At 44.1% G+C, this 275,924-nt stretch overlaps 1 protein-coding gene across 2 annotated transcripts; it reads left to right on the plus strand.

The window, feature by feature from the left end:
* Positions 1–3,120: 3,120 nt before the first annotated feature.
* SAMD4A (sterile alpha motif domain containing 4A) lies at positions 3,121–230,367 on the plus strand. 2 transcript variants are annotated; one of them, XM_052647150.1, is made up of 13 exons: positions 3,121–3,245; positions 4,515–5,147; positions 140,955–141,473; positions 174,673–174,936; positions 186,453–186,562; positions 188,750–188,836; positions 197,914–198,247; positions 200,515–200,600; positions 206,069–206,187; positions 210,744–210,945; positions 212,090–212,216; positions 220,669–220,752; positions 225,981–230,367. In XM_052647150.1, exons 2-13 carry the CDS (start codon positions 4,952–4,954, stop codon positions 226,007–226,009), a joined length of 2,157 nt encoding a protein of 718 aa, XP_052503110.1. In that variant the 5' UTR covers positions 3,121–3,245; positions 4,515–4,951; the 3' UTR covers positions 226,010–230,367. The 2 variants fall into 2 exon arrangements, with proteins under 2 accessions (XP_052503110.1, XP_052503111.1); XM_052647151.1 differs by lacking the exon at positions 174,673–174,936.
* The last annotated feature ends 45,557 nt before the right edge of the window (positions 230,368–275,924 follow it).

Here is a 275,924-nt window from a genome sequence, read left to right on the forward strand (position 1 = left end):
AACTGTGGCTGTGCTTACTCTTCAGGAAGCACACAAGATCCTAGTGGCAAATAATACAGAGATAGAGTTCTATCTGAGGAGATGCCAGCTTGGCTCACTTTCAATCAGTCTTCAGATTTCCTCACTCCTGGGTACTTCTGTTCAGTCCCCCAAGTCTAATATTTTCATAGTCAAATCCTTCTCTACATCTTGGCCAGCATAGCTTATTCTTGCCTCCATGCTCATCAGTTCCGCACCTTTCTGAGTACAGTGTACAGAGAAGGATCTGGGCTTGTCTCCTGGGCTTCCGTCCCTGCCAGCCATGTTTCTAGCCCACCTATTAATAAAATCCCACTCCTCCCATGTTACTGCCTAATCATCTACTCTCTGGAAGTTAGAATTTGCACTAAAACTCCTTTTCCAAGTCATGTGGGTATTTAGTAACTGTTAGCCACTTCTTAATCTTCCCAGGTGGTGCTAGTGGTAAAGAATCTGCCTACCAATGCAGGGAATGTAACAGACACGGGTTTGATCCCTGGGTCAGGAACATGCCCTGAAGGAGGAAACGACAACCCACTCTATTATTCTCACTTGGAAAATCCCATGGACAGAGGAGCCTGGAGGGCTATAGTCTATGAGGTCGGACTGAGTGTCTGATTCAACGACTGTCTGAGCACAGCCACTTCTTAATTATCCATAAAAACTGGGTAGAGGTTCAAATAGGAAAAATCCGTATTTAAGACAAAAATAAATATTTAACTGAGAGTATTGGTTTCCTTCCTTCAGGGTGACTTCACTCTGTGAGGAAGTGAAGCAGCCTCACTGGGTTTCATCTCCACTCTGGGTTTCATCTCCACTACTAGGGGAAAGGCCCAGAGGCAAGGGAAGTCACAAGTATTGTGAACCCACAAAAACAAGGCAGGTTGGCAACTCATTGACGCTCCTTTTTGTATTTTTCAAAAAATAGCCCCCAAATTAGCTAAATCTTTCCTTAGGTCAAAGGCTGCTGTAAGCAGTACGCTTTTCCAGTAGGTGGCAGTATTTTCTTTCTTCAGTTTAAATAGAATTCAATTCGCTTCAAGGTTTGTTGGTTTTGTTTTTTAGTTTTACTACTGAGTTAGTAAACTGCAGGTGACAATAATTAATGGAAGTGACTTCTCCCACTTTCTTTAAAAAAAAAAAAAAAACACTCTCGGAGGCTTCCGGAAGCCCCAGGTGGGCAATTTCTGTTTTGGTTGCAGTTGATAGCAAGGTGTATACTGAGATAGCCTGTGCTGGAAACCTTTTCCCCATTTTCTGATAGCGATTATTACTAAGTACTAGCTTAGTAATAATAATAACTAGCTTAGTAATGATAATAACATTTTGGAGAAAATGAAGTCAAGATTTCCTGCCTCTGTAATAATAAGACAAAACAAAATTAAACCATTGACTCTAGAATTCTTGTTTTGGGGGTAAAATATTCATTAAATTATGCAGATACCTTTACTGGCTGGCTAATAATGAGCTTAAGAAAATTATTCACATACCCTATTTTAATGGTAACACCTAAATTTCTGCAGCTCCACAGACCTTTCAATACCCCAGCAGATGGTTAGGTCCTGTCACGTGTCTCACAGGAACTAAATGGTGCAGAAACTAGGTTTGAGGGAGGAAGGAAGAAATGATTGAAAATCCAGGGACATATGCTGGAGTTAAAGAAGGAAGTGTTAAATCCGTGGATAATATCTCAGACACTTTATCTTCAAAAATACTGTATTAGCGAGAGTAAAGAGGCTGGATTTGAAGCATGCGTTTCACAAATGTCTCAGAAGTACTCATACAGAAAGCCACAGGTTGCTGGAGAAATGTTCGAGGGCTCTGTGTTTTCACTTAAAACATGGGGAATAGTCTGGATCTGGTCACCAAGTCCTCTTGTGCATATTCAAATAATATCAGAAGGCATCGAGATTTTTAGGTTTTAGGGTATTTTTAACCAGTTCTCTACTTTGGAGACCAGCCGAGGCCACTTTCCCAGACCTCCCTGTGCTGCCTGGCCTCAGCGCCGCACCCCCCACCCCCCAATTCCACCGCACCCCCTGGCGCGCGCGGCGAGGACCTCTGAAGCCTCGGCCCAGGCCTCGCGCACTCTGCAGGGCCAGGTGAAGGCTGCCCAGCCCTGCGACGACGCAGACGCGCTGACAGGTGGCCTCGCCCGCCTCCTTGCCCCCCGCGGCGGAGCTCCTCTCCGCTCCAGGCCCGCAGCCGGAGCCGCAGCCGCAGCCAGCGCGCCAGGCATAGTTTCCCAGCGGGCCCCCAAAGTCGGGCGGCTTCCCCAGGGGAGAGCGAGGCCCCAAAGGGGCCGGGGCCGCCCACAAGAGCAAAGGACATCTGAGGTCCGACCCGGGCGAGGGGTGAGCAGCCCGGGAACTTCTCGCGCTCATAGAGGACATGGGCAGCACGGAGCCTGGTGCCCAGGCACTTCCAGCCCTGCATACGACCCCTCGGCCTCCTCTGCCTTTTGCTTCTGCGACCCCCGGAACCTGTCCACACCCGCAGCGTCCTTGACCCTAAGTCTCTGCCACCCTCGGGCCCCAGTAGGGCCGAGGGGTCACGGGAGTCCGCGCGCCACATTCCCAAGGACGAGCAGCCGGTGGCAGCACCGCCCCCGCTCAAGCACCCTCCGGGTCCCCTCCCGTCCGCAGTCCGGCTGCTTAAGCGCCCTGGCCCCTCCAGAACAGGCAGGCAGCAGAGGGCAGGAATTCACTTGGACCCCTCCCCTTCCCCAAACTTCTTCCCTCTCCGCCCCGCGGTTCCTCCAACCCGACCCCTCCGCGCCATCTGGCTCCTCCCTCTCCGCTCCGCTCCCCTTTTCTGGCCCGCACTTAGGAATCCACCTCCCCCCACCCCCGCCGCCGGCCGGGTCCGGGGATCCTCCCCCGGCCCCCCCCCCCCCCCCCCCCGCGTGCCGCCGCCGCCGCCGCCCGGGTTCCTCTCCCCCCGCTCGGGCGCTCCCTGCCAAGCCCATGATGTAATGGTGCATGTTAATCAGTAGCATGTGGGGAGCTCCGGCTCGGGCGGCTCAGTCCTCCGCGAGCCTACACGGGCGGCAGCAGGAGCGGCGGCGGCGGCGGCCCGGCCCCGCAGCGCCGCACTCCCTCGGCGCCGCCCGCCCCGACGGCATGGCCCGCAGCCCGCCCTCCGCGCGCCCCCAGCCTCGCTGAGAGCCACAGCCGCCCCGGACCCGCGCGTGGGGCCCCCGAGCCGCCGGGATGAGCCGCTCCGAGGTGAGCGCACTCTGTCCTACGCCCCAGGCCGAGGCGCCCGCGGTCTCCGGGTCCCCTTCCCGGGGGCCTCCCCCCGCCTCCGCTCGAGAAGTCCTGGGAACCGGGAAACGGGGGTGCTGAGAGCCAGCCGCCCTCGAGGGCTGGCCGAGTCGCCGGGCTCTCTCTTCTTCGCCGCTGGCGGCCACCCGGACAGGGTTGGGACTGGGGGAGCCCTCGAAGCCGAACTTTTCTTCTTCGCGGTCGTTCGGGGGCGTGTGCCGGCGGCACGGAGCCGCAGTCCCCACGGAACCGCCCTGCCCGCCGCGGGGGGCAGTGCTGCGGGCACCGACCGTCTCCGCGCTCGGCGTGCGCCAGTGGCCGTGCCGACTTCGGCCGGGCACGCGCGGGCCAGGCGCTGGGCCGGCCGGGCCCGCCCGTAGGCGGCGGGAGCTGGGGCAGGATGCCTACAGCACACACACGAGTACACGCGCACGCACACACACGCGCACATCTGAACGCGGAGGGCGACGCGGACCCTCAGAGACCTCCCGGGGGGGGGCTGGAGCCGAGCGGCGCGCGGGAGCCGAGGCTCCGGCTGCGCCTCTGCCCGCTGGGCGCTGAGCTCTGGGTGGGGAGAGTTTATTTTTGTCTCGAGCTGCTGCCGCGGCTGCTCACGGCCTAAATCCAGAGGGGCGCCTGGCGGTGGAGATGCTGGCTGTTGCTGTAGATGGAGCTGCAGCCGTTCGGCTGCTTCTCCGAGAGGAGGAGGAGGAAGAGGTGGCGGAGGAGGAGGAGGGAGAGGAGGAGGAGGAAGAGGTGGCGGAGGAGGAGGAGGGAGAGGAGGAGGAGGAGGGAGAGGAGGAGGAGGAGGAAGGAACTCGGGCTGCCGCGCCTCCGCCTCTGCTTTGCATTAGCCCCCACCCCCACCCCCGCGCCCCTTCGCAGCCGCAGTGCAAGTTTTCTGCGCGACGAAGATCTGTTGCTGGTGCGGGCGTTTGCAGGCACAGCCCCCGAGGCCACCCCGCGCGGGGTGTGTGGGGGGCATTAGCCGTTCGCAGCAGCAGCAACAGGAAGCCGTGCGGTCTTCCTCACGCACCTGGGAAGGCGGCTTCTTGCCTTTCCCAGAACGGGAATAGCTCCTCTCCAGCATCCGGGTGCGGAGGGGGCGGCCGGAATTTGGGAGACGAAGACCCCGCGGCGCGCCCCCCTCCGCTCCCTCGGATGCACTAGCTTCGCCGGCGCACTCCCTCGCTGGCCGAGGTCTCACTGCAGCCTTTTCTCTCCTTCCAGTGGTGATCGCCACTCGGGAATGCGGGTGTGAAGGGTCCGAGCTGCTGCCCAGCGGGGAAGAGACCCCGGGACGCCGGAAATCACCATCCCGGAGCTGCGAGAAGAGGGGAGGGGGAAAGAGAGCCTTCTTCATTCAGTTTCCGTGCCTTGGGGGGAAATTTTTTTTTAATCGTTATTTTTTTTAAAAAAGAAATATTTCCGTGCTACTGTCCGTCATCGTCTCTGGGGAAATCAGCCAGAACCACCAGAACGTAACTGAAACCAGACGAGAGAGGCAGGAGCCCAGGCTGTACCTGCAGCGTCCGGGCACCAGAGCCGCCTTGGAACGGGAACGCGTCTCCGGCGGCCGCGGGGCTGCGGCTCCGCCGAACTTTGGGGCGGGCGGGGCGGGCTGGGGCGCCCCGGGGGCTTTGTAGGCTGAGGGCCGCCCCCTAACCATGATGTTTCGCGACCAGGTCGGGGTGCTGGCGGGCTGGTTTAAGGGCTGGAACGAGTGCGAGCAGACCGTTGCGCTGCTGTCGCTGCTCAAGCGCGTGAGCCAGACCCAGGCCCGCTTCCTCCAGCTTTGCCTGGAGCACTCGCTGGCCGACTGCGCCGAGCTGCACGTCCTCGAAGGCGAGGCCAACAGTCCGGGTAAGTGCGCGGCCGCCGCCGCCGTCCCGCGGTCCCGGTTCCCCTCGCCACCCCCAACCGCCGCTGCCCAGCCTCGGGCCTGGCCCCGCCCCGGATCGCCGGTCCTTGGGGACCGAACCCCCGCGGCCCCAGGGTCCTTGGCGTCTCTCCCCCGAGGCCGTGCCGCCCACTTACCTCCGCTGGCAGCTTCGGGTTCTTTTTGCTCACTGTCAACTCCTTCAGTTCATTCCGTGTGGTAGCTACGGTAGCATGAATGATTGCTTTTTCTCTCATGCAGTTTCCTGGGAAATAATTAAGTCAGGTCACGTAGAGTCTGGATTTTCTGGGCTTTTTTTCTTTCCTCCTTTTGGGCAACGTGGCTCTCTGGATTTCAGCAACACATGAAGAAGCCTGAGACTGCCCTTCAGAAGCTGAGATTTGACTAGGCTACATGAGGAATATATGAAACCCAATTTTACGTTCTTTTTTTTCTCCACCGATATTCCAATTTTAGAGCTCTGTTTTCAGAATAATTTGTAGGTGACGCTACAGACTGTTAAAATGATATTTGCATTTCGTATACTACGTGCTTACACTTAACTATCACGACTTTATTTATATTGATACGCATCTTATAGAAAGGGTCCCATAGGGAGCAGGCATGAATCAGTGTCTTTAATGCTTTTGTCAGGAAACTTTACTGAACATAAGAGAATTGTTTCCTATTACCCTGCTAGTGTATTTACAGACACCTCAACTAGTATAGAAAGTGAATACACTGAGATATATTCAGCAGTTTGCTATTTGCTAGCATGGGTGGTGACAGACTGGAATTATATCCGGGGCTGGGGGTAAGGGGTGAAGGTGGGGGTTGGGGAAAGGTCTGTTGGTTGTAATTTGGGATGGGGAAATTCTTTAGTTCATGCTGCAGCAGGAGGGTGAACAGAGCCCCCAGTGTTTATGCAGAGAAAAGAATGCAGGGTCCTCTTCCAGCTGTTCCATGTTAGAGCCGCCAGCCTGCAAGACTCAGCAGAGGTCCAGGCTGCCATTTGATGACAAGGTCCAGTTCAGGGCAGCAGGGCCTGGGAGACACCAAAGTGAGTGTGCTGGCGGGGCCGCAAGAGGGAGGCTGGTCTGCTGCTCACTGCTCCTCCCTGGTGTGGTGCTCACAGTGCTGGACACACTAGGATGGGATGTTTCCATATATAGAATCATAGGCTGGCAGTGACCACTGGAAATCTTCACAGGCCTTTTCCTGACCAGACAGGACTGCACCCAAAGGATCCAGGGCTGCCTAGTATGGTGGGCCATTCTGAGGGAAAGCCCACAAGGCCCCAGGGGATTCAGCCTGAACCTAACAGCCCACCCTGGGTGTTACTCGCAAGGGTGGCCATGGCAGGGCCCCCTTCCCCTTCTGTTCTGTCTTTATAAATAGCTGGAGGACCAGCCTCCTTCATAAGGGTGTGGAAACATAACTGGGATAACTGGTGACCTACTCTCTTTACTCCCATTCTCAATGTGACAGGGTAGCCTGGATCACCTGCTTGGTTTTGCTTTCTCAGGTTTGATGAACAAGGTTATATAAACTTTAAGTACAATTTAAGTACATTAATTTATGTTGAATGCTTGACCTCAGTGCTTGTAGGGATTGTTTAAAACGATATTGACCTTTAGGTTACTCACAGGTTAGAGCAACCATTTTTCCCTTTGAGTAAAAGAGAAGACTTTTCCTAGTATAGCAGCCATCAGTTTAGTAAGTGAAAAATTAAATGTGTAAATAAAAATTACACATCAGTTTAGATGTGTAAAATTAAAAAGAAATTTCTTAGCCTAAGTATCTAATAATTTAATAAACTGAGGAAAAATTGAACTTCTGTGAGTTTAAAAAATCATTTGGTAATTTTTCCCCTACATTGTTTTTTTAACCATATTTACTTGTGTAAGCTACCTACCTGTTCATGATGCTAAATGCTGTAAATATATGAAACCGTAACTATTATGTAAGATAGGGACCATTTTCCAGCTTCTGGATTTATCTTTCAACCTGAATATTTTGCTTCCTTGGAAACTTTGCATTTGTTTTGTTGTTTGGCAAGTACAGAAATTCATTAGTGAGGTCACTGTGATAGTTTGGTTTACATCTGCATTAGGAGGGGGATCATAAAGAGCAATGAGATTTGTCACAGAATGCTTGAGTGTGGAGCACAGCTCTCGTAAGTATCTGGAACCTAGCCAAGAACCAGGAAAGGGGCAGATGTGCCTACTCAGTAACCGAACTAGATGGCATAAAGTCTGGGAGAATACTTCAGACCCTCTTTCGGAACTTACTCTTATTTTAAATAACAGTCCTAACTTTTTAATTCTTATTTGACACATGATCCATAGCAAATACACGGTAGCACAATTTAGAATGGGGTGAGGAGTTGCTGTAACCAACAGTGAAAACTGACCCCTGACAGTTTGACAACTAGGAAATAGAAAAATTATAACTTTAAATATAAGAATTGGGAGCAAAAGCCCTGAAGTTTGGGAATATTAGAGTAGGGATTCTCAACTGGCCTTTCAGACATTACTTTGTAATTAGCTAAGTCCATAATTGCTATTTACCATTAATGAGAGTGAAGGACCAAAAAAATGACCAAAAAAGATACATTTTTAGATACATTCTTTGGGAAGGAAGGGAAATCTGCCATAAACACTGGAAATATTAACATTCAAGGTAATTAACCTCCAAAGCTCTTTTGGTATGTAAAGCTATTACCCATTCAGAAAACTAGGCTGTTAGAATGACTCATTCATTGGCTGGCTGATTTTTCCTGTACCAAAATCCTCATATATCACTTACCTTATTTTGTAATTATGAGTTAAACAAACACACATATTTCTTCTGGTGCTGAGAGATTTTAAAACTTGGTAAATGAGAATGAAATTCATATCTGGGGTGTGATCTCAGTACAGCAAAATTAGTGTACACTTGGCTTTGTTTTCTCCAGGACTAACTTTAAATAGGGAGATAATCCTTCACGTTAAATATGATTTATTTGAAATCTGTGGAATGTACTTTGATACTAGCTTTCTGTTCTTTTGAATTTAGTGTTTATTGAGATTCTGGAGGTTCACTGGTCATCCTTTGCCTTGGGTTCATAGTCATCAGAGATCCAAAGACATCCTTTAGTTAGTCCTTATGGATATGTGTTTAACTCTGGATTTAGTCAGTGGTTGCTGGTTATGATCAGTTCTCTGAGATAGAAGGTTGTTTCTAGAACCCTCATAACCTCACATACGCGTCCTTTAGCCACCAGCCTAGGTTACAGGTTAGCATTGTGAGTTCTGAACGGTCTCAGTATGTAGATGACTGTTTCTGATGTTAAAATGTCATTTGATACCTAAAAATGGAACCTGTTGACTTTACTTGCAGTTCTTCAAAGAAAAATAGATTCTGTGGCACTGGTGTATGACTTTTGTCCTTTGAACTTGAAATATATTTTCCAGTGGAAATAGTGTAATAAATGGAGATTCACAAGTGAATCTACAGACTTACTAACTAACCAAGCAGTTCATATTTTGTGGAGAAATTGCATGTTTATAATAAATAAATGGCAAAAGGATTGTAACTGTATTTATAAATAAATACAAGAGAAAAGACTACCTGAAATGGTAATGTTGGAGATAAAGCTAATGGTGGAGAATGAAAAGGACTTATGGGTGTATTTATTCTCTTTAGAGGATAAAGATGTTAATTCTATGATTTTTTGATGATTTTTGGTTTCTATAGTAGAGGTATGCTGCATCTGAGTTGATTTTTTTAAGTCAAAATTGAGTAAAAGGAAAGCAAAAGAGTATGGGCTTTCCTGGTGATATTTCCTGGATAAGATCTTGTTTGTCATTCTTTTGCTTTTTCATTCAACAAACATTTACTGACTGCCTACTACTCTCCTGGCCTTGTGTCGTGCAGTGGGAATGCAAAGGTAGCTTGCTATATTCCAATGCCTGGTCCATGGATACCCAGTGTTGAGTAAATGACTAATACCGTATCACAGGTGCAGAGGTATAGCAATAAAAAGGGTGGTGGGGGGGGGGATTCTGGAAACATTATGAACATACAGGTAATTGCCCGAGGCAATCAGGGAAAACCCCACTGCAGAGGATATAGCTTGAGCTGAATTTTGAAGGGTGAATAGGAGTTGGTTTAATATATAAAGAGAATTGTACAGAGCAGGCATGAAGCTGTTTTCCAAGCAGAAGAGATACCATTCATAGAAATGTTGTCTTATGAAAGGGCCTGGTTGTGTGCAAGAAATAATGAGTTCTTAGTGGTTGGAAGGCTGTAGAATGCTGGGCTGTAAGAGACAGAAGTTAAAACAGAAGTGATGTTTGTGTAGGACTTTGCAAACTAAGGAATTTGACTTAATCCTACGGAGATGATAGAGAACCCAAGAAGACTTTTAGGCAGAGGTGTCCTGAGAATGAGGAAAGAGGAAGAGAGTTAAAAGATGAAAGAGGTTGTGTGTGTGTGTGTGTGTGTGTGTACACTTTTGGGAAAGCTTTCTAATGTATGCATGATTTTCTGAAAGGCGAACATGGGAGAAGTGAGGCAGATTTCCATTCTGGCTACATGGTGGCGTCATAAGCCCAAGGCAGCTTTGTTGCCCTCAGCATTGCTGTACTGGGGAGAAGAAAGGGTTGAGATAGTGAGGAAAAGAAAGTATTATCAGGTGGCCATTTATTTATATCCATAGGAGGGAATATGTCTGGAGGATTCCTAGAGTATGAATGTTGAAATCAATCAGACTAGGCTGGCCAATTAATTTCTGAGTCTTTGTTGTAGTTCAGTCACTAAGTCATATCTGACTCTGTGACCCCAGGGACTGCAGCATGCCAGACTTTCTTGTCCTTCACTGTCTCCTGGAGTTTGCTCAAATTCATGTCTGTTGAGTTGGTGACGTCAACTGTCTCATCCTCTGCCACCTACTTCTCTTTTTGCCTTCAGTCTTTCCCAGCATCAGGGTCTTTTCCAGTGAGTCAGTCAGGTGGCCAAAGTAGTAGAGCTTCAGTTTCAGCATCAGTCCTTCCAGTGAATTTCAGGGTTGGTTTCCTTTAGGATTGATTGGTTTGATCTCCTTGCTGTCCAAGGGACTCTCAAGAGTCTATTCCAGCACCACAGTTCGAAAGCATCAATTCTTCATTGCTCAGCCTTCTTATGGTTTGACTCTTACATCCATACATGACTACTGGAAAAACCATAGCTTGCCTGTAGAAGGGAGCTAACAAAACTTTGTTATTGTCTGGAAGCTACTTGTTAACAATTCAGTGAGGAGCTATTCTATCCCCCAGGTTTAAATTTTCCTGTATTAATATGGAATTTATATAAATAATGTTTTCCTAATAAGACGTCTTTTATTTAAAGGAATATCTGGATGATGTCAAAGATGAGTTGGAACCCTGAAAAGATACATCTACTTTGTTCCACTTCCTATATTTTAGATGGCTCTAGTGGTAAAGAACCTTCCTGCCAGTGTAGGAGATGCGAGAGACGCGGGTTCAATCTCTGGGTCGGGAAGACCCCTTGGAGAAGGGAATGGCTACCCACTCCAGTATTCCTGCCTGGAGAATCCCGCCCCTGGCAGGCTACAGTCCATGGGGTCTCAAAGAGTTGAACACGATTGAAGTGACTTAACACACAGCACTTTGTTCCACCTGCTATATTTTAGCTGTATCGTTCTATTCTATATCATTATTGTTGTTCAGTCACTAAGTTGTGTCTGACTGTTTGGAACCCTATGGACTGCAGCAGCATGCCAGGCTTCCCTGTCCTTCACTCTCTTCCACAGTTGTGCTCAAACTCATGCCCATTGATTCACTGATGCCATCCAACCAGCTCATTCTTTGTTGCTCACTTCTCCTCTGGCCCTCAGTCTTTGCCAGCGTCAGGTTGGGTCCTAAAAACACAGCACTGAAATCAATTTTCCCAGATAACTTGTCAACACTTTTCCCCTTTAGTTGGTGAACATGAAAATGAGAAATCATTTTGTGGAATGAAATGTATAGGGACTTTATATCTGAAATACGTTTTACTTTGAGTGTTGTAATTTTTATTTGGTTGGTCTGGGATGACAGGGAGCAGGTCACACACATTTGTGATCTTGTGAGTAAGTTGGATTTGGTTGTTTAGCTTGGATGCTGAAAGGCTTCAGCAGATGAGCATGTGTTATAAACAGGTCCCATCAAAGCAACTAGAAGGCAGACAAACTTAACAGCAGTCAAATTGGTTTGTTTATGTTTAAATAAACAAATGAGAGTGAAATGAGTATCAGAAGCACTGAGAAGTAACTGAAAACTCCCCAGTATATCTTGCAGAAGCTTAATTCTAATATGAATTGACAACACTAGAGAGGAAAAAATACCTCTCTTCCTTGACCTGAGGAGAAATTTGGAGGTTTTCATCCATGAGGGAAGTGCCTTATGTAGTTCATTTGCTAGGAAAGCTGTGGTGCTCATAAAAATCCTTTTTTTCTTTTAAACATATAATTACTTTGAGGTTTTAGCCTGTTCCTTCCTTTCCATCTTTTCTAATCATTCCTTCCAAGTCTGAGTTCATCCAAGTCACATAGATTAAGATGCAGAATCAGACGTCTCTTCTGAGCTATTTTTTGCTTCTGTGGAAGCTGCCTGAGGCAGGAATCTCCTAAGGAAAGCAGAACTTTCAGAAGAGAAGCCAGGCTTTCTCTTGAGGTTAACCAGTCAGGGTGTGGGCCTTGTCCTGCAGCCTGCACCCCAGGAGCCAGCTCGGAGCACAGAGGAACCTGCTGCTGTTATGTAGGCGCATTTCACTCCGCAGGCTTCCCTGGAGGCTCAGACGGTAAAGAATCTGCCTGCAATGCAGGAGACCTGAGTTCGATCCCAGGGTCGCAAAGATCCCCTGGAGAAGGGAATGGTAACCCATTCCAATAGTCTTGCCTGGAGAATTCCACAGACAGAGGAGCTGGGCAGGCTACAGTCCATGGGGTCATAAAGAGTCCGACTCGACTGAGCAACTAACACTTCACTTTCATTTCACTCCTTAGGACTCCTAAGCTAGTTCTAGGATTTTGTTCTCACCAAGGTACCATCATTTTAATACAGTTTTCCTTGCCTTGGTTTACCAGGGGGATAAAGGCAATCAAATGATTCAGTGGTTTCTTTTATACTATAGATTAAACTGTTAAATGGTACCCAGAGAAGAGTATCTGGTAAGAAACTGTGGGACCAAGTTCCTCAGTACACATAATTGACCAAGTCTTGCAGCCAAGTGCTGGGAGCTGTGTCCAGAGGTGAAATACGTGTGATGGTCCCCCTCAGGGATCTTACACTCGAGTTGTGGAGGTAAAACAATGTGTAATATATACAGATGATCCCTGACTTACGGTGGTTTGAATTAGACAGTTTTTTAGACTTTATGACTCAAAAAGCGATGTGCATTCTATAGAACTCATTCTTGGAATTTCGAATTTTGATTTTCTCCCAGGCTAGTGATCTTTCTATGTTCCTCTCTGGTGATGCCAGGCGGTGGCAGCCCCCAGTCAGCCACACGATCACCAGAGAAAACAACCAGTAGTCTTACAACCATTCTGGACCCATTCTGGTTTTCACTTTCAGTACAGTATTCAAGAAATTAGATGAGATATTTTCAACATGTTATTGTAAAATAGGGTTTGTGTTGGATGATTTTGCCTAATTGTAGGCTAATGTAAGTGTTTGAGCACATTCAAGTGGGCAAAGCTAAGCTAGGTGGGTTAAGTGTAATGAATGCCTTTTTAGCTCCTGATGGGTGTATCAGGAGGTAGTCCCATTATAAGCTGAGAAAGATCTGTATTTATAATGACTAGACCATAAAGAGTTGCTAAATTCTGTGTTTCCAATGAGAGAACAAAACTGGACTCTAGTGAAGGGGAGGGAACGGGATGGGTTGGGTCATCCAAGAAGTAACGGATAAAAGATGTAAACTTGAATCAGTTATTTGGAACAAGTAGCTTTGGAGCTTATGAGATTCTTGCCTTTTTAGTGCTTTTAACGAGTGTTTCATTAAGAAAACCACACATATAGGAGGTGTCTGCTGGGCCATGTAAGGGGCAGGCTTCCTGGGCCTTTGAAGGATGAGTTGGAGTTCATTAGAAAGAGGGGAGCCTAGTGCATATTGTCCGTCAGGAATATCTTCTTTAATAGAAGAAGGAGTAATCCAAACACTGCTCAGATTTCTAACATGTTTAAAGGAAGAAAATAATACATCAGCTCACCCCAAATTTTTATCCCCAAAATTGCCTGTAAAATTATGAGACTTAGTTTTCTTGGCTTCTTTCAGTGGAATACTTTAATATGTTACTTTGATCAGAACTAGCATTAAGAAGAAGCATCTTAAACACTTACAGGAAAAGATTAAAAGTGTCTTAAGCCAGTTTTCAAAATGTAATGTGCATACAGATTGCCTGGAGATCTTGTTAAACTGAAAATTCTTATTGAGGAGGTCTGTAAGGGGCCCTGAGCACCTGCATTTCTAGTAAACTCGCAGGTGATACTGCTGCCACAGGTCTGTGGACCACACTTTGAGTAGAAGGATCATTGTCTATTAGAGGTGAAAGGTAATTTAGAGGTAATTGGTACATTGGGTTTCAAGTTTTATGGATGAGTATCACGGATTTTTGTTTGCAAATGAAATTTATGTGAAACCTTATGGGAAGTCAATGGTTTCTGCCTCCCAAACCCCATCTCCACCCCCAACACTAACTTTCCAAGGAGCAGTTTGAAATCTCTTATTTCCCCAAGCTCAGAGACAGTCAACCTGAATTGAGTCTGAGATTGAGGAAGGCAGAGCTAGGCTCTGTTGTAGCATTTCCCAAGCTTTTTGGCCATAACCCTGCTGGAATTTCCAGGCATTCTAATGGTCAGTGTCTCATGGAAAATGAGGCATCAGGAAAGATTCATTTTTTGCTGATGCTATGGACTCTAAAGTTGAGCTGGAAAGAGCAGGAGTGTTAATCCCAGAGACCGGATGGGAGAGATCTCTTCCTACTTCCCCAGCATACTCCTGTGAAGTGCAATCATTGGAATTTCTAAAGCAGCTTATCCTGATCTGTCAGAATTCAAGTGTTTGTGTGTGCCGCATAAATACATATAGAATATGGACTTTCATTGTGTACATTTCTATCTGAGTTAGTATGTGCACCAAATATGTGATTTAAATACATGCCTAGAATGGCAATGTAAAAACCACTTTTGGATTTCTAGAGTTGTAAAGGAATAAGAGGGGAATCATCAGAAGCCTCCATAAATAATGATGTCTCTGCAAAGGAGAAATGGAGGAAAAAAGCAAATTCTGTACCTTGTAAGGATACGTGAGGTCAGCAGTGATTTTGTGGGAGATACCAGAAGAATATCTGGAACTTAATGTATGAACATTTAGATGAGGAAATAGGAGGCAGCCTGGTTTTCCTAAGAATAGGAAGACTGGGTCATGGAGAATTCATGTCATTTCCCTTTTGATGGGGGATAGGAAAGGAAGAGAGATAACATTTTTATTTACGGAGAGACTTCTGTATTCTGAGCAGATTACAGGAATTCTGGTAGGTATCCCGTATCTAAGTATCAGCCTTTGACAAAACCCCTAACTTCTTGATGAGTGAAATAGAGACCTGGGTGCTAGATGAGAGGCTTATTGTGTGCCCTTAGAGTGACCTCTGATGTTGGCCGTATGGGAGGTCTTTGGTGCTGTGCCTTGGGGCTCACTTGTCCTATCAGTATTCCTGTTGAGTGTGACAGCCTGGAGTCCCCAAGAAAGCAGAGTCCAAGACAGTGGCTGGCATGCAGGTAGTTTATTTTGGGCAGTGATCCTGGGGAACAGGGGTGGGGCTGGGGAGGAGAGAAACAAGGAAGGAGAGGAAGCTGGCACAAGCCTGTGTGATCAAGCCAGTCACTGTCGTGAGCTCTGGGGACCTTCTGAGGAGCCAGGCAGTCTGTGCCTCAGAAGGCACAGACACAGTGGGTATTTTATCAATGGGCTCCCCTCTCCTTGGTCAAGAGCTGCCCCAGGGCACTAAGTCCTTGCACTTCCAGGTTTGTACACATGCAAGTGCTGGCCTTTTCCACAGTGTCCCAGCTGTGGTGTCGGAGGACCCCCAAGGTGGAGAGCTGGAGAGAAGTGGTTTGCCGGAGGTGGGGTGCTGTGAGGTTACAGCTGCTGGAAGCTGGTGGCTGCAGCAAGGACGGGGGTAAAAACTGAGCTGAGAAGGTGTAGTTATTAAATATATGGGTGGACCCAGAGGGGTGGCTCAGGCCTTGATGACAGAATCATGATCCAAAACATTACGATATAACACGATGGCTGTAACACTTCTAAGTAAGATGGGCTCCTATTTCTTGAGCACCTGCTCTGTGCCAGGTGAATTCTTGTTGAATTCTTTGCATACATTATCACATTTATTCATCCCAGCAACCCTTTGAGATGAGGTGGAAACTGTCATTTTTATGTTCATCAGGGGAGAAACCAACCATTCGGCTTCAGAACTCCTCCCTGGGCTGCTTCTCTGCAGGGACGCAGTATGTGTTTCTTAAGAAAGAACGCCTGGCCTCTTAGTGACCTCCAGAGTCGCTTCTGACCTTAAGATTCTATGATTTCTGTGAGTCAGGAATAAAGATACGCAAACTTATCCAAAACTATCTAGAGCTGAGGAGAAACAGAGAGAGAGAGAATATGAGTAAATGAAGTAGCGAATGAGCGAGGGTGGTCTTAAAAGTCGTCTTCAAGTGATTTCCAGTGTATTCCTCCTGGGCTACAGATTTGTGGTGCTTTGTTTAGAAAATACAAAGTAGAAGGATTTTCTGTTCTTTTTTAAAGTAGGCATTGAGGTGAGGCTAAGTCACTATGAAGACTAAGGTCACCATAATTAAAAAGAGATGTAATGAACCCAATTCAGTCTCGTTTCTTTTGGGTCACACAATAACGGTGATAAGTTCTGAGTGTGTCCGTCCTTTATTAGCAAAGTAAATCGTAAATACAGCCTATGTCTCCAAATCTGTTTTGTTCTCTTCTCTCTGTGTAGTTCTAAAAGTGACTAGAGAGGAGTTTCCTGGTGGCCTAGTGGTTAGGATTCTAGGCTTTCCGTGCTTTGGCCCCGATTCAATCTGTGGTCAGGGAACTGGGATCCTGCAAGCCATGTGACACTGTCTAAATAAATAAATAAAAAGTGACAATAGGATATTCTTTGTATGGAAATGGAGACCTTTTATTTTTCCCCCCGTTTTTTTGAATCTGTCAGGCACTGTGCAGATAGCTACGTACACACACAAATGATTGAATAGATGAATGATATAAAGATGCAGAACTAATGGTTGTGAAAATTAAATGCAATCTATTGTAATAATGAGGTAATGTGCTTATTATTACTGAGAGTCCAGCACATAGTAAGTGCTTAATAACTGGTTTCTTTTCTGTTTTTTTTTATTGGAGTATAATTGTTTACAATGTTGTATTAGTTTCTGCTGTACAGCAAAGTGACCCAGCTATGTGTGTACACCCCCCATTCCACCCCTCTAGATCATCACAAAGCACCAGCTGAGCTCTGGGTTAATAACTGGTTTCTGAATTATTATTATTTTGTGTATATATATGTATATAAAGCAAGGTAGCATAATACTTTGTAGATAATACAAAGTACCATAATACTATGTATATAATATAAAGTAATATAATACTGTGTATCTAATAAAAAGTAGATTTTGTCTCCATTTTACTGGTGAGGAAACTTAAAATGTGCTGAGATCACCACGGTGTTTGTGATCTAAAAGCCCGTGTTTAATGCTTGCTACTGTATGAACGCTGCGGATCTTTTCCAGTTCTTGGATAAATAAAATGTTGGTGTTTAAAAGAAAAGTACTTTAGGATATTTAATGGTAGTTCTAGTAACATTTTATAAATTCAGTCTTGGAAGAATTCTTTTCCACTTGTCCGTTTTAATGTTCCTCTTATTTATCACATTTTAATCCTATGTAGCTTGATATGGCTCAGCTTCTTTTTTCCTCTGGCATTAAAAAAAATTAAGTAAAAGGCATTGATTCAAACATTTCCCTTCCTATTAGGAAGATTCATGGGACGGGAGGCTTTTACTGCCTCTGTCTGAACAGGCAGGACTGGGGGAAGGAAACAGGCTCGGTAAGCTGCAGAGAGGAAAGGATGAGGAATGTGTTATCTAATAGCTCGTGACATCCTTGACTTTGACAAACTAGCAATTGATGAGCTGGGTCAGGATCTCCTTAGGATTTGGAATTGGGCAAAGCACCAACTTGAGGGCTGTAAATTGAAACAAGCTCTCCCGTTGTTTGTAAATGGTAGACATTTTCTGAAGATTAGTTTAGGAAAACATATGTTATAGTTGGTCTAAGAGTGAGTTCTACTTATTTCATTTTCTAGCAGCATAAAATTAAGGAGATGGAAGAGACCTTATCTACTCCAGCCCCTCTGTTGAAGATTTGATAAGACTGAAGTCAGCTAAGGATACCTGCTTATAGGGAAGGGCTGTTGCTCCACCCAGTTGCTTCCTGACCATCTATGACCTAGACCTTGGTCTCCTGCAACTTTCCCACGACTGAGTCGGCCACCATGGACACCACTATGAATGACTGTGCTGGGCACGGGAGATGTTCTATTACATTGGTCTCCTAAGGGATGGTCTCTTTCCTCAAAGATTTTTCCAGACTCCGTTCTTTTTTGTTTCTTTACTCACCATAAAGCACAGATTTGTTTTCATTGGAGAATGATTAGCATTCATATTTTGAAATGGCAGAGAATTATAGTGTAGGAAGGTTTGGCTTTATTTTGGCATGTTTTTATCACAGTTCTGGTAATGTCCTCTTGGTTTATGCAGGATCTGACTCAGCCACTGGCGTTACCCTAAATCCCAGCAGAGAACTGGGTGCCATTTCATGACTGCCCCACTACTTGTAGGAGGGATTTCATTCACTGGTTGTTGGAGCAGTTCCTTTGCACGAAGGTGTGGTGGAGCAGCCGAGACTTGTCCTGAGAATGTCTCCTGACCCCTCAGGGCTCACTGGCACCCTGCAGACACCTCCTTTACAGCACTTGTCACAAGTCTTTGTCATTGTTCACCCTCCAGACTAGTCTGTGTCTTAGTAACTTTAATCCTCCAGCACCAAATATTGGCTTCCCGGTGGCTCAGATGGTAAAGAATCTGCCTGCAATGTGGGAGACCCAGGTTTGATTGCTGGGTCAGGAAGATCCCGTGAAGAAGGAAATGGCAACCCACTCCAGTATTCTGGCCTGGAGAATCCCATGGACAGAGAAGCCTGGCGAACTACAGTCCATAGGGTCACAAAGAGTTGGACACGACTGAGCAACTTCACTTCACCGAATATTGTGCCTGGACTTAAGTGATTTTGGTACATTTTTGTTGAAAAAAATGGATAAGTAAATACAAAGAAATTTAACTCATAGCCCTTGTCCATATGGGGCTTACATCTTGGATGTGAGAAAGATCTAATTGCGTAAAAGTTGAATAGTAAAACAGAGCAAGGTGATAATCCTATTGCTGTTACCAAGAGATACAGCATAAAGGCCAGATAAGAGAAATAGATGCAGTTACTTTTCAGTCCCTTAACAGAAGACATAGGGTCGTATCTTGGTATCATCACTTAGAAATATATCACTATGTAAAAATGGTTTAAACTCTCTGAGCCTCAGTTTCCTCATCTGTGAAATGGAGTTACCTCTACAAGAGTCACAGGGCTATTACCAGAGTGAAGTGGGATCATGTATGTGTAAAGTACTTTGTAAGCTGCATCCTGTTATAGAAATGCCAGGTGAAATGGCATTCTGAAATGACCAATTGAAACAATAGGACAAAAAATTCAGAGTGTATAATACAGGGAGCTCAACCTGGGGCTCTGTGACAACTTAGAGGGTTGGAATGGGGTGGGGTTGGAAGGGAGGTTCAAGAGGAAGGGGCCATATGTATACTTAATGGCTGATTCACATTGTTGTATGGCAGAAACCAACACCACACTGAAAGCAATTATCCTCCAATTAAAAATAAATTTAAAAATACTATATGTAAAAAAAATTCAGAAAGGTGGGAGTTTAAAAGATCCAGGAAAACATAACGTTGGGTTCTTTTTCAGAATTTTTGCTTGTTAGCAAGAGCTGAAATAATGACATGGTTCTCTTAATGAATACCAGACACCTCTGGGCCTGGACCAAGGCCTGGATCTGATGGTTCAATTGGGACTTGTAGCTGATGGCCCAGAGTCCCCACAGGTTAGCCTGGCTGTAGCTTGTCAAAGTTCAATTTGTGTCCACTTTCATCCTTTTAATTGATTAGATCATTGAGTGCATTCTCTTCTAGTATGAAGGACTTCAGATGTCAGTGTTGAAGAATTTCATTTGGAGGAACTTATACAAAATGCCGTGTGGTGACCGCTGTATTCCTGCTTGCAGATATTCTGGTGTGAGTGTTCATGGAGCCACTGAAACATGCCACAGGGGTTCTGTACATTAATTGGCAGGTCTGAATTCTTTAAAAATGTGTGACAATTAAGTTTTTGTTTAGGTTTTATTATTAAAGAGATAATTTTTTTGGAAAAGTTATTATCCAGCTTCAAACTATGCAGGAGGAAACCTTTGAGTATTTTTGCATATCTCAGCTAAACAAGCAAATAATTATGCTCTGCTTTTTATTCTTTAATGTTATCTTCACGTTTACCTTTCATTGAACAAGTGTTAGTTGGAAACGAACAGTCTTTTACCATTGTCCTTGTTTGTTGGTTTTTTTTTTAAACAAAACTTCCCTATTCTCACATTTTTCTTTCACTGGCAGAATGAGCTGTGTTAGCAAATTTTCCAGATTTTTGTGGTATTTGCAGAGTACAGTTAAAATATTGAAATTGTGAGCTGTGAAATCAAAGTTGGACCTTTTGTGTGATTCTGATATCAAGGTGCTGATACATTACACAGAAGTCACCATGGTGCAGTAGTTTTGGTAGGAATAATCTGGACAAGAATTGCTGCTGGTACTGGTTTTCTTTAAAATACTCCGGCATTTTCATTGAGAGAGAAAGGTTCCTTGAGTTAAAATAGGAAATGCTGGAGTGTTTTGTTCAACTCCACAGGAGGTGAAATGGCTAGTGGTGTTCAGGAGCTGCTCAGTTCTTGGACAGAGTAGATTGTGTGTGTGTGTGTAGACAAATCAGGAGGTGCCTTCCTGTCTCTGGTGCTCCCATACCCTCTCTGCACATGACCAGCTCGGCACTTAGCACACTGGCTTGCAATTACTATATTAGCTGAGGAATGGTTCCAGAATAGGGGAAGCTACAGAGATGACAACGAAATGCACATGGAGTTTTGGATTGGATCCTGGATTGGGAAAAAATATTGCCATAAGGGATAGTATTGGGACAATTGATGAAATTTAAATATGGGCTCTAGTTAACTGTGAATGAGTTGAGTGAGTGAAAAATTGCTCAGTCGTGTCCGATTCTTTGAGACCTCATGGACTGTAACCTGCCAGGCTCTTCTGTCCATGGAATTCTCCAGGCAAGAATATTGAAGTGGTGGGTAGCTATTCCCCTCTCCAGGGGTTCTTCCTGACCCAGAGATTAAACCTGGGTCTTCCGCATTGCAGGCAAAATTCTTTACTGTCTGAGCCACCTGGGAAGCCCCTGTTTACTATAGGGGATAATATTATATTACTTTTAAATCTTCTTAATATTATCCTTGTGCTTTGATCACATCAGAAAATATCCTTATTATTAAGAGATGCATACTGATGTCTTCAGGGGGGAAGGGACATGATGTCTGGAACTTATTCTCAAGTGGTTGTCATCATAAGGTGACATAGATTAAGAATTGGTGTATCGGTGAAATGCACCTTCCCTAGTGGCTCAGGTGGTATAGAATCTGCCTGTAATGTGGGAGACCTGGGTTCGATCCCTGGGTCGGGAAGATCCCCTGGAGAAGGGAATGACAACCCACTCCAGTATTCTTTTCTGGAAAATTCCATGGATGGAGGAGCCTGGTGAGCGTACAGTCCATGGAGCCGCAAAGAGTCAGACACAACTGAGCGACTTCACTTTCTGGTGAAATGTATGCAAGAATGCCTTTCTTAAAAAGTTCAACATGTTCACCTTTTTAGTTCTTGATATCCTGCAGCCCTGAAACACTGGCTCCAAGAAGGCAGGGCCTTTTTTTTTTTTATCACCCTTGTGTAGGTTGCCAGATAAAATACAGGATGCCCAGGTAATTTTGAATTGCAGATGCACTGTGAATAATGGGATGTACTTATATCACTTATACAAAAACAAACCTGTTTTGATATATCTGCAATTCAGAGTTAAGTGGAGTACCTGTATTTTTATTTGCTGATGTTGGCAACCCTGTCCCAGGAGCAGCAGGGTAGGTGCATCCAGGTGACGACCTACTCTTACCGGGAATGAATCCTGATCTGAAGTCTCCTATTAGATAAAACCCATCATGTCTGAGCACAGAACCGGGACTTTCCTGGTTCTTGGACTTGATCTCCTCCTCGTCCTACTCCTTTGATGGGTGTTTTCTCTTTGAGCTGATGCACAGTTTTCTCCATTTCTCTGTACCTGGTGGAGTCAGCTGGGTTACATTTTAAAAGTTACCTACATGACACTCCTGACAGCTTTAAGATCTTCTTCTAACATATTTGAGTAGAATGGATACTGGAATCTGTTTTGACAATTGTTGAAAACGTAGGCAGTTGCTATAGCACACTGGTATTACTCAGTGAACCTTTTAAAAAGATGTGCACCCTGTTCAGGCAAATAGCATTTTATAGAATTTAAATGCTATTGATGTTCACAGTCAAATTTTTAAATATAATGCTCCTAGGGATTATACATGTAGTGATATTTTCCATTAGTTTTCCTCACCAATGCAGTGATAGTACATACAGTGATCTCTATTACCAGTGCCTTTTAAATGCAGGTGTAGAGTCTTTAAAATACTGTGAGTCTATTGCCAGCTGTCCCATTGATAACCTTCCCTTGAAAAGTGACCTTTGAGCAATTTCATAAAGAATGAATATTTATAGTATTTTCTTGCTGAGCTGCTAAAAGAGGGGTCTATGCAAGTAACAGGTGGCTTCAGTTGGCCTGCATTCACTGAAATGTGATTCAGATAAAGCATTGCATTATTTTACCCCTGGAATTGTGATTATGTGCTAGAATGACTTCATTTTTGGCAGATTTCGTGTGAGTGTTGAGGTTTGGGTTTAGGGTGGGGTGTCTTGCATGTTCAGGAACAGGAGAGCTTTATAGATGAGACAAAGCAGCTAAGCGATGACATCCAGGATCTTCTTTACGCAGCAGAGGAATTTTTACCAGTGTAGCTGTTGTTCTTCTGGGCTTTAGTTTTAAGGGCAACTGTTCAGATGAACATTTTAGACCTAAGTGTTCTTTCCTCTTCGGAGAGGGTTCTATCAAATAATTATCAGTGAAGTGCTTAGCACATAGTAGGCACTCACAGTAAAATTTGTTCAATTGAATGAATTAGATAATTTTGTTTGGGATATTATTTTACTTTTAATATGATGTAATTACTTGAAATAGAAGATCTTTCTGTTACTGCTCTTTACCCAATTGCTTGGCAACACAATTGTTAACATGTTTTCTAATTAAAATAAATGTTCCCATCTAAGTTTATACTAGATAAGATTTTAATATAAAGAATTAGAGGCATTAAATGGATGAAATGGAATTTGTCACAAAAGCTATTTCTGAGAAGTCTGTTTTATTAAGCATACTTACTTCTGTGTCTGAGAAGATTTATCATATTGTGCAAATCGGGTCCTAGCAAACTGAGTAGAAGAGTTTTTTAAAAAGCCAACGTTTTTTTATAAGAAGAATTAAATTTCTATGGGAGAAAAATTGAAAAAGAGAGATCACATAATAACCCCTGTAATCTTATTTCTCATTTTACTGAATATATTTAAGAGTCTTCTTACATACCATTAATACACAAGTACATTTTTTTACACACATACACAAAATTAAAACTATATGAACATATTGTAGTGGTAGATATGTGTTTATATACTGTTCTGTTTAAACTGTCTTTTAAAACTTAGTACATCATTCATATTTTAATGCATCACCATTTATTATTTTTCTTACAAAAGTATTTTTAATGATTATGTTGCCTTCCATGGTATGGCTGTGCCATGATTTCCATGATTTATTAAATCAAAGCCTTACACTTGGTCATTTAGGTTATTTCCAGTTTTTTTACAATGTTGTGATAAATAAGCTTTAAAGCATGGTTGTTACTTTGGGATCCATGCCCAGAAGTGCAAGTTCTGGGTTACACATCCTTACATTTTCATTTGTAGTATATTAATAGTCATATTGTCCTTCTCACAGTTGGGGCAAATGACTGTTTCTGTGAACATTTAAGTATTTAGCTCATCTACATTCTTTCCTTGCTGGGAGAAATATCAGTAACCTCAGATATGCAGATGACACCACCCTTATGGCAGAAAGTGAAGAGGAACTAAAAAGCCTCTTGATGAAAGTGAAAGAGGAGGGTGAAAAAGTTGGCTTAAAGCTCAACAGTCAGAAAACGAAGATCATGGCATCTGGTCCCATCACTTCATGGGAAATAGATGGGGAAACAGTGTCAGACTTTACTTTTCTAGGCTCCAAAATCACTACAGATGGTGATTGCAGCCATGAAATTAAAAGACGCCTACTCCTTGGAAGGAAAGTTATGACCAACCTAGATAGCATATTCAAAAGCAGAGACATTCCTTTGCCAACAAATGTCCATCTAGTCAAGGCTATGGTTTTTCCAGTGGTCATGTATGGATGTAAGAGTTGGACTGTGAAGAAGGCTGAGCGCCGAAGAATTGATGCTTTTGAACTGTGGTGTTGGAGAAGACTCTTGAGAGTCCCTTGGACTGCAAGGAGATCCAACCAGTCCATCCTAAAGGAGATCAGTCCTGGGTGTTCATTGGAAGGACTGATGCTAAAGCTGAAACTCTAATACTTTGGCCACCTTATGTGAAGAGTTGAGTCATTGGAAAAGACTTTGATGCTGGGAGGGATTGGGGGCAGGAAAAGAAGGGGACGACAGAGGATGAGATGGTTGGATGGCATCACCGACTCAATGGACATGAGTTTGAGTGAACTCCAGGAGTTGGTGATGGACAGGGAGGCCTGACATGCTGCAATTCATGGGGTCACAGAGTCAGACACGACTGAGCCACTGAACTGAAATGAACTGAACATTCTTTCCTACAATGGTTATTATTAAAAACAAGGAAAAGAAACCTTTGGTAGGTTCTTACTTTCCAATACATTTCTTCGATGATATTTTCTGTCTATATTTATGATCCAGCTGTAGTTTTTATTCTTTTTTTTCTGTCTTTCCATCGGGATATTTGTTTTTGCTTACTAATTTATGATCCCTCTTTTTCACATATTTTTTCCTTCCCATTTGTGTATAATGTGATTTGATGTTCAGAAGTTTTAGATTTGATGCAGTCAGTCTGTTGGTAGGAAAAGGACTTTTGAGAGCAAGTGATATTTCTGTCAAAAGTATATTTTCTCCCCTGTATGGTATCATTTAGTTTTTCAAAAAGAAGGAAGAGGTAACCACCTAGTCTTAGTTTAATCTCTTCAGAAACGTTTTAAGTTATTAAAACATATAAAAGTTATGCTATTCTAAGAATCAAGACATGTCTGCATTTGCATTGTTTGAATAGTATACCCAAAACTCAAATTAGTGCTTTCATCCTAGAAAGTTCTCATTTTGGAGTTTGGTCCATTTTCTATCAAGACACATTGGAGGTGGGACAAGAGTTAAAGTGGATAAGTGATTCATTGTGTGTGAAATTTTCTAAAGACGGAGTAATTTACGTACTCATCCAGCAGGAATGCCCAGACACGGGGATGGAAACAATGACTGCGATAGGCCTGTCACAGCTGATGATTTTCTGATTCATAGACACCTACTGGGTCAAAAAGCCTCATGCTTTTCACTCCAGGGATGGAATTCTGTAACCATATGTGGTATGAATACTTTGTTTCGATTTTTTCCTGTTGATATTTTTCTGGTCCATTCTGCATCAGACTTCGGTGACCAGTGTAAGTAGCGAGACTCAACTGTATGTGAAATTATTTCAGAAGCCAAGCAGTATTTTTTTTTCTTTTCTTATAAATTTATTATTTCCCCAGCTTTATTGAAATAGACTTGACATATAACATTGTGTAAATTTAAGGTGTGCAACATAATTATTTGATATATGTATGTGTTGCAAAATGCTTACCGCAGTAAGGTTAGTTATATACATCACTTCACATAGCCAAACGATCATAACATCACAGTCAGTGATGCTCAATGTGGGGAGTATGCATGTCCTTCCAGAAGGTGATAAGGTGACTTGTGTCATTCATTCCTTCACTAATTTTATTTTGTGCCTATTCAAAACTACATCTGGTATGAAGCCATACCTGTGGTGTTGGAAATTGATATTCCGCAGTATACGTGGCATTTTGTGTGTGTGTGTGTGTGTGTGTGTGTGTGTGTTAGTCACTCAGTTGCGTCCAACTCTTTGCAACACCATGGACTGTAGCTCACCAGGCTCCTCTCTCCATCCAATTACCTAGGCAAGAATACTGGAGTGGGTTGCCACTCCCTTTTCCAGGGGATCTTCCCAACCTAGGGATCAAACCCAGGTCTCCCGCATTGGGGGCAAATTCTTTACCATCTGAGCCACCAGGGAAGCCTACATGGCATAGCCTTTTCCTTAATTTGAAAGCAAAGTCCATTGCTTTAATTTGTTTTAATCATGATAACTTAACTTTAATTTTCAAATAAGTAGAAATTCCCTCTTTGCCTCAATGTCTGTGTAGCTCATTGCTTCATGTCCTTCAGGTCTCTGCTCATATGTCTCCTTCTCAGAGAAATTTTCCTAACCACCTTCTCTTTAAGCCCCTTACCGTGGTTTCTTTTATTCACCATGTTCATTGCTATATGGCATATTACATTATGTATCTGTTTATCATCCAAACACCCCAGTAGAATGTAAAGTCCATGAAAGAAGGATGTTGTCAGTTTTGTTGACTGCTTGTCCCCCACTGTATCAGAAACGGAACATGGAATATAGCAGGCACACAATAAATATTTTGATAAATAATTTGAATGAATTAATTCACTGATTATTCGCATGCCTGTGATGTGCTAGACTCTAAGTGGTGATAAGTGCTATGAAGAGAAATAAAGCAGAATAAAGAGACAGAGAGATCCTAAAAATGTCTATCTTAAAAGGGTCTCGGTTACAAAAGGTAGGAAGATGCTGATTAGACAGCCTTATCTTCGCTTTTCTTTCTCCCAAATGTCTTTAAGTCGCCCCTCCCAACTGTGTCGTGGCCCCTCTGGCAGTTGTGCTGAGCCTTTCTAAGGCGTGACTTTACATTCTTTTCATACCTCACTTCAAGTTGACCTTCCCACTTGAATGAAAATCCAAATGTGGTCAACTCTTGAGTTTGTATTTCCCAGACCCCCAGGTAACAGGCTTCCCAGCAGCTTGCTCCTTTCAGAAGTAGCCACAGGCTGCCTTAGGGTTTGAGATAAAGTCAAATGTTAATAAGTGTTCAAGGGTTCTTTTACTTAATTTTCATTTTTTTTTTGTTCTAATAATCATGTGATTCTGAACTTGTTATTTGAGAGATGTATCATAGAAAGACTTGCAAGTGTTAAAAATGAGAGTTCCTTACCTCAGGGCTGTCCTTTTCCCAGTTGCTTCTGTTGCTTGTTATTCAGACCTCCCAAAATCTCGGCTAGTATCTCTCAAAGGCAAACTGGTATGGCCCAGAGAGGATGTATGAAGGCTGTTCTTTGGTTATCGCCCGCCATGAGTGGATTTTAGCACCCATGATAGGGGTACCCAGCATCCTACAAGACATGAGACAGGAGACAGTTGTGCCCATGGGAAAAATGTCCTGTCCAGCTGCCCCCAGCATAAACGCTCATTCTTTTCCAGTCCTTTTCAGCAAGAGTAGTTGTGGCCTCTGTGGGGGTTTAGAACCCTGTGAAACATTATTGTTTTTCAGAGTTAATGGGTGATTTGCAACTGACATTTTTCTTTAATGCCTGTTTTTATTCATTTATTTATTTGGCTGCAGGACATTTAGTTGTGGCATGTGGGATCTACTGACTAGGGAGTGAACCTGGGCCCCCCTGCATTGGGAGGACAGAGTCTTAGCCACTGAACTACCGGGGAAGTCCCTTGCTACTGACACTTAATGGGCATGGCCAAGGAGGCTAGAAATCCTGCAACGCATGGGGCAAATGACCACCTTGGAGAATTTCCCTGCTTCCTGCTTGACTTTCCAGTGTCCACCAGGTAACAGGGAAGTGAAAACCCTATTGATAATGATCCGAGTCTATGACCAACTTTATAAGCAAAAAGTACTCTTTGCACAGCTTGGCTGGAGGTGTGTATTTTGTTTTCTTCTGGACTTTACCAAGAGTCACCTTCGCATTGGCACCATTACTTGTGGTTTGTAACTGGCTATCAGTTGATGTGCATAGCTATTGTATTCATAGAGATAGAGGCGAGGATCTGACTGCTTCATTTTGTCTTCTGGTGTCTGAAAATGTACCTATTGCGATGTATATTATACCATTATAAATTATTTTCCTTTCATTTCTCCTTTATATTGCAGCTAGGTCATAATGTTGATTTATTTGAATTGCCTGTGGATTAGGTTATATTACCTGTGATTTTCATTACAAGATTGTAAAGGGGGCATGGAGCCTGATGAGGTTGAAAACCTTCCCTTAAACCTGACAGCAGTTATATTTCTTACTACTCTTCTTCATGAACACCGTTTCAGGCAAATTCGTTTGCTCTGCATCCCGCATTTTCTTTCCCTTCGCATGTGCCTCCAACTATGCCTTCTCCTCCAGATTCCTTCCATCATCCCCTCTATAAACCCCACTCACCCATCAGACCACAGTTCCCTAGGCGGCCTCCTGGAGTCATCATTCCTCAACTACCAGAGCTGGATGACTCGGTTTTTTTAAACTACTGTAGAACTTGTAAGAACTCCTCACTCCACACTTGTCTGCAGCCTGGTGACATTAGGTGTCTTTTTATGTTTTACGTTATCTCCTCGACTAGCTTGCAAGCTTCAGACAGTCCACTTGACTTCGTCTTTTTGTCTCATGCAGTGTCTAGGAATGCTTACTGCTTCGCCAGCTCTTGATCTCGGGTTGGACTTTCTTGTCATCTTTCCCTTCCCAAATATGAATTCTTTCCTATCTGTCATTTTGCTAACGACAAAAGTGAAGCATGTTCATTGTTAAGACATTTACGGAAAAGTAGAAGAAGATAACCATCATTACGGATCTCCCACCCAGAACCACTCGCTACCCATCATTTTAGAACATTTCCTTTCAAGCTGTCTTCTCTGTGTATATCCGTGTTCCTAACAAAATTAGAATCTCGTACTTTGTGTGGTTTGTATTGGATCCCCCTGCTTATTTCACTTCGTGTTATGTATCACGAGCATTTTCCTTTGTCACTCGTCTTAGAAAACATATAAAATAGGTTTTACGGAAAATTTCAGACATACAAAAAATAGAACAGTATAATAAATTTTAGATACCCAACATTCAGCTTCAATCATGATCAACATTCTGCCATTCTGAATATGTGGTTTTAAATGGATGCATACCATTTCATTGTTTGGATGATGCATAATTTATTCAACCATTTCTCTGTTATTGTAAATTTAGATGATTTCTGGTTTTCTATAATTACAGATGCTTATGTTTTTGTTCTTCTTGTCATAATTATTATGCTTGCTTCCTGCTTAATCTAATTAATTTTTCATGATTAAGTAACTCTAATTATTATTAGTTTTGTATTCTGGGATTTTTATTGTATTTCATGTCTGTGTCTGGTTTCACTGTCATTTTTCTTTTTTCCATCCATCAAGTATTTCTTGTTCTAGCCAAAATGAGTCTCAAGTGAGTTACAGTAACAAGTTATGTTTCTCTATTCACTTTTTTAGAGAAAAAAACTCCTGAAAACTGGCAATGTTAAAGAATGGTATTTACTTTCTAGATAACTTAAGAGGCAGTCGTAAGAAGGAAGGAGAAAATGGTTTCAGAAGAAACAATAGCTAGAAATTATATTGCTTAATGGAAATTTATTTTACAAATACTTAATTTTGCTTAATTTTGACTGGAAAATGGCCCCCCTCTTATAGGATGAAATAGTGACCATCTGTCTAAACTAAAGGGCACTTGAATCAGTATGTACAAGTGTTTTTATCCAGCTGATTTAAATTTGTATTTTAACAAGTATATTTGGTATTAATGAAACCCAGCATCTTAATCTTTTTATTAAACCTTTTATTTTGTATTGGAGTATAACCAATTAACAATGTTGTGATAGTTTAGGTTGACAGCAGAGGGACTCAGGCATACACATGCATGTATCCATTCTCACCCAGCATCTTGAAATTGATAGGACGCACATGCAGCTTCTCTTTAAAAAGATACTTTCTTAGGCAGTGGAGAGAGATGGTTTTCTTAACTCTGGCCCATTGCGAGCTGTGGGAGAATAAGTGGGAGAGCGCTGGATGGGTGGTAGGATTACTAGTTCCCTGTGGAAATGATGGCAGGATTACCGTTGCCCTTTCTGATGGAATTTCTTCTGCAATATCTGCTGAAATTTCTAGACCAGATCATATTCAAGAAGATGATTCATGTGCCCCCTACTCTAAAAAATGTCTGTTTCTTTCATTACAAAGTAAAATATGGTTGCTATAAAACAAAAAAGTAGATTTTCAGATTTTTATAATAGATACGTATAACATAGCAAGCAAAAGTCTCCCATAACCCATGCCCTTTGCCCCTGGATGGCCCTCGTCAGCAGCTCCGTGTACGCTTGTCTGATCTCCCCAAGCCCATATTAGCACATAGTATCTGCATAATGCAGGGCTTCCCTGGCGGCTCAGTGGTAGAGAATCCACCTGCCAATGCAGGAGACACGGGTTTGATCCTTGGGTTGGGAAGATCCCCTGGAGAAGGAAATGGCAACCCACTCCAGTATTCTTGCCTGGAAAATCCCATGGAGCCTTGAGGGCTACAATCCTTGGGGGTCACAAAGAGTCGGACCCAACTTAGTGACTAAACAGCATCAACAACACCTGCATAATGTACAGAACAAAAATGCTACCTTTTAAAATGCTTGTGCTAATTAGATAACCAGCAACTGTCCAGACCCTGGAAATATAGAGACTGCATATTGTTTTTCCTGGTGAGAGGTAAGATACTAAGTACAAGTAACAGGACAGAACTTGTTAGGTGTGGAAAACTATAGCAGACGGGAAAGCCTAAGAAAAGAAAGGAGTTATGAGCCCAATATTATTATTCAGAGGTTAGATTTTTATCACTGAATCAGATTTAATTGGTGGTTGTACTTTTTCCCTTGGGAACACGTTAAAACAGTCACTGTGACAAGATGACTAAATCATGAATGAATTTAAAATATTAAACTAGTCTCAGTCATACTAACATATCAGCAACTTGTTGGAATTTAATTTTTGCATTGCAGTTTAAATGATAGAAATGAACGTTGCCAACATTAGGACTTTCAGTTTTGAGAACAATGCAAATAATGCATTTCACAAGGTCTGTTTCCAGTTGGGCCAACCATGAATGATTATATCGTTACTCTAACAGGTTCTTAAATAATGAAGACAGTAGAATTCTTTGTGTGTAAAGTCCTACTTTGTTCATTGTTTTAAAAAAAGAAAAAAGCCTGTCCTGTGCTATGAGCTATACTCAGTAGTAGAAACATGTAGGACTTGCCCCTCTTGAACTCTGTGGTGTCTTGTATATGTGTTCCTATCCATCTGGAATGCCTTCCTCCCTTCCATCTGTGAGCATCTCCCTCATCCTTCATGTGCCAACACAAAGGTCACCTCTGATGTCCAGCCTTTCCAGCTCTGCTGACTAACTTCACAGATCCCTCAGTGATGTTCTCACGTTTGGACATGTCTCTACTAAAGCATTATCTCATGTCTTTGTAAACACACAATAACATAGCTATTGAGTTCTTCGAGGTCGGGTACCTCATATCTCACAGCCTCAGTGGAATGGGTACATAGTTGATACTAAATGTATTAAACTACATAGATATCATCTTCTTTGCCCCTGTGGAGCATATATGACTTCCAAACTTTTAGTGGGAGGATATCGTTTTTTGCCTTTCATGTTACCTGTGGCAGAGTGGGACTGCTCATCTAAGGATTTTAGTAATTCAGAACTATGATTTAGAAATTAGACTTTGTGTACGGTTCGAGAAGTACTATCTTTTCAGACTAGCAACAAATGGAGTCACAGCAGCTTCACCTCTTTTCTCTACAGAACTAGACTTAAGGTCTGGAAGGGAGGAATGTTGGTCTGTCGGTTTAATATCCTAAGTACATCATGGTATGTGATATGGGAAGATGTGCCAGTCAGGTCCTGGCAGGAAAGAGATTGGTTCCTTCCAAAGGAGTAACGTAGAAAATAAAGGGATTCCTAACGAAATCTAGGCAGGGATCAGGGAAGTCAACAAAGCATCCTAGAGTTAAACACAGAGAGCCATTACCACTGGTTAGTCCTAAGAAGACAAGTAAAGGGAGAATCTCCTGTAACCCTATAAGAGATTTAGTCGCAGGAAAAGGCTGCCTAACAGGAGCTGTGGCCTTTCGGGGGAGATTGCACTCACTGTCAGTGCAGCCCAGTGGAGCAGGATCTGGGGGAATAAACACCCCAACCTTTCTCTCTTGCCTCCCTTTGGTTTCTTGCTGGCCATTCTACTGGATGACCCAAGTGAACCCCAGAGATCAGGGAGCCAAGGGATGCAGTGTGAGGAGCGTAGCCTCCTGGAGGCACAGAGGTTAAGAAGAAAGGTAAGAAGCAAAGGTAAGAAGAAGGGAGATGGATCTGGAGGGGCAAATGAAGAGTATCCAGACCTTAAAGAGAAGGGAGGTCTCTTAAGTTATGAAAAGTAGCCTTTCCTGTTCATAGCATGCTTGTGTTCATTTGAAGGGTTAACTGGTGTGCCTTATTTCTTAGGATTTTATTGCTTGCAGACTAACCTCTAAATCAGCTGTTGTGAAAGGGAGCCCCACACAGAAGTGGTTCATTTGGGTCACAGTATTAAAAAATGTTTATTGTCTTTCGGGGAGATTCACATCAAAATCTGAGCTTCGAACTTTTGGCAAGTGGACTATTTGGGCACACTGAAGATGCATTCCTTCATGGAACCCATCTGCTAAGCGTAGTAACAGCTGCCCTTTTAGACAGGGAGGAACTCTTTACTTTGCCTTAATCCCCACCACTCCCTATTGTGGTCTTAAACCCACATTGCTTCTGCCTGGTCCCTGTAGGGGAGTTCATGACCCTGGTTTCCACAAAGCAGTGTAGAGGAGGAAGGACAGATGAGTCACTCTTAATCTGCAAAGAGAATGAACTCTGTCTTGGAAGACACATTTCTGTACCAAGGAAATAAAGAAATAGGGAGACTAATCTTGTCCCTAGGGACACAGTTTGAGTGTTTGTTGGACTAACTGGGAGAAAGTTTTGCAAAGATGAGTCCAATTTTATCCTTTTAGGTCAGTCTGTAAGTTTACTTTTAAACTTTTAGTTCTTTCCCTGAGAACAATGGTTGTTGGAGGGCATGTGTTCCCAGCTCATCCCTTGTTGCAGGGCAAGGGCATGCTAGGGAAAGAGGAAGGCTGAGGGAAACCCAAGAGACTCTGGAAATGGAGAGAGGAGCCGTTTTGCCCTTTTGGTCCATTCTTTTCTCCAAATTGCTGCTTTGTCCTTTTGTACCTCCTGGGGCCCAAATGAATGGACTCAAGATTTCCCCTCTCCTTAAGCCTAAAGTTTGTCTAAGTTATTGTTTTAAATTGTACTAAAATATAGGTAACCTGGTGGCTCAGATGGTAAAGAAGCTGTCTGCAGTGCAGGAGACGGGTTCAATCCCTGGGTCAGGAAGATCCCCTGGAGAAAGGAACGGCTACCCACTCCAGTATTCTTGCCTGGAGAATTGCATGAACAGAGGAGCCTGGCAGGTTATACTCCATGGAGTTGCAAAGAGTTGGACATGACTGAGCAACTAACACTTTACTTATACATAACATAAAATTTGCCAGTTTAACCCTTTCGAAGTGTATAGTTCTGTAGAATTAAGTACATTCACATTGTTGTACAACCATCACCACCAGCCCTCTTCAGAATTCTTCATCTTTCCCAGAGGGAAACTGTACATTAGACACTAACTCCCTATTCCCTCTTTCCCCAGTCAACCAGCCTCCTAATTTCTGTCTCTATAAATGTGACTACTCTAGGTGCCTTGTGTAAGTGGAATTACAGTATTTGTTCTTTTGTGTCTGGCTTATTTAGCACAATATTTTCAAGATATATGCATGTATGGGAATTCCCTTCTTTTTAAAGGCTGAACACATTCCATGTGTGTGCATGCCGCAGTTGATTTATCCACCCATCTGCTGATGGGCATTTATGTTGTCTCTACCGTTTGGCTATTATGAATAATGCTGCTATGAACATAGATGTACAAATATCTGTTCAAATCCGTGCTATTGGTCATTTTTAAACATTACATAAGTAATCCGTGTAAAACCCACACAAACTGTAGAAAGCTTGGAAGATACAGTAAAATATAAAAGCAGGAGGGACCCTAGCATCAAGGACGATGATGTTGATGTTGGCATGTGTGTGACCCTCACTGTGGGCAAGGCACACCGCTAACTAAGTGCCTTACCTGTTTCTTCCTCATAATAGGCCTCTGAGACAGTCGTGATTGCTCTTCTCATTACAAATGAGAAAAGTGAAGAACAAGGAAGATTAAAATGCTTAAGATTGTAACAGAAAATGGCACAGCCAGGATTCAGACTCAGGCAGTTTGGTTCTGGAGTCCTTACCTAATATAACTATTATGTTATCCTGTCCACCAAGGCTAATCCCAGTATAGACACAGACTTCAAAAGTTTTCCTCTGCAAATGTATACATATATGCCTGGAAAATCCCATGGGCAGAGGAGCCTGGCGGGCTATAGTCCATGGTGTTGCAAAAAAAACTGGACATGATTTAGCAACTAAACAACAGTGTGTATATACACAATGAGGTAATACTGTATACATCCTATTTTATAATTAGCTTTCTGTATTTGGTAATAAAAGCAAAGATCAACATCTTTAATAGCTTTGTAAAGGCCAACTTATGAAGATATCATGATAAATATTGTTATGATTGAAAAAAAATCTTGTTTTTTCCCAGTTTTTCACTATTAAAAAATACTGTGCTGTATGTTTTTTACACACATATTTTCAAACACTGATCCTAGTCTTTTCATTTTTTTCCTCATCTTTTTCTTAGGAAAAATAGGCTTGCTGTGTCAAAAGTTATTTTTTGTCTCACTCTCTTTGTAAAAGTTGCCTTATTTTTCTGATTTTAAAAGGAATGCAAGCTCATGGCAAAAACTAAGTAAGTCAAGACAAAGAAGAAAATAAACTACCTGTAGTTTAGTAATATAAACAACACTGTCAGGAATATATTGTTACACTTTTATGCACTTACCCTGATTTTTTTAGCATAAATTCCTAGGAAAGTGCTGAAGTAATGCACATTTACGTTTTTGATAGACATTCCCAAATAGTACACTTATTAAGACCTTTAATTTCTTTTGTCACCTTGACCTGTATAACTGCAGTGATAGCCACTATTCAAAGAAGTGAAGACTCTGATGTGGACGTACATAATCCAACATAAAGTCAGCCTGTTACATGTTTATGACAAGAACACACTACATTTTTGTTTTGTTGTTGAGGATTTTAAGTCAAAATTTATATTTAGAAACAAATATTCATAGTAACAAATTTTTAAATAAAATTATCACCTGGGAATACACCTTAAGATCCCATTGCATACTTCATTTATTAGCACCACCATTAATCTCAGCACCATAAATTATCTTTTGTAAACTATAGGTAGGATAACTGGAGCCCATACTTTTTAAAATGTTTAACCTTTACTTTTTACAGATTCTTAGAAGTAAAATTTATGTGCAATAAAATTCACCCATTTTTAAGTGTACGATTCAATGATTTTTAGCAGATTTACAGAGTTTTGCAAACATCACCACTTTTAGAAGATTTAGAAGATTTTCCAGTTTTAGAAGATTTTCATCACCCTGTGGAAGATTCTCTGTGCTCATCCTTAAATCCAGGCAACTACTGATCTACTTTCTCTATTGTCCTATTTTTAATATAAATGGAATCCTACAATATGTGGTCTTCGCTTGTTTCACGTAGCATGTTTTCAGGGTTCATCCATGTTGTAGCAAGTATCCATTTTTTTAAATGGCTGAATAATATCTCGTTGTATGGAAATGTCACCTCTTATTTATCCATTAATTAATTGATGTGGAGCCCACAGATTTTGCATAAAAATGTTTTCTTTGCTTTTTATGAGAAGATTAAAAAAAAAAACTGTAGTGCTTGAGTTGTATCAAGAGAAATGGGTTCCAATTTCTAGGATGAAAGATTTAGCATTAGAGGAACTGAGTTCTAATTCTGGACCAGGTATTTTTCTGTCTATATGATCTTCGACAGGTTACTTGGCTTGTCTTAACCTTCTCATCTATTCAGTGGGAAAATGGCATAATGATTGTGATAATGACTCACAGTATTATTGTAAGAATTAAATAAGATCATACCTAGGTGAAAATATACTTTGTAAACTACAGAACAGTGGACAAATATACTGATAGCATCAGAGGCAACAGTGTTACTATCCCTAAACTTTCCAGCTTGAGTTACTTCTGAGTGTGTATGCACTCAGTTGCCCAGTTGCGTCTGACTCTGTGATCCCACAGAATGTAGCCTGCCAGGCTCCTCTGTCCCTGGAATTTCCCAGGCAAGAATACTGGAGTGGGTTGCCACTTCCTTCTTCAGGAGACCTTCCCTACCCAGGGATCTAACCCACCTTTCTTGGGTCTCCTGCACTGGCAGGTGGATTCTTTACCAATGTGCCATCTGGGAAGCCCAGAGTTACTCCTGATTATTCCTTATATTACAGATTAATTAGCTGGGTGGATATCCCTTCAAAACTCTCTGCCTCTTTTCTTCTTAAAATACTGGGATTTCTCCAGAATACAAACTTCGGGAGAATTTATGGACTTGTAGTCTTGGATCTCAGAGAGAAGAGACATGTACTCCCGCATACTCCCAGATCATTAATCCTACTTTTAATTCTGCTCCAAACCTTGTACCACACCATTTCCTAATGCCAGACTGGAGTGAGTAATAACAACCTTTTGGCAGATCAGATTTCAGTTTTAAAATCCAGGAAGCAAGCCATGTCCTGGCCTTTCTTCTTTTTAAATTATAGCTAAATGGCCCTTTTCTGTTTTTTAGGCAAGTGATGCCTGGTTTCTGCTAGACCAAAGGGAAGCCAGACCCCTCCTCTGTACATGTCACTGTCATAAACCCAGGCAGTCTGGCTAGGCAGCTGAATCCTTATGAAATAATATTCTAGCATTAAATGCCCACACCTAAAATCAGGATCTTTGGAAGACATTTTCCAGGATGTTGTTGTTTTTATGGGTTTTGTTTTTCTGTTTGTTCCTAAAAAATATCTTTATTAAGCTCATCCAGTACTTCCTTTGACCCAGCCACATGGAATCTGGTGACCTCTCAATAGGATGTAATTTCTCTCAGAATTTGTTGTTCTGCTGCTGCTGTCTGTTGCCTGGAACTTTGTACTGGTATCTCTCATGTAACTGGTTTAGCATGTGAAACTTATTAAAAGCATGCTACTGACAAATAATATGGGTCTTGCCTGTAAGAGTTATTGTAGAGTCCCTTCCCTGGCAAGATTTCAAGACAGGGTCCTTCATCTTTCTAACAGAACATCAGCCATCAGTACCCACACACTGTACTTGAAATGTTCATCAGCAACCTTAACCAGAGACATTGCTTTGCCGACAAAGGTCCATATAGTCCAAACTATGGTTTTTCAGTAGACATGTACGGATGTGAGAGTTGGATCATAAAGAAAGCTGAACACCAAAGAACTGATGCTTTGGAATTCTGGTTCTGGAGAAGACTCTTGAGAGTCCTTTGGACAGCAAGGCAATCAAACCAATCAATCCTAAAGGAAATCAACCCTGAATATTCATTGGAAGGACTGATGTGGAAGTTGAATCTCCAATACTTTGGCCACCTGATGCAAAGATCCAACTCATTGGAAAAGACCCTGATGCTGGGAAAGATTGAGGGCCAGAGGAGAAGGGGTTGACAGAGGAGGAGATGGTTGGATGGCATCAGCAATTCAATGGACATGAGTTTGAGCAAACTCTGGGAGATAGTGAAGGACAGGCGAGCCTGGTGTGCTGCAGTCCATGGAGTTGCAAAGAGTCAGACACAACTTAGCAACTGAACAACAACAGCAATAAACCTTAACCCTTCCTTGAGGAAGACAGTCTGTAAGGCAGGCTGGTCATCAGTTACTCCGATCCAGGAGCTACCATTTTACCATATTAGCACCAGAGTCCAGCTTGCCTAGAGTACACTAGCTGTGCACAGATCTGGGTTTCAGCATCTGGATGTTGGCTTCTACCAACAGTTCAAGGAGGAAATGGCCACCTGGCTTCAGCTGCAGCCACCCTTCCTTATTTCTTAGCTCATTTTATGAAGGGACTACACCATAAATTCTTCTTTGAGATCAGCAGTAGAAAATGGACCGTCTCTCCTAACAAATCCTTCTGCTTCCCCATTTACGAAATTGAGAATTCCTAACCTATCATGTTTCCTCATTAGCAGCAGTTTCCTAAGCTGAGAGCCAAAATTAGTGCTTCATTACAATAACTCTCATCTCTATTTCCTGGTAGTTATCTCCCCTTTCTTCCATGTGGATTAGCTCTCCTTTTCTTTACCTCAGTTATCCTGTCCCTGTGTTTCTTTTAAGCCATCTAAAATCCTTTATGGAAGCAGGTAGATTTCAGATTATAAATAAAGTGGCATCCTTGTGTCATTGTCATGGCCACAGTATTGATTTGTCCGTGGTGTTAGTCTCCATTAGTCTCCTGCTTCCCTCTGAGCTTTTTTATCTCTTTCTGTTCATTCACGTTTGGATGGCGATGAAACACAGGCATGGGGCCAAAAAGGAATACAATCCTCAACTGGAGCTGGGTGACATTTTGATAGTCTAAAGTATAAGATTATAAAGACTACTGCGCAAATATTTTTATTTTCATATAAGTCAAACAGCCATCACTTGTCTTAGGTACTGTATAAGGGTTAGAATAATTGACTAGTGGACTTTGTTGAGGTTAACTGGTGGATGTCATGGCCCAGGGCTCCCTTAGAGCCTTCAGTGTTAAGATCTATAAAGCATTTTTTTTTTAAAGTTGAATCTCATGTCTGGGTATAGAGTTGCTGTTTTTTGTTTTTGTTTTTTAAATTAATTTATTTATTTTAATTAGGGGCTAATTACTTTACAATATTGTAGTGGGTTTTGCCATACATTGAATCAGCCATGGGTGTACATGTGTCCCCCATCCTGAACCCCCCTCCCACCTCGATCCCTATCCTATCCCTCAGGGTCATCCCAGTACACCAGCCCCGAGCGCCCTATCTCACGCATCAAAGCTGGACTGGCGATCTATTTCACTCATGGTAATATATGTGTTTCAATGCTATTCTCTCAAATCATCCCACCCTCGCCTTCTCCCACAGAATCCAAAAGTCTGTTCTTTATCTCTGTGTCTCTTGCTATTAGAATTGCTGTTTTAAGCAGAAACCAAGGCCAATGACTTGGAGAAAAAACTCAGACATTCTTACCTCACTTTCCATAAGACCTAATATGGGTGCTGGGGTTATAAGGCTACAGTCTGCCTCGAGTGACTTAAAGACTTTAGAGTACGATGATGGCTGTAGGTCATTGGAACAAGGAGAGAACTCCAAAGGCATCTGGCAATAATAGTGGAGAGAGTATCAAGGAAAACGATAGAGAAACAAATTGGAAAGCAAAACAGATAGCAGGGTCCTAGGATCCAGGTAGTACCAGAAACTTCTCTGTCAGTCTTGGCTGGACCCAGGGAGGCATGTGGTTCAGAAGGGGGATATGATCATAGCTTAGCTAAGCATGGAATCAGCAACCCCTTTACTTGGAACATCTTTCCAGGTCTGATCCATTCCCTTAGAATTAAGTCAAAAATTGCTGTTCAATGGGGAAGCACATCCCTCAGCTGCTGCTGTTGCTAAGTCGCTTCAGTTGTGTCCGACTCTGTGCTACCCCAGAGACGGCAGCCCACCAGGCTCCCCTGTCCCTGGGATTCTCCAGGCAAGAACACTGGAGTGGGTTGCCATTTCCTTCTCCAATGCATGAAAGTGAAAAGTGAAAGTGAAGTCGCTCAGTTGTGTCCGACTCTTAGTGACCCCATGGACTGTAGCCTACCAGGCTCCTCCATCCATGGGATTTTCCAGGCAAGAGTACTGGAGTGGGGTGCCATTGCCCTCTACCGCTGTATTATTTTAAACCTAGAATAATGTATTTGCCTATTGCTAGAAGATGCGCCCCCCCCCCCCCCCCCACCCTGCCACCGTCCCTTTTAAACTAGAATGGCACCAACAGTGGCTTCAGGGATCAAGAAACTTACCTTTGAGTCTATTCTAGTAAAGTCTCGTCTGGTTATATGAAACAGAAACCAGCGTGAGCTGGCTGGAAGAAATGGGGCTTTATTGCAAGCATCCAAACAGATTCTCTTTAATACTTCAGTGCTCTAATACTTCAATAACTTGGCCCCCTGATGCAAAGAGCCAACTCACTGGAAAAGACCTTGATGCTGGGAAAGATTGAAGGCAAAAGGAGAAGGGGGTGACAGAGGATGAGATGATTAGATAGCATCACCAACTCAATGGACATGAATTTGAGCAAACCCCAGCAGATAGCGAAGGACAGGGAAGCCTGGTGTGCTACAGTCCATGGGGTTGCAGAGTGTCAGACACAACTGAGCGACTAAACAAATAGGTTCTCTTGGGAATGGCATGAGACTCCCATGAACGGGAACATTTCCAGCCTCAGAGGAGCTAGAAATGAGATGGTTTGGGCTCTCAAGACAGCTACTTCTGGATTTCTCACTCAGTTCATCCTGTCAGTCCAAACGCCTAGGTCCTTGTTACTTCAAGTACAGACTGGGGACCAGCAGTATGGACATTACCTGTGATCTTGACAGAAATGCACCTCTCTCCATATGACCATGCATTTTAACAAGACCCCCAGGTGATTCTTTTGCCCATTAGAGTTTGAGGAACACTTCAGGAGGTCCCTGGCTACTCACAGAGTAGTTTGCTTCCACTGAATGCTCACACTGATGTCGTCATCCCGGATGAGGGGGTGGGCAGGGCCAGGTGGCAGGTATGAACACCACTGGGGCTGCGGGAGAGAGAGGCCAGGCCAGGAGCATCGTATCCAGTGCCCAAGACTCAGGCTTTCCTTTATCTTGTATCATCTCTGTCAGAGCCATGGTGGTTCCCAATTGCTAAAACAAACTTGATAGAGAAATCCAGTGATTTATCTAAAGAGAAATAAAACTGGTTGTAGTGCCATTACTACTTTAAAATGTTATTGTTTTATTTATCTTACTTTCATTAGCCCAAAGATAATTAAACCTGAGAACACTATGGAACTAGTTGTATGAATGTGAGTTTTGAATTCTGACATAAATGAGCTCTCTGGTAATTTCATAATAGCTACCTTTTGCTTTGAGTTAGTGGAAACCAGTCAGTACTGGTGTTTACAAAGCTCATGGTGCCCAGCTCTCTGGAGTTCAGGGTCCATAGCTTGGCTCCCATCATAACCATTAGCCTGTTAAATTGATTTTTTTTAATGATTGTATGGACATTTGCCCTGTGGCCAACCGTATGCTTGAGCGCTTGAGTCCTGTTTGAGTATGACTCTATGATAAGGAGTTAGACCATTCAGTGACTGCTGTATGTGGGTCTGTCATTCCCAGGGACACTTAGGATTCTTTTACAATTTGCTACATAGAAGGCATCTTTTAAAAATGGAGATCTTTTCTACTTCCATTATTTTATTTTAAAGGATTATTTTGTTTTACATCTTAAAATTTTATTTTAATTTTTTTAATGCAAACTTTAAGAGCCTTTTAAGATTTGCAGGAAAATCGAGGGGATGGTACGAAGATTTCTGTAGGCCCCCCTGCCCACGTATACTATTATTATTATTATTGGCCATGCCATGCAGCATGTGAGATCTTAGTTCCCTGGCCAGGGATCGAATCCACACTCCTTGTATTGGAGGCATGGAGTCTTCACCACTGGGTCATCAGGGAAGTCTCCACTGCTGTTATTTTTTGAGTGCATTATTCCCTCAGCTAACCCTTGCTGACCACAGTTGTTTAAGATATGGTGAGCAGTTTGCTCCTTGCTTGGCTGTTCCAATTTTTGGTATTTCAAGTTGCTAAGTTACCCCTCTTTTAGTAACTGTTCCAGTAAGAATGCTGGATTTCCACAATGCCTTTTAAATGGAATATGTCTTTTTAAGGCCCATTGTACATTTCTTTCTGAACTTCTTGAAGACACATAAATCTGTATCTTCACTGAGACAATTCAGCTGATGGGAAAGAGTCAAGAAGGAAAGGAAGAACCAGGGATAACACATTTAGGTCACTCTTCTGATTACAAAGTAAGCTTCTAGTGCTAAGAAAACTCCCAGTTCTCTGAAAATATACTAAACTCTTAATAAGAGTCATTTTTTCTTAAAAAAAGAACCTCCCAGTTCTGAGTATGGAGTTGACAGTGTGTCTGCACAAGGTGGAATTTTATTTTGGGAATGTTGTTGAAAACCCATTAAATTAGGTGGTCTTCAGGCTCTTGTAGTCTGAAATTTTATGAACTCTCACATTCATAAACATTGTTTATCCGTCTGAAATGAAGAGGGAAAGGGCTCCCTGCCTTAAATTTGTATTCTAATGTATACTTTTAAAAGTTTCAGTTTCTGTTGCACTTCCAATCTTTTTTGAAATCATGAAAATCTATCACTCAGACAAAAGAGTATATCATATTTATGTACCATTAAAGATTCAGTTCAGTTCAGTTCAGTCACTCAGTCGTGTCCGACTCTTTGCGACCCCATGAATTGCAGCACGCCAGGCCTCCCTGTCCATCACCAACTCCCGGAGCTCACTCAGACTCACATCCATCGAGTCAGTGATGCCATCCAGCCATCTCATCCTCTGTCGTCCCCTTCTCCTCCTGCCCCCAATCCCTCCCAGCATCAGAGTCTTTTCCACTGAGTCAACTCTTCTCATAAGGTGGCCAAAGTACTGGAGTTTCAGCTTTAGCATCATTCCTTCCAAAGAAATCCCAGGGCTGATCTTCAGAATGGGCTGGTTGGATCTCCTTGCAGTCCAAGGGACTCTCAAGAGTCTTCTCCAACATGAAAATCTCACTCAGACAAAAGAGTATATCATATTTATGTACCATTAAAGATTAATAGCCCCCCAAATGATTAATAACCACCCCTACTCCTCAACTGAGAAACAGACCATCACCAGCTTCTTTGAAGCTGTCTCTGCTACTTTGTGTTTCTAGGCCGCTTTACTGTGTCAGACCTGTGCACTGCAGTGTCTCATTTGTGAGCAGTAACATCTTTTGGTACCAGGTGACAGGGTTCAGCCATTTTTACCTCATGCCCAGACTTTTCAGGTTTGCAGTCTGTCTGATTCTGGACTTAAGAACAGTTCAATTTTACCACTTAGAAACTGATCTTTAACAAGCTAAGTATCCTGCTGAAAAATAATAGCATTGTTGTGATCTTCATTTTCCTGCTCACGTGAGCATTACAGCAGCAGGGGCTTCCCTGAGCACAGGATGTGTCTTTCAGCTTGAGATTCTGCTGCAAAGAAAGCGAGGAGCTGGGGTGCTGAAAACGCACCCAGGCTTTGGAAGAAGTGGAAGACCGGGAGAGGATATCTAATGGGCACTCTCTTTAGTCATCAACATTAAATCCAGGTGAGGAGCGTTGTTTCATAGATGCGTGCTAGGGGCATTGAAATCCACACTTTTATTTGTGACGTGGATTTTCTGTTGCCATCTGTAATTCCAAGGAGGCGCGATTGGATGCATGCATTTAAAAAATATGTGCTTTGGTGAAAAGCAGAGTTTTGAAAAAAGGAGAGTGAAGGACACTGTATAGCCATTACATCGCATCACTTAAAATAAGAAGGGAAATTATTAGTGATGCAAATGCCTCATAGCACAATTCTCAGGAGGCCCCGCGGAGTGCCCAACCTGCTGCAGGTTTGGGCCCCTGGCCAAAGGCACTGGTTCTTTTTTAGAAATGGCCAGAGCTGACACTGAGAGCTTGCTATGTGACAGGCGGCGTGTTCAGCATCGTGTTTACATGTATCATTTCACAACAACTCTGTTGAGTAGGTGCCATTATAAATGAGGAAACTGAGGACCAGGGAGGCGGTGGCCCCAGCCAGGGCTGCATTACTTTAAGCCGTGTCTGCTGGAGTCTTGAAGAGAGAGTGTTGCACGGAGATTCCAAGGATCAGTTCTGGGCAGACATTCAATGCCATTCAGTCACTTACTATGAATAGCTCTGTGACCTTGGGCAAGTCCACTTAACTGCTGCGTGCCTCAGTTTCCTCAACTGTAAATCAAGGCTGATAGCCTTTCCTTCCTCCTAGGGTGGTGCTTAGGTTTAAGAAATAAAGACGGCAGAGCACTTGGTCCAGTGTCTGGCATAAAGTTCATGCTTAGGAAAGAAGAGCTAATTTGCAGAATGTAGAGAGTTCGTGCTGAGCATTTCTGGATGCCTGAGATTACTCAGATATTTTAATATTTTAGAAAATTATTCACTTTTTATTATAAGTAATAATGTTTATAATAGAGCAGTTAGAAACTATGTAGAAATAAAATGGGGAAAAAACCTTATACCACTATCCAAACAAAATTTCGGTTAATATTATGCTCTGTTTTCTTCTGTGCTATTTTTAATATCATTGCAATCATAATCATATTCTATAAAAAGTTTTTTATCCTTTTATGCTTATGATAGCATAATGCTGATATGACTATTATCACTGTAATATCTTTAAAAATACAATTTTAACAGCTATATAATTTCTATACTGCTCCATTGCTTGGTATATGACTACTATAATTAATTTTTTCATAAAAATCTTTGTGAATAAGGTGTATTTTCCTAAAATAACTATACGTGAATAAAAATGGTTAAAAATAGATTGGGTCATTAAGCACACACACACATATATATATAACTTTAAAAATCTATTTTTCACAATAATCACTTTCCACTATGACTGACTCTACATGTAGACTTTTTAAGAAATTCATGTCTTTAAAACATCCTTATTAAATAGTTAAAAAGAGGTTATCCTCATTCTTCTGACTCTCTGGTAGAGAAAGACTAGAGCTTAACTAAGAATAAAACAATAATGAACTCATTTTGGTATTCATTAGGTGCCCATTTTTACACTAGGTCTGTTCTGAGTGCGAGGAGGGGGAGGAAATGGTAAACCTAAGTTCTGGTGTGTGGTGTTTGTGTGTTCACACATGCTTTTGCAACACTGCTTCCATGCCTCGGGCAGGCTCACATGTAGTTTCCAATAGTGAGAGCTCAAGATCAGAGAGCACCTTGCAACCCTGGTTGCCCGTCACCGATTCGTATGACATTTCTGTTTACAAGCTGTTTGCAGAATGTTGCTTGGTGCTGCTTAATCTGTGGCCTGTGCCCGCTTTTGACATGTCCCTTTGTGGGAGGCAGAGCTGAACCCTGGCAGGGAGCATGTGGCCTGCACCGGCATGAGGCTGCTTCTCTGAGGCAGAACAGTAACCTTGGGAAGATGAAGGGCATGGGCCCTGTTTGGTCTCCGTGTTCTAGAAATCACCACCAGACCATCAGCATTCATTCAGTGCATTTCTTGTGGGTCTTCTGTGAAACGCCTTTTCATAATGTCTGTTATGAAGGCTTAGTTTTCTAAGTCCGCAGAGATCAGCGACTCAGAAAGTTCTTAATTCAGCAAGCTGCATGGTACCAGGAACCATGTTTTTGATTTCCTCCCCTCTCCCCTGCCCCAACCTTGTAGTCCTTTAGTTTGGTGCCTGAAGAGAATCTATGATTGGGTTCCTTCTTCACTGTGGAAACCCTGCAGAAATAAGGGTGGTCAGCACATCTTCACATATTTGCCAACGCTGTCTTTGGTGCTACCCAAGGAGCGAGAGCACCCGAGTCTACTTTAGGGGGAAGTTCCTCCCTGGGCTGTATATTTCTTCTTTCCTAGTGGGTTGTGGGGGTCAGAGGGTAGCCTGGCCATTGGAGATGCCACAGGATCTGAGGGAGTGACTCTTACCAAGCTGAGTAACCACTGGAGTCGCGAGAACAAATGGCTTTGACAGAACAAGATGTAAAGGAGAGGCAGGACGTTATTGATATCTTGGTTCTTTACCGTGCTCAGTCATGTCCGACTCTGCAACCCCATGGGCTGTAACCCACCAGAGGACTGTCCGTGGAATTTTCCAGGCAAGAATACTGGAGTGTGTTGCCATTTCCTTCTCCAGGGGATCTTCACAACTCAGGGATCAAACCTGTGTCTTTTGGAGCTCCTACATTGGCAGGCAGCTTCTTTACCACTGTGCCACCTGGGAAACCCACGGGATCAAGGTTATCAGGTTGGAAACTGGTATCAGTGATGCAAATAGGGAACCAACTTAAGATCAAGGAATGGAGCAGAGCCTGGGTTATGTCATCTCGGTGGATAATTCTGATGGGCAGGCGGAGAGAGCTGGGGCTGGAGCTCAGAGAGCTCCGTGTCAGAGGGAAGCTCCTCATGGGGATGTGCATTCGTGGGAGGTAAAAATTATTTCCATTTAGGAAGAAGGCTGGTTCAGTCTTTGAGAAGAGAGTAGAGTACTGAGCAATGTCTATAGCAGGAGGTGGCAAGAAGTGTATAGGAAGAAAGAGGGGTCACAAAGTTGGGAGAAGTGGCATGGCATCCTGCAAGCCAGGCAAGGAGAAGGACTCTCTATTCATAAGAAGCGAAGAGCAAACAATTTGATGAAGACCTGAATCTGAGTCCTTGACTTTGCCATTTACTGTGTGGCCTTAGTCAAGTTACTAAAGCTTTCTGGACTTGAATTTCTCACCAGCTAATTGGGGATGACTCTCTATACCTGACCAAGTCGTAGCATGGATCAGGAGACATAATGTATCGGAAAGGACTTAGTTTACTGAAGTATCACATATGGAACTTAGAAAATCTGCAGTGAGTCTCACTGTTTGAATCCAGATTCTTGTCTGATATGATAGCTATTAATTTTTGTTTGTTGTTGCTGTTGAGTTGCTCAGTTATGTACAACTCTTTGAAACCCCATGGGCTGCAGCACACCGGGCTTCCCTGTTCTTCACCATTTCCTAGAGTTTGCTCAGACTAATGTCCATTGAGTTGGTGATGCCATCCAACCATCTCATCCTGTCGTCCCCTTCTCCTCTTGCCTTCAGTCTTATCCAGCATCAGGGTCTTTTCCAGTGAGTCGGCTCTTCGCATCAGATGGCCAAAGTATTGGAGCTTCAGCTTCAGTGTCAGTCTTTCCAGTGAATATTCAGGACTGATTTCCTTTCGGATTGACTGGTTTGATTTCCTTTCAGTCCAAGGGAGTCTCAAGAGTCTTCTCCAACACCACAGCTTGAAAGCATCAATTCTTCGGCACTCAGCCTTTTTTATTGTCCAGCTCTCACATCCATACATGGCAACTGGGAAACGCATAGCTTTGACTATACAGACCTCTATATGCAAAGTAATGTCTCTGCTTTATAATACACTGTCTAGGTTTGTCATTGCTTTTCTTCCAAGGAGCAAACGTCTTTTAATTTTATGGCTTCAGTCACCATCCACAGTGATTTTGGAGCCCAAGAAAATTAAGTCTCACTCTTTCCATTGTTTTCCCATCTATTTGCCATGAAGTGTTGGGACCAGATGCCATGATCTTTGTTTTTTGAATGTTCAGTTTTAAGTCAGGTTATTCACTTTCCTCTTTCAGCTTCATCAAGAGGCTCTTTAATTCCTCTTTGCTTTCTGCCATAAGGGTGGTGTCATCTGCATATCTGAGGTTATTGATAATGATTTTTGTTACACCCTTCCTAATTTTAAAGATTTGCATTGCACATGTCTTTATCATATGTTATGTGTTCTCAGATGTGTATTGAAAAGAACTAGGACATAAGTAGTGGAAAATAGCTTTCTTCTGTATCCCTCTAGCAAATATTGGAAAATGCTAAACTAAGCCCAGTTAGGGCAGAGAGTATATCTCTTTTGCTCAGCACTGGACTTGCTATGCCTGATATATCAGGGGTGTCGAGTGAATACTTGTTGAATGAAAGAACAAATGAATGTCTTGCCAAATTCTCTGAGCTGAATTTTGCTAGCTGGAGGAAGGGTGACCCAACTTTGTCTTTTTAGTGGGAGATGAAGGCTGTGATTTTATTAGGTTAAAACATGCAAAGAATTGCTAGTCACAGAGTCATTGATTTAAAGGTAGAAAAGACAGCAGGAGAAGCAAGGTCTATTATTACTACTTTTTTAAAGGTGAGGTGCCTGTACCCAAGGATATGGCTGGATAGTCAGGAACAGAAGAGAGGCTGATGAAGGTAAAATTTTCATTTTATTCTTGGTACCTGTGGGGAGCAAAATAATGGCCTCCCAAAGATGTCTACAACCTAATCCCAGGAACTTGTGAAAGTGTTATATTATATGGCAAACACGCAGATTGATTTGAGGTTCTCAATTTACCCTAAAATTATTTTGGATTATCCAAATGGGCTTCCTGTAATCACAAGGGCCCTTTAATGAAAGTGAGAGGCAGAAAAAGAGTTAAGGCCAGAGAAATGTGAGGGGAGAAAGACTTGCTCAGCCACTGGTGATTTTGAGGATGGAAGGGGCCATGAATCAAGGAGTGTGGGCAGCCTCTGGAAGTTGGAAAATGCAAGGACACAGATTCTCCTCCAGAGCCTCCACAAGGAACACGGCCTTGTTGATGTCTTGATTTTAGCCCAGTGAGACCTGTTTTGGACTTCTGACCTCCAGGACTATAAGATAGTAAATATATGGTTTTCTTAAGCCACTGGGTTCATGGTGATTTGTTAAGGCAGCTGACAGGAAACTAACACAGTTCCAATATGGTCACCAAAGGCAGGCTCTGTCTCCTTTTGTTGGTTCGCCTCTAGAGAATAATTTACTTTTTGGCATCCAGAAGGTTTTATGAAAGGCTAATTTATGCATCTGGAGAGGAAGGTGCATTTAATAGGATACAGGTTTGAAAGAAATAGCTATTAATTGACTAGAGTTAATTACCACGGGTTCCTCTTGGCCACATCGGCACTTCTTTTTTCTGCCACATAATTATTCTGAGTGGACCTTTCTTGCTATCAAAGAAAGTGAAGTTTTGTCAACTCCTTCCTGAGTTAGACTGACAGCAAAAGTTAGACTCATTCAGAATATCTTGGATTGTTTAAATTTGCTTGTGGGATCCTGCATTGTTTAGTCTTTGAAATAAAAGTAAAATCACCATCTCTATGTGATTTTTTTTTTTTTTTCTCCCTCGGTAAGGAATTTGTTTACTTTCTGAAAAAGGGAGCCTATTATGGCCTCTGAAAACTTCTCTTGCTGGCACTGCTGATTTTAAGTTGCAGTATCTCAGGTGATCCAACTATGGATGCTGTATTTCTGACTCTCAGCTAGTTAGTGAATTCCTGTTGTTTTTCCATCCTTCCACAACCTGATTTTTATTTTCACTGTAAATATGAAACATCCCTTTCTAGGTCTAGAATACTTTCATTCATGTCTGAATATTTCATAAAAGTTTCAAAAGGAAGCAAGAGTTTTTGGAGCATTTTCGCTTCCAAACAAGCTCGGGCTGATTTCTTCAAATGAGAATGAAACTGAAATGTGGCCGAATCAGCATCTTCATTTGAAATGATGAGAATGTATTTCTACAAAAATATAAACTGAACTTTACAATGTAAAGAAGGAACAAAGTCATCTATAGAAAAGCAAGTCCAGGCCCCAGAGCTCACAGAGTACCCATTATAATCATCCCAGAAAAGCGTTTTCTTTACCAGAGGACTTACCGGCTAGCTCAGCCTGGCACTGCCACAGGCTGACACTGGGTGTCTGAAACGTATTTATTTATATTTTTAGCACATTTTTCTGACCTTTGGTTCTCTGCCTCTACAGCTGGATATTGCTTACAGCTAAATATTTTCTGTGATAAAGTTAATTTCTGAAGTTTTCAAATATTTTTTTTGAGCCAAGTTGCATGTAATACTCAGTGTCTGCTGCCAAAGTCTTACGACTATAAAAGTCCATTCTGATTTTTTTTTGTCAGACAGTTCAATTCTCCTGTGAAATAGCTGATAATCAATGATATAATTGTTTGACTCTGACACAATCTCCTGAAAGCTTAGCTCTAGAGCATTTTTTAGGGATGAGTGTGGAAAAAATAAACTATGAAAAGCCCTTGTAGCCAGATGGAAAAAGAGGAAGCTTTGATTCTCTCTTTCTCTCTCTGAACACAGATATGCCCAAATCTTTAGAAATAAATGAAGAAGCTGATACAGCCCATGATAGGCTAAAATTTTTTCTTAGGTTTCACCTAATAATAATGATTAAAAACCAGCATGATGATAACTAAAATTTATAGCACATTTAATTTGTATATAATATCATATTAATTGTGATTACTCAAGGCTCTATGTAGTAATGGCATGGAAATATAGTAACATTTTAGGCAAAATGGAGCCTTTACCTTTTGGCTGGAGATATGGATCTTAAAGAAAAATAATCTAAAGAATTCAAAGAAGTCATGAGGAAAAATTAATAATGTCACTTCCTCTTTTATTCATAAAGCCTCATTTATTAATAGCAATAGCATCAACAATAATGGGCATATTCCTTCTCTGCCCTACAAGTGGGCCTTCCTGGTTTTCACAGAGCCCTCCATCATGCTCAGTGAGTGTGCAATGCTCAAAACACTGGTCGCTATCCAGGATAGGCAGAAATTCCCTGGGTAGCCCCAGGTCCCACTTGATCAACCTTCATGTAGAGATCAGCATCCAGAAGGCATTGGAACAAACTCTTCCTTATGTTAGGCTTTTCCTCTCTGGTTTTGGCCCCTGGCTTCCTATCAGGTATCCTATCCTATCAAGAGAACCTGACATACTAGATTCCAGCAACATACCCAGTTTGATGGGAAATAAACCAGCGAAAGCTGTTGTTACTGCTAATAATTATAGTGTCAACAGATCTCCTCAGTTTGGCCGGAAACCCCTAGATGGGCTTTCCGTTGATCAACCCCAGATGTGCAGACCCCTTGCTGAGGTCAGCTGGGTTGGTTGTTGTGGTTCCTTGCACCACTGGAACGGGGTTTCTGTTGGTTTCCAAATTGCACCGCTGCATAGCACAGAATTTGAATTATTACTTAAAAAGTTGGTTACTTATGTTTGGAAAATAACAACTGTAAGTTTACATGAAAAAAAAATTATATTCAAAGAAAAGCCTTTCTACTAGGTTGCATATAGCTGGCCAGTTTCTTCTAATTTTCCATTTCTTTTAGCTTGTTGCTTACTGTCCATATTTTCATGATAGGCTAGCATCATTTTTGTATTTACTTGCATGTGACAGACTAATCTGCATGTATCCCAGTCTTCTTTGAGTCATTAGAAGCTCTTTCCTGCTCCATGGAATTTGGGCTATTAATTTTACCTCTTATTTAAAAATCTTATCTTTCTTTGAATGTAAATGTCTTCATTTCCCCTAAAGTCTATTCAGGCAGCTCTAATTGCTATTTCTTCAGTCTAGGGTCATCTTCATTAGAGTAATTACTGTGGAAGCTTGTTTCATAAATGTGCTAATAGCATGAAAATGACTTATTTTCATGTACTGTGTCACACTGTGGTAAGATACAGACAAAATGAAAAATTTGTAGAAGAAGATTGAAAAATATCCGTTTTCTTGAATGGCCCATTTGAGGAAGCTGCACCCACTCAGCTACCTGGTATCAGGACTTCAATGTGAGGGGCTAAAACCAGTGTGGAGGTTGGAGTGGGCACTGCCTGAGGCTGTCGGCAGTGGAAAGAGCCACAGTCCTCCTAAAGAGGAAAAGCCAAGAAAAGCAAATATACTCACCCCCTGTTGTTGTGGTTATAACAACAAAAACAGGATTCACAGAGGGGCAGGAGACTGGACTTCGGTGGAGATTGGAGAGAGGCGGGAGCAGGTTGGAGTGAAATGGAGCAGGTAGCAGACATAGCTATGACCAGAATCAAAACTAGGCTTCCCAGTTTGCCTCTGCTGGTTGTAGGTTGTGGTATGTGCCTACTTGGCTGGTTTAATGTCTGTGGCTGGTTCCGAACAGTCATGATGCAATAAAGAAGTCTTTACAATGTGCCCGAGTGTTCTCGCATATTGTTGAGAATGTCACCCTGTCTGAGGCGTGTGGGCCGTTATAGTGCAGTGACTGTTGCTGGGTTCTAGCTGGGGCTCTAGCCTTCCAGCATCTACTTTCCAGTTTCCACGTCCACATGATGGTGGACCAGGGGGCGACTGATTTGTTTGCACTTGATCTTTCTTCCGCACCTTGTTCCTTAAGTTTCACATATTATATCCCTCACTTTACCAGTTGTACACCAGAAAAGACGATTTGTATCTTTAAAGCAGAGGTTTTCAAAGTGTGGTCTAGGGAACCCCAACATGCCTAAAACATTTTCAGAGAATCTGAAAAGTCAGGCACATTTTCACAATAATACTATGACATTATTTTCCTTATTTGCTCCTCTTATCTCATGAGTATTTAGAGCACAAGTTCATCAACAGAGATTCAGATTCCATGTTGCAAGTAACCCTTCAAGACATGACCAGCTGTTAACGTTTTAGTGTTTGTCAAAGAAGAGTATCACAGTTATCCGAAAAGGCGACTAGAATACTCCTTCTTTTTCCAACTGTATTTCTGTGAAGCTAAATATTCTTCATATACTTTAACTGAAAGAACACATCCCAGCAGAACGAATGCCGAAGGAGATATGAAAATCTAGCTGACTTCAGTTAAGACAGACATCAAAGAGATTTGCAAAAATGTAAAGACGGTGGCTTTTCTCACTGAAGTTTTTTCTGGAAATCAGTCCTTTTTCATTAAAACATGTTATTTATTTTAATGTGTAATGGGCTTACTTGTTTTAAAATAAATTAATGAATAAATGTTTTAAAAGTTTATTCATTTAAATTTGCAATATAGTTAAACTGGATAAATATAATCTACATAAACACAAGTTCTGTGTGATTTTCTATAATTTTTAAGATCCTAAAATTGATCCTAAGGCTAAGAACTTTGAGAACCGCAGCTTTAAAGTGTGCATTTTAAGGATAATGCAAAAATTTTGTTGTTAAATGACATAAATAAATGTATACAATCGTATCAGATACTGATAACAGAAGTGACTTTTAAAAAGCCCTTGGTCTGGGCCTCTCTTGTCCTCTGTACCAGTGATTAGCATTTTTCCCTCTTCATTCTTCTACTTAGATACCAATTGAATCCCCTTAGCTGTAAAATGTGATGTAAACCTTGTATAAATACATGGGAAACATTTAGTTACTATTTATTCTCTTTTCATAAAATGTTTCTAGTTGCCAGCAATACTTTAATAAAAGCAAACAGTTTCTGCCCTTTTTGCCTGAGGGAGGTAGAGCTTTGCAACAAAATTTCATTGATTTTCAGTTATTTACTCATTACAATAAAAGCCAGAGAACAGCCTCCTAAGAGGAAGACTGGAGAAGCCACTTTATTTCTCTCAAATTAAAGAGAGAGAGAGCTTGTGAAATGGGAAGTGGCTGTGTGATTGTCTCATTAAGTCCTGGAGTCAGAGGTGAGACCAGGGTTGGGACCTGGTTCTCCTGAGTTCAGCTCAGACATGTCAGAATGTGCCATTATTACTGTCATCTATCTTTGGTTTTCTGCCCAGTGTGTGTTCAATAAATTAACTACCAATAGAGTAAGTTAGATGCCACCTCTAGTGCAGAAGGAGATGGACCAGAAGTCAACAGCCCTGACTGTTTCTCTTGGCTTCTCAGGAGCTCACCTTATAAGCTCGAACAAGTCAACCCAACCTCCCTTGTGCTCTGGGTCATCTGTCCAACGAGGATTTAACTGCCTGGAGAGGGTGGAAGTGGCTTTACAATGTAATTTTCTGGTACTCTGTCTATTCAGTGCTCACAGCAAACCTCTTAAGTAACCTGGGCAGGTATCAATACTTTTCACTTTGCAGTTGAAAAACCTGAGCTTATGTGACTGGTAAGTGATGACACTTAATTCTGTTCTTTTTCCTAGCGATACAAAAACATGAACCAGTCTCGTGGCCCTTGAGAAATACCTGTTCAGAGCACGAGAGGTGTATTTGACTTCTCAAGTTGGAACTCTGAATTATTTCCTATAGAAATATTATTACCTGTGGTTCTTCAGAATTTCAGAAGCATCCTGGAGTGTGTAGATTTATAAGTTGACTGAGGACCCTAATCACCTCGTTGTTTCTTGAAAAAGGTGCTCCAGGTTCTAAACAACCTGCATATAAATGAGCTTTTAGAATATAAAGCATTCTGTAGCTAGGTACTATCTGTTCTCTATTTTAATATTTATCATTGTTATTTTGTGACTTATTTGAAATCACAATATGGTATTACTAATCAGAATATTTTATATGAAAGTGATAATTTTTAAAGTATACTATTTTAAAAAGCTTTATTATATTATTATAGTACATTATTATATAATATATAAAACATAATAATTACAGGAGCCTCTCCTATCTCCATAGAAGGCAGCTTTAATTATATAATAGAAGTAAGTGGGGAAAAAATTCTCATCAGAAATTTCCTGTGTAAAAATAAAATTTCATTGTACCCCATCCTCTTTCAAATAAAATTTACTTATATTTATAGATGGCTATGGGCTTCCCAGGTGACTCAGTGGTAAAAATTCCACCTGCCCATGCAGGAGACACAGGAGATGCAGGTTCGATCTCTGGGCAGGCAAGATCCTCTGGAGGAAGAAATGGCAACCTCTAGTATTCTTGCCTGGATAATCCCTTGGACAGAGGAGCCTGGCGGGGCTGCAGTCCACAGGGTCACAAAGAGTCAGACATGTCTGAGCCACTGAGCATGCACACACACCATAGGTGACTATACAATTTATGGTATATCTCATGAGATTCTGTATAAACCACACATTATTTCTAGAGAAGATAAGTGCCATTAAATAGCTGCCTCTTTTTAAATGTATCCAGCATAAAGAATGAGAATATAAACCTTCCCTTTTAGGGAAAGATTATAAATTGCCTTGCTCCCTCCACTCATGTACATTTTATATCTATCTTTATTGTTCTCTTTAGAACTACTCAGAGTTGTGCCACACTTTTTTATAGTCTGGGGAAATAATTTTTTCATAACTCTATTGAATTATGTGGCAAGGTCTAGTTTTTGTTTTTGAGTCTTAGAACTTAAGTCTCTCATGAAGAGGTACATCTCCTAGAAAGATAGCGTGCTAATATATTGCTCTTCTTGTCCCATTAGAAGATTGTCCAGCCAGTTAGAGCTTTGTGTCATTGTGTGAAGCTGCATATGTCTTGGTGACTATGTCAATATTCTTTAAAGTGTAAGATCTGCATGTGGGAATGTTCTGGCTGAGGTCTCAAGACTTGTTGGTTGAGGCAAGATGGTATCTCAAGTCATCCAAAACAAATTGCTCCGTCTTAGATAACCAGATATAGTCAGCATAATTTCTCTCATTGGCTTATTCCAGAATTAAGTAATAGGAAAATTCGACTATTATGAATTCCTTTGGTTCAACTAAAGTTTTACAGAATTAAACTTACTATTGTTAATTTATTATTGCTAAATTGGTATAATTATTTTGTTTGACAGATTCAAAACCTTTTAATGCCTGTCTTGTCATGATCCTTGTTTATTTTTCCGGAAGTAGCAATGCATACTTCAAGAATTCTGAGTTTTCAAAAAAATATGAAATTTTATTTTATAAGGTGGCAATAAAGAAATAATGCTCTTTAACTGACAAAGGAGAATTTTAAATGTGAACCAGTGAAAGCTGAAGCCAAAACTGGAATTTGTTTCCAGTCAATTTACCCTTAAGTAAAATTTGTCTTTGATTTACTTATGCGTCAAACAAATTATTCAAAACCCTGGTAACAAAATATATGTTTACAAACCAAAGGATTTTTAAAGGTACTGAAATTATATAGTTAATAAAGTGGAAGAGTGTAAATATGGTACAATTCTTTGCAATTTTCTGAGGATAAAGGAGGGAAGATGAAAAGGTCATTCATTTCCTTAAGATAATATATTCCATTGGCTATTTCTTTCCGTGGGTATTTCTTTCTTAATTGTACATGAAAAGATTGTGGTTCCCCAAACACAATCAGCTCTTTCAACCAAAGAGAAATACACCACATTAAAATACATAAATAATCATTAAGTTATAAGAACATGCAAGTAGGAATTACTATATCAGTAATTTTATTGAAAGCAATAAACCATCTCTTCAAAGACATGAGTTCAGGCTTGATTTGTTAAAATTGTTTGAAGAAGAACCTCACAATTCAGAGACAAGTGATGGAGGAAGATGGTTTAGGTGTAGCCCATCCCCTGGTGGCTTCACACTTTGTGCTTTTTTGAAGTTGAGAAAATGAGCAAAACGTCTGGTATCCCATACTGCACGTCATCATCCTGATGAGCCATTAGATTTCCCGACTAGTTTTAAGAAGTCTTCCTACTTCTTTTCCCTTCTGAGCTGTAGAATTAACGTTGTTGTTAAATATTGAGTCTCTAAGTCGTGTCTGACTCTGTGACCCCATGGACTGTAGCCCACTAGACTCCTCTGTCCATGGGATTCCCAGGCAAGAATCCTGGAGTGGGTTGCCATTTTCTTCTCCAATAGAGTTAACAGTCAGGCACTAATAATGATAGTAACTTTAAACTGGACCTGGATCACCATTCAATAAGTGTACCCCAAATGATTCTTTTCTCTGTAACTCATAACTATGCTTCACTTAGAAATTTCTTGGAAGTTGGGTTCCTGATTTTAAGCTCTATGTAAACTATGTTTTCACAAGTTTATTGATGACTACATTGTGTGGGAAAGACTCCAAGCCTTCCTGACATCAAGATAGATGACACCTTTTAGGCCTGGCCCTGAGTTACTAAAGGAGATTGGTATACAAGGATTTGTTCTTTAAGGAGTCATTCCATTCATTATCCTGCTTTTTTTCAAGAGTTTGCAATCAATTGTGCTCCCAAAATATTAGTCTTTCATTGATAAACCTCAGAAGAATAAACAATTTGATGCTTTCAATTTGGATGAAGTGGATTTTGGTGCAACTCAGAATAAACTTGGCCCAAAGCTGTAGAATATCGGTGATGTACTTTATTTCCAACGATGTCCTAGAGCCAGCTCACATCAGCTTCCATGAGATGGCTGAGAACATCTCTTCCCAACTGGGTGACATCACCTAGGGAGTCTGAAATCAACCATGTTGGTAGTCTTTGTACCAAGGAAATTACTACATGCTCTATATTTTCCCTTTCCTTCCACAGAGAATCAGTTGTTAAAACGTCTGCTAACATAATACTGCTTCAAGAGATAGTAAAATATTTACCAAGAGTCAGTCACAATGGAAATATCAAATAAGGCCTTTGACATTGAGAAATCATAGAGTTAGCCAAACCATCTCCACCTAAGCATTTATCAAATTTATCTCCCTTTAAACTTGAAAATGATCAAGAGACTTTAAGTCTATGTTAGGATAGATAAACATGTCTTGAAATATATTTTTAAGTGTTAAATTGATTTAATAGATTCTTCTGGGGGCAGGTCTTTGTCCAGTTTGGAGAGACCAGGTAGTTACTAAGGTATATTTTCTCAGGGCTGCTAATCTTGCCTGGTACTCACAGAAGCTGGCCAGTTACTAAGATGCCTTCATTTCCTTTTTACCCCTTTTGTTTGTTTTATTTTTAACCTAACACTTTCCTTTGGAAAATTACTTACAGGTGTCTTGGGCAGAAAAGAAAAATGTTTTATTTCACTATTTATTGGATCTCTATAAAGCAGTGTACTTTTTCCTGAGGCTAACTATATAATAGGGTTAGCATTCTAGTAAAAAAGTCATGTCTTTTTTAAATGCTGAAAAAATATAGTTTTCATATAGAAAGATAATATATTTTGAGAATAGGTTTGTAGAATCGTTTCCAATGTGAGTGAATATAACTGCCTTCAAATCTGTTAACCGTGATTTTAAAATATCATGAATTATAAATGGAAAAATTGCTAAGAATGATAATTCACTTATTGATATAATTAACGGGTAATTGTTTCAAGTCGAAATATTAATTAGCCAAGATCAGTTTCTGGTATTCAGATATAGTTGTTATCAAGATGTTGAAAATGATAACAGCTTTCTTCCCATTGTATTCTACTTTATATTTAAAATTCTTTAATTACGTGAAGGCAGGAGGGATAATCTTGAGCTCCTGCCTTTGCATTTACATTTTTCTTTTCTGGCTATGTCTGTAAGACGCATCCTAGCACTTACTGCATTTGACATAACAGGTGTTCTTTCCCTACGTAAAATACACTTGGAGAAATGATGTGAACAAATTTAATATAGGACTTGTTAGGATATTGGGAAGGAGATCATAGTTGTGGCTATGTGCTCAGTCGCTCAGTCGTGTCTGACTCTTTGTGACCCATGGACTGTAGCCCTCCAGGCTCTTCTGTCCATGAGATTTCCCTGGCAAGAATACTGGAGTGGGTTGCCATTTCCTACTCCAGGGAATCTTTTAGACCCGTGGATCTAACCTGCATCTCTCGCATCTCCTGAATTGGCCGACAGATTCTTTACCACTAGCGCCACTTGGACCCTTTTTGTTTTAGCGAGAAGACAAAACAAAGGTAGGCAAGTTAATTACTTTTGAAAAAATCCTGTTCTCCTTTGGACTTCAGAGATATTTGTCTTTTTTCATTGATCTCAGAAGAACTATCATCTGGATGACCTTAAACTTAGCCATGCTAACCTTCAACAACGTCTCCTTTTTTCAGCCTCAGCCGTGATATGAGGTGATGCATACCAGGAGACTGTGGTGAGCACCTCTTGCTCCAGGCATCCAACTAATACAGATGACTTGGGTGGGTACCATATATACTCCAGGCCAGTGTGGAGAGCCTCATCTCATGAGGTTGGCATTATTATAATCCTCACTTTTCAGATGTTGAAATGAAGGGTTTGGGAGTTTAACTCATCCTGGGAGTCATAGTTAGCAGCTATAAAACCCAAACTCATGTGCAAAGAGATCTCATATCAGTGCCCATCCCAAAGGGTTGTTCTGAGGATTAGAATAATTAGCAAATGAAAACTGCTGAAAACAGTGCCTGAAACAAGAATAGGCACTGGTTAAATCTTAGCTGCCATCAGCCTTCATCATCATCATTATCATCATCAAAACTAGGTCAGCCTGATCCCCGAACTGGAGCTAACAGTCCTGCCTAATGTGTCAGGCAAATAGAATAGTAGTGGCATTCTCTCCACTACGGTGGCTGTGGTCTACCCAGAGGATCCCCAGATGAGTCAGCGGATGATGTGGTACAGGTTTATATCTGTTAGCCCTCCCTTCCCAGTTTAGGAACAGCTTCTCTCCCTATAAGGTGGAGTGATTTTGACTGTTTTTATATCTGAGCCCTTTCATTTAAAAAAAAAAACTGGAATTAAACCAGATAGGAAAGAAGTCTTAAGGAATATAAGCTAAAGCTTTGGAGGTTTTAGGAGCAACTTAGCACTTCCCTGGTGGCTCAGTGGTAAAGAATCCACCTGCAATGCAAGAGACCCAGGTTCGATTCCTGGGTCGGAAAGATTCCCCTGGAGTAGGAAATGGCAACCCACTCCAGTATTCTTGCCTGGAGAATCTCATGGACAGAGGAGACTGGTGGGCTACAGTCCATGGGGTTGCAAAGAGTTGGACACGACTGAGCAAATGTGTGTGCACACACACACACAGACATAATTTAAAAATTGATCCTGGAGGGTGGAATCATTGTTCCATCTCTTTTTCCTTATGTGCGACTGAAGTTTCATATCAGATTAAGTGACAGAAGGAGAAAGGAAGAGCTGAATCTGAGAGCTATTTTGATGGCGTGACCTCTAGGGGAAGGTTTGGTGCGTTTCAACTCCAAGATTTCCTGTTTGAATTTTTTAAATAGCAACTCTGGAACCCAGATGGCACAACCACGGAATAGCTTCCCCCTGCTAACACGCACCAACACGGAGAGTCCAAGAAGGGCAAGCAAGACCTTCAGGGTTAAAAGTGCTTGAAGACGGTTCAGTTGTGTTTATTTTCAGATCTCCTATTTGAGGGACAAAAACATCTCTAGATTCTGAATCAGATCCTTTCTCTCTAGTTTCGTCTACCCCAAAAAACCCCAAAACAAAAAACCAATCTATTCCATAAAATGTGCAGAGCATCGATGCTTTCAAATACATTGTTTAAGAGAAAAAAGGGGAAGTCTTGTGATTTTGAAAGTGTCCAAGTACAATCAGACTCATTTTTTTTATGCCAGTGAAGCAGAGAACAGTTTTTTGGAGGGAATTCTGCAGCAATTAATATGTTAAGAATTATTTTGTTCATTCATTTAGTTCTTCTGTGTTACTCATAATATATGAAATTTAGGAATAGAATAATGAGTATTTTCTTTATACCGGTTTTCCTCTGGAGGAAGGGAAGTATTTCATCGATTTTTCTTGTATAAACATGTGCGATCTGTGTACAGCCTTTGTGATTTTTTACTTAGAAAACTGATATTCCTTAATGGGAATAGTTTTATGATAGAGACACTAGGCTACAGCTTGTTAATAGGGGAAAATCCCCTTTTTCCATTAATATTCTGTTGTTTTTATTTAAATTAGAAATGAATCATTTAGGGTTTGTTACATCAATTCTGATGTTTTACTGAGAAGGCAATTGTTATAATGTCTCTCTTCCATTTTGCATTCTCATTATCTAGCCCTCAGAGAAAATTTTTCTCAAATAACCAGGCAACTGGTGGAGGCACTATTCAGGGCCTATCAAGGGAGGCGGGATGTAGGATTATAATGGGGCTCTGATGTACACTTGTGATGTTATCCTCAAATGAGCTTATACATACAGTTGTACTTTGTGCAAAGGCTTTGGCTTGATAAATGTGAATACTTAACAATGTGCCACAATTTGAGTGATTCTGCCTTGGCAAAAAGGAACCTCAAAAAGTGGAAGCTGCTCAGGCCTCTGCAGACAGGGCTTTGTGGATTTGCTCCTGAGTATCAGGAGCTGAGATTCAGTCTGTGGGAAGGCTCCTGACCTCAGACCTGCTTCTAGGCCAGTGGGTCTCAGCCTTGGCTGCCCACAGGATCGTTCTAGAGCTTTTGGGATTACCAATTCCTGGTCTCAGTCCCCGAGACTCCAATTCCATTGGTCTGTGAAGCAGCCTGGGTACTGAGATTTTTTGCTCCTCAAAGTGGGCTTCATAGATAAGCAGTACCTGCATCACCCAGGAGCTTGTTACAAATCAGAATCTCCAGCCCCACCCCAGCACTACTGACTCAGAGCCCACTTTCCAGGTGTGGACCACCAAGTCTAAGAAGCGTGTTTTACCACCTCCCACCCCAGGCTGATGGGTCTGAATGTCACCTGAAAATGAAAGCGATTTAATTCAGTAGCTGAATCATGAATTGATCCAGAAACTGTTAGAACCTGTTGGAACAGTGTCTAGATTTTAGTTTTGAAAACAGAAATATCGCTGCTGTTGGTCATCACCATAAAGGCAGCATTTGTTGAGTACAGTTAGAATCATGGGAGTGACGTGGCTCTACTGAGCCTGAGGACTCTGCCCAGTTAAGTGAAGATATGCCAAGATGTTGCCCTGGGTGAACCACAGTCCTAGGTCTGGTCCTTGGTCTGATTTGTCAACATACCTGGAGGAGATCCATCTCTAGGGACAGCAGACTCAAATCTCCAAACTCATGAGAATAAAGAGTGAAAACCAGCCATAGAGAATTTACAGTAACAAATATGGCTGCCACAGGGCAGTATTTTCCTCCTTGCAAGCACATAAAAAGGCAGGTGACACCAGACAGTGGCTTGTGAACAGGGGATTGGGTGGAGGATTATGTTCCAAGTTTGGTTGTTTCCTGTCTCCTCCACTAGACTGACAGCCATGTAAGGACAGACTTGTCCCTTCCCCTGCCCTCCCTCAGCTCCCAGGAGAGCCCCAGCCTTGTATGGTTTCTGCCAGTGCCTCCCCAGTGACTTTCCCTGTGCTCCGACCCCATGGCTGGCCAGCTTCTTTTCTTTTGAGGTCTTGATGGCCTGGTTGCTCTTTAGTCCCACTAGGTGTCTTTGCTGGCCTGTACACCTGTCCCAAATATCACGTCTATGTTTTGTCTCTCAGAAGCTATCTTACTTCTGTTTCTAGCTTCTCGGCAGGACCTTGAAGTAGTCCTTTTATACTTTACAAATTGTTTTCAATATCATAAAGCCCACTTCCATTTTTAAAGCTCCTGAGCAGGTAGGAGAGTTTTCCATTCACAGCTAAGTCCGTATCAGTGAATTTTCAAGCATAGGCAGGGAACCCAAATCTGTGGATGTAACTGATAACTGTGGTGACAATTCTGTTAAGAGATAGCTTGATCATTTGTGAAAAGGGAGGAAATGTGTAAAAGATGATTCCAAATTATTAATCATTCATTGGACACTGGGGAAATGATGCCTGATTTCATGGGTGGAAATAGAGAAATCAAGATAGGGTCTATTTTGGTGGGGGAGAAGGATGAGCTTGTTTCGGACTTGCTGAATTTGAGTTAAGGGAGGGTATCAATGTAGACATGCCATCACAGTTGGAGATGACATATGGGAGGTACCCGTTATTACTGCCTTGCCTCCTTTAAATCTCTTGGCCTGGAATATTCTCATTCTTTCCACTCTTCCTGAAATGCTGGAAGGAAATGGACTATGGTTATCCAGGGTCCTTCTCCTGTAAGTTTACAACCAGGAAAAATAGGAGGATATTTTTGTTTTCACAAGAATCTAGCTTGAAGAGACAAGTCTAATGGACCCGGTTTGATTTCATCCAGTCCTGTTTCATTTCTGTCATGTTTTCCCCAGTCACAGGATAACTTACAGATCATTGTGCAATGTGAGAAGGTCCCAAGCATTACTGAGCTAAGGCCTTTGGGAGACCACGTGCTTGGACATCTATCTCCATGCTAGCAGGAAGTTTCAGGAACAACTAGTTGAACTGAGTGCAAATGGTGTGCTCACTGAGATTTGGTAAAAAGCCTACAGTTGAGACCTAGAAAGTAAATGCTATTTTCCTTCTGAGTCACTTGTGACTTTTAATAGACTGAGAACTGACAGAACTGCCAAGAAAGCAAATAGTTTTATTTGTATGACTGTACAATTATCCTCAATTACTAAGTTCAGTTGATGAGCATCACGATTACTTCATAATATCCAGGACAACCAGGGAAAAGAGATTTTGTTTGTGGAGGAAAGTGACCAAAAATGACTAAAACTTGAAGGATACAGAAAGATATGCAGGCATTTTTTTCTTTCAAAGCATCAGAAAAAGAATTACAACTTTTCAGAGTGCATTCCAAATGTAAGGATTTTGTTGACTAACAGAAGTCTTTGGAACACGTATCTAAAGTTGACAGCAATCATCAGTCAGTTTGTTCTCTAGGATGAATAATGAGATGGGTTTGGGTCCCCATCCTTTGAACACTACAGTACTGCCACAAAAAGCCCAATCATTTCTTTTTTAACACTTTGCATTTTTCAATGGGTAGATTCTCTTGTTCCTCCTTCCCCAGCCATCCATCCCTCGAGGGGGAGGGGGGAAGCTTTAGACAACCCGAAGAAACTGCCAATGATAGTGTTTTGCTAATCCTATAAATATTTCTGTAAACTCGACTCCAGTGAGACATAATTTCGGCAATTGGAGTAATGGGCTTTCCTGCTGTTGCAGCCATCCAGAGTGCAAGCGCTCTGACTTGCTGAACAATTACTCCCACGTTCTGCCTCCCGACACTATCATTAGTCTTCCCTACTCTAGGTGTGAGGTTGTACGGAAAGTAACGTAAACACTGCCATTCTGTAATTAGCTGCCCCAGAGTTCAGCAGTGAAAATAGCAAGAACACGTTTCTTTCCAGCACCTGGAAGAGCCGATGTGATTTGTTTGTGAACCCAGGTGGAGCTTGTTTATTGACAAACTGTTACTCTACTGATCACCAGGTGATGTTTACACAATGAGATGGTAAATCCCTTCACACCTCTTTAAAAAAAATTCGTTCCCATGTTTGCATGTGTTCTTACAAAAAGGACCCCATAGTTCAGTGGTTGCCAGTTTGAAATGTAAAGAACTCAAGAAGCACTTAAGAAATAGAGCTTTATAGTAAAATAATTAAAAACATAAATTCTCTGATTTCCCCTGTGCAGCTTTGTTTATTGGGCCAGTTTAGTTCATGACTAATAGTCTCCTTGGCCTTCCTTTCCCTATTTTCTTTCCTGATTCATCTCTCTATATTGTTCTTTTAAATGATCCCACTCCAATTTGATATCTCCTTGACTTCTGCTTAAAAACTTCTAGTTGCTTCTGAAGCATGCTAAGCAAAGTCTGTTTCAAACAATACCAAGGTTTGGTATTGTCACACTGGATAGCAGCTCTACTGATAGTTGTGTGTATACGTGTGTGTGTGTGTGTGTGTGTGTGTGTGTGTGTGTGAGTGAGTTGCTTTGTCCTTTTAGATGGAAGTTCCAGAAGTCAGGACAGTAGTAGCTCTGCTTTAATTAACCTCCTCTTTTAGCACCTGATGCAGGGTCATTAACACATTAAATGTTAAGAGTTTATCTCCTTTCTATCAGAATTTCAGTTTCCACAGGATACTATATTTCTTTCATGCTAATCTATATTTTAATGGCCTCTAAATTGTCAATTGAGAGGATAATTAGTTCTAATTTAGCATTAATGCCATGAACATGGAGTAAGAAGCTAATTGACATGGCAGGCTACCAACTAGAATTTTATGAACTAAAACTTTTAATCTCTTGCACAACAGTGAGTGAACTCATTATGCAAGTGCCTTTCAGGAAGAAAAACTACTTTGCCTGCGGGTGTTCTGTACCTTGTGGATGAATCACTGATGGCTTGGCGAGGGCTTTGATGGTCTAAGTAGAACAGTTTACCTTTAAACCAACTTTGCAGAAGTTGGTCTAAAAACTTATAGGCATATTTGATTGGCACATTTTTGCTTTCAATTGCATTTTTGTACCTACTAGATATAAGGATTTCCTATGGAAGCTGAAGTTTGTACCAAGCAGGAGGACATCCAGTAAATCTAGACTCTGGATTCTAGTAGAATTAACAACACATTCACTGAGCAGTGATGATTTTGTAAAATGATTTCATGTATGTGACATCATTTGATCTTCAATCTGAATTATTGAGGTCAAGGCAGATATTTTTATACCCATTTTATAGTTAAAACAACCAAGGTTCAGGCAGTTGAAATAACTTGTCTGTAATTATGTGGCTGGTTAAGTGATAGAACCAAGCCAAGGACTTGAATCTGTGACTTCTGTTCCAGAGTTTTTTATTCCTGATCACATCCTACTTTTCTCATCAGTTTAACCATACGATCTTCTTGTGTAATTTTAAGCAGCTGCCATTTCCTTAAAAATACAGAAAAATTACATAATCACAACACAGCAAACTCTTCAACTTTTTACCTTCTCACTCCCAGACCCCTGAGTTACCAGTACTGACTCCGTCCTCACTCAAGCTCAAAGAAACCAAAAGCTGTCTTAGCAAAGGAGGTAAAAATGATAGAAAGTAAAGAAAATCATGTTGAGGGGTGCTTCTGGCTTTTTTTTTTTTTTTTTCATTTAAAGAAAAATTTAACTGCTGCCCAAGATGTCAGTTCTCAGTTTAACCCAGAGTAGTTTTTCAAAGATGAAGCCTTTTAGTTACATTTGCTGCCCTCTGACTGGTCTTAGCCTGCGCTAGTCTACCAGAATTTTCTTTGGTCGAGTTTAGATTATTTGGCGCTTGCCTACCTGGTACACAGTCCCTGATTTGTGTACCCAGAAACACCTGAACACAAACCAGGGATTGTGTACCAGGTAGGCAAGCGCCAAATAATCTAAACTCGACCAAAGAAAATTCTGGTAGACTAGCGCAGGCTAAGACCAGCCAGAGGGCAGCAAATGTAACTAAAAGGCATGGAATGAGGTTCGTGACATTGTACAGGAGACAGGGATCAAGACCATCCCCATGGAAAAGAAATGCAAAAAAGCAAAATGGCTGTCTGGGGAGGCCTTACTAATAGCTGTGAAAAGAAGAGGAGCGAAAAGCCAAGGAGAAAAAGAAAGATATAAGCATCTGAATGCAGAGTTCCAAAGAATAGCAAGAAGACATAAGAAAGCCTTCCTCAGTGATCAATACAAAGAAATAGAGGCAAACAACAGAATGGGAAAGACTAGAGATCTCTTCAAGAATATTAGAGATACCAAGGGAACATTTCGTGCAAAGATGGGCTTGATAAAGGACAGAAATCGTATGGACCTAACAGAAGCTGAAGATATTAAGAAGAGGTGACAAGAAACTGTACAAAAAAGATCTTCACGACCAAGATAATCACGATGGTGTGATCACTCACCTAGAGCCAGACATCCTGGAATGTGAAGTCAAGTGGGCCTTAGAAAGCATCACTACGAACAAAGCTAGTGGAGGTGATGGAATTCCATAGAGCTATTTCAAATCCTGAAAGATGATGCTGTGAAAGTGCTGCACTCAATATGCCAGCAAATTTGGAAAACTCAGCAGTGGCCACAGGACTGGAAAAGGTCAATTTTCATTCCAATCGCAAAGAAAGGCAATGCCAAAGAATGCTCAAACTGCCGCACAATGGCACTCATCTCACAGGCTAGTAAAGTAACGCTCAAAATTCTCCAAGCCAGGCTTCAGCAATACGTGAACCGTGAACTCCCTGATGTTCAAGCTGGTTTTAGAAAAGGCAGAGGAACCAGAGATCAAATTGCCAACATCCGCTGGATCATGGAAAAAGCAAGAAAGTTCCAGAAAAACATCTATTTCTGCTTTATTGACTATGCCAAAGCCTTGGACTGTGTGGATCACAATAAACTGTGGAAAATTCTGAGAGAGATGGGAATTTCAGACCACCTGACCTGCCTCTTGAGAAATCTGTATGCAGGTCAGGAAGCAGCAGTTAGAACTGGACATGGAACAACAGACTGGTTCCAAATAGGAAAAGGAGTATGTCAAGGCTGTATATTGTCACCCTGCTTATTTAACTTCTATGCAGAGTACACCATGAGAAACGCTGGACTGGAAGAAACACCAGCTGGGATCAAGATTGCCAGGAGAAATATCAATCACCTCAGATATGCAGATGACACCACCCTTATGGCAGAAAGTGAAGAGGAACTAAAAAGCCTCTTGATGAAAGTGAAAGAGGAGAGTGAAAAAGTTGGCTTCAAGCTCAGCATTCAGAAAACGAAGATCATGGCATCTGGTCCCATCACTTCATGGGAAATAGATGGGGAAACAGTGGAAACAGTGTCAGACGTTATTTTTCTGGGCTCCAAAACCACTGCAGATGGTGACTGCAGCGATGAAATTAAAAGATGCTTACTCCTTGGAAGAAAAGTTATGACCAACCTAGATAGCATATTCAAAAGCAGAGACATTACTTTGCCGACTAAGGTCCATCTAGTCAAGGCTATGGTTTTTCCTGTGGTCATGTATGGATGTGAGAGTTGGACTGTGAAGAAAGAATTGATGCTTTTGAACTGTGGTGTTGGAGAAGACTCTTGAGAGTCCCTTGGACTGCAAGGAGATCCAACCAGTCCATTCTGAAGATCAGCCCTGGGATTTCTTTGGAAGGAATGATGCTAAAGCTGAAACTCCAGTACTTTGGCCACCTCATGCGAAGAGTTGACTCATTGGAAAAGACTTTGATGCTGGGAGGGATTGGGGGCAGGAAGAGAAGGGGACGACAGAGGATGAGATGGCTGGATGGCATCACTGACTCGATGGACATGAATCTGAGTGAACTCCGGGAGTTGGTGATGGACAGGGAGGCCTGGCGTGCTGCAATTCATGGGGTCGCAAAGAGCCGGACACGACTGAGCGACTGAACTGAACTGAACTGAACTGAATGCTTTACTATTGCTTAGAAGCTCCACCAGAATGTAGCCAGGAAAACAAAGACAGGAAAATCTAGCAAGTCAGCTCTGCTGTGTGTGAGAGGCTCTGTTATGCTGTGGGCAGCGCAGAAGTCACAGGAGATGAAGTCTCAGGGTTCCAAGTCTGTTCTGTCATCTTTCTCTGCCCTCCTCCAGTTGCTCTTAGCTGCTGGGAGATGAGTTCTATTTGTGTCTTTCTGTTAGTTTATTTGTAAACTTCAGGTCAAAAAGTAATATTATATATAAAATCCAGACTGGACAATTAGTTGTTTCATGCAGAAAGAGAGCTTTAAAGGAAATCAGCTGACTTCCTGACTTGCTGAATGAAGTGTCAGTTTTAGTTTCTATCCTGTTAGGAAATGACATGTGAAGAGAATACTTGTATGAGCAGGCTTTTATTTTTGTCAATGACTGGAAACTTGTAAAATTAACAAAGAAAAGAAAAGTCTGTTTATTTTAGCATATCAAGATTTGTTTCTGGGAAACAAAGGCAGAGATGGCAGTTTCAGAATCCTTTGGTGGTCTCCTTCCTGAAATTCCGATTCTTCTCTCCTTCTGCCCAGAGTTGTTGGGTTGCCATAGCAACATGACTCCTCCCCCACAACCTGTAAGATTAACTGGATACAAATTTAGCAGCCAAGTGAAGCCAAGATCAAAATCCAAATTTAGGGCACTGATCACAGAAAGTGGGAAGTCTGAGGCCAAGGACCACTCTGCGTCCCTCCATGAGCGGCACATGGCATGATGGGCTTTGCGTCCTGATGGCATCCGTGGCACTGGTCGGAGACTCTGATGGCCATGGTGTGCTCATCTGCTACACTGCAGATGGGATCACACCCAAGGTGAGAGTTGGATAAGTGTGTGGAGCAGGAGTATTTAGTGCAGTGGTGTAACCCTATCTCAAACACTAGAACTGTGAAAGTCACGCGTGAGATTCTTGGGCAAGGAATGATGGAGAAAGGCAGTGAGTAGGTGCTGCAAAAATAAAGGCACTCTATGCCCAGAAATGCTTTCTAAGGGATTCTTCAGTGGTGATAGCCGTAATAACAATTGCTCACACTGATGGAGCACTTGGGCTGCGCTTAGTTGCTCAGTCATGTCCGACTTGTTGTAACCCCATGAACTGCAGCCCGCCAGGCCCCTTTGCCCATGGGGATTCTCCAGGCAAGAATACTGGAGTGGGTTGCCATTTCCTTCTCCAGGGGCTCTTCCTGACATAGGAATGGAACTGGGGTCTTCTGCGTTGCAGGTGACTCTTTACCAGTTGAGCTACCAGGGAAGCCCATATTGAAATGATATCATACGGTATTTGTCTGGCTTACTTCACTTACTATGATAATCACTGTGTCCATCCATGTTGCCGCAAATGGCATTATTTCACTTTTTTTTTTATGGCTGAGTAGTGTTACATTGTGTGTGTGTGTGTGTATCTCAGTAAGTGTGTGTACACTTATATACACACACACCACATCTTCTTTATCCATTCATCTGTCGATGAACATTTAGGTTGTTTCCATGTCTTGTTAAAAAATGGGCAGAAGATCTAAACAGACATTTCTCTAAAGAAAACATACAGATGGCAGTTGCATGATGCTCCACATCATTATAATGATTATCAGAGAAATGCAAATCAAAACTACAATGAGATACTACCTCACACTAGTCAGAATAACCATCATCAAAAAGTCCGCAAACAATAAATGCTAGAGAGGGTGTGGAGAAAAGGGAATCCTCCTGCCGTGTTGGTGGGAATGTGAATTGATGCAGGCACCATGGAAAACAGTATGGAGGTTCCTTAAAAAAATAAAACTAGAGTTGCTGTATGACCTAGCAATCCCACTCCTGGGCATATATCTGGAGAAAACTCTAATTAGAAAAGATGCATGCACCTCAATGTTCACAACAGCACTATTTACAATAGTCAAGAAAGACATGGAAACAACTAAATGTCCATTGACAGATAAATGGATAAAGATGTGATGTGTGGGTGTGTATATGTATATATATATATACACATACTGGGAGTTGAAGTCCTAACTCCCAGTGGCTATGAATGTGACCTTATTTGGAAATGAGGTCTTTGCAAATGTAATCAAGTTAAGGTGAAGTCATTAAGGTGGGCTCTATTCCAATATGACTGGTGTCCTTATCAGGAGGGAAAATGCCAAGTGAAGAGAGACACACAGGGTGAACGCCATGTGACGACAGAGGTGGAGATTGAAGTGATTGCGGCTGCAAGCCAGGGAACACCAAGGAAGGATTGACTGCTACCATCAGAAACTGGGAAGAAACAAGGAGGCCTCTACCCAGAGTCTCAGAGGGAGTGTGGCCCTGCTGACACACTGATTTCCAAACTTCTAGCCTCTAGAACTGGAAAAGAGTAAATTTCTATAATTTAAGCCACCCAGTTCGTTACTGCCACTTCGGGAAGCTAATACAAATATGTTCTTACTGTACCAGGCTCAGTCGATACAGAGGCACACAGTGATGCAGCAATATTCCCATTGTGCTTCATCTCCCCGTTCCCATCTTCTGGACAACTAGTAACGACAGTTTGGTGGCTCAGATGGTAAAGAATCTGCCTGCCATGCAGGAGAGCCGGGTTTGATCCCTGGGTCAGGAAAATCCCCTGGAGAAGGGAATGGCAACCCACTCCAATATTCTTGCCTGGAGAATTCCATGGACAGAGGAGCCTGGCAAGCTGCAGTCCATGGGGTCACAAAGAGTTGGACACGACTTAGTGACTGAACATGCACACACACAATGACAATTTGTCTCCTTTCTATGTGTGGATGTGTACATTCATTTTATGTAATGGGGCTGTATTATGTGCATTTTACTGAAACTTTTTAAAGCTTACATGTGTATCTTAGAGATCTCTAAGTCTTTAGCTTTTTTAAAAATTGTAAAATACATATAGCATAAAATTAACCATTTTTAAGTGTGCAGTTCACCGGTATTAAGTACATTCACATTGTTGTGTAACCATCATCACCAGCCCCCTGCAGTGTTCGTTTCACTGTAAAGCTGAAACTCTGTCTCTGTTAAACAAAAATTCCCCATTTCTCCCCAGTCTCTAGCCCTGGGTAACTACTGCTCTACTTTCTGACCTTCTGAATTTGACTACTCTAGGTACCTCAAATAAGTGGAATGATACAGTATTTGTCTTTTTTGTGTCTGGCTTATTTCACTTATATCCTCAGGTTTCATCCATGTGTAGCATGCATCAGAATTTCCTTCCTTTTAAGACTGATTACTATTCCATTTATATGTTTACGTTTCGTTTATCCATTCATCTGTCGGTAGACTTTTGGGTTGCTTCTGCCCTTTGGCTATTGTGAATAACGCTGCAGTGGACATGGGGGTGCAAATATCTGAGATCCTGCCTTCAGTTCTTTTGGGTATATACCCAGAAGTGGAATTGCTAGATCATATGGTAATTCTATTTTTAATTTTTTGAAGACTTGCCATACTGTTTTCCATAGCAGCTGCATCATTTTACATCCCCACCAGCAGTCTACAAGGATTCCAATATCTTCACATCCTTGCCAACACTTGGGTTTTTTTTTTTTTTTTAATAGTAGCTGTCTTAATGGATATGAGATGATACCTCATTGTAGTTTTGATTTGCATTTTCCTAATGATTAGTGATATTGGGCTTATTTTCATGTGCTTATTAGTCATTTGCATATCTTTGGAGAAAAGTCTATTCAAGTCTTTGCTCATTTTTTTTGGTAATTGGGTGGTTTATTTAAGGAGCTCCTGTGGATGGACATTAAGGTTGTTACCAGTGTTTTTTTTTTTTTTTTAATTAGAAGCAGCACAGAAATACATAATCCTGCAATATCTATCACTTCACATGTGTACAAGTTTATATTTAGAATGAATTCTTAGAAGTAGAATTGCTAGGTCAAATAGCTATGTATATGCCTTGAGGTATTGATTGATTTAGCCAGCTGGCTGGCTGAAGAGGTTTACCACAATTCCATAGTCCTAGCTAGAGTATATAAGGGAAAGTCTGTGGGAGAGAGGGACGGATTACTTCAGACTGAGGGATCAAGGAAGGTCATTCCATGGTTGTGACATTGAGATTAAGTCCTAGATGCTAAGACAGGGCCAGCCCTGTAAGATCTAGGGTCACAAGAGCTGAGGTTAAGCTACAGTGTGTTCAAAGGCATGAAAGCAGACCACTGTGGCTGAAGGCTGCTGAGTGAGAAAGAGGGCGCTGGGCTGTGAGTTGGCCTGGAAGGCAGGGTTCATACAGGCCCTACTCAGGAGCATGCTCCAGATGAATGGAAGCCAGAAGAAGGAATAACTTTTGATTTTATGAGATCGCTCTGGGCGTGAGATTGAAAATAGACAGTTGAGGGCAGATGGAGGGATGCAGGGAGTTTAATTAGGAGCTACTGCAGTGACCCACGGAGAAGGCAATGGCACCCCACTCCAGTACTCTTGCCTGGAAAATCCCATGGACGAAGGAGCCTGGTAGGCTGCAGTCCATGGGGTCGCTGAGAGTTGGACACAACTCAGTGACTTCACTTTCACTTTTCACTTTCATGCATTGGAGAAGGAAATGGCAACCCACTCCAGTGTTCTTGCCTGGAGAATCCCAGGGATGGGGGAGCCTGCTGGGCTGCCGTCTATGGGGTCGCACAGAGTTGGACACGACTGAAGTGACTTAGCAGCAGCAGCAGCAGCAGTGACCCATGTGAGAAAGAGCATGGTGCCTGCATGCCTGGGGTGGTGGTAGGGATGGGAGCAGTGGAGCCTGCAAGATTTGTTAATGGATTGGACACAAAGAACTAAGGAGCTGGGTTGTGGGCAGAGGAGAGAAAGACAGAGAGAGAAGCCTCAGGATGATGGTGGCTTCTTGGTTCTGTTACTCACTAGAGGCATGACCTGGGGCAATAATTTCACTTCTCTATGCTTCACTGTTCTTTATAAAATAAGAGTAATTTCAGCATTCTCACATGGTGGTTCTGAATAAATGACTTAATATGTGTAAAATGCTTTCAGTTTGGGACATGTTGAATTTGAGACATTTATTATATCTCCAAGTCCAGTGTTGAATAAGCAGTTGAATGTACGAGACTAGAATTCAAGAGAGTGATTAATGGTGAAAGTTTAAGTCTGATTAAATTTGGAAGTTGCTTGCCTTAAGTATCATCTATGGGGCATGAGATTGTATGAGATTACCGAGGGAGAGGGAGAAGATAGGGGAGAGACAGGGACTAAGAACTGAGTCATTTCAGTATCAGGAGTCGAAGAGTAGTGTAGGAACTAGCCAGGGAGGATGAACTGGAGCCAAAAGTGAGGTTGGCTGAAAGCTAGAAGAGAATGGAGCCCTGGAAGTCGAATGAAGAAGGATCATTAAGCAGGAGAGAATGTCCAAAGCTTCTCATGAAGCTTCCACTAAGCTCTTATCCACTAAGCTTCTCAAGTGAGTGTCTTACCTCCTCCCACACGGAGAAGAGATCTGACCATCGGTCCTGTGTGTCCGCACAGGGGAGAGTGGAAGGAGGCTTAGTGGATGCAGAGCTGTCAGTGGCATCCTTGGAAGAGAAGGGAAGCCTCTTCCTCCAGCAGTCCTGGCCCCTCAAGAAGCAGAGAAATGAGCAGGGGTGGAAGGTAGCCTTGTTAAGGACATAAGATGACTTCTTGACCCTTTTTATGACACTGGTTGTCTGAAGTAGGTTCTAAATGGCCTCTAAGGATTTCCAGCAGATGAAATTTCTTTTCCTTTTGTTTCATGTGCCACTGAGGATCTCTTGAATTGTTGAAATTTTTATTAAGAACTCCTCATATACCAGTAAACAATGCCCAGACTCAATAGCCTCTGCTGACACATTGTGATTATGTTTAAGGAAGGTCTTGGGCAGCAAAACAGCTCAGTTATTGCAGAGTCCCAGTGTTGGTCACTTTTTGCCAAATGGTCACCATTCATACATCCTTCCTTCCTGGAAAGGATATAAATCTCCAAGCTATTTTTGCTCCAAGGAGATTATGGCACAACATATGGAGTCTTCACTCTCCAGGAGCAGAAGCAGAGTCTTGTCTTTGCTTGAGCAGGCCACTTGGTGAATGCCACAGGGTTAGGGCAACTGTCATCCTCGTGATTCATGGGAACTGTATCAGGGAGCCGCAGCACGGAGCAGCTGGTCTGAGGAGCATTCTAACCTGATGTTTCCCACAGTGTTGTTCGTGGCGTTTGCCCCATTTGTCTTGCTAAGATGGCTGTATTAATCCTACCCAAATTTCTGTGTACATTAATATTTTACCTCGAACCTACACATAGCATTCTAGAATATTGACATTCTGAAGGTGACTATTTGAGGATGGGTATTATAAACTTTTGGGGCTTCCCAGGTGGTTCAGTGGCAAAGAATCTGCCTGACAATGCAGGAGATACAGGAGACATGGGTTCAGTCCCTGGTTTGGAAAGATTCCCCTGGAGTAGGAAATGGCAACCCATTCTAGTATTCTTGCCTGGGAAATCCCATGGACAGAAGTGGGCTACAGTCCGTAGGATTGCAAAGAGTTGGACATAACTGAGCATGCTTGCACATTCAGTTATAAGCTTTTACGGATAGTCCCTCTTAACATACATGTGAATAAATGTGAAAGAAAAAGAAGTTATAGTAAATTATCAAAAAGACTGTTAAATTTCCTGATTTAAAAGCAAATTCGTCTGTAAGTAAAAAATTTTTACCAACAAGGACTTACTGTATAGCACAGGGAACTATCCTCAATATTTTGTAATCAACATATAAGGGAAAAGCATCTGAAAAAGAATATATATGTGTGTGTGTGTGTGTATATATATATATATATATATATCAGTTCAGGTCAGTTCAGTCGCTCAGTCGTGTCCGACTCTCTGCGACCCCATGAATCACAGCACGCCAGGCCTCCCTGTCCATCACCAACTCCTGGAGTTCACTCAGACTCATATCCTTCGAGTCAGTGATGCCATCCAGCCTCATCCTCTGTCGCCCCTTCTCCTCCTGCCCCCAATCCCTCCCAGCATCAGAGTCTTTTCCAATGAGTCAACTCTTCGCATGAGGTGCCCAAAGTACTGGAGTTTCAGCTTTAGCATCATTCCTTCCAAAGAAATCCCAGGGTTGAATCTCCTTCAGAATGGACTGGTTGGATCTCCTTGCAGTCCAAGGGACTCTCAAGAGTCTTCTCCAACACCACAGTTCAAAAACATCAATTCTTCGGTACTCAGCTTTCTTCACAGTCCAACTCTCACATCCATACATGACCACAGGAAAAACCATAGCCTTGACTAGACAGACCTTTGTTGGCACAGTAATGTCTCTGCTTTTCAACATGCTATCTAGGTTGGTCATAACTTTTCTTCCAAGGAGTAAGCGTCTTTTAATTTCATGGCTGCAGTCACCATCTGCAGTGATTTTGGAGCCCAGAAAAATAAAGTCTGACACTGTTTCCACTGTTTCCCCATCTATTTCCCATGAAGTGATGGGACCAGATGCCATGATCTTCGTTTTCTGAATGTTGAGCTTGAAGCCAACTTTTTCACTCTCCTCTTTCACTTTCATCAAGAGGCTTTTGAGTTCCTCTTCACTTTCTGCCATAAGGGTGGTATCATCTGCGTATAGTGTGTATATAAATATATATATATATATATAAGCACACACACACTTTGTGCTGTGCTGTACACCTGAAACTAACACAACATTGTCAGTCAACTATACTTCAATAAAAATAATCAACAACAGAAAAGCTCAATTTTCCTTACTATTCTTTGAGCAGTCAGAAAGGTTTCTCTAGGAGATTAAGCTGAACAATTGACGCTTTTGAACTGTGGTGTTGGAGAAAACTCTTGAGACTCACTTGGACCACAAGGAGATCAAACCAGTCAATCCTAAAGGAAATCAACCCTGAATATCCATTGGAGGGACTGATGCTGAAGCTGAATCTCCGATACTTTGGCCACGTGATGTGAAGAGCCGACTCCTTGGAAAAGACCCAGATGCTGGGAAAAATTGAGGGTAAGAGGAGAAGGGGACAACAGAGGATGAGATGGTTGGATGACATCATTGACTCAATGGACGTGAGTTTGAGCAAACTCTGGGAGACAGTGATGGATGAAGAAGCCTGGCATGCTGCAGTCCATGGGGTCGCAAAGAGTTGAACACAACTTAGCAACTGAACAGCAACAAAGAGGTTAAGCTAGTCACTTATTGTTTCAGGGTAGAGGATACTTTGAGGACACGACTGAGTGACTTTACTTACTTACTTGAGTTATAATAGAACCCTGAAATTAATTTCTATTACCATGAAAACCATTTATAATAATTCCTAGCCAAGCTAGAAATTGAAGAGTTCGTTTTATTTTCTGGATCCAGTGTCTACTGATATTATGGCGGATAGACATGTAGCCAATTCTATTACAAATGCTATTGTTGAAAAAATGTTCCTCTCTATATTAGAAGGGTTGCTTTTACCTTTTGGCATTTACTATTTGTTAAAAATCTGACCAAGTTGAGGTTTATTAACCTTAGGGCACAGAATCCCATTTCTCTCTAAACGGTTGAGCGAGGCTCGCACACTAGAGGAAGGGGCATGGCTTGGCAGCTCTGTGGACTGTGCCAGTTGGTACTTATTGACCCCAGCAATGACTTCAATCTGTCTAAGCCTCTGTTTCTTCATCTCTGTTACGGGGGAAATAACCTGCATCACAGAGGTATTGTGAGAATTGGATTAAACATTTCACGAGCAGCTCTTAGCACATTGCCTGGTGTGTGGGGGCGTGGAATCCATGGCAGCTATTATTACTGTTGTCGCAGTGATCCCCTCTACCCTGCAGTCTTGAAGCTGCAAGACAAGAAACACTGTGGCTGAGCCTTGGTGAGATATCTCAGCATCTTTGTTTCTTACGTGCATCACGGGCTTGTCTAAAGCATTTTGCCCTCCTCTCGCTCTATCTTCTCTTCCAGTGGAGGCATCAGGGTCGGGAGTGAGGGGACAGAGGGGGGAACCAGCCTTGCACGTGCGAGCCAGTCATCACGGCCACTGCACTCTGGGTCGCGTGAAGCAGCAGCTGCCAAGGTGCCTTGTTGGGGGAGGAGGGCATCAGTGGTTCCCTCCTTCGCCCTCAGATAGCTCCTCTCCCTCTCAGACTCTGTCCGCACTTCTCTGCAGAGCCTGCTTCCCCACGTTCAATCCTGCGGTTTTTAGGTTGTTTCTCCTTTGCTTTGGGATTGCCAAGAGGCCAGCTTATATCATAGTACATCCATTTCCTCAGGATGCCAGTCGTGCCTGCTACTTGCCTGTGTTGATTAGATGTTTTGAATGTCAAGTCGGCGTTGATTAGAACACACACACAGAGACATGCTTACATGCTACCAGTTTCCTAGTTCTAAAACATCTGACTCCTTGATGAGGATCTAACATGAAGAGATCTAACATGCTGCTATTGACAAACTTCCCCTTTAAAAGTGCCAAATCTGTGCGATTGTGTTTATTTTCATAGGATCTGTTTGGCCAAAAAGTCTGCATGAATTATCTAATTAGAGCAAAGTACTTGTGTTTGATTTAAAAAAATAATCATAAACTTTGCATTTTGTTTTCCGTGTGCCTTCAGGTCACCACGTGCAAACCTGTTACCCCAAGCAAGTCAAGGCAGAGGATGGCTTCTGTTTCCTTCCCCCAACTAAGCAAGACCACATACCCTTTCCTTAGACACATTTTCTCTTCCCTATTCTTCTTTTCTTCCTTCTTCTCCATCTCTGTCTGCCTCTCTGTCTCCTTCTGTCTCTCTTTCTCATAACAGTATATGGCAGTTTTTGTGCCATGGATTTCTACCTTTTACTCTGGTTTGTAAATTTCATGACCATAAAGATCTGGAGCTAATCCCTGAAATCTCTTATCTCTGTTTTGGATGTAAGAGATCCCAACTGACACAGAATCAATTATTTATTGATTTAGAAGGAGAAAAAAAAATAGAAAACAGCAAAGACATTGTCAGGATTTATAGATCTCATTTTGGTTGATGGGCTCTAAGACAAGTCTGTTTGGGGACTTACCACGAGGGAAACTGTTCCCAGCAGAAGGGGCTCCTTTTCTGAATTTAGACTCTTCCGGGGGGTCGTTTGATTGTGAAGAAGCTGGTGGTTTTGTCTGCAGACTTTTTGGTTTCATTAGCAGTCTGGTGGTGACAGCTAGCTCTAGCTGTTTCCTCTTGTCGTTGCTCACAGGAATGGTGCTGAATACTCAGAGGTGGCACAAGGCTTTGGGATGGCAGCAGCTTCATCAGGGTGCCCTCAATTGTCATAGTGGCAGGTCGTGCCTCCTAGAATAACACTGCTGATTAGTGTGCCTGGTGCACTGGGCAGGCTGTGGGGGAAATGCCACGGTCTAATCTCTGTTGATTTCCCAACAATTACATTCTCTTTGCTTCCTGCTGGCCTTCGCCTTCCAGGCAGAAGGCGTTTTGTCTTCCACTATAAAGAATTTCATTTTGGTCTTTCCCACTAGGGTTCTCCCAGGTTGTTTTCAGTGTCCGTAACTTCATTCCACCTCTGCTCTTGAACTTCACCACTCTGTGTTTCAACCTTTCAGTCCTGATGAATAAAAGTCTGCTTTTACTTCCCGATGCCTTTCTCCTTTCATTCAGCAGTCTATTGAAAAGAAACGTACATGCTCAGAGGGAATTGCACTGTATGATGAATTAAAATAGGGATAGCAGTTACTTCTTGGGGCTTCCCAAGTGGCACAGTGATAAAGAATCCGCCTGCCAATCCTGGAGATGCAGAAGACATGGGTTTGTTTGATCCCTGGGTAGCGAGGATCCCTTGGAGTAGGAAATGGCAACCCACTCCAGTATTCTTGCCTGGAAAATTTATGGATCGAGGAACTTGGCAGACTATATAGTGCATGGGGTTGCAAAGACTTGAACATGTTGAGCATGTACATGTGTGCACGCACATACATACACACACACACACACACACACACACACACAGAGTTACTTCCTAGGGTTATTGTTAGATTGAACAAGGTAAAACATAGCAAGTGCTCAGAATAGTTTTGGATACCTGGCCTTCACTCAGTAAGGGCATCATCATTGTCACCTCTTTCTTCATCACCAGCATCACCAATAATTCTGGGTCTATACGCAGAGACCACTTGTAATTTTGATATTATGATTATGTTGTGGCCCTGCATATCACAGCAGGTCTCCTCTAAAACTCATTTCATGTGATACCAGTTTTCCTGTCTTTTATTTTGGATTTTCAAGGACTAGTTGTCTTCTTCTTTCTTTTCTGTACTGTTTTACCTCGCTTGTTTACATACTACATCAGATTTGACAAACCATATTATAAATTAAACTGCAGTTAATCCATAGAACAACATGGTGTGATGGCGCATTCCCCTCTCCATTTTGCATGTGATAACATTTCGGATCAGAGAGAGTACATGTGTTGCTTACCATAACTAGCTAATAAAAGGCATCTCCAAGATGCAAACCCAATTCTTCTGACTCCAAGTCCAGTGTAGTTTCCATGAGGAGCCCTTTGTGTGTGTGTGTGTGGAGGAGCAATAACATTTAATTTTCTAACCTAGGCTTTAACTAAGACATCAATAAATTTTGAGTTCTTGGAAGGTAGATATTAGTTCTAAATGCATATTAATTTCTAAAATAAGATATTAATTTCTAAAATGCATAAATCTAGTCTTTTCCCAGCACTATGGCTTGAGTTACCAGGTTTCTTTTCTGATATCTCACAGCAGGTAGAAGACTAAATGAGGCTTTGTCTAGGCTGTAAGAGTAGTCTTCAGTTCAGTTGCTCAGTCGTGTCGGACTCTTTGCGATCCCATGGACTGCAGCATGACAGGCTTCCCTGTCCATCACCAACTCCCAGAGATTGCTCAAACTCATGTCTATCGAGTCGGTGATGCCATCCAAGCATCTCATCCTCTGTTGTCCCCTTCTCCTCCCGCCTTCAATCTTTCCTAGCATCAGGGTCTTTTCCAGTGAGTCAGTTCTTCGCATCAGGTGGCCAAAGTATTGAAGTTTCAGCTTCAGTCCTCCCAATGAATATTCAGAACTGATTTCCTTTAGGATGGACTGATTGGATCTCCTTGCAGTCCAAGGGACTCTCAAGAGTCTTCTCCAACACCACAGTTCAGAAGCATCTATTTAGGGGAATATGATACATGGGGACACTGTGAGAAGTACTAGGTATTATCTGAGAACTAGTGGTGGGTAGAGCTGACACAGAAACAAGAGCTGGTTCTGCAAACTAGATATAACTGCTGCCCTCAAATTGGTCTAGCTTTGGCTGTAGAAGAATCCTTTTGAATTCATCTGGTGATGACCTGGCCCCAAATCCAGGAATGTCTTTGCCCTGCTACCTAGATAGCAATGGAAACCAGGTTCATTCATTCATTTACTCATTCATTGGCAGACTTTCATCCAATATCAGCTGTGTGTCTGGTGCTTTGTTAGTCACGAAATAACAGGGATGACAGATCCTATCAAGTGGATGATCCAGCTTCCTGGTGCCTGGGTAGGGAGAGGAAGGAGGGAGGGGAGGAGAAAGGGCAGAAATTCAGATGAAGAGAAAAGCATTCCGGATCAAGGAGGAGGCAAGTCTGCTTTAATCACACCTGCAACTCTTGCTTTTCTGAGCATGGTGTCATAAGCTGGTGAGCACTAATAAATACTAGGAAATGTATCACACAGTGTCACTGGCCTGCCAGAAACTCTGAGTGATGGAGAGCCCAGCAGTGAATCCAGCAAGCAGTTGGAAAGCCCTGGACTGTGAAGGAAAACAACTCCCTTTCCTCAAAATCTCAAGGCAATGTACTGATTCAACTATATCTTTAGTTCCTCTAATATCTGAATAGGAAAGCATATGTTCAGGAAGAATAAAGCATTGAGTCAGCAGCAACTGAGTAAAAATCACATAAAAAACAGGCAAGAGCAGGGGTGTCAGAACCTTGATCCAAGAACTCTATTCCTTATAGAAGATACATAAATACATACATATATATATATATATATATATATATATATATATATATAAATGAAGTGTTATTCAGCCATAAAAAATGAAATCTTGCCATTTTTGACAACATGGATGGATTTAAGGGCGTTATGCTGTGAGATAAATGAGAGAGAGACAAGTATCATCTCACTTATGATTTCACTTATATGTGGAATCTGAAAACAAACAAAACAAACTCAGAAAACAAGATCCGATTTGTGGTTACCAGAGATAGGGTGAAGTGGGAGGAGTGGGTGAAATGGGTGAAGGCAGTCAAGAGTTACAAACTTCCAGTTACCAGATAAGTAAGTCTCTCCTGTGGAGAATGGGGCAGTAGTGTTCAGCATGATTACTGCAGTTAATGTTGTTTACTCACAAAGTCATGTCCAACTCTTTTGCAACTCCATGGACTGTAGGCTGCCAGACTCCTCTGTCCATGGAATTTTCTAGACAGGAATATTGGAGTGGGTTGCCATTTCATTCTCCAGGGGTTCTTCCCAACCCAGGGATCAAACCCAGGTCTCCTGCATTGCAGCAGATTCTTTACCGCTAAGCCCAGGGAAGCTGTAGTTAAACACACTAAGAGAGTGGATTTAAAAGTTCTCAGAACAAGAAAAAGTTTGTAACTACGTGTGATAATGAATGTTAACTAAACTTCTTGTTGTGTTCACTTCCCTGAGTGTGTGTGTGTGTGTGTGTATCATATCATTATGTAGTATAACTGAAATGAATAAAATGTTATATGCCCATTATATCTTAAAAAATTTTTTTTGATGTGAACCATTTTTAAAGTCCTTTTATTAAATTTGTTACAATACTGCTTCTGTTGTTTATGTTCGATCTTTGGCTGTGAGTCACGTGGAATCTTAGCTCCCTGACCAGGGACTGAACCTGCACCTCCTGCATTGGAAGGCAAAGTTTTAACCACCGGACTACCAGGGAGGTCCCTCCGTTATATCTTAATTTTAAAGAACTCTGTTCCCTGCTCTGTTGACTTTACTTCTGCTCTTCAAGAAATCTAATTTTGAAAAAGAAGAACTATAGGAAAGGGGAAAAAAGAAATATACTCTTCAAAATTGTTTGCCGTAATTGTGAAACTCACTGAGTAAGCTCATTATTGGTCTAACTCCATGCAAACGGATCGACTATGACCCTTCTCTATCTAGTAGTTAGTCACAGCCAGTGCATGCCTCACACCCATGACTGTTTGGCTTCAAAATCCAAAGCTGCTCTTTTGGCTTTGTTCCTAAACCAGACTTCTGCAAAAGTCTGCTCTTTGATGGAAGTACCAGCCTGGAGCTAGGAGGTCTCCTAGGCCCAAAGATCTACAGCCTGAGCTTTCAATAGCTTGTTGTTATCATATCCAGAAAGCATTGTAAAACACCGTCGAAATGCCTTGACAATGGGCTTAGATAGTTTAATTTCCATTTAAGCTGGTAGGCAGGGGTTGGTATGCTGTTTGAAGTTTCGTGGTGTTATAAGACACTCAGAGAAGTATGCATGGCAAAGTATTCCAGGTATGTTTAAATTGTCAGTTACTGCTTATTCTGTTGTGCCTTCAAAGGGTGTTTGTATTACAGAGGTCACAGGGATTTTACACCTTTTTTCTTTACTGAAGAGAATAGTGGAAAATACCTTCTCTAGAACTGAAAAGAAATTAGTTACAGGTTTGTTTTTCTTTTTCACTTTTGGCTTAGAGAAGAGAGGCCTCTCCACTAGGGGGAAGGAGAAGAAAGGGTCTCTAATGGAGGTGGGGGCCCAGGGAAGGGGTTTCACACATGCTGGGAAGGCAGGCAGGCCCACCAGGGACCCATTAGGACAAGCTCTCATTTTGGCAGTGAGCTGGTGACACAGTCAGAGGTCACTTGGGTGATCTGGAGATTTGAGAGCAAACCATGATGACCAGCCATGATGCAGAGGAGGATAAAAACGGAGTCTATTTTCTGTTTAGGAAACTTTGCCATTCCATGGGGTTTTCACAGATATTTCCTAAATTCAAGCTTCTTTGTCCTACTGCTGGGAGAATGAGATGGAGAGGTGTGCCTTTTCTAAGGTTACTGCTGCTGCTGCTGCTGCTGCTAAGTCGCTTCAGTCGTGTCCGACTCTGTGCGATCCCATTGATGGCAGCCCACCAGGCTCCCCCGTCCCTGGGATTCTCCAGGCAAGAACACTGAAGTGGGTTGCCATTTCCTTCTCCAATGCGTGAAAGTGAAAAGTGAAAGTGAAGTCGCTCAGTCGTGTCTGAGTCTTAGCGACCCCATGGACCACAGCCCACCAGGCTCCTCCATCCATGGGATTTTCCAGGCAAGAGTACCGGAGTGGGGTGCCATCGCCTTCTCCGTCTAAGGTTACTAACTTGTGGTAAATACAGATTTTCCCAAAGGTGAGCCCTTGTTATCAAATTTCCGGGAGGATGATATGGTTGTAATAGATTGAAAATAGCCAGGAAATAGCCAGGAATTAGTGTGGAAGGTTCTAAATTATACTGAGTTTATGAATTTAAATTTGACTTGATGATAGCTAACTTTTATTGAGTGCCTATTATGTGCCAGGCATTTGGCTAGATACTTGACATAAATGATTTCATTTAATCCTTACAATTCCATTGAGTAGGTAGATATTGTTTTTAATTACAATATTACAGGAGAGAAAAAGAAAGCATAAGAGACTATATGCAGGGACTTCCTTGGGGGTCCAGTGGTTAAGACACTGTGCTTCCTCTGCAGGAGGCACAGGTTTGATTGCCGTTCTGAACACTAAGATCCTACATGATCCATGGCACAGCTAATAAATAAATAGATGAACAATAGAACCGTTCATTTTAAAAAAAGAGGTTACATGTAGTTACTGACATAGTTAGGAAGTGGAGGAGTCAAATTTAGGCAGAAAACTGCTGAATCCCTGATTTAAGCCCTCTCATTGCTGCCTCCGTACAGGTGCTCTGGACAGACCATCATTTAAAATCAGGGTTTAATTACAGTGTTCACCTTTAGTTATAAAGGAGTTACGTTTTTGTAACACTGTAGTAACTTCGTGATTATGATTCACACCTTAGATTAACTCATGAGTGGTGTTGTAGAATCTATGATGGACAACACGATTTCATTTTTTTTAAAAAAGGAGCATAAATCAAGACACCCAAGAAATGAGGATGAGCCTGGTTTCCAATATCAGGAAGTCTGATGCAACAGGCAAATCCTTTAACCTCTCAGAGTCTCAGCTTCTTCATTTACAGGTTGACTCAGCTGTACCAGTTGAGAACCTTGGTTTTCTGGTGGTCACATGCTCAAATGGTAGGGAAAGTTAGCTGAAAATGGTACCTAGAGTTATTAAGTAACATTCAATGAAAGGATATGAAAGGTTAGTGTCCAATAACATGAATTATTTTTAAGTTAACCTATTTGATTTCTGTCTGTACAGTTAAAAGAGAGTCATACAAAATATCTACAGTAATAAATTTGAATAGACCTCAGGGATTCAAAGGGAAAAAGTAATAGTCTTATTTCTCTGCTCCCACCCCCAAGTCCCACTACCCAGATGTAACTAGTGTTGGAAATTAGCTCTGAATATACAGCTATGCAACACATCTTTTGTGTGAATTTATAAAAGATTCTGCTAGTTTCTTTAAATTATCTTAATTACAAAAACAGTATGTGACTATATACACTTGGTAAAAAAAAAAGAGCCTTTGAACAAAACCTGTTTGTAAAAAAAAAGCACAAGACTTTATGCATACTGAATTTTATTTTCTTCCACTCAAAACTGGATCAGGTGCTCTGCTGGAGAATATATTTGAATTGTGAAAATATAACTGTCAACATTATGGAGGCATCAAAGTATTAAAGTAAGCTTTCCTTTTGTTTTAGATCTTTTTAAAAAATGACAACAAAAGTCATTTAAGGCTTTCTTGCTTAAAAAAACTTTCACATGATGACTCAAGTTTTGAGAATCCAGAATACTTCTCCATTTCCCTCTAAATGAGTTTTGACTGTTAAGAGGTATTGTGTTTTGAAAAGCCTCTGGAGAGGACTTCCTGTATCTTTCTTTTTTGTTTTTCATATAGCTGGTGGGATTTTGTTATATAATTCTGTGCTTCTTTTGTTTTCCACAGCAATCAAAAGTAAAGATGTATTGGGGGCTTTCCTAAATTAGCTGCAATATGCTATCCTTTGTATTGTAACTCTGTGTCTCATCATAAATCAGTAACTCTGCCTGTAAAGTCCAAGTAAATTGAACCATGTGATTTGGGGCTGTATGATATTGACTCTGTTCTATATGTAGATAGAATGCGTGGTTCCAGGGTTAGCTCCTCTAAATGGCCCTCGGTGCCGTAGAGCCACAGAGGGGCCCCCTTCGTGGGTTCTGCTTACATCATTAACAGCTCCACTAATTTTCACATCAGAGAGTCAAGTCTTAGTGAGGGAGGCTGAATCCATATCATGCAATTATACAGGTGAGAGCCAGTTGAAGATACTATTAATACTCCCTGTCCAAAAGGAGGCCGAATGAATGGCTTTTCTGCTTGAGCTACCCCAGATTCAGGGCCCACCTCTGAATTCCAGCTCCTGAGGATAAAAGGACACAGATCTTAGTGATCCAAAAGTGTGGAATGTGTGTACCCACTTTATTTGTTCACTGGGATGATGAACCTTTAAGCACTCAATGTAAAATAATACCCACATGTGCTTTCCATTATAAGTCTTTCTTCTCTCTCTATTATTGTTTTGTTTTTCAGATTTTTGAAAAGACTAGTATGATTAGTTATATCCTGCCCATTTAACCACTTTCCACATTTCACTTTTAAAATGAAATCATCTTTCTTGCATTTAACTAATGGAAAGTTATTCAACTTGCCAAGCAAGGTTCCACTGTCCCTGAAATAAATTTTCCAAAGAACTGGAAACTCTATGCAGCTTTTATACAAGAAGCAGAATGGAAATGTTCAAATTTATGTTACACTGATACATATTTTCCACAGTTTGATATTTAAGTAATATCCATCACATTGTATCTGAAGATACTCATTTGACTCTGTAAGAAGAGCAGTTGCATTCAGAATTTCTCTTTCATCTCACTTCCAACTTCCTCAAGGATTGAAATTTATTCTGTTTACAACTATTTAAAATAACTGATATCAGCAGCAGGAGCAGCAACTGACATTAGTGAGTGATGGTCATGTATCAACCATTGCTAAGGGATGTACAGGTCTGTTCTCATTTGATTATCACAACAGCCCTACAAGGAAGACAGTCATTATTTTCTCTGTTTTACAGATGCTTAAACTGAGAATGGTGAGGGATTAAATAACTTGCCCAAGGTCCTTGGCAAGTAAGTGGCAGAACCAGAACTCAGATACAGGGTAATTCCAAAGCCTACGTGGTTTCCCACTATACTACTACCCTTATTAAAACATACTCTTTAAAGAGTTCTTTATGCTTGGCATCATGAAGTATTGACCCCACTCCCAAAAGCTTTCGATCTAAAATACTAAACCTTATTGAGCAGATAGTAAGGATGTAACAGCTGAGCAAGCACTGAAAGAGATATGAACTGAATTAGTATTCAATTCATGGAGTAGCTCTGCTGTTCGACAGAGTGCCCACCAGTCACATGTGGCCACTGAGCCCTTGAAATGTGACTACTGCAGCTGAGGAACTGTATTTTTAGTTTTATTAAATTTTGATTAATTGAAATGTAAAGAGCCACATGTGGCTAGTGGCTGTCATACTGGACAGCATAGGGACAGAAGAAGGCAGTGGAAGGATTAAGTAATAGGAGGAATGGAGCTGACATGCATGGACCCAAACTTGAGTGTAGAAAGAAGCCCTTCTCAGCCCTCTGGAAGGACACTCGTTACAGCAATATGAGGAAGCTAAGGGGCAACTGGAGGAGGGATTTCATACATGAGATGAGTGGGGCAGACAGACACAAGGCTGAATAGAGGGAATGAGAGGGAAGGGCAAACCGGGACTTCTGCGGTGGGGAACGTGGCAGGATTTGGCAGCTGACTGACTGTGGGTTGAAGTACAGTGGAGGTTGGCAGCTACTTCAAGGCTTCCAGCCTAGTGATGGAAAAACAGCTCCTTTCTGCAGTGTCTAATTTATGTTGGCAGAGGGACATCTAGCTTGGGATGCCTTATAGACAGAGTGTGTATCCTAAGGCTGTATCTGAGAAGCAGGTTGGTAGATAGATGAATAGATTTAATGTTTACATAGAGATAATTTTTAATCCATGTACACAGAAAACATTCAGAGTTATTTAAAAAATAGTAGGATTTTTAAATAGTAGGATTTAAACAGCATTTAAAAAATAGTAGGAAAGTCAGTGACTGGAGTGGGGTGAATAAGGCAAAGGGTGGAAGGAAATGTAGTTAGAGTGGTAGTTTTTACAAGCTATGGGGCTATCAGGAGCTGCCCGGTCCATGTAAAACTTTGGACTATATTCTAAGTGTGATGGGAAGCCTTTGGAAAGTTTGAGAAGGAGAATAGGTTTCATTTTACTTTGTGAATGACCACTCTGAATATAAGAACAGACTTAAGTGAAAGTATAAGGGTGGAACTAGGGAGCTTAGGTAGGTTACTCTAGTATTCTAGGTGAGGGATGCTGATAACTTGGACCAGCAATAACAATGGTGGACGTGGAGACAAGTGGGTGGGTTCTGGAGATATATTTTCAAGGCAGAATGATTCTGTTGATTGTCGGAGGAAATATGTTGTGTGAGTGATAGAAAGGAGTTGGGAGTGATTCTAAGCTTTTGCCATGAGTTTTACCGTTTATTGAGTTGGGGACCATGGAAGGAATACTGGGGGGTTTACAACCAAAATCAAGAATTCAGTTTTGGACTTACTAAGCTAGAAATGACCATGAGACATCTTAGTGGGACTGTCTGTCAAGTGGGCAGTCGAACATGTGATCCTGGAGTTGTCCCATGACTTGACAAGTTGTGGTTTATTAGGTTTTTAGGGGAAAGGAGGAGCTAGAAGAGGAAGAGAAGATGGACAAAAGTATTCACGAGTGGGACAGAGTTTTCAGGAACTGGGAAGTGTCAGGATCCTGTTTTGGGATGGACCCAGGAGAGGAATATGCCATTCCGGTTGTGATGTTGTTGAAGCAGAGAAGGTGTTTTTGAAGACAGGCGTAGTGTGGTGGTGATCATTGGGAGAGCCCACCCTGGGAAGCTTTGGTGTGGTTCTCAAAGGATGGAGAGGGGAGGGGGAGAGAGCAGGCAGGCAGAACTCAAGATTAGCTCTGTGCCAGCTCCACAACGGGGTAGAAGTCGGCCTGTCACTTGACTTTGTCACAGTGCAAGGCAGTTTTTGCCTGTTCCTTGTACATGAGAGCATTTTTAGGCTATTTAATCAAATTTTTATGCCTCAGGGCGGAATAACAGAGTGGGAAGTGTTGATTTAAATTGTTTTTTCAAGCAAGCATAAATGTCAGAATTTAGGAGAATTGTATGCTGGAAAAAGATTAGTTTATTTTAGAAGGGGGAACTTTTTTCCTACTTTTTCTCATTTGCCTGAAGTATTTGTCACACATAATCATCTTGCCTGCTTTTATAATGTAGGATTTCCACTTACATGAAAATATATATTTCATATTTTTCCCATTAAAATGGCCAGTGTTGATATATTTGGTACTCATTCCTAGTCTGTTCAGACTTTTAGCCATTGGAAAGAACAGCTATTAAAAGGAACAAGGTTTTGTGTTATGATCACTGACTTCTAATGTACAAATAGGGTATTGGAGGGGTCATGGAGAACTCTAAGGAGATGATTGTTACAGAGAGAGCTTTCTTGCCTTCCCACTTACCTCCTGTCTAGTAGTTCACTGACAGGTCAACAGAAGAGAAGTGAAGGAAAGTGAGTTAAACCGGTCAGACTCACGACTTTTATCATATGAAACAGGGATCCCCAACCTTCTTGGCACCAGGGACCAGTTTTGCGGAAGATAGTTTTTTCATGGACTGGGGTCGGGTATGGGAGTGAGATGGTTTGGGGATGATTCAAGCACATTACATTTATTGTGCACTTTATTTCTATGATGATTACATTGTGATATATAATGAAATAATTATACAACTCACCCTACTGTAGAACCAGTAGGGCACCGCTGATCTGACAGGGGGCGGAGCTCAGGCAGTAATGTGAGCGGTGAGGAGTTGTAAACAGAGAGGCAAACACAGATGAAGCTTCTCTAGCTTGCCCACCATTCACTTCCTGTTGTGTGGCCCAGTTCCTAAAAGGCCATAGACCAGTACCAATCTGTGGTCTGGGAGTTAGGGACCCCTGAGAGAAACGACTTGGAATAGAGGGTTTACATCTTGTTTATAGAGAAACCCTGACATCACTTATCGACTCGCCAGTCCATCCCGTCCCTGAACCTGTGTTAGTAATTAACAGTTGCCTAAATGGATAAAATTAGAATTCCTTCCCCAAGTCCTGTTTATAGGCAAGGATCCCTCTGTTATTGGCCAGTGTTTTCCCTTCTTGCACTTGTTGGAATGGTCCCATTGTCAAAGCTCTTGGGACACTGATCGGCAGGGACTCAGTCTTGTCCCCCTTTGTCTCATTGTAGTAGCTCCTGTGACTGGGCTACAGTTCTGTCTTGTGGGTTGGCAGTAGGGAAGAGGACTTCCTTCCGATGTTCATGCTCAAGCAGCTGTTTCTCCCTAAACACCAGTTTCCCCATCCCCCAGCTGGTCCCTCCCTGCTGAGAAGCCAAAATACACCCAAGTCACTGTCAGACTAAGTTCACCCCATGAAAGTGCAAATGACGGTGGTGCCTTTCCCCAGCATCAGCTTTTATCCTCCTTATCAAGGGCTTATTTTGTCGACCTCCTTCCCTTCCCCTATAAATAATCCATTTCCCCCCATCAGACTTGCAGAACAGAGGCATGCCCATGTCATAGGCTTGCACTGAGTGTTCTTTCAGTGGTTTTTGACTCGCTTGGCCTTTTAGTTCTTTTTCTTTTTTTTTTTTTTTTACATCCCTACCAGAATCTCCAGACTGAGGTCATGGAAGGTCAGAGTTAAAACTGATATTGCCTGAGTGCTTTTCATCTGAAAACGGATCTCTGTGCTTTCTGGAGATTGCAGTTTTCCCCGGTCTGCGGTGACCCTTGGCACACTTTTGCTTCACTATTTCCATTTCAAGATTTAGAGGCTCTGGTGATAGGGAGGAACTATAAATAAGAACAATCCCGAGAGTGATAGGAGGGGCTCAGATGGTCCTTAACTTTCTGGCCTTTCTCTCGGTTTAGAATTCCTCAAGACCTATTATAGTGACTTATTTCATTTGACTCAGAATACCAGGCGTTTAGAGCTTATGTCACTTACAGAAAGGACTCATGGCTGTGGTATCTGTCAACTCACTGCTTATTGAAATGTCTTTTATTATAAAGTAAAGAGGGGGTGAAGTGGATACTAACTTAATGATATTTTACACACACACTTAATTGCCCTGAGGGAGTTCAGTTACATGAATCGTAACATAAAATGCTTGAGTTCTCTGCTCTTTTTTTTTTTTTTTGACAAGTTCAGTTGTCATTTAATAGATTTTCCTCACGGGAGGTAAGCTTGTGCTTTCTAAGGATGAATGAATGCCTTGCGACTAAACTGGTAGGTTGGAATTTAAATGTATTAAAAGAGTTAATTCTTTTTAAAAACTTACTAGTAGATATGCACTACCCACAAAGAGATTTTGAAAATAATCTACTCTGGATGATTAATATGTATATGTAGTCATGCTGATAGCTTAGTTGAGATATCTGTGATGTAAATATTGATGCAATCTCCTTAAATAAGGAATACTATACATATGTGTGTATACATATATATTCTAAAGTAGAAATATATTCATCTTAACCTTTCTTTGATCTCTGAGGGCATCCAAATTTGGAAGGGCCTTTGATATTCAAATAGAATCCTAGGCCTGGGCTTCTATATAGACATCTGAGGCAATGCCCAAGTACTTTTGTGTGCCAGCTTTAGTAATTGTCTTCACTGTCCAGAACTTTATTGCTTCCCGCTAATTCATCTTGCTGCTCTTTGCTTCCTTCTTCCTTGTGAGGGTTTAAAAGATCCATTATACTTAGGAGTGAAAGTCTCCACAAGTTCACACCGCTGATTGTAGAAAGAAAACCACAAGTTTGCACTTCTACCCTTTCTCTTCATTCCTAGCCTGTGCTAAACCTCTGAGGATCTATAACCACCCCCTAGGATGGTCTGGAATTCTTCTGGTTTCAGTGGGCCAGAGAGAACTGTGGCAGTCAGACCCCCACGGCCTATTTCCTGGCCATACAGTCAAAATGGTAAAAGAATGAAACGGTCAGATCCCTAACCTTTCCCTGTCTTTGCTTTATATGAATCACAGTGATCTTTGAGTGAAAGAATGTAGCTCACCAGTGTCATTTGGGATCTTCTAAAGAAGTAGGAAACTCTGCATTCTTCACACCAACTTGTGGCATACCAGCACATTCCTCTGCGATGAGGTGGAGAGTGCTGGTGGCTGGCCTGGGATTTGTAGGGCTGGGGCGGGGAGCTGCTGTTTAAAAATACATTTAATTATATTCCTTCTCTGCAGTAATATTGATACCATTTTTAGCCCATTACAAATACTGTGATTTTCATTTAAATCATGTCCATTATCTTATTGACCTAGTTTTTATTTTGTAATCAAAATGTTCTATTTCTGGATCGCTTAGCCCAGAATTTTTTTTTTTTTTTTTAAGGCTATGGACCCTTCCTGGAGTTTTTTCTTCCATATCTGTCTATAGATGGGCTGTCTCTGCGTTCACTGAATTAGAGAAAATGATACTCTCTTATTCTCTTTCAGGGTGCAGCTTTTCTCTATTTAATTTGGCAGGATACCACAGGACCTCACATCTGGTGACTTTTTTTTTTTGGTGGGAGAGTTGAGAAATTTTACTCGTGTTCAAAATGAGAGGCAGAGGTCTCGATGATCTTTTTCCTTCTCTCCTTGCTCTCTGCTCTTCGTTGCCCTCTCTCTCTCCAGCTTTCTCTTCTTCCTCTTCACTCCTCCCCGTATGCTGTCTTACAAAGTTGACCTCACTTCGGCTCTCCCTTCACATGCGTTTAATACTCATAGGGTCCTACTTCTTTGAGGTCTTAGCCTTCACTATGTTTCTTCCCCTCCTATTTTCTTCCTGGTCTCCTCCTAACCTTCCCTCTCTTGCTGTCAGCAGTACAAGCCCCCCTTCTTCACTTCTCTTCTCTGACTGGAAGCTCATTCTGGGCAGAACCCCTCTGGAGGTGTTCTGGCGGCTCTGTTCCTGGGGCTCATCTTCCATCAGTGTCTACTAGGGACTTGAGACCCCTGAAGAACTCTCCACTTGACCCTCAAAGTTTTCTTCCAGCATGATTTCTCACAGTCCTTGACACAGGAAAGTAGTTTGTTCTTTTCTCCAGACAGTGAACAGAATCATGGAATCTGGGGATTCAGAGTGGCCAGCGGTCTCATTTTGCCAGTCAGGAAGGAGACCTGAGAATGGTTTCTACCAAGATTCTAAGGCGCTCTAGTGGCAGAACCATGGCGACTATGCCGTTTCCTGACTCCTTTTTGGTGGTGGTGGAGGGTGGGGGGAGTCTCACCTTATCACCCTCTTCCTTAGCCAGGAAGTCATGAAGATATTTCATCTGGTTCCTGTTAGCACTCATTTCTCTCAGTCATCGTTAACCTTCTCAAATATTGTTCATTTGAATGACATTTTAGAGTAACTGAGTCTTAAATGTGTCACTTTCTTGTCAAAAGCATACACAAAAGAAGAAGTGCAGTGACAAGAGTCTCTCACTGAGTTGCTGGGGATTTTCTCAGGAATGCTTTTTTGCTCCAGGTCACTCCTGTTGACGTATTCATTCCTAAGAACTGGTAGATGACTATGACATACAATATTCAAGCTTGAACTCCTTCCTGCCTAACTGGAGTCTCTCTGCTAATCAGGAAACCACATTTAAAGCTGTGTCCTGAACTCTGCCCAAAACGTCAGCTTGGCCAGGAAGGACAGGGAATTCCTACTGGTAGTAGCCACTGGGGACCAAAGGGGTAACTGGAGGTCAGAAGGAGCTTAGCAGGGAAGACATCAGCACAGGGGACATTCCACCAACCACTGGTCTCTTTTCTAAATTTTCTCTGTGGTTGAGGTCAGGCAAAACCCAGGACGTCAGCCCCCAGGCTAGTGACCCTATAATATGTGTCGTATTTTATGATCTAACAACAATATATATATATATTTTTTAATTCAGGAGGCTCAACATAGGGTTGTTAGCTTTTGTCTTGGGAAGGGAGGATATTAAAAACAGCAATAGTAGAATTGTCATATAATATTATAATCTTTTCATAAAAGAAAAGATATTTCAATACTAGAAATAGAAAGAATATAATCTTACAATAAAGGGGAGTCCTGTATACTACACACATAGAGCTTCCAGAAAAACTCATATTGTGTTGTCCAGGTTTTTCTCATTAAACCACATGCATGTGTGCGTAGTCGCTCAAATCAGGTCCAACTCTTTGTGACCCCATGGACTGTAGCCCGCTGGGCTCTTCTGTCCATGGGATTCTCCAGGCAGGAATACTGGAGTGGGTAGCCATTCCCTTCTCCAGGGGGTCTTCCCAACCCAGGGGTCAAACCCAGGTCTCCTGCATCGCAGGCGGTTTCTTTACTGGCTGAGCCACCAGAGAAGCCCAGGCTAATATGAATTTTGTCCTAGAAGCGCTAAGCTGTGATATTTGGGATCCGCCAGCATTCATTCCATGGCTAGTAAACTCCTGTCCCCAGGGAGACCCCAGAAGAATGCACAAGGAAGATGGCCTGTCAAATAGCTCCTCAGTAATAGGAAGTATTCAGTGAATGGTGTTTATTTTTATTCTCTCTTAGAAGTGAGGTGATTCATTAGAATTGGGCTGTTCATTAGAATGACTATTTTGGGTTGGGCTTCAAGGGACAGTGCTTCTGTTTGGCTTCTTGTCTTTGTAGACTGGGGTCTGCCCTACAACTTTGCAGAACTGAAGGTTGATTTGATTAGTTACCTCGTGGATGGTCTGGGAGGACTCACACTTCCAAGTTGGAAGCTAATGGAGGCTAATCCATGAGTAAAAATGCCAGCTCGTTACTTTACATGGAGAAGATATACTTTTTCAGAGACAGTATCAGTGGGTCAGTCTGCCCAAGTTCCATGCCCTCTCCGCTGTGGAGGGGACGGGATGGATGCTGGTGGAGGCAGGGCAATCCTAGTGTCCACTTTCCTTGGGGAAGACAGACTCACAGTAATAGGAACTGGTGCCTGAATTCATTCCAGCAAGCTGTAGATAGAGCCTGTTTTAAGAAAATGGCCACCCACTCCAGTATTCCATGGACAGAGGAGCCTGGCAGGCTAAAGTCCATGGGGTCGCAAAGAGTCAGGCATGACTGGGTGACTAACATTATATTGTTTTCTTTATCTCACTTGGACATTCCTCCTCATTGAGAGGCACTGGAAGCAGAGTGGTTAAAGGCAGAAGCTCTGGAGCCAAAATGTCTGGGTGCAAATCCAGGCTTTACCTCTTCCGAGGTGTGTGACATTGGGTAAGTTACTTGACCTCTCTGTGCTTTCATATTATCATCTGTAAAATGCAGATGTTAATAGAATTTGCTTCGTAGGTTTGCCTTGGAGAGGAAAGAAATTGATACATGTAAAATGTCTAAAAGTGTTTGACATATAATGTGATCAATACCTATTTATTATTATAATGAATACTATTGAGAGTGCTAGTTTTGTGGTGGACATTGGAGAAGTGAATGCCAATCATATGGGCAGAACTGGTTAGATTCTTACACTATAAATGTCTTTATTGTAGAATTCAGCCCTCCCATGACCTTGGGTTTTGGTTTTTACCCTTCACCCCTTCGGCAGATTTTGATGTCGTATCACTCTAAGCTGTTTCTCACTGGTTACATGATGGTGTACTGGTCCCTGCTGATGTGGAGAGACACTTTGATTTGAAGCTGTCAAATCTTCTCTCCCCAACGTGTGCCTGTGAAGAGGCTTCTGTTCTTGGTGTGGTGGACTCCTGTCTGGGTCCCTTCCATAGGTCACTGTTACCTGGACTCTCCCCCTAGAGTGTGACCCTGACTTATCTGGTGTTGGTAGCTCTTGATATATGAGACAGACCTGTCTGCTAAAATAGTAAGAGGTACTGAGATACTGGTAAAGATGTGCTTTAAAATAAGTAGCAAAAATAGTAGTAAAGCTGATTCCATGACTAGCTTTTTATGTGCTTTCTTGTATTTTGCCAAGCCCACAGGGCAAGGTGACAAATAACCTGATTATTTTCCATTTCTCTGTCCCCTGGAGAAGCTTAACAACTATTTTCCAGGGGGAGCCAGTGCCAAATTGCCTGGTATTCAGGATGCCTTTTATAGGAATGCATGCATTCAATCTAATCTATAGATGTGTCTAACACCTGTGTCATTTTTCAATTTCCTCACTAAACTTAAAGTGATAAATTACAGTTAATATTAGCCATTAAAATATTTTGCTATAAAATATTCCAGGTACACTGGCCACTGAAGTAAATTAATCTTCCAACCACGTATCTGTGATATTATGAGAAACTAAAACTAATAATCAGCTCATCCTTCTCTCTTTCTTTTGAAATATAGTTGATTTACAATATTGTGTTAATTTCAGGTGTACAGCACAGTGATTCAATTATATATATTCTTTTTCAAATTATTTTCCCTTATGTATGTGTGTGCACGTGTGCTCAGTCGTGTCCAACTCTTTGCAATCCCGTGGACTCACCAGGCTCCTCTGTCCATGGAGTTTTCCAAGGAAGAATACTGGAGTGGGTTGCCATTTCCTACTCCAGGGGATCTTCCCAACCCAGGGATTGAACCTGCATCTCCTGCATTGGCAGGCAGATATTTTACCACTGAGCTACCTGGGAAGCCCTTCTTTCATAGGTTATTATAAAATATTGAATATAGTTCCCTGTGCTATCCAGTTGGTCCTTGATGGTTATCTTTATTTATTTATTCATCTTGGTTGTGCCGGTCTTAATTGCAGCATGCTGGCTTTTAGTTGTGACAGGTGGGATCTGGTTCCTTGACCCAGGGATCAAACCCAGGACCCCTCCATTGGGAGTGTGGAATCTTAACCACTGGACCAACTGGGAGGTATCAGTTCACAGAGATATTTTTCCTCACTGCCCTATTGTGTTCCCATCCCTGTAAGCACAGATTTCCTCCCTGACTGCTTTTTTGTTTTCCAAGGTGGCTAGAATTAGCAATGTGATTGGGCTGTCGGTCTTGCTTGTTCATTACCAGTAGAGAAGTCAGATGCTGGATTTTCAGAGGGGAAGAGTTGAGATCAGCTGAGTACTATTTCTAGTTTTGTGGTCAAGCTTTTTTTCAGAGAGTGTTGCAATCTTGCTGTCAAAGTTGTGCTGGTTTCTCTACTAAGGCATGGGCACCAGTCTGTCCTCTGTAGTGGTACAGTGTTATGAAATGACCGCCAGCTCCTTCCCAGGGAGCAGCTGCACCTGTAGGCCAGGCCAACCATGTGCAGTAAGTGACAGTGTCAAGAAATTTCATATGAGGATTGTTGAAATCAGTCAATGAAGAGCCAGCCTTTTTGCCACCTATCCTTTGGGGGTGAGAATGTCCTCTTCAGGTTTTATTTTGCAGTTGAGCCAGCCTTTTTGCCACCTATCCTTTGGGGGTGAGAATGTCCTCTTCGGGTTCTATTTTGCAGTTCTGTAGATGTGGATAGTCTGAAGATTGTTCTATTCAGCCCAAAACCCAAGGCTCTGTAGGGTGAAGATATCATTAACATACCAGCTCAGCTTTACATTCTAGTATCTTGAGGTCAAGAATATTCTTAAATTGAATCCCAAGACGTAGACGTGAAAGGACCTTAAAGGGAAGATGTAACTATCAAGCTTTCCAATTCATTAGAAATTTTAGCCTGGAGCTGCTGAGCTCCCAGACCTCTCACAGAGGCTCAGAGAACCTCCCTCATGGTCCAGATCTTGTCTGTATTTTCCTGCCAGACTTCAACCAGCCCCAAAGTTTCAGCCTTCTTTCCCGAGCAAATGACGGCCAAGTCCCATCACTAAGCTAAGCTAAGCTAAGTCACTTCAGTCGCGTCCGACTCTGTGCGACCCCATAGACAGCAGCCCACCAGGCTCCCCCGTCCCTGGGATTCTCCAGGCAAGAACACTGGAGTGGGTTGCCATTTCCTTCTCCAAGTCCCATCACTAGATAGCGCCTATCGCGAGCCTCAGACTCACGTATCCAGAAGCTTGTTTGACATCCTGCTCAAGTAGCCATGACTCTCTCACAATCAGCCTGCCCAACAAGAAAAGTCTCTTCCTCATACAGCCATGTCTGCCCTCTCCACCATTCATGATGCTCCAAACGAGGGTTATTCCATCTTCATAGAGCTTCTCCAAGGAACTCTTTTCCCAGAATAATGTCCTTACTTTTTACTTTTGAGTCCCACTCACACATTTTTAAGATGATTTGTTAGAAGTCAGATGGGAATTGGACACACCTGTACACTGTGCAGGAGGTAGAGGACGAGCAGAATTGGGGACAGTCTGGTGCTTTGAAAAAGATAGCTCTGAGTAAGTTGCTTAGCTTTTGGGAGGCTCAGTTTGTGTGCCTGTAAATTGGGGATGCCTCACTCCCAGGGTTCTTGTGAGGGCCTGATATCGTAAGTGAGGAATCAGGCAAGGAAGTAAGAATGGGAACCTAGCTGCCATCTTATCTCCAGCTCTTGTACTGTAGACAGGAAATGTTTAGGATTGCAGTTCCGTGTGGCTCTGACTGGTTCTCAATCCTTTATGTGCCTGGGCACATGAGAAAGTGCTAGTATTTATTCAGCACACTCAGGTTACTCAGCTACCCTGGGCCATCCCTGACCGCTCAAAGGCTGAGGGGATCAGGATCTCCATAGCCTGTGATGCGTTTGAGATACATCATAGTTGAGGACTGTCTCATGGGTCCTGGAGACCTGCCACTTTCTCTGGTGGTATCCATTTTTATCAGGGCTATTTTAAACGTTTTCTCTGGGGGTTTGCTCCATTTAGTCAGACGTGACGGAGTGGAGGATCCCTAGGAGCCTAGGTCAAGGCTTTACCCATTCTCTTGCTTCACATGAAAGGGTGTGTGATCATTGAACATATTGGTAGAGACCTCTCCTGGTTGGGGTGCTTACTGATGCCCGACATCCTCACCAGGCAGGGTCCTGAGACCACTCTTCTGCTCGCTTGGCACAGGATGTGGAGCTGCCTGTGGGTCTCCACACTCCGTGCATCCCCCAGAGAGGTTGGGCCACCAAAGGGGATGCCCTGGGAAGTTCGGCCAGGATTTCCTGTGCTGTGGGGTGGCTCCCTGCGCTGGGCAGCAAACCAAAGGTCACAGACTGCAAATGCACCGCCGCCTTGGTTGCTCAGTGGAAGGCCCAGACCACAGGGGTCCGAGTTAATTGATTACACTGGGAAAACGACTCACTGAAGTTGGACATAGCAGCATGATGGAGAAGTGACTGAGCTGATTTAGAATGGGCTTAATTGAAGAGCCACGCTGCTGCAAATCCTTTGTGGAAGTAGGCAGGATGTAAATAATAAATCATAAATAAATAAAACTCAAGAGCTAAATAAAGCCCCTTTAAATATACCACCCCTCACAGCTGCATGTATTGCAAAGTGGAACTAGACAGGATGGACCATTAGGGGCTTTTACTCCCTGACACTGAGACTGGATTCAGCCTCAGATACATTTCGTCCAAAATACTTTTTTCCAAGCTCTGTATAGTAGCAATGATGAGTAAAATGATGGACTGAGGTCTGAAGTACTGAACCAAGGCAATTAACCCAATCAATCCAGCTGGAATTTTAGGGACTAAAGTTTTTTATCAGAGGATCTTAAAATACAATGTGAAGTTCCATACCTTGTAACATACCATCAGATAAGTATATGCACTCATATGTTTGAGCAAACTCTGGGAGATAATGAAGGACAGAGGAGCCTGGCCTGCTGTATGTAGTTCATGGGGTCGCAAAGAGTTGGACATGACTTAGCAACTGAACAACAGACATCTGTATATACACATATGTTTATAGTGTAACACATCTGTAACTAAAAGGCAGTATATTATTCATAATGTATATAGAATACATATACTTTATACAGCATATATACTTTTATATATAATTAATATACTAGATATTTTTAAGTGTATATATATATATATATATCTTTTGTTTTTGTTTTTGGCTGTACCACTTGGCTTGTGGCGCTTCCCAGGTGGCACTAGTGGTAAAGAACTCACCTGCATTGCAGGAGACATAGTGATACATGGGTTCAATCCCTGAATTAGGAAGATCCCCTGGAGGAGGGCCTGGCAAGCCACTCTGAGTGTTCTTGCCTGGAGAATCCCACGGACAGAGGAGTTTGGCAGGCTACAGTTCATTGGGTCACAAAGAGTGGGATACAAGTGAAGTGATTTAGCATCCATGCACATGGCTTGTGGGATCTTAGTTTAGTGAAAGCACCGAGTGTTAACCACTGGACCACCAGGGAATTCCCAAAGTATATGTATTTTTATATAATATATACTTCATATTTAACATGGTGGCTCAGAGGTTAAAGCGTCTGCCTCCAATGTGGGAGACCAAGGTTCGATCCCTGGGTCGGGAAGATCCCCTGGGGAAGGAAATGGCAATCCACTCCAGTATTCTTGCCTGGAGAATCCCATGGATGGAGAAGCCTAGTAGGTTACAGTCCACGGAGTCACAAAGAGTCGGACACAACTGAGCGACTTCACCTCACCTCACAGCACATATACTTTTATATATAATATGCTAGTTTTTTCAGTGTATATTAAAATATATATATATACTTTAAAATATTTATATAGTTTATGTTGTTGTTGTTCAGTCACTAAGTCATGTCCGACTCTTTGTGACCTCATGGACTGTAGCCCTCCAGGTTCCTCTGTCTATGGGATTTCCCAGGTAAGAATATTGAACCAGATTGCCATTTCCTTCTCCAGCGGATCTTCCCTACCCAGGGGTTGAACCCGTGTCTCTGCATTGGCAGGTAAATTCTTTACCACTGAGCTACCAGGGAAGTCCGTACAGTGTATACTTTTATATATTATATACTATCTATTTAAAAGTATCCACGTATCTGTATAATGCAAACATATATACTTATATAGTTACATAATATACATTGTCTTTTCATTTTTCTCTCTATCTAGCCAAAAGCACAGTTACTTTTTCTTTTTATCCTGTTTACAGCAGTGTTACTTACTGTATCTTATGAGAAGTTACATCCAATAGTCTAAAAGGTAAAAATTAAGCAGACAGAGTTACCCTTCAAAGACTTAGAAAAGCATCAGGTTAGAGGCCAACCTACAGTTCCTCTATAGGTCCAGCCTGGTCATTTTCCCCCTCCATTATGGGAGTAAATCATTAGCTGCTTCTTTGGTTGAGCCTCAGATTAGGTACAGAGACGCTCGTTGCATGCTCTCAGCCATCAGGCTGCACTGTCTTCCTCTGGCAAGTGCCAGATGTCTGTGGCATACTGGAGTCCTCAGCTGCTCTCTTGTGGCCCTCCTCCTTCTTCAGTCAGTTCAGTTGGAAGTCGGTTGAGAGTTGTTTGTGGCCAAACCTGTTTATGCCAGTTATACTTTTTCTATTGAGGACATGTAGCTAAATATTATGTAAACAGATGATATATGAGTGTGAAGAGGAAAAGTGTTTTTATGAAAACTATACTGTTGTCTTGGAAAGACTTGTCAGTGATGAATTTGCTGAAAAAAAATGTGGCCAAATTAAGTATAAACAAGATAATTTTATAAGATTAGGGGGAAATTCATAGAAATCTAGGCAGCTTCCCCAGTCAGATTGCTTTTCAGCTGTTTGGAGTTTTTTTCCTTCTTTAAAGACATTAAATTTGAAAATCATAGCAGATTTCTGGTTTATCCGGAAAAGACAATTGGGAATTCCAGACAGTTGGACCCGACATCAAATACAAGGCATTGCTCCTGTACCAAATTTGTAAATGAGTGTATGCTCATGTATTTAAATATGTATGAATAAATGTCAATTTATATATATATATATAATGAGAGTATCATTTTTATAATTCCATGCTTTAACCAGTTTTTTTTTTTAGATTGTCAACCCAATCCAAGCTACTATATGTCAACCCAATCCAAGCTACTATACTACACATGTCAGTCCAAGCTACTATATGTGCTGGATTAGAGAACATTTTTTTATCTACTGCATGTTGTGTAAAATATACATGCTTACTGAGCATGTCAAGATGCTTATACTATGTGATTTACAAGACAGCTGAGCCAGGATAAGGAGAGAGCAGACACACATCTCCTTTAGTGTTCTCATCCAAGGACACGTGCTAATTGAGGAAAATTGTGGGCTGAACCCTTTGCGCCTGCTCTGAAACACATTCGCTTTCTCTCTCCCCCACCCCTTCCCCTCTTTCTCTCTCTTGTCTCCCACCTTCTCTTCTTCTCTCTACCTCTTTCTCCTCTCTCCCTTCGCAAATGTAGTTTTGGTCAAAGAACTCCAAAAGAAGGAAGGGAGAAAACATTTGGAGTTGAACAACAACATATTTCAAGCCACTTGTTCCAAGAAAAATAAACTCTTTGACTTAAAAAAGTTTGAATATATGTTTATTTATGTGAACCGAACAGAAAGAGAGAAGAAGGAGAATTCCTTTAAATAAAGAACTTTAATAAGTGCGGCTTGCATGAGATGGTTTAGGAATACACCTGTTTCTCAGGAAGTGAGAGCAGGATATAGCAAAACTTACTTGAATCTCCTAAAATTCAGTGTTTCAAGTCATATTCTACTCTCTTTGGTCTCAAAACAGTGTGGAAAGACCTCCATTTCTATGCTGTGTCTAGACTCTGTATCAGAGCACAAACAACTGCAGGAAAAACGTGAGGATGCCTGTGGATTTGGACATGTTAACAGAAGGATTGGAGGACCTCAGGAAGAATAATATTTTACAGTGAGATGGTTGTCGTCTTGAACAGTAAAAGCCATATGAGTGTGCTCTAGTTTATGCTGGCGTAGAAGGCTTAAAATCATAAGGCAGGTGTGACGATTGGGTTCCTGTTCACCCAGAGAATGCGGCTGGCAAAGATAAGCACACCAGAACATGAACTTCATGGGAAAGCATGAATCCATCCACCTTCAACGAATAAGAGGCTGTCTTTCCTTTCAGTACTCACTTTTAGGGGTTTGATGTTGATAGATTTTGAAGTATCTTATTCTAGAGCATAAACCAGATGCTCTCAAGGTAATGAGGAACAACTGATAGCTGCCAGGTTAACTAGAAAAGAAATGTTTCTCTCTGCGGTTCTGGACAATAATGCAATTTCATGGCATTTCACCTGGGTGGACTTTTAAGATGGATGGATTTGTCTTTTGCAGCTCAGGGCCTAGGTCCAAATTTGGAGCAGATGGCAGAAAAGATGGATGGCCCCAGAGATTTCCAGGTGAAATTGGTTAGATTTCCTCAATACTCATTAATTCCTGCTTGATGATCATCCATCTCCATCTCTCCAACCCTGCATAATGGGCCCTGGTTTCTGAGGATTTTCTGAGTCTAGAATAGCCAAAATGTGCTGACTAAACTCTGAACAGATTGAGAGAACTCCTCACTGATGTTTCAGGCTTTTGGGAAAAAAGGACTGTCTCTACCTGAAATCTTGTTTTCCTTCTTTGAGTCAGAGTAGATTTTCTTTCCTTCTAATAAGAAGGCAAAACTGAGCAGGATGTGAACGCTAAAGCTCAGGGAGTCAATTTAACAGGCAAGTTGCTTCCATTGTTGTTCAGGTAAACCCTAGCAAAAGAGAGACTTTGGGATTCTTAAATTAAGTCTGGTGAGAGACTCGAAGCCATCCATGACTAAGCAAGATGGACAGTTAAAGGATGCCCCAGGGATCAGATAAGGCTTAAGAAGCAGTGGATGATTGTGAAAAACCCCAGAAATGTTCTTGGCCACTGAGGTCAAGAGGAGACCCTCAAGATCCATGGAAGGAGGGACTCAGGGGAGGTACTAGGGGCAGCCATGCTTTGTGGGTTTAATTTAAAAACATCTGTGTGAGGTCCTTGATCAATGGCCTGATATTCTCATTCATTTCCATGTTAAGGTAGTCTTATTGACATAATTGTTTTTGTTCATACTGGAAACTCTCCTGCTGACCAATTTATATTACTATTATTTTTATTATGGGTTGTATTTAGCCCCCATTCAGAGCTAGATGCTTTTGATTTACAAATGGCTTATATTGTCAGAGACTGCTAACTAAGCAGACAAAAGATTCCACTTGAGAATTTCTGTGTGACTGACAGAGTGAGCATTAGCCCTTTGGTTGCACGTGCATAGGTACCCCCCCCCCCCCCCCCCCCACACACACACATGTTGGAGGACTAGAATATACCAGCAAACTAAAAACTAGCAAATCGCAGGTGCTTAAGACCCTGGGAGAAAGTGCCTGGGAGGTGCACACTTAGTTTTAAGAAAAGCTAAACAAGTATGGCATTTTCAGTAGGCCTTTCCTTCACCTGAGCAAAATGACAATATTTTACTAGTCAACCAAGAGATAAATCAAGATTTAAACTAACATCTCACCTTTCACGCAAAGCCTAACCTCAGTAGTTATTAAAAATAAATGGGACTTAAACAGATGTATTTTATTTCCAATTTCACAGTCTTGTATTTTACACTGTGGTTTTAGATCTGTTTGTGAAGACTGATTGGGGTAAAAACAGCCTGAGAGACAGCTGGGAGAGGAACAGGCTTTCAAGTCCAAGACAAAGGCCAGGCTCTGGGTTCAGCTGTTACCAGCTTACCAAGTGATCTCAGCCCAATTTTTTCACCTTCAACCAGTCCATTCTGAAGGAGATCAACCCTGAGATTTCTTTGGAAGGAATGATGCTAAAGCTGAAGCTCCAGTACTTTGGCCACCTCATGGGAAGAGTTGACTCATTGGAAAAGACTCTGATGCTGGGAGGGATTGGGGGCAGGAGGAGAAGGGGACGACCGAGGATGAGATGGCTGGATGGCATCACGGACTCGATGGACGTGAGTCTGAGTGAACTCCGGGAGATGGTGATGGACAGGGAGGCCTGGCGTGCTGTGATTCATGGGGTCACAGACTCGGACACGACTGAGCGACTGAACTGAACTGAACTGAACTGTCTTTTTATGGGATGCAGTGATATCTGTGATTGGCCCTGTTGATGACTTTGGACTGAGACTTAAGAGTAGAACCCCCATGTCTTCCTCAGGGACCATATATGGAGGGTAGGGTTCCAGGGCCAGGAAGGCCATTGGCTTTAATCTCTCCCTAGTCTCCACGGCAACTGTAGTGTCGCTGCCTGGGGGCATTCTGATTGAAGAGTCAAGGAGAGGTGCCCGCCATGTCTCCACGTCTCCTGGGTGACCCCCTTTCTTCATCATCTTCTCCCAGAGCACTGTGCTGACAACTTGGAGGGAGTCTCCATGGCCACCCTCTTTCTTGCTGCTGTTTATTTTTACCAATAATTGAGACTTACAAGTGAGTCGCAGCTTCCATGGTAGCTCAGACAGTAAAGAATCTGCCTGAAATGCAGGAGACCCAGGTTCAATCCCTGGGTCAGGAAAATCCTCTGGAGTAAGAAATGGCAACCCACTCCAGTGTTCTTGCCTGGAGAATCCCATGGACAGAGGAGTCTGGCAGGCTACAGTCCATGGGGTCGCAAAGAGCAACTAACACTTTTCCTTTCTAGGTGAATGGTAATTCTCCACTGACAATTTTTCTCACATCCATCACTTTATTTTCTAGGTAACGTTTACTAAGTTCTTACAGGTGCAGGCACTGTGCTGACACTTCACCGTGTTATCATTTTGTTAACAGGAGAGAGCTGTGGATAAGAAAGGCTAAGAGAGCACCCCGACAGCTGCTCCGTGGGCTCCACCTCCCACCCGGGGGGTGCAGACCCCGCCTCCCCATGCCTTCTCCTGCCTCCCTTCCCGGTGCAGTTGGCCTCCAACTGTTCTCTCTCCACCCGCCTCCCTCCTTCGGCCATCACCAGATGTACCTCCCCATACTTCAGACAGTATTTCCTCCTCAAAAACTACCACTTGTCTTCTCATGCAGCAGCCCTCCCAAAGCTGACCTCGTATGTCGTCTCTCCTGCTCTTCCCAAACCTGTTCTCAGCTGCAGCTGATAAGTCCCGTTTCCTAGTTCCCAAAGACTCTTGTGCTCTGCACAGGATCCTTCCTCCACAGGAAGCAGCCTCCCCACATCTCTGTCTCCCACCCTCCACCCCATCCTTCAGGGCCGAGCACACATTGGCAGCCTCTGCTGCCTTCTGAGACTGACCCGAAGCACCATTTATCAGCCAGAGTGTTGGCCAGGCTGCTGATCTGTAGCTATGACCTGGATCAGTGTTGTAAGTTAATTACTGTGAAACTCTCCAAACACAGCTCCATACCTTCCTCCTTATAGTCTATTAATTATAGGAGACTTAGTCCAGGGACTGTTAAGGAGTACGGCAAAGTGAAAAAGTGAAAGTGTTAGTTGCTGAGTCATGTCTGACTCATGACCCCATGGACTGCAGCCCACCAGGCTCCTCTGTCCATGGGATTTCCCAGGCAAGAATACTGGAGTGGGTAGCCATTTCCTTCTCTAGGGGATTTTCCTGACCCAGGGATCAAACCCAGGTCTCCTGCATTGCAGGCGGATTCTTCACCGTCTGAGCCACGAGGGAAGCCCATTAAGGAGTATACTTTCCCCCAACGTGGAGTTGGTTAGAGAGGGGAAGGTTACCACTTTCTCCCCGAGGCTCCCTCCCAACAAGTGCTTTCCATGGGTTGCTCCCTTAAAGGAAAAAGTCATAGACTCGAAATCACAACTGCAAATGAGTAGTTTATCTGCCAAGTTTGGCTGAAACCAGCTGATGAAGATTATTTAATGGAGGCTTTTATCCTGAGAAGCAACTCTTTCATTTAGTCCACTGTTAATGTGGTTGGTTTTTTAACTTGACCCTCAGTGGCTGTTAGTTTTTCTGCTTGTGACAGCACCACTTTTCTCTTATACACAGAAAAGTCTAACTGAAACGTGCTGTGAGCTTTAGAGCACTTTAGAGGACGTGGCCTATCATTTACGGCCATGGAAGCATGAGTGTGTAAGCATTTATAGAACACTTTGCACCAGGAATCCTGAGGTGAACAGAATATTGTTGCAGATTTGAGGAATCAGAGTAGAATCATGTTTAAGTGTCTGCTGCATTTTGAAGAATTCCCTCCTGACCCCGCCCCTGCAGGGTGAAAAGCCTTGCTCTTCCTATACGAAGAAAAATAGTTGTTTACACCCCAGACCACTAACATGCTTTTGTGGTGATGTTCTGAACGCATTGAGTGTTTGTTGTGGCCCAACTAAGACAACTTTATAGTTTAATGAAAAGTGATTTATTCCTTCTTCTAAACAAAACATTTAGTTCTCTCTCTGACTCTTTGACTCCAAACAAGTCTGCCTGGCCCCATCCCTTGCCCCCTACTCCCATGGACACTCCCTCCCTCTTGTAGATGTCATAGACATTTCTGTGACCATGATCCTGTCTGTCCCTAGTAATTAAGGGCTCTCTGAGCAATGTGAAAGTAGGTTACTGTTCATCTGGTTTCTTGCAAGAACTGTGCATGTGTGAGGGTAGCTTTTCACCTAGAAGGCTAAACCACAGAGAGAGTCCAGGAAGTAAGGAAGGAATGGGCCAGGTGACTTGCTTTTCTTTGCTTCTACAGGACTCCATAGAGCCCAGATTGACCCTCAGGGAAGCAGAACTGGGTTTACAACTCTGTGCTGTATGTTTCAACAGCTCATGACCTTGGCAGAAAGAGTTAGCTTTTCTGAATCTCAGTTCCCATTTATGAAATAAGGATGATAAGGCCTGGATGCAAGGTTAATGAAAGGATTGCAGATACTGGATAGAAAGTGCCTAGCACAGGCATGTGATAATTGATAGTAGTTTTTGATGTTGTTCTGCTGGTCTTGTCATCATTATCATTACCACTGCTTCTATAAGTAGCTGGGTGTATGGGAAGAACAAAGGGGAGTTTGACGGCTGATGCCACCCACACATATAGCACACAGATTTAATCTTCAAAACTACCTGCCTTCCCTACCACAGCAGCTAAGATTGCTTCCAAAAACAATCAAGGTAAACATAAAAATCCCAGCCACATAGGGATGAAAACAAAGAACGAGGTGTTTCCTCACTCTAGCAGGGGACCCTTAGCTGAGTGGACTCCTTCTTCCTTCCTTGTCTGCTTTCTTCTACCTATGCACAAATATTGGCTGACACCCGCAGAGCCCATGCCTGGCTCAGGGCTGAGCTCTGGGGCCAGCGTTGAATCAGATGTGGATTCAGTCCGCAAGGATCCTACCTGCTACCAGGAAAGGGGAAATGCCCATAAACATCTTGAAAGTTAGGAAGAAAATGGTAGGATCGTAAGAGAGGTACCACTAACGCATGCTAAGTCACTTCAGAGCCCAACTCCTTGCAGCCCACCAAGCTCCTCTGTCCATGGGATTTTCCAGGCAGGAATACTAGAGTGGATTGCCATGCCCTCCTCCAGGGGAATTTCCTGACACAGGGATCAAACCCACATCTTCTATGTCTCCCGCGTTGGCAGGTGGGTTCTTCACCACAAACACCACCTGGGAAGCCCACTAAAGGGCTATGGAATTTAGGAGGGGAGCAGTTTTGGCTGGAGTTGGGACATGCAGGTTTTATGAAAGAGGCGGCCTAGCATAGTCATTAAGAGTATAGATTCTGTAGTTGGACCACCAAGTTTGAACTTTGGCCTTTTGCTGCTTGGTTGTAGCTCCTTGGGCCAGGAGCTAGGTCATGTCTCTGTGCCTCTATTTCCTCATCTTTAAAATGGGGATAATGATAGTACCTACCTCTCGGAGGTGTTGTAAGGATGAAGTGAGACATGAAATGCTTAGCACTGTGCCTGGCACACAGTGAATGCTCTGTCAGTGTTTGTTAAATAAATTTGCTGGAGGAAAGATATACATTTACCCTTCAAGTGAAGGTGGGTGATGTTTTTCCACACATGGAGAATTGCATGAGCCAGTGCGGAGTCCACACTGAGACAGAGGGTCAGGGAAGATGGGGGAGGCGGGGAAGGCAGTTTGGGAAGTGACTTGGGCCAGGCAGGGAGTCTTGATTGTCAGGCCAGGAACCTTGGACTTTACGAAAATGTGAAATGTACTCAATCTTCTAGAATTGCATGTGTGTAAAGTTAGAATCTGAACCTGTCTGAGGGAAGGTCTCCACATCTCAGTTCCAATGAACGTGGCAATGAACCTGATGCCGGCAGGCATGAAATCGAAGCCTGGATTATCAGGGCTCAACACGTAGGCTTGAACTGACACCTCAGCTAAGATGCACAGTGGAGCCCCAGCAGGAAGCTAAGCTTGGGGACAAAGAGATAGGAGGTGCAGAGGCATGGATGGGGCGACAGGACATGTCACACATTGCCCCCCTCTCCTGCTTCCTTTTCAGGTTACAGATTTTTTTTTCTTTAGGGTTTAGCCAGCTGTTTTGTTTTGTCTTCATTTGTTCTTTTATTTCTTTTAAGCCTCAGGATGTATGCAGTCATCTTTGCTCTCTGTGCTAGGGTGGCGGGGAGGTGGAGATGATCAAAACCGATCACAGGGGACTTTGTTTTCAGTCATCTGTGGGTGTTACACTTTGTGTGGGCGTGAAACTGTCGCAGTCTGCCCGCTCCTCTCCACACTCATAGCTGCATCAGTAGGACTTCAGAAAGGGCTGTGGAAAGTCGTAGGGCCCCCGAGAGGACGCCTGTCATCTTGGGATTTGTTTTTAAGTGAAAAATTGGAGGGTTGAAATGCCTTAGGTTTGATTTGCTTTCAACTTCAGCTGTGTAAAGGCTACATTCAATTTTTAAGAAATCAGCCAAGTCACCAAGTCCTCATGTCCTCGGGTTCCCCAACCGCTGATTCCAATCTGAGGATGCAGAACCATGGATAGGAGGACCGATTTATTAAATATTACAGGGATGTGCAAGCAGTTCCTAAGACTGCATGCAACTCATTTAAAATTATTTTTGGAACAGAGTAGCACACAATACATCTCTATACGTACCAAATCAAGATCAATTACCGTAAAGTCTGTCTGTAACATGGGAACAATCAAACGATGGAGTGCAACTATAAAGTCATGTGTGGCTCTGAAACCCGCTATGCATCTTCCCACAGTGACTGAGAGTGGAATAGCACCTATTTAACAGTTGGAAGAGAGATCTGCTGGCTCAGGCTGCATTCTGTGTGTGGCCCAGGGCCACCTGAGGAGATTGAGAGTGATCTCGAGGGGGCTGCCGGGGCCCTGGCTCAAAGGTTCCCTTGCAAGCTAGGAAGGTAGACTCACAGGGCACATTCTAGAATGACTGGGAGTGTTTGTTGATGTGTACTTTAAAGGCAATTTTCCCACCCTCTATCAATGGCTCTTTATCAGACCATTGTATCCTGGTCTTAGAAACCACTACTTACCCGTCACATCCTCGCCCGAGAGTGACATCTGCCCCTAGCTGTCTGACAGCCAAGTCACATCAACTCCAGTGGGAGCAATGCATGTCCAGAAGCAGAATTTGAGTCTAAAACTTAGGCCTAAATGGTCAGACTAATATGTTATGTCAGAAACAGTGAGTTCCTATAAACATTCAGGCTCCTACCTTGAACCCAAGGTCATCCTTATGTGGTGCTTCAGTTAGAAAACAATACAGGCGAGAGAGGCTCCCTCAGGATCCATGAAGAGACCATGGCTGGCTTGTTCTTGGCCGGGTGTTTTGTACCGGTGTCAGCAGAGCAGGCTGCCTGTTGCTCTTGGCACTTGAAAGGCTGGCTGTTACTTTCAGCACTTGAAATTTGGGCTGGTTTCATTTACCCTCTCAGCCCACTTAGAAGGAACGTTCTGAAAGTCTTCTGAGTCCCCACCTGCTGTCAGGGTGCCAAGGCATCCCTGGGGGAAGCTCTACGGTGGGGACCGGGGCCCCCGGGTGAGGGTGGGTGGCTCTGTGGCCCTTGGGGGGAAGCAGTGGCCCCCACACCCAGCAGCCCTACTGCTCTGCTCGGCAGGGCCCTTTGGCAGCTGAGTCTAAGAAGAAATAGTATATAACACTTCTCTCCGATCATCATTTTGGCTGAGCTGAAGGTGGATCAGATTTCACCCTTAAATAACTGTCTTCTGTCTGTGTAAACAGTCCCAGCCATTACTCTTCACATTCAAACCTCAGCTCATGGACCTGGATTGGTTCTTCTTCAGACCTTAACTCTGGGGGCCACTCTTCTCTACCTACTGAAGCCTCCATTGCCTCTATCTGAGCGTGAAGCCCAATCTCCAAGTCTTAAAAAACCATGCTTGGAGCACATGCAGTCAAGTGGGGGAGGTGTGTGAGAAATCCATTTACTTCTCCGCACTGTGACCTCAATCCATTTTAACATCCCACTTGCATCCAAAAAGAAATACCGAAATATTAAAGCATGACGTTTGCGTTCTTTTCAAGGGGAAGGAGAGGTTATGCAGAGGCAGCCTGTGTCGCTGCAGAATATGGGTGAGAACCTGGCAAGGGGTTTGTCTTGTTTAAGAAGCTAATATATTCAGTGGCAGCCAAGTTGCTGCCGAGTCAATCCATTCCACTTTGACGGAGAGAAGGGCAGGAGTTTTGCTGCTCTTCCAGGTTACTTTTTGGATATAAATTTTCTAAGAAAGTAAGAATGCAACAGCAGCTTGCTTAAAACTTGACCTCTTCAGCTTGCCCAAGAATTTAGAGAAACAAAAGAGAAGGCAGTGGGTAATTGATTCTCTTCTCCGAAGGCCCATTCTGATACTGAGCAGATCCTGGCTTGGTTTCTACCGTACAGGTGTTTAGTCTCTACCAGCAGGAGGGCACAGATGGAGTCTCCCTTTCTGCAGCAATCTTTAAATGTCAAAACCATGAGAAGGAAACCCACTGACACATTGTGACTGTGCAGTGTATCCCTAAGAGTCCATGTAGCCATGCCCCAACCAAATGACACCCAAATCAATGGGATGGGGAGAGATTTTTCACAGAAGGCCCAGAACCCCCTTACCATGGAGAGCAGCTTATACACAGGAAGCCACGAGATCTTCCTGAAATGTTTACTTGAGGCCTAACCTTTAAAGATATTCCTTAGCCATACATTAGGTCTGATTAAGCAATAGGGTAAGAACATGAGAATTCATGTTTCAGCGGTGGAGAGCTTTGGAATCTTGAGTTTGTTACCAAATATAAAATTTAGGAACTCAGTGATTTGCTTGCTTCTGGTAGCAAATCAATCAAGCCATCATATCCAATTAAGTTTGATCAAGTTTTATCTGGCAGGGATATTTACCAGACACAATTCCCCCAACATGGTATATGCTCACTGAATTTATAAAGTGAGGCTTGAGTCACCCTGTGATATGAACGAGGTCATCTTAATTAGCCTGTTTTAAGACTGTGGCTACGGGGCCATCAGAGCCCAGGAAACAAGCGAGTAGCCTGTTAGGAAGATCTCATAAGAGAGATTCCTCCCTTGCATGGTTTAGAAAATTCAGTCCTTCAGTGAGTGTCTTGCTCAGGCACAAACCTTAACCTAAATATAGAGGGCTAAAAAAGAATCCTTCCATGGTAGGGCTCCCTTAAATTAGCTCAGCTAATCTATTCATCTGTGTGTACTGACTCGTGCCTCAGCATTGGAGGCCAAATCCAAAAAAAGAAAAAGCAAGCCTGTGGCTCAATCCTAGGAAAGATGCAGAGCAATTGAGTCTAATCCTGGACAAAGGAGCCCCTGAATACCACAGCAGGTCCTTGTTAGAAAAGAGATCCACTGACTCCTCATCATCACCCTTGTTCATTAACTGCACATTTTGGCTTTTCAAGTGCTTTTGGCGTAGTCACAGTTCTCTGTTTCTCGTGATTCTTCTCAGTTTCCAAACCATCTTACGGTCCAGGTTCAAAACTTAAGATCAGAAGTTCTGGAAAGATGTTAGTCATGGATGCTTTTTGTACTTTCAATATTTCTGCTTTGCTGGGCTTCCCAAAGTATAGTCAAAGAAAAGTTTTATTAATAGATAGCCAGGATAACAATGTTCTGGGTCTTTATCTCTTATACCTAGGAAGCTATTTTCAAGAAAGAAGATGGCTAAAGAGATCTGAACTCCCGTTTCCTTACCTAGAATGGCAAGAGGGAGCATGCCAGGATGCCAAAGAGGTCCCCGTGGTCTAGAGCCTTGCATTATGCATTTTGCTTCCCACTGAGCCAGAGGTCTGAGTGTACCTGCTGAAAGACTTTACATGTCCTGCTGGAATTCTGGCCATTTTGTTACCTGACTTGTTCCATTTCTGTGTGAAAGTCAGCTAGTGGAAGACACTTGAAGAAGAAATTCAGGACAAGAGATGTTTGGAAGAGGTCAAAAGGTGTGTGTGAAAGGGGCCGTGGAATTGTTCCTGAGAAGCTCTCGCTGGTCATAGTGGTTTTTACCACACTGTAGTGTTTGGGAACCATTGGGGTCGTGGTGTTAGAATTTTGATAATTAGACGGATCTATGCTTTCAGCAGTGTTAGGAGAAATACATTTTATGCATGTTTCTATTTAAAGAGAACAAACCAATAACCAAAAAAATGCCATTCCTGTTACCCTCCCTCCTCCACGCACATAGTATTCTGATGTGGTTTATTCCTGAACCTGACTCATTCAGCTCTTCTCCTGGAAGTTGTCAGTATGTATGCCTGGTTAATGGAGAAAATCAGTGCAATGCCCAGGCACCACGCCATGACTCATTTCTGGCATTTCAGGAGCTTTGTGATGGAAATCATTGTTCCAAGCTACAGTTCTTACCAAGTGGATGTGTGAGTATTAATGGAACAAAGCAAGGTCTCTGCTACTCCTGCGTTACTCTCTTGCCACAGATTCAGTGTCTGCTTATGAAGTGGAGGTTCCTCTTCGTAACCCACGCATGGTTGAATACCACAATATTGTTTTAATTAGTCTTTTAAAGCACAGTCAAATATTTGGCTTTGGTGAAAGGAGGAAATTCTCTCATATGTTGGAACTGTTTGGTTGAAAGGACATTTTTGTCTCCTGAATTCATCTCCTGGGGTTTACACTAGTTTCTGAATTCTTTTTGTAATGACTTGCAGCCAAATCTCATTCATTCATTCTCTCTATCCCTTTGACTCTGTTTACCTATCTATCTGTAATAGGTGTGTGTGTATGCAGCACATATGTGTGTATATATATATATACATATATTTATACATATTTATTTACATATATATATATATAGCTTACAGTCTACTGGGAGAGCATGTATAATTGAAATCCTGGATAATCCCAATCTTTTATTTTACGTTCTGCTTGACCCAGACTTTTCGCTCAGATTCTTCAAGTGTCATTCCCCTTTTTTTGTACCATGTAACATGTAGAAGTAGTTAAAAGTACAGGAGAGAGGCAGCAGAAAGAAGTGGGGGAAACAAGGAAGACAGATATTCAAACGCTTATTTTTTACTGACTCGGGTTTGAATTTTGTGTCTGATAGCTGGTAGGACATTGTGGAAACTCACAGATAAGCCAGTTTCCCATCATTCTGGGAGACAGGGACTGAAGGTCAATATCTAAAGGTGGCATTTGGTGATTCTTATATGTCTATAGTCCACTGGACCAGGAATCTTTGGGAGCTGCCAGTTGGAAAGTAGATATTTAGAAGATATTTTCAGCCACAGAAGAGAATGAGCAATATACCTTATAACTCAGCCATTTTATTCTAATCTTGTCTTCTCTAACAATAATAATTCCCGACTACATGCTCTTAAAACACAAGTGCTAATATTATGAGAAATGAATTACATGAGAAACAGTTTCATCTTTTCTAGGAGTGCTAAAAATAAAAATGTGCAACCAAGAACATTTCAACTTTCTTCCCTTTCCAGACAATGCAGGGTCCTAGGCAAAGACTGGATTGCAGAGGATGCCTTGAAGGTCTGAGTATGAGTTAAGCATGTAGGCGTGAAGAACTTTAGACAAGGCTGTTCAAAGTGAATGCCTTGTCATTACACTTTGTGCTGAGTCTATAGATGCACAAATATGTTTGCCATGTCATTCTTTTTTTTTCTGTCTTAAAATTTTTTTTTTTATTTATTTGGGTGCACTGGGTCTTAGTTGCAGCATGTGGGATCTTCTGTCTTTCTTGTGGTACTCAAGACGTTGAGTTGTGGCAGGATTTCTAGTTGTGGCCTGTGGGATCTAGTTCTCCCTGACCAGGGGTCAAATTTTGAAAAGTGGCTGATAATGGAAGAGTATTGATGTTATGAAGAAACTGAGGCACAAGAGATTACATTCCTGGACTTAGAACCTAGGACTGTGTCCCTGAGGTCCTGTCTGCAGTTGTGAACAACTCTGAACTAAACCGTTCTGTGTCACGATTTCCTCACGGTTACACTTCCATCTGCTTCCCCTTCCCAGATCCACCCATCTCTCGGAAGGTGCAAAGGGAAATAAGTCTTTCTATTTGACAACCTTTAGGATCTGATGAGAGGATCTTGTCTGGGACCTGAGGTAGAGGAGACAGGATGTGACCTGGAAGGTATGGAGGCAGAGGTGATGGGACCGGTGTGTGTGTCCAGAGAAGTTGCAGTGTGTGTGTTCAGAGTCTCGCTGGCGCCACGTTCCCTTGTGTGTGTATTGTTCCACGGCCCTTCACCATGATTCATTCCCGTGCTGTTTGGTGGGAAATCTCACCAGCATGTCTGACATCATTGTGTATTTCTTTATACAGAAATCTTTCCTTAGGCTTCATGGAGCTATAGAATAAGAACTATGCAAGTGAAAAAGTAACATGTCTTAAAACAACTGCCAGATTTTCTGTCTGAAAAAAAGTTACTTCTCAGAAAATAAAACTTAATAAGACAATGCAAGGCAAACGGGGCCTGAATAACTACCACTGTCTTTTAAATGCATCTGCCGTGGATGCATCTTGGCAAGGCAGTACAATTTTCATCTCTGTGACTGAGAGACTTGGATTGTATTTGTTTTTGGACTGTGAGCAGAGGTGAGGTTTAGGGTTGTAATGCGAGTATGGAGGCCTTTTTAGTGTATGGTTACTTTTTGATAGGGTTATTTCAAGGGCTCAGACAGCTAAGAATCTGCCTGCAATGCAGGAGGCCTGGGTTCGATCCCTGGATTGGAAAGATCCCTTGGAGAAGGGCATGGAAACCCACTCTAATATTCTTGCTAGGAGAATTACATGGACGGAGGAGCCTGGTGAGCTATATAGTCCATGGGGTCACAAAGAGTCAGACATAACTGAGTGACTAACACACTGACTAAATTAAGTTACTTAAATTTAGCCACATTTACTAAATATCCTTTTCTGCAAAATTGAAAAGTGACTTAGTTGAAACAAGGTCCAGAAATTTCTGTTCCAATACATTTTTCAGTTCATCATGTTGAAGTTTTAAGAAAATTCAAAGTACCCAGCATTGTGTGTGTGTGCGAAGTCATTTCAGTCGTGTCTGATTCTTTGTGACCCCATGGACTGTAGCCCACTGGGCTTCTCTGTCTATAGCATTCTCCAAGCAAGAATATTGGAGTGGGTTGCCATGCCATCCTCCAGAGGATCTTTCCGACCCAGAGATTGAACCTGCAGCTCCTATCGCTTCTGCAGTGGCAGGAGGGTTCGTTACCACTAGCAACACCTGGGAAGCTCACCCAGCATCCCTGAAACCTAATATAGCACTTTATATTTTTTACTTCTTTTTTTTCTTACTTCAAAAACTTGTTGCCATGTAGAGTAAAAGAAATCTCATGCTCTTAGTGGCTAAGTAATATTCCATCGTATGTATGTACCACATCTTCTTTCTACATTCCTCCATGGATATCTAGGGTGCTTCCTTATCTTGGCTATTGTAAATAGTGCTGCAATGAACATCGGGGTGTGTGTATCCTTTCAGACCATGTTTTTCTCAGGAGGCTGCAGGATCATATGGTAGCTCTATTTTTAGTTTTTTTTAGGGATCTTCTATACTGTTCTCCAAAGTAGCTGTACCAATTTACATTCCCACTAACTGTGTAGGAGAGTACCCTTCTCTCCACACCCTCTTCTTTACAAAACAGACGTACAGACTGAGAGAATGAACTTATGGTTACCTAGGGGGAAGGATGGAGGAGAGGTGTATAGTTAGGGAATTTGAGATTGACTTGTACATGGTGCTATATTTAAAATAGATAACCAACAAGAATCTACTGTAAAGCACAGGAAACTGTGTTCAATATTATGTAACAACCTAAATGGGATAGTGAAGTGAAGTGAAGTGAAGTGAAGTCGCTCAGTCATGTCTGACTCTTTGCGACCCCATGGACTGTAGCCTACCAGGCTCCTCCATCCCTGGGATTCTCCAGGCAGGAATACTAGAGTGGGTTCCCATTTTCTTCTCCAGGAGATCTTCCCAACTCAGGGATCGAACCAGGGTCTCCCGTATTGCAGGCAGACGCTTTACCATCTGAGCCACCAGGGAAGTCAGTGGGATAAGAATTTGAAAAAAATAGACACATGTATGTGTATAACTGAGTCACTTTGCTGAACGTCTGAAACTGACACAACATTGTTAATCAGCTATGCTCCAATATAAAATAAAAAATTAAAAAAAAGAAACCTCAGGCTTTTAATCTCAGTGAACGCTGCCAGCAAGTATTGTTATTGTTAGATAATCATAATGGTATGTTCTGGAGGCTCTTCTCCCCTTACCGACACACCCAGCTCACTCACACCCTGCCAGCAGAGCCAGGAGACCAAAGCATTGTCTTATTTGCTTTTATAATCCGACTCTTCGATTGCGTTGGAGACATGCTGGGATCTGTGCTTAAACTGCTATTAAATTTCTAATGTCCATCCAGGACATGTAGATGCATTTGTAAGAAGAACTAAGAAAACAGTGAATGGATCAGGCCTAGCAGACCTTCGTCCAGTGAGCCTTAGCGGAGGCTCTCAGTGAGAGGACAGAGGACTGCAGCACTGGGCTGGGGGGCCAGGTCTAGGATGCTCAGAGGGCCTGGGTGAGGTGGGTCATTTCACCTCCACCAGCCTCGACTTCCTCACCACCTGCCCAGTCACACTTGTTTGGAGAATTAGATGTGATAATGTTCAGAAAGAGATTTTGCAAACTTTTTAAAAAACTCCTCAACAGATGTTAGACAGTAATAACCAGAGGTTGAATAGGTTATTGTGTGTGTGTGTACTGATCATTATGTGTGGGGGACACTGCTGACTCTGGAAAAGTTTTTAGGCACTTTTTGATGAGGGTCCAAGTGAAAAATATTTGGGGAGATTAGTTCAGCAGTTTTCTTACATTTAAACAAAGTAGGAAATGGAAATCTCCCTAAAGACAAGTAGTAGAAGTAAGTTGTGACAGGCCATAGATGCTGGAAAGATTTATGCTTGATGCAATACCCCACTTTAAGAAGAAATGCAGGAATAAAAATTAAAAAATAAGAATAAAGGATAATAAAATAAAGAAGAAATGCAGAGCTCCTGAAGAAAGCTACTACGGCATACAATGTTTGGTCATATGACTGACCCTACTGGGAGTGCAGGGGTAAATACTGTGAACACATCCGAAGTGGGTATGCCATTAAAGGGATGTGTGTGGTTCAGGAATCCTTAGGTGAAGAAGGAGCCCTGTTCTCAGCCCATAATACAGGCTTTCTAATGTTTGAGGTCGTGGGGTGTCTGCTGCATGCATGGAAGACTCTTGAGGTATGCGTTTAAAGGGGGAGATGTCTGAAAGGTACCTTATGCCCAGGACTCAGGGAGCAGCAGAAATACCTGAGGCTTGTTGGGTTCCCTGTTGGTCTCCTGTTTCTTCTGTTTGATTGCATTTGCTCTCCTCTGTGACCGTTCCATCTCCCCAGGCCAGATCTGTACAGGAGAAAATCACAGAAAATATTGGCCTCGCCAAAAAGTTCAAGTTTTTCCATAAGAGGGCACAGAAAACCCCGAACAAACTTTTTGGCCAACCCAGCAGAATGAGGTGGTTTCCTGGGGGCTGTTGAGCACTGGTACCAATGGTAACCAGGGGACACACACCGTATGTGGACCCCTAAGGCTCAACCAGAGCCCCTCCCAGCACACAGCCCCCTTGAAGACCCAGCTTAAAAATCTCTCTGACATTTCCCAACTCCCAGTGACCCTGCTGATTAATGTTTACTGGCCATCACTTGTATTTGAAGCATTTACTTTTGTCCCCAAAAGTCTTGAAGACGGAGTTTCTCAGCACACGGTCAATACGCCATGGCTTATTGGAGAGTACCGGCTCCAGATGGGTACTCTGACTGTGGCTGCATTCTTCAAAAGATAAATAAAAGAGATAATGTGATGAAGAATACACATGTGCCAAATTAAAGCATAAAAGGAAATAAACTAAGAGCAAATTCCTACTCTACTAACAGGACAGCCCAGTCCTATTTTTCAGGCATTCGGTGACTTCTGTTTAAGCAGTACTGCCTCATACATAGGCCTGGCCAGTTGGAAAGGAAGGAAATGAATGAACAAGGGAAAACGTTTTCAGCATTGCTGGCTGTCCGGACTGCCAAGCCTGTGTTCCTGGCACCCAGTATATTGTTTTCTTCTGTGGTCAGCCACCAGGCAGTGCTGTTAGAGGTGGGCTTTGCCTGGGGCAGCTGTGTACCCAAGTGATCACACTGTGCTTGGTTCTGCAGGGACTGCTCTGGCCTTTATGGGCTCAGACTCCAGAACACTGAGAAACATCATCTCTTGGAGCCACAGTTATATCCTTCCTGGGGTACCCCTGATGGGAATGGAATAGCAGGTAGATGGCATCTGATTCTAGGATACTATAGGTTTGCCCTAAAACCTAGGCACCAGTGGCTGTCAGGCAGAACAAAGTCCATGCTAGGACCATGGCGGAGTCAGGGAAACCCCCATTTCTGTCTAGGAAGACCCCAGTGGGTAGTGGTGATGCCTGAGCCCAACACAGTCACATACAAACTTTCCCAGATTCTCTACTAAAAGGACTCATTCTGTGAGAGGTTGAAGAGTGCCAACAGGAGGCTGAGCATGAGATGGGGAATCCAGAATAACCTCTCCTCTATCAGCTTCATAAACTTCTGTGATTGTTCCACTGAGAATCGCTTCTCAGCTTGATTTATTCCTACATCAGAGGCTGCCGCACATGCAAACTCCTCCTCTTCCCAGCAGAGCTCCGAAAACAGTCCTCTGTCTGCACAGTTTTAATCAGAAACTTTAGATGCCTTCCTGCAGACTGCCTGTTTCATGAAGCGGGAAACACAGGAGTCTTTTTGAAAGGATGGTTTAAGTGATCATTTGAGCCCCAAAGAAATAACCTTTTTATTCTTTAATGCAAAAGGTTTTTTTCCAGCCACCTAGTTGGAGACTAAATTGTTCCACACGGGAGAACGGGAGACACGTCTCCAGGTATACCCAGATGTGCACAGCTCTGAGTAAGAGGGGATAGAGGAGATCTTTCTATGGAAGCCTCAAGGCCACTGGACTTACAGAGAGGGGATTTTTTAAATCCTGTCATTTGAAACTCCAGGCAAATGATTGTCATAGAAAACGGAGTTTTCCAAAGTCAACCCATCATTGGTTCTGATTTTAATAGATCAGGAGTCAAAAAAAGTTAGAAGGTAGATATTTTAAAGTCAGACCTGGTTTTAATTTCTATGTGGTTATTCTAAGCAGGCAGAGGAGCTCCCTTCCCCTCAATAACCCCATCCCAGGCATAAAACCGCTCACCCGGTACAAAAGACAAATTGACTTTTTTAAAAGGTGCCACCTTAAGGGTCATTAATTTCGTAAATTAACTGACATTCCTAGAAAAGCTCCATGGCTTATGCCAGTAAATATTTACCCAGCTAGTGACATTTCAAATGGCACCCCAAAATCCCTGGTCCACTTCCAAAGGGTGAGCAGTTTACTTTCAGGAAATGGATTACTCACTTGTGGAATCAGACCAACACCCGGGCTGCTTGGTTTCAACATACTTTAAAATCCAAAAGGGAGCTTTCCTGCTTCAAACTTTCAAACCTTTTCCAGATGGTCCGAGAGGGGCTGGTCTAGCTGGGGTGCCTGAACCCCACAATGCTGGCCACAGGCTGCTGGTGGGTTCTGGTGGGAGCTGATGAGAGGCATCCCTGAGTGCCTGGAGAGAGATGCCTGCCATGCCTGCCTCGTATCCATTTGCTGAACACCCACAAGAAATGAGGCAAATATGTGGAAAGGCCAGAGTGTGCTCAGCTGAGATGCTGCCCCCCACTCCCACTCACCCCTCCGCCAATTGCCTCTGCTGGTTTCACTTCTCAGCTGCAGCTGCCCACAGCTGTCTGGGAAATGGATCTGGGCTGGGGAAGCAGCCGCAGGGGGGTGGGGGTGGAATAGGGCATGTTTTTTGAACCTGGACCTTTTTGCCCTGGCAGCCAAAACAGGCAGTCAGTAGGCCCCTCCTGTGCACCTTTGCACTGGGGACTAAACTGGGTGCCTCTGAGGGAGACCTGGGGAGACAGTGAGTGGCCTCAGAGAAGGGGAGCCAGGAGGTCATGGGGTCTAGAAATCATATTATCTCAAGATTATTAGAAGGAACTGGGGGTTTTAAGGCTGAAAAAGAAAACGTCCGGGGATGGCTATCTTGTGAAAGGGGAAGTTGATTTAATTTTTCCCTTATTTTTCCATAATAAAATAGACATGCCATTTTAAAAGTTTCTGTGTGTGCATTTCGATTACGTTAATTATATTTACAGTGTTTGCTACAATCACCACTCTTTGTTGCCAGAACCTTTTCATCATCCCAACAGAAACTCTACACTTAAAAACAAATTTTTTTTATTGTAGTTGATTTACAGTGTTGTGTTGGTTTTAGGTGTAGAGCACAGTGCATATGCATATGTCTATATAGGTCTGCTCTTTTCTTTAAAGGGCCTCTTCCCATGTAGGCCATTACAGAGTACTGAGCAGAGTTCCCTGTGCTGTACAGCAGGTTCTTATTAGTTCTCTATTTTATCTAGTGATGTGTGTTTGTCAATCCCAATCTCCCAGTTTATCCCTCCTCCACTATCCCAGTGGTGACCATAAGTTTGTTTTTTACATTTGTGACTCTGCTTCTGTTTTGTAAATAAGTTCATTTGTACCCTCTTTTTAAGGTTCCACATATAAGCGATATCATATGATATTTGTCTTTCTATGTATAACAATCTCCAGGTCCATCCAACAATCTCTAATGCCAAAAAAAATGGCATTATTTTGTTCTTTTTTATAGCTAAGTGATATTCCATCATATATATATACCACTTTAAACAACAGCACCTCCCCTCCCCTGAATCCCTGGGAACCACTGTTCTGCTTTCTGTCTCCATGATTTTGCCTTTTCTAGGTACCTCATGTAAGTGAATCATAGAATATTTATCTTTTATATGGGGCTTCTTTCATTTAGCATAATGTTTTCAAGGTTCATTCATGCTGTAGCACATGTCAGAGTTTTCTTCCTTTTAGAAGCTGAATGATATCCCATTATATGTATGACCCATGTTTTGTTTATCCATTGTCTATTCTCTGTCAATGGATTTGGGGGTTCCTTTCGGTTATGGTGAAAAATGCTGCTACGAACGTGAATGTACGAGTATCTATAGATTTATTCTTTGTCGTTTCAGAAGAACTGACCTTTGTTGAACGAAAAGAAGTTGCAGAGAGGTGGATTAGGGCTTCAGTAATTCTAACTCTCTTTGATGGCAAAAGTGGGCTCCCCGTAGCTAGGGAGACACTCAGACCAGGTGACCATCAGGGAGGAACAAAGGTAGAAGCCCCACAACTAGTAAAGGAAGGACCAGAGAGCCTCTGACAGCCCTTCCATCTTCAGATTCTGTGATTCTCAGGCGGATGGAGTGTGCCTTCTAAGGCAAGCATGTGGAGAAAAAGAAGGTGGTGTCCGACCACCTCTGCCCTGGAGAAAAAGGGGACGTGGAATGATAAATTATCTGTCAATCAGGGGAGGTGACGTGCTGAACTCTCTGGCTGAACTTGAGATCAGAGGCTGCTGATGCTGCAAAGCTTCAACCAAGGCTCTGTTTAGTCTTGAGGAGAGCTCCCCGGAGTGACTAAGAAAGCTCCCTTGCATCCAGGGGTGGGTGTGGGTGTGAGGGCCAGGGTTCTCAGCACAATTCCCCTGATGTCTTCCCAGAAAGGAGGGCTGCCCCTGAGAGACCAGAGCCCCATCTCCCTGTAGGCCCTGCTCGTCCAGGTCAGAGCTGAGGGCAGGTGAGGAAAGCTGAACCAGGGAGTGTCCAGCAGTGAATGTTAGCTGAGATGGGGATGCCCTGGGATCCAACACAATTAGCTCCATTCCGTTACAGTGGGGGGTTTTCTTATCATTAATTGGGGAGGCCTAGCCAGAGAATTCCAGTATTCCAGGGTGAGTTTAATTGTGGGTGATTTCATTCTGCCCTTTTTATGTCGAAGCCAGGGGCTTGCGTCATATAACAGTGAATTCAGGGAGATTTTTATTTGCATGTGAATCATCGCTTTTCCAGCTGAATGTCACTTACTTGGAATTTTCATCTGATTTTGTTTTTGTTTTTGTCTCTTGGTGTTTTTCCATCAGGCTCTTTGGCTAACCAGAAAAAAAAAAAAAATAGAGGAAGGGCTCAATCTGACTGGAGGAGGGTTTGAGTTGGCAACTCCAAAAGGAGAGTATTATGAATGTGAAAAAGAGAAAACGGATGCTTTATTTTGCTTTAAGGGAGGGACCGAGGCCAAGTCAAATTGAGAGCTCTAATTTGGGAATGGTGTTATTACAGGTCATTGGGAGTTGGTTACGCTCTAAACTGGGAGGACGGTCACATGAGGCAGCGGCAGAGGTGGATCACATGGGGGACACTGGGGCTCGTGTACAATGAAGTTTCATTTTATTTACTACACGGTTGAAATGCACTTCTGTCATGTTGAGAAACCAAGTTACCTTATTGGCTGGTGAGAGCTCCCTGTCTTAGCCCATCAGTTGTTTTATACATGAGCTAGTTCTTCCCATATGTGTGCTTTCTGAGGCTTAATTTAGGCCCTGGAATCTATTCAGTGAGTAGTGGAGCAAGCCATGTGCTGAAGGTTATATATCTGTTATTCACCTTCACATGCAGATCTTATTCTAAGGATCTTGCTTCCTTTTCTTCCAGAGACTACCCATTTTAGATCTCAAGGTCAAGACACTGTGATAACTTTAAAATACGTATATGTATGTGTGTACATGTACATATCTGTGTATTTATTTATAGATTATCTTTCATTGTCTCAGTTCTGTTACTGTTAGCTTGAAAAATGAAAACAAAAAAGCTGGGTCTTGCCTCTCTATGGTCTGTTAGGAACAACGTATTCTTCCTAACCCCAAACTGCAGACTCTTGACATTCTTGGCATCTTGGGGATGACCAAGAACAATCGTGTGTGGTAAGCTGCTGATTTTTCTTGGAGAATCGAGTCAGCTTTCTTGATATATAAAGGCCTGAGTAGTTAGCTGTGTTTGAAATAAAAACAAACAAACAAAAAGCAGCCCAAGAAGAATATCAGGAATTCAGTGTCCTGTGCAAACAAGCTGTGCTCATGGTCCTAAATGAGGTGCGTTACTAAGGCTCTGACACAGAGTCGGCTGGTGCTTCGGAGGCATGCAGACCGGCGATGCTTGTGATCGGGGTTAGGAATAGAAGGTGTGTGGAAACTTTCTATAAAAGGCAGCCGGGTTCCCTGGACTGGTGTGGACAGGCGGTCAGGAAGCTTTGGCAATGTTCATGGCCGTACCAGAGCGTGGCTGCCTGACCTTGATGAGTTTCTCTGTGCCTTGGTTTCCCTGAAGCACCATACTGATTTGGGGAGGGGAGGATAAGGACTTCTGGAGATGTAGGAGATGTGAGATGTGGTTGGGTAGAGGGAGGAAGTGTGGTGTCACGTGGTGTCATGGGAACTCAAATCAGGACCGTGTGTCCCCAGACATGGCTGGGCAGCTAGTCTCTTCAGGCATGTCCACTGTGGGTAATGCCTCTGACATCACAATACCCAGCTGGATACTCAATAATGCTGATCTGTGCCCAGTGGACACCAGAGGAGGGAAGAAAAGGAGGAGGATCAGGTGTAGAGGGAGGAGATGGAACAATCCCTTATGTGATCATTCCAGCAACTCACAGCTTTTTCACCTAACATCTGCTTCAACTGTAATGTGTTCAGCTCCATATAACCTATACAGCGTCTGTGCCCTCCCCCAAACTCAGCAAAATATTATGGTCCTCTAATCAAGTGAATTTTGCTCCTGTTGCTGCATCTGTCCCGTGATTCATTGTCAGACCTGTGAGTTGATACTTCTTCACCAAACGGCTCTTCGGAGCAACCGTTTAGAGGTAATGCCCTGGTTTTGGGGTCTGGGCTCCTCTCGGTCTCCTGCAGACCCCTCTGCACCCTCCTCCTTGGAGCCACCCCTAACTTTGGGAAGCTAGCTGTGGGGGTGGTTTGTGGGCATGTGACTCTATGGGAACGATGCTTTACAATGGGAATTTTCACCTTCTTTGTCTTCACGAGCCATCCCAGGCCTGGTCAATCTTTGTTTCTTGTTTTGAAAATACTCTTAAAACCTGGGCCAAATCCTGACTCCCCTGTGTAGCCTTGGAAGGTGCTGTCACTCCTTTTATTTGACTAGATGACTATGAATGGAAAACTTAAGAAATCAGCCCTGTCCCAGAAATGTTATGGCGTTTTGCTGGCTTATTTGTTAGTTAATTGTTTAATCCAACAAATTCCTCTTAAATATAGGTTCCTGCTGCCCTTTGAATCAATCCCTCTCAGCCCTTCTCCTGGTAAGAAATTGGTTTTCCCACCCAGTTTCACACTAGCCTTACGCTGTGATCATCCCAAGCACAGGAAATTGGAGGTGCCTTAATCATGAAGGCCATGATTTTTCCTTAGCTTTTTTGACCAGTGTGTCTCAAAACATAAGCCTGGATCTGAATCACCTGAAGGGGTTTTTTAATGACAGTTTCTGATTTCAGTAGATTTAGGGAGGGGCCCTGAATTTGCATTTCTAACAAGTTCCCAGGTGTGCAGCCCCCCACATTTGGAGAACCTCCCTTTCTTCCCTTCCCCATCCTGTAAGGGAGGGTCCCATGGAGCCACATCCTCATCCTTCAGATAACAGGGACTGTTGCTAACAATTAGCGAGCATTCACGATGGGCCAGACCGTGGTCTCCGTGCTTTACACAGATTAAATAATTCAAACAGCACTACAGTCCAATGACGCATCCCATCTTCCGGAAGAGGCCCTGACATGTACAGAATTGCCCAAGGTCACACAGCTAACTAAAGGGAAGGTTGAGATCCAGACCCAGACAATACAGCTGGAATCTGCTCGCAGTCACTCAGCTTTATCACCTTTCTTTTCCTTTCCCTCGAGTTACTTAGAGCACCTGGTATTCTTACAGTTCTTGGAAGTGAATACCTCAGAAAGGAGCCCCAAGACAACTGAGCCTATCTTAGGTACTTATAACCTGTGTCCAGGGATCCAGGTCTCCAGGCCACTCAGCTTCTCTACTTCTGTGTGTGTGTGTGTGTGTGTGTGTGTATGTGTGTGTGTGTGTGCAGAAAAGCGTGAGTGTCTTTGTCCAGTTTGGTCTAGCAAACATGTGTGATCAGCAATGACCTCGGCAAGCAAATAGGAGACATATAAGCAGGTGATGCTAGCCCTGGCCTCAAGGAGCCAACAGTCTAATGGAAGAGAAAGAGTATTGTGTGTCACTGAGCCAGGCAATGTGGTAGAGAGAAGCAGTGAGGGCCAGAGTAGATCAATAGGATTCAAGGAAGGAGGTGCTTCCTAAACCATGTCATGGATGATGGCAGGGAGGAGGGAACGAGTTTGGACCTAAACAGGGCATATCTATAGCAAAGAATACTTAATAAATAATAATCTCTTAAGATTTAAACAGCCAACGGTTAAGTCTCCATTGCTATAATCATAATTGATTAAACTCTTCTTCATGTTTTTCTGGTAAATAATGTGTTAGATGCTGGCTGGAGGTCTCCTGGAGGCTCTGGGGTTATTTTATTATTTTTTTTCAAACTTTAAACTTTTTATTTTGTACTGGGGTATAGCCAGTTAACAATGTGGTAATAGTTTCAGCTGAACATCTAAGGGACTCAGCCATACATATGAATGTATCTGTTCTCTGGGGTTATTTTTAGAAAATGGATTCTGCTCCTTACAGTGTTGCCTATTCTATCAGTGGAGATATTTTAAAAGTATTTCTCTACCCTTCTAGTCTAACTCTTTTCCAATTTCTTTGTATTACAGATATTTCTATGGGGTACAAAACTTTTCTCTGACCCTGTACCCCATTGAAAAAGTGGGATCATAGAACCAGGACACGTACATGGACAGGGACAAAAGATAAATATCCAGTGGATTAATAAATACATCCACCTCCAAAGGTGGTGGTGTAAAGCCAGATTAAAACCAAACAGGCGGCTTCTGTCACTCCCTGCTCTGAACTAGTGTGGCCTAAGTCCACTCACTGTTTTCATGTCTTCCTTTAGTTTAGAATTCTAGACGGTATGTTTTGAGACTCAGGAAGCAGGATCAAGAGGCCGTTGTCCACAGACATTGAGCTCTTGACTCCTCTTGCAACGTTCCCACAAAGTCTCCTAAAGCAGAGTGTCCTCATCTGGTCAGTCCTCCTGATTCCGGTCCAGCCACTGGCCTTCGACTCTGTTTAATTTCACAGTGAGATGCCCAGAAGGAGGGAAATGGCCTCGGCCATTCTCATTTCTGATTAGAGAATTTCATCCTTTACCACTGTTCTTCCTACCTTTTTTCCTTCAGACCTCCCTGGCCGAGACGACCACAGAAATTAAAAAGTAACTCTCCTCAAAAAAATCTAAAACGTCTCATTCTGTCTGATTGCCTCAACAGACCTACTAACCGGAAAATGCATTCAGTGCACAAGTAAGGGGTGAAAATAACCTGCCTTTTCTGCTTGCCTTTGCATAAATTCCTGGAGGTAGCTAATAGCTCCAGAGATCCCAAAAGGGCGGTGTGCCTCTAACTCCCTCTGCAGGGCTATGGGTAATGAGGACTCCAGGGCGGGGTTGGCTCTGTCCTAGGGTTGGTCACCCAACTCTGTCCTTGAGCAGTTAACCAGGCCCCTTTTCTGAATACATGAACAGTGAATTTGTGACCATGGATTTAAATATCTTACCTTCACATATTTGTCCATTCTATCCTCTGCTGAATACCTTGTACGTATATCTAAGATTTCCTACCTAAGTGAGTGATGCATACATTTTACTGTCAACTTTCCCATCATGGGTATGTTAGGCATATGTGTGTGCTGTTCCCTGGTGATAACATTTGCACACATCCCAGGGCACTCACATTCACTCTCACACTTTGGATTCTCATCTCTCAAAATGGGAAGTTTTTTGTCAAGCAACTTCCTCATGGTTTTAGAAAGTGTGGGACCTAGTGAGTCGGTAGTCCAGGCTCACTTCAAGACATCGTAAGGCTCCATGTGCTCAGAGATGGTTCACTCTGGCTCTTGCCAGATTCGTGTTGTTGTTCACTTGCTCAGTTGTATCTGACTCTCTGCAACCCCCTGGCCTGCTTCCCTGTCCTTCACTGTCTCCTGGAGTTTTGTTCAAACTTGTGTCCACTGAGTCGATGATGCCATCCAACCATTTTACCCTCTGTCACCCCCTTCTCCTCCTGCCCTCAATCTTGCCCAGCGTTTGGAGTCAGCTGTTTGCATCACGTGGCCAAAGTATTGGAGATTCAGCTTCAGCATCAGTCCTTCCAATGGATATTCAGGGTTAATTTCCTTTAGGATTGAATGGTTTGAATATTGTGTGAAATGGCTGTTGTCAGTTGGGTCTGCTGGATCAAGCACAGATTACTGCTTTGTGATTTGGCCTGTTTACATTCCTCCTGACACTCCCTCATTGATTTTATCTGGACATTGCCAAGGATTTTGGTCCTGGAGTTCTTTGGTAACAAAGCTCATTGCAAGTGGCTCCCTGGACCACAGTGTGCTTCTTTTCAGGCCCTTGTTTCCATTGCTTCTTATAGAGCAAGGCTTCCCTCTAAGTGCAGGAGTGCGGAGCCTGTTTTGTTCCTCTGTAAGGTCAGCGTGAGGATTGCTAATTTATTATTCTGAAATATGATTGGAGAGTCATTTTGTGGTATGTGGGGTTTGTCAGTGGTGGTCTGGGAGGGCGAGAGTGGCACTGAAGATTAGGGAGTGGGGAAAACCTCTTGCTTTTGGAACATTTATAGCCTATCCTCGGAGGGGTTTTGAGTGGAAAAAAAAAAAAAACACTAGCCAAATGTGGTTTGCAAGGATTTGCCTTGGATTTGTCAAGAGTAAGGTAACATTTCCTTCATCTCTAATTTATTAATATATGACTCTTTGGAGACCCATTCCTGTGAGGTTTTATCTTAACATGATCACTTATGGCCAAAAGAACTGGGACGTGTAACAGTCTTAACACGACCCCGTTGGCACTGGTTTTGTCTCTTTCTTCAACAGATGTTTGCCGAAGAGTTGTATTAAATGCGTTTAATTCTGCTGTCTCAGCTAACAAATCTTTATCACGAAGATTACTTTAATTGGTGTCAGTTACAAGCAGAAAAAGCACCCATTACGCTTTTGTTTTCTAGCACTTGGGGAAATTTTCCATCCTAAGTAGAATATTGAAATGGGGGATGGAGTAAAGGTTTTGAAAACTGAGCTAATCATTTTATTTCCCGTTTTTACATATTCCTAATTTATTTGATGTTAAAGCTAATACTAATCAGAATTCCTCAAGAATCAAACAAGAAAGAGGTGGCAGAACAGTGTTGAGGTGACAGTTGGCATCTTCTGTTGCTTGCAGGTCACTCGGTCCATTAGTCTTTTTTTAAAGGAAATTTCTAGGAAGTACCTCAGATTTTGAGTAAGAAACCCCAAAGTCTAATAAAATCACTATCAAACAAAAGGCCTGGGGACAATTTTATATAGCCATTTAAAAATGTGGTTAATAAGGAAAGGAGAAGGCAATGGCACCCCACTCCAGTACTCTTGCCTGGAAAATCCCATAGATGGAGGAGCCTGGTGGGCTGCAGTCCATGGGGTCGCTAGGACATGACTGAACGACTTCACTTTCACTTTTCACTTTCATGCTTTGGAGAAGGAAATGGCAACCCACTCCAGTGTTCTTGCCTGGAGAATCCCAGGGACTGGGGAGCCTGGTGGGCTGCCGTCTATGGGGTCGCACAGAGTCGGACACGACTGAAGCGACTTAGCAGCAGCTGCAGCAACAATGCAAGGGAACATGGAGACAAATCACTACTCTTGTGAGGTTTTGTTCTAGTAGAGAAAGATGGAGGCAGTGTGGCACACAGCAAGTCATGTGATAGATGTCGTGGAGAACAGTAAAGCAGGGCAGGGGGATGAGGACGTGTGCAGTGAGGGGGTGATGTGGGCAGTTTTAAAAGTGTGGGCAGAGAAAGTCTCACTGAGAAGGTAGCATTTGAGCAAAGACAGAGCTGAGGGAGGGTGAGTGTGGATCTGAGGGAAGAACATTCCAGGCTGAAAGACAGCCAGTGCAAAGGCTGGGGATTAGGGCAAAGTCTGCCATGTACAGAACAGCACGGGAGCCAGGATGGACTGGGGCTGTAGAAGGAAGTGAAGCTGGATCACGGAGAGGCTAGGAGGCCTCTCTGTGGCTTTCAGGGCTTCCCAGGTGGCAGAGTGGTAAAGAGTCCGCCTGTCAGTGCAGAAGACTCTGGAGATGCAGGCTTGATCCCTGGGTCAGGAAGATCCCCTGGAGAAGGACATGGAAACCCACCCAGTATTTTTGCCTGGAAAATCCCACAGACAGAGGAGCCTGGCGAGCTACAGTCTGTGAGGTCACAAAGAGTCAGGCATGACTTAGCAACTGAACACCACCCACACATATTGCTTTTACTCTCTGCCTTCTACTATTGGAATGTTTGATCTGAGAAGTGACATGACTTATCTTCTTGTATAAAAAGATCATCCTGCTTGTTGTGTTGATAACAGACTGTTTGCGGGGTGTGGAGGTGGAATGCAGAAGCATGGTAAAGAATAGATTCTGGATATATATATTGAAGGCCCAGCACATAGGATTTGCTAACAGATAAAGTACAAGTGTGAAAGAGAGTAGTCAAGGATACTCCAGGGTTTCCACCTAAGCTCCTGTGAAGATGGAAAAGCCATGTGCTGAGAAAGATAAGAAGACCAAAGGTGCAGACCTAGTGAGAGTGGAAGCAAGAGTTCAGTTTTAGACGTTTTAACCTGGGCTGGAGATTTAGCTGTGGGAGATGTCTGCATACTCTTCAGGCCAGAGTCAGAACTGAGGCAAGTGGTTGGGGGAGCTGGCCCGTCTTATGTGCCCTCAGGGAAGGGACAGCCTCAGACCTAGGAGAGCTAGTCATTGCCTGAAGGAGGTCAGAAGCCCGAAGGTGAATTCCAGCCCTAACTTGACCTGGGCTGAGATCCACTGCTGGCCTGGATCACTCAGGAGCAAAGAAGACCTCCTGGAATGGCCAGCCATACCCATACCTGGGAGATAAGGACTCAGATGGAAACTCCTCATTGAAGAGATGACAAGATGGCTTGGGAGCAGAGGGGGGTCATTGTAGGTATCTGTTGGGGTCAGAAGTACCTGGTTCTTGCCCGTTGTGGGCAGTCAGGTGCCTATGAATGACTAGCACCTAACCATTGTCCTGTTCTTAGAGAAATTGCTGGTGGTTATACTGGGCTGTAGAGTCCACCACACAGGTCCCTGACTTTTCCAGTAAGCTGAAAGGGCAGAAGCATTCTTGAGTGATTCTTTTTTACCAAGTAACATGAAGCTACTAGTACTAGTTAACTATCACTGTATGATAGATTGCCCCCAAACTTAATGGCTTCACAAAACAACATTTATCTCACAGTTTTCTGAGGGTCAGAAATTTGGGATTGTCTCGCTGGGTAGTTCTGGCTTAAGATTTCTTGCAAGGTTGCAATCCAGATATTGACTAGAGCTGGAGAATTCACTTCCAAGGTGGTTCACTCACGTTGCTGGCAAGTTGGTGCTGACTGTTAGCAGGAGGCCTGGGTTCCTCCCCATACAGACCTCTCTCGGGGCTGCCTGAGTGTCTTCATAAGTTGGTATGACCATCACTTCCACCAGAGCAAGTGAACCAAGAAAGTGAGGTGGAAGCTGCGATGCTTTTTGTGACCTAATCTCAGAATTCCTCCACCGTTCTCTACACAAGGGCCTGAAGACCAACAGGCAGGGATCCTTGGGGCCCACCAGCCAGCAATTACCCTCCTTAAAAATAGGAGGAGGTTTCCATCTTCTCCATCCTTTGTGTCTGCAGTTCTAGGAGCTCAGTAACCCCATGTTATCTGGGTCCCCGTCACAGCTGGGCTAATCCACATATTTTGCTGGGCTCCCCCACATTATGGGGATGTTTCTTTAGCCATCTCTAGCTCAAGAGGATCGCTTGAGAGACAGTAGGCAAATGCAGATGCCGACACAGGAATCTCATCATTTGCCTTGTTGGTGTTTGCCATTTTCCACCAGGTTTTTTAGGTGCCCTCTCAGCTTCCCTCCCTGCCACATGCATGATGTGTGGTGTTCCTGCTGTCCTGTTCCTGATCTGTGCAGTACTGCCTTTAGAAGCCCTTTTTACATGATATTCTAAGATTGAGTTTATAATACAAATTCTTCCAGGGAGCATTTGACCATTTAAAACCCACTGGTATTTCTGCCTTTTAGCACATTTATTTAACCCGTAGTTCTTGAATGTGTGCATTTAATTTCCAGCCATTTCTCGCATGAGCAAATTGCCTAAATACACTTGTGAGAAACCCTTTTATGGTAAATGTTATTAAACTGAAAACAAGGGTATAATAAAATAGCAATTTAAGGGTAATTTACTAACAACTGGAGCCCTTAAACATTGACATATCATTGTGTAGTAATAATACCAGACCTGGTATTTAAACACATTCTTTATCACTCCAAGAATCACTGGGACAGTTTCCTAATCCTCATGGTCTTTAATCATAGCTCTTTCAGGATTTTTTTTTTTTTACTACTCATATGTCACCATATGTTTATTTATACATTATAAATCATTAGCTTTTGCCCACCTAAGAGATCCAGCAAACTCTTATCTCTGCTCCTTATCCAGAGGAATAATAGAGGAAATATTTAGAGGCAGTAATAGAGGAGAGTTGAGAAGAGAATGAACCTTGTTCTTGGACTTCTGTTTTCTAGACTGTCTGACTGACTAGGGTGATATTGGCGTGAATAATAATAGAAAGTGCATCATGGAAGTGATTGATTGAATATTTTGAGGATCCCTGGGTCTTCTCAATAAAGAGAATCCCTTGAGTACACATCTCAGTAAAGGTCCCTTCTCCCTGGAAAGTGGTGTGTATGCTACAAAGAAAGCCAGTGGGCAACTGGGCAGGACCTGCCGTTCCCGTCCCAAGTCCTGCATGCCTGCTTGGCTTCTATTTGAAGGGGGAGATTCTCCCTCTTGTTAGCACCTGGGAATACTCCCCTGAGAGGTTGATTCAGTACTACCTAGAAAGCAGGGATGTAGACTCTATACCATGAGGAGGGATCTCAGGTACTCAGAGGGACAAGATGTACTCACAGTCCATATAATCAGCACAGGAAGGGCTCCACAGGAAGATACATCTTCCTTAACCACTTGTTAAGTTGCCCTGAAAAATCATCATCATCACAGAATCTAGAAATCCCTCATCTGTATGGTCAGCTCATCCTCTCCCTGAAGGTACCTGGAGTGCTATCATAGTCAAGAGGTTGTTTGGTGAGCAGATAACCGGGATGAGGGACACTAGATGAGGGGAGCATTTAGTGGCAACTGGTGAGCTTCTTGAGTCCAGCTCAGAATGAGGATGACTTTACTCAGAGGACAGAACTTCTCAAAGCCAAAGGGCTAAGACTTTAATTTTCCTAGAGGGGCACTTGGATAGGCGTATTGGTTATCTTTACCCCAAACTTAGAAGCTTAATAGTAATACAACCATAAATGTGTTATCACACACAGTTTGTCTGGATCAGGAATATGACTCAGGGTCCTTCAAGATGTTCTCTGGTATATAATCACCTGAAGGCTTCACTGGGGCCAAGAATTCAGTTTCCCAGTTGGTACTGCTGTTGGCAGCAGGACTTAGTTCCTTACCATCAGACCTCCCTCCCTATTGAGTTGCTTGAGTATCCTCCCAACATGGCAGCTGGCTCCCCCCAGAATGAGTAACCCAAGAGAGAGCAAGGTAAAAGCTGCAATCCTGCTTATAACCCAGTCCTTCAAGTCACACCCTATTGCTTCCACAATTAACACGTTCCATTTGATAGAAGTGATTCATTAACTACAGCCTGCATCTAGAAGGAGTTGATTGGCTCCACCTTTTGGAGAGGACTGTCAAAGACATAGTGGACATATTTTAAAACCACAAAAAGTACAGTCCTCTATAACTTCTTTTTTTCTATACTTCCACAGCTGACCCAACTCTTCTGCTGATCCATGTATTCTTTTAATATTTCTACATTATTATATTTGTAAATATAATTCAGGTATAAACAATTCATATGTAATTACATGCTATATAATTATATTTTAATGTGTTATATAATTACATATGTATTATAGATACAGTATATAATTATATATGCAGCATATAATTAGTTATGTATTGTAAATATTAAAGTATTTAGCTTACAGCCAAGCTCCTCTAGCATGATAGTCAATATGTATCTTTATGCTAATTTGCATACCTCATTCTGCCTCCTCACTAACTGGGGAACCTGAGGCAGGTTACTTGACCTCTCTCTGCCTCTGTGTCCCCATCCATAAAGTAAGACTGTAATAGGACCTGTCTCATAAGCTTTATTTGAGGATTAAATGAGGAATTGCATGTGCAGAACTTAGAAGAGTGCCTAGCACATAGAAAACATTGAGTACTGTTAGCTGTCAGCATGGCAGCTGGAGCAGTGGCAGAAACAGTTTGATCCAGTTGGCCATCAGAAGGCCATCGTATTTCCATGTTCCCAGAGGCAGTAAATAAAAGTCATAGTCGTCTTCTTGGCCACGCCATAGCCCCACAGCATCCAAGCAGCCCTGTCCCAAAGGTAGGGAAAGAAGCATTTCAGGCCTGGAAGGGACCAGGGGCAGCAGCTTTTGGTTTTCTTTTCCTCTTTGCTGTGCTTGTTCCTCCCCTGGATCCCAGGCTAATCCCTGGCAGAGCAGGCTTACATGGAGATCAGATGTTCAGTTTGTACTCTGAGTCCTATTTCCATTTTGTTTTTGTTTCTGATTTTTTTAGGCTGACCTTTTGTGGAAGGGTAGACTACCCAAACAGGGAAGTGACCTCACAAAAAGCTAGGGAGTTCCTTAGCCTCATGGATTCGTATTAAAGCTTGTTCCCAAATTTCATTTTTAAACATCCATTTTCCACTGGCTACATGTGATCAATGTTGGCATCAGGCATAGACTCACCTTCTTCTCAGGCCCTTTTGCTTGCCAGTGACTCTTTAGTTACTTGGGCTTAATGAATAGACTTTATCTTCATCCTAAGCATATCTGTAATTTAAAACATGCCGGGTGTTTGCTGGAAATGTATCGATGAGAAAATTAGAATGGGTGATTTCTTCATCTCTTAAAGCAACTTTAAAAGAAAGGCTATATACTGGAATGCACAAGGATTATCTTGTGTCAGGTGGCAATTTGCTAAATATAGAGTCAGGAACCTTGGAGGGACCTGCTGAGGTCATCTGTGCCCTCCCACCCCCCTTCCCCATCTGAATGTCTCTAGCCCTGTGCTAGCCAGTTCAGTAGCCACCAGCCACACATGGCCTCTGGGCATTCAGCTGTGGCCAACCCAACCTGAGATGTGCTGTCCATGGCAGAGCACACTTTGGATTAAAAAAAAAAAAATTAGTTGATGTGCAATATTGTGTAAGTTATAGGCGTACAACAGAGTGATTCATAATTCTTAAAGTTCACACTCCACTTATAAAACATTGGCTATATTCCCTGTGTTGTACAAGATATTCTTGTAGCTTATTTTACACATAATAGTTTCACCTTTTAATCTCCTACCCTTGTACTCCCCCTCCCCCTCCCTTCTCCCCATTGGTAACCACAAGTTTGTTCTCCATATCTGAATCTGCTTCCTTTTTCTAATATTCACTAGTTTGTCCTGTTAAAGATTCCACATATAAGTAATAGCACACAGTACTTGTCTTTCTCTGTCTGACTTATTTCACTTAGCATAATACCCTCCAAGTCCATCCATGTTCATTCTTTTTTATGACTGAGTAGTTTTCCATTGTATGTATACCAGATCTTTATCCATTCATCTGTTGGTGAACAGTTAGATCGCTTGCACACCTTGAAAACTGTAAATAATGCTTCTGTGCACATTGTGCGTGTATCTTTTCCAATTAGTGTTTTGGGTTTGTTTTTTTTTTCAGATATATACCCAAGAGTAGAATTTCTGGATCATATAGTAGCTCTATTTTTAGTTTTTTGAGAAAGCTCCGTACTGTTTTCCATAGTGACTGCACCAGTATATATTCCCACCAACAGTGTATAAGGATTCCCTTTTCTCCACACCCTCACCAACTTTTGTTATTTGTAGGCTTTTTGATGATAGCCATTCTGATAGGTGTGAGGTAATATCTCATAGTGGGTTTTTTTTTTTTTTTTACATTTCCCCAATGATTAGTGGTATTGAGCATCTTTTCATGTGCCTGTTGACCATTTGTATTTCTTCTATGGGACAACGTCTATTCAGTTCTTCTATCCATTTTTAAATTTCTTCTGATATTGAGATGTATGAACTCTGTGTGTGTGTGTGTGTGTGTGTGTGTGTGTGTGAGAGAGAAAATTAACCTCTTATTGGTCACATCATTTGCAGATATTTTCTCCCATTCAGTGGGTTGTCTTTTCATTTTGTCAGTGGTTTCCTTTGCTCTGTGAAAGTTTAATTAGGTCTTGTGTATTTTATTTTCACTTTTTATTTCCTCTGCTGTAGGATGGATCCAGAAAAAATAGTGCTGTGATTTATGTCAAAGAGTATTCTGCCTAGGTTTTCTTCTAAAGAGTTTGATCATTTCTGGTCTTACATTTTTGGTTTTTAATCCATTTTGGGTTTATTTTTGTGTATGATGTTAAAAAATGTTCTGATTTCATTTTTTCACATGTAGCTGTCCAGTTTTTCCAATACCACTTATTAAAGAGAGTGTCTTTTCTCCATTGTATATTATTGCTTCCTTTGTTGTAAATTAATTGACCTTGTGTGCATGGGTTTATTTCTGGACTCTATCCTATTCCATTGATCTATGTGTCTATTTTTGTGCTGGTGCCATACTTTTTTGATTACTATATCTTTGTAGTATAGTCTGAAGCTAGGGTGGAGAAGGGCATTGCAACCCACTTCAGTATTGTTGCCTGAAGAATCCCATGGACAGAGAAGCCAGCTGGGCTACAAGTCCGTAAGGGTGCACAGTCAAACATGACTGATGTGACTTAACACGCCTGCCCACCCTGAAGTCAGGGGGTGTGATTCCTCTGGCTCCATTCTTTCTCAAGATTGTTTTGTCTATTCAGGGTCTTTTGTGTTCCCATACAAATTTTAAAATTATTTGTTCTAATTCTGTGAAGATGTCATTGGTATTTTGCTAAAGATTGCACTGACTGTAAATTATCTTTGGTAATATGAAGTGTACCCTGGATTTTGAAGGCTTGGTACAAAGAAAAGAATGCAAACTGTTTCATCAATAATTTTATATTGATTGCAAGTTAAAATAATAATATAGTGATATATATAATTGTATAATGGTTAAATAAAATATATCATTAAAATTAATTTCACCTCCTCTTTTTACTATTCTTTTAATGCAGTTATTGTTGTTATTTAGTTGCTAAGTCATGTCTGACTCTTTTGTGACCCCACAGACTATAGCCTGCCAGGCTCCTTTGTCCATGGGATTTCCCAGGCAAGGATACTGGAGTGATTTGCCATTTCCTTCTCCAAGGGACCTTCCTGCCCCAGAGATCAAACCTGCGTCTCCTGCACTGGCAGGAGGATTCTTTACCACTGAGCCACCAGGAAAGCCCCCTTTTAATACTAGAAAATTTTCAGTTACACATGTGGCTTGCATTATATTTTTATCTGACTGTACTTAGCTGGATCATCTGTCTCTATTCTTCAAGCCCCCAAGATGGAAGTTGTAGAGCTTTCCTTGGTGACTTTTCTGGGTCTTTTGTCATGCTGGCACTTCACTTACTCTCCACATCCAATTTTTTTCTCTCATGCTTCAGTTTGAAGACTTCTGTTTCAAGTAGTTGACCGTCTATTTCCTTATGAAATCCCTACTTCAAAAAAGCAAAGCATCTCTTCATATTCAGTTATAAGCTCAATAACCCCATTATTTTTCACCTTTTCACTTTCTACCTCTTCCAACTCTGATAATTTTTTTAAATTTTATTTTATGGAAGGGTAGTTGATTTACAGTGCTGTGTTAGTTTCTACTGTACAACAAAGTGGTTCAGTTTTACCTACATGTACATTCTTTTTTCATATTCTTTTCCATATGGGTTATCACAGGATATTGAATATAGAGTCCTATGCTATACAGTAGGATCTTGTTGTTTATCCATTCCACATATAAAAGTTGTATCTGCTAATCTCAGACTCTCCATCCACCCTTCTCCTCCTCACTCTTGGTAACTTGAAGTCTGTTCTCTGAGTCTGTTTCTGTTTTGTATGTAAGTTCCTTTGTGTCATGTTTTAGATTCCATGTATAAGTGATATCATATGGTATTTGCCTTTCACTTAGTATCACAATCTCTAAGTCCATCCATGTTGCTGCAGATGGCATTATTTCATTCTTTTTTGTGGCTGAGTAGTATTCCATTGTATACATGCACCACATCTTTATCCATTCATCATTCAATGGACATTTGGATTGTTTCCATGTCTTGGCTATGGTGAATAGTGCTGCTATGCATACGGGTACACTTTTTTTTAATTATGGTTTTGTACAAACATATATCCCAGGAGTAGGATTGCTCGGTCATATGGCAACTCTATTTCAGTTTTTTTTAGAAATCCCCACGCTCTTTTCCAGAGAGGCTGCACCAACTTACATTCCCACCAATAGTATAGGAAGGTTCCCTTTTCACCACACCTTCTCCAGCATTTGTTATTTGTAGACTTTTTATTGATGCCAATTCTCCTGGGGGAAGTGGTACCTCATTGTAGTTTTGATTTGCATTTCTCTCATAATTAGTGATGTTGAGCATCTTTTCATGTGCCTGTTGTTCTGCTGTGTGTCTTCTTTGAAGAAATGTCTATTTAGGTCTTCTGCCCATTTTTAATTGGGTTGTTTGTTTTTTGTTGTTGAGTTGTATGAGCTGCTTGTGTATTTTGGAAATTAAGTGCTTGTCAGTCACATCATTTGCAAATATTTCTCCCAATCCGTTGATTGTCTTTTTGTTTTGGTTATGGTTTCCTTTGCTGTACAAAAGCTTGTAAGTTTGATTAGGTCCCATTTGTTTATTTTTGCTTTTATTCTATTGCCTTGGGGGACTAACCTAATAAAACACTGGATGATTTATGTCAGAGAATGTTTAGCCTATATTCTCTTCTAGGAGTTTTATGTTATCATGTCTTATGTTTAAGTCTTTAAGCCATTTTGAGTTTATTTTTGTGTATGGTAAGAGGGCATGTTCTAACTTTATTGATTTACATGGAGCTGTCCAACTTTCCCAACACCACTTGCTGAAGAGACTGTCTTTTCTCCATTGTATATTCTTGCTCCTTCGTTGAAGATTAATTGACCACAGGTGTGTGGGTTTCTTTCTGAGGTCTCTATTCTGTTCCATTGATCCATATGTCTGTTTTTGTGCCAATACCATGCTGTCTTGATTACTGTAGCTTTGTATCAACTCTGAAAATGGTTAATGGCCTTTCCTGGATCATCTCTGGCCTGTATTATTTTTAAAACTTGGTATCGGAAACCACCCAACATGACTCTAATGTGGGCCTGACTCAGGCAGAGACAAATAGAAGGAATTATTTCTATCATCAAGTACTTGACTGGTCTTTTTGTTACATTACCTCATTTATTCCTGTAACACAAGGAGGGGCAGGTGCTGTTGGTAGCACTCTTGACTGATAGGTTGAGGAACTTATGAAAGTTCCATTGCCGATTAAGTGGCAGAGCTGGGATTTGTGTGCCTAACTCTGAAGCCCACATTCTTTTATGACATACCATGCCTTCCTCCCTTGATACTGTTCTTTGAATATACCCCTTCCTCTTGAGAGGCCTTATCATATGCAGCTGGTGCATTTGTAGCTCATGATCAACACTGACTCTTGAGCTTGGTCTGATGTGTTTGTGCCTCACTAGAATTATGAAGCCCTTCTGCTAGATTCCAGAAATGCCTTTTCAAACTTGCAGATACTTTGTGAAAGCTCTAGCCCTTATACAGTCATCAGTGGGCCAGAGTTCAGGTCTTTAGGTATTAGGAATGACTTTTCTGGCAGAGAACTTTCTTTCTTATCATCCCAGGTCCCATGGATAGCTATCAGTCTGCTGAACAAACTACTTCTTAAAGGCTAGTTAAGGCAAAGTGTACTGTTAACCCATGTTTGTGTGTGTGTATGTGTTCAGTTGTGTCCGACTCTTTGCAACCCCGTGGACTATAGCCCGCCAGGCTTCTCTGTCCATGGGATTCTTTCCAAGCAAGAATCCTGGAGTGGTTTGCCATTTCCTTCCCCAGGGGATCTTCCTGACCCAGGAATCTAACCCATGTCTCTTGCATCTCCTGCATTGGCTGGCGGATTCTTACCACTGGTACCACCTGGGAAGCCCCTGTTTAATTACTCCATGTTACTAGCTAACATTACCATTGGGTAATCCATGTGTATGTAAAGGCAAGAAGTTTATGTTTTGAGTAGTCGGGAATAAGACGAATTCCTTGTAAGAGTGTTGAAAACATTCTCATGGATGAACCTTGAAGAGATTATGCTAAGTGCAATATTCTTGTCATAAAAGGGCAAATACTGCTGAGTTGGTCAAAAAGTTCATTTGGATTTTTCCAGAAGATCTTAAGAAATATCTGAATGAACTTTTTGGCCAACCCGATTTATAATTCCAGTTATATGAGATAAGTAGAGTAGTCAAATATATAGAAACAGAAAGTAGAATAATGGTCATCAGGGGTTGTGGGTATGGAGAATGAGGAGTTAGCGGTTCGTGGATATGGAGTTTCAGTTTGGAAAGACAAAAAAGATCTGGAGAGGGATAGTGGGGATGGCTGTACCACAGTGTAAGTGTACTTAATGCCACAAAATGGTACACTTAAAATGTTTAAAATGGCAAACATTAAGTATATTTAAAAAGTATATTTTACCATAATAAAAATAACCAAACAGATCTTCTCTACTTAAAGAAAAATAGCTTGCTTAGCATGTGTGATCAGAGATGCCACTGGACCCATCTTGGGTCCATTGTTAATTCTAGCTTTGAGATCACAGTCGATTTCTGAGTCAGCTTCTCATGAGGAAGGTGCGGGCTTCACCCAGGTGAGGGGCATCTTTTTCTCCTGATAGATTTCTCCATCTAGGAGGTTTTACCCGCTTCACACAAATGCACTTGCCAGGGCTCCACCCACTTTCCAGGGATGTCTAGGGAAGGGAAAGCAGCTTTGCCTTTGAGGACTCTACAATACGGACCCTTAATTATACTCATTTTTCCATGGAGATTTTCTTATTCCTTATTCCCCTATCTGAGGGTATGCCTAGACTTTCCTAAGAAATAAAATAGCTGTAAATTGTATTCATTTGTACCAAAGTGGTCATAGCCTCTTTGGAGACCTGCATTAGAGTTAGACTGAGCAAACACCTCAGAGTGTTAGTGTTTCACTGAAGTCAGTACCCCTTGACAACCTCAGGTCAGATCTCCACTCGAGGCAGAGGCTGTTTTGAGAAAATTTAGCCCGGGTGCCTAGACTGAGACTGCAGGCCCCAGGAGTTCTCTTTATACAGTGTGCTGCTTGGTGCCATGGTGGTGTATCTGCTTATTTGCCCTGCCTGTTTTCCTTTTCAGGAATCATTAACCAATGGCAACAGGAATCCAAGGATAAAGTGATATCCCTTCTGTTAACTCACCTGCCTTTGCTGAAGCCAGGAAACCTCGACGCAAAAGTAGAGTATATGAAACTGCTGCCCAAAATCCTGGCACACTCCATTGAACACAACCAGCACATCGAGGAGAGCAGGCAGCTGCTGTCCTACGCTTTGATCCATCCAGCCACTTCACTGGAAGACCGCAGTGCTTTGGCCATGTGGCTGAACCACTTGGAGGACCGTACGTCGACCAGCTTTGGCGGCCAGAACCGAGGCCGCTCGGACTCTGTGGATTACGGGCAGACGCACTACTATCACCAAAGACAGAACTCCGATGACAAGCTTAACGGGTGGCAGAACTCTCGGGATTCTGGGATTTGCATCAACGCCTCCAACTGGCAGGACAAAAGTCTGGGGTGTGAGAACGGCCACGTGCCCCTCTACTCATCTTCATCCGTCCCCACCACAATCAATACGATTGGAACCAGCACAAGTACAAGTAAGTCCCCCGGAAGCCCTTTAGTGCAGTCTGGTTTGGTGACTTGCTGTGTGTGGCATGTCCCGCTGGGAATGTCTGCTCTGGGCACCCCGTAACCCTGGGAGAGAAGGGCTGATTGAAATTGGCTGCGGGAAAGGGCTTTTTGGACCCCGTGTTTGTTGTTCTTTCGACTCCTGAAAGAGAAAAATCCTGGGCAGGTAAAAATGATTGATGGTTTAAATTTGGGTTACAAATAGATTAAAAAAAAGGAAAAATTAAACATGAGATTAAGTGGTGAAAGAAGGAAACTTCTGCTTTCCACAAACAGAAATGCCTTCACCCAGTACCTTTTACCTGGGGTTTTTGGATTTGCCAAGACATTGAGTTCCTGTGTGATGCTCTGTACCTGATTCTAACCCATGTTTAACCAGACAGCCTCATGGGCTTTGTGCATTTTCTTTTCTTTTTCCACTTCTTCTTTTTTTTTTTCTTTTCCTTTCTTTCTCTCTTTTTTTCCCCCTTCCTTTCTTTCTCTTTCTTTCTTTCTTTTTTTTTTAAATTTCACCCTGGAATGTTCCCTCCCTTGCATCCCCTTGTCTTAATCACCGGTTATCAGGGTTACTTTTCCTCCTGACCAGGGGGAGCAGGTTTGCTAACTGAGAATGCTGCTCTGTCTACAGCCTGGTGTGAATGCTGTGGCCTTCTCGCTCAGTCTAACCCCTTAGGAGAGGTGGGGCAGGAACGGCTTTGGCAGAGGGGAGAGCAGAGGGCAGCCCTCTGCTCTTTGAACACTAAAGCAAAGTACTCTGCCCACAGATGGGACCAGGCCTGGGTCTGGTGGCTCTGTGTGGCTCCCCACTTAGGCTGAGCGAAGTGACATAGATGCTACTGGCACGTCTATAAAGTGCGTGGGAGAGTGGGCCACCACTGAAGAGAATTCCTTGATGCTACTTTGCATGTGTCTCTGAAGATGGTGTCAGGCCCGAGATAACTTTCTTGGGGAAAAGCTTTCGCAGTTAGACTGTGTGTGCCTGTCAACAGGCAGGAACCCTCAATGAAAAGATCTGAGAGTATGAAGAATTGGCAGTGACAGCTTCTTGGCCTCTGCCTCCACATGGATCTTGGGGCTAATGGGCCTTTTTAAATGGCTTTCTTAAATACGTAAGTGTGTGGAATTTTCACTACATTGATTGAAACAGTACTTCAGTGAAATAATCAAAGAAATACTTCAGATACTGCTTTGATAATGCCACAACACGAGGTTTTAAAATTCTTTTGTCCATTTTCACATTTAGATATTGATAACTTGCATATTTGGGGAATTAGGTGATTATTACATCATTAATTTATTGTGTAAGAGGTTCTGTGACAGGTTTTTTTCACAGACTAGTAATCCAGGAAACGGTTTCACTAACCTCTGTGTGATGGAAAGTGATGGCTTGAACTATTCAGACACATGCAGGCTGAGACTGCAGAACTTCTTGGCCCGAGTTTCCTGGGTTGGTGACAGAATCTAGTAATTGTTTCAAAATTCTTTGATAGTTAGGAGAGATGCAAGCTCTGAGCTGCCTGCCCTCTCAAAACTTGGTCTTCTTTATTTTAAGAGGTTGAGTTTTATGTCATCCATCTTGAAATTAGTCTGGGGTCATCACATTTCCATCTCTGCTGATGTAATACATTTTTGTCGGGTCTTGATAAGATTAGTACATTTGAGATGGTTATCAGATTGTCACTTTTATATTTCACTGTGGCAACCAAGCCCAGAAGATGGGAAGGAAATGCTTAGATGCTTGTCATGGTCTCCTAGGCCTTTGAGTCCAGGATAGTACTTGAGCTGAAAAGGACTTGGAAGTTTAAGAAGATAGCTAGATTACATATTAGAAAAAGATTACATATTACAAAAGGGATTAGAGCCCTTTTTTGGAGCATCAGTAAAGAAGATAAGAGCTCAGATCTTTCCTCCAGAAAGTTTCATTGGGTCATATCAACACTTGTATTTTAAGAACATCTCTTTAACACAATCTTAATGTCATTGCTTTACTCCTGTGCATTGTTGATAGTGGCTAAATTGTGCTTATCCAAACTGCAGTCCTTTGGGTCATTCATTAACTCAATGCTTCTATCAACTATCTTCCGAGCACCTGGGAGGCAGCTTGACATAGTGAACAGAAAAAAGACTTTGGTGTCACTGCTACCTGGGTCCAAATCTCAGACCTGCAATTAGCTACCTACAACTAGGCCAAGTTACTTCACCTCTCTGAGCAAGGTCACCACTTGCAAAATGGAAACGTTCATGATATCTACCTGTGAGGGTTGTGGTGAGGGTAAATGAGATTATGTATGTGAATGCCCTGGCCAGGGCTGGCAGCAGTAAGCACTCAGTGAGTGTCTGCTAAATGAATGAGAGGGACTGGGCAAGACAATGAATAGCAAAGCACTGGCATTAGCTGCCCTCCCCAGACTCTTGTGCTCATTGGCATTGTACTTTTCCTGAGCCCAGGCCATGCAGAGTGGTCTAGGGGGACTTGAATATGCTATGACCATTTCACTGCAGTAGAAAATGGTTTGGCCTTGAGGGTTCAGATCACAAGATAGAAAAGTGCCAGCTTGTTTGGGAAAAAGCAAACAAGGTTGTTGGCTAAAAATGAGTGAGTGAGGTAGACAGCCGTGGTAGAGGTTGCAGAGGTAACGGGGAGGGAGAGATCGTGCTGGGTATTGTGGGTTGTTGTAAGGACCTCGACTTTTGCTCTAAGCAACCGCCTCAGAGGGTTTTTGGCAATTGAGTGATGTGATCTGGCTTGTGTTTTAAGGGGGATAGTTTTGGCCACTGTGTTAAGAATAGATTATACCAGGGCAAGGACAGAAACATGAAGAGTAGTTAAGAGACTATTGCAGTAATCCAGGCAAGCTATTGATTACTTGGACCAGGATGGCCACAGTAGGAGGGGGAGAAGTGGTCAAGTCTAGATGTATTTTGAAAGTACAGCCAACAGGATTTCCTGACAGAATAAATGAGTTGTCAGGGGGAAGAACTCAAGAATGACTCCAGGGTTTTTTGCCTACAAAAATGTTGGAAGTTCAGTGTCCTATATGGTGACTTTATACATCTGTTAGACCACCAGAGACGTCTAGTAAGCAGTTGGATATATGAGCATGCAGTTTGGGAGAGAAGACTGACCTAAGATAGAACTTTGGGAGCTACCAGCACATGGGTGGTATGTAAAATGATGAAACTATGAGATAAGGTCACCATGGTAGAGATGCAGATAGAGAAGACTGAGGACTGAGCCCGAGCACATCATCATGAAGCCTGGGGAGAAGGGGAAGAAGCAGCAAATCAAGGAGAACCCGTTGAAGTTGGAGAGAAGTCAAGTGTGTGTGTGGCGGGGCGGGGGGGCAAGGCAATGAAGAAAAGGTTTCAAGTAGGAAAAAGTGGTCAACTGACTCAACTGCTACTGATAGGTCCAATAAGATGAGAACCAAGAAGTGATCACTGGATTTATTAAGAGAGAAATCTTATGAGACTGGACCCTTCACTGATCTCTTGGGGTAGTCGTTGCTGCTAAAAGAAACAAGCCCACGTAAAAGTTTGTTTTTGACTAACGTAAAGTCCAGAACAGGGGGGTCCCTGATTGACATGTGACATTCTTCTAAGCAGTTATTCATGAACCCAGGCTCTTTCTGTCTCATGTCTTTTGCCGTCTTCACCACATGTAGCCCAAAGTGACCAGGCTTGTCAAACCACAGGAAGGAGAAAGAGATGGGGGAAGTCTTCTTGGGCAGATTTCATGGACAGATAACCTTCACTCACATCCCACTGGCTAGAACTCTGTCACATGGCCACATCTAATAGCAGGGGTGTGGTAGGTGTAGTCTTGCTGTGTGCCCAGGAAGAAGAGGGATCAGAGGCAGAGGGGACACAGGCAGAAAGCACCTTGCCAACTACCACTGAATAAAATAACTACCACTGGGGAAAAAGAGGGATCTTAGAGATCAATTGGAAGTGCTTCACACATGATAGGCATTTAAGGGATGAAGACAGTTGAGTTAGTGATTCCAGTGAGATAAGAGGCAAGACACTAGCTAGAAGTTTGATTTTGAATGTATATTGACTTTGAGAAGGTGCTTGCACATTGAGATGAAGAAAATGATGCATTAAAAAATAGAACCATGCAGGTTGTTGAGGAAGGGATTTAAGATGAGGCTAAGAGTAGGAGGCAAAAACTATGCCCTAATTTAATAAGAATCAACCTATTTTTATTCATTTGGACAGAAGAGAGAGTGCCTTTTAGTGACTGCAGAAGTTAAATGAGATCTCATAGGATGTTTGAGCTGGGCCTTTTCCTCCATGAGATAGGAGAGGAATGGGTTGGGACCGTTGAGAGTCTATGAGGCACCATTTTAGATAGCATCAGGGTGTTTCAGACGAGAGGGAAGAATCTGCTTTCAGTACCTAGCTCTCTTTTTAAGAGGGTCTGATGACTGAGAGCAAGAATCTGCAGGTTCTTCATCATGAGTCTGTGGGACCAAGGTATTGGCTGTCACGAATTATACACGTCTTAGTCAACTTTGTTTTGGCCATCACAAGCAATTCCAAATGCAGTGTACCTAGAGCCTGCCTTAGCACTTTTAGGTTTGCTTTCTGTCTCAAGTCATCTATAGAAAAAGTAAATCTTCCAGGAAAAGAACCATCCAGGTTTTCTTAAGAGCCCTCAGAATCCTGCTGTGTAGAGGTCAGTGCCACCTCCATTGCCCCAGACTGACTTTCTAACCATTTTCTACCCTTCGCTGGTGGACTTTGACCTGGGAAAAAACTATATGCTGCAGTTACAAATGCAAGGAGCCTGTTTTCATTCAAACTGTTGATAATACTTGATTTTTCTTCGCATGCTTTACATTTGGGTTTGAAAACATGCCAACCTTTGCTAGCCTCATCTGAGATAAAAACTCAGAAACTTTGGGTTGCAAAAATTATTCTAGAATGCTCCATCTGAGCTGCCCACTTCATCTACAATCTCATGGTGCAGCTTGGAATCTCAGTATTTCTTTTATTAACCTCAATTGACTTTTATGCTAGTAACAGCTATATAGTAAAGAAATTTGGTACCATGGATTATGAAAAGTAACTCAACAGTGATCACTGCATCATGTTTACTACATGCTGGGTGCTCTTCAGAACCCTTTACATAAATATTAACTCACTGAACTTTTGTAGCTCCATGATGTGGCTCATATTGTTATCCCCATCTGCCAGATGAGGAAACTAAGGCCCAGAGAGGCTGAGTACCTTGATCAATGTCACAGCCCATCTAAGTCATATGCCCCAAGTATGCTAGCTCTGTACTGACCCATGTAGCAAGCATTCTGCATTCCAGTTCTTGGTTGACATCTTTGCCTCCCCTTCCTGACTATGAACCCCTTGGAAACAGGGGTGTTGTCCTCTTTACCTCTCTTTCCTCACACCTAGAACACCCTCAAAAAGTCACAGAAATATTGGAGATGGCAAATTCCTGGCACGTATTCAGCTGCCATTCTCTTGTGGTAGAGCATCTCTTAGAAAATGGTTGTGTCCTGCGAAGCCCAGATGTGGCCTCCACATCCTCCTCAATATGCCCCTCAAGGCAGCCACTATAATTCAGTAAGAGATGGCATGTGAGCTGAAGCCTGTCTGCCTGCCCTGCCAGAAACATTTGCTCAGCAGTAGGGACTTAATAAATTCCTGGGCTCACTGCACAGATGTTCATGAAATTATCAAATTTCCAAAATATAGGAGAAAGTGTTCTTGGGAATTCACTAAATATTTGGTGATAATATAATTCGCTAAATATTTGGTGATCATTTAGCATTCTGTCTTCATCCTCACAGTGACATTTATCATTACTCTTCCTTTCTTTGTGACATGTTACTGACTTGATCTCAGTACTAATAGACCTTTAGTAACATACTGTGATCTTGATTGTGGAGGTGGGCATATGAATGTATATAGGTAATAAGATGCACAAATTCATACCAAAGAAAATAGTGTGTACAAAATCTGCTGAGATCTGAGTAAGGTCTGTAGTCTCAGTAACAGTATTGTTTGTGTCAGTTTCCTAGTTTCGTTAACACACTATTGTTGTGTAAAATGTCACCTTGGACGATGCTGGGGGAATGAGTACATGGGACCTCTCCCTGTAGTATTTTTGCAGTTTCTTATAGATCTGTAATTATTTCAAAATTGAAAGTTAGAAACTAAAAACTACTGGGCCATGCTGAATATTTCTTGGGCTTTGATCCTGTTTCTCGACCTTCTTGTGGGGTCTAGGATCCATCCCTTAATGAAAAGGTGGCTCTTGGGCCTCAGAGAGCCAATACCTAAGACAAAACTACTTCATCAGGCAAGGTGAAAAGTAGAGGTGACGTAGATCTCAGGAAAACTGGCTCCTTTGGGAACCCTGAATCTGCAACTGAAAAAAAAAAAAAATCTTCCAATTCCACCAGCCCCTTAGGCAGCCCAGGCCAGCTGTTTCAAAAGTACTCATTTGGCTCAAGTCCTTCCTTTTCCCTCTGCTCTTCTCATTTTCTTACAAGGCCACCATCTACTTCAAGCTCATTCCAACTAGCCTGTAAAAAACCATCAGGATACACATTCAAAGGGAGGAGAGAGACCACTCAGCTTTCGGAAGCTCTAATAAGGAGAGGTCTTGGCAAGTGGCCTCCTGGAAACTGGAAAGAGGGGCAAGGCTTGGAGATCTTACTTCTATCTTGCTGGCTGTAGGTCATCTCCATCCTAAGCCTTCAGAGCCACTGGTGTTACTGGAGTTCCTTTTTAAATTTTCATGGAATTATTTTGTCTTTTTAACAACAGATTTTTCTTTCTCAGTGGAAAATTTCTTCCTCCCCAAAATGTAGCCAACCTGGCATACAACTGAAAAATTCCATTATTTCCTTAACCCCTCATTTGCTCTTCAAAGAGGTAACTCTAGTTGCTTTGCTTCCTTTGAGAAGCATTTATAACAGCTGGCATGATATATTTTTAGCTTCAGCTTCCTTCCCTTTGGGGGAAACTGGTTTTAAATATGGCCCTGGCCTTCCTGATACCACATTGTGAAGATGGCTCAGTGATATCTCAGAGGACCCAGTATTGCCACTGCCTGATCCTTTGCCTGTTTCCAAGAGTCCAAAGGTTTTATAGGACCTTGCTTTTCCTCTCCATGTCTAGTGTTTGTTTTCCAGGACTTGGGAAAGAAAAAATCAGAAAAAACACTGTAGTAAGCAAGAAGCCTGCTTATTTTATTGTGCATCAGAGATCCCACAGCTTGGGAAAAGTCAAAGACCTCCTTGGTACACATGCCTTGGGTCATGAGGATGTGCCATCCAGCCCCTGTTCGCGAGGATTTTTTTAGACTCTAATGACAGTGAGAGTTATTAAACACTAGATGACCTACCGAGGAAGGCAGTAGTGTTTCTAATTCCCCACTGTACTTCAAAAATAGGATGGATTCTGGCTGGAATAAATGACTTAAACTGGACTAGCCTGGAAAAGGGGAGGAAGAAGGAGATGAACAAGCTGGCTTCTTTTAGATTGTTTTTGGTTTTTTTGTTTTTGTTTTTGAGCCCTATAGTCTTGGGATTTCTATTATTTCACAAGATTTATAGTTATAAGCTCTAAAGTTAGAGTTTAGAGTTATAGGTTTAATCCATGAATAATGGGACAAAAAAAATCTTTTAGTCTTGTTTTTTTTGTTTTTTTTTTTTCCTTTTCTCACCTTTAAGATATCTGGGGATAAACTCAGGTTACACTGAGGAAAGATATATCATGAATGTAGCTTCTCTTTTAAAAAATTATATTTACTTATTTTTAATTGATTGATGATTGCTTTACATTTTGGACTTCCCCGGTGGCTCAGAGGTTAAAGCGTCTGCCTGGAATGTGGGAGACCCAGGTTCGATCCCTGGGTTGGGAAGATCCCCTGGAGAAGGAAATGACAACCCACTCCAGTACTCTTGCCTGGAGAATCCCATGGAGGGAGAAGCCTGGTGGGCTACAGTCCATGGGGTCAGAAAGAGTCGGACACAACTGGGCGACTTCACTTCACTTACATTTTGCTGAGTTGTGCAGTGTGCTTCGTCGCTTCAGTTGTGTCCCACTCTTTGCAACGCTGTGGACTGTGGCCCGCCAGGCTCCTCTGTCCATGGGATTCTCCAGCAAGAATAATAAAATTGCCACATCCTCCTCCAGGGGATTTTCCCAACCCAGGATCTAACTCACCTCTCTTATGTCTCCTGCATGGGAGGTGGGTTCTTTACCACTAGCACTACCTGGGAAGCCCCTTTGATATTACTAATAGTAAGCAAATGAGACTCTTGAATTCCATGGTGACAGAGGAGGATAAATTTCAGCAGAAGCAATTACTATTAATTTGGGATATGTGTTTAAACACTGTCAGTATCATTCCTGCCATCCTCTTACCTACACCCTGGTCCTCAACATTCTTTTAGGTAAAATACAGTCGTGGGAAATCTCTGGTGTAAGTCAAGTAAGAGAAGGGTATCGAAATGGGGAAGGGGACTTCCAAAATCTGGGAAATGCTATAAAGGATTTTTGTGGATTGGAAAAAGGCTAAAACTCCCAACATGCCCTGAGGCAGTCATTCTTTGCCAAAATTCTGGACCATTCCCATAGACAAATTCCATGGCTATAATTAAATGTTAGAGCCAGTGAGAGAACAAGGTTTGCTTTAGAAATTGGTTTCACAGCCAACCTTCCTGAGATGCATCCTTTTGGAAGAGCCCATCAAAACCTATATGGAACTAAAAAAGCTATAACAGATTATTTTGTACTTTAGCCTTCTCCTTTGCACAATAAGACATTACAATGCAAAGAGAATTATAAGGCTATAAGTGGCATTTTAGATATTCAAGTTTAGAGTATGAATGATGAGGCAGCCTTGATCAAAATCAAGAATATGGCTTTGAAGTCAGATGACGTGGTTTTAAATTCCAGCTGCACCAATAAGTAGGTATGTGAACATGGACAAATTACTTGACCTCTAAACCTCCTTTCTTCATCTATAAAATGGAAATACATTTCAGTAGGCAAATAGGTGGGGAAACAAAGGGAACAGTGACAGACTTTATTTTCTTGGGCTCCAAAATCACTGCAGATGGTGACTGCAGCCATGAGATTAAAAGACACTTGCTCCTTGGAAGAAAAGTTATGACCAGCCTAGACAGCATATTAAAAAGCAAAGACATTACTTTGCTGACAAAGGTCTGTCTTGTCAAAGCTATGGTTTTTCCAGTAGTCATGTATGGATGTGAGAGTTGAACTGTAAGGAAAGCTGAGCACTGAAGAATTGATCCTTTTGAACTGTGGTATTGGAGAAGACTCTTGAGAGTCCCCTGGACTGCAAGGAGATCCAACCAGTCCATCCTAAAGGAAATCAGTCCTAAATATTCATTGGAAGGACTGATGCTGAAGCTGAAGCTCCAGTACTTTGGCCACCTGATGCAAAGAACTGCCTCACTGGAAAAGACCCTGATGCTGGGAAAGATTGAAGGCAGGAGGAGAAGGGGATGACAGAGGATGAGATGCTTGGATGGAATCACCGACTTGATGGACATGAGTTTGAGCAAGCTCCAGGAGTTGGTGATGGACAGGGAAGCCTGGTGTGCTGCAGTCCGTGGGGTCACAAAGAGTCAGACACAACTGAGCAACTGAACTGAACTGAACTGAGGCAACCTCTTAATTGGCTTGATCAGGGTAGGTAGTTAATGTGTTAATTGCAATAGCCATATAAAGCAGGGGATCATAGAAAAGGCTTAAGACTTTAAACATATTATTTTATCTTAATGTGTAAATGCATTCTCGTTCCATCTTTTGTATAGTGCGATGGTCCTTTGAGAACAGCATTTCTGACTGAGTCGGCTCTTTTGTGCATAAATCACACCCTTGATGCATTATTGTCTATGATTTCCTTAAAATGGAACTGGAATTTGACGACATTTCCAAAAACAGAGCATAGAATCTTTCTAGATTCTGGCTTTCCTGTTTTTATAATTTACCTTACAGTTTTGTCACTAACACTGAATTCAACAGTAGATTTTTAAAAGTAAAACAATGAGTATTTCTAAAGCTTGTAACAAAGTTTTTGAGTAGTTAGCTTTTTTTGTAATTTATATGTCATCATTTCTGTTATACTTTTTTAAAGTGATACATTCACAGTAGCAAGTACAACTAGGATAAACAGATTTTGGGAAAAAATTCAACTGTCTCTTGGTACACCTGCAGGTCAGCTGATGGGAGCAGAAGTACACAAGTCAATTCTAGTCACTGAAGAGCCATGGGCATACATGAGAAGTTGGAAAGGAATGGAGAGTGCTGAGTGGTCCAGCAAATTGGGCAAGTGAAGATGAGATGAGAGCTTCTTAGGGTTGTGAGGATTAAATGAAAAATGTATATAAAGCACTTGCCAATAGGAGATGCTCAGCAAATAATAGGCCTCATTATTGTTATTTCTGCACTTGTCAAGCTGATACAAGTAAGTGGTATTCATTCCCAACCCAGGCTCTGCAGTAAACTCAGGTGAAACAGCCCTCCTAGGGCAGTTCTAAGACACGTCTCTTCCGATAGACGCAATTGAAATCAAGATGCTTTGCCAGCTCTGTAGAGAGCTGCCCTCCACAAATACATATAATCACCCCTCAGGATTGTTGCTGTGGTCTGTCTTCCTAAATAGCTTAAAATGGACCAGAAGAAAAAGAAAGAGTAAGAACAAGGTAAAATTTTGTTTTTGTTTCTTCAGGATCCATTGCTAAAAGAAATAATTTTTTTAACTGGCAATAAGTGTAAAGATACTATTCAAATTTATTTAAATGATCCTTAAGTAACAGAAAAAGATTTATTTACTTGTTTGTTTATTTTTGGCTGTGCCGGGTCTTCCTTGCTGTGCGCAGGCCTTCTCCAGTTGCAGCAAGTGGGGGCTATTCCCTAATTGCAGTACATGGGCTTCTCATTGCAGTGGCTTCTCTTGTTGCAGAGCACCAGCTCTAGGCACTCGGGCTTCCGTAGTTGTAGCGCGTGGGCTCAGCAGTTGTGGCTCAAGGGCTCTGGAGCACTGGCTCAGTAGTTGCAGAGCGTGGGCTTAGTTGCCTCATGGCGTGTGGGATCTTTGCGGAGCAGGGATCAAACCCACATCCCCTGCATTAGCAGGTGGACTCTTAAGCACTGGGCCACCGGGGCAGCCCCAGAATAAGACTTAACAGAGACAGATATAGGCTAGGGAAACGTGGCCAGTTCCAAGAGTGCAGAGTGTTTGGAAGAAAAGATCAGTTGCCTAGGCAAGTCACTCCACCTCCAACTCGGTGTGGACTCTTGCACTCTTAGGAACTCGTACTTCTTTATCAAGGCATGAGGTTGGATGACCCGGAAGGATCCTTGATAGTGCTTTCACTCTCGGCTTCTGGGGTAGAAACTGAGTCATAGAGCACTGATGTTTGAGTGTACAGAGCTGTTACTTTGGGGTGAGCCAGAGGAGAAAAATGAAATGCCAGCTAATGTGCTGGGCTAGTCTAAGAGAATTGGCACCTGTCAAAGCCAGGAAGAGATCCTCCTGCTATAGTCATCATTAAATACACAGTCAGGGAGAACCTGATTGATTCTGGTCCCCCTCATTTTTAAAAGAATGTGAACACCCGTGATTGCTACCTGGACTGTGGAACTGGGAAGTCTGACAGACAGGGGTGGGGGAAGGTTAGTTTTTCACTCTCCCTTTTGAAGGGAGTACTGTGTTAGTGCCATGTATTACCTGTTAAAAATAAAACATACATACTTATAAAATGAAAATGATACAATGTCAGTGAAGAGAGAAAAAGATATTCTGAAAGAAAAGATGGGGTAATTTAGCCTGGAGCAATAATACTAAAAAGGAGTGATTTGGTAATTTTGAAACATATTAGAGTTTATTAATATGAAAGGTACTGTCTTGAGTTCCTTGGTCTGTGTCATACAGAAAGAAAAGAAAATTTGCAAAAATTATGGGTAAAGATCTTGGTGATGATAAAACTCCATGACATGTAGAATCCCAGTGAAGATTTTCTATTCTTTCTGAGCTTAAAGAAAGAAAAAGAAAACCAGAGGATCACCAGGTTCATTTGCCTGGTGCCTGCATTGCAAGCCACCTGTAATCCACTCTTGCTCTGTGGCTGTCGTGTCATCAGAATGGGATTTTTTTTTTTTTTGAGAAAGTGGACTGCTTGAAGGTCCTTTGTTTTAAGAGATCTGATAAATATTTGGCATGGTGCTGGTCTTCTTCCTGTGCCAGTAAGTCAAACATCTCCACAGTGGGAGCGAAACAGCTGTAGGATGCACTCTCAAAAGCTACTGCCCATTTTGGATTTAAACATGCACACACACAGACACACACAACCACTTCTGCTATACCCAAGTCAAAATAAATTAGGTGTATATTCCTTAGACCCAGTTTCCCGAGAGGCATTTGTGAGTAGCATCAATTGATAACTATGGCACCAAAACTCCTACAGAGCCTGGAAATTCAATTCCTGTGGAAAAAGAATGACAGTGGCAAGTATTAAGAAACTTAGTATACTGTCCTAACCTATCATTAGTATCAAGGTGAAGCATATGGAAGAGAACATATTTTATGCACAAGTATCATTTACATAGTGGGGATGTTCTTTCGGAGTTGCCTGAAATGATCTTTTTTAATCAAATCATTTTTCCATGGACTAAAACTATGATTTGGAATGTCAGTTGTCTTGGCTTCTAGTCTTCATGAGCAGGAACTCTTAGAATCAGGTTAAGATCCCCAGTTCCTGAGATTCTCAATCAAAGTTAATAATCTATAAAAGGATTTTTAAATAAATACTGGAAGAATTTCATCACATAATTTTTTTTATCAATGGTTGCAATTCTTTTATCAATGGTTGCAATGAGTCCTCTTCTCTGATTAGTAATTTGGAATGATTTAGGTGACTTTTTCGGTTTGGGTTTGCTGTTTTTAACAGGTCACCCTTAGGTGGCTTTGGATGGACAAGGCAGGCAGTTCTAATTCCAGCCTCAAGCTGTGTTTTAAACAGAGAGAATGTGGCCGTCCCAAATACTTTCAGGAGCTAGAGAGAGAACTTGCTGAGAAAAGATGTGGACGTGAGGGCTCAGCTAGAACGCTGCCTGGTCTGCATCCACTGGGTGTGTTGGGAGGAAGCTCAGGACTGCAGCGTGTCTGGAAATTTGGAAGGATTTTATAGTAGTCATTAGGCCTCAAGGAGATAGGTTGTGAGAAAGAGGATTATTCACACATGTTCATCATTATCCAAGAAATTATTGGGTACCTGTGATATTGTTATTAACTCTAGTAGGCTTCAGTTCAGTCACTCAGTCATGTCCGACTCTTTGCAGCCCCATGAATCGCAGCACGCCAGGCCTCCCTGTCCATCACCAACTCCCGGAATCCACTCAAACTCATGTCCATCGAGTCGGTGATGCCATCTAGCCATCTCATCCTCTGTCGTCCCCTTCTCCTCCTGCCCCCAATCCCTCCCAGCATCAGAGTCTTTTCCAATGAGTCAGCTCTTAGCAGGATAATTTCAATATCCCCACTGAATGTTATATATAAATATTATTCTAAAAGTCAGCACTCACTACATGTACAATAATGGCATCCTTGTGTTTGTTTAATTTTGGCAAGGTAGGTCCAAACTGACCTGTAATCTCACAGCACTGGGATTTTCTGATTCCCAAGAATGTCTCTGATTTGTGTATGAGGGTGACAATGTGACTGAGGCCAGCCCATCCCTAAGTTGGGACCTGAGCTGCAGACCCTAAATTCAAGGTAAGCCTTGTCCCCTAGCTCACCACAACTCAGGAATGAGTTTTGTCAATACTCAGAGAAAGTACATGTCTTAGTAGCGAAGAAGTGTTGCTTGAAGTCTTTGTTTTTAATCTGTGAGATTTGTGAGAAAGAATATAGAGCTGTGTACGGTCACAGTTCTTTCCCAAATTTTCTGTTGGTGATGATCTCTTTCTGTCACTAGAGACAGCTGCATAATTTTTATTTGCTTCTAGAATTATTCTCTTGCTCCTCTTCCCCAGCCACTCCATCTGTATGCAGGTCAGAGAGCAGGCTAATTATGGGGTACTGGAGAAGCAGTTGCGCAGAGAAAAGCGCTCGCCTCGGGGAGCTCAACACCAGGGTCATGCTCGTGACGATCTCCGTGTTCACATCCACATGTTTGCCTGTGCACGGCCTTCCATCCTTTTGCAGTTGCACAAACCAACTTTTCGGATTCTTTACCCACTGAGCTATGAGGGAAGCCTTTAGAAAGGTCAACACAAGAAATAAGTGCTTGTTCTTAGGACAAAGCAAGTAAAGGATTTCACTTTAATTTCTTGGGTCTTCACACTAGAAAAACAGCCACCAAGTGGCTGAGAACAAAGATATGTTCCTATACGTAACCAAGGTTTTGTATTTTTGGCTGCCCCTGCACTGGCTTCGGAGCAAGAAGCTTTATACACTTAGGGGGTCAAACTCTCAAACTGGTGGGCTGCTGAAATTCCTTGACCTAGGAGACTGCTTTTGCCGGCAGGCCAGTTTCTTCAACTCCTTCATTTTGGGTATTGATTTACTTCTGTAGGTGTTGACCCTATGAACCCTCTCTGGCACCCTAAATGGCACAGGCTGAGAAAGACAAGATGTTTTCTGCGGATATTTCACTTAAGAATCCTGACTTTGGGAACAGGCTATGGAAAAATACCTTTACCCTCTGCCCCTCCCTCTTTTAGATCAATCAGCTTAGATTCAGCCCCTTGGAATTATCTAGACTGGCAAAGATTTGGGGCCCTTGACTGAGCTGTTGGAACTCTAGAAGAAGCTTGCTTGCAACACAGATTTATGTTCATCATAAAGAATCTATAAACTCCCAACACCATGTCTTTCAAATGGGAACTTTGATGAAATTTCTGCCTCACATGAGTCCATGACAGCCATAAGGATCCCAGTGGGAACCCCATCCCTAAGTCCATCACCAGCAGAGCTGGGTCTTCTTTGGTGCTGGGAGAAGTTTGCTTCTCTCAAGTCTCATCGTTCCAAGGTGAGTCACAGAGCCACAGAGGTGGCCTAGTTTTTGTGGTTACAGGGAGAGTTGGGGCAAATGACCCCATATTTCTCAACATTCCCGCCTCTGTTATACTTTGGCTAGTTCAAGAACGCATGCTTGTAGCATGGATCTGGCAGTGTTGCCAGTTACACCAATGGCAGAGTCAGAGTCCAGAAAGGTCTCAGGCACTATCGACTTGTAGTTCAGAGCATGTGCTTTGAAGTCAGACCAACCTGGGTCTGACTGAGTCCACTGATACCAGTTCTACTGATGATTAGCTGTGTGACCTTGGAGCGATGCCTTAATCTCTCTTGGCTTTGCTTTCCTCATATTAAAAGAGTGGGGAATAATCACCACCCATGGGTGATTGTGAAAGTCCTCTCTGGGTCTAAGGGCAATCCTCTTTTTTTCTGGAGAGATTTTACACTAACCCTCCTGATTGAAAAACCTGTGCTCCTTCAGTTCTAGGAAAATTTCTCAAATTTAAAAAATGATTCTCCCATTTTAATGAGGTAATAGCTCTTCTTTTGATTCTCTAATTTCCTTAACTTTCCTTTTCCTATTTTTAATCTTTTTGCTCTACTTTTTTCAGTCTTTCTGTTCTACTTTCCAGATGATTTCTATAACTTTATCTTCTAAACCTACTCCATAATTTTTAATTTTTGCTGTTTTTGAATTACAAGTGTTCTTGTTCTTTCAGTGTTCCTTTCATATTGCATTCTGTTCTTGTTTCATGAATGCAAGCCTTTCCAATGTCTCTACAGATGTTTCAGCTGTGTTTTGAAGTCTTTTTCAGCTCCTGACATTGTCCGTACTGCCTTGAGTTAATTGTTCTGTTTGTTTTGGACCCTTTATCTCAAGCAAGGATCCTTTCATTTAAGAGGAAGGCCCTAGAATTTATGTATATGAATTTTACCACTGAGAGACCTGGTTGGCCCTGGCCAGATTGTTTCTTGGGGAGTCACAGGTGTAATTCTTACCTCGTGAACTAGTCCATTTTCCCTAGAGAAATCATTTTTTCCTTCTGGAAGATTTAGGTCTGGCTGTCTGGATCCCAGGGGCTGTTAGGAGAAAAGTGCTAAGATGATAGGACAGTTGCCTGGTTTTGTTGGGCATAAGAGGAGAATATCTAAGGTGGTCCTTGTGCCTTACACATGCTGTCTACCAGCAACTCCCAGCACCCCGCCTTCCGAGGCACCTGATCTTGGAGGCCTAAACTTCTTGGGAGTTCTGCAGCGTGAGCTGTCGTGTGCCCATCTCTGCGGGCATATGTGTCACCTTTCTTTGGTCTACTGAGTCAGTTACCCTCATGTCCTCCTGTTTCCCAGCTTCCAAAATTTTGTTGACTTCAGTGATCTTCTGATGCCCAGAGTGATCTCCTGTCATCTCTGTCCTCTTCTCTCTGCATCCTTGTCCTTGTGCATTTATGCCTTTGACGCCTTTTTAGTGAGTTACCAGAAGAAACAGTAACATCTACATAAGTTGGAAATTTATTTTAACTCATTTATTTGTCTATTATCTATCTCCCCCACGTGATTATTAATTCCAAGAGGCCGGGGACCTAGCCTTGTCAACTACAGTATTCCTACTGTCTCAAGCCCTCCCTGGAGTGTCATGGGTGTTAAATAAATACTTATTGAGTGAAAGTATGACATGTAATATAGATCTATTTGTACAATGCTTACAGCCCAATAAATGATAAACTATCTTAAGCATAATTATTTCAGTACTGAGGATTAAGTATTGAAACCAGACTTTATGCTGCTGCTGCTGCCAAGTCGCTTCAGTCGTATCCAACTCTGTGCAACCCCATAGATGGCAGCCCACCAGGCTCCCCCGTCCCTGGGATTCTCCAGGCAAGAACACTGGAGTGGGTTGCCATTTCCTTCTCCAATGCATGAAAGTGAAAAGTGAAAGTGAAGTCGCTCAGTCATGTCCGACTCTTCGCGACCCCATGGACTGCAAGCCTACCAGGCTCCTCCGTCCATGGGATTTTCCAGGCAAGAGTACTGGAGTGGGGTGCCAGTGCCTTCTCTGAGACTTTATGCTACTCATAGCCATTGATTTTCAATGGGAACAAATCTGTCTCTTAAATTAAAATCTTTCATGAGAAGCATCTGAAATATCTTACCTCCCCTAGAAAAGCTCAAACTTTTCCTGATTGTGATCTTTCCACCATGACTCTCTCTACTAATAGAACATCACCTGTTTCTGTTAAAGCACAATGTCTGTTAAAGTAAGGTCTCTTAAAAGGGAAGAGACTACCTTGAAGATCTCATTGCCAGGTGGAAGCATTCTTGGAACTAGAGCATAGTTTTTCTCATTCATAATGTGACCTTCTGCCTGTTATCCGCCATCCCTCAGTTTCCATTGTCTTCTCTGGAAAGTCGGCTGGGGAGAACAGATTGATTAAATGATCCCTGAAGCTTTTTCAGGCTCTAAAATGACAGATTCTGCAGTTCTGCTAATTATAAAGTGGCAGTAAACAATTAATGACCATCTTTAGGACCCAGGTCTTATGATAATGATATCCCTGTGAAATTGCCCAGTCTTTTCAAGTGACAAATTGGTCAGTTCACTAGATAACTAGGTATTTAAGTGGTGGCTTCTAGATATCTATATAGACATCCCAGTTGTAAACCTCTGCATAAATGTATTGTCACGATAAAAACCACAGAATTAAATAAGTACAAACAAACTAATTAATAGGATTCACTGTAGTAGAGAAACCAGTCTTCCACTTGTGAAGATTCTGGCTGAAGAAGGTATTGCTTTTTCCAGTCTTCAAACAATACTTGACTTCCCATCAGTGCTGGCAATCTCTCTGAGCGTTTAGGCCAAAACAAGAGGGTCCTGTGGTAGGTCTTGAGTGGCAGATGGATGAACAGTGGTGGGCAGCTGGGATGAGAAGGACAGGTGCACTGAGTGCCCAGAATTGGAAAAAGCCAATCCTCTGTGAAGACACAACAGCTCTGGTTCTGGAAAAACCCAATGGCATACAGTTGTTGTGGAGGCCCTAGACCCTGCTGTGTTTGGGACACGTTGTTTATGACATTGTACAAAGGCCTCAACATTTGTGTCTTGCTGTGTGTTGTTTTGGTGTTAAGCGAGGGATTATCTGTTTTAAATCACAGATCTATTAAGCTACCCCTGTGTATCAATGACATTGATATAAAGACTAATGGTTGTTGATATAATTTGAATGATAAAGACCAAAACCATAGGGGCTCTAGTATTAGCTTCAGTATCAACTTTGTTGAGTGACCTTGGCCATTGCTATATTCCTTTTGGCCCCTGGTTCCTTAAGTGATAAAGTGGCAAGGGGGACAGATTGGATGATATCTAAATCATATTCCTGGTTCAATGTTCTGGAATCCTGAGATAGTTGGGTAGTAAATAAATGAGGAAAACAAATTTCTGTGCTCCTGATACCTTCCAGTCGTCTGAAAATAATATTCTTGGAGAAGGACCTAAGAAATGGCAACACCATCTTTAAAACTCCATCAGAACCAGCTCCACTGGGTGTCTAAACAACAGCAACATCTGCTTTTCAATAAAACATTGGCATTGCCCTCTACCAGTTCTCTTGAGGGCCTGACTTAGGAATGAGAAGCTCTATACCCACCCTATGGGGCACCTGGTAAGACTGTTCATTTTATGGTCCCTTCTTGAAGCACAGCTGTCTGTTTAGGGAAACTTAATGCTTATCTTATATCTTTGAAGGAGGAAAGAAAAACTAGGTTGTTTCTCTTGAGTCTGCAGCTCCTGTAGCATTTAATTTTTTGTTTGTTTGTTTGGGCCAAACAGCTTGTGGGATCTTAGTTCCCTGCAGGATTTTCACTGCAGTTTTCCTGCAGTGGAAAACTCAGAGTCTTAACCATTGGACTGCTAGGGAATTCCCTATAGCATTTAATTTAAAATGAAGAGATCTTGGTTTGGCTTTTTATACAAATTCTCACCTGACTCTGCCCTCCGAACATCCACACAAAACAAAGCCACCAGTTCTGTGAGCCAGCTGGGGAAAGCCCAAGTGAAGACAGATGCTTTTCAGGGAGCTGAGCAGGTGATGTCTACTTCAGTTATGGAGAATCTTCATGCTGCTCAGAGCAGTGACTGCATGGAATAGCCACAGGAACAACCTGCACGTTTACGGTAGAAGCAGGAGAGAAGAGAGGAGCTTTTTGACTTGCATGCATTTCTCCTGAACCTGTTCTAAAAAGGAGAGCCAGGATTCAGAGAGGCTATGTGGTCCTGGTATATTACCACCTCCTCCCAAACTCTCATTAGTCCTTGAGATACTGTAGCAAATTAATTGAAATTGAAGTCACCTAAAATTTTTACTTCCTTCAGCAATTCTTCACCTTCATGCAAAGTGTTGCTTAAAATATTAACACTGCCTTACGGCTCCTAGCTGCTGTGTGCATCTAAATGACGGAGGGTGATGGCTTAATAAATGATAGAGACACTGTTTGCATCTGTGCTGCCCTGTCTTTTATTATTCTCTTTTTGGCATCTGTAGCCCTGGTTACAAGCATAGTGCCCTATGCACAGAGATGCTCATTGTTTGTTGGATGAGTGAATGAATAAGGAGGTTAGCTTAATTTTTTTTCCAGGAAGGTAAAAAATTTATTTCAAAAGCATCTGGCATACATCATCTTAGTGGGCATTCATCATTCTTCCCAGTACCCAGCATAGAACAGATGCTCAGAAAGTATTAGATGGATGGAGGGATGAAAGTGAAAAGTGAAAGTGAAAGTCGCTCAGTTGTGTCCGACTCTTTGCAACCCCTTGGGCTATACAATCCATGGAATTTTCCAGGCCAGAATACTGGAGTGTATAGCCTTTCCCTTCTCCAGGGGATCTTCCCAACCCAGGGATCAAACCCAGGTCTCCCTCATTGCAGGCAGATTCTTTACCAGCTGAGCCACAAGGGGATGGGTGGATGGATAATATGGACAGCATATGATCCCATAGCAACCCTGGGAGATGGGTAGGAGAGGTACTATTATTGTTAGAACTATTTTCCAGATGAGTACTATGGAACCCTGGGCTTCCCTGGTAGCTCAGCTGGTAAAGAATCCACCTACAATGCATGAGACCCTGGTTCAATTCCTGGGTCGGAAGATCCCCTGGAGAAGGGATAGGCTACCCATTCCAATATTCATGGGCTTCTCTGGGGGCTCAGATGGTAAAGAATCTGCCTGCAAGGTGGGAGACCTGAGTTTGAGCCCTAGGTTGTGAAGATCCCCTGGAGGAGGGCATGGCAACCCACTCCAGTATTCTTGCCTGGAGAATTCCTTGAACAGAGGAGTCTGGCGGGCTACAGTCCATGGGGTTGCGGAGTCACACACAGCAGGACTATGAGACCCTGAATGAGAAGCCAGTGGACTTTCTCCGGGGGTGGATATTGTGTGTTTAGTGTCAGGTCCAGAGTTTCTTCTGCCATGAGAAAGAGTGTGGAGTTGGGCTGAAGAACATAAGTCAAGCTTGCATGTCAGAGAACCTTGGGTTTTGAACCCTGCCTCTTGCCCTTTCCTAGCTGTCTCATCTTTGTCAAGCCCCTTACACTCTGTACCTCTGCTTCCTCTCTGTGAAGTACGTGTCTGTCCTTGCGGAGAAGAGTAATGATAGACCCACAGCATAAGGCTTTACATGAGGATTGAACGAAACAATGTGTGTGTATCTTCGGCAGTGTACTTGACACGCAGTCAGCCTTGGTGGTGGTTGCTGGTGTTGCTGTTGTGCTCACTTTTGTATGGGCGCCTCTTCAGGGACGAAGGTCCAGGAAAGGTAGTCCTAAGGATGTGCTTTCGGATTGCATTTGGGGAAGTGTCAACAGTGCAGTATCCCTAGCCCAGGACCGTAAGAAAGAAACAGACTAAGGAAGCCAAGCCTTCATTTGCTCAGTCACCCTTCCATGCAAGTCTAAAACATGTGGGAGAAAGGAGAGCATTGGGATAAGCCAGGAAGGGGAAGAGATGAGATTAGTTGGCCCCTTTCCTGTGCAGAATCTAGTCTGCGCTGAGCAGCGGGCAGATCCTCTACCCTCACACCCTCGCTGACTGTTCTATCAGTGTTACAAGGCAGCTGTTGCACACACTTTCTTGTTGTTGTTTAATCATTCAATCATGTCCGACTCTTTGCGACTCCATAGACTGTGGCCAGTCAGGCTCCTTTGTCCATGGAACTCTCCAGGCAAGAATCCTGGAGTGAGTTGCCATTTCCTTTGCCAGGGGATCTTCCTGACCCAAGGATCGAACGCACACCTCCTGCATTGGCAGGCAGATTCTTTACCACTACTGAGCCACCAGGGAAGCCCCATTACAAGGCAGCCTTTCGTTTAAATATGAAGAAATAAACAATGTGAGGAAAATGACTTGTCCAAATGAGAAAGGCCCTCCTTAAATAAGCTAATAGCATCATAGGAGACTGGCTTAGGGGGAGGGGCTTGAGGGATCACACTCTGGGCTGTAACGGCTTGTTCAATATTGTGCCCTCAGCTTTTAGAGCTTTTCACACATGATGAGCACCCAACAAATGTCTGATGAAGGAAGGAGTTCATCTAGTCCAACCTCTCTGTCCCACATATAAAGAATCCAATGTCACATAGCTGGTAATAGGTTCTTAGCTTGAAATACAATGGAAGTACTTAGAATCTTCCATAAGGACCCCAGTCAATCAGTATTGCTTACCACTGTCAGGACAAAGAGATGATCTCATGTGGGGTTCTGGGCACTGAAATTTAATGAAAAAGAAGGTGATTCACCTGCCCTGACCCTCCAAAATGGAAATGAAATGTGAACACTTAAAATGAATGCCAGGAAAGGGATGACCAAGTTGAGTCTGAACCAAAGGAAGATTATTCCGATTGGGACAAAGAAGAGTTTGTCTATGTAGATAAGTATTCTGAAAGAGCAAGGAAGATACTCTTTTTGGTATGGTAGGCCATGGTAGAAAATTCATCTTTTGTAAGGCTGTGAAACACTGTCAAGTAATCAGAGATATTTTTCATACTGCACGTAATACACTAAAAATGCTCTATGAATATCATTAGACTGGCTAGTACTTTGAGTTGATTTTTCAGCTTGTGGTATTGGTTTATATTGGGTGATTCTTACACTGACAACTCATAAGTAATATTTCTGCAGGACTTCACAGTTTGTAAAACATTTTCATGTACCTTAAATTATGTAATGTTTTCAACAATTTTATGATAGAGCCTTTGATATCCACTGCAGGGGATAATTGAGGCACAGAAAGGTCACATGTCCTCCAACCCAAGTTCCTCTCACTTCAGCAGGCTGCTTTTGTTGTAGACGATGCTTGTTCCAATATCAGCAGGACAGGTATCAAGCCAGTGAGTCAGAGCTAGGTGTGTAGCTAGTACACCTCAACCTTGAATGTGAACACAAATCTCCTGGGATGTTAAAATGCGCATCCCAGTTCTGGGTCTAGAGTGAGACCTGAGAGTCCAGCCTTTCTAACAAGCTCCCAAATAATGCTGATGCTGCTGGTCCATGGAGCTAGAACTCTTTTTGTTGTTGTTGTTTGTGAATCAGTTACTCTTTCACCTACAGAATTTCCAGACTGAGATAAGGCCTACTCAGAGCTTTCTGCAGCTGATTCATGTCCAGAGAGGGCCTGATGCCGACCCCTGTTTCTCTCTCCCTGCTGAGAAAGGATGAAATGGCCACAGCAAGGGACAGGCATGATTGCCTAGGAGTCAAAACATTGTCCAGGGACTCTTTAGAAATTTCTGCCCAAGTATCAGTCAGGCTGGAATTCTGGTTCCAAAATATCTATTTCACCTGGAGGGCAAGACAAGAATGCTAAAATCCTGGACTGAAGAGCCTGAGCAGAATTCTGTGTGTGAGTCCAAAGTGATGACGTGTTATGTTTTCTTTTAAAGCAACTTAAAAAGAGTCAACAAGATGCCCATTCTTAGGGGACATCTTATTAAAACCAGGCAGAAGCAACAGCCAGCCTGGGGAGGTTTGCAGTGTCCAGGATGTGGACAGGGTTTGAGGGGAGCACTGAGGTAAGAAGACAGCCCAGGATGGTGGTTCTCAACCTGGCTAGCTATTGAAACCACTCATGTGCACCAGAAAGTATGAATGCTCTGACTCCACTATAGGGATTTTCAATTACTTGGTCTGGGATGGGGTCTAGCATTGGGATTTTCTTTTTTTTTTTAAGGCTGCAAAGGGGTTGAATGTGCACCCAAGACTGAGAACTGCTAGGAGAAGGCAATGGCAACTCACTCCAGTACTCCTGCCTGGAAAATCCCATGGATGGAGGAGGCTGGTAGGCTGCAGTCCATAGGGTCACTGAGAGTTGGACACGACTCAGTGACTTCACTTTCACTTTTCACTTTCATGCACTGGAGAAGGAAATGGCAACCCACTCCAGTGTTCTTGCCTGGAGAATCCCAGGGACAGGGGAGCCTGGTGGGCTGACGTCTATAGGGTCGCACAGAGTTGGACACAACTGAAGCAACTTAGCAGCAGAGGAACACACACTGGATAGCTTGTATGTGGTGAAGGGGGAGCCTAGAAGCAGACAAGCAAAGGGGCCTGTGGATCTGAGGGGGCTATCCGAGGTCAGCCCGGCTACCCCTGATCACCCTGCAGCTTGTTCTCGTCGCTGCCCGGATCTTAAGGCTCTAGACAGCCCTCCCCATCTCATGTCCAATAAGAAATAAATGCTGTTCAATTCCTGTCCTTAAACTAGAACAGTCCTGGGCCTGAATTATGCCAGGAACCTCGTGCTTGCAGTGTCTTTGGAAGTCTTTTATTGCAGGACTGATTTATAATACCCAAGTAGATGAGTTGAGGGCAATTACGTAAATGCTGTTTCTCTGGGGTAGAGAAGAACGGTCTGGTTTAAATGAAAAATGCAGTGCCAAGTCAAAAATTCAAATCGTTATGTGGAATTACAGACCACAGTAAATCAATTTTACAAACACAGTACCGATCTCACTGTGTTCCAATACCCGCAGGGTCCAGTTGTGACAGTTTAGAATTGGAGAAGAGGCTGAAGGTGAAGAGAAAGTGGGAACTGGGACGTGTGAAGCCTCAATAGCTTGTCTTGAATCACATGGTGATTCAATCAGATAGAATTAAGAAACCAGGAGAGCCTAAACCATCTAATTTCTCTTAATTAACCCCCCTCCCCCAATAATCTAATTAGCAGTGTAAACTCAAATTGTGGTGTTTTTTTTTTAATGGTCTTTTATGTGTATTGTTACACTTGACATTTGGATTGAATGCTTTAATGAAAACAAGGACCAATTCCTTCATCAGTAAATTGCCCTGCTGGCCAAAATGCTGAGAATCTCCAGTTCTCATTCTTCTATCAAGAAACTAAGTTAAGAATTAGTCAGGACTGCATAATACATTTCTAATCATTTATAACCCTTCTCCTAACACTAGAAAGAAAAGAAAAAAGATTGCTGCATTAATCAAGGCCAAGTTCAGAGTTTCATGCTCTGAAGTCCTGACACCCGTCCTGCATTTGGCTGGTGCTGAGTTGAGACCCTGATGGGAGGAGGATTTCGGCATTTTCTAATGCTGCCAGTCCTTGCCTGATCAGTGCTGTTGCATTTAAGAGCCATCTTGCCCTCTTATCTGGGAGACTTTCGAGCTCCAGTTGCAGTGAAGGCTTTGCCTATAGTTCAAGACAAGAACTAGTAGACAAGCTATCTTTCGTAAGCCCCCTTTAAGCAACTCACCTCCTTCTCCTCTGGACAAGAGCTGTGGTGTCAAGATATAAAAGGATACCCTGGTGATTTGTTCAGTGACTCTGGTGGTGGCCTTGGGATTGATGCTCTGTCATGAAACTCTGGCTGTTTGCAGTTCCAAACTTGGATGGCTTTGCTGGTAGCCACACCCTGTCAACAGCCAGGGAGTGTTAAACACAGGATTGGTGGTGCTTTCAGTAAACCTAAGAGGCACTTCCTGGATAGACATGTGAGTTGAGGTAACAGTGATTATAATTTGAGAGTTATCTTTTAAGAAAGGGGTAGGAGGGAAGTTTTGTCAAAAATCTGAGTTTCTTCACTCTCTTCCTTAAACACAGTGATTGGAGCATTTTTATGGACACACTGAAAAATGAAAAAGATGTATCTGCTTCAGTCCACCGCTGGCCACTTGCTTGACTCAGTTATTTTCTTTACTTGGTGTCATAATGAAAATGATTAAAATTCTGCAGCTCTGTCTTAAACTCTTCACTCTCCACAAGGGTAGAAATTCCACAGACAAACTTAAGGGCCAAGAAACCTAAAGGTTAAGTACGTATAGATATAACTATGGATATGAAAAAGAGCATACTTCAGGAAAGTAGAAGTGAGCCCCCCGTATATAGGAACCTTAGAAATGGCTGGATTGATCCCACAGTCCCTTGAATTGGCTGAAACATCTGCTTCAGTGGCATCAAGTTACTTCCATAGTTGATGTCACTGGTTCTGATAGGGTGGAATGAGAGGATTGGGGCATTTCCTTTCGGGACAGCTTGATCTGAAGTTCAACTTGTAAGATTCTACTGATTTCTATAAAATGTATATATTGGCTTGTCTGACTTATCATAAATAATGACAGTGTAAAGACAAACAGCAGTTATCTAAAATAGATTTTCCCCTGGATGACACCCAGTTTTGCCATTATAGAAACTGACAAAAGAGGACAAATGAAATGTACCCAAGATTAATGCAGCAATAAAAGTCTGCCAGAAACATTCTAATTTACTTCTTAAAAGCCCAAATGTTTAAGTGATAACGTGAAGGCAGAAGCATACATCTTTGCTCTGCTCCAAGACTGGTCATCTGTGGAGTAATAAGGGCAGACGCCAGTGGCAACTCACATCATGGAAAAAGCTCTCCCTGCATCAGAATGTATTCACCTCCATACGATCTGAAAATGAGACTGAATGGGCAAAAAGAGATTCAACAGTGCGTATCTGTCAACCTTGGTATGTTCTTTGCGGCTTTGTCTTCTTCTGGAGTCTCCATTTGTTTGGTTTTATTGCATAGGCTAGTATTTACCTTCTCTTCGGAGAGTGTGTGGCTTCCTCCTTGGCTTGTGGGAAACACCCAGTCCACCCACCACATCTTTGCTTTGTAGCATGCTCTTTCTTCTTCTCCCAGAATGAGGTGGAGTCTGAAGCGGTTTGGGGGAATCATCTTCTGGTGTCCAGATGTTATGAGCACTGGTTTTCCAAACTTTTAGACAAGAAGCAGAGTGCAAGCATGCAGAGTTGAGACATATAACCTTTCAGATTTGCTTTTAATCTATTCCCTGAAGCAATGAGGCAGAGCATGTTAATTTTAACCTTAGTAATTAATACCCCCTCCCCCTGCCCCCAACACAAACCTGTTCTTGGCCATAAATGTGACTGGTGTTGTCTTTTTTGCATGATGTCACTGATTAAATACTCTAGTTTTTTGTTTTTCTTTTTTTAATGTATTCTTGCAGTACTATTAATCTTTTTTTTCCCCAAAGATTCCCACCACAGGGCCTCAGATTACTGGTTGTGGCACCACAAAACCAACTAAAGAAGAGGAACCCAGGGTCTAATGTTTCGCCACTGAGCTTTGCTAAAATGTTTGCCTTTAAAAAAAAAATCAAATGCCTAGAATTATGCATACAAGTGGTGTTAACAGAACTCCACTCTTTGAAAATGCAAAGCCTTTAGTAACAGTTCCTTAGATACTCTGAAATCAGTGTTCTCAGGAAAAACGCTTGGTATGGTGCCCAAAAGATGCCTGTTAAGCAAACCTAAACTAAGGGAATAAACAGAAACATTCCCTGCCAATAACTTTGAAACAATAGTGATAGCTATTTTATAACTGGCAATGGCTTGAACTTTTTCTTTTCTAAACTTGACAACTATCAGACCATCTCCTGCAGCGAAACTCTCAAATTGGTGTGTTCAGCCAAAGTTCTGATGCTTCTGAATTTCTTTTGGGAGTAGATCTAGACAATGTAGTTAAAATACACCATTAGCAATGCGTGAGTAGAATTTTCCGCATGTATCTTCATAGCCTGTTGACACACACAATATGTATCCCCAGAGTAAGGAAATGGCTTGGATCTTTTTTGATTCTGGAAAGAAACTCTTAAGTTAAATATTTTAAAATAATATGCAAATATTTGATTTCTTCATTCTGCTTTTTGAAGTCCCTAAATAAGAATGAACTGCTTTTTGTAAAGTTTAGTAGCAGTTGGATTGAGTTCTATCACGTGAGCATCTAGAATTTGAAGTATTAACAAAGCATTAAATTTTCCTGCAAGAAGCCAGCTTGAATTAGAAATGGAGACTGAGACTTCCCTGGTGGTCCATTGGTTAAGACTTTGCCTTCCAGTGCAAGGGGTGTGGGTTCAATCCCTGGTCGGGGACCTAAGATCCCACATGCCTCACAGCCAAAAAACCAAAACGAAATAAAAACAATATTGTAACAAATTCAATAAAGACTTTAAAAATGGTCCATATTAAAAAATAATCTTCAAGAAATGGAAAGACTGGCTTAGGAAGAAGAGTGAAATTGCAAATCATGTCCATGTGGCTGAACTCATAAGGGCCTGATGAGGCTGCAGAGTCCAACCTTGGATTGAGAAAACAGGTTTCTGGGTTTGATGAAAAGGAATGACATTAGAAGTATGGGTGCACTTAATGGCTCTATTCAAAAGGAAGTCAGTTTCAGCAGCAGTCTTGATTCTAGACTCCAGGATAAAACGCTGAGCCTGGAAATAGGTGGATGCGCACAGTGGGAACAGTGAGAAGTGGTGGTGGACTGAATTTGAGGAGTAGTGTTAACTGTGAAAGGAATCAGAGGACTTAAAGCACACGAGTTCCTGAGGCCAATTAGGTGCCCATGGAACTCAGCAAACACAGCAGAGAACAGCAGTCGTCTCTGTCATTGAGTTCAGCCCTCAGTGTTTAACAGAAAACTGGGATCCCCGTAAAATAACTGTACTTCAAACAGATGATGAAAAAAAAAATGACAAAAAGAGCTGTGAATTCAGCAAATATAAAATAATTTGTATTCGATTAATGTTAATACCTTCTGCATACATATCAAAACCATTTGTCACACAGCATTTCATCTACTAAGCAGGCTTGGTGCACATAGGAATTCCCAGGTCCTTCCACAACCCAGGGGCCCACAGCTCACAGTTTTAGGGATTATTGGATTATATTGCCGTTTGGGGCCTTCCAGCTCTGAAATGTTATTAACCTATGCTCATAATAATTTTAAAGCATTACTTGCATTAGGTGTATAAATTTAAGGAGAACAGAGAAGAATGCAATGTATCTTTGAACGACCTCCATTACTGTTTATTAGGATAAAGTTTCAGTGTTAAAAATTAAGCTTCAGTCGTCTGGACTGTTTGTTTATGGGGATCACTGCTCTCCTTGGCAGTGAGGTGCAGTTCTTAACCTGACAGAGAACTGAGGAGAGAGCTGGACCCATACCCCAAACCTTCCTCTTTGCACAGCCCCATTACTTGTCACATTAGAAGGCAAAAGAGGTGGTTATACCTGTTTTTTAAGAGTCTAACTATCCTGAAAAGTCTTTTCCTGCCTCTTATTTCAATAACTAAAAATCAAGGCAAAGTCAATTTTGGTCAAAGGAAAGGGGGAAGAAATCTGATTTCCAAGCTTTCAAGAAAATACTTAAAAAGAACAGAACGCAGCGCCAGGTATCGTATTTTCCCCCTCAAAAAGTGTTGAAAGGAGTCTCATGAAAGATGCTTAGAGATGAAAAAGACATCATAAGGTTAGGGGAGGTCGCAGACGGCAGCTGGCCCCGAGTGGTATGACAGAGTTTATTACCAGATTATAAGACCCTCTGTACTCACATCATACTGCTGCATAGCTGGAGCAAGATTATTTTTAGCTGCTTTTCCCATAGACTTGCTCAGTATTTGTTATTTATTTTTAGTTCACTTGAATTTATAAATGTTCCAAATACTACAGTACCCTATTGCCGTATGTACTCATATATATGTAGGTACATATATAAGTGTGCTGTGCTTAGTTGCTCAGTCGTGTCCGAACCTTTGTGACCCCACGGACCGTAGCCTGCCAGGCTCCTCCATCCATGGGGATTCTCCAGGCAAGAATACTGGAGTGGGTTGCCATGCCCTCCTCCAGGGGAATCTTCCCAACCCAGGGACTGAACCCAGGTCTCCATCATTGCAGGCAGATATCTGCGCCACCAGGGAAGCCCATGAATACTGGACTGGGTAGCCTATCCCTCCTCCAGGGGATCTTCCCCACCTAGAAATCGAACCGGGGTCTCCTGCATTGCAGGTGGATTCTTCACCAGCTGAGCCACCAAGGAAGCCCTACATATAAGTGTACATACCTGAAATTTCTTGTAGCATTTCCTAAAAATAGAAGGGATATAGACGCTATACTCTACATACTATGAAGTCTTAGCTTCAGTTTTTCAAGAGCAAGGGTTACAGTGTTGCTCCCCTGGGCGATTATTAGAATGAATCCCCTCCCCCTGAAATATGCTGTCCCCCCAACCCTCATTATTATGAAGTTACAAATTCAGGACCTCAATTCTGCTGGAACTTGCCAACTTCTAATCTACAGTGAGGGTTTTTTTCAAGATGTGCTTACTTCTGCAGCATTTGAATATTACTCTGGGGCAGCTTAAGTCTGAATGGAGCGTGTTCTGTTGTCTGCCACGCAGCAGTCAGCTGCTGAGAACATTCAGAAGGCCCGCCTCTAGCTAGAGTTATTCTGGGGAGACTAACACAGTGTGAAAAGCTTCTCAGAAGCCTGCCTTCCCTGCCCTCCCCTCTCTACTTGTAGGAAAAGGACTTTTATTCATTTATTTTCACCTGAATATCCATTCTTCCTCTATGTAACACCACTTCAGATGAACACTTTTGGTCGAAAAGAAAATGGACCGACGGGACAGCCATGCACCATCTGCCCTTGACCACCTCATGCATCCACTGTTGTGCAGTCTGTGGTCTTACACTCTCTCTGTCCACTGCATTTATTCTTCCCTCTGCTAATTTATGGCAAACAAAGTACCCCAGCACATGAAGTAACACCAAATTTGGCTTTGTGGTCACTATTAGCTCCACCGAAAGATCTGTCTTCACCCCAAAGTGCCCCCGTGGGCAGGTCACCTGTCACCTGCTCCAGCCTCCTTCCCAAAGGCCTCAGTCCCCTTTGGAGAAATGAAGCATTTGCCACGCACAGGTTGGCTTTCATGTGAGTGTGTGTCACCCCTGACTCTGAATCCTTGGCCCTCTCTGCAAAGCAAAAGCTTAGTGGGAGACATTTTGCTTGTTGCTACAGCAGGTTCACTCCTAAGGGGACATTTCTGACTTTGGTGCCAGCTGTAGAAGTCTTTCTGATACAGACCCAGTGAGGCCTTAGGTAGAGAGTCCCTGGGAAAAAGCCCTGGTACCTCAGGTATAACTGATTTTTATTAGAGTGAAAGTCACTCAGTCGTTTCTGACTCTTTGAGAACCCATGAACTATACAGTCCATGAAATTCTTCAGGCCAGAATACTGGAGAATTCCTTCTCCAGGGGATCTTCCCAACCAAGGGATCGAACCCAGGTCTCCTGCATTGTGGGCAGATTCTTTACCAGCTGAGCCACAAGGGAAGCCCAAGAGGCAGAGACCAAATTCATGCCATATCCCCTGTGACCTCAGTCAAGCCAGGGGCATATGAAGAAATGGGTCTAGGTTTTTATGAATGAATCCCTAAAAGTCCCAGCAAGTTAGGTAAACATCTAGTGATCTGCAAGGATGCTCATCAGTGGGGAGCTAACATGAATTTTAAGAAAACTTTTGATGGAAAGAAGCAAATTGGCTTCATCTAATACTGGAATTCAACTGCTACCTGTGTGTGGTATTGTTCTCTGCATCCAAGGATGGGGACTTTCTTAGCAGTGTTATCGCACTCATGGTGATGGATTCGTTATTGCCGGTAACCAGGTAGGGTGCCAAGGGTTCCATCAGCTCTGGGTGTGTGTCTCTCTGGGAAAGGCCTGCTTTTATGGTTTGGGGCTCACTCTAATCCTGGCTGTGAAGAGGAGCCCCGCTTTCCACTCTGGGCCCACCTGGCTAGCTCCATTCAGAGCACCCACCAGATATTCTGAAATGGTTGCAGAGGTACCAGGAAGCAAAGACGTCTAAGCTGGAAAGTCCCATCAACTTGGGGCAGCCCTGAACAAGTCCGCTCAGTTTTGTATAAATACTTAGACAGGCATGAAATGAGTTTTCTGGATGTCTGGCTTTTCTTCCTGTTGGCTTCTCTCTTCATTTTTGCTGCTGCTTCCTTTTTATTTTATTTTTTCTTATTCTGCCTTTTTAATTTTTTTTCCTTTTTCTCTTGCTAATTCGGATCCAACCAGGTAGCAATGCATTTTGCAGGGAGCCTTTTTAAAGAGCTTCTTCCTTAGTCTATTCAGTGGAAATGCAAGCTGTTTCAGCCTGTTAGAATCCAAAAAATAAAAAATGTTCCCTTTGCATATTTTGAAGTTAGATGATAATCCCTTGCCTTTGATAGAATCTACCCAAATTAGAAATTTCTCAGGTTACAGACAGTAAAATTGGCAGCTCCCTTTTTTGTTAATAAAGAAGTTTCTGGCCCTTCTTTCACACACAAGGCTGCATTTTTGGCAACATGAAGCCAAACAGAAATATGGACAGCAGGGGTGTGAACTCCATTGCTCTCCGGCCTGGTTAATGCCAACTGACCATGAGGGGCCTCCGCTCACCACTACTGTCTCAAACACACTTTTTGCAAACACTCAGCCTTTTGGCTCTGGTCTTTATGTTTTTAAGTGGGGGCAAGAAAGCCTGCTGTTCACATCTTTATGTGGATGCTGCCCCACCAGAAATTCAGTTTAACAGAAAGCAGAACTTCTCACACTGGGATGTCAAGTCTGCTGGCTAAAAAACAGAGAAGGATTAATGCCAGCAAAGCAGTGCTAGTCCGGACTTGGGAGAGTAAATATCATACCTCATTGGAGGGGATAGAGCCCTACATGGAACTTAATGGCGTCCCTGAAAAATGTTTAAAAATGCATGTGGCTCGATTCCATGTTAGCACTGCAGCAGTCAAAATAAACTGGACCTGTCAGGGGCCAGCACAGAGAGAAAGTTATGAATAGACTTATTTTGTAAAGCTGTCACTTTACACGCCCAGAAAAACCAACCAAGGGTAACGTCGGCTCCCTCTGCGTTGATTTTGGTTAAATCCCTCCCTTGAATGACCTCAATTTAATTTGGCTAGTTATATGTGAGTTTTGTTGCTTTTTTCCTGGTTTTCTGGAAAAGAAATTAAAAATGGGGGCTACACAGATGTTGCCCGCTGTGCGGAAGGGCTGCACATGCTGGAGAAAACTGTTCCCGGCTTACGGAGAGCACCCCACTGGCTTCTGAATGAAAGCCTTGTTACCTGGAAGTGTTCTCATTTAAAGTCTGGCATTAACCTGCGAAGCCAAGGGAGAGAACCGGCCCTTTCACATACGGCTGCCGTGTCCCATACCCTGAGGTCCCTGTTAGTCTCAGGCCCCTTGTTGTGCCTGCACCCCTTTCAGAGGTGACAGCTCCCCTGATTCCTGGTTGGAAGGACTAGTCCACTTCTGCTAGTTCAGCCCAGCCAAGATTGCCAACGATGAGTGGTCTGCCCTCCCCTTCCAGAAAGTCTGCCCTAATGACATGGGTCACGTCCGGTTTTGTGTGGTCCCCACTCCCTGCCCCACCAAAAAAAAACTGGCCAGGACATGTTCTTTTCCATCTTGGCAGATCGCTACTTTGCCAGGCTGTCAATCCTCACCTGATTTTTGGGTCTACTGCTCCGAATCCTGATTTCTACAGTTAGAACTGAAAACAGATCCCGACCTACAGAGGTGAAGGTCATAGGTGTGGGCCTTATAGGTGTAGTCTTCTTAGAGAGCCCACCTCACCCAAAGGTACAGACAGCATCCTTTTTAACCACCCCAAAAGGAAGAGCCACCCCATGATCCCGGATGCAGCGATCAGACAGCGCCATCTCTCAGGGTTAAGAGGTACTGTGGGTTCTTCTGTGGCCCAGGCTAAAGTGGGGGGAATAACCTATTTCATTTTATTTTTTTTTTTCCAGTTCTCTCAGGCCAGGCACACCACAGCCCTTTGAAACGATCTGTGTCCCTTACCCCACCCATGAATGTGCCAAACCAGCCTCTAGGACATGGATGGATGTCTCATGAGGACTTACGAGCTAGAGGACCCCAGTGCCTCCCATCCGATCATGCCCCCCTGTCTCCACAAAGCAGTGTAGCCTCTTCAGGAAGTGGTGGGAGTGAACACTTAGAAGATCAGACCACTGCTCGTAACACATTCCAAGAAGAAGGTAGTGGTATGAAAGGTGAGTGACAAAACGAGAAACCACCGGCAACAGAGCCCCTCCCTTGATTTGGAGTCAGAAGGGTGAGGAGAGAGGTAGTCAGCCAGGAGGAAGGAGCCCGCCCCTCCCCGGGCTGATGGGAGGCCCCTCCCTTGCCGAGCTCTGGGGTTGACCATGGCGGAAAGGGCTCGGATTCCCCTTCCAGGGCTGCTTGCCAAAACCTGGGAAGAGCAGGAGAGGTCAACGCCCTCCTTTTTCCTTTTTTTTTTTTTTTCTGAATGCAGTGACTTGCAGACAATTAAATGAGTCACAGCTGGCGGCGATAGCATCTACTGTTTGCACATCCGTTCCTTGGTCTGCCCTGTCTGTACAGACGTTGATCTGCTCCAGCCTTCTACCTCACTGCTCTGGCCAGGGAATCGTCAATAATTTAGCAAAACAAACCACAGGATCTTTTTTTAAAAATCTCTCTTAGTGTAGAATCGTACTGGTGCTTCCTTTCCTCTCTCCCTTTCCCTTTGATATCCAGAGAAACTTGCAAACCCTTTTCTCTGCATCTGTAGAAGAGATGTGAAAAAAATAGCAGAGGCTTGCTGACAGTGTTTTAAGGCTGATAACGGATTTGCATACAGGTGATAAAGGCCTTTTGTGCAGCATCAATAAATGTTCCTACATTGCCCTGTAAATCTCTCCTCTTCTAAAGATACTCATCGAGAGATAGAGATTTCCGAATTATCCATGGTAGGTTCAAAGAGGATACGCACATTCTGTATTTTTAGATGCAAGTTGTTCAAGGGCTGGGAAAGGCCTCAGGGAAAGATGCTCGTCAGAGACACACTAATAACAATTTTAGATGGAGAAACAAGAGTTAGTCGTGCCCTTGGGACTACGATGCTGACAGGAGGCTCCGAGAGCGCCCTCACTGATGGTGTACACAATCCTGAGATTGTGCTGTTTCTGATCTTTCCCTTGAGAAGGATTAGTGTTGACACAGGAGGCTGGGGACTGAGCCCCCTCCCCACCACAGGAGCGTGGCACAGAGAAATGCCCACTACTCACCAAGTGCTGGTTGTAAGTGAGCCTGAGGCTGAAAATGGAGCCTGTCAACCTGGGGAAATGAACCTGAAGTGAAGCCACTTTCCTGGAGCATCCATCCCTCCCAGTTGCTCAGGCCAGCATCCTCTCATCCCAGCGCCATCCGTGATGGATGCTGTGCTGAGTGTCCAGAGTGGTTGGGACTCGTCTTGACGTTTTCCTCTCTCGGGTGATACCAGTGGGTCATTCGAAGGTGTTTAACAGGCCTCAGAAGCAATGGCCCCTTTTGGCAGGGAGGGGATGTGTGTCCTCTTTTACATCTCTTTCATAGTTTTCAGGGGAATGTGTCATAATTTCGGAGACCTCTCAAAACCTATTTTTGAGTTCTGTGCTCAAGTTGCTGGGCCCCAGGGCATGAGCAGCAGGGATGGCTCAGCCATGCTTGGACCAAGAAGGTTGGAGCCAGTGTTTCTCTGGATTTGCTTCTTTCCAAGTGAAGTTGAGTGTCTGGACAAGTGGGGTGTCTGGACGAATGGTTTCCAAGACAGTGGATGTGAGGTTCTAACTGGTAACCATGAGAAGGAGGCCCGGCCTTCCTGTTGAAGAGCTTAGTGGGTCTTGTGGGAGGTCCTTGTTCTCCAGGACACTGGGTTCACCGTCTGCTTACAGGAGCTTCATTGTCTTTTCTTTCTCTTTTCCTTTGCCTTTCTTGTCTTTGTTATCTTCCATTCTGTGTGCTTTATTCTGAAGCCCTCTGTGTACTTTAGATATTCTCTCAGGGCAGGTGAAGGTTTGCCCATTGCATGCTGACTTTTGGAGATGAGAAAGTCACTACTCATTAGTAATAGTGACGGTAGGCTTTTAAAGAGACATGAAGGAGAGAAAAATGGAATCAATGTCCTATCCCTGTTTAAGAGTGAGAGCCAAAATATTCCAAAGTTCAAGGAACATCCCACGTATCAGCTTCTTCGATTCCTTCCTTTAATACTCGTGTGGATTGTCCCCTCAGAGCTTCTTTGATCAGAAGGTGATGCAGACAAGACTTTACATCCAAGATTTTCTTTATAGGTCCAAGATGTGTGGTCAGAAATGTGCTATTTGGTGATGGGACTGAACAGAGGACGCTCTTCTGTGTGTATCCACCTTCTGCTGACTTATTGAACTGTCCCTGTCTCCAAGAATTGCATGGGATCCACAGGATAAAGTTCTTAGCAAATTAAATAGAAACACCTATTTGAAGGAACATGATAGAGGATGAAACATTCTATGTATGGAAAAAGTGTATTTGTGGTTCCGCTGATAAGTCAAGCTGTAGAAACATCCACACCTGAAAACAGCATCATCCCAGAGGGTTGGGGCCAGTGTTTGTGCCCCACGAACGCCCCTCCCCATCGCACCTGGTGCCATCTTCCCTCGAAGGCCACCCCCTGGCACTCCTGACACCAGATGCTGCTCAGAATGGCCTCCCAGGAGAGCACAGAAGCAGCCCGTACAGCCTGCCCTAAGAGTATGTCATTCAATTCCCCTGTCGCAGAGCAGACGCCAGGTTCAATTTCCAAATTAATTCGTAATTTTTCTGAAAAATGAAATCTGAAATCAAATGAAGTGCCTTTAAAGAGAGCCAGCTCTTCCCCTTGGATCCTCGTCTCTTCCTTTCTGTGACCGGGCCCTTTGGCAGGAGTGCCGGCCTTTTAAAGCCCCGTTCTGGTCCATCTCAGGATGCCATCATCTGATTGCTATTTTCCTACTCTTTAAACGCCCAGCTTACGAGAACAACGTGGAATCTGTAGTAGAATCTGGAGGAGTTCCAAATCTCCAGGGGATGCATGTCAGCCCTCACCCCACACCTTGGGAAAAGAACAAAAATTCCCGTAATTGAGCTTAATTTAGTGTGAATTCATCTTTCTTGCCAGCAGCTGTGCATACCTTGCTGAAACGCTGTGTTCATCCTAGCCTTCCTTTCCATCCAGACAGATGAGCCAGGTTTGGCTACACACTGTCCCTTAGGAATGTGCCTCTTGGGTCAGGAGTGGGAAACACAGTCAGGGCCCAGCATTCCTTCTCTTTTTATTTTTCACAAACATCCATCTCTTTTTTTGTCTTGGTGTCAGCGTTCCCTGCCAGGGATTGTCACTAAGTTCTCTCACAAGTAGATCAGCTCCTGCTCTCAGAGGATTAACATCATCTGCCCGCTTTGCTTTGTTTTTCCTTTTATAGTGAACAGCCATCCTGAAGGTTTAAGTCAGCTCCAAGGCACAGAGTGGATGTCCCTGGCAGTAGCGATCTCAGACTGATATCTCAGGCTCAGGGAATCATGGGATCAGCTACTCAACTAGAAATTAATGAAAAGAAGTGGGACTCTGAATGGGAATATAAAAAGTTCCCCTTTAACTTGCCTCACAGAGGCTACTGGTTATACATGTTTGTACTGAATACACTGATTGTGGTTTCTAAATTCAGTTCTCCTTATTCTTTGTGAAAAGTTCATTGTGACTTACTTATCTCAGGAGAAAGATTCTTGATTCTAGGTTGATACTCAATTATGTTCTTCTCTTCCTTTGTATCACATGAATCTAACGTGCTCTCTTACCCTTTCCTCACACAAAGCCTTCAGGTGGCCAAGAAGGGGGAAAAAACCACGCCTTTCCAAGAAAACAAAATGGAGAATTTCACTGGTGGAAGAAGCACATGTGCCTCTCCTGTTAGCATCACATCTTTAGAAATTTTGTGTAAACCCAGCACCTAGAGACTTCGAAGTCCAGGGCTGTTGCTGAGTGATGTGACTGTTCAATGGAAGCAGAGACAAGAAAGGCTGGTTAACAGGTTTCATTTTTGTCCTCATCAAGTCAGCTGCCTTTCTTGAGCACTTGCTGAGAGAGGCTTTGGACTAGTTATTGGGGAGACAGAGGTGAAGGAGATGGTTGCTGCCTCAAGGGACTCGCTATAATGTGAGGGGTCCAATGCATGTGCACAGCCGTGAAAATATTTTGTCTCGGAGGCTCGCCGTGGATTGAGGCAGGCAGCAAGGAGGGCCCTGATTCAAGTGGAGGGGAGTCAAGGAAAGTTCCTGGAGGGGGAGAGGCGTGGAGCCTCAGCTTGGAGCAGGATTACAGATTAGCCAAATGTATAAGGTGAGGGAAGGGCATTCTGTGTGGAGGAAACAGTATGCCTGAAAGCATGGTTGAGACAGCTTGACCAAGTGCATCATCTGATGGCTTGAGCGCACATGGGAACACAATCTTGGGAGAGGGAAAAGCCAGATGCTAGGCTTTGCAAAAGATTGGAGCTTTTATCCTGACATTGAAGGAACATAGCAGCAGAAATGACCTGTTTAGGTTTACACGTTAGAAATAGGACCTGAAAGGAAGAGTAGGAGTTGTATCAAGGTAGAGGATGGGGAGGGAATTCTGGGTTTGGAGGCCAGCTGAGAGGTAGGGGGTATTTCGATAACCAAGGAGAAAAATGAATTTGGACCAAGTTGAGCAGAGGAGACAAAAGGAGTGTGTTTGTGGGGTCTTCAATAAGAGAGACTTGAGAGAGCTCTGAATTGAATGGTGCTGATTGAACGTAGACAAGGATAGATAGAGCGGGAGGATTTGAGGACAATGCCCAGCTTTCTGCCTGGGACATCTGGGTAGCCCATGGTATCATCAATAGCAAATAGTTAATAGGAAAAAGAAGCAGGCTGAGGGGATGGAGTGGAGCAGGCTGAGTCGGGCACCTGTGGAAGGGTCCAGTGGAGGCATGCCAGCCAGGGCCACGCTGCATCATGCTCTCCCCTCGCCCAGTCTCCAAGAGCCCCAGCTCCTCTCCTCCCCTGCACAGTTTAAGCATTCTGCCTCCCTGTGTGTAGTTCATGTCGGGGATTCACTAGGCTTCTGGCTAGCGACGTAGATTTAGACTAGTGAAGAAGACTTAGGACTTCTGGCTAAGTCCCGTAGATTTAGGCTTCTAATGGACTTCCCTGAAGGGTCAGTGGTTAAGGCTCTGCACTTCCAGTCCAGTGGGGCACAGATTTGATCCATGGTCAGGGAACTAAGGTCCCATATGCCACTGGGTGCAGCCAAAAAGAAAGATTTAGGCTCCCCAGAAGCTCCAAGATTTTCTCATTGCAGTTGTCAGTGTGAGAGGGGTAGAGGTGGGGGGTGGGGTTTGCTTCTCTTGATGTGAGCTTCAGCCTCACCATTACAAATTAACTCTGGCTGGTATACTTAGGAAGCGTCGCATTTTGTTAGTATAAAAATATAGGGGAAATTGAAACTTATATTGTTTGTATATAGACATGATAAAGGTAACCTAGAAAGCTTTGGTTCCAGTAACCTTGATAGAACCAGCAGTTAAGAGTGGAGGGGACCAGTGACTCTGAAAATAGGCTCAGTTTTTCTTTTCTAAAGAATCTTTCTTCAGTGAAACTTATATATTTTTTCTCCATAGCAAAGGAAATATATTCTCTATTCTGAAATAGCTCCTTTGGGATTTTGAGTTATTTTTGAAATGTAGACCTTTGAACTTCTGCCTGTCTTAGAATGAGATTAGAAAAATATATATATTGAGAAGTGTGATCTTTGTAAGACAAAGGAACCCATCAGAAACCTTTGTAAGAAAGGCTGTGAATCCAGTTTCTGAGGGTCATAAGGGTGTGAGTGACAGAGAGGGAGTGACATAGCCCCGTGTGTAGCTGGGACACTTTTCAGCACAGCTGTCATGGGAACAAGTTACTATTTTCTGAAAGCTGACTTTCTAGACGCTGTCTTGAATTCATCTAACGTAAAGGCCAGGATTTAGTAAATTTACTTCACTTTATTTCCAAATGCCAACATACAACCTTTGTGGTTGGGTCCTAATGGGCTCAGACTCGTGCTCCCTCTTCTCAGATAGGCTGAGAAGCCCTGATGTCTTTGAAAAGCAAATCCCCAGGATTCTCCCAGATTCTAACAGTCATGAGACTACCACTATTCCTTACCAAATGTGTGTCTTCTGCAGTACTTCAAGCACAGCTTTCAAGGTAGAACCCAGCTGCTGCTGATGCAAAGCAGGCTGAGAGTAGAGCACCACTTAGGAATGTCATAGCCAATGGAAACTGCGAAAAACTGAGACCCTCTCTTTGTACCTAACCCTTCCAAGTGGCTGTTTTACCCAAACTCAGCCATCTCTGTGCCTTCCAAGACCCACACATGCTCCCCACCAGCATGGAAGCCAGAAGCCACCACGGCCATGTCCAGGATGGTGTAGCCCCCTCTCAGCTTCACAGGGACCAGAGACCAAGGAGCCTTCTTTCTTTTGCTCAGAGCCTGGAACAGAATATGGCTCCCCTCGTAACCCAAACAGTAAAGAATCTGCATGCAATGCAAGAGACCCAGGTTCAATCCCTGGGTCAGAAAGATCCGTGGAGAAGGGAATGGCTACCCACTCCAGTGTTCTTGCTTGGAGATTTCCATGGACAGAAGAGCCTGGTTGGCTACAGTCCATGGTCACAAAGAGTCAGGCACTACTAAGCGACTAACCTCCTACTACTGGAACAGAGTAGGATTATTCATTCTGCTCTGGTCAAAAATACATACGGGTGCTAATTATCTTGCTGGTGCTGCTAGACTTCTGTTCTTCATTTTTGAAAGACGTGTTTTCCTTCCGACTTCAACACTGAAGAATTAGTCCCTTTTTCCTCTTAAGTTGGTTCTTCTCTCCCTCAAAGATGCAGTCAGGTCTTGGAGAGAAGGAGGGAGTTGTTTGTGCTTAGCCTGGCTTTCTGTGGCCAATGGGAGCTGCTCGTCCATTGCAGTTTCCAGGACCACCACAGTGAAGCTGCTTATGGAAAATGAGGTTGTGATGGTTCATGGTTCTCTTTTCCAGGGATGCCTTACTCCCTGCCTTTTTTATCGCTCCCCATAGTGGGTTCTTCTGCAGTATCACTTCCATCTTTCTCTCTTGCTGGGTCTCCTTGTTTGTTGGATATGTACTGCACCAGCCTATTGACTTGAATAGTATTCCAGCAGGAGGTATTTGAGCAAAGCAGCCCAAGTTTTAATCAGAGCCCAGATTCTGTATAAGCTGTTGTGTACACCACAAAGCCTCTCTGTGGCTGATTTATACAAACTCTAAAAGGTAAACAGAAATCAGTGTAATTGGAAACTTGATCCCATTGGTGAAGACCAAGAGGTAGAGAGAGCGCATGAAAGATAGGTGAAGTACTATTATCAAAAATGGCCCAGAGAAGATAAACCACCATGGACTGCAGCAGCATCTAGAGGAGCTTCATAAGGATGGACCCTGTGGCTCGGTGGTCTGCAAATGGATGGTGCCATTTTCTCCCAGAATCTTCCTTCCCTCTGCCCTTCTCTTGTCAGTTTCCTTCACGGGCTTCTCTTCCCATACCTTTCTCTAAAGGCCCGGTGCTTCCAGGGCTTCCCCTGGGCTCTCCCTTCTTCCCTGAGGGTCTCACCCACTTCTGTGGCTGAAACACCTGCCATGTGCTACTGCTGAGGGAAGTGGCTCCTAGCGCAGCCTCCTCTTCAGAGACCTTGATCAGTCGTCATCTCTATCTGGATGGCTCAAAGGATGACCCTCCGCTGACCTAGTGTGGCATTCCCCATCTCTCTCCTCTCACCCCAGACCAGCTGCTCCCCTGTACTTTCCCACTGAACCTGACTCAGGAACTGCCTTAGGCTCCTTTCTCTCCCTCACTCCCTGTTCTTCCTTGATATTGAAGGGCTGTGGATTTACATCTTTTCCTTCCCCACTGCCCTCCCCAGCCATCTCAGAGGGCTTGGATTTATCCCCTGACCTCCACTCCCACATTCGCCAGCCCTGCCTTGACATGAACAGCCTTCCCTGATCTCACATACACATCTTACTGTGCCTGAATTCCTCAGATTTCAGCAGTTCCTCCATCACCCAAGCGTAGGTCAACTTTCCTAGTTTCGGCATTACAAATCCCAGTCTTCTGGCCCCTGCCTGTTTGTCCCACCTGGTGTCTAAGCTCTTCTCTAGCATTCACCTAAGTCTTTGCTTGGCCTGGAACGCTCTCTTGGATCTCAGCTTCACTTATGCACTGCTGAGACAGCTTCCTCATTATGGTCTGTCCAGTGAGTCCAGGACTAATGCTACTGTGAAGCTACCCCTCACTGCCCAAGGCCAACCCAAATGCCCGTCATTCTGTGCCCGTCCCCCAGAACTTGGAGTAGAATTAGCACTTGTCATGCAACTTTTATACTTTTTTTTTTTTAATTAGCCTTTCTTTTTGGATTAAAAACTCCTTGATGGCAGGGACATAGTCTGGCCCCTATAACAGGCATTTAGTAAACATTGAATGAGCAGATATCAGGATGCCCAGACTTGGCAAGGAAGTCAGCATATAGTAAAAGCATCTTTATCTTTCTCATACTGCGTAAGAGAATTGGCTTGTCCATTGGCTTGTCCATCAGAAACAGCCCAGATGAAGCTAAACGACTGTGTGCCAGCCAGAGGCAGGAGCCCAGGAGGCACGCGTGCTTTCAATCACGTATCCACCACTCCAGGAAACACCCCTGTTTGTACATGTCTTCCAACCATAGCCACAGCTTTGCAGAATAAGAAAAGAAGGTCTGGGGTTAAGTTAGCTGGGTCTCAGCTTTGCATCCAACCATGTAGCATCTGGACCATGGGAAAGGACCTGAGCTTTTAGTGGGAGTTTGTCCCTGGCCAACATCTTACAGAATCTAGCCTCCCAAGTCATTGGAATTCCTGGCTTCAGAGGAGTGAAATGGTCAAGGCACTCAGTTCTCTGGTTTGTTTCTCTCTTAATGGAGTTTTGTTTTAATCCCTGGAAAAGGAAGGTGCCTCACCATCAATCAGAGTCCGGGGGGTGGGGTGGGGAGCAGAGGTTAGTAGGCTACGTTCTTAAGAGCTGGAATTTCCTCTTCTTTGTTCATCAGTTCACGCTGTAGGAGGAGAGGGCACATAGCACTGAGCTAGGAACTGACCCTCTAGAAGCAGGTCAGCATGCCTGCCCAAGGGACATATGGCCAAGAAGAGCTTGCATTTCCTTGGAACAAATCCAGAAATAACTCTTCAGGAAGGTCTAACTCACCATGTTCTGAAGTTGTATAGGAACCTTTTCTAGGAAAATGATTCCCAGTGACCTACATTTCGATTAAATGAGTGAGGCAGGCTCTTCATCCCTCTAACCAGGAAAATTCTAGTTGTCAAAATACTTTTCTAGAAAGAAATGAGCACTGATTGGACTGAGATTTGTCACACCTAGATTTGCACCCCACTCTCCCCAACTCTTAAAACACCATATTGTCATCTTGGCTTATATAGCAACCAGTTTGCAACATGATTTAGTAGCTCCGGATTCTATTTGTCTTATCATCAGTGGATTTTGCATAATCAAGTTGTAGGGCATCCAGTGAAAATGTAGCCCATGAAGTTGCTCCATACTATTTTGTGACAGATTGTACCCAAGTGTGGTGTTGGGTTACCCAGACTTCTTTGAATTGTGATCACTGAGTTTTCTGAACAGCTGCTTGGGGCCTTTCAAAGATGTAAACAGCAAACGTGAAACCTGATGACCAAATAGTAACATGTTGGTGGCGTAAAGCTGAATCTATTTGTTGCCCACTCCGTGGAAGTATTAGCATTGTTTTACAACAGCAACAAAAACATGGCGGAGAATCAAGTCTAGTCAAAGAGCTCCAGGATATCACATGAGGGAAGCGAATGCCCTCAACTCTTGATCCAACCACAGTTTGAGTTGAGGAGGATATAAGGTGTTGGTACTATGTATCTCAGGAAGCCCCATTTCTTTATGGTTAGTGATGGTCCCAGTGGGACTCTCTACTTGTCACAGTAGAATGAAGGGCCTCGAAGCACAGAATCAGTGACTTTTTTGCCTGAACTAACTGAGTCTTTTCTTAAAATGCCATTGGATATCCAGTTCTGTTTCTCCAGAAATTCCTCTTTGGCCTTCGTATTACTGCAAATCAAAAAGTAACCTCACCAGGCCGCCCACTTTCTCCCCCTTTATCTTTTGAGTTTCAGGTGGTAATCCCGTACCTACATTCCCTAAATCTAGATTCAGTTCACCCAGGAGGCAGGTCTGATTTCAGAATAGGCCAGGCCTCTTCAATTAATCCCAGCTGACTACTTTAAACATTAAAAAATTAGAAGGTTCCTACTAATTTTGTAGTGTTTATGGTCTCTGTCAGTGCCTCAGAATAAAGCACTTAGCAATAGACAGTATCTTGCAATCAACATGGTTAGTAATGGGTAATAATTCATAGAAAGCTTGAATAACGTTTCCCCAGTGCTTCAGCATTTCAGAGGACTTTAAAGTTACTGTTTATTCAGCCTTCCCATTGATGGGTCATTGGTCCTCATTCTACAAAAGATGATACAGTGTAGGAAAAACCTGGGAATCTGGCAACCTGGCTCTAGTCCCCATTTCACCACATACTTACCCTGTGACCTAGATGTAATGACTTAATTTTGTTATCTGTAGAATAAGTCAGGGATGGGGGGAGATGATTCTAGAGACTTCTCAAAGATCCTATTGCTCAAAAACCCTGACTTAAAAAAATATGGGCAAGTGCTTTGTTTTGGTTGTACTTAGAAAGGTAATAATTCTTTCTCCTGTGGATTTTCAATAAAGTTATTATTTAATTTTCCTAATTGTAGAATCCCAAACATGAGACTTATTTCAGATGTGCTTTGGATTTCCCATTATCCCGTAGTCTAGGCAATCTTTGGACCTTCAAGTCCTGATATTGGGTTGACATTCAAGGAGAAGGTCAAGGACAGTTTCAGATATATGCCTTAGCTTGAAGAAATGGTCAGCAAACCCCCGCCCAACACACACACTGTGTGGCAGTTTAGAGTCCTGGATGCCCTGATTCCCACTAGGGCACAGGAAGGCAGAAGAGTGATCAGGCTAATGACAGTGACTCCACGCGTGGTCACCCCTGCCTGGTTTGCTTGTTTTACTTTCCCGATCACTGTGAAAGCAGTGGAAACACCATATGGGGATCTGCATTAAACCAAGAACGAAATTATCTTGAGGATGAAGATCATCGTATGTAGTTTAACATTCTAAGTCAGGTCTTTCTAAACCAACAATGAAGTAGTCTGCCTAAAGCAGTGAATCCTTGCCATCTGGGCGGTTATGAACCCCTTTGAGAATCCTATAGAAGCTGTGGATGACCCAGGTGCCCAGAAAGCCACCTATATACTCACAAATTGGAATGTAATTTTAAAGAATTGCTGTGTGCTCTGAAGCCCAGGGGCCCCCGGGTATAAAACAAAGTAAGAGAGCCCAACAGTGGGAATATCAGAACTAGACCAAGCCTTCTAAGTTGGTAATTTGCTGCCAAAAGGAAACAATGAGTAACGTAAAGATGATTTTCTTTTTCCCTTTTCTTTTCTCTGACCACCGTCTTCTTTCCTTTTCTCTCTTTCCACGTCTCTGGTCATCTCCTCTCTTTCCCTCTCAATTTCTCTCCCCATGTCCTGCACATGGTGCACCACAGATGTTCCAGCCTGGTTAAAAAGCCTCCGCCTGCACAAGTATGCCGCGCTCTTCTCCCAGATGACCTACGAGGAGATGATGGCCCTCACTGAGTGCCAGCTGGAGGCTCAGGTACGTACACGGGAAGGCGCCCCAGGTGGAACCTTGCATTCAAGTCTAAGGCAGACCTTGTCTGGACCCATACCTGTACCCACCTAGTAGCTTGCCTTGTTCTAGGACCTGCCAGGTGCGGGCCAGCATCACATGATAAGGCTGGGTTCTTGCCTTTGGGGTCCAGTACAAGATGGAAGACAAATGGGTAACCACAGGACAAGTGAGGTTGAGTAAGAGTGTTATGAAAAAAAAAAAATAATAACCTAGGTGTATACTCCTAGGGTGCCGGGAAGAATCAGAAGAAACAGCATTGACCAAGATCTCCAAGAGTCTGTGTCCCTGCTTTTGTTTTCATTGCCCACCCGCTCTGTCTGCTTGGCCAGTGCTGGTTTGGAGGATGACAGATTGGTTGTGAATTTTTCAATCTTAGTTACAAATCAGCTAACTTCCAGTAGTTAGGAAGCAGAAGCACCAGGTCCTAAGTCAGACCTTCCCCAGAAGTTGCTCAAAAACACATTCAGACTGATCTTAATTCGAACGGAGAAAGTTGTACAAAATATTTTCTAACCACACTGAATAACATTACCCCAGGTCTCAGATGGCAGTCCCCTGCTGTGTGCCATAAAAGGGCAAGTTCCTCCTTCCTTCTGTGGATGCAGAAGGCCAGGCCAGTCAACAGAACCCCTGAAACTAAGCATGTTTCCTACCCTGCTGTGCTTGAGCAAATAGATCTGACCAATGTCTTTGTTTCCCTTGTTTAAAATGCTATTTGCATTTTCAACTTGACCTCAGTTTCCTTTGAGCGGTGATTTGAGAGAATTAATGGTCTGAACGGGCTAATAGTATTTCCCCTGCAGGAAGAGGAGATTGTACCAGTTGGGGCATGGCTGGTCTGGCCGCAGACCTCCCAGCAGATCCTGAATTCCCATTGCATATTCAGTACCCGCAGTTAACCTTTGCAGGCCTGGCTGAATACCAGTATTGAGATGTAAGACAAAGCCCAGAGTCACTGCACATTCTCAGAGAATGAAAAGCCCTAATTTCAACTTCCTAAGGCTTCTCCCACTGCTTTTTATCTCGATCGCTCCTTGAGATCCTCAGAATTGATGAGAACTGCTTCTAAGAGCATTCTTATGTTTGGGTCAAAGTTGAGAAAAAAAATTTTCAGTCATCACTTAGTCAACTTGAGGAAAAAACAAGAAATAATTGACACAGAGGGCAAAGCCCGAGGCCAGCACAAACTTTTCAGAGTAAAAATTCACGTGAACCGAAAGTCAAGGCTAAATAGTAATATGCTCCCAGTGTTTCATCTTAAAGATGGATTTAGATGTCACTAGAGTCTTAATTTTCCTCAGTAAAGGCAACACCTCTGGTGTTTTTGTCTTTTCCACCTTTAAGGGAAATTTTATGAATCTTTGCAGAAAGTCATCAGAAATTTATATTACAGATCTGATTTGAGAAAGAACCTTCTATTTGGAAATCTTCAGTCTTTCTAGTCAAAATATGTTTAACTGAATCCTAGGGCTCTTCAGTGCTACACAGTTTATTAAGATAAAATCCATAATCCTAACTGTGAATCCCAATCTTCTACCTGTAGTGATGACTGCATTATTACAGATTTAAGTTCTTCTTTATTCTGATTTTCCTTATGGAGACTCAGGAGGGCCTACAGACTGATAAAAACCAGCCTGTGTTGTCTGACACCGGGTGAGAATTGAACTGGATTTCATATCTCCTTGAGATGGGTAAACATAGAAAAGCTTTGAGAAAGCAATGCATATCTCTGTATGGGACTGGAACTTTCAGGGAAACTGGAAGGGACTGAAACGATAAAACCTGGACACAAGGAAAGAGTGTATGACTTAAAAATGATGTTTGAAGACTATGAAGAAATTTCATGCTGGGTGGGATGATTGGCTGTTTCTTGCTCTCCTAAGGGTCACAGGGAAAAGACACAAGCACGTGTGTGGTCAGATGGAGTTAAAATATTTAGTAAGAAGAGGTTGATGATAATGGATATTGAGGAGTTACAACATTTAGTAAGAGGTTGATGACAGTGGATGTTGAAGAGAGAGACGAATGGCTATTTACTAACCTGCACACACGCGGGAACCAGGAAGACAGTAATGTACTAAATAGCTTCCAGGAATCTCTAAGTTGATGCCTAAAAATATGTTTTTTAATCTAACTTTTACTTCATTACAGAATGTTACCAAAGGCGCAAGACACAAAATTGTCATCAGTATTCAGAAGCTCAAAGAGAGACAAAATCTCCTGAAGTCTTTGGAAAGGGTAAGTTATCACCAGGTGATGGACCATTTCTACCTTCATGGTGGGAAAATGGGTCAAGGGAAATTATATTCTCAGTCAGAAGTGTCATCGGCAGGCCTTACAGAGAGCAACAGGTTGTTTCCTTACCAAAGTCAGAAAAAATGAAATGATTTTGAAGTTCATCTCCTGGTTATACACACTCGTATGGAACCTGACCGCTTAAGTGTACCTAAGCCTTGGGTCCAGGCATCTCAAGACTGGCCCTCCCGTAGCTCTCAGGAAATGTTTTACATACATTCATTTCTGCCTATATACATCTGTAGTGATTAAGGAGATGTTCAGCCCGCAATCAGAGGCTGAAATTTTGACGCATCAGTATAGGAAACAAACAGATGAGCCTCAGTCCCACTGTCCACCCAGGAAAGGATCTGACTTTGAGAAAAGCTGCCCACAGCATGACAAACACCCACAGGTTAACCCCCAGCTTCCACATAGAGATCACAGTCTTTTGGTGGATGGACATAGTAGACTCTCTGGAGAATAATTTCGGACATTAACTTACCAGAATGGGTCCCTGTGACTCTGAAAGGAACTGTCTCAAAAATGCAAAACGCTGAAAAAGAGTTTATTCCATTGTTAAAAGCAGTTCATCTGCTGTTACCATCTCTTTTTGTTTGCTGCCCAAGTATGTTTTCTTCTTGCCTTTGTATCTGGATGTCAACCGAGTGTGGATGTCATTTTTAGGACATGGTGGCTTTATGATTTCATCTAAGGTCCCAAAGCTACCCACTGCAGTATTCTTGTCTGAAGAATTCCATGGACAGAGGAGCCTGGCAGGCTACAATCCATGGGGTCACAGAGAGTCAGACACAACTGAGCGACTTTTTTTTTTTAAGGTCCAAAAAAGAACAGACCTTGTAAGCTGGTGCTGCCACAGCCCCGGTGGGGAGATCCTTGTGCATTGCTGTTGGGAGTGGTGGGTGGGAAGGTATTTGCTGCTTGCAGAGCTTGAGTTGTAACCCCTTCTAGAAATCCCAGGGTGCCTTTGAAAGGGATCAAAGAACTAAGGCAGGTGAGGCTAAAGCAAATTTTGTGAGCGCATAAACATTTGCAGTGTAGTGGAAATTTTTTAACTTATTCACAAAGATCTGTGTGTGTATAAGTTTACATACAACATATAAAATTATGCTTAATGAATATTAATGAATAATTAGTTGCTCAGTCATGTCCAACTCTTTGAGACTCCATGGCCTATAGCCCACCAGGCTCCTCTGTCCGTGGGATTCTCCAGGCAAAAATACTGGAGTGGGTTGCTATTCCCTTCTCCAGGGGATCTTCCCAACCCTGGGATCGATCTCGAGTCTCCTGCATTGCAGGCAGATTCTTTACCGTCTGGGCCACCAGGGAAGCCCAATGAATATCATATAAAATACAAAGTAATATATAGTTATAGAATATGCATCTGTAACTTTGTAAGGAAGGTGGCTATTAAAACCTCTGGATGGACAGATAGAGGCTCCTTACGGGTACTTCCATGATGAAAGACCTGTTCTTAATTATAGTGAATCACAAATGACAAGTAACCTGTCTAACTGAACCTGAAGTTACTGTTGTTCTTATTTTATGCCAACTCCTTTACCAAGCCATTCATCTAACAGAGTGTTTATTGCCATTTCTATGTAACTTCTCTTTTGGGAAATATTCAACAGGCCAATTTTCTCCTTTTCTGTTAAAAAGCACAGAAAACATTTTGCAGAAGGATTCGATTGCTAAGATTATGGTTAAAGAGCGGGGTTTTCTGCTCTTATTTCTGGAGCTTCCTTCAAGAACTCACTCATGTCCTCTGTCATTGAGGGTCATGCACCCACCTGGGAGACAGAGATGGCGCTGCTGTCGGCTCCACCTCTTGCAGTGCTGGGCCGAACCAGCACGTGGAAGCACAAGGGCAGCAAGGTGGTTGGAGTGGCCCTCATATGCCACTGACTTTCTATCTAGCCTTTGATAATTCGGTGACACTATGCCCTATATTTCACACCTAGAATAATACTGACTCCACGAAAAACAGAAAGCTTTCTCCCTGGACCACTGGATTGGGCATGTTAAAAAAGATGGCAAATGTAACACAGAATCTGAAAGAAACTACTGGCCAAGAGGAAAGCATGATGAGTTTATTTGGTGTGACTTCTTTGAGGAGGAAAGTGGTGGACCACCGTTTGGGGCTTGCCTGAGAACACCTGGGTTTAGACACCCGCGAGCTTGTGCAGTTAGGAGCTGGTGGCCTGGGGGTGGGAGTGAACCGCAGTGTCCACTGAGGACTCAGCCTCACCTCTGCTGTTCCCTCTTCTCTGGAGCCCGTACGTCTCCTGCTCTGCAGGGAGAGGGCTGTCGGTAACCTGTTCCCACATAGGCCACCTGCGACAGGCTCCCATTAGCCATTTCTCTGGCATTCCCAGACATCCTCAACTGACGGTGCTGTTGGAAGCGCTGTCGTCATGTCCTTGCTTCCAGTGGCATTCTTACATCACACAGAACCCAGAGATTTCTAAGGAGATGGTGGGGGCCCCGCCCATGGCTAGTTCATAATCAGCAGCTGCTGCAGATAAGCTCTATGTCCAGAGCACTTCCACTCAGTTACTGAACACTTACTAAGCAGCTGCCTTGGCCTCGATTTCTCCCATCCTCACTGGAGGCAAACCGTGAGGAATTCTAAGTCCCCACCCCCGGAGAGCTGGGGACACGAGGTGCCACAGATAGACGTGTGGTGGTGTGGTCACAGCCCAGCGTGATCGGCACCATCACTGAGGCCGGTGGGGGTGTCTTCCTGGGATGAAACAGAGGACTCTGCTGCGGTGAGGACAGAGAGCAGAGGGGCCTCGGTGCTGGCAGGGTGTTGGGGGAGAGCGGGCCCTGAGCCAGGGTGGGGGCCACGACCGCGGAGAAGAATAAGAGAGTCACTTAGCAGGAGTGTGGGCATTGGCAGGAGGTGCAGGCTTGGGTGTCATACCATTTGGGAACCAAAAATAAAGGAGGAGTTACTAATGTTGAAAGGACTTCCCTCGTGGCTCAGATGGTAAATCGTCTGCCTACAACACGGGAGACCTGGGTTCGATCCCTGAGTCGGGAAGGTCCGCTGGAGAAGGAAATGACAACCCACTCCAGTACTCTTGCCTGGAAAATCCCGTAGACAGGGGAGCCTGGTAGGCTACAGCCCATAGGGTCGCAAAGAGTCGGACACGACTGAGCGACTTCACTTCACTTCACTAATGTGAAAGAAATGGAGTTGAGTTTAATGGGTGGCGTCTGCAAGTAGCAAGACGCCCCGCTGGAAGTAGCAAGTCAGTGGCCCAGAGAACAAGTTTAGAATAGAGTCCACAAGGGTTTGAAAGACTCCACTGTGGGTCGTTTATGTGTAAATGGCCAGAATTGTGTGATGAGTGATAAGAGCTGAGGATGGACCCTGGATGGGGAGCGCCAGAGGACATGGAGGGACCAAACAGTGACAGAGCCCAGAGGGTGGGAGGGTTAAAGAGGAACTGTCCCATCAGGAGCCATGGACGTGTCACACCTGATGAAGACTGAACACTGCTCCCCGGAACCGGCCACCAGCAGCTCCCTGATAGCCCTGATGCTAAAGGGTTTCAGGGAGATGGGAGGGGAAGCAGGAACCCAAGAACTGGAGAGTGTGAATGGTACTGAGGCCTTGGGGTCAGGCAGTGCAGACTTCTCAAGATGTTTGGTGGGAAAGGTAAGATTAGAACGGTCATTGGGGCAGATTTTCCAGCATTTATCTCTAATAGTGAAAATGTTTCCGTTTGCTTTTCAGTTCAGTTCAGTTGAGCTGCTCAGTTGTGTCTGACTGCTTGCAACCCCATGGACCCTAGCATTAGCATGCCAGGCCTCCCTGTCCATCACCAACTCCCAGAATTTACTCAGACTCATGTCCATTGAGTTGGTAATGCCATCCAGCCATCTCATCCTCTGTTGTCCCCTTCTCTTCCTGCCTTCAATCTTTCCCAGCATCAGGGTCTTTTCAAATGAGTCAGCTTTTCGCATCAGGTGACCAAAGTATTGGAGCTTCAGCTTCAGCATCAGTCCTTCCAATGAATATTCAGGACTGATCTCCTTTAGGATGAACTGGTTTGATCTCCTTGGAGTCCAAGGGACTCTCAAGAGTCTTCTCCAACACCACAGTTCAAAAGCATCAGTTCTTCAGCACTCAGCTTTCTTTATACTCCAGCTCCCACATCCATGTGCTTTTATTTACTGTCTTTTTTCAGTTGGCTCCCAAACTGTGAAACTGACCATTCTCTGAGCTTGGGAACCTGGCTTGGAGAAAGGAAATACACACACACTTCTGTGTTCCCGCCGCCCCCATCCTAGCAGCATCCTCACAATGTATGTGGGTCCACCCCGGGAGCCATAAGCATCTTAGGGTGAGGATTCTGTCATCATTTTTAGACCCTCAGTGTCTGACAGTGCCCAGCCCACAGAGAGGATGGAGTTAAGTAGACGCAGGAGTGCTGTCTTCTGGGTGAGGGGCCCAATCCGTCTCAAAAAGAGAGAAGGATGGGGCAACGGGATGCTGCATAAGTGCTGGGGGTGCCACCAGCTGCCATTTTCCAGATGATTTGCACCCTTTGACTGTACCAAGCCCTGAGAGAGGCTCTGAACCAGTCCTCCTCCAAGACCTAAGAAAGCCAGGCCAGGAAGCCTGGGACAGTCAGGATGGAGCACCTTCCTCCTTGTCGGCCCCGAGCTGCGTCTGCCTGACCAACCGCAGTGTAGGAGGGTCCAGCCTTGCCCCTCTGCTCTCACCTCTGTTCCGCACAGTAGTTAAAGGGCAGCTGTACTGCTTTGTGCCCATGTTTGCCGCTTTGAGTTCCTAATTTGCCGCTTTGAGTTCCTAATGCAGGGTTATATTTATGATACAAAGGATCCATAGAGACTTGGGTTGATCCCCTGTTTTTGTCAACATGGGAGTTCTGTCCCTCAACCAGTCGAGGGCACTGGATTGAGCTAGATTCCTTCTCTGCCTGGGCCCTCAAGTTCCCGAATTCACTCTAGAGTCAGGAATGCAACCTGATGGTCATAGTGCGCCCCCCGGAGGCTAGCATCAGCAGAGCTACTGCCTACTGGTCATAAGCCAGGGGTTGTCTCTGAGACAGTGGCTTGAGGTCAAAGCAGAAGACCAAGCTAAGCATGATTCCTGATTGTGATATTTTCAGAAAGTATCCGGCATTATTCGCTATGTTTATGGGTTCCCTTTTCGGTGTGGGTTTCCCCAGTAGCGTCACATAAAATTTGAGCTTGGGACAAGTATACATGCCCGGTTTGAAGGAGTTCAGCTCTTTGCAGAACCCAGATCTCCTCCCCCATCACTGAGTAACTGCAGAAGCCTTCACACCACGTGTTGAGAGCAGGCAAGGTTGGTAGCAGTTGAGAGTCACAGGCACACATTTGCTCTTCTCAGTGGTACTGCCACATGGGATGGCACAACAGGGGTGCATGTGATCACCCAGAGGAGCCTCCCACTTCTGTCTGCCCAGCCCCCTCCCAAGGGGCAGCCTCACCCCTTCTCTCTCATTTCCCTTCCCCACCTCAGTCAGGGCTGGACAAGGAGGTCAGAACCCCTCAGGTGCTGGCAGGAACTGGGGGACCTCGAGGCAGGGTCCGTCTGGTTGGCATGTAGTTTGATCAGAAAAGGCAGCAGGGGCTCTCTTGGCCTGGGTCGGCTAGCTTGCCTCCACGGGTCCTGCCCTGATACCATGTCCGAAGTCAAGGGACCAATCACGTGACAGCATCAGCCTCTGCAAAGGGCCGGTCCAGCCCAGCATCAGGAAAACTGAGCCTGACCAGGAGCATCCTGACTCAGGCATTGAGCTTGCAGGCACGGGCTGCAGGCAGGTCTTACCATGCCCCTGTCTGCCAGGTTGAGAAGGAAGGGCGTAGGCTCTGCAAAGTCCACTTCTTTAAAAGGAAAATGGATTCTCTCCCCTAAAATAGACTGGAGAGTGGCCCTGGCCAGGTTTGAGACAATTCTGGTGGCTACTTAGCATTTCAGTTCCCTTGGAATCCTGGGGTGCCAACTAGGCCGAGGCACAATTCAGTTTCTGCTTCCAACCCCCCACCCCACCCCCGCACAAATCAAGTTCCCGCCAGCAACCGGGCGGGCTGTTGGTGTTTTGGTGCCCAGAATTGAAACAGGCCTGCGTCCTCAGATTTCCTCTTTCTAACTGACTGATGGGAGATCTGGGTGCAAAAATGATCGTGTCCCATCAGCTTGTGTTGCTTGACATCATCAAGCAATTTTTCTTGTTAAGAGAGGATCCCAGGAACGGGCTGGTACTCATGCTTCAGGCTTTTAAAATTATGTTCTTGCTATTCTGGGCTCTCAGAAGATTAAATACTTCATTAGTAATCAGGGCCCTGATTGTCAAGGTCCTTCCTGGGTCCTGGGGAGAGGTTTGCTGCATAATCATTGGGCAGCACTGTGGCAGAGAGCAGGGCCCACCCCCTACACTAGGGAGACCCCCAGCCCCGACCACCATCCCCAAGCATCTGAGCCTGTTCTGCGCCTCTGTGAGCATCTGACAGATAGATGTCCATCAGGATCAACTTTCACTGCTTTTTCTAATAATGCCCAGGATATCAAACTACATGTGTAGAAGGATTCAACTTCATTATATAAAGTCATGGATGTATTACATACAGTTATATACATTATAGGCATGCCTCATTTTATTACACTTCACACATACTGCCTTTTTTTTTTTTTTTTTTTAACAAATCAAAGGTTTGTGGCAGCCCTGAGTTTAACAAGCCTTTTGGCCCCATTTTCCAAACAGCATTTGCTCACTTCATATCTCTTTGTCACGTTTTGGTAATTCTCATCATATTTCAAACATTCTCATTATAATGATATTTGGTATGGTGATCTGTGATTAGTGATATTTGATGTTACTATTGTGAAAAGATTATAACTCATTGAAGACTCAGATCATGGTTAGCACTATTTAGCAATGAAACACATTTTAATTAAGGTATGTACATTGGTTCTTTTAAACATAATACTATGACACACTTAATAGATTGTATGTGCTATGTACTAAGTTGCTTCAGTCGTGTCCAACTCTCTTCTGTCCATGGGATTCTCCAGGCAAGAGTACTGGAGTGGGTTACCATGCCCTCCTCCAGGGGATCTTCCTGACCCAGGGATTGAACCTGTGACTCTTAAGTCTCCTGCATTGGCAGTTGGGCTCTTTACCACTAGCACCACCTGGGAAGCCTAATAGACTATATAATGTAGTATAAACATAACTTTTATAGGTAGTGGGAAACCAAAAAAAATGAGTGATACTTTATGTAGTGACCTGGAACCAAACTTGCAATATCTCCACAGTCTGCCTCTATAGTGTATATTAAATATGTATGTATATGTTTGTTTGTGTAAAATACTTATTTTTCTCTAGGATAATCCTTCTAAAACATGTCACTCCCCTGCTCAGAACCTTCCCTGACTTCTCATCTCATGTAGAAGACATTCTTGCACCCCTGCCCCAGCCTGCCGACTTGACTCCTCTCCACTCAGGCCCTGTGGCTCCTTGGACTTCATGTCCCACCCTGCCCCTCCGCCTCTCTGCTCCAGCTCAGGCCTCCGTGCTGTTTCTCACAGGCTCCAGGCTCCCACCTCAGTGCCTTTGCCCCCGCTGTGCCCTCTGCCTGGAGCACTCTTTCCCAGGAACCTGCGGCCCATGAGGACCTCCCCTCCCGGAACCCCTGGCCTGCTTCTCAGTCTCCAGCATGATGAATATTCATGTCCTGGTAGGATGTAAACTCCCCGAGGGAACCTTAACAGCTTTCCCACCATATCCCCATCCCCCACACCATCTAGCTCAGTGCACAGCAGGTCAGAGCACCCAAAACATGTATATTATCATATGTGAAATGAATCGCCAGTCCAGGTTCGATGCATGATACAGGATGCTTGGGGCTGGTGCACTGGGATGACCCAGAGGGATGGTATGGGGAAGGAGGTGGGAGGGAGCTTCAGGATGGGGAACACATGTACACCCGTGGCGGATTCATGTCAATGTATGGCAAAACCAATACAACATTGTAATTAGCCTCCAATTAAAATTTAAAAATTTATATTAAAAAATAATAATAATAAAATAAATTTAACAAAGAATCACATAACATAGGAACCAGTAGCCTTACAAATATTAACCTCATCGCCACCACCAATGAGGCAGGTGCTACAGTAATCTTCATTTTATACACAGGGAAACTGAGGCACAGAGAAGTTAAGTCATTTACCCAAGGGCAAACAGCTGTATCAGACCCAAGCATCTGTCTTAGCATCAGTGCTTCTAACCACGCCTGTGTTGCCTCTGTCATGGGCTGGATGAAAGTGTGAATGAGCAGGTTCCTTCATCTAAAACAAATCATACGACAGGAAACCTCCGTGTGGCCCTGTATAACTTTTTTGTGTAGCTTCTAAAGTGTGTGATGTAAACTGTATCAAATGCACTTTAAGGAAAGGGACAGAGGATACCAGGGAAGGAAATATACCGAAATCATTTTAGTCAGCATCTTAGCGGGATTTTAAAGTGATTCTATTTCCTCATTATACATGTATATATTTTTAAAGTTTTCTACCTGGGCTAATATTGATGATTTAATTTTTAACATTTATTTATTTGGCTGCATCAGGTCTTAGTTGTGATACTTGGGATCTTTGTTGCGTTATGCAGGATCTTTCATTTTGGCACATGTGCTCTCTAGCTGTGGCTCGCGGGCTCAGTAGTTGTGCCGAATGAGCTTCGTTGCTCTGTGGCATATGGAATCTTAGCTCTGGACCAGGAATCAAACCCATGTCCCCTGCATTGCAAGGCAGATTCTTAACCGCTGGACCACCAGGGAAGTCCCCAGAATGATTACATTGTAAACTGCCCCATCTTCCAAAGAACGTTTTAATGAAAGTGTCAGCAGCCACGAGCCCCCATCTGGGAATAGCTCCAGGCAGAGGCGGGGAGGCATGGAGGTGGGTCATCCCAGTTCCTGACCCTAACAGAGGTCTTCTCCCTTTGACCCTCTAGGACATCATTGAGGGGGGCAACCTGCGCCTCCCCCTCCAGGAGCTGCACCAGATGATCCTGACCCCCATCAAGGCATACAGCTCACCGAGCACCACCCCAGAGGCTCGCCGCCGGGAGCCCCAGGCCCCGCACCCACCTTCGCTGATGGGCCCCGAGAGCCAGAGCCCGGACTGCAAAGACAGTGCCACGGCCGCAGGAGCCACGGCCACCACTTCGGCTGGGGCCAGTGGCGGGCTCCAGCCACACCAGCTGAGCAGCTGTGACGGGGAGCTGGCTGTCACCCCCCTGCCCGAGGGGGATCTCCCCGGGCAGTTCACACGTGTCATGGGGAAAGGTAAAGCCCAATTTTCCCACCTGCCCTCTTCTCTTCTCAACACCCCTGACCAGAGCTACCCATACCCATGGGCTTCCCCTGGGTGTGGGGTGAACTGCCAGAGTCCATGTCATTAGCCCATTCTACACATGCAGAAAGTGCAGCCTAGAGAGGGAAAGGTATTTGGATCTGGATTCCAAGCTCTCTGACAAACCACCCCCCAAGGCCTCTTCCTTCTCCCTAGCTCCCATCTCTCCCCTTCCCTCAGACCACGGCCTGCAGGGCCCTCCTGGTGGACCGCTCACTGGGCCTTTGGACTCTCAGGCTAAAGGCAGGCTTCCTACAGGCCACCCAAGGTACCACGGCCACACTGCCTGTGTCTGTAGGGCAGCACAGAATTCACACATGGTCCCTGGCTGACAGCACCCCTTCTACCTGTGACTGCCCCTAGCCAGACCCTTATTCACGTATACTTTACCATGCCCAACACTAATCTGTGCTTGATCAGGTGTTTCTCAAGAGATCTTGATTATTTTAAAAATGTAGTGAATGCCAGTACTTTTCCTCTGGGAAGGGGGACCAATGTGTTTTCTATTGTCCAATATTTCAGACCATTTCAAAGAACTGAGTTCTAATCAAAAGAAAGGGAACACCTGAGTCCTGTATAGGTACAATGAGAGATTCCTGGTGGTATGTGTTCTTAGAAAGACTGAGATCTGTAGAATTCTGGTTCAGAGGAGGTGACTTGTAGCATCCTTTGGAGCTGAAATGCCAGCCACTTCATGGTCAGCATGGGTCCCCCGACTCACTTTCTCAGTCTCCCCTACCCCAAGGGGCTCCTTGCTGTGTGGATTAGAGTAGATGACCCCCTGCTGGAGGTACAGGTGGGCTGGTTACCTGAGAATGTTGTACTTCACCCCCTTACCCATGACACGATCCATGTGGGCTCTGCATTCCTGTGGCATGGCTGCTTTTTAAAATTTAACTACTTTCAAATAAATTATGAAATCAAGTCACACTCAACATAAAAATCAAAGCTAAATGAAAAATGATGAAAGGTGAAAATAGCCTCCACCTCTACCCTTGGCCCTACCATATTCCTCCCCAGAGGTAACCACTATAAACATTTCAGAATAGCCCTTCAGAAACACTGTAATTATATATAAGCACATGAGCATCCTTTTTGCACACAAACAGGTCTTGTTTATATATTTCTCTACAGCTTTTTTTTTTACGTTATATGCTTTCAATATTCCTATCAGTACAAAAGTACCATCTCATTCTTTTTTAAAGGCTGCATACTATTCCCCCATATGCATAAACCATATTTTGACAGGGCCTCAATTAATGGATATAGAGGTAGTTTCCATGTTTTGTTATTACCCACAGTTTTATAGTGAAAAACCTATGTGCCAAGACATAGTATGAATGGGATTCTGTGACAGATCAGGTATGTGGGATGGGGAAGAGAAAGACATCATGGGGCCCAGGTTTTAAGCTTGATCTCCTTGAGAGCAAGGCATTTTTACTCCTAACCAATGTCTTTCTCCAGCCATCTCCACCTGTCCTTCTAAACATTCCCATCAAAAGGAGAACACCAGGATCCTTCGGACAGGAATAGAGTGAGCTACACTAGCGTGGCCATGAGCTATCCAGTGGGTGTGTGTGCTGTGCTCTGCCTCTGAACCTGGGTGTGTAGGTGGACCTGTGTATATATAAATGTGTGGGTATCACTTTGAGAAAATCACCCTCCAGTGAATGAGTAGCAGGCTCCTTACTCATGTGCATGCCCACACACCTCACATCCTAAAAGGTGTGCCAGCCTCACTCCTCCAAATGACATGTGCCAGCCTCACTCCTCCAAATGAGATGTGCAGCTCATTCATAAAATGATGGTGCCTGCTCTGAAAAGGGCTGATGGTCTTTAGGGTCTTTGAACTCCCTCTCAAAGGACGCTCTTTCAAAGACAGGGCTCGGGACGCTGCTGCGTTCTTCTCCCAGAGTGTTTGTCTCACGCCGGGTTGCAGAAGGCTTAATATAGAATGGTATGCGTGGAATTAACCAAAGGGGCTTCTGGAGGCAAGGGCTCCTGTGGTGACCAAGCCTTTGACTTCAGTGGAACGAGGAGCCTCCTGGCCTTTTTTGTGAAGCTGACGTAAAGCCACGGTCACGCATACCTCTCAAAATATCGGTCCTGAAAGGAAATCGGAGGCAGATCTTAGGGGTTAGAATGGATGTGCATTTTTCTAATTCATCCTTTTTTTTTTTTTCTTTTTTTCAATTCCCAGTGTGCACACAACTCTTGGTCTCCAGACCCGATGAGGAAAATATAAGTTCCTATTTACAGCTCATAGACAAATGTCTAATCCATGAGGTAAGTAGTGACAGGTTTCCTGAAACTGCTTTTTCTCATTCCTTTGAAGTAGTTCTCAGAGATTCTGTGAGGTGATCATCTGGGTCTCTGACATCTCATCTTTGAGTAGACAGTCATTAATAATCGCTCGAGCAGAACTCGGCTGTGGTGACTTCAAACCTAAATGCAGCTTGTGTGTTCCTCTGGTGTCCAGAGATTCACCTAAACTGAGCTCTGACATGGAGGCAAACGCCTGAGAGAAGCTTCTGACTCCGGAAGCCTCCCTGAGGGACAGAGCCTGGGGCGGACCAAGCAGGGAGAGAGGGGAGAGTGTTCAGAACAAATCATGTGTGTCTGTGTGTGTCTTGTGTGTGGTTTGAGGACTTTCTGCTGTTTTGATTTCTGATTCTTATAGGAACTTTTTCTTAAATTGTGTTGTATTGTAGTTGATTTACAATTGTTGTTTTAGTTTCTGCTATCTAGCAAAGTGAATCAGTTACACATATACATATAACCTCTCTTTCTTAGATTCTTTTCCCATATAGACCATTACAGAGTATTGAGTAGAGTTTCCTGTGCTATACAGTAGGTCCTTATTAGTTATTTATTTTATATACAGTAGTGTGTATATGTCCAGAGAAGGCAATGGCACCCCACTCCAGTCCTCTTGCCTGGAAAATCCCAGGGACAGTGGAGCCTAGTGGGCTGCCGTCTATGGCGTTGCACAGAATTGGACACGACTGAAGCGACTTAGCAGCAGCAGCAGCAGCAGCGTGTATATGTCAGCCCCACTGTCCCAGTTTAACCCTTCCTCACCTTTTCCCCTTGGTAACCGTAAGTTTATTACATCTGTGACTCTATTTCTCTTTTGTAAAAATAAGTTGATTTGTACTATTTTTTAAGATTCTACATATAAACGCTATCATATGATGATTGTCTTTCTCTGTCTGACTTACTTCACTCAGTATGACAATCTCTGTCCATTTCACGAAAGTCAGGCTGGTGCTATGCCTCCCAGGCCCTCGGGACAATGATGGAGTGACTCTGATGCAGCGAGGCAGGTCCTGGCCAGGGCTGTCCCGAGGGACATGGGGAGATAGGCGGTTGTGCCTCAGACCCAGGATCCCAGTGGCTTCTTGGGTGCCCCTCCCCTGAGAGAATTACACAGACAGGGTCATTGTTTTAGAAAACTTAGGACTGGATAAACCTAGACCACTGAGATCTTTCTGTGGGACTCTGATGTGAAAATAAGATGGTAAAGGCCTCCAAGCCGCCTGGGCTTTGCCCTGCTGGTAGCTGGAACCCCAGGAGTCCAGTGGGCCCCGGGGAAGGGAGACACACTTCCCACATTCCAGCTGCCCACAGGCCATCTGCTGCTGGCGGCTTGTTTGGTTTTCTGCACCCTCGGCCCTGCTGTGCTGTGACTCCACCTGCCCCTCACACGCAGGTGTGCGGTCTCCCACTGGGTTTCCATCCCAGCCCCTCGTCCCCATCCCTGAAGCCCGCATTTTTGCGATTTCCTCTCACGGCTCTGTGAACTCCCACTCACCCTTTTTAGTGTCCAGTCCTGACACCGCTCTCATCTGGGCCAGCAAAAAGCAATAGAAAGAAGGGAAGGGCCAGAACAGGAGAGGGATTTTAAAGTTCATTCATTCCGTAGGTATTTATAAAGCACCTAGGTCTTGCCCCTGGCTGGTGGGCTTCCAGTAGGAGGAGAGTGGGTGAGACAAAAGGAAAACAGGTCATCACAAGTGTGACCATAAGGCCACCGGTGTGGGGCTGGAGCCCAGGGAGTGCAGTGGGCACCTATCTAGAGGCCAGAGGGACTGCCTCCAAATGAGACCTGAAAGACAGACAGAGCCTTAGTGGGAGAGACTTGTTCCACGAGGAGGCAGAACAGAGAGGGGTCCAGGTGGACGGAGCAGCGCCTGGAGGGGAGGAGGGCACTTGGGGTGGGCTTAGGGGGCTACCGATCGCCAGGTGTTTAAACTTCTGAAAAAGCAAACCAGAACCCTGCTTCCGCTCCCACACCCATGCTTAGCATTGAGCCTGCGAGAAACTGAAGGACAAGTCACCTTCCACCTCATCTCCAGTCTGCTGAGCCCAGGAGGCGAAATAACGAGTCCTCCAGCTGCCTCTGCTGGGCGGTGCACAGGCGTCCTCATTGGTCCACATCGCCCGCGTTGTGGTCTGGCGCTGCTCACTTTGCTGCCATTGTGCGTGCTCCCTCTGCACCCTGGCTCTCCTTTCCGTGTCTTTCCCCTCTACTTTCTTGGAAGCTCTGAGTTCTAGGTGCCAAAGTGGCACTGTGTGGGCTCCTCTCTCCTGACTGCTGCGGAGGGGCCTCGCTGACGGGAATCACGGGGCAGAAAGGACTCATGCCTACTCCGCTCACCTGCATTCATGTCAGGATGGAGGTGCCTGCGCGCTGCTTTGGGAGGGGAAAATGTTGTCCGAGGCTTTTTATTAGCTGAGTTTGAGGAAGAGGAAAGGCGTTTGAGTAACTTTCCACAGCCTGGCAGTATTCTGTGTGTGCAGAGCCCACCCCCTCTGGGAGGCCCTGTCCAGGCCCAGCCTCCATCCTCGCTGAAGATTCCCTTGGGCTCTGGGAGACAGGGCTCCTTTCACAGCCCGATCGAGCTGTTCTTCAGCTACTGGAAGGGAGGGTGCTGACCAAGCCAAGACACCTTCCTTCCTCCCCAGGGACAAAGGAGCCACTCCCCAGAACAGTAAAAGGAAGGCCAGGAAAGTGCTGAATCTTATTTCTAAAGTCCATCACTTCATCTCTTGCATTACAAGCCCAGGCTTCTTACTCCTTACCGTCTTAGACCGACGGTTCCCTGAAGACGAGCCCTTGTCCCCTTCATGAGCCTTGTTATCCAGCCACGAGAGCTGTAGGACACACAGACGTCTGAGTCAGGGCCTGACAGGGGCAGAGGACTCAGGAGTGGCTGACTGGCTGTGTGCGGGCATTCAGGAGAGTGGAATCTTCCTTCCCTTCCAGCCCCAAAGAAGCTCTGCCAGCCCCACCTAGAGCTGCCTGGAGCAGGCTGGGGTGAGGTATTGGCCTCCCAACCAATAGCAGGGCTCCCACAACAGAGTGCTATTTGTAGGCACGCACAGGAACCAGCTTTCAGAAATCACTCCTTGCCAGCCATAGTCTAGCTCCACTTCGAGCCTCCCAGCAGTGTCTTCAGGACTGAGAACAGCCATACGCTCAGCACTGCTAAGGGGCCCACTCCTATCTGCAGTCCCAATTACTGTGAGTCTGATGTCCGGAGGTGCTGAGTGGATGACCTGACCTCTCTGAGGGGGCGTAAACATTTCCATCTTCTTGGGTGTTCTTTGTCACCGAGGGAAATGTCACATATGAACCAGTGTCCCTGGAAGCACTTTGAATGCACATCTGTAAAGTGACCCCTTTACTCCTTTGTCACTTGGAAGCTCAGGCTGGCTCCAGACCCGCTCAATACTGTGGTTTTGAGACCTTGAAGTCTTTTGTTGGTGGTAAAGGTGATGGTTGAATACCAAATGGGATGGACTTTCATGTGCCACCACCAAAGGGCTAGTCCATGCAGCTGAAAAACCTGGGGAGGGAGTCTGTGGGCAATATCACATGCACCACAATGAAGAGCTAGCTGTGTTGTGAGTATTCTAAGTGCCCTCCATGTGTGAATTAATTTGTATCCTTACAGCATCCCTTTGATGAGGTATTACTGTCCTGAGTTAAAGGAGCTGAGTCTCAGGTGCATAAAGATGTGCAGAGATTTGAGCCCTGCCCTGCATCCAGAGCCTTCTACTGACCACTGAGCTGGACTCTGCTCCCCAGGTCATCTTGACCTGCATGCTGGCATCTTGTGTCGTTGCTCAACACTTGGCTGACTAAGCTAGTCAGAAGCAGAATCTACCCATCCCTTTATTAGTCTAGCAGAAATGCTTGCCTTTTGCAGTTTTTGGAGATACTCATGTATAGCTGGACATTCAGCTAGTATCATCAGCAAATGAGAGGGACCATGGAGGAGAACCACATCCTCACCTTTTAGCCCTGAGACCATTCACCGTGCACCTTAAGGAATATCAGCACCTTCTTCTCTAATGGGGCACTGAATGTCTGGTGGGGAAGCCTTCCTTGATGACTGTCCCTCAATGGCACCTGGCCAAGGTCACCTGGGAGGAAGGGGTTTGCAAGTCGTCAGTACCTTTTCCATAACATGATTGACGTCTTTTTGCTTTTGTTCACATAGTTCTCTTGTGTTCGGGTCCTTAAAGATTAAATGTCAGTAGAAGAACATTAAGCTGTCATTCTTTTCTCTCTGTTTAAGGAATCTGCTTCCTTTATGGGAAACAGGCATGTAGTTTATTATTACTCTAAGTAATCATTTACTGCTACTTAAAAAGTATTTATTTCATGCTTTATTGACAAAACTACTTGGGTATGGTATCTCCATCACTGTTATTGCTCATTAGTCAGATCTGGTGGACTTATGACAGCACGTGGACCACAGTCCTACATGCTTAACAGGGAGTTCCTGTACTGTGTGTGTGATCCTCACCAATCTAGAATATTACATGGCCATGACCTACCTGCAGCAGAATTCCCCGGGCACTTGCTGCAAACACAAACCCCCTAGACTCCTCTCAAGATCTATGAAATCAGGCTCTGGTGTGTGGGAGTTGGTCCAAAATTCTAGATTTTAACAGTCTCCTTGGGGGGATCCTAATATATCCTGAATTTGAGAGTCCCTGCCTTGAGGACTTACAGCCCCATGAAGTCCTTCCCTGGGCTGCACTAAGTACACAGCTGTACACAGAAGGACACATGATATTGATGAGAGAGTGTTATGTATGGGCCAGTAGACGAAATCTCCCCCAAACCAGAAAAGACTTGAGAAGCCACCAGATCTATCCATTTTCCTAAGCCTTAGACAAAATTTAGGTTATGATCGGTGCACTGGGGTTGTGTAGCGCATGGGGCTCATAACTGGAGATTTCTCAGCAGAGTCCTGACATGTACAGTGTATACTCTGTGTTCTGAAGCCCTGAAGACCACTCCAGGGTGAGCACACACCATCAAAAAGATTGATTTTTGCAGTGGTTTAGCATTTCCATTGATTATGAAAATGCAGGGGGCCTGCAAAAGCCAGAGTAGTCAACAATCAATTTTGCAATTCATTCTTGTTTAATAAATAGAGTCCAGAGTGGAGTCAGGGGAAAGAGGAAGGAGGGTAGGGATCTGCCAGAAATGCAACCGAAATCGAGGATTGCCAAAAGCTTAATGCACGTACCTTACCAGGCACCTCCAATGTCAAATAACTTGAGTTTTCAGTACAGGAGGCTCTCAAACGAAATTGACTGCTGTTTGGACCCGGTTGGAAACAAGGTGAAGAAAAGGCAACTGTAGGACTCCAATATTTTCCCTATTAATTGCATGTTTCTTCCTCTAATGCCAGGTTGCGTCACCCATTAAAAAGTCCTGTTTGTTTTTGCAGGCATTTACAGAGACACAGAAAAAAAGATTGTTGTCATGGAAACAGCAGGTGCAGAAGCTCTTTCGGTCTTTCCCTCGGAAAACCCTTCTAGACATATCAGGATATCGACAGCAAAGAAAGTATGTTGGGATTTCAGTCTTTGTAATGCATGTTGCTTCCAGGACCTTACTGTCTGCTTGGGTTCCAGGGTCAAGACTACACAGGGCATCATTCCTTATTTCTTAGAGTGTCCTCTGACAAGTTCAGACCACATTCCTTAAACAGGTGGGGTAGGGAAAAGGCTGTAGAGGGAAAGACTTCCCAGAGGAAGAGCTGAATGTGATCTTTGGCAATTCAATTTACATGGTCAAAATGGTGTTATTAGTACAGATGGGCATGGAGTGGGGAGCGGGTACGATTTAATGAGTGCCAGCAAAACTCTTGGTGGTTTGTCCACAACAGGGGGCTCTGAAAGGACAAAAACAGGTTGTTCTCTCTGCACCTTAAGTGGTAGTGTAATTTTTTCTCCCTTCTTGCTGTAGACAAGCTAATTATAGTTGGTGGCAGGGTGAAGAGCCCAGTGCTAGTCTATTTTGGTCTGAGCTGCAATCTAAGAGTAGAGCAGTACCATTCTTGATTTTTCATAGTGCTTCAGCTTCTTGGATGCAGTTTAAAAAAGCCTCGTTGCACTTTACAACCCATTACTTTAATCTGGTTTTAAATTGAAGAATCCAGTTGCATATTAAAGGTGAATTACAGTGCCAATCTAGGGGAGGAATCACGGGGAGGGGTGGAGTGAACCATTGAACAATAACAGGGCGTCTTGGGGAGACAAGAGAATGATGGTGCCAACATGCTGAAAAATCAACATCCTTTTCTACTCTTTTCAACATGAGCATATAAATAATCATTTTTTTCATTCACACCTAGAAAGTTCTGAATTCATTTCTCAGTGCATATGTAGAAGCTCTGACTGTTGTTAAAATGTTTGGCATTTATTTGCATAAGTGTGCCTTGAAACATCACTGTTTTATTGTACTTCAGGGAGATAAGGCCAGTTGGAATTTGAGAAAAGTCTTCATTAAAAATTAATGTAAAATTTGAAGTGTTATCATATTCCAGCATATATAACAGTTATTTATTAAACAAACATTTAGCATTTGCTCTGTGCCAAGTAGATATCCAAGCACTTAAGAATATTATTACATTTAATCCTTGCAACAACCATATGAGGTAGAAAGGGCTATTATTAACCCCAATTTACAGGGGAGTTGGGACGTATCCAGGATTTGAACCAGACAGGCCAATGCCAGCTCCAGAGTCGGTACTCTTAAGCACCACGGATGCTGGGCCACTTCCTGGTCTCCAGATTATGTGCAGAAAAGCCAGATAAAACAGCACTCTGTAGCCAGCTCCTTGGTCCGAAGCCTCCCTGGAGGGTTGGGCTGGACCACCAGTGCACCTTGAGGATTCCTGGGGCCCAGATGCTCCTTAGCCTTCTCCCCTGGGGCTACCCCTGCCCTAGACTCTCCCTCTTATAAGGGCAGCAGTACCCACTAGGAAAGAGGAAGATCCACACCCCTCCTGCAGACCAGGTCCTTGGGAGACAAGTTCCAAGAGAAAGAAAGAACTCAGAAGTTGAAGATAAAGATAGAGCTTTCAAGCTCTTTGCTCCTCCTCCCCGAAGTGCCATCTGCTCGTCTGTCTGCCCTGTTTTGTCCTTGGTCCACATCTGAGTGCTTGTTAACCTTGATTTCTCTAGCGTGTTATTAACCGATGCTTGAATTGGGTTAACTCAAGATTTGTCAGATTAGACCTCCTTATATTGATTAGAGTGAATTCAGTCATCGATTATGGATATTCAATTGGAAGTTGCTAAATTTCGAATTGTGGTGCTAGAGAAGATTCTCGAGAGTCCCTTGGACAGCAAAGAGCTCAAACAAGTCAATCCTAAAGGAAATCAACCCTGAATATTCACTGGAAGAACTGTTGCTGAAGCTGAAGCTCCAATACTTTGGTCAGCTGATGTGACGAGCCGACTCATTGAAAAAGACCTTAATGCTGGGAAAGATTGAGGGCAGGAGGAAAAGGGGGCAACAGAGGATGAGATGGTTAGACGGCATCACTAACTCAATGGACATGAGTTTGAGCAAGCTCTGGGATTTAGTGGACAGGGAAGCCTCCCATGCTGCAGTTCATGGTTGCAAAGAGTCAGACATGACTGAGCAACTCAACAACAACAAAAGTTCTAGGAAATAATTTGTTTTCATAAGTATTACCTCTGGGATCTTGTTATGCTATTAATATTCTTCCAAGACCTGTTTTTTTTCCCATAATACAGAGGTAACTGCAGCCCAGCCCTTCCTTGAACTATCACAAGTCCCAAATTAATTGGTTCTTATTAATATTATTTTATCAGTCTTTTCATGCATTTCAAGGTAATGAAATCAGTTGGTTAGATTTAAGAAAGCAGAGAAAGATGCAGATGAGCAGAGTAAGAGAATGAGAAATGAAAACTTTTGTCACTTTGTTCTCTCCAAAGAAAGAATGAATATTTCGTTAAGCCTAGTGATCTTAAGTGACTTAAGCTTTCACTCTGGTTACCAGCAGTGGCAACCCTCAAAAAGTCTGACTTTATAGTAATCAGCTTAGGTCCCCACAGTGAGAACCACTGTCATTAGAAAGATACCCTAACCAAATTCTCACCTCCACCCAGTCTATCCCCAAAATGGTAGCTCTACCAGCTCCGTGAGCCCTAACTTTAGGAGTCCACGTTTTCTCCTGTGACTAAGTGTCCCATTACAGAAGCCTCTGCCTACATTATATTGCTTAAGAATATACTCTTGCCTTCCTGGAAGCACAAATTATTTTAGCATCACTTGCTGACTGCTCTGTTTTGCATATGAAATAACTTTTAAAAAATCCAACCAAAAAGGAAAATGAGCAAAAAGCTATCTGCACTAAATAAGGAAAAGTCTTAGCAGAATACTAAATCATCTACCAGGTGGCCAAAATTCTGACTCCAAAAACCAAAGGACTGGTTTTCGTAGTTAAAAAAAAAACACACACACACAAGGAAACAGCCACTTGATCTCTGTCCCCACCTGCCACCTGTCCATTCTCCAAAAGAGGTCTCTCCCATTGCATGAAATTATTTCTTCTCCTCCTGGCCCGAATTTCCTCTTTCAAACCAAACATTTTAAACCTTAGTAAAAGAAGGAAGGAAGCCAAGAAATCTGAGAAAGAATGAGATAAAGAGACTTAAAACCCATGAGTAAGTATCCTCCTCACCTCATGGGGATGAGCCTCGACTGGAATCTGGTCAGAAAAGCCTAGCAGTGGTAAAACACAGCCCCAGAGTCAGTGCTTATCAGCTCACTGTGGAATTCTCTTCCGCACTCCCCCCTCACCAGGAAATTTAGGAATTCTGGGGAAGAAACCCCTTCTGAGATGAACCATGCTGATGATTTAGTTGCTCCACCCCACCACACACATAACACTCTCTTTCTCAGGAAATAACAGATTTGCAGTGCTCCCCCTCCCCCGTCACAGGGGTAAACTACGTCAGCCCTGTCTTCCTGGAGTCTCCTCACAGGCTTGGTAGGAACCTCCCCTGTGTGGCTGCAAAAGCGAGTCTGTTCCACCTTGTGGCCGTTGGAGGTAGAGCATTTCGACGGAGACCTCAGTGAATGACTAAAGCTGACTCTTCTTGGAAAGAATGTGCTGGTTCCTGCAGCCCTGCTGGCGGCTGTGCACCCTCCCAGAACTTGAGGCCTGCTGGAGAGGACAAGTTCTTCGGCGCTGAGGTCACCGGACCAATGGGAGCGCGGTGTCTGAGCGTGAGGCCTCAGGTCCCCAGCCTCCTCTCTGCGTGGACCCTAGAGAAGCATGGAACCTACGGGTCTTTCTACAGGGAGGGCCTGAGGAGCAGGGAGCAGTCAGTGTCCTAGGTCCAGGGAGCTGGCAACCATCATCCTCTTCCTTCTCATATTCCTCCTGTGAATCTGGGAGTCAGAGCCCCAGACTTGGGGTCCGCTCTGCCGTTTGGAGATCGTGAGGGCAGAGACTGAGCCATTCCTTTGTTCACCCTGCCTTTACTGCCAGGAGCTGTGCCGTCCAGGCCTGGGGCCTGCGGGATTGATGAGGACAGATGCCACCTCTTGTCCCAGGGAGCTTCCGTCCTAGTGGGGCCCACAGGCCACTCCTGAGTCTGCTGCTCAGACCAACAGCAGACAGACCAACTGTGGTGTGCTGGAAGGGGCCTGGATCCTGGAGCTGCCACTTTCTTGCTGTGTGGCTTCTGGACGGGCACATGAGTTCTCAGAGCCTGTGACAGACACAGTAGAAAGAAGGCTGAAGCGCACACTGGTTAACTTTCTGGGCTCATATTCCAGCACTGCCCCCTAATGGCTATGTGACCTTTGAGACATTATTAAGCTCTGTATTCTACTTCTCCAACTGTAAAAGGAGTGCCTACTTCATAGGGTTGTCGTGAGGATTGAAGAATCAGTGTGAAAGTCCCAGGGCACTTGATATTAGCTCTCAGTTCTTAGCTACCATTTTAATCATAAAGCCCTGATCCCCCCGTAGGCCTCATAATGGTCAAAGTGTGAGCAGACCCCAAAGAGGCATCCCGGGGGCTGGGAAGGGCCGGGGGTGACTGATGACCTCTGTTCTTCTCTACTGACTCTCACAGCCGTGGCTTTGGGCAATCCAACTCCCTCCCGACAACCAGCTCAGTGGGTGGCGGCATGGGCAGGCGGAATCCACGCCAGTACCAGATCCCCTCCCGGAATGTCCCTTCCGCCCGCCTTGGCCTCTTGGGCACCAGCGGATTCGTCAGCTCTACCCAGCGTAATACCGCAGCCAACCCCACCATCATGAAGCAAGGAAGACAGGTCTGCTCTGCCCCCGGGAGGAGGGTGGGCCAGCCAAGCTCAGGGCCTGAGGCTCAGGACATCCCCCCAAATGACCCGAAGGCGAAGGGAGAAGCCCAGAGGGGCTAGCTTGAAGACAGTTGCCCCTATGCTTCAGAGGTTTGTTTGCAGTTTCTCTGGGAGATAAAGCAAGGAGCTTTCTTAGCATTTATATCTGAGGCAGATAACTCCTTTGACACGGTCCCAGCTGTGGTGGAAAACCCTACAGGGGAGGAAGGAGACTGAGGGAGGCTATCAGTCAGTCGAGGCCACGCTGCCCAGAGGTTCTCACCATGTGATTTAGGGCCAGCGTCAGTCCCCTGGCTCGTCGTCTCAGGAGTCCCTCCCCCGCACTCGCACCCTCTGCCTCCCGCCTGTGTAGCCCCTGCGTTGTGGGGCTCTGCGGGTGGGGGCTGGGATTAGAGGGACGCCGAGTGAGTCTGAGGTTCTGGGTTTGTCATGAGAAAGTAAAGGATGACAGCTTGGTTTTAAAAAACAGGAAACTGTTCCTGGCAAGACAGGCAGGATTCACTCCCCCGGGGAAGCAGCCCAGGGTAGGAGAAAACCCCAGGCTTGACCACTGTGGGAAGCCACCAGATGGATCCAGGAGGAAACCACCGCTAGGACACCCGCGTAAGAACAAACACACAAGCTGAGTTGTGCCAGCTCGTTGCCAGCTGAGAGGTTCTTTTTTCCTCCTTCTCCCTTTGTAGTAAATTGTAAGAACCTCAAAGAGAAAATCAAATGAGAGCCCTGAAATAGTTTGTGCTCTTCATTGCAGACATTTATAGAACTCCCCCCATTTCCTAGAAAAGTGATAGGAAAAGCAGAGACAACAGAAGGGATAAAGAGAGTTTTAGAGCCAGCGAGGGAGACTGGTGTCCAGATTAAGCTGAGGCTTGGAGAAGAGCCTGGGGCTGAGGGGTAGTGTTGAGTAAAATGAATGGCATCTAAAGCCCCTCTCTCTAAATAAGCAGACAGATCGCGCTGGCCTAGGAGCCCTTTCCCAGAAGTTAGCAGAGTTCTCCCAGGGTATCTGCCTCCTGGATTCTGGCTGGTGGCCCTGCTCTCATCCCCACCCCCAGGTGTCTGGACTAATGGGTTCTGCTTCTTTGTTTTTCCCTAGAACCTCTGGTTCGCCAACCCCGGGGGCAGCAATAGCATGCCAAGCCGCACCCACAGCTCTGTCCAAAGGACCCGCTCACTGCCTGTGCACACTTCGCCACAGAATATGCTGATGTTCCAGCAGCCAGGTAGGGCCCAGCCCTCTATCCCTCGTTGTCCTGTCGGGGAGGCCAGGTCACCAAAATAGATGCCCCAGTGAACTCAAGCGGAAAGTGCTTAGCCTCGACTGCCACCTTGCATTCTTTTGAGCTTATAGAAGCCTTTCCTTTTTTAAACCATGCCTTGCCAGCATGAATTGTGGCCTGTTGGCTCAGAGCCAGCACACGGAGCCCCAGAATTGGTTGTGATCTGACACGGGGGTATTTTGGATCCTAGTCATATTTCTAGATTGATTAACCCAGCGACATCACTGCAGGGCTTCCAGGGGAAGTTGGGAGGGGTTCCATGTATGGTGTGTGTGTGTGGTTGGTGTGTACATAGAGGGATGTGTAGATAGACAGAGAAAGAGAAAACTCTATGGTGGTGATGCTGAGAGACCCACCCCTGGTTTGGGCGTGCTTTGCACACGTGTTTGTTGATCATCCATCTTCCCTTTATTTGGTTAAAGAGCAGCCTGGTGCACCTCTTGTCAATTTCACCTTTGACCCTGCCTCCTCAAACAGAGTTGCCAAAATTACATTCAGGTGCCTGCACCTTTCTCTGTGCAGATAGTTAACCTCTTACACTCCATGAGTAATACAAAGCCCCATAAGCGATTACTGCATGGTTTGCACCTGGAAGAAGATCCTTACCCTTTCTGGTAGATGCGCTCTGTACAATGTCTTACAGGAGTTTGAGGGGAAATGTCACTGTGACCTGGGTGGGCATGGAAGCTTCTTGGAGGTGAACTTCAGGGAGCAGAGGGTGAAGAGATGGAAAGAGGAGGGTGGAGTTGCAAGTAGAAGGAGCTAAGAGAGCCAAACTGCAAGGTTACCAAGTCCTACAACGAGTTCTGCAGTGGCTTGGTGGCGGGCTCAGGCTGAATGAAGTAGCAGTGTGCAGCCCAAGGGAGCTGGAAAGGCTGCAGCTGATGGTGGGACCCTGAACCCAAGACCAAGAAGCTGGGATTCCAACTGCTCTCAGTGAGGAATTGATAGGAGCTTTTGAGCAGGGGGACAGGCCAGGGTGAGCATAGAGGAGTGAAGAGTGTGCAGGCTCGAGGGGAGGAGGTGAGGCCACCAAGGGGTGGGGAGGTGCCAATGGCAGGAAGCCACCAAGGCTCAAGATATGTCAGGAAAGAGAAGAACATCGGCATGCTCCAGATGCTGATTTAAAGTTGCTTCTTGACTTCTAGAACTCTACCTATTTGCACACCTTTGTTTTAAAGCTCCTTTCTTCCTTTTGATACTTGATATTTTTCTTCCCAGGAAGAAAATACTTGATAGAATTTGGAGGCTGTGAAGTCCTGATCCCAGGTCATTTAGTCCCAGCCTCTGCTTTCATGTAGAATTCTGTATAATTTACTCCCAGTAAGAGAGAGTTTGGAGACAAAGTGAGACTCTGGAGACTCTGGTCCTACCATCAGCCGCAGCCTTTCCAGCTCCCTTGGGCTACGCACTGCTACCTCATTCAGCCTGAGCCCGCCACCAAGCCACTGCGGAAGTCGCTGTGGGACTTGGTATCCTTGCGGTTTGGCTCTCTTAGCTCCTTCTACTTGCAACTCCACCCTCCTCTTTCCATCTCTTCACCCTCTGCTCCCTGAAGTTCACCTCCAAGAAGCTTCCATGCCCACCCAGGTCACAAAATCTGAAGACATCTTGGGCACGAGATCTTTCACCTGGAATGAATAGCTCACCCTAATCTCAACCCCAGGACTGCAGCCCAGCTACCCTGGCATAGCTGACCGCTCTCCTCTAATCCTGACACATTTGTAGCCTTTTCCATTCTTTCCTACCTCTTTTTCCCTCCTTGTGGCTCTCTTCCAAGTCCTCCATCATCCTGTTTATCCCTCATCTTAATTGGGCAGACCAAGCCCACTGGGAAGAGATGGGCCATCTCTGGGAGAAGAACCATTTGGGTCTGTTGATACAAATCTTTCATTTGCACGTTGCTTCCCCTCTCTGTTACACAGCAATGCTGAACAGTTGGCTTATGCTCTGGTCAGCTATGACCCTAAGATCGTTTCCACCCTCTTCCCATGAAGCCTCTTGTTCCCGTAGTTAAAGAAGCAAACGCTGCCGAACAGCTTAAAAGAAAAAGTGACTATCCCCCTGGCCTCCCTTCCCAGCCCATAGTCCCACCTCCCAGAGGCAGCACTTAACAACTGATTTCTGTTTTCCTGGTAGTTCCCTGCAAGTCTCTCAGTAATGTTGTTTACATGCTGCTGGGCTCAGAGCTCTGGAACCCTTGGGTTATTGTTGTTGTTGTTTTAGTCAGCTTCTCCCCAAAGCATGACAAACCCACTTCCAGCAAGGCCCTGATGAACCACAGCATTTCTAGTAACCGTGGCATGAGGACAGGGCTGCTGCATATTTCCTGATTGTAAATACAAGTGGTGCAGCCGTAAAGAACCTGCCTGCCAGTGCAAGAGATGCAGGAGACACGGCTTCAATCCCTGGGTCAGGAAGATCCCTTGAAGCAGGAAATGGCAACCCCGCTCCAGTATTCTTGCCTGGAAAATCCCATGGACAGAGGAGCCTGGTGAGCTACAGTTTATGGATTCAGCTGAGCACAGTGACAGCAGCAGCAGCAGGGGCCAGTCCTGAGTCCTGCCCAGCACCCTTGGCCCATGTGAGGTGGCTCTTCCTGAGACATGACAGTGAAGGGTGAGGCAGGGCACTGCGGGAAAGGAAAGGAGGCTGCAGAAAGTTCCCTCCTCCATGGGCACAGAATGTTCCTTCTTAGCCTTTGCATCTAGGACCTGGGGGTCAGGGGCTGGGACTAGACTATAGGCATCATATCAGGAAGGCAGATAGCTTTCATCTGTACACAAGCAGTACTAATAGTGAATGCATGATGGACCAGAGATGTGCGGCCAGCCCAAAATTACTGAGAACTGCTGCCTTCCAACGTACTAATTTCATCCATTGGATGTCTTCTCAGCACTCATTTCGAACCATCTGGGCAAATCTTAAAGACCTACAGTGCATTCCAAGGAAGTTTTGATTCTGTGAACTTAATCCCATCAAGATGATGGAATGTCTCCAAAGAATAAAAAAAGGCTGGGGTCTAGAACCAGCCTCAATATTGTATGTCAACTCATGAGTCACCTTGCTTGAATCTTCGGGATGCTTCCTTCTTTCCTGGATCTACGGAATCTGTGGACCCCTTGGAGGCCAGGGTAGAGGTGATTCTTCACTTCACTCTGCTGTGGACAGATTTGAGATGTTTCCCAGGACAGGCCAGGAGAGCCATCAATAATCATGGCCCCTTGCTGGCCTCTGGGATGAGTAAGAAAGATGAAGCTGGTCCCCCTCAGAGTGAGGGCTGATACCATCACTAGAAGGGTGATGAGCTCACAACCAATGTGGTGCCTGGCCAAGAGCGGTCATGTTCCTCCCAGAGGCAGGGTGTTTTCCCAACTGGAAAAGTAGTTTGGAAACTGCTCACAGAAATGACTTCATATCTTGGGAGCAGATCCTGCTGACCAGGGCTCCACCACTCTTGGGATCAGAAAGTATCTCCGAGGAACCTGGGTGTGACGCTAGGAGGCCATGGAGGCTCTTCACTGCCTGGAGAGCCTGACAGGATGGGGCAGGGGGGCCAGAAGCTTTGGAGAAGCACCAGAAGGGTAGACTGAGCAGCCTCACTGAGCCCCTCGTCCTTCCCCTGCACAAAGCCACGTGCAGACTACCTTTGGCACTAGACCACCCAGATGTGAGGCAGTGCCTTACATGGTGGCATTGCACCATGTGAGGTTACCTGCTCTTCATCGCAAGCCCTCCTTGTGCAGCAGCTCACGACTAAAATCCTGCCATTAGAATCCCTGGGAGCACAGTGCACAGAGCTGTCATTATCCCTTTCCTTGTTAGTGTGAGTGAGCTCCAGGTTCCTTCCAGAGAACTGCCTTTAGTGAGACCCGGAAAAGATGGAGATTCATCGGTATACTAGCTCCACAGAGGACAGAAGGCGCTGCCCCGCGGAGACAGAGGCCCGAATAGGGACCTGCTTGAAGTGCCTGATCCACGCCGGCTCCTCCCCTTCCAGTGAGCCCTGCTCAGGGTGGGCAGATGATGGGCAGGGAGGCTGTCAACTGCATCACTCTGTCACCACCAAGACCCCAGCGGGGTCTGTGCCCCGCCCCGTCTGACAGCCACATTCAGAAAGACCAACTCAGGGTGAGATGATGCAATACCACCTGGCACCACGTTCTCCTCGTCAGTTTTCATGAAAGCCTGGGTCCTGGAGGATCTCCCTTGTGCTTAGTTCCACAGGTCTCTGAGTGAAGCCCCCAGAGAAGCGCTGCATTCTCCACCGCAGACTCGGGATGCAGCTGGCACCTGCGTTTCTCCACCTGAGCAGGCGTGGGGTTCTTTCTTCCTTTCAGCATCTCTCTCCCCCTTTCTTCTTGGTTCCCGCCTTGCCTTCATCTTCCTTACTCATTTCATCACAGTCAGCCAGCTCCCACCTCTGCATTCTCTGTCCCTTCCTCGACAGACTGACTTTCTTGACTTCTCGACTTCCAGCAGTGCCGCCTCCTCACTTAGCCAGACTTGCAGCCCTCCTGGTTACTCAGCAGAGTGGCTCCAGCTGTAGTTGGCAAAGTGAGATTCTCAAGGTTTCTCCAAGAGTGCCCCGACCTGTTTCTTACTCTAAAGTCTTGAAGACACTGGCCTCTTTACCTCAGCCTCAGGGACTCGGAGAGCACAGCAGAAGGGCATGTCGGGTGCCACAGCCGTGAACCTCAGCTGCCACAGCTGCTTCTGTCAAGGAAGAGCCATGTGGAGGTCCCCAGAGGGGCCCTGCAGCAGCACCTTGTTCGGGTTGGGCGCTGCTTCCTTCCAGAGTCCTCTTGACCCTGGGCCTGAGCAGCAGTCCATGGTTTTGTAGGACTTCTAAAAAGGCAAAGTTAAAAGTCCCCCTTCAGCCTCGACTCTGGGCATCCTAGAACTGGGGATCCTCAAATACACACCCTAATGTGTACAGAAATACACATCCTGGAATGGTCTGGTGGAGAGGGGAAGAATCCCTCATTCTCAGAGATGCCATCTGAGCTAAGGAAGCAGGTCTGCTAGGGCAATAACAGAGGGCTCCAAGTCTGTATGTCCTCCTGAAGACTCAAAACTACATCTGTCTGGTCCCTTCCTGCTGCAGGGGCCGGGATAAACATGATGAGCCCCTAGGGTGAGCAGGAGCCAGGACAAGAGTTGGCCTGTAGTTCATGTGGATCTGTGGGCAGGAGTTGCCCAGATACTTAGCCCGGGCTTTGAGAGAGCTGCCCACTGAGTCAATCATGGCTGAGGGCTTCCAGCCTGAGATAGAAGCTGCTTTTCATCCGGCTGGTCTCCCTCTGTCTTGTATATTCGGGGAGATGCCTCGTATCTGTTTTTATCAAGTACACAATTAAAAAGTCACGCTTAGGAAACTCTGTTGTGCGAACATACAGGCTTCTCCCAAGACTTAGAATTTTTCAGAGCCACTTCAAGATTGGTGGGGGTCATGACTTTGCTCATGTCCCCGAGGGAAGATCTGGAGGATTAAAAGCAAGCATGCCAACTTTCAACCTAAAAGAGCAGCCACGAAGGTTTGGAGATTCTGGAGCAGAGAGCCCCGCATTTCTCAGCCCCCTGTTTTTGGAACACGCAATCCAAGGCTTGGGAAATGGCATTTTGCTGCGTGTTGGCAAGAAATCCTGCAGCTGAAACACTTCTCTCCAAATGTCGAGCATCTTTATTTATCCAAATCTCTCCACAGTGTTTGTTTAAAGGGGAGTGCTAGAGAGTAAACTAAATTTTACAATGAGCATATGGATGGCTATAATTGCTAAGGGTTTTTTTTTTTAATCTATTTGCTAACTGGCTATATATATAATTGTGTTTCTATTTTATAGGTTTCACACCCTGAAGGCTGCTAATTTTTGCATGCATATGATTTTCACATGAATGGATGAAAATACTAAAATACTCTTCCCTGGATTGTCTAATTGCCCCAACCCTACTCTGAGTGCAGGGGTGGGTGGGGCCAGGGAGACCCATTCTCCATGGCTCCCAGCTTCCCTGGAAGCCCAGCCGTCCTCTGTCTGCTCATGAATTGGCAGAGTTGTCTTTCAAACCCATGGATGCTGGAACGTGGGTCAGAATCTGCTCTCCAGTGTTCCTCATAGTGATCTTTGCGAACCTTCTCTTTGAGAATTTTAAATAACAGAAACAACATCTGCCTCTGAATTAGCTGGTAATGGGGAACATAGATCGCAGAGGAGACCTAAATGTATAGCTCATCCAGGAAAACAAATACTTTGGTTTAGCCATTGGTTTCAACTTCCTCTCCCACCAAACCACCAACCTCATTTTTCATTCCTTCTCCCGTTCTGGCCCCAAGCGCCCCCTAGTGGAGACTCTTAGAAGCCAGGAAGCGGCCTGCAGTCGGGGCCTCTGGATTCTTTCCCTACTTTACGGGCAGAAGAGCCTAGGCCCAAAGGAAGGGAAGAACTTCTCAGGGTCACACGGGAAGGCAGCAGCAGTGCTGACACTTCCCAGGCACTCAGAACACATCCCACGGCGGGGGTTTTTCTGCCCTTCCCCATGGAATTTCACAGTTTTGTCTACGTTTCACAATAGCTGTCAGTTTCCTTCTATTTCTTGCTCCATCTTTTTCATCACTCAGTAGACATGTATGAGGTGTGCAGAAGGCCATGGCTGGGTATCATGGGAGAGTCAGAGAAATCTGTAAGCATCATAATGACAATGGTGGAAGTGTCTGCAAGGTGCTTCCAAACTAGTCAAGGATGTTCAAGACCTCCGCAAGGTGGGAACAATGGAGGGAGTGCTGGTGATGAGCCCCAGCAGGACAGAGGAGGTACCTGGGCTGCCTCTCCCTTGGAGCAGGAGGGCCCAGAGCCTGGAGGGCTGGAGAGGGTCCAGATGATAGAGCTGGCTCTGTGGTTAGGATGCACAATATTGTCCTGGGCGGCGGAAACCCTTGCTTCAAAGTGCTTAGAGACCAAGAGCATTGACAGGCACTGGCAGATGTGTGGTGTGCAGGAGAACACTGGCCCTAGGGTCACACCCATGTGGGTTCCCGTCCCAGCTAGTGTCAGCCGACTAGCCTTGATATGTCACTTAGCCTCTGGGAGGCCCACTTGAGAACTGGACACCCAGCAGGGTGTTGGACTCAGAAGAGGTTCCCACCAGGCTATGGTTTTCCTTTCCTGTGCTTCATAATGAAGCAGAAATGCACCAGGCCCAGTTCTGGGCACAGGGAGCTGAGCCAAGTCCTGCTCCAGTGAAGCGAACACTCAGCTGGGAGGAGGCCACAAATACACACATAATATGTCAGGTGTCGGTGACGGTGACGAAGAAAAAATGGAGCAAAAGGATGGGGTGGAAAAGTTCTGTTCACTGCGATGAACAGAAAGTCCTTTCCAAGGAGACAGTAGAGCCAGAGACGTGATCGCAGGCAGAGAGTGAGCTCTGGGATCGTCCAGGGACCAGCATTCTGGGCAGAGGGAATAGCGGTGCAAAGGCCCTGGGGTAGAAGAGGGTCTGGGAGGAGGGGGTGAAGGAAGGGGGAGCTGCATGAGGGCAGGGAGGGGACAAGGGCTAGGTCTGCAGGGCCTTGCAGGCTGTAGGAAGGGCTTGGCTTTTACCCCAGTGAGAAGCTGCTGGAGGGGTCTGAGCAGAGGCTCGCAGACTGTGACTATGACAGCTATATTTAGCCACCGGTTTTCATCCAGCTGCAGTGGACTCAGGGTGTCTAACAGACTGAGAGGTCAGTTGAACCCAAGTGCAACACACTCTCTCCATGGCAATCTTGGCAGTCCCCCCAAGTCCTCACAGGAAGGCAGCTCTGGCGGTCCCCCCAAGTCCTCGCAGGGAGGCAGCTCTGGCGGTCCCCCCAAGTCCTCGCAGGGAGGCAGCTCTGGCGGTCCCCCCAAGTCCTCACAGGGAGGCAGCTCTGGCACTCCCCCCAAGTCTGCGCAGGGAGGCAGCCCTGCTGGTCCCCCAAGTCCTTGCGGGGAGGCAGCTCTGGCGGTCCCCCCAAGTCCTCGCAGGGAGGCAGCTCTGGCACTCCCCCCAAGTCTGCGCAGGGAGGCAGCCCTGCTGGTCCCCCAAGTCCTCGCAGGGAGGCAGCTCTGCTGGTCCCCCAAGTCCTTGCGGGGAGGCAGCTCTGGCGGTCCCCCCAAGTCCTTGCGGGGAGGCAGCTCTGGCGGTCCCCCCAAGTCCTCGCAGGGAGGCAGCTCTGGCGGTCCCCCCAAGTCCTCACAGGGAGGCAGCTCTGGCACTCCCCCCAAGTCTGCGCAGGGAGGCAGCCCTGCTGGTCCCCCAAGTCCTTGTGGGGAGTCTCACCAGATCCTCACCCTGCAGGTGGAGCCAGCGGCACTGTGCATACTTTCTCCTTGCTGTCAGGGCCCCTGTCACCAATGTAACCCTTTGTCCCCTGCAGAATTCCAGCTTCCGGTGACTGAACCCGACATCAACAACAGGCTGGAGTCCTTGTGCCTCAGTATGACCGAGCACGCCCTGGGAGGTGAGTGCGTCCTCCCGGCATGGCATGGCACACCTGGGAGAACCACTGGCCAAGAGGGCACAGGGAGGGGGAGGCAGGGGGCAGGGGGAGAGAGGCCAGGGTGGGGGGCTGTTGGACCCTTGTCAAGCCACACCATCCACAGCACACAACGCCACCTGCAGCGAGCCCCAGCGCCCTGCTCCTGCTCTTCCTCTGGGGGTGACTCAGGGCCCCGGAGAGCACGCTGTTCCTCTTTCCCCAGAGGCCCCACCCCCCAGGGCACACTGGAGTCCCAGCCTCGTGGTTGTCCCAGCCAAATGCGGGCACTGGAGGAGTCAGGAACACAAGACGTGGCTTTTAGTGGAAACATCCCCCCACAGCATTGGATTCTTTCCTTCTCGGCACTAGATCCCCCAGTCTGGTCCAAGCATATCCTAACGTGCTCTAAAAATAGAATTTCTGAAACCAAAATCCCTGCCTGTTTTTATACCTCCCTGTTCCAAATGGCTTTCGCGACGCCCAGGGCCCCGAGGCGTCCTTCTCAGTCTGACAGGGACGGTCTAGTTGGATGCATCCGTGCTGTGCGGGGCTGCAGCCCCAGAGGAGCTCCCAGAGGCGGCTGGGTCATCCCACTGTGAGTTTGGCCTGCAGCCCTGCGTCATCACAGCAGCCCTGGGAGGCCTCCAGTGCCCTCCTGGTACTAAACGGGTGCCTTTCTCTGGCTGGACTCGCTGCCAGCCCCGGGGCTGTTTGGCAGGCAGAAGAGAGATGTCCGCCCCTTCCTGCCAACCTCCGGGGAGGCTGTGAGTCACGGCAATCCAGAGAGGCCTCCTGTGACCCTTCCCGACAGCCCTCTCCAGGCTGGACTGCTCACCCCACGTAGAGCCACGCCGTGTGCTAGCCGGCGGCGGTGCGGAGAAAGGCTGTCATCGGCCACTGCTCCAGAGAGCTTTGTCCTCCTGATCAGGGGTGTTTAGACTTCTAGTCTCTGCAATGCAGTCTTATCCTGAGACCAAATATGAGGCAGATAAATGCTCTGTGTGAAGCAGAGTACAGACCGGGACTGCACCCTCCTGATCTCACCTGTGCAAGACTCTCCGAAGCCCAGAGAGAGCCCTTGCTCAGAACCAGAAGGGAGCAGGCTGAAGGCCTCCCAGGGCTTCTGACCAGATGGATGGTGGGGTACACGGCTCCCTCTGTGACCCCTCCCTCTGGGGGTTCCAGGGAACCCCATTGGCAAGCACCACACTCTCCCTTAGCCATTCAGTTCAGATCCTAGAAGCTCTGCCGCCTCACTGGTTCACTCCTGGTACCTCTGGGGGAGGTGCCACCAGCTCCTGTTCTCCAGGTAACCAGGGAGACTGGGTCAACATTCTGACAGCCCCTGAGGCGTGATGGGACACAACCCAGAAGTCCATCCGCAGATGGTCCGCAGTCCATCCCAGAAGTCCAACCCAGAAGTCCATCCAAATCTTGGATGGACAAGATTCACCGTAGCCACACGCAGGATTGTCAATTCAGCCTTGAAGACGCATGAAGTGCTGTTCCATGGCTGAACCGGCACAGCGTTATGCTAATAGGTGAAAAAGCCAGACACAAAGGCCACACAGCATATGATTCGCTTTATGCAAAGTATTCAGAGTAGGCAAACCTCCAGGGACCGAAAGTAGATCAGGGTTTGGAGGGAGGTGGGAATGGAGAATGGCTGCTAACACGTACCAGATTTCTTTATGGGGCTGACAAAAATATTCTGGAATTAGATGGTGGTGATGGCCACACAGCTCTTGCTCAAAACCACTGAACTGTATGCTTGCAAAGGGTGAAATGTGTGGTAAGAAAATTATATCTCAATTTTGTCCTAAAGGGAAGGCCTCCAGACCTGAGACTTCAGGCCAAACTCGGCCCCGTTGCAGGCACGCAGGTGCCCTCCCACCTGACACCTGACTGGAGCTGGTTTGGGGGGGACTCTGCTCAGTCCTACATTGCCTGTGGGAGTCAGCAAGAACTGGCCACTCCCCCAGGGCTTGATAGAACTCAGATAATTGGCACCTCAGAAGCTCTTATCAATCTGCTAAGTACTAACATCGTCATCATTAGTAGCAAGAATGCCAAATACTGCTTCTTAAAAGGAGGTTTTCATTGAAAAGACCTAATTTTATTCTTACAGGGAATTTTATTCTTCCAGTTTTATTCTTAAGTTTATTCTTACAGTTCTTTTATTTTTACAGGGAACCTCTGTGAACTGATTTTTTGTTGTTTTTGCTAATGTTTTCATCTTGTTAATCTCCTAAGCCTTTTTATTGCTGTGTTTTTTCCTCAATAATCCTTTCTGGGGGGAGCCTTATAAGCAGTTTCCTGAGCAGTGGGTGCAAATTAGGTTCAGGATGGCCTGGTTAGGTGCAGTGGCAGTGTGCCTTCCCCCTCTGACAGCACCTTCCTGCCGGCCGACCCCAGCCAGGCGCCAGGGGAGATGACCTTGCTGGGGACAGAATTTCTGCCAGTGAATGAAGTCATCTTACAGGAGGACAGATGACTAGGGAGAGGAAAGCAGAGTAGTAAAATATGCTCCTCTTTGTGCATCTCATGGAAAGAGCAGAGAGGTATCCAAGTTTCTGGGACACCATATCCCAGGAGGGCTATTCTAAGGCTGTTGGGCCCATCCTTTCATGATGCCATCTCTGCTCCCTGTCTCCTCCAATAACTGCTGCCCTCTCAGTCTGAGTCTAAGCTACTTTTCTCTGGCCTTCTCTACCCATCTCTTCTTTTCCCTGCCACGCTCCTCCGATAGAAGCTGTGAGGAAGCCCGGGGTGGGAGGGGGTTGCCTCTGCCATCTTGATTTGTGAGTCTTTAAGGCTTTCACCTGGCTTTATATGGCTTGCTCCCGACTGGTAGCCCCAGGTATTCAGGAGAACTCAGTGCCAGGCCTGGCCATTCTCCTCCTCACGCAGAGGGGTCATATGGGCAGGAATGTCCACAGCCTCAAAAACAAGGCTCCATCCAGCAGAATGCAGTCCATAGTGAATCAAACCATTAGGAGGAACGCCTGGTCCACCCTCTGATGTTCTGAGGTTCATGCATCACCTGATCACCTTGTCATTCCTTCTCACCTTCTCTCCTCACTTCTTCTTAGGACTTAAAACCCCACTTATAGTAGGGGATATGGAGACATTGCGCTAATTGGAAAAAGGCTCCACTTTCCCAAGACACTGTTCCATCTTTTGTTTGAAGTTCACCTTAATAATTATAAAACCAATGATAACTGCATTTGAATGGTGCCCCTTTGATTTGCGCAGGGCATGACTTGCACCACTGTAAATGTTGAGTGTGCACTTAACCAATTGGTTGTTTCCCTGCAGTTGAATACCAACCATCACCCTTGGAGGATGAGGTTCAGGGATAGAATTCCATGAAAATGCAACTTGAGGCTGGGTTAGTTGAGATTTCCTTGTTTCCAGATCCTGACTTTGACAGCTATGAAAGGCTGGCATTAATGAGTGGATGAGTGAGGCCCAGCAAGATTGTGCACTGCACTTCTACAGATGAGGGAGCAGCCTCTACACCCTTACCTCACCCACACACATGTGTGTGCACACATACACATGCTCACTGTTCTCCCACTACTGGTTACCACTGCAGAGCCAGCACTCGAGAGGCTAAGAACGGATATGCACAGAAGGTGGGAGAGGTGATTAGTGCACACCTGGGGACCTCTAGGATTGATCATCTGAAAGTACAGACGATTGCAGGGCCACTTGCTTCCCTTCTTTAAAATCTCTCAGAAAATCATAGAACTTAATACACACACACACACACACACACACACACACAGAGTACAAGTAAAACTGGGGAAATCTGTAAGATGGGTAGATTACATCATCAGTATCTTGGTGGTAATATAATTTTGCAAACTGTTAACCTTAGGGGCAAACCCAGAAACAGGGTGCTGTTTCTTGTGTGGACCTACAGTCATCTCATTAAAAATATGAATTAAAGAAGCATTTCTCCCCCTAAGTCCCTGCTAGCAAGATGCAATTCTGGCCCCACCCATGAGGAGGTCAGAAGACCCTGCAGTGAGCTCAGGGCCCTTCCATATCACTTAGTCCTCCAGTTTTCCCTGAGCTCTCAGCCGCACCCTCTCATAGCTGAGCTCTGCCTAAACCTCTGCTAGACAGGGCTTGTGATGCAGAGGTTTAGACCCGGACACATCTGCTGACATGTGGACATCAGCAAAACCAGGGAGGCGTACTGCATCCCATCCTAGCTTTCAGTTAGTGGTCAACTGAACTTAATCATTTCTACCTGCTATGACTGATCCATGCCTCTTTCTGCTCACTGGAGAAACTCTAGCGTGGACCATTGTAGGGACCTCTTAACTGGTCCTCCCGCCACCAGCCATGCCAGAGAAGCCATTCTGAAGTCAAATCTGGTTACTACTCTACCATTTATAAATCCCCAGCTGCCTATGTCCAAGGTCCTGTTCACAATACATGAGACCCTTATGGTCTGATTCTGAGGGCGCTCCCATAGTCCCATGTGAAAAGGAGTTGGGTGGCCATTGGCTCCCTCTGTGCCCTTGCTCACTCATGGCCTCTCCTTTCTGCCAGGCATGCTCCCCACTTTACCCATTCCGCTGATTCTCTATAACCCAGACATGACATGTACTGGGTGGCCTCAGCACTCTCGCATGTCCATAGGATCTTTCAGTTCCAGGTGCAAAAAAAAAAAACTCACTGGTGTCTCTACCTTAGATTAGATTCTTGAGACAGAGAACCTGGATCAATCTGGATCAGTTTGGGTCAGACAGATCCCCCTGGTCTGCTCTGTTGTGATGGGTCAGAATTACCACCACCTCAGGCCAGATGTTTCTCTGTGAAACCATCCTTGACTTCCAAGGGCAACTTAAACACTCCTTCTTCCGTGTTCCTGCTATGTCTGGTACATACTCCATCAGAGCACCTATCCCTCATATGTCTCTGTCAACTTACATGTCTGTGTCCCATCCAGGATATATATACTTGGACTAAAGGGTGAAAATTAGGTCTTTCCAGCTTGGTTCCCAGGCTCTGTATAGCTCCTGTCAAAAATGTGGGTGAGTGTGTGAAGAATGAGCAAATGGATGGATGGATGAATTTAACCCTTATCTGTCCTCAGGGACTGGGAGGTCCGACATGCATGATGCTGGAGTTGGTGGGCATGAACGGAATTGCTTTGCTCACCTGTGCCCATTGTGTCCTCCTTTCTCTCCCAGACGGGGTTGACCGGACCTCCACAATCTAGAAGCTGAAGATGAGAGTGACCGCGCTGGCCGTGAAATCGACTGCTGCGGGTCCAGTGTTAGCCATCTTCAGGGTTGCACAGAATCCTCCAAGATACTCTGCAGCCTCTTTTTTCCCCCTGGTCCCTCTCCCATTTTGATTTCGTGAGAGCGTAGGTCGTCCTTGTAAACATATCAGTAGACCTGGGATTGGTTATTTTGTCATTTGTCTCTGTCATGGGATGGCGTGGTGTGGGGCATGGGGAGGGGTCTCCAAGGGAAACAGGACTGGGAGGAGGTGGAGGGAATGCGGGTGGCTTCCTGGATGGAAATGGGGGTTTCAGGGGGAGAGCACAGCTCGGAAAGAGATGAGAGATGCGGGAGGGAGGAAGACGCCCCTGCCTTGGAAGCCTTCTCAGAAGCCTACCTTCGAAGTCAGACCCCAGGAGGAAGGCATGGATGCCCGCGACCAAAACGCGAGTGACGGCAGCTCGCTCTTTCACGTCTCCTCTGATTGGATTCTCTGAGGCCCCTGCTTGAAATCCAGCCGCAAGAAGTCCACATGGCAACTGGGGCAGTAAGGGAGAAATCCGCTCCAACAAAATTTCAGATAAACTTTGATTTGTGTATTGTTTACATAACAATTTTAAAGGGTACATAATGTGTAAAGAGTTGGGATAGAACTTCTCTTCATACTATGGTTTTTGTAAAGGATTTGTTGATAGGGATTCATTTTTTTCCTCTATTTTTATAATAGCAGCAGGGTTGTCTTTTTAAATGGCTGCCAGGCTCTGCTTCTCGGGAAGAAGGATGCGGTCACGTAGGCCTGAGTGGTGTCTCCCACCTGTGGGTGGGAGCAGCGTGTAGGTGGAGTTGAGGATGTGGCTGGAGTGAGCGGAGCACCGGGGGAGGGCGCCACCATGTGATCGGTTACGGGATTGCGCGCAGTCACCTGGAGAGTCGAAAAGAATCTTGCTGCCCTTTTCGGTGATGAATTTGCTTCTCACCCAGAGACACCTTTCTCTCCCCACCCTACCAGGGGGTTTCATCCTATCGCTCCTGGCCACACACACACACACACAGAGGTGGGTACAAGTTCCACTGGAGGAGAAAAGGCAAGGATGGATATTTTTTCCTGGCAGGAGACCTTAATATCCAGATGATAAGCTCAAAATACCACTTACGGGGGATTGCTCGCAGGAAGCCGAGCCTAGCCCCTCAAGGTTCGATCAACCACCGCTGAGGAAAAGGAAGAGAGGAGCAAGGTCCAGCAACAGTGTATAAATGGTCAGTCAGCAAGTGGCAGAGAGAGCCGCGGGGAGACGTTGCAAGTGAGCCGGGGAAGATGATGTGGGAAAGGTCGACTTCATGATGGACATGAAGGTTCTATTACAGACATCAGGGAGTTGCTGTGTTGTGGGCTGATTTATCTACCTACACGGAAGGGAGACAGAACTACTCCTTACATGGTGAGAGATTAACAAACTATGCTACCACAAAGTAATAGCTCTATTTCTTAAGGAAAAGAAAGACTGTGTTTCGGAATTTGATGCAAGGGAGGGTATTAGAGAAAATCCATGAGGAGCTGTGCTCTGCGCAGGAAAATTGGGTTGTGTAAATGATGGTGTGCCAGCTTGGCCAGAGGCGAGATCAGGGAGATGGTAGGAGGCCTGTTTACTGAATGGGTGAGTCTGGTACCATTTGTTTGTTTGTTTGTTTTAGCAAAGTCAGAGTTGAAATTTAAGAGATCAGACCATGAAAATCACTGCATTTGCTTAGAGTTATTTTTTTAAAAAATAAGTTAATGAAGTAAATACACATTTACAAGGCCTTAATGAAATCCAAACAGCTTTCTTCTACCTTCCAGATTAAAAATGTACACCCAACCCAACCTTGGATGTTGCGAGGCTTGTGAAATCCTTTTAAGGTCTAAAATGTGGGAACATCTTAGCCACAAAGAGCCTTTAGCAAGCATAGAAGGCTTGAATCCACAACATCCTGCATTGCATTAGGGAAGAAAGAGCTCTCCTTGGGTGACAACTATGTTCTAAAGATGCAAATTCATGTGCAGAAGGAGGCAGCATTTTGTAGTTGATATTTTTTTTTTAACCAAGTGCCATTAACATTCATCCTCCACATCCCTTTTCTAAGCAAGCTTAGGGTTACTTGGGGAATGTGTTGGGATGGACGATCATGTGTGAGCTGGGAAGAACAGGTCAAAGATGTTGAAGGCCAAAGGCAAGACCAGACGGTTTGCGAAGGTGATTTTGGATGCTGAGAACGTTAATAGAAGAAGAAGCAGGGGTATTAACACATCTCGTGGAGAAGTGAGAAAGCATTCAAATCTGCTGCAAAACACATGTATCCATAAAGACTTGGGTTGTTCAGAAAACAGATTGTGAACACAATCACATTAGCATGAATCCTTTAAAAGGAAGAAGACCTTAAAGCATTTGCAAATCTGAATTTCTATTTATTCCTTCACTGAATATAGAAACAATGGTTATCTGATTATTAGAGATATTATTTTGGATATGTTACTTATTAACTTGCTATGGCTGGTAACCATGATAAAAGTCTGTTATTAATAACAACATAATTCTTTTTTTAAAAGAAAAGCTTATTTTTCATTGACTGTGTATAGATTTATCTACTTAGTTGTGTTTTGCTCTTAGTGTTTTAATTTTTTTAAGTTGAGCGTTCTGATAAATTTTAGGAGCCTGTCCCCACCTTGTTTTGAGTCCTGTGTTGACTGCAGGTATACAGCTCAATCTAAAAATCCTAAAGCAAAAGAACTTTATTTATAAAAAAAAAAAAATCAAATGGTTGCATGCATAAGGCTGTGAAGTCGGATATTTAGTAATAACGCGGCAGTGCCTTTTTTTGTATTTACCCATTGACCCCCAAATGCAACTGTTTTATATTAAGTAAATAGTAAACATTAAAAATCTCAGAGTAAAATCTATTTCACTACATGGGTTTTTTCCTCCCCTTGTTCTGATTTAAGCAGTGTGTATTTGACATCTCTACACTGTCCCAGGGACAGTGGCATTCTATGATATTGTTATCATGTATGATGTTTTATTGGTGCTTTTTATTCATAGTGGTTTCTTACCAGAAACAGTAGGAAGACGCACATGAGTTGTGTGCAAGAAATGAAACGTTGCTGCTGATATGTTTTGTTTTGTTTTCCACATGCTTTTTGAGTTTCACTTGTTTAAACCAAGGGCCAGCAAGCATAAATAGATGCTGCTGGGTCTGCCTGCAGAGGGCGGCTGTTTGCACCAAGCTCTCCAATCCTGTGTACTAACAGTCCGTTTTTGGTCCTCAGGACTAGAGCTACAGCTGGGCCCCCTCTCCCATTCCTTTGAAGAGACACTGAGGGAAACAAGGTTTTCTTTTGAGGTGTCGTCAGCTGCCTTTTGCGGAATGGGAGCCTTCTCTGGGTCTTCTGTTCTTCTGCCCCTCTCTCAGCTACTGCCAGTGCCAGGTTTGTAGATGTTCACTCCCCGCCCCGGAACTGGGATCTTCCCAAGAGCCTGGGCTGGGGGCTGAGCTGGGTTGAAGATGTAGGTGCACAACCAGAAGGGCAGTGAGAGGGGGGCAGGCAGCCCCCATCACATTGGTCCTCTGGAAATGTCTTGGGCAGGCGGCCCCAACCCTGGTGCAGGAAAGCAGCCTAACCAAGGCATTCGAGTGTGCCTGATACAAGAAGGCCCTGTGGAGGGAAAATTTGCACATAGGGCTGTGATAACACTAATGTTGATTTTTTTTGTTTGTTTTACAAGTCATCAGAGATGTTTGCAAAGTGAGTTTTATTATTTTTTTTTGTAATTCCTTTATCTTTACTTAAAGGTGAATGTGTATTCCTCTGGGAGGAATAGGAAGAAAACAGGAATGTTAATAATGTCAAACAGAAGACTTCCTCCCTTATTAATATATAACCCTCATGTATTTATGCCTAATGTAAGCTGACTTTTAAAAAGCTTTCTTTTGTTGCATGCCCCGTGCAGGCATCCCTATTGTACATGCATGCCTTTCGTCCTGTTTTCCTGTATAAAGTTAGTGAACAAAGAACTATTTTTGCCTAGTTCATGTTGCCAAGCAATGCATATTTTTTAAATTTGTCATATATGGAAATAGCATGTTTGTTACATGTAAAAGCTTTACTGATCTACAGATATACTAATGTTTGAAGATGCTGTTCTTTGCAAGTGTACAGTTTTCAAATGTTGTTACCAGTGAAACACCCTCGTGGTTTAAACTTGCTACAATGTATTTATTACTCATTTCCTCCCATGTAACTAAGAATCATGGCTATATTTCATATCAACGTTATATTGAAAGTGAAGGGAAATGATTAATACAAGGTTTTGTAACACTGGTGTGTGTCTTTTTTTTCTTTTTGTCAATACAATTGATTAGAAAATAAGAACTGAATAAGCCAGCCAGGAAGAATAAGCCTGAAATCCTGTAAACTATTCCCACCTGACCATTCTGTGAAAGCTGTATCTTCCAACTGTGAGCTACGTTTTGTTTTTTGTTTTTTGTTTTTAACAAAAAGGTAGGGAAAGAGGTGTTAAACATTTATGCAGCTTGATCTGTGCCCAGAGCAACCAAAAAATGTATCACCTGTCTTAGGGGTGTGTTTCTAAATAAAAATTCGAACCTTGCAGGTGGTATTGTTTATAGCTTGCTCTCCACCCTCAATGCCTTTGAAATCACATTTTACCCCTTAACCACAGCATAAACAATAGCCTCCTTGGAGACCTGAGGTTTTTAACTACACGTGGCTTGAATCTCATTTTAATTCTTCCAGTATGATGTATATTAATATAAGTTCTAAATAATGAGTCAGTTAAGCATATGGTTGGAGAGACAAACCTGGGTTTGAATTCTGGCTTCAGCAAAGTGAATTTTATTTTTTTCTAATTTCTCTCAGTTCAATTCAGTCAGTCAGTCATGTCCAACTCTTTGCAGCCCCATGGATTGCAGCACCCTAGGCTTCCCTGTTCATCACCAACTCCTGGAGCTTGCTCAAATTCATGTCCATTGAGTCGGTGATGCCATCCAACCATCTCATCCTCTGTCATCCCCTTCTCCTTCTGCCTTCAATCTTTGCCAGCATCAGGGTCCTCTATCTTTACTTAAAAGTGAATGTGTATGGGAACTTTCCTGGTGGTCCAGTGGTTAAGACTGAGCTTCGAATGCATGGGGCCCAGTTTTGATCCCTGCTCAGGGAACTAGATCCCACATGCTGCAACTAAGACCTTGCACTAGATCACACATGCTGCAACTAAGACCTTGTAAATTAAAAAAAAAAAAAAAAAAGTGAATGTGTATTCCTCTGGGAGGAATAGGAAGAAAACAGGAATGTTAATAATGTCAAACAGAAGACTTCCTCCCTTACTAATATATAACCCACATGTATTTATGTATATTCTCTGGCTGTGTGATCTTGAGCAAGCTACTTAACCACTCTGAGCCTTGGGTTTGGTTTGGGTTTGGAACTATGATACTCAAGGTTTACATAGTTAGAAACCTAGTCCCAGAGAAAAAGGTAAAGACAAAAGAAAACATAGGATACAGACATTACGGACGTTATTACCACCAAAACCTAAGCAACCACGGCTCCACATGGTGACAGTGACCACCCGGTGACTCCCTTTTTACCAGGCTCAAGCTGCTCAAGAGAGTGGAAAAACCCAAAATGACCCCTGGAAATGGGAGAAATGCCTTGTAGCTGAGACATTAAATGAAATTCCTCCCAAAGTTAAATTCCCATAACCCAGATGAGCTGTATCTCAGAGTGTGACTCAGGATACTCTGAAGGGGAAAGGATAGTGTGCAAAATATGTGGAATGAAGGGAGATACGAGAGTTGTGAGATTGGAGGAATCATAAAGGGCTCAGCACAGTATGCAAAACGGGTGGGTTAGCAGTTTTTATCAGCAAAGCTGTAGCTCTTCGTTAGTGATCTTTCTAAGGGAATCCTGGAGAAAAGGTTACTTAAATAGTAAAGTTTTCAGGACTCCCCTAACAGCCCTTCCCAAGAAGAGATTTAACTGCATTTATTAAAGGGGTATTTATTAAATAGGTGTTCCTATTTAGGGGGCTGGCTTGGAAGAGGCTGCAGTGGGTTTGAGCCAGGAATCCAGAAGGAGCACCGATAGGTACAATCCGCTCACACTCCCCATGCTAATGAGAACTCAGCAAGGGGAATGCAAGAAGGATCCAGGCTTCTGTCAAAGTACCTTGGTCTGGTCCCTTGAACTGCATCTATCTGTGGCCCTGCCTCCTGATCAGCCCAAGAACCTCTTGTCCCCAGAGCCGGAGGGGAGGGCCTGGGGGTATGGAGAAGCTCATCTATAACCAGAGCCTAATCCTCTGGAAAGCTGGCCGGTCAGCGTGATCTGACCCTCCCCACCCCGCCAGCAGCAGAGTGTGGCAGCCCACACTGCCCAGGCCCCCTTCCCAGCTGCCACGCGGCCACGTGGAAGCCGGGCGCCCATCTCGCAGCCACCCTTCCACTCGCATTTTCTATCTTCCACCCACACACCTCACAAAATTTGAAAACAATCCTTCGCCTGGGCATCTCTGCCTCTGGATCCTCACGTTACGACTCTAGGATGGCCTAGCTCAGTGGTTCTCACACCACCTGTGATTTTAGTTGTCAGAGGTGGCTGTTTATTTCCAACCCAGAGTCCGGTTCTTTTTCAAAATTTGAGAAAAACAAAAGAAAAAAAAATTACAATCCCCCCCCCTCGCCGCTCCATCTCACACTAGCGTCAAAGGACAAAATTATTCTGTCAATTTGCTAAAAAGTAGTCCTGTTCCTCTCCCTAAGTTCTGGGCCCAGCCAGCAAAATCAATCTGGGAGTTCGCCCTCAAGATGAGATGGCAGAATTCCTGAGGCCAACATCTCCTCTCCCCCGTGCTGACTCTGCCTGCGGCGTGGCAGACGAGTGACCGGCAGGTGTGCGGGATGCACGGATGTTGGCTCAAGAATGGTAAGTGTTTTTGTCACTGGGCATTCCTAACAGCCTAAAACAGTTGTTGAGAAAGGCGACATGTTGGAAGAGGAGGATCCAGAAGGTAATGGGACCAGTGGCAGGAGGTTGGGCCCCGCTGAAGCTGTTTGGAAACGGGTCACCTGAAAGAGCACCGTTTCTATGGTAACCCTGAGCGTGGTCTTCATGTTTCCCGCTCTTGGCTTCTGGCCCAGATGGATAGAGAACGGAAGGTAGCTTCTCTGCGTGTGGTGGGTGGAGGGATCTGTCTACCCATTAGGATCACAGGTACATGAAGTAGGAAACGTGGGTGCCTGGGAAGCTGGAAAGTTTGACAAATGTCAGCACAACATCATTATGACCGAGGGGCTCCGCTGGAGCGCGTGATCTTTCCATGTCCTCCCGGCTGTCAGCCCACCAGCCTTGCCCAAGGGGCCCTTGTGCATAGACAGTGACTTCTTTGTGATATAAACCTGGCCGTTTGATGTCTGAGAATTTCCTCCCTGGAATATTTTTTCACTCTTTAGTGGTTTCTACTTCAATTTTTAAAACCGACAGAGAAACGTTTTGGCACAGTTATAAAGCTCAGACTTTATAAAAAGACAGCTTTGTGTTTACGTTTGACTCAGAGTGCATGTTTTTAAATAGTGTGTTCCACAGCTTTTTGAGGTTTTATGTTTTTAAGACCAATCCAGGAGAAACAAAACCGGAGTTTTGGTGAGTGAAACGATCCCACCAGAACTATTGGAACTTAAGACAGCCAAGAGGTTCCAGTTAAACCTCCCTGTGGGGACCACAGCCAGAACTGGTTGTCCCTGTTTGTGCCAGCATCCTTGGGAGATAGTTGCAATTTTCCATGCCATAAAATTCTAACAGGCTCAGGAGTGAAGTCAGATGAACCTCCAAACCCCAAGATCAAACCTGTCCAGTTGAACCTCTCCACTTTGCTTTCTGTTTAGTTTATCCCAGATCTGCTCACTGGCAAAAAGCGGAACATGGATTTCCAGTAGCTATACCTGCCTGAGTCCCTTTTGACATGGACCTATGACCCTATTACTCATCCAAGATGGAATATGTCCAAAGACAGCAAATTGTGTCTTTGAGAAATTATTGAGAGATGAAATGCATATGTTGACATCATTTCCTTCCCTCCATTACCAAATGCATATATCCAAACTGGGCAGAGAATACACACCCTGGGTGCTTTCTCCTGTTCTGTGCTTTGGGGTCCAGATGACTTCATCTCCACTTCCTGAGACACCATCCGAGCCCTTGTTCACTTTCAGTCACTGCATTTATCCAGAGGCACTTCTAAAGTGTTCATTTCAACCCCTCCTCCAGAAAAGACTTCAGGGGACAGGCCCCAGGTTTGCTGTCTTCCTCGTACAACAGGATTTCCTGCTGACTGGGTGCTGACCAGTGCGTGTCTATAAACAGCAGCTGCCATGCAGGGGGCTAGCACCAAGCCTCTTGTGGATCTGGTAGGAAAGTCCGCAAACAGTGAGCCATCTATCCCAGGCCAACCAGAAAAAACCTGAGATGCCCCGCAGGCCCCCTGGGGGGCGGGTGGGGGGGGGGCGGTTCTTTTCAGTCTCTTAGCCTGGATGATACGAGCCCAGAGGTCAAGGTGTCCACAAGAGGGCAGTGTAGGAGTAAAGCCTGCAGCTCTCCTCTCAGCGAAGGAAGTCAAACACCACTAGCTTCTTCTGAAGAGAGGAAGCAACCCCAAGGAAAAGCAGTTCTTAGAGAGAGCCTGGGGGCGCTCCTGACTTGGGGGCAACAGAGGGTGGTGTGAGTCAGAGGAACTAAGGAAACAGACAACTGGAATGGAGAACAACTTAGGAGAACAGACAACTTAGGAATGGAGAACAGGGAGTGGTGGGTTTAGGGGCTGGGAATGGGTTTGGAACCAGAGGATCACACCCTTGTTAATGACTGTAAAAAGCGTGGGCTCCACCTTCCCTGTCCCTTGCCTGCAAGCGATAGGATCGTATATGAGGGGTTATGTTTTGTAGAACAAAGAACATAAGTGAAATGTCTTCTCCTGGCCCAGGCACTCAGCACCCATGCCAGAGGCATTCAGAGTTAGTTTCTTACGTAGCCACCAAGAGATACTTCATACATTTACAAACACTAACCTAGTTTCTCGATTTTTCCGAAGAAAAGCACACAAACACACTGTCGTTGTATGCTATTTTTCTTTTTTCACTTAAATCAGTTTTGGAAACTACTCTGCCATTGCCTCACACGTGGTGGCTACCTAGGGCTCCAGCGCTGTGCTGATGGGCCCTCAGCCTGCCTTCATTCCCCCTGTTACAGACATTGCTGTGATGAAATGCATTGTTCATGGGTCGTTTGATGTACGTGCAAGTTTCCCACAAATAGAAAAGTGGAATTGCTAGATCATATCAGTGTTCTCCAGAGAAACATCGAGAAGACAGACAGACAGATAGACAGATACTAAATAAATATATAGTGAGGGGGTTGTTTTAAGGAATTATTCATTCTCAGGGACTGGTAAGTCTGAAATTGGTAGTGAAGGCCAGCAGGCTGGAACCTCAGGCAGAAACTGGTGCTTCAGTCTTGAGGCAGAATTTCTCCTTCTCCTAGAAACTTCAGGTTTTGCTCTTAACACCTTCAACTGATTGGATGAGGCCCACCTACATCATCAAGGGGTCTCCTACTTTACTTGATGTCACCTGACATCAAGATGTTAACCACGTCTACCAAGTGCCTTCACAGCAACACCTAGATTTGTGTTTGATTAAATAACTGGTACTAGAGCCTTGCCAAGTTGATAACCATCACAGTTATTAATATTTGTCATTTGGCTAGTTTCCCAGGTTCCCTTCCATTGATTTATGTGTCTGGCAACGATGGATGACAGTGCTTGATTTCTTACCGTCTTCATCAGTTCCTCTGGAGGAGGACATGGCAACCCACTCCAGTATTCTTGCCTGGGAAATCCCACGGACAGAGGAGCCTGGCTGGCGACACTCCATAGGGTCACAAACAGACACAATGGAGCAACCTAGCACATACACACACACAGCAATTCCTACGTCACCAATTTTTAAAATGTTCTCCAATCTAATAGGCGAAAAATAACATATGTCCTTTTCATTTGCATTTCACTTGAGTGAGGTTGACCATAGTTTTATATGCTTAATTTTGTTGTTCAGTTGCTAAGTTGTGTCCAACTCTTTGCCACTCCATGGACTGCAGGACACCAGGCTCCCCGTCCTCCACTATCTCCCAGAGTTTGCTCAAATTCATGCCCATTGAGTCAGTAATGCTACCTAACTACCTCATGCTCTGCCACCCCTTCTCCTTTTGTCGTCAAGCTTTCCCAGCATCAGCATCTTTTCCAGTGAATTGGCTGTTTGCATCACGTGGCCAAAATATTGGAGCTTCCACTTCAGCAACAGTTCCTCAATAAATATTCAGGGCTGACTCCCTTTAGGATTGACTGGTTTGATCTTGCAGTCCAAGGGACTCTCAAGAGTCTTCTCTAGCACAATTCAAAAGCATCAGTTCTTTGGCACTCAGCCTTCTTAATGGTCCAACTCTCACATCCATACATGACTATTGCAAAAATTATATGCTTAATAGTCATTCGTAATTTCCTTTGAAATGTTTGTCCATTATAAGTGTCCATTTTATCATCAAGTTGTTGGTCTTTTTCTAATCATTGGTAGAAGCTCATTGTATATTGTGAAATTTACCTTTGATTTGTGATATGAGTTAAAATCTTTTACCCAAACTTATGATTTTTGCCTATGGTGATTATTTCCATAGAGAGTTTTTTAAATGTAGTTGAACTTCTTGGTCTTTTCTTTTTTAGCTTCTGGAATTTGAATCCTATTTTAAAAGGCACTTTCTGCTTTGAGTTATACTGTGTTTTCCTCTAGGACTTTTATGGATTTACCTTTTTATGTTTATATCTGAGAACCATTCCTTGTGTAAAGCATGAGGTATGGATCCAATTGTATTTCTATGCAGACATGGCCACCCAGTTGTGCCTGTGCTATTTATTGAATAATCTGTCTTTTCCCCACTGATTTGAAATGCCACTTTTGTAATATACCAGCTTCCTCTATGTATGTAGATCTATTTCTGGACTTCCTATTTTTCTCTTGATTGATGTGTTGTCTATTCATCCGCCCCCACTGTCTTAATTATTACAACTGAAAATTTTGAAAATGTTGCTTTAATGTCTAATAAGGAGATTTATAGCTTAGAAAGATCACTCTGACTACATTTTGGGGAAGGGATTTGAGGAGAGGCACTGGGGAGACCCACCAGGGGCTCCTGCATAATTCAGATAATGCTCAAGCTCAAGGAAGTTGCAGGATGGATGGGGAGAACAGGGTGGATCTGTGAGGCCCTTAGCAGGATATCACGGTTAATAATGAATTGGATGTGGACGGAAGCGTCCAGAATGCCTCCCCAGTTTATGGCTGGGGTCATTGGAGAGTTGAGGTTCCATTCACCACTGAAGGAGCGCTGCAGGTAAGGGCAGCAGATGGAACTTGTACAACTGGAGCCTCCTCATCATTCAAGACAAGTCACCTGGGAGAAATCATAATTTAGCTAGTAGTTATGCAGAGACTATTGTGCTAAGCCAATAAGGCTGGCATTAGATTATTCCCACACGGCAGATGAGGAAACGGAGGCTCAGAGATGTCAAGAAACTTGTCCAAAGTCACAGAACTGTTATTGGGCAAGGAGGCAAGTCCAGGTCCGTCTACTCCCAGATCCTCCTAGGAGGGGACTATTAGGCTCCAGGATCTCCCCATATGAGTACTTACCCTTCGGAGACCGAATCTCCAGGCGTTTTCTTTCCAGCATCTGCGGCAGCCTGAGACACACAGCTATGGGAAAGCAGGAGAATTGTACAAAATGACTGCCTCAAACATTGGTTAAAATATGGCCCCCATTGGAGGAAAAGGAGATGTTATGGCTGTGGTGCTCGGCCAGGCACATGGATTAGCTGGGGAGCTTCACAAGCTGCTGCTGCCGAGCCCACCCTCAGAGACTTTGACTTTTCTGGGGAACAGCCTGGGTGTGGAGATGTTAAGCTTCTAGGTGATTCTAACGTGCAGCCAGGAGTGAGATCCACACATTAAAGGGACCAGCTTCTCCTCTTGTACCGAAGTGGTCTGTGACCATGCTTCTGTTTCTTTGATAGATGATGGTAAAAGGCAGGTATTCCACTGACACATTAGAGAACTAAGCGCCTGACTCATCAGTCCTTGGGACCTCCCTACAGGAATCCTCTAAGCTGGGCAGAACAAGCGTGGCGTTTAAGCAGGCTCATAGCCACTTCCCAAATTTCTCCCCCAACTAACCTGCAGCAGTGCTAGCAATGCCTACCCCAAAGACTCAGTTTTGGAACTTATGTGTATTTTAATTAGGTTAACTAATGTTGTTGCCTGGATGCATAACATATTAGCTGAGGGATCCATCAGCCAGGATTCAGCAATCTGATTATCCACATACCTGTCAGCATAAGTTAGATTATGCTGCATTAACAGGCACCCCCAAAATTTCAGTGGCTTAAAACCACAAAGACTTATTTCTCACGGTGCTGTCCATCCATCCCAGCTCAGCTGGGCCTCCAATCCACACAGCTCTCTCTGGAGCTGAGGCTGGCACAATGGCCACCACCTGGAGTTATGATTGCCGTGACAGCGGAAAAGAAGGATGGAGCTTCCACCAGAAGTATCACTGCAGTTCATACTTCATCCACAGAAGCAAGTCACGTGGCCACATCTGACTTCAAGGCAGCTGGGCAGCACCATCCTACCTTGCACCTAGGTGCGTAAGGTCCTGGGGTCCCTGTCTGGCCAATTCCCAACTGTTGGAGAATTTTATTTTATTTTTTTTACTGAAGTATAAATGATGTGCAATATTACATAATTTTGTATATTTTATATAATCTTGTACAATGTTATATAATTTTATATATTATATAAAGTATGTAATATTGGGCAAATATATATTATATAAATATTATATACTTTTGTACAATATTATATAATTATGTAATTTGGGCTTCCCTGGTAGCTCAGATGGTAAAGAATCCACCTGCAATGTGGGAGACCTGGGTTCGATTTTGGGTTGGGAAGATCCCCTGGAGAAGGGCATGGCAACCCACTCCAGTATTCTTGCCTGGAGAATCCACATGGACAGAGGAGCCTGATAGTCCATGGGGTCACAAAGAGTCAAACACAAGCAAGCGACTAAGCACATTATATCATTAAAGGTGTGAGTGAGTGAAGTCACTCAGTCATGTCCGACTCTTGGCGACCCCATGAACTGTAGCCTACCAGGCTCCTCCATCCATGGGATTTTCCAGGCAAGAATACTGGAGTGGGTTGCCATTGCCTCCTCCAAGAGATCTTCCCGACCCAGGGAATGAACCCAGGTCTCCCACATTGTAGGCAGACGCTTTACCGTCTGAGCCGCCAGGGAGATGTACAGCATAGTAACTCAGATTTTTTAAAGATTATGCTCGATTTATTAAGCATTGGCTAGGGCTTCCCTGGTAGCTAAGTGGTAAAGAATCCTCCTGCTAATGCAGGAGACATGGCTTTGATCGCTGATTTGAGAAGATCCCACATGCTACGGAGCAACTAATCACACAGCCGTGGGCCACAGCTGCTGAGCTTGTGCTCTAGAGCGGGTGCTCGGTAGCAAGAGAAACCACTGCAATGAGCAGCCCGCACACCGCAACTAGAGACTAGCCCCCACTCGCCACAACTAGAGAAAAGCCAGCAACGAAGATCCAGCACAGCCAAAAATAAATAAATAAATAAAATTATATATATATAAAGAAAAATTGGTGCCCCCAGAGCCAGTGCTCTGGGACAGCCCAGGGGCACAGGGTGGGGAAGGAGGCGGGAGGGGGGTTCAGGGTGGGAGGGACACACGCATACCTGTGGCTGATTCATGCTGATGTATGGCAAAAACCATCACAATATTGTAAAGTAATTATCTTCCAATTAAAATAGATGAATTTTTTTAATTGGCTAAATTTCCTGTGTTGTACAATATACCCTTCCCTCTCCCCACTGGTAACCACTAGTTTTTTTCTATATCTGTAAGTTTGTTTCTGTTTTGGTATATTCACTAGTTGGTTGTATTTTTTTTCATCTGGGTTCACTGTCTTTCAGAGTTCGGAGGAGTTAGAAGTAGCGTCCTGGGACCAGCAGCTGTCCCGGGCAGCCAGATGACCTCCTGCCCTACCTGTGGCCCATCGTGGAGTCACCAAGCCCCACCAGGCCCAGCCTCCCTTTTGTCAAACTCTCTTCCTCTGTCAGCTCCCACTGGACTCTGAGCAGACCAGTTTCTTTTATCGTACGTCTCCAGCTGGGCTGCAACCTGTAGATCACTCCAGGTTCAAAGAGTCTGAAGCAGAGGAATTTAGTGCTATGAAGAGTGCTTTTATGGGCTGCGGTTCTCACCTTCCAGGCATGTTTGAGGCAGCTCTGACTCAGTCTCCCATTCAAAGGCTGTGTTCAATGGGGAACCAGCAGGGAGCTAACAAACCTGAGCGTCTGAGGGACTGACTCAAAAAGTGAACAGGTGCGAGAGAGCAGAGTGCCTGCAGCAGCCTCCCACCCGCTTCACTGGATGTGCCGGGAATGAAGAGGCTTCAGCCCTGCCCTTCCCTGCAACCCAGAGGGACTGGCTTCCTCCTTCCCCTCCTAGCCTACAGCGCCCAGAGGTGTGGGAGGTGGCTGCTGCTACTGCGAGCTGGATGCCCTGCAGGACCCCGGCTCCTGAGCAGGAAAGGGCCACCAGTTACCCTGGTGTGCCCCAAACCCCAACTTGGGCACGTTTTCAAGATGCTTTCCTTTTCATATTTATTCTGAAGGGGATGTTCCTTGACTGGGACTCTGAGAAGCTTTGTGCCCATTTCGGAATCTAGCTTCTCTCACCTGGACAATGGGATTTCTCCCTTCCTGAGTACCTTGAAGAAAGTGCTACAAAACTGAACAGGCTGGCTTCAAACCCCTGGGTCTTTAAAGCCCAATTTCGGGTTCGGTTCCCAGTTATGCCTCCTACCAGCTCTGTGCGCATGTGCTAACTCACTCGGTCATGTGCAACTCTTCACGACACTATGGATGGTAGCCCACCAGACTCTCTCTGTCCATGGGGATTCTCGAGGCAAAAACACTGGAGTGGGTTGCCATGCCCTCCTCCAGGGGATCTTCCCGACCCAGGGATCAAACCTGTGCCTCTTATATCTCCTGCATTGCCATGCAGCTCTTTATCACTAGCGCCACCTTGGGTGTGTCCTTGGGTAAATTACCCTTCCTCTCTGCTTTAGTTTCTCCATCTGTAAAATAGAAGTGATACCTGGTGAGGTACTAAATGCCCAATGAGATAGTTAGTCCTCTATTCAGAGGACCAGCTGAGTTGATGTGTGCAAAGCACCAAGAACAGTGCCTATCACCTAGGTTGCACTCTTGAGAGTTAGTGGTTAACATCATCATTATTACAAATCCCAAGTACAGTCTAGTCCACACCTCACCAGTCAATGGCAAGAGTCATAAGCTATAAAGTAAGGACTCAGGGCCATTCCCAGAACCCTCCCCAGGCTAGAAGCACCCACAAAACCCAGCATCCTATGCACTGACCATCTCTTCTTTCCCTTTGGAGTCTACAAACCATGGCTGTAGGCTTAGACACGATCTAAACTCAGAAGCAGTAAGTTCCCATGATGTTGCCACCTAGGGGCTGCTGAGAGTAAATGTCCTGTAGCCTCCCTGTCTGCTGTGAGCAAGCAGGTGGAGTCAAAGGGTGCTGATAAAGCCTGTTGAGTGCTGGGGACATCAGAAGAGCATTTGGAGCATGATGAGCTGGGACATAGGATTCTCTTGGGGCTTCCTTCCTTCTCCTGTCTAGGCAGAGGTTGTTGACAAAGCCACAGGCAGATGAGAAGTGAAGGAGACCTCGGTCCAGGTTAGGATGGTGAGATTTGGGATGTAAGGCATTCTGACAATTCAGGGCATAGAGCCTGGGGAGGCTCAGTCATTTTAGGGCAGAGTCACCCTCCAGGCAGATGCTAAATGACCTGGAGCTCACAGCCCAGGGTTCTGCACACATATGCACACATACACACATCTTGCAAGACACATCTTGCAAGCTCATGCGTGCACATACACACACACATCCCCAGGGGTGTTACTCCTAGCTGCACGTTGGTGCCTTAGCATCCCCTAGGCCTAACTGAAACCAATAAGCAGTGTAGTCGGTGGACGTAACAAGAAAGAAAAGGCCACCTTAAACCTTTTCCGTGGCAAACCTCCCATCACATCCTGGCGGCTGAAGTGGCTCCAGAAACAAGAGGAGGCAGCGCGGCAGCTGACGCCCTCTGGTGGATAGTCTGGACTCAGCTGCCCGCACGTGTGCTCCAGGAAGGCGGCTGGGGAACAGCACAGCGCAAATAAGCACACGTTTCCGGGCTGGGTGGAAGCGCTGCGAAGAAATGAGAAAGAGGCCACGCTGGCTCTGAGATGCTCACACCCTTCCCCATTACGTCTCGCCTAGCCTGGTTTGCTCTTCCTGTCCTGGCATCTGGATGGTAACAACTTAAACATAACAAATAAACAACCCCAGAAGCTCCTTTCACTGAATGCCCGGTACTCTACACCCGGCACAGGCTCTTCTCATTCATCAGTTCTGTAACTCTATTTTATTGAATATTTTATTTTTGGCCACACCACAGTGTGGCTTGCAGGATCCTAGGTCCCTGACCAGGGATCAAAACTGGGCCCTCCTCAATGAAAGCTCAGAGTCCCAACAACAACAGGGAATTTCCTCTCAGTGTGACTTTTATCTGATTTTACAGATAGGGCTCAGAGCAGGTAAATGACTTGCCCAGAGCCACACAGCCAGCCCATAGATGCCAGAGAAATGCCAAAGATGTTAAGTATGTGTATTTATTTAAATAGCATACACATGGTACAAAACTCAAATCTTATAAAGGAGTTCACAGTAAAAACCAATCTCCCCACCACCACTGTCCCCCAGGTCACCACCACAGGGACAACCTCACTTTCTAGTTTCTTGCAACTTGTCCACAAATATTCTATGAATCTAAAAAGAATTATTTAAAAAAAACACAAAAGGTGTAGCATGCTATACAGGGCTTCTTCCCTGGTAGCTCAGATGGTAAAGAATCCACCTGCAATGCAGAAGACCCTGATTCATTTCCTGGGTTGGGAAGATCCCCTGCAGAAAGGTTAGGCTACCCACTCCAGTATTCATGGCCTTCGCTGGTGGTTCAGATGATAAAGAATACGCCTGCAATGTGGGAGACCTGGGTTCAGTCTCTGGGTTGTGAAGACCCCCTGGAGGAGGGCATGGCAAACCCACTCCAGTATTCTCGCCTGGAGAGTCCCCACGGACAGAAGGGCCTGGTGGGTAGAGAGTCAGACATGACAGCAGCTCCGCTCAGCACGGCATGCTATGCACTCTGCTCAGCCTTGTCTTTCTCACTCAACAACGTCACTGAAGGCCGTTCTGTGGCAGCAAATGCATAAAGCTGCCTTATTCTTTTTGAACATCTATTGTATGGAGTAACCACAGGTCGTTTAACTTGCCCAAGGTTGGGGGTTTCCATGTCGCCAGTCTCCTGCTGACACAAATGCACCACAATGAACCTCCTTGCACGTAAGTCCCTTTGGCACAAGAGGAATTGCTGGGTCAAAGGATATGTATATCTGTGATTTCGAGAGATGTCACCGAACTTCCCTCCAATATGGCTGTACCACCTGACCCCAGGCCCCGCCACTGGCAGAAAATGGGATCCGGGGTCTCCTGACTCCACAACCAAGGCTCCCACCCCTGCCCCACGCCCCACTTCGACAAACCCTCAAAGTTACAACTCAGACCCACCAGACAGGCAGGGCCAGAGCTGGGCCAGCAGGCTCTCCCCAACCACGTCGGAAGCCCAGGGTTCATGGACGAGGGGAGTCTTCCCGGCTCTAGGGGTGGAATGTCCATGCAGCCGCGAAGCTGTAGCTCCTGAACACACAAGACCCTTGGGGACACACCTTGGTCTCTCAGGCATCTAAAAGGAGGCAGAGAAGTGACCTCTGTCCCTAGCCTTCAAGTCAGCAGGGCCTCCCGTGGCCACCCTCCAAGGCTCCGCACCCTTGCTGAGGGTGCACCTGCTCTGGCCCCTGCTGAGGGGAGGAGGCTCTGTTAGCTGGGAGCCTCTGGGACTTTGGCCCCACTGCACTGGCTGCCACGCGGACGAGCCCGTCTTGCTGGGCGCCTCCACCACAAAGCAGCGTTCACCTCTGAGGAGAGATGGCGAGAGAAGGCCCTGGCGACTCGCTGCCCCCTCGTGCAGCCTCCTTCACCAGCAGAGCGTCCTCTCCTCTTTCTCTGTCCCCCACTGGAATCCAGGGACATCTGGTGAGCCAAGGCCAAAGCAGTCTTACTCCTGAAGGGACTGGAGGTGTGAGCAAGGACACTTTCATCAGCTCAGAAGAGAGTCAGCCAGGGAGATCCACGCCACCCACTGTAGAGAGTTCCAGGAAGGGAGTGGGGGGACGTGAAGCAAGGGTCTGTTCCGCCCACCAGCCCTGGGGGCTGTGGGGGTCAGGGAAGCCCAGCTGACTCCCACTCCACACCTGGAAGAAGCCATCACCAGAGACCTGGGGAAGGAGGTGGGGCCTGGAAAGTGCCTGGATGGCTCCAGGGTGGGCGGTGAGCACTGCCAGACGGGGGAGCACTCTCCCAGCCCACTCACCAGTCAGAGCAGTTACCGTCATCACTTCCAGCAAACACCCGTGCCAGCTGACCAGGGCAACGCTGCCATCCTTACAGCTCACATGAGGAAACTGCACAGCCCTTTAAATGGCAGAGTCACAAACAAAACCTCAGCTTTCTGACTGGACCCTCGAAACCTAGGGTAGTATCAGCAAGCCTGCAGAGTGACATGACATCAGACCAGAAGCCCCCAAGAGACTATTCTCTAGGGAACCCCACAGCAGCTGCCCTTTAGGTTAAGATACAAACTGTGTCTCAAAAATAATTAGAAAGCTTCAACTACAAGATGACAGGATTCCTGAACCTAATAGTTAGGGATCCTTGAGCAAGGCAAGTTGTCAGCCTGACTTTGTGCTGTTTCCTCTTCTGAGTGTGGAGTTTTAGAAGTTGAGCTCCTGCCAGCTTTCTCTAAGAAATGCCAAGCTTCCTCCAACACGTCAGACCTGGCTCCTGTCACCAGGGGAAGTGATTTCCACTCAGACTGTGGTCCTCACCCTTGACTCTCATTAGAAACACTCAGAAACATTGCCCATTTTCAGGCATAATAATGAAACTATGAAAGTGAAGCAAAACTGTTAGTGGCTTCAGGTGAGTCCAACTCTTGGAGACCCCATGGACTGTAGCCCACCAGGCTCCTCTATCCATGGGTTTTCCCAGGCAAGAATCCTGGAGTGGGTAGCCACTCCCTTCTCCAAGGAACCTTCCTGACCCAAGGACTGAACCCGGGTCTCCTGCATTCCAGGCAGATTCTTTACCACTGAGCCACCAGCTCCTCAGAAAAAGTAAAAGTTATCTCAGCCATATATACTAACCTTTCTGTAGATGAGATAATAGGATGTCTGAGATTTGATTCAAAATAACTTGGAGGGGTGTGAGTAAGGGTGGAGATGAAACAAGGTTGGTGTATTGGTAACTGTTGAAGCTGGACTGTGGGTACATAGAGGTTCTTATGATATGATTCTATCTACTTTTGTACATGTTTAAAGGTCCCCATAATAAAAAGTAAAAAGAGGAGGAGGAGGGAACTTGCGGAGAGCATGGTGGGATGCAGCTCCTTGGGCCTGGCTGGAGAATCCTCAGACTGGAGCCCTGAGCCAGTCGAGCTGGGAGGCTGCGTGCCCCTGGAGACCCATCTGTCTGTTGTCAGCTGCCACTTGGGCTACACGGGATGTCAGTGCCAGGAGAGTGAGCCGCCTCGGGATCAGCCTTTGCCTGCTCGCCCCGCATCACTGTCAGGATCACAATAAGGAGAGTGGCAGAATCTACGCACAGAGCCGGTTTAATCTTGATTAAAATCTTTTTTGTGCACAATGTTCCCAATTTGTTTCTTTATTCCTGGTATCTGGAATCGCACAGCTTCTGATGTGTGTCTTGAAGACGGAGCGAGTTTAAGTGACACACCATGGTGGCGGAAAGACTGATGCCAGCCAGCAGGAAACACCAGCCCCACCACTGGGCTGCTGCGCCTGGTCGGCCTCTGGGGGCCTCAGCCTGTGCCAGCTTGGGGGGCCTCATGGAGAACTCTGGGCGTGGCGGGCAGAGAGATGCAGGCGGCCCAGGCCTGGCCAGTATCATTCCTGCTGTGGCCAACTCAGAGCTCAACTGAAAGTATGATCTGATGAAAGCTGACTCAAGCTTGTGCCTAGAGCAGGGTCATCACTCTGGGCTCCCCTGAGCCCCCGAGCCAAGAGAAAGCTTCCGGCTCCAAGCACCTCCCCAGCTGTTCAGCCAAAGCTTCTATCTCCTAATCTGCTTTATGTATTGAGGGGTATAGGTATGACCTTTTCCACTTTTTAAGTTCTACTTCATATATATATATATTTAAAGTTTGAATATATATATATATATATATATATTTTTTTTTTTTTCCCTAAGTTTGAAAAGAACTGACTTTGATATATGAGGAAGACAAGAAAATGTGGCCCATGTGTCTGTACAACCAGAACATGTGGGGACACTGAATGGGATAACCTGGTTGGAAAAGAGTTGGTGGTTTCTTACAAAGTTAAGCACACATCTACCACGTATTCCTGCCATTCTACTCCTACGTATTTTCCCAGCAGAAGGAGCCAGGGATGAGGAAGACCTGAGTCTGATCACCCCTGAAATCCTCAGAAGCCCCTATCATCCAACAGGAGCCATGAGCCATACCCCACTTCTGACCCAAGCAGAGGCAGGATGACTTTGATACAGCCCTCATACAACCAGGTGGGGAGCGCTCCTTCTCCCCATCTTCACATGGACCACCACCAAGCTCAGAGGGTCAGGACCAGTAAGGGTAGGGGAACTCCCCTGAGTGTTAACACCTTTCAGGGTGAGAAGGAGGATAATCACTGGACAAACCCTGCTCTGAAAGAAACCAGTTCCCAAATTGTCAATTGTAAGCTAAGTAACTTATTATAATAATAAGTATTTATAATAAACATTACAACCGGCACGAAAACTGACTTTTATTGAGCCCTCACCAGGTTCCAAGAACTCTACAAATATAATCTGATTCAGTAATTCCAACAATCCTATAATGTATTATTCCTATTTTATGAATGAAGAAATTGAATCTCAAAGAGGTTAAGCAACCAGCCCAAGGTCACACAGCTGATAAATAGCAGAGTAAGAGTTAGAGACCAGTATCTGCTTTTTTAATTCTTGAGGACCCATGTGAGAAGTCACTTCTCGGCTGCCCTCAATGCAGTTGAAGAGATTAATGAAATTCTCAAGATCAGGTTTCCCATTTTGACCTTTTATTTCCTGAATTCACACGCCTGGTTATTTTTCCATTAGCCCCTTCCAGAGGAAGATAGAACAATAGCTTTTTTCCCTTAGGCTCTTCACTATGTCCCTGGCAAGGCCATGAAGGTATAACATGAGTATTTGTTGGAACCTTGCTTGAAGACCAGGAAGACTGTGATCCTAGACCTAAGAAGATCCTTAAACTGCCTAAGAATCCTAGGCTGCCTCCGTCTGTGAAATCCAGTACTTATCATTGTCATTATTGTTACCATAATAGTTAATAAGCATCGAGTGCAAACTCCCTGAGCTAAGTGCTCTTTTTTTTTTAAAGGTATTAACTCAGTTAATCATCACACAGTTCCTTAAGATGGATACTATTATTATCTCATTCTATAAATGAAAACTAAGGCCTGGAGAGCTTAAATAACCTGCTCAAAAAATTATGCAGCAAAGACAGCAGCTCTCAGGTGAAAGGAGCTCCCTTCTGGTTACACAGAGATCTAGTGACAACGAGGTCTCAGTGCCTCTGAAGTGGAGAGGAAGCTGAGCCTCCAGTGGCATCTCCTGTGGTCTGACTCTGAGATCTTCACCCTGCTGTGTAGACAGCCCCCATCAGGACTGGCGGTCCACGCCCAACTCCTTGAATATGCACTGCCATGGCTTGGAGAACACTCATACCTTTGTCTACACACGTGTTATAAAAACTGACCCTCCCGTGGGGGGCTGAGCAGGAGGTCAAATACTGACTGAAAAACTGAAATTTAAAACACCTGTGGAAAATATTTTATATTCAGAAGATCAAATAAGATCTATAAGAAAGTCCTATGAAAAACGCAAAGCAGTTTCACGGTGATTAGTAATAAACGCTGGCACAGCGCTAAGTTCGACCTAATGCCTTCCATGAGGCAATTCTCCTCTCCATGGGAAGCCAACCATGTGTGCCACTCACCCTCTCAAATTCTTTCCTCTGTGTACTCAGCACCAAAAGACCCCAAGTCTCTTCCCAGCAAGGAGGGCTGACCTACATCCCCCTCACGATGCTCTGATACTCTTTGCCACTAACTCTCAGAGAACTGTGGGCAGTCCAGGATTAGCGCCTCAGGAGAGTTCAGAGCTCACCTATGCCAAATCTGCTTTTTCTATTGTGAAAAGTCTCCTGGCATTATGTCATCTTGCAGGGTCCTTTATGTCAGCTGACTACAGTTAGCTTTGGCCAAGTTATTGATACTTTAGACACATAACCCAACGTGAAAGATGCAATTTGTATTCCTCTCAGTTCCCAGTGCTTCCCAAGCGAGAGGCATTCATGTTCAGTTCTCCTACCGATTGCCTCTCCGAGCTTATTTATGACTATATTGGATTCCAAGGACAGGAAATTACACATACAACCTCCATCCTCCTTCCCATATTCTGGGTAATGACGCAGTTTCTCTCACACCTCGGCGGCTCTTCTGGGAGCACATGCCAGTTTGGGATGATGCAGGGGCCATTCTAGCCCAGCCATCACCAGAGCAGCTCACACCACTCTCTTCGGCTGGAGGGAAGCCAGTGACCCCTCAGACTTCCCTGCCTCCCAGGCCTGTGCCAGAGCCATGGCTTTTCTCCTCAGAAACTCAGTTATCGGAATCAGGGGCAAAACACCTCGTGATTTTGTCATCCAGATTCATCCCCGGAATGAGCTGCACTAAAGTCATTTTTGTATCCTGAAAGGAGCACAGAGCCTCTGCTTTTCCCCCAAGCCCAGCCAGACTGCCCCAGGACTCTTGATTCTCCCCGCACATTGCATGTTACATGTTCCAGATTATAGATCTGATTCAGAGCACATCTCATACCGACAATGTTGTTGTTGTTGTTCAATTGCTCAGCTGTGTCCAACTCTTTTTGACCCCATGGACTGCAGCACCCTAGGCTTCCCTGTCCTTCACCACTTCCAGGAGTCTGCTCAAACTCATGTCCATTGAATCAGTGATGCCATCCAACCATCTCATCCTCTGTCATCCCCTTCTTCTCCTGCCTTTAATCTGACCTTTGCTCTCACCTGGGCCTGCAGACCTGCATACCTAGAAATACTAGAACCTTGATATCCATACACAGCTGTCCTAAACTACCTATTAAATACTTGACAGAGTAACCACCAACCTCAGATTCAAAATACCAACCCTGACTGCAAACACTCTAGTTACCCCATCATTAAAGGAACAGACACCTCAAAACACAATGAAAGGTTTTTGACATATGATTTTCTGCCTGAATGAGGAGAATAAGAAGGGGAAAGACTGGAGGTGTAGAAAACCAATCTATTGGTTAGCCAGGCACTCTGCCTGCATCCCAAGACCACTCCAAGCCCCTTGCATCCCACATCATGCTCCATCCAGTTCTGCCCTCAGATTAGGAGGCCCACTCAGGGATGATTGAAAACAGGCACTTAGGAAAATTTGTTTTAGGCTCTGAAGGCTAATAGCAACTACTTTAAGTGCCCTCAGCTCCCTGGCAGCACGCCCCAATTTCATCTTGCTAAGTGATAACTAATGACACTTAAATTCCATCTTCTGGGAGCAAGGGAGCACAAGATTTCTCTGCCAGCCAATTAACCACAAGGAGAATGTTTAACCTCGTGGAATCCAAGATATTAAAATTAACAAGGAGATGCTCATTTTTCACCTATAAAATCGACAAGTATAGTTTAAATGGCAATAAAAAGCATCTATACACAGCTGGTTGGGAATATGTACTTTCAGGAACATAATTTAGGACTATCAATCAAAGTCTTATAAAATGTGCTAAACCTTGACATAAAGAGGAAACTTCAAGGATGTTCATTACAGCAATGATTATAATGGCAAATACATATATATAGGAATCAACCTAAAGTTCATGTAATGGGAAACTGGTTAAATAAATCAGAATGTGTTCATATCATGAATGAATGATGATGATGTAAAGTAATTTGATGACATCTGAAAATGTTTATATTATAATCTTAAATGGGAAAAGCAGGTACAAGATAGTATGATCCCATTGTTTAAAATTATATATATATGTATGTATATATATAAATGAGAGCAAACCAGTTAATCCTAAAGGAAATCAATCCTGAATATTCATTGGGAGGACTGACGCTGAAGCTAAAGCTCCAATACTTTGGCCACCTGATGCGAAGAGCTGACTCATTAGAAAAGACCTGATGCTGGGAAAGATTGAAGGCGGGGGGAGAAGGGGACAACAGAGGATGAGATAGTTGGGAGAAGGGGATGACAGAGGATGAGATAGTTGGATGGCATCACAGACTCTATGAACATGAGTTTGAGCAAGCTCTGGGAGATGGTGAAGGACAGGGAAGCCTGGTATGCTACAGTCCATGGGGTCGCAAAGAGTTGGACACGACTGAGCAACTGAACAACAACTATATATACATATATATATCAGTTCAGTTCAATCGCTCAGTCGTGTCTGACTCTTTGCGACCCCATGAATCGCAGCACGCCAGGCCTCCCTGTCCATCACCAACTCCCGGAGTTCACTCAGACTCACGTCCATTGAGTCAGTGATGCCATCCGGCCATCTCATCCTCAGTCGTCCCCTTCTCCTCCTGCCCCCAATCCCTCCCAGCATCAGAGTCTTTTCCAATGAGTCAACTCTTCATATGAGGTGGCCAAAGTACTGGAGTTTCAGCTTTAGCATCATTCCTTCCAAAGAAATCCCAGGGCTGATCTCCTTCAGAATGGACTGGTTGGATATCCTTGCAGTCCAAGGGACTCTCAAGAGTCTTCTCCAACACCACAGTTCAAAAGCATAAATTCTCTCTAGGTATTCCTGGAGTTCCCTGGTGGCTCAGACGGTAAAGCATCTGCCTACAGTGCGGGAGACCTGCGTTCGATCCCTGGGTCGGGAAGATTCGATCCTCTGGAGAAGGAAGTGGCAACCCACTCCAGGACTCTTGCCTGGAAAATCCCATGGATGGAGGAGCCTGGTGGGCTACAGTCCATGGGGTTGCAAAGAGTCGGACATGACTGAGTGACATATATATATATGTCACACATATATACCTACGTGTGAGTATATATATGTGTGTGTATATATATATATACATATATATATATATATTCTGATTCTGAGATAGATGTTTGAAAAAGTTATTTTTGGTTACCTAATGGGTTAACATTGGGTCATGGGGCTTCCCAGGTGGTATTAGTGTAAAGAACCTGCCTGCCATTGCAGGATACCTATGAGACATAGGTTCAATCCCTGGGTTGGGAAGACCCCCTAGAGGAGGGCAGGGCAACCCTTTCGAACATTCTTGCCTAGAGAATCCTATGGACAGAGGACTCTAGCGTCACAAAAAATAGGACCTGATGAAGCACACATGCATGGGTAATTTCTACATTTTTTAGTACTTCTCTATTGTTTCGGTATTTTCCACCATGAATATGCAATACTTTATCATCTGAATTTTGTAAAAGTTTTCACTGTTATGATGAAGGTGATGTTAGGTACATCACCATCTTTAGGACTCTTACTGTCTTCTCTTTGAAGGAAAGGAAGAAGGGTAGGTACTCTAGACCTGGCCGGGATATTCCAACAGAGATAGTGATAGAAACAGTTCTAGATGAGGTGGGACTGTCTCGAGAATGCAAGCCCGCTCCACCAGCATGCTGCTATCCACAAGTGAGAGGAGTGACTTGAAGGCCCTGGGAAAATCAAGATGACCAGAAACTGTCCAGAGACCCTGCCCGATGGGGTAGTGGCCTCCAGTCCCTTCCCCTTGTCCTTATACCAGCCCAGGAAATTCAGTTGCAGTTGAAGAGCTCAGAAATGGGCACGTACATAGACAGGCAGATATACGTGTAGCAAGTCACCGATCATCCGGAAGGTCAGCAGAGGCGTGGAGACACTTAGCTTGGAGCTAAATCACACTTTGGAAGTCTTTCTAGCATCAGGAACAACAGAAAGCATAAAGCACTTATTCAGCACAGCAAGTGTTCACTCTCCAGAGAAATAAAATGGGTGCTGTTTAAATACGATCAGAATTTTCTTCCCTAGGAATGGTGGAAAAGGAGATAGAAATCAGATACCTCTTGATTTAACTTATTAAGCAGCCAATTGGTAGCGAAAACAGTTGGCAAAATAGTTACATGAGAACTGACCAATGACACCCAAGCACCATGGTACATTCCTATGAAACAAATCACAGTTCACGGCCACACCAGGTTTGCAAAGCACTACAAAATGGGATGTACTGGTGGTTAACAATTGAAAGTCAATATCTAAGCTCAACTATTTGATAAAAGGCTGACCTGAAATCAGACCCATTTGGTGAAGTGCTTCTTGGTGTGATATGTGAGGGTGGGATGGGGGTGTCAGAAACATCATCAGACCAATGACCAGCCCAGGTAGTCCCCAAGGGCCATCTGGTTCTAGAGGAACACAGCTCTTCCCCAGGGAGATGGCTCCAAGCCTGCAGCTGGCCCCAAAGTTGGAAAGAATGCACCTTTATGGAAAGTTTGATTGATTCCAAATCTGAAAGTCTTTGTCCCCTCTGGGCACAGCCAAGTCTCATATCACACAACAAATGCCAGAAGGAATTCGGCATTCCACTTGCCTCTGCTTTGTAAAGACAGGCTAGGCCAGATTATCAAGAGTGAGGGCAGGATGGAGCTCAGATCTGGCTTCATCCTCTGAGAGGCAGGCATCTCTCTCCAAGGGGCCTATGACCACCTGCCCCCCCCAACTTCTCAGCAACCAGAAGTCCTGTGAGGCCCAGGCTATCTGAATGAATCTTTCAGGAGGAATTGTGGAGTTCCAGAGGAACTGTGGAATGTTCATTGGAAAGACTGATGCTGAAGCTGAAGCTCAAATACTTTGACCATCTGATGCAAAGAACTGACTCATTGGAAAAGACCCTGATGCTGGGAAAGATTGAAGGCAGGAGGAGAAGGGGACGACAGAGGATGAGATGGTTGGGTGGCTTCACTGACTCAATGGACATGAGTTTGAGCAAGCTCCGGGAGTTGGTGATAGATAGGGAAGCCTGGCGTGCTGCAGTCCATGGGGTCGCAAAAGTCGGACACAACGGAGTGACTAAACTGACTGACTGATCCTGTCCCATGAGTCTAGATCAGAGCAGATGAAGGGAGTACTCCCAGAGATCGGAGCTGGGGTAGGTCCAGGGGCTCCTGCTGCCCCAGCCCCCTGACCACATGGCCCAGATGTGTTGGACAGCTTTCCTGCCCCCAGGAAACTATGGGGTCTCAGGAGAGCTGCACGGGGGTGAAGATACTCACCCTAAGTCCCTACCTGGTAAACTAAGGCAGCCATGGAGCTTTGGCCTCACTCTGAAGGTGTGCCCTCAAGCTATAAACCTGGTGAGTCCACAAGAAGACGAACCCTGAACCAGACACAGATATTTTAACTGGGGAGTAGTGGAGAAAGGAAACCCTGGTCCAGCTCAGCTGCCCAAGTACCCCAAGGGCCAAGATTCCACTCCAGGCTCAAGGGCCCCATTGCAGAAAGAGAAAAGCCCCCTAAAGAAGAAACTGCCCTGAGGGAGAAATCACCAGGAATGTTCCCATCATCCACTGAGAAGTATTCCCAGGCAGAGGGAAGCCAACAGCCACTCTGAAAACACTTCCGGGGGTCCAGGTGCCAGACACAGAGGTGGATTTGACCAGGCTCCCTTGGCTCAGGTGGCCCTAGCGGTAAAGAACTCACCTGCCAGTTCAGGAGACGTAAGAGACACGCGTTCAACCCCTGAGTCAGGAAGATCCCCTGGAGAAGGGCACGGCAACCCATTCTAGTTTTCTTGCCTGGAGAATCTGATGGACAGAGGGTTGCAAAGAATCGGACATGGTCCAGAGCAGAGGGGTCCTGGGGACAAGATGGCTGTCTCTGATATCCTCCCACCCTCTGCCTCAATCAGCCACAAGACTGGTATCTTGAACACTACACACACACACACACACACACACACACACACCCCTAGCATCTAGGAAGGGAAATTCTATCTCTTGCTTATAACCAAGTTACCCCATTTTCTGACCTTAAAAAAGAACAGCAGGTTTCCTTTGAAGGTTTCAAACCTTATTAGCCACAGTGGGAAATGATGCTTTAATGGGGCTGTGACGGTCTGAGCCTTGGGTGTCTGTGTACGCAGCCATATTACTTAGCAACACCATAGCCGTTTAGGTTTAATTTCCTAGTTTGCCTGATAAGCAGGCTGCAAATGTAATTTGTGATGCCGCAAGCTGGGCAAACTCACGGGGCTGTTAGATGAGTCACCGGGTGATCGAGGCCACCGTGCCGACCTCTGCGGAAGAAGAGTAATGAACCCTGATCTGTGGGACTGATAGCACCTGGGCAGACACTGTTTTCTCTGCATCTGGCAGCTTGCGTTGCCTCCCATCCTGCTTTGGGGTTTGCTGCTGTCATTTATGAAGGGAAGCTTCACTCATCCCTCAGCTCCTGTCAGAATTCCCTTCCAGCTTTCTGAAAACTCAAAGCCCTGTAAGACCAGACAGCTAATAATAATAATAGCAATGATAGTAACAACAGTAATAATAGCAAGTGTTTTTTGACTATTTGGTAGATGCTATGCTAGTGTTTCACATGAATTATCTCAGCCAATTTTCCTAACGACCCCAGGAGGTAGGTACTGCTGTTATCCCTACTTTCAGATGAGGAGCCTGGGCACAGGACAGGTAGCCTCAATGGTAAGACAATAGGGAGGAGAGGGCATGACTGTCCACTGAACAGGGCACGCCCTGCCGGAGGCACCAGCTGTCATTCGAGGCCAATCAGCTGTTACCTGTGTTGCCAGAACTGCCACTTTTCTAAAAGAGCAGGAAATCCAGATTTTTATATAAAATGCCATGAGTTTTAAACCTCAGCAGTGAATTCAGTTATTGATTCAGTTATTTAATAAATACTATGAGAACCAAACCAGGCAAGTCTGCCTACCAGTTGCAACCTCCTTCTCATTAGAGCAAGCAGGGAAATTCATCAACAATTACATCCCAGTTTTTCTCGCTTCCGTGCCCCCAGCCTTTGGCTCAGCCTCACTTAGCTGTATCCTTTCTAGAGCCTCAACTGGAACTCCATTCTCCCAGGAGCTCAGAATAACAATCTTAAAGTCATCCTTGGTATCTTCTCTTTTCTCACATCTCGCAGGCAGCCTGTCAACAGGTGCTCTGGGTTTCCCCGTTAAAATTATCCATAATCTTCCACTTTTCACTCCCCACCAAAACCACCCTGGTGCAAACCACTATCAGAAACCAGCAGCCAATGAGCCACCAGCTACACCCAGCTTTCCCCTTCCCTCCATTCTCCCCAGAACAGCCCTGCCCCCTGGAAAGCCTACGTCAGATCTGGTCACTTCACTGTTCAACCCTCTCCAAGGGCTCCCATCTCACTTGGTGAAAGTCCTAAATGGCCCTCAGACCGACCCCACATCCCACCTCTCTCTCCCTGGACTACAGACACACTGCTTCATCCTTGGTGGTGGCGTTAAGTCACTCAGTTGTGTCTGACTCTGCAACCCCATGGACTGCAGCACGCCAGGCTGCCCTGTCCTTCACCACCTCCTGGGGTTTGCCCAAGTTCATGTCCGTTGAATCCGTGATGCCATCCAACCATTTCATTCTTTGTCTCATCCTCTGTTGCTCAAATACCCCAAAAGCAAATGTACCCCCACCGCAGGCCCTGGCACTCCAGCTCCCTCCAAGTCTCTCCCCTCGGGATCCTCTTGCGTGCCACTCTCCCTTCACTCTGTTTGGTTGCCACGGATTTGGAAAGATCTCTCTGGACACTTACCCCAAACAGCAATCTTCTCATCACTCTCCCTCCCCTGCCCTAAGATGTACCCTGCGTCAGCTGTTTGTGTTCTCTCTCTCCCCACTGAAGACATCCTCCACAAAAGGTGGGAATTTGCTTTCTTTTCTGCTCTACCCTTGGAGTCTAGACCCATGCCTGGAGCATAGGTCATACACAAACATTTAACTTCATTAAAGGTTTGTTGAATGGATGAAGAAATGAACATAGTAGGCCCTTATGAGACATGTCCCTTGCTCAGATTGCTACACATGCCTTGAACGCTTCTCTTCATTCCACGCGCGCCTGGGGGACTGTTGCCTCCACAAGGCCAGCCGCTTAACAACCTCAGTTCAGTAGGGTGTCAGACTGACTGACCAGGAGACAGTCCTCACTCTTGCACATCTGCCATATGGAATAGAAACTGGTGATCTGTGAGCCTCTCTCCCTGGATGGAAGGAGCCCTGGCTCAGTCATGATGGTGATGACTTTTATAATTACTCTGGATGAGACATGCAGGTTTTGTGTGAGGGTAGAACATTTTAATCCTTAATTACAAGACTAGATAAAAGCTCTTTACTCATTTATCTGCAGAATGTGTGCCTTTGCTTGTTGGCTTTCATTTCATTTCTGTGCTTATTTGAAAACTCATATATTCTGGGAAGGGTAGATGTGATTCAGTCCTTCATATTTCTTTCATATAGACAGAAACAGAGAAATATAGACTGTATGATTCCAACTCCATCCAAATCCTCCAGAAAGTCTGGACAGTAATTCAACAGTAATTCGAGCTGCAGTAATTCAACACATATTCCCTCCATAGACCTCTGTGGACCCAGCACAGCATGGTCAGCACCCCACAGGATCACTGGAGGGCAGGACCCACCCTGATTAGCCAGAGGTGATGTCCTGGATATTCATCCCTCCCTGGTCACTAGGTGCTCCAGCTCAGCAAGACTGGATGACCACTCAAAAAGCCAGGATGACCAGATCCAAATCTCAAGTTTACATGGGAAAGAAGCAGAACCGAGAGACCCAGTAAGACATACTCATGTGTGGCAGGGAAAGGCTTCATCTAGCAGCGCCAACTCAAAAGCTGAAGGGAGAGAATTTAGGAGGGTATACAGAAGTGTAGCCCAGTCCTCAGCTATGGGTGGGGGAGATACTGAACCTTTTGTCATTTGCTGAGGCACCTAGAATGTAAAACAAGTATCTCTGACCACCTTCTCTGTACCCCCACAGTCTTCCTTTCCCAACATCTTTTCATCATTGTCTCACAACTTGCAAGTCAATGTTTTTTTCTTGAATGTTTGATGGAAAAGTCCCACTTTGGGCATATATGCCCCACCCGTCATCACTCCCTCTCACCCCCAGCTACCTTTCTAAGGATGCGATAGAGTCTTATCATGAAAGTGTCCACAGCGTTGGCTCCTCTGCCAATCTGCCAAAACCAAGCCTGCAAATGGCAGAAGACTTCCCCCCTGCCTCCCTCTCCCAAACAAGGAGGATCTTTTCTCCTGGAGGAGTGAGTGAGAAGAGGGAGAAAGGAGCAATACTTGTGGAGAGCTTGAATGATAGGGAGGGGTGTTCTTGGGCAGTTGGAAGTACTGTGGATGCGGTAGATGAAGGCAAGAGATTTTATTATTGTTTACGGGCTTCCCTTGTGGCACAGCTGGTAAAGAATCTGCCTGCAATGCAGGAGACCTGGGTTCGATCCCCAGGTTGGGAAGATCCCCTGGAGAAGGGAATGGCTACCCACTCCAGTGTTCTTGCCTGGAGAATCCCAGGGACAGGGAAGCCTGATGGGCTGCCATCTATGGGGTCGCACAGAGTCAGACACGACTGAAGTGACTTAGCAGCAGCAGCAGCAATGTGGGAGACCTGGGTTTGATCTCTGGGTTAGGAAGATCCCCTGGAGAAGGGAATGGCAACCCACTCCAGTATCCTGGCCTGGAGAATTCCATGGACTGTATAGTCCATGGGGTCACAAAGAGTCGGACACAACTGAGCAACTTTCACTTTTCATGTGATTTATGATTTATTATGTGATTTATGCTATCCTCTGGAGAGTTTTATTTTTAATTTATTTTATTGAAATATAATTGATTTATAATGTTATGTTAGTTTCTACGGTACAGTAAAGTGACTCAGTTATATATATATATATATGCACATACATACATAGGCTTTCCAGGAAGCACAATGGTAAAGAATCTACCTGTCAATGCAAGAAACACAAGAAATGCAGGTTCAGCCTCTGGGTCAGGAAGATCCCCTGGAGAAGGAAATGGCAACCCACTCCAGTATTCTTGCCTGGAGAATTCCATGGACAGAGGAGCCCGGTGGGCTACAATCCATGGGGTCTCAAAGAGTTGGACATGACTGAGCATGCAAATGCGTGCACACCCACATACACAACAATATATATATATTGTTTTCCACCATGGTTTATTACAGGATAATATAGTTCCCTGTGCTATGCAGTAGGACCTTGCTGTTTATCCATCATATATATATAACAGTTAGCATCTGTCAATAGTCTTAATCCCAAACTCCCAATTGATCCATCTCCCAGCTTCCCTCCCCTTTGGCAACAGCAAGTCTGTTTTTTATGTTTCTGAGTCTGTTTTTGTTTCATAGATAAGTTCGCTTGTGTCATATTTTAGATTCCATGTATATGTGATATCATATGTATTTGTCGGAGAAGGCAATGGCACCCCACTTCAGTACTCTTGCCTGGAAAATCCCATGGATGGAGGAGCCTGGTAGGCTGCAGTCCACGGGGTCGCTAAGAGTCGGACATGACTGAGCGACTTCACTTTGACTTTTCCCTTTCATGCATTGGAGAAGGAAATGGCAACCCACTCCAGTGCTCTTGCTTGGAGAATCCCAGGGATGGGGGAGCCTGGTGGGCTGCCGTCTATGGGGTCACACAGAGTTGGACACGGCTGAAGCGACTTAGCAGCAGCAGCAGCATGTATTTGTCATTCCTTTTTGACTTACTTCACTTGGTATGACAATCTCTAGATCCATCCATGTTGCTGCAAATGGCGTTATTTCATTCTTTTTATGGCTGAGCAGTATTCCACTGTATAGACATACCACATCTTCTCCATTCATCTGTCAGTGGATATTTAGGTTGCTTCCATGTCTTGGCTATTGTAAATACTGCTGCTATCAACATAGTGGTGCATGTATCCTATTGAATTAGAGTTTCATCCAGATATATACCCAGGAGTGGGATTGCTGGATCATATGGCAACTCTTTTTTTTAGTCTTTTGAGAAACCTCCATACTATTTTCCATAGTGGCTGCACCAGTTTACATTTCCATCAACAGCGTAGGAGAGTTCCTTTTTCTCCACACCCTCTCCAGCATTTGTTATTTGTAGACTTTTTAAAGATGGCCATTCTGATTGGTGTGAGGTGGTACCTCACTGTCATTTTGATTTGTGTTTCTCTCATATTAGCAGTGATGAACATCTTTTCATGTGCTTGTTGGCCTTCTTTGGAGAAATGTCTATTCAAGTCTTCAGCCCATTTTTCCATTGGGCTATATTTTGTTACTGAGTTCTATGAGCTGTTTGAATATCCTAGAAATGAAACCTCTTTTGCAAATATTTTCTCCCATTTCATAGGTTGTCTTTTCATTTTGTTTATGGTTTCCTTTGCTGTGGAAAAACTTATAAATTTGATTAGGTCCCATTTGTTTACTTTTGCTTTTATCTCTATTGCCTTAAGCGACCAACCTAAGAAAACATTGGTATGATTTGTGTCAAAGAATGTTTTGCCTGTGTTCTCTGCTAGGAGTTTTATGGAGTCATACCTTATAAGTCTTTAAACCATTTTGAGTTTATTTTTTGCATAGTGTGTGAGGGTGTGTTCTAACTTTGTTGATTTACTTGCATCTGTCTAGCTTTCTCAACACCAGTCGCTGAAGAGACTCTTTTCCCCATTGTATATTCTTGCCTCCTTTGTTGAAGATTGATTGACCATAGGTGTGAGGACTTATTTCCAGGATCTCTATTGTTTTTTGTGCCAATACCATGCCATTTTGACTACCTCAGCTTTGTAGTTTTGCTCTTGACAGTTTTAGAGAAAGCTAATCAATGTACTTGAGCTGCTTTTAAGTTGCCTTGGGATCTTGGACAATGTTCCTTTTACCATATCACTCTTCACTTTGAAGAGTTTGAAAGAGTTTCCAGCCTTTGAAAGAGTTCCAAACAGATATACTCACCCTGGGATGTTCAAGGAGAAAAGTTTGTCATCAGCCTTGACACTAACAGTTGTGTGACTTGGGACAAGTCAGCCGACCTCCTCCAGTTTCTTCATCTATAAAGTGAAGACTTGCAAGGAATGAGCTCTGAGGCATCCACCCTAAAACTTTGTGATGCTTGAAAGTTCTACTATAGGCAGTTGGGGAATGATGGTGATGAGCTAGCATTCACTGAATGCTCATTATGTGCCAAAATCTTTAAAAGCACCATCACAAGAGAAAAGTTCTAAAGTTTTTGTTCTGGTACTATAATCACATGAGAAGATGAGTTTCCAAGCATGATGCCACTCTTGGGGCTAGAAATAGGACAACTTAGCAAAACACAAATGTGATGATTATTCTCCAAATTATTATTTTACCATGAGTTCAAGCCCAGAGACCCCTTGACACACAGAGCTTCTGGACAGCATAATGGGGGGCTGGATAAGGGTAAGGGCTCAAAATGGTGCCATAGCCCACTTTTTATTGCAAACTTTGATGTTACTGGCCCAAGATTACTTGGAGGTTTTGAATTCAAGATTTCCTTCATTGTTAAGGTGACTAGTCCAGTCACTGAACTCTTGCTTTGGCCAGCCAATTGTAGCAGTGACTTCCCCAGAGGGTGGTCTCACTCATCTTTATATTTCAACACACAACACAGTGAGACCTAAGGGAACAAAGCTGTGTAGGGAAGATCCATGTTGTCCCCATCAGTGGTACCTATGGTGTCAAGGAAGGGAGCTATGTGCAAATTACAGCCTGTTGTAAGATCCTGGAGTTAAGAATGATTTCCACATTTTTAATGAAGGAAAACCAAAAGGGCATTAAATTATATGTGAATATTAGATATTCACGTAAAAATTATTTGAGATTCAAATTTCAGTATCCTTAGATAAATTCATACTGAAACAGCCACACTCATTTACTTATGCATTGTCTGGGGCAGCTTTCATTCTATAAAGAGCGGCCACAACAGAAACCATGTAACCTGTCAAACCTAAAATATTTACTATCAGGCCCTTTGCGGAAAAAGTTTGCCAAGTTCTGATCTAGAACACAGAAGGCCCACAGATTACAGAGAAATAGAAATGTAAAATTTCAGGCCAGCTTTGATTAGATGAAAGCAATGATCTCTTTATTTCATCCAAGAATTCACATCCTTCACTTTTATCTTTCTTTTCCTGAAAATTTTAGTTGTGACATTTCAAGGATATTTCAAATAATCATTACAGACAGTATGCCTACCCTTATTCTTTTGGCTCTATATATGTAGATAAAGATATATTTTTAACTTTTCATTTTTACCAAGTCAAATAGTAACAGAAGGCTTATAATTCTAGTCAGAGAATTACACCTCTCCACTTAAAGAGACCACGCCTTTAAAGTCAGTTAACTGTTTCTCCTGTAGTCACTTACCTAAAAATTGAGCATAACTGGTCTTTCATGATTGTTAACTTTACATGTCATCTAAACTGCATCATGACAGATGAGGATTTAACTCATATTCCTTCCTCCCAAGAGAGGTTTTCTCATAATTTTTCGTTGCCTCAGTAATCAGTGTTTACATGCTAACTCTAAATATTTCTCATGACAGAGACAAGTACTATTCCATGGTTACATTCCTCACTGACGCCTCATTTTGTTATGTTCCATGTGTTCTACCGGAGTTCTAGACCTCCAGTAATGATCTTCCCCAAACTCAGTACACCACAAATTACGAGAGCAATTAAGTGTCTTTAAAACAGACTGTGAAACACAGATGTTGCTTAAGACTGTTCAAAATCATAGGAACTCAGGCCTGAACTTTCATTCCAAATTGTAACACCTGTGTGGCTTTTATATAAGGTAGATTTGGGGCCTTTTGCTTCTGGTCCTGAGGGAAGAGTAAGAAGGAAGGAATGAGGAGGACGGTTCCACATCCCTCACTTCCTCTGCTTACAGAACACTTCAGCAAACAGCAAATTCCCCCAAACCGCCTGCTCAGACTTCTAATGTAAAAGACAGTCAAGAACACCACGACTCCTGGCCACGTGCTATTCTTAGAATGAGAAGCTAGCTAACTCCTTGAAGAATTCTCAGTAAGAACCAATCAAGTGACTTGCCCAAGCTCAGAACTTTGTTCAATGTGAGTCCAAGGGATAAAAATGAACAGTGGATCAGATTGTGTTCTGCCTCTGAATAGAAAGACGCTAAAAATCACAATCCAAACTTCATGAAATCATTTCACATACTTTGGATTCAGAGCTGACTGATAAATAAGAGCTTTCCTTATTATAAACAGTGCTACAACAATACCCTTGTACACAAAGTCACTTTCATATGTATACAAATACATGCAGAAGATTAACTCCCCAAAGTAGAATTGTTGGGGCAAGGGATATATGCATTTAACGTGTATATATTTATATATATATATACAAAGAGAGAGAGAGAGAGAGGCTTTCAGAGTCGGATCTTTGCTTATATTCCATATATGATTTCTAGATCTGAAACGTGCATGACTACATGGCTAAAATTAAATTGCATCTTCTATGCATTGTATGTGTTCATTTCTCCAGGCTAACTGAAGAATGATTTATCCTAAATTGCATTCCTGGCCCAAGTAATTCCCCATGCTATACTGATGTATTTGTTGTGCAGAGTCCCTTCTAATGCCACCTATCCCCACCTATGTTGTTTTTTACATTCCTTCTAGTCCAAATTCATCCCTATATTGTTGTTTATAATCTCAATTCCAAGTTCAGCAGTGCTCTGCCTTTAGGAGAAATGACAGCTTATAATAAAAGGTAGATCCCACTGATTCACTGTAGATCAGTAAGAATTCTGACCCCACAAAAGGAGCCTGCTGCAATGTTGACCTGGATTACCCTGACCAATAACGAGCAGAAAGAGTAAGCTCTTTTCTCAGGGAGAGAGACTGTGAGGGCCCCTCCTCCCAGAGGTGACCCCCACTCAAAGAAAATAAAATGATTTTTCATTGAATTGTACTTAGAAAAGGTAAATATCTTTTGATTTAGATCAAATCCCTTTTAGAAATAATGTTTGCAGTCTTCCAGACTGCCCTCAGCCAGAAAACCCCATTAAGGAAAATACTATTGTCTCAAAAACCATGAGAAGAGTTTCTATAAAGTTAGTATCAGCTTTGTTAAAGATAGAAGTCTGTATGCTTATTGCATTTGGCAGCTTCAGTGATTTGATTTTTGCTGACAATAATGTTTTGAAGAATTGAATATCCAAAGAAATGAAAGAACTGCCTGTCCTATATCCTCTAGGAAAGGATTTATAATACTCTTTGAGACTCAAGTTGATAATAAATGTATTAAAAGACAGTTAAAGTGTTTTATGTTAAAAAAAGGTAGGACAGTGAAAATTTTGTTCTCCAGTAATATATTACATTTTTAGAATGATATCCAATTCTGTTAATACCTTTCCAGGAAGTAGTTTGGAATATTTATCAAGAGTCTTTTTAAAATGTGAAGGGAGGGGGTATGATTTAAATAAGACAATATGAAGATTCTCTGTGGCACTGGAACCATTCAGTATCAAATACACTGGTAGATACACCACCCCACATGTGATAAAATTGCATAAAACTTAATATATACATGCATGAGTACAAGTAAAAGTGTGAAAATCTGAATAAGATTGGTGAATTGTATCAATGTCAACATCTTGGTTGTGCTATTACATGATAGTTTTGCTACATTTAGCCTTGGGGGAACATATACAAGGGATCTCTGCATAGTGTTTCTCACAACTGTATGTAAATCTACAATTGTTTTGATTAAATGCTCCATTTAAAAAATGTAAGCCTGCCAAGACAAATGAGATGCAAAGTATCCCTGGATAAAGAAAGAAATTACTTTGTGTGCTATAAAAATTTTAGCTATAAGGAACTTCCCTGGTGGTTCAGTTGCTGAGACTCTACACACCCAGTATGGGTGGTCCAGTTTTAGTCCCTGGTCAGGGAGCTAAGATTCCACATGTCACAGCTGAAAGATGTCACATGCTGCAACTGGGACCTGGCACACCCAAATAAATAAATAAGACATCTCTAAACATTTAGCTGTAAGGCAGAGGATGGCCACGTTGCAGGGAATGAGCAGTGAATGGCTCCTCCTAGGCTCTCCATTCTTGTCACTTGGGGAAGGGAAACAAAGAAGGGTGAGGACTTCTTTGTCCCAGTAAATTCGTATTTTGAGCCTTATTCTCAAGAAATAGAGATACTTGCTGTAGTATTATTTATAATAATAAAAAACCGGAGATAACCTAAAAGTCCATCTTTATGAAATTGATTGCTACTTTATAACATTTCTACCCTGGAATGTCTTGGAACCATTTAAACAAAGCTACGAGGTAAGACACACCAGTATAAAATACAGTTAAGAGCGGGAAGGGCTTCCCAGGTGGTGCTAGCGGTAAAGAACCCACCTGCCATCAACGAGATGCAGGTTTGATCCCTGTGTCAGGAAGTTCCCCTGGAGGAGGGCATGGCAACTCCACTCCAGTATTCTTGCCTGGAGAATCCCATGGACAGAGGAACCTGGTGGGCTACAGTCCATAGGGGCACAACGAGTCAGACATAACTGAAGCAATGTAGCACAGCACACAGCACACAGCACAAGAGAGGAAAAGGCTGTGCGTACTTTACAGTATTCGAGTATTGTAGACAGTCACCTGGGGAGAAGCAGGGAGCAAAACCTGGCAGAGTATCTGTCAAAGTGCTGCTAATGAACTCTAAAAAGAAATTTAAGACCATCTGGGGAAAGGTCAATGCAGAATGGGTTGGATATTAAGTAATCATTGTAGATTTTTGTTGGATGTAACTGTGTGTGTGTTTTAAGTCCTTCCTTACCCTTTATGTATTAGTGTTACATACTAAATACATACAGATAATGTCTGGGTAGATTTGCTTAAATCCAGAAGTGTCCATATATTACTTGCACAATTTAAAAACGAAATAAAGCAAATGTTCCCAGTAGTTATCTCTGGGCTATGTAATTATGGGTACCTCTTTTTCTTTATGCTTTACTATATCTTCTATGTTTTGTATGATGAATAACTATAAAAATCAGAGGGGGAAAAGTAGGGTGTGTTTAAAAAAATCAGGCCAGAGAACTAAGTGATTTATACACAGGTAATTGCAGCACTGATTTTATTAATCTGGAGACAGTGCCTTTTAAGGGACAATTTACCTTTAGACTTATCAGCTGAGTGGTTGCAGATGCCCTTAACCCTGGGTGATGGAACCAATTGCTCACATAGTGACCCACGCAGCTGTTTTCCTGCCCAAGTAGCCTGGGCATGATGAGCCCAGTAGCTTCCTGGTGGGTTCCACAGGTCTGAATGATTGTATCTCAGGCTGGTGGCTCATATCCAGGGAAGCCCATCAGAATAACCAAGGGCAATTTTTTTAAATAACAGTTACAAATAGTGAATAAGGCCTCTAGGGTGCAGATGCATGGATTATTTAAAAGTTGCCCATGTAATTTTGATGAATACATATGGTCAAGTATCTTTGATTTAAACAAGCAGAAAGATATGTAATATATATAATATAGAAATAATTTTGTGAGTATATGACTTTGCTTACATAGCCTTAAATATTTCTGGAAGCAGATGTAAGAAGGTGATACAAAAACAATGACTTTGGGAGTTTCTTGTGGTGGCTGGGAACAGAGAGAAACTTTTCAATGTATATCCATTTGTGTATTTCACATTTTATGTGAATGTATTGCCTATTCAAAAAAAAATAAGCCAAAAGTGAAAGAAAACCAAATTTTAAATGAACCTCTGCTTGAGACACTCAGCTCGGCAGAATCACTTTTCTTTTGCTAAAATGGTCAAAGTTCTGTAAAATGGTCACATTTGAAGGGGAGAAGTTTTCACTACACAATTTTTTGAGAAAGCACCCAACATTGATTTTAAAAAAGCATTAGAAATTTATCATCATAATGGATCTCATATTCTAATAGTTACGGAAACCACTTACCACTTGAACCATGCAGTCTACCATTGGGCAGAACATACAGGCAGACTGGCTGGAGAAGGAAAGGGTTCTCATTGTACATTAATCATGAAGCATTTCATAAAATATCTTTGGTGATAGCAGTTACCTGGCTCACTCAAGGGTGAAGGTGGGACCAAGCTTTTCCTTAATATTCTTTTCTGCCATTTGAATTTTGTGTTAAGTACAACATGTTACCAGTTTAAAATATAGATGCAGTATTTTTAAAGTGTGAGCATTTAAGACTGTGTGATCAGCTAGAACTACAGGGAGCTGATTCACGCCCCGCCCCCCCACTGTAAAGTTACTCCCAGCAGCACTTTTGAGTTCAAAGGGCAAAGTCGATTGTGGACACCTTCAAAAATCTGATTCTATATATTGAGGCTGACACATTCTGTGGGTGGAAAATCCTGTTTTAGCAAATACTGCACAATAATTAAATGTGGCTGGGCCTGATCATAAAATCTAAAATTAAAATAAAATCTGATTCCAATTCAAAAGAGTGGGCGCTCAGAGTTACAGACGTCAACTGGAAAAGACTGTTCATTTACAACGGTGAGCTAGAGGTGATCTCATGGTTTAGGACCATTGGTTAACAAGATGACCAACAGATGGAGCCAAGACAGGAACCTCCTCTCTTTAACCCAGTGGCCAGAAGGCAAGTCATTTAATTCTCCCTAAACCCCAACTTCAAGGTCAGCATGGGCAGCCATGAGGAGATACCCCTTGTCCAAGGTAAGGAGCAGCGGCTGTGCTTTGCTGGAGCAGCTGTGAAGAGATACCCCACGTCCAAGGTAATAGAAACCCAAGTAAGGCGGTAGGTGTTGCAAGAGGGCATCAGAGAGCAGACACACTGAAATCATAATCACAGAAAACTAGTCAATCTGATCACACTGGGACCACAGCCTTGTCTAACTCAATGAAATTAAGCCATGCTCTGTGGGGCCACCCAAAACGGGTGGGTCATGGTGGAGAGGTCTGACAGAATGTGGTCCACTGAAGGGGATGGCAAACCACTTCAGTATTCTTGCCTTGAGAACCCCATGAACAGTATGAAAAGGCAAAATGATAGGATACTGAAAGAGGAACTCCCCAGGTCGGTAGGTGCCCAATATGCTACTGGAGATCAGTGAAGAAATAACTCCAGAAAGAATGAAGGGATGGAGCCAAAGCAAAAACAATACCCAGCTGTGGATGTGACTGGTGATAGAAGCAAGGTCCGATGCTGTAAAGAGCAATATTGCATAGGAACCTGGAATGTCAGGTCCATGAATCAAGGCAAATTGGAAGTGGTCAAACAGGAGATGGCAAGTGTGAACATTGACATTCTAGGAATCAGCGAACTAAAATGGACTGGAATGGGTGACTTTAACTCAGATGACCATTATATCTACTACTGTGGGCAGGAATCCCTTAGAAGAAATGGAGTAGCCATCATGGTCAACAAGAAATGAAGTACTTGTCTGAAATGAAGTACTTGGATGCAATTTCAAAAACAACAGAATGATCTCTTCATTTCCAAGGCAAACCATTCAATATCACAGTGATCCAAGCCTATGCCCCAACCAGTAATGCTGAAGAAGCTGAAGTTGAATGGTTCTATGAAGACCTACAAGACCTTTTAGAACTAACACCCAAAAAAGATGTCCTTTTCATTATAGGGGCCTGGAATGCAAAAGTAGGAAGTCAAGAAACACCTGGGGTAACAGGCAAATTTGGCCTTGGAATACCAAATGAAGCAGGGCAAAGGCTAATAGAGTTTTGCCAAGAGAACGCACTGGTCATAGCAAGCACCCTCTTCCAACAACACAAGAGAAGACTCAACACATGGACATCACCAGATGGTCAACACCGAAATCAGATTGATTATATTCTTTGCAGCCAAAGATGGAGAAGCTCTATACAGTCAGCTAAAACAAGACCGGGAGCTGACTCTGGCTCAGATCATGAACTCCTTATTGCCAAATTCAGACTGAAATTGAAGAAAGTGGGGAAAACCACTAGACCATTCAGGTATGACCTAAATCAAATCCCTTATGATTATACAGTGGAAGTGAGAAATAGATTTAAGGGCCTAGATCTGATAGATGGAGTGCCTGATGAACTATGGAATGAGGTTCGTGACAGTGTATAGGAGACAGGGATCAAGACCATCCCCATTGAAAAGAAATGCAAAAAAGCAAAATGGCTGTCTGAGGGGGCCTTACAATAGCTATGAAGAGAAGAGAAGCAAAAAGCAAAGGAGAAAAGGAAAGATATAAGCATCTGAAGGCAGAGTTCCAAAGAATAGCAAGGAGGGATAAGAAAGCCTTTTTCAGTGATCAATGCAAAGAAATAGAGGAAAACAGCAGAATCTTCAAGAAAATTAGAGATACCAAGAGAACATTTCATGCAAAGATGGGCTCGATAAAGGACAGAAATGGTATGGACCTAACAGAAGCAGAAGATATTAAGAAGAGGTGGCAAGAATACACAGAAGAACTGTACAAAAAAGATCTTCACGACCCAGATAATCATGATGGTGTGATCACTCACCTAGAGCCAGACATCCTGGAATGTGAAGTCAAGTGGGCCTTAGGAAGCATCACTATGAACAAAGCTAGTAGAGGTGATGGAATTCCAGTTGAACTATTTCAAATCCTGAAAGACAATGCTGTGAAAGTGCTGCACTCAACATGCCAGCAAACTTGGAAAACTCAGCAGTGGCCACAGGACTGGAAAAGGTGTTTTCATTCCAATTCCAAAGAAAGGCAATGCCAAAGAATGCTCAAACTACTACACAATTGCACTCATCTCACATGCTAGTGAAGTAATGCTCAAAATTCTCCAAGCCAGGCTTCAGCAACATGTGAACCATGAACTTCCAGATGTTCAAGCTGGTTTTAGAAAAGGCAGAGGAACCAGATGCCAACATCCGCTGGATCATGGAAAAAGCAAGAGAGTTCCAGAAAAACATCTATTTCTGCTTTATTGACTATGCCAAAGCCTTTGACTGTGTGGATCACAATAAACTGTGGAAAATCCTGAGAGAGATGGGAATACCAGACTATATGCATGTATCCATTTCCCCCCAAGCTCCCCACCCATCCTGGCTGCCACATAACACTGACCAGTTCCCTGTGCTATTCATTAGTACCTTGTTGCTTATCTGTTTTAAATAGAGCAGTGTGTAGGTGTCGATTCCAAACTATCCCTTCTCCGCATCCTTTCCCCCTCCCACCGCAACGATAATTTCATTCTCTAATCTCTGAGTCTATTTCTATTTTGTAGATAAGTTCATTTGTATCATTTCTTTCTAGATTCCGCATAGAAGGGATGTCTCCTTCTCTGTCTGACTTGCTTTACTCAGTATGACAACCTTGGCAACCCACTCCAGTATTCTTGCCTGAAGAATCCCATGGACAGAGGAGTCTGGTGGGCTACAGTCCATGGGGTTGCGGAGAATCAAACACGACTGAAGTGAATGAGCATGCAGGTCCATCCATGTTGCTCCAAATGGCATTGCTTCATTGTTTTTAATGTCTGAGTAATATTCCATATATGCCAAAGCCTTTGACTGTGTGGATCACAAGAAACTGTGGAAAATTCTGAAAGAGATGGGAATACCAGACCACCTGACCTGCCTCTTGAGAAATCTGTATGCAGGTCAGGAAGCAACAGTAAGAACTGGACATAGAACAACAGACTGGTTCCAAATAGGGAAAGGAGTATGTCAAGGCTGTATATTGTCACCCTGCTTATTTAACTTCTATGCAGAGTACATCATGAGAAACGCTGGGCTGGAAGAAACACAAGCTGGAATCAAGATAACTGGGAGAAATATCAGTAACCTCAGATATGCAGATGACACCACCCTCATGGCAGAAAGTGAACAGGAACTAAAAAGCCTCTTGATGAAAGTGAAAGAGGGGAGTGAAAATGTTGGCTTAAAGCTCAACATTCAGAAAACTAAGATCATGGCATCCAGTCCCATCACTTCATGGGAAATGGGGAAACAGTGGAAACAGTGTCAGACTTTATTTTTTTGGGCTCCAAAATCACTGCAGATGGTGATTGCAGCCATGAAATTAAAAGATGCTTACTCCTTGGAAGAAAAGTTATGACCAACCTAGATAGCATATTCAAAAGCAGAGACATTACTTTGCCAACAAAGGTCTGTCTAGTCAAGGCTATGGTTTGTCCTGTGGTCATGTATGGATGTGAGAGTTGGACTGTGAAGAAGGCTGAGCACTGAAGAATTGATGCTTTTGAAGTGTGGTGTTGAAGACTCTTGAGAGTCCCTTGGACTGCAAGGAGATCCAACCAGTCCATTCTGAAGGAGATCAACCCTGGGATTTCTTTGGAAGGAATGATGCTAAAGCTGAAACTCCAGTACTTTGGCCACCTCATGAGAAGAGTTGACTCATCTGAAAAGACTCTGATGCTGGGGGTGGTTTAGGGCGGGAGGAGAAGGGGACGACAGAGGATGAGATGGCTAGATGGCATCACTGACTCGATGGACGTGAGTCTGAGTAAATCCCAGGAGTTGGTGATGAACAGGGAGGCCTGGCATGCTGCGATTCATGGGGTCGCAAAGAGTCGGACACGACTGAGCGACTGAACTGAACTGAACTGATATGACAGCTGTCACAATACAATCTAATAGAATTGTTTCAAATGAAGTTAAAGACAATTAAGTACTGCTAGTACCAGTCAATCCTAAAGGAAATCAGTCATGAATAATCACCAGAAGGACTGATACTGAAGCTGAAACTCCAATACTTTGGCCACCTGATGTGAAGAACTGACTTACTTGAAAAGACCCCGATGCTGGGAAAGATTGAAGGCGGGAGGAGAAGACGACAGAGGATGAGATGGTTGGATGGCATCACCGCCTCGAAGGACATGAGTTTGAGTAAGCTCCGGGAGTTGGTGATGGACAGGGAAGCCTGGAGTACTGCAGTCCATGGGGTCAGAAAGAGTTGGACATGACTGAGTGACTGGACTGAGTGCCAGCTTACAGCAAAACTGAACAAACTTTTTGCCCAAACCAATAGTTAAAGGTTCACGAGAATTCATTGTTGACCTATTGATGTTTTAAGTACATGAGATATTTTTAATGTTCTAATTATCTTCTAAATATTAAATTTATATGGGAATTCTGCTAAAATGATCAAGCATTGACATGTCACCTTCAGCCCTCTGTTAGGAGATGATTTTGACAACTGTTTAGCAAGAAAAAGATAAGATTTTGGATGAGAACTTCAAGCTCACATGATTCTTGCTCACAGATGAGTCAGTTTTCAGGAGGATCTAGCAATGTGAAGTTTTGCCCTGAGATTAGATATGCTTAAAGTTACTTTCCAAATGACCACTGTTAAATAATTACATGGTCCCTGGTTGTTTTCAACTGATTTTTACTTACTAGCATTTCTGTTTCTCATTCAGTTTACCCTTAGCTTTTACAAGTGACATTGCCCTACAAAAAGAAAAGTCTCCCTAACAAAATATACCAGTCAAGATCAAATATGACTTTAAAGATTAGTGTCATCACACGGGTGACATGAGAAACCTCCAAAAAGACAAGTATCTTTGTCTATTCATTTGGCACATTTTCAAATAGGAGAAGATCCAGGGAAAAAGAGAAGAAACTCATTTTAAAACCCAGAGAAAATTAACAAAACCTAAGTATGACAGAGGAAGTTTTGATACACACTTTGGCATTTCATCACAGCTCTCCCTCAACACAGCCTTCTCAGCACTGATCAACAGCCAAACTTCAGCTCTCTGGGCAGCACGGTCAGTTCCCAAAGTTCAAGGATTTCTCAAAAGGTCAGAGTTGTGGACACATTGCTCAATCCAAACAAGAGAATGTGAAATAAGAGGAGAAGAGGATGGACGCATTAGGGCCTTGCACTGCATGTGCTAGGAGTCATCCCGACAGGGTTTGTAAGCAAGTCCTAACCTCACCATTATGGAGAGCATTAAAAGCAGCTGCTTAAACCTAAGACTGGGTGTGTCACTCACTTCCCTCCAGTCAGCCAGAGCCTGGTATTCACGCTCAGGGGGCCATGGAAATGTAAGTAATTGAAGTCAGGCACACAAACACTCCAATTGGTCCATCTAAAACCTTGGAATTCCCCAGGATCAGGCCAGCAAAGTGATGTCCAGACTTGTGGGATTCACCATTTCCAGTCCTACAATAACACTTCCTCCTTAACTCAAATCTTGAAAACCAAGGAAACCACCATGATGAAGCCAAGGAAGCCATGTGGTAGATGTTTTAAAACTGAAGCCTGTCCAGAAAGGACAAGACCTGCCCAAAAAAGGAGGCGTCAACCTGTTCCGTACCTGGGAGGATGACTCTGAGCTACAAAACAAAGGAGCGCTGTGTCCCAGGTGAAGGCAGAGCAGGGCCAAACTGGGAGTTGGGGGTGGGGCGGGCTGCCTCCGGAGCAGGAGTACAAGGTCATGGAGGAGTGCTCTAGAAGCAAATAACCCTTCTCTTACTCTCAGCTGAAGTTTCCCTTGGTTGGACAGCCATAGACATTCCAGCATTTAACATTTCTTGGGGGTAAACCTAGGGCTTCTCAAGAGCAAATGACCAAATAAATGGTAAAAGAGAATACGGAAGAAAGGGAACAAGAGTGAATCTACAGCTTTAAAAAGGCTGTGAAAATACATCAACCAAAAGAAACAATCTAAAGAGGAAATAAAGAAAATAATTCCATTACCAAGAACAAAATCTTGGAACAGGAATGATTTTTAGGGCAGTGAAACCACTCTGTATGATACTATAAATGGTGACTACATATTGCAGATGGTGATTGCAGCCATGAAATTAAAAGATGCTTACTCCTTGGAAGGAAAGTTATGACCAACCTAGATAGCATATTAAAAAGCAGAGCCATTACTTTGCCAACAAAGGTCTAGTCAAGGCTATGGTTTCTCCAGTGGTCATGTGTGGATGTGAGAGTTGGACTGTGAAGAAAGCTGAGCGCCGAAGAATTGATGCTTTTGAACTGTGGTGTTGGAGAAGACTGCAAGGAAATTCAACCAGTCCATCCTAAAAGATATCAGTCCTGGGTGTTCTTTGGAAGGACTGATGCTGAAGCTGAAACTCTAATACTTTGGCCACCTCGTGTGAAGAGTTGACTCATTAGAAAGGCTCTGATGCTGGGAGGGACTGGGGGCAAGAGGAGAAGGGGACGACAGAGGATGAGATGGCTGGATGGCATCACTGACTCAATGGACATGAGTTTGGGTAAACTCTGGGAGTTGGTGATGGACAGGGAGGCCTGGCATGCTGCGATTCATGGGGTAGCAAAGAGTCAGACACAGTGACTGAACTGAACTGAACATATTATTATACATTTGTCTAAACCCATAGAATGTACACCACCACGAGCAAAACCTAATGTAAACAATGGACTTTGAGAGACTATGATGTATTGGTGTAGGTTCATCAGTTGTAACAAAGGTACTGCTGTGGCTGGAGATGTTGATAAGGGGAAGCTGCACATCAATAGGGCAGAAGGTATATGGGAGTGTGATTGCTGGATTACATGGTAACTCTATTTTTAGTTTTTTGAGGAACTTTCATATTGTTCTCCATAGTGGCTGCACCAATTTACATTCCCACCAACAATGTACAAGGGTTCCTTTTTCTCCACACCATCTCTAGCATTTATTACTTGTAGATTTTTTGATGATAGCCATTTTGATTGGTGTTAGGTGATACAGTATTGTAGTGTTGATCTGCATTTTTCTAGTAATTAGCGATACTGAGCATTTTTTCATATGCCTGTTGGTCAACTGTATGTCTTTTAGAAAAATGTTTATTCAGGTCTTCTGCCTATTTTTTGATTTTTTTTTTCCATATATATATTTGGTGTATTTGGTGCTTGGATATTTTGGAAATTAATCCGTTTTCAGTCGCATGGTTTGCAAATATTTTCTCTCATTCCATATGTTGTCTTTTCATGTTGTTTATGGCTTCCTTTGCTGTGTAAAAGCTTAACTACATCCCATTTATTCATTTATACTTTTATTTCTATTACTCTAGAAGATGGATCCAAAAAACTATTGCTGCAATTTGTGTCAGAAAGTATTCTGCCTATATTTTCCTCTAGGAGTTTTATAATATCTGGTCTCTAGCCCATTTCAGGAGAAGGCAATGGCACCCCACTCTAGTACTCTTGCCTGGAAAATCCCATGGATGGAGGAGCCTGGTAGGCTGCAGTCCATGGAGTCGCTAAGAGTCGGGCATGACTGAGCAACTTCCCTTTCACTTTTCACTTTCATGCATTGGAGAAGGAAATGGCAACCCACTCCGTTATTCTTGCCTGGAGAATCCCAGGGACAGAGGAGCCCAGTGGGCTGCTGTCTATGAGGTCGCACAGAGTTGGACATGACTGAAGCAACTTAGCAGCAGCAGCAGCAGCAGGTTACGTTGACTAGGTTCACTATCTATAGGCTATCAGATCCTTCAAGGAGAAGCAGGACACTACAGTGGCCCCAGCACCTGGACAGGCTGACAATCAGTGAGGGCTGGGGCCTCTGCCTAGTTGGAGTGGGGAATGGGAAGACTGCCCAAGAGATGGATTGATGAGGTCACCAGGCATGGACAGATAAGAGGCAGCAAAACTTCTCCTCCTACTTGGAAGCTTCCAGGCAGGCTCTTCCCTATGAAAGAGAAACCCTTCTACTCCCCACACTGCCCAGTTCCCTGCCCCAGCCAGCTCTTCCCTCCTCAGCTGCTCCCACACAGAAAGCAGTGCCAGTTCTCAGGAGCAGCAGTTACCCAAAGTTAGGCTTAGAACAGGGACATGAGGGCCATTCAGATTCCTTACTCTTACCCTAGATCTCCCCTTCCCATGTGTGAGGAGTGTGAGGAAAGTAATATCCAAAGGGAGGCAGAGAGCCAGGGGTAAATTTATGTTCTGGGATTTATAGTCTAGTAGCTTGGTGGCTGAGAGAAGCCATTATGAAGGGTATCTTTGCTAAAACAGAATGCAATAAAAATAATTAAGTGGTTCAAAAACAAACTATTTTCACAAGAACAAAGTCATAACAGTTTAATAATTTAAATAAAACCAACTTCAGGAACAATATACACCATACATAAAAGTTGAACAATTAAATTGAACAGTGTATTTAAATGCATCAAATTCTTAAAAACTCCCAAAATGAACTTAAGGCCACGGATATGAAAAGGTAATTTTGAATAACTTACAGACCAGAGTAAAACAGACAAGGTAGTTATTCTGCATTTACCAATACTCTAGACTGATACCGTGGATATTTTAAACTTTTATGAGAACACTTCTAGGGAATCTTAAAATAAAGAATTAAAAAGGAATAC

The sequence above is a fragment of the Budorcas taxicolor genome, chromosome 10, assembly GCF_023091745.1.
Source record: "Budorcas taxicolor isolate Tak-1 chromosome 10, Takin1.1, whole genome shotgun sequence".
NCBI lineage: Eukaryota > Metazoa > Chordata > Mammalia > Artiodactyla > Bovidae > Budorcas > Budorcas taxicolor.

Excerpts from the sequence above, each read along its gene's own strand:
- SAMD4A (XM_052647150.1), top strand. The coding sequence starts at position 4,952 with ATGATGTTTCGCGACCAGGTCGGGGTGCTGGCGGGCTGGTTTAAGGGC. Across the intron at positions 5,148-140,954 it reads AGGCGAGGCCAACAGTCCGG|GAATCATTAACCAATGGCAA; the intron begins GTAAGTGCGCGG and ends TTTCCTTTTCAG. Across the intron at positions 198,248-200,514 it reads CACACGTGTCATGGGGAAAG|TGTGCACACAACTCTTGGTC; the intron begins GTAAAGCCCAAT and ends TTCAATTCCCAG.